At 46.3% G+C, this 242,354-nt stretch overlaps 2 protein-coding genes and 1 pseudogene across 4 annotated transcripts; 1 reads left to right on the top strand and 2 right to left on the bottom strand.

The window, feature by feature from the left end:
* The first annotated feature begins 6,930 nt into the window (after window positions 1-6,930).
* TMEM53 (transmembrane protein 53) lies at window positions 6,931-22,439 on the top strand. The gene is made up of 3 exons (XM_016199242.2): window positions 6,931-7,030; window positions 17,063-17,184; window positions 21,732-22,439. The coding sequence occupies exons 1-3, from the start codon at window positions 6,970-6,972 to the stop codon at window positions 22,383-22,385; spliced, it is 837 nt and encodes a 278-aa protein (XP_016054728.2). The 5' UTR covers window positions 6,931-6,969; the 3' UTR covers window positions 22,386-22,439.
* Window positions 22,440-24,775: 2,336 nt separating this feature from the next.
* Window positions 24,776-235,870, bottom strand: RNF220 (ring finger protein 220). Of its 3 annotated transcripts, none has more exons than XM_087820390.1 (15): window positions 235,785-235,870; window positions 228,720-229,461; window positions 60,099-60,231; window positions 52,042-52,087; window positions 48,533-48,634; window positions 43,912-43,954; window positions 40,390-40,511; window positions 39,882-40,014; window positions 31,736-31,832; window positions 31,467-31,553; window positions 31,201-31,256; window positions 30,989-31,067; window positions 26,699-26,807; window positions 26,480-26,554; window positions 24,776-25,763 (listed from the first exon to the last, which is right to left on the bottom strand). In XM_087820390.1, exons 2-15 carry the CDS (start codon window positions 229,342-229,344, stop codon window positions 25,692-25,694), a joined length of 1,779 nt encoding a protein of 592 aa, XP_087676516.1. In that variant the 5' UTR covers window positions 229,345-229,461; window positions 235,785-235,870; the 3' UTR covers window positions 24,776-25,691. The 3 variants fall into 3 exon arrangements, with proteins under 3 accessions (XP_087676516.1, XP_087676517.1, XP_087676518.1); XM_087820391.1 differs by having other exon boundaries at window positions 40,468-40,511; window positions 235,785-235,869; XM_087820392.1 differs by lacking the exons at window positions 48,533-48,634; window positions 52,042-52,087; window positions 60,099-60,231; window positions 228,720-229,461; window positions 235,785-235,870 and adding an exon at window positions 44,087-44,140.
* Window positions 235,871-240,937: 5,067 nt separating this feature from the next.
* Window positions 240,938-240,998, bottom strand: LOC148092407 (U4 spliceosomal RNA; annotated as a pseudogene).
* Between the last annotated feature and the right edge of the window lie 1,356 nt (window positions 240,999-242,354).

Raw genomic sequence — 242,354 nt, 5'->3', positions numbered from 1 at the left:
ACTAGGAAAAGGAGAGAAATATGTCAATTTCAAGAGCCAGTTGCTGGGATAAATTCTGTATCTAAGATTCTTCTTGACTACCAAAATAAAAGAGGAAATATCATGGTGAAGGGAAGAGAGAATGATGGCAGGGAGAAGAAACTAATATTTTTTTGAGTGTTCATAAAGAACTAGTCACATACCATAATATACATTATATATATTATTTGTTTAATCCTCTAAAGACCCCAAGGAGGTAGTTATTATTATTCACAATTTTCAAGTTTAAAAAGGTTTGCTCATTTATTGAAGGCCTCACAGCCAAAAAAGGGGTGGAAATAAACTGAACTCAGATTTGTGTATAAGAGTCCAGGTTCTCTCCATTTAATCAAAAGCACTAATTCTGCTCTCCCCTATGCTCCAAAATGTCACCAATAACATCTTATTGTCAAATTCGATGGCTAGCTTGCAGTCCCATGTTCTTGATCTCTCATGGATTTGGGTGACTCTCTTTTCAGAGCTCCTTTCCTGACTCTACTCTTTCTTGGTTCTACCCTTTACTCTGGATCCTCTTTAGACTCCTTTGCAAGACCTTTTCCTGTTCTCGGTTTTCTTCGTGTGCTTTGTAATTTCCTGGGTGATTTCCTTCACTCCCATCACTTCAAGTTACATCTGTAGGCTTTATGACTCCCAAATCCGTATCTCATTGAGCCTGGGACTCCCTCCTGAGGTCCGGATCCCTGCATCTAAATGACTAGTGGATGTCTCCATTGGTATGTTTCACACACTCTTCCATCAAGCCCTCACACCTGCTCCTCCCCCTATGTTGGTCCTATTTCAGTGACTGGGTTACCCCTCTCCTGGTCACATAAGAGCTATATCCCTCACCCTGGCCCTCCTTATCTGAACTGTTGCCAGGTTCTGCCAATTATACCTCCTAAATCTCCCCCAGATCAGTCTATTTATCTTCATCTCCACGGCCACTATTTTCATTTACCTCCTTGCCCATCCCTCACATGAATTACTGCAACAGTCTCCTAACTGATTGTCAGGCTCACCCCACCCTAATCTCCACAGTGATGTGAGAGTTAAAAGTGTAAATCTAACAAATTTCCCTGTTTGAAACTCTTCAGTTGTTCCCCATATTACCCTCAAGATAAAGTTTCAAACATTTCAGCCCAAAGAAACTTCATCTAAATTCTGTCACAACTGAAAACTGACTCCCCCACCTCCACCCCGTGTCAATGTTTGCAGTGGGAATTAAGAGGAGACTGCCAGCTTTCCCACGTCACAAACCATCCTCTAAATCCCCCATACTATTTCTAAATCATTTCTTTTCCTCTGAGGTCAGGCCTCCTATCCTTCCCCCTCTACCTGTCTCATTGTTGATTTATTGGCCACTTCCCAATACTCATAGATGACTTCCATTCCTAAGTCTTCCTGTTTACCCAAGACCTGATAGGCAATTTGAACATCAACATGTTCCAGCTTCATATTTTGGGTGGCTAGCATCCTCCCTGGCATATAATGGGTGCACAAAAACTGTTATTTAAACTGACATCCAACACACTATGCTTATAATGAGCACTTTGATTTTCTAACTTCACACAGTAATTAATTAAACAGATGTCCTGGGTGCTGGTAGACTTGCAGGATAAAGTCTAAACTCCATGCGGCACACATGGCCCTCCAGAGCTTGGCCCCAGGCTAACCTCATCCTGTCACTTCCACATTACAACAGACATCCCCTTCTCAACTCCCCAGAACGGTCAGCTGCTGCTCTGCCATCAGGAGTGGCCAACCTCCTTTTTAAAAACCCTTTGGTAATTCTCCAAGACCAGGGGTGCTGGGTTCTGTGACCTCACCTATGCCACCTCTTCCCCTGCTGTGCTATAAATCTTAACCATCCCTCCCATTAGAGTGTACTCAAGGGCAGGAGTTGGTCTTCCCTATCTCTATGTGCTCAGGACCTGGCACAATGCCCGAGACAAAATAGATGTTTAATAAATGCTCGCTGGGTGAGTGAGAGAAGAAACTAGCCAGCTCCTGTTTAGATGGTTATATCTGAATGTTCATGATATGTAGGTCCATAAAATGACCAACTTCCCAAAGCTGCCATGTGCAGAGCGGCAGAATCTCCATCCGAGAAGGCCAGTGCAGTCTATGAGGCATTTTACTGCTATGACAGGAAATAGCAATGTCAGCAGTGGTGTCATCTTTGGACACTAAGGACAGGGATTCAGTGCCATGAACGGTCAGTTAAATTGTAATTGGAGTGAACTGTTCCTCTGCAAACCATAATGTTCTTTAGCTGCAGCCAAATGGCATTCAAGAAGGGGAGAAAATTTTTTGAAATGTCAAAGAAATTATTTCCAATTTGGTGCTCACAACCAGAGACTCTAATGATCAGTGGAAATGAGAAGTAAACAAATTAGCACTAATGGAAAATGGCTTTTGGAAAAGAGAATTTAATTTATAGTCAACTGGTCATGGCATGCAGCATGCAGTAAAAGTCAGCCTCACCAGCTTGATCATAAGAGCTGGAGCACACGCGGAATGCCAGAGAAAAATATATGTATGCCATCATGCTTATTGGAATCTCTCCGTAAGTGGCAGCCAATTAAAATAGTCATTATTTTACCTTGGAGAGAAAATGGTCTGAATAATCAAAGCACATGAAATTAAAATCCGGATTAGGAACCTTGGTCCAAATTGGTTTGTTTGTGGCCTTATGACCTTGGCAAGGTCTTCTGCAAGGACGGCAAATCTACTTTGTCTTCAGCCCAGAGTGGACTCTGTTTTTAATTTCCTTTCCATCTTCAGAGGTGATTAATAAATCTGGACTCATCTATAAATCATTTCTATAGCAGCCAAATGGTTCTTCTTCATGCAGGGAAACTAAAATTACAAAATCTCAAAACCTCAGCTCTTCTACTAAGCCAAAGGTCCTTAGCAATGAGAGAGAAGAGGTATTATAAAATCGAAAGGTCACTAGGTCTTGTTTCTAAAAAAAATTTCTTTTCCTCCCCCTAAATTAAAAGACATGTTTCTAAAAGCAAGAAGCCTCCAGGGCATGGGCTGCCAGCCTGGCTCACTGTCCCCAGATGGCCTTGGAGACAACAAGGCAGTCACTGTGGGTTATTCCTGCAAGTTCCACCTGCATAATGGGATAGAGGCCTCCTCCTTGGCTCCCATCCCAACTCCTCACTCAGCTCCCCATTCAGAGAGAAAGAGAGGGAAGGAGGCAAGGAGACAGAGAAAGAAACATTCTCCTTCCAAACTTCAGGCCAAGCTATGGAGGATGGCCTGGTCCTTATTTCCACCTCAGGGCAAATGTGCTACAATTTGTCACTTCTTTCTCATAGACTCCTAGCTTCTGCTCCTCACTCATACCCTCTTCACAGACCCCTCTTGCTACCCATCACTTCCCTACAGACCATCTTCCCCATTTCTTCCCCACAGTTGGACCATCTTTCCCCCATCTTCTTCCTGCAAAACCCTCTGCCTTCATCCTCTCCCCAGACCTACCCTTTTCCCACAGACCCCACTTTTCCTCTCAAGTCTCACTTCTGCCCCCAACTACACACCACAGATCTGCCCTCATGCACCCCCCCACAAAATGTAACTAAGTCAACCATAACTGCTCTACCCACATTCTCCTCACCCTTTCATTGTTCTATGTTTCGTCTTCCAGACCTGTTTTCCTACCTTTCCTTCCCTTCCCAACCTTCCTACTCTGCCCTTGAAAGCCTTTGTCCTGATCAGGGAAGTCTCCTCCATCCTGAGCCTCTCCGCAGTCTCTCTGCCGACCTCCAGCCTGCCCCGAAATCTGCCTCTATCCCAGGGCGCCACTTCTGCACAGCCCTCCCTGGTGGAGGCCGCTTATACGCTTAAACCCCAAGGACGTCAGGGTTGGGAGTGGGGCTAGTGTCTCCTCACCAAAGCCTAACCCAGTTCCTTATTCCACTACCTTCTTTAAAAACTTTTGCTACTTTGAGGGTCATGCCATTCAGCTGTACTGACCTTTACCCCTCCTCACGTTGTCATCTACAGATTCCAGAACAACCACTTTATTCATCAAGGACTTTGGTACCTAGTTCACAAGCATCCTCTTCCCTTTCCCTCAAGTCCTGCCATCATTCAGGAGGATTTCACTGGCCATGTCTACACCTTGAATGTCTTCTGTACTCCACTCCACTTCAGCCACACACTTCCGTGGCCAAGCCCTGGACCTTGTCATCACCTGGAACTAATGAAACGTCATCACTCCACTTTCTGATCATAGCTCTCTCGTTCAGCTACTTCTAAGATATGGGTTCTCTAACTTCATTGGGACCCCAGTCCATAACATTTTTACACTCTTCTACGCAACTTAGGTTCTAAGGTCCATCATCTCAACCTTTTGCCAGGATTCTCAACTTCCTTGCTCTTTGTCCTTCCATTTCACCCACCTGATGAAACCCAAACCTGGCTCAATTCAGCTAACCTCTCTGCACCCACCACTAAATGGTTGAATATTGTTGGGGAAAGATACATATCACACAACTATGCAGACCACTGCTGCTACAAATTAATGGTCACCCACCTCAATTTGCCTCATAACTACCCAGAAATTTGTACGCTGCCTTGGTGATCTTGTTCCCATTCTCCCCTGCCGCTATTTCAATCTCCCTCTGCTCTTCTGAAACCCTGTACACCATTTCCAACCTTCCTCTCACTGGCTGATATCGGGTTCTTATTTCACAGAGAAAACAGAAACCATCAAAGAAGAATTCTCTCAACTTCTTGCCACCAAATTTCCTAATGTACTAACCTCACATGCTTCCTTTTTGTTACAATGCAAATATCGTCCCACCTTTCTAAGTGAGTTTCTCCACCAGTGCTTTGGATTCTCTATAGTCTTTTTCCAGGGTTGCTACTTTCTCAGTTAACTCTTTTTCTCTATAATTTTATCTTTTTCCTTTTGCTGGATCCATGCCTGTCTCCTTCTAGCTATTGCCATCTTTGTTCTAAATAGCCAACCTGTCTTTAAAGTGTATTGTACATGCAGTCTTCCCTTCCTCACTTTTCCACCTACTTCTCAACTCACTGTAATTTGACCTCTGCTTCCAGCACTCCACTGAAACTGCATTTGCAAAAGTCACCAACAACTTCCTTGTTTCTAAATCCAGCGGATTTTTTTCAAGCCTTATTTTATTTGATTAGTCATCAGCCTTCAACACTTTCTTCCCTTGGCTTCTGGAATACCACAGTCTACTACAAATTATCTTACCATTCTGGACACTTCGTCTCAATTACCTTTGCAGATTCATTTTCCTTTGCCAGACCCTCAGACTTGAGTGTTTCTCAGCGATCTGTCCTCAACCCTCTTCTCTTCTTATTCTACACATACTCTCTGGGCCAGCCCAACAAATCAATCCACTGGAGTGGCTGCCATCTGTAAGGCACTACAGACTACCACATTTCTATTTCCAGTTTAGACTTACAAACTCCAGTCAGGCATACTTAACTGCCTCCTGGACATCTCTGCTTGGATGACCCACTGGTACCTCAAATTTCCCCAGGCCCAGAACCTACCCTCTCCTAAAAACCCTGTTTCCTCTCCTTTCTGCTTGCCCAAGCCAGGAATTTAGAAGTCATCCTTCTTTTCTCCTACTTGCCCCACCAGGTTCCAAGTCCAGTTCTTTTTAGCTCTTAAGTGTCTAAGGAACCCATCCCCTCCTCTTCATTCCTGTTACCTTTCTATGCTTTAGGACATTGCAACTTGCCCCCATTACTGAAACAACTTCCTAACTGGTCTCCCTTCTCCCAATCTCCAATCCATTCTCTGCATTGACCTTTCTAAAACACAAATACAATTGTTACTCCTTTGCTAGCGCCCTGCAATGACTACCCACTGTCCTCAGGATAAAATCATTGGAAAATTTTTACCAGCAGTAAGATTTACCTATAAATTCAAAGCTGAGCTTAGCATCAAAGACCCTCAGGGACCTGAGCTTGTTCTTCCAAGGTTACTTTTACATTCGGACCTCCTCTGGCCAGAAGAGGCTCGTAATGTATAGCACTCCTCAGTTTCCCCTTTTTGAGCTTCTGCAAAGGGTCCTTTCTCCTCCATATCTCCACAGGTCTTCTAAGGTCCACTTCAGGAGTCATCCCCACTGCCATAAATGTCCCTTCAACACTTTCTGAGTTCACACAGAATCAGAGTTGGTTCAGAATGGTTTTTCTCCTCTTTTTAAGACTTGTAGAAGTCTGGGTCAAAAGCTTAATCCTCACTAGAGCCCACCTACATAACAGGTGCTCAGTAAATATTTGTCAAATGCATGCATAAATGCAAGAAAATTGTATTCCTTAGTCCGTTTGTGTCCCCAGCGAACAGAGCATTCTCTAGTCTTCCCCTGCAGTTCTCCCCACTGCCTCCTACCCGCCCCATCAGTCAGAAGAGGCCTCGCTCCACTGGGTGGAGGATGGGCCAGCACGCGCCCCGAGGCCGTTTTGCACGGTTTTCTACCTTCGGTTTTCGGGGCTGCGACTGTACCGGATGGCAGAGGTAGCTAGACGCTGTAAATCAAAGGGCACTATCGTCCACCCTGTAGGATAACACGCGGTTGAGAACCAAGACCCTCTCCACTGCCAGGACACCACAACTCTCACAAACCCTCTTACCTACACAGGAGGGTGGGGACTCTTTCTGACCGGCGTCCCGGCTGACCAATAGCTGACCCATATTAAGCAAGTCAGCCAATGGCTGAGGGCCAGGGATAGAGTGGGGCGGGGCATGGTTGCTAGAGCCGAGCTAGTAGGGTGAGGCGAGAGGCTCCGAGACTCCGTGGTTGCTAGGGTGGGAGGTCACAGAGCGCGCCCGGGGATTGGGCAGCGTCGGGGAGGTGGGTGGTGATTGGGCGGTGTCCAGGAGGCGCGCGGGTGAGGCGCGAGCGCGCGAGCAGGAGTTCCGGCGGGAGGCCCGTGCTGAGGGACGGCACCTTCACCATGCCCTCGGCTGAGCTAGACTACACCATCGAGATCCCGGATCAGCCCTGCCGGAGCCGGGGTATGGAACGAGGGTTGGGTCCAGTAATGGGGAGGTGACCTAACGAGTCTGTGGGTTGCGAGCGCAGATGTGGCTCCGCCCCTTCGCGGCTCCGCCCTCTCGCGGTCAGCCCCCTCGCAGGGTCGCGCTCGCCTCAGACGTCGTCTAGCCCAGAGAGCCCCGCCCCCTCGTCCACCCCTCCCCCGAGTGCTCAACCCGTCCGATCCCCTTCCCCCTTTCCTTCGTCCTCTGCTCTATTAGGCCCCCCCTTTTTTCTTTCTTTTTTCTTTCTTTTTTCTTCTCAATCGGAGTTTTCAAGGCCATGCCCTAGCTTTTCTCCTGGTAGCTGAAGGCTGGGGAGGGACCCTCCTGATTCCTTTGTTTGGGGTCGTAGCCTCCCTTCGGCCGTTAAGAGTAGGGATCCCACTCACTATTTTCCCCCGGTCTTCGCAGAAGCCCGGGACGCAGAACCCTTATCCTCCGCTCCTCTCCACTCTCCATAGCTGTGGTTAACAGAGCAGCCCCTGTCCCCTGCGGTCAGGTAGAAGCTTCACATCCCGACTCCTCCCTTTAGTAGCTGGATGACCTTTGGCAGGCAACCCCCTCTGAACTTCAGTTTCCTTTTCTGCAAAATGGGGATATCGATATTAGCCTCCCTTACAGTGATGATGTTTGTCCAACTGAGATTGTTTGTGTTAAGAACCCAGCATAGTGCCTGGAATGGAGTGAGTTTAGTGATTAGCATTATTTCCCTCCCTACAGTCATATCATTAAAGAAAGGTGTGTGGGAGGCACCCTAAAATTAGTAGCCTGTAGAGCAGGCCTGGGTCCCTGGCAGTGTGAGTAGGATTGGGGGCCCAGAGAATGGAAAGTTGGGCCCTGACTGGGAATTATGGTAGAGGAGCCTTAAGTATATGTCAGCCTAAGCCCAGCATATCTCTCCCCTGCATTACTACACATCGCCTTCACACCTTCAGTCTCACGGCCAGGAGCTCAGCCTCATATACAAAGGTTTGATCTTATCATTGCTCTGTGTAAAACCCTTCAGTGGCTCCTTATTGCCCTCAGGATAAATCAAGTCCAGATTCCTTAACATGGCATTCAAAGTCCTTTGTAATTTATCAGCCCCTGCTTGCCTCTTTGGTCACTGTGTCCTTCCACTGTTCAATTTGAATTTTATGTTCTGACAACCGAACTGCTTGTGATTCTTCACACATTCTTGCTTCTCTGCCTTTGCTCCTGCTGTTTCCTCTGCCTGGAATGCCCTTTCCCCTCTGCTGCATCACACTGCCCCCTTGCTTGTCTGGCTCATCATTTAAGACTTAGCTGAGATGTTGCTTCCTTCAGGAGAGCCTTCCTAGACCCCTCCCATAGCATCTTGTGTTCCTTGGTTGGAGTTTAAGAGAGGAGGGCAGCCCCTGGGCTCCCACAGAACAGATGGCTCTAGATCAGCTATATTTCCCTAGAGCTGGGCTCAGGAAAACCTGATCTGTTGGCTTAGGGTTCTTGTGCTAATAGATGTAAAAGTGCTTTTGGAAAGTTTTGGCATCAGGAGGAGATGAAGCCAGTTAATATTCTTGTCCTTGGAGAGCCTTCAGCTGCAAAGGGTTGAAGCTGCCTTCTGCATAGCCAGGAAGGCAGAAGTTCTCTCTTAGCCCAGATGGGCGGCCTGGCAAGCTGTTGAACCTCTCCTAGCCTCAGGTTTCTCCACTGTAAAATGGGAATAATAATAATGCCTACTCCAGGTATTGTGAGAGTTAACAAGATAGTGACTAGATGTGTGTGCCTGGCACACTGTTGGTGTATTTTCTCTGCTTGTGGCTCCCCTCCCTGCTTGAGGAGACTGGGCCCTAGATTTGGAAGAAATCTCAGGCGCCATTTTGTTCTGTATCCTTCTACTGGCCTGAGGGCATTCTGTTGCTACCAGATCCTTCCCTGACAGGATGCTTCTTCCCAAGCATCCTGGCCTGTTGTAGGCAACTGGGATTGTTAGAAAGTACTTCCCTTTCTTGAGCCATAGGCTTTCCTGTCATTTCCTCTTCCAGTTCAGCATTTTCTGTGTCCTGGCCATGTGTTAGTTCCTGGTGCTTCAGAAGTGACTCATACACAGGCTCTCTTTAGGAAGCTGTGGTTTTGGGAAGGGGTGAGATTTATAAGTCGCTGGTTTTATAATGATGTGGTAACTGGAAGGCTTGAGGGTCCTGTTGGGTACAACAGTAATCTCTTTTCCTCTCTCAAGAAGACAGCTTCATGCCTTCCTCAAATCTCTTTTTCTCCAAGAGAAATACCTCCAGGGCCTTCAGCTGTCCCTACTCTGATGTAATTCTAATAACCTCCTTCTGATTGCTCCTCTAGACTGGCTTTATAGTTCATCATACTTTTCCCTCAAAGTGTGTACCCCAGGGCTGAGCTGGAGGTTGTAGACCCTTCAGAAGGAGGTAACAGCGCTGTGATCCCCCATATCCATTTGCTTCCCATCTTCAGAGAGCTCCCATCCAGGCTGACATGGCTTCACACAGTGATGGTCTTTGGGGACTCCGGAGATTGTCCTTCAAATTTTGCATTTACTGTTTAATGGTGAAGTATGTAGGACAGTCATATTTGGTTTCTGGAATTGCTTCCCCCCATATTTGAACATCAAAACCACAGAGCCCAGCACTGCTGTGAGTTGACAGAGAGGTGAGCAGCTGCTGATGGCACATTAGTTAGCTGGAAGGCAGCTGCAGATCTGGGGTCATTCAGAGCCCAGGCTGGGCAGGCCAGCTCAGGACCCCTCTCCTGGGAATCCATGGAGATTCCTCTCCTGGGATTCCTCTCCTGGGAATCCACCACCACTATCCATGGCTGCTCATTCCAAGGGTAGTCTGTCTGGTCATTTGCTGAAGCTGTTTACTTGAACTGGAATCTCTCCCAACCTACCCACTCTTCTTCTCTGACCAGTGATCCCCTCTCCCTCCTAATACCCTGCTCCCATCTCATTTCTTTGGGGAAATACCTTGTTCCAGGTTATCCCAGATTTCAACTTAGGAGCCTCACTCCTAAACTTTTGCATGCAGATATCAGTTGCCATTAGGAAGTGTTGCTTGAATATAGTTCCATTTCTAGGAAACAAGGACATGCACAAAGAAAGAGGTGTCCATTAAAGTATTTTTATAACAGCAAAAAATTGCAAAAAACATCATGTCTAATAATGGGAGATTGGTCACCGTAAATTATGAAATATTCTATAGCTGCTCTGCAGCCACTAAGAAGAATGGTGTAGAAATATATAAACTGACAGGGAGAGATGTTCACAATATATTGCTAAATCGAAGAAAGCAGATTACAAAACAGTATGATTCCAATTTTATTAGATATTCATTTTCTCCTTTTCTACAGTGAGCGTGCATTCCTCGTGAAGTAATAATAATTACTTCGATTTATTGAACTCTTTCTTTATGCCAGGTACCATGCTAAGCCCTTTATAGTCATTATCTTATTTAATCCTTAGTATTATTATCCCCATTTCACAGATAAGGAAATTAAAGCTTAGAGAACGTACTCAAGATCTGTTTCCTAGTTATTAGTGGTGGAGTAAGAGATTTGAACCCAGTTATGGTTTTGTACAATATGTACTCTTAGGTACTCTGCTACTCTCCTATGCTGTTATTTCAAAAAGTAAAAAACAAAAGTAAATTTAAAATAAAGTAATTTGGTTTAAATATAGGAACTGTGAGACTCTAGAAAATATTTCTGGGTGTAAGAGGAATTTGGGTATCCTTTTATTCTTCACGTTTTAAAAAGAAAACATAGGTTCTTTGTATTTTGCCACAGACTCTGAGCCTTGTCAGCCTTTTCCTTTGTTGTTGCCTTGTGCCCCTGGGCTGTATGCAATCTAATCTACGCTTCAGTTTTATGACTTGAACTGGTGTACAATATATGTATCTGTAATTCTTGTATTATTGGTGTCAGTATTGTTTTGTTGAGAAATTCTAGAGGACAGGGAGCCTGTGAGATTAAATTGTTCTGTGGAGTGCTCAGAAAGTGCCAGGGTTGAACGGAATACTCCTGCCTCCCTCAGGGGCTGCTGGGCAGCCAGCATGAGCTCTGTGACTTCTCACTGCTTTGGCTCTGTGGAACAGACTCTCCCCATTTAAAGAAATAACATTTTAATTCTTATTGCAAAAGTGATGCATATTGATTTTAGGAAATGGGTAAAAATAATCATGAAAAAATAATTGCCTCTAATCCCAGAAATAATTGCTATTAATATTTGATGTGTTTTTTCTATGCATATATGTTTGTGTGTGTATGTATGCATATATATACCTATAAATATATATGTATTCTGTTCATACTGCTTTTCAGCTTGCTTTTTCACTTAATGTATTACTGTTATTTTATTTTTAATAATAGCATTGTTGAGATATAGTTCATATACCATAAAATTTACCCTTTAAAATGTACAATTCATTGGTTTTTATTATATTCACAGAATTGTGAAACCATCACCACTGTCTAATTCTCGAATATTTTCACCACCTCAACATGAAACCGTGTACCCATTAGTACTCCCCATTCCCACCTCCATTCAGCTCCTGGCAACCACTGATCTACTTTTGGTCTATGGATTGGCCTATTCTGGACATTTTATATAAATGGAATCATACAATATGTGGTCTTGTGGCTAGCTTCTTTCACTTAGCATATGTTTTCAAGGTTCATCCATGTTGTAGCGTGTATCAGTACTTCATTCCTTTTATGACCAATAGTATTACATTGTATGGCAATATCACATTTTGTTCATCCATTTACAGGTGATGGGCTTTGAATCGCTTCTCTTTTTGGCTATGATGTTATGAACATTTGTGTGCAGGTATTTTTGTGGACACACGTTTTCACTTCTCTTGGGGATGTATACCTAGGAGTAGAAGTGCTAGGTCATATGGTAACTATGTTTAATTTTTTTGAGAAACTGCCAAACTTTTTCAAAGTGGCTGTACCTTTTTCCTGTATATGGAGGTTTTAATCTCTCCACATCCTCACCAGCACTTGTTACTATCTGACTTCTTGATTAGAACCATCCTAGCAGGTATAAGGTATCTAATTGTGGTTTTGATTTTCTTTTTCTTAATGCCTATGATGTTGAGCATCTCTTTATGTGCTATTGGCCTTTCATATATCTTCTTTTGAGAAATGTCTCTTCAAATCCTTTGCCCATTTTAAAATTGGGTTATTTGTCTTTTTGTTGTTGGGATGTCAAGAGGTTTTACTATATCCTGGATACAAGCCCCTTATCAGATATATGATTTGCAAATATTTTCTCTCATTCTGTGGATTTTTTTTTTCACTTTTTTGATGGTGTCCTTTGAAGTATAAGTTTTCAGTTTTGATGAAGTCCCAATTTATCTACTTTTTCTTTTATTCTTTATACTTTTGCTCATGTCTAAGAAACCGTTGCCTCATCCAAGGTCACAAATTCCTATATTTTATTCTAAGAGTTTTATGTCTTTCATTTGTGTCTATGATCTGCTTAATGTATTATTATAATTAAAGATTTTTAAATTGATTTTTAGAGAGAGAGGAAGGGGGAGAGAGAGAGAGAGAAACATCGATGTGAGGCTGGAACATTGATCAGCTGCCTCCTGCACACCCCCCACCAGGGATTGAACCTGCAACCTAGGCATGTGCAGGAATTGAACTGGCAGCCTTTTGGTGCATGGGAGGATACCCAACCAACTGAGCCACACTTGCCAGGGCTGCTTAATGTATTATTGCCATAAAATGAAACAGTTTTCTTTCTTAGAAGTGGAATTACTAAGTCAAAGATTGCATGTTTTTGAGACCTGATACATGTTCCAAAATTGTTGTGATTCTCCCTGTCATTTCCCTCTCCCTTCCTATCTATCTCCCACTGCTCTGGTTCAGGCCTTTGCCATCTCTTGCCTTGTATGTGACAATAGTCTCCTGCCCATTCCTAATGGACACTTTCAGGGCAGTGTGATTAGTGTAGTGGCATGGTGATGGTGGGTGCTGTGACAGTGAAGAGGAGGGCCATCTAACGCCGTCTGGTGATTTGGGGTGGGGGGTGAGAAGGATTGGGGAGGAAGCGAACAGTGAGCTGACTCAGAAGGTGGAGTGGGCATTAGCAAAGCATAAACATGGAGCATCCGCATCAGCCGGGGAGTAATGAGCCTGTGCGATGCCCAGGAGGTGGAGGCAGTGTGGCACCATGGTCCAGAGATGGACGCTGGCTCTGCCGCTTCCTGGCTGCATATTCTTGGGGAAAGGGACTTACCCTCTCTGTTTTGGTTTTCTCACCTGTAAAATGGAGACAATAGCTAACAGTAGTAGCTAGCTCCAAGGATGGTTGCAGGACCAAGTGAGGCAGCAAATGTTGAGGTTCTGGCTGGTGTGACCAATCCCCTGAGAAGGAGCAGGTGGAGGAGACCAGTGTTGGGCCTGTTGATGAACAGAGGCAGCTGTGTGTACAGGTTTGGAGCTGAGGTGATAGAGATTTGGTTAAGACTGGTGCTTTGGGTTTTATTACCCAGGGGGCCGGCTGAAAAAGTGGTTATAAGCTGGTCTCTAGACCACTGGGGTTTGGATTCCAGCTTCACTGCTTAGTTGCATAATCTTGAGCAGGTTATTTACTATCTCTGTGGCTTAGCTTTTCATCTCTAAAATGAGAATAATAACAGTTCCTTGTTCATAGGGTTGTTGTGAAGACAAAGTGAGTTGATAGGTAAAGTGCTTAGAATAGTGCCTGACACAAAATGCTCTTTTTTGCTGTTATTGTTTTTCTTGGTAATGGGAAAGGGGGGGATGGTAGGAGCTGGAAGGAGAGGTAGGCTTCAGAGAGTTTTATGCAGTTTAGGAATATGGTGGGTCATGTTAAGTCTTGGAGTATATGCGGGAGACCAAGCCAGTGCCTGTCTTCAGTGCCTGCAGGGAGTGGCCAGAGGCCGAGGGAGTCAGCAGGAGGAGGGAGAGGAGGGTGTGGCAGGTGCAGTGAGCTGAAAGGAATGGTGGCTTCTATTAGGGCAGGAATCATGATCCCGATGTGGCCATGAATAACAATAGCCATAGCAGTTGCTTTTATGACTCGGAAAGGGCAGTGAGTAACAATAATTCCAGCTTTCTCCTTGGACCCATCCTTCACATCACAGCTGCGGGTTCATTCATTCAGCACGTGAGTGCCTGAATGTGCCAGCTGCAGTGCTGGGCACGGGGGATGTGGCGATGAATTACATGCCCAGTTCCTGCCTTCACGGAGCCTGCTAGCTAAGGGGAGAGACAGATATTAAACAAATAATTGTGCAAGTCATTAATCAATTTGGATTGGATCATGCCACTCCCCCAGTTCCAGAACCTTCACTTGTTCTCTCCACTGCTGTGGAGTAAAGTCTGGACTCGGAAGCATGGCTTGGAGGCCCTGCAGGATAGGGCCCCAGTTCCTCTCTTGGCAGCTCTTCTGAACATGGGTGCTCCCTCACCTGGGCATCTAGCTTCCCAGGACCGCTTGCTGTGCCCCAGATCCACCATACCATCTCCATAGCCCCCTGTCCATGACCTCTCTGTATTGGCATGGTCCTGCAAGTCCTTCAAGGCCTGAGTAGCAAACATGTCTTCCCTTGGGAGGCCTTTCCTGGTCGCCGTCACTCTCTCAGTCATGCTCCCAGAGTACCTTGGACTTCTGGATTATAGCACTTCATGTATAGAATCAAAAGGGGCAGTGTGACTGCAGTGGGAGGAGGTCATTACAAAGGCTCTGAGTTAGGAGTGGGCATGGAAAGTATGGTGCCTGGAGGAGACTGTGTTGGAGACTGGGAGGAGCCCATGGGTGCAGAGCACCTGTGGCTCAGTGGGCAGCCTCAAATGCCTGGCAGGAGTAGAGGTACCAGTTCTCCCTTTAGGAACATGATGGAAAACTTGGGCTGTGGGAGTAGGCTGTGTATTCAGGGTGTTCATATGCTGAGTTTTTTCATGGAGATGCTTATCTAGGGAAGAGTCATTTCTACCTGAGTGGGTGAAGCCCAGGGTGCCAGTAAAACCTTCAGTGGAGCAAAACAGAGTTAGAATCCCAGTGGTGGGAGAAGGGGCAGGTCCTAGGCCCAGCAGAAGCTGAACCTTCCCCTACTGGGAATGTGCCATCACTGCTCGTTGGGGTGGCCTTAACTTTGGACAGCCACCAGGGTATGTGACTTCCCTTGGCTGCCTTCTCTGTATTTGAGATAAATTCCAAAGCCCTTTGCTGGTGTCTTAAGTGGTGGCCCATGGAGGGGACCTATATAGGCTGGGGGAGGGGAGCCTATGCTCAGACAGCTGCACAGAGGTAAAGGAGCCTCCCTGGGGCAGGTCTTAGGAATCCAGCTGCTGGATCTCAGAGATGCAAAGGCAGATCCAAAGTGTAGCTGTCCATTACCACCCATGAGGCTGCTGCAGCCTGAGCTTCCTGGGTAGTCATCGCCAGCAAGGTTGGGCTGGGCCCCATTGAGGCCCAGATATGGCCTCTCTGCCAGACAGGCCAGTGCAGGTGAAGAGCTGCTCTGGTAGGGGACAGGGAGACACCAGGCAGAGAAAAGTTTGGAGTGGTCTGAATTAGAGCTGTGGACTCTAACTGAGCCTCGGAGGGCTGGCAGGCATCAGCAAGGGACCAAGGCGCTGGCACTTCCTGCTGCAGGCTGAGTTGCAACCCAGCCTGGGATCCCCGTGGGTGCAGGCAGTTAATCTCTGAAGGCTGGAGTGCCACTGCTGGAGAGCAGGAACATTGAACTTTTCAATCACATTAATTTCCACAGGAAATTGTTGTCTTCCTTTTGTCCAAAGGTTAGTGATTTATATTTACCATCCTCTTAACTAGCCTTGAAATTTACTGTTGCCAGGTCACCACTGGCTTCTATAAATCTCAGGGTGGCAGCTGAGCATAGCCAAGTGGCTTGATCCCTGGAAGGGCACAGCCCGTCCCTTTCGGGAGGGCAGATAACTAGCAGTCCCTGTACAGAAGTCCTCCTGAGGGGGTGGTACTCACTTGGCAGGGGAAATGAGAAGGGCTCTGACCAACAAGGTTGCAGGGAGGCCTCTTCAGTAGCAGACAGAGCAGACAGCTGGCTTGTGTCTCAGACACTCTTTTAGTTGTGTACAGGGCTGGTGGCACAGAAGGTCTTAAGAGGCTTAGTTAGGATGGAGAGCAGGGGCCTTTGTGACCTTAGGCAAATAACTTAACCACTCTTTGCCTCAGTTTCCTCATTTATAATAGTATTCCTCATAGTGTTGTTATGAGGGTTAAACCTTAATAAATATCAGCTAATATTATTCCCTGGCAGGACAGGTGGATAGTTTGGTATGGCGTTGGTCTGCTCCACCCTCTGCTCACACTGTCCTATCCATTTTACTTTTTAAGACCCTCTTCTTCCATCTGTTTGTGGAATTAGAAGAGGGCTGGTAAACTTTTCCTATAAAGGGCCAGTAAGTAGTTTATGCTTTGTGAACCATATGGTCTCTGTTGTAAGTACTCAACTCTGCTGTGTTAGCATGAAAATAGCTGTACACAAGAAGTAAATGAATGTGGCCGTGTTCCAATAAAACTTTACTTGTGGATATTCAGGTTTACATTTCATACAATTTTCATGTGTCACAAAATACTATTCTTCTTTTGATTTTTAAAAACCATTTTTATTTTTAGCTCACAGGTCATACAGAAACAGACAATGGTTGGCTTTGGCCTATGGTTTGTACTTTGCCGACCCCTGGATTGGAAGATGAAATTGCATGGAGAAAGTATTTGCTTTTCTCATGCTGGGTTGTATCTTTGAGTCACTAAAGAAAGGTGCCCTCATGTTGGTTTTCCAGTGACCCTGTAGTGCCTGCCTCCTGAGAGGCCTAAAAGCCACCTGAAGCGTTGGACAGAGGAAGGAGCCCCATGGGAACCTGAGGCACAGGGCTGGCCGAATGCCTGGGCCTCCTACCTGTAGGTTCCCTGGCTGCAGCCACAGTGGTGCTGACTCTGGATTGGCCAGTCACCGCCACCCTGCACCCCAACTCCAGTGTGACAGTCTAACCTGTCTGTTTCAGAGAACAGCCCGAGCCAAGGTGGGAAGGAGGCGGGGACTCGACAGCCCTTGGTGATTCTCTTGGGCTGGGGTGGCTGCACCGACAAGAACCTTGCCAAATACAGCGCCATCTACCACAAAAGGGTGAGTACTGCAGGTTGTGGACACCCAGCTCACTATGGCCCTGCCACCTGTGTCTGCTCTGAGGGGGAGCCCTGAGCCATGGCTGCCCTCATCTCTGGACTGTAGTGAAGGCAGGCCTGGGAATGGCACCAAAAACCACCTGTGAGGAAGATGCTGGGGCCATGAGTCTTTGGCAGGATTATCCCCCCTTTGCTGCTAGTCCTGTGGCCTGGTCCCCTTCAGCCCCTTACCTGCTTCTCCTTCCTTCCTCCCCACACCTCACACTGGGCAGCCCAGCCCTGATGTGCTCCCAGCTTTGGAGTTGGCCCAGACCTCACGTTTCTGTTGGCTGGCTACTGCCTGTCTTGGCAGCAGGAATCTGGGCTGGTGTGCTGGGCATAGTCTGTACTCCCAGGACTTTTTCCTTTTCTGACCAGGTGAGGTTCTCTCTCAGGGTTGATCATGAGTAGGGTTTCCCAGAGTAGAGGGGCCTCCTGGAGAAGAGATTCAGGCTTGAGGTTTCCTTGCTTCTCAGGCCACAACAAGAGTTGGATGTAGTGGTTGTGGTAATTAGAGAGAGCCTCAGGAGGGCCTGATATTTTGAAAGCCCCTTTCACATCTTTTTCCTCTGGCCTGGCCCTGCTCTGCCCTCTTCAGTCCAGACATCCCAAAGCAGAGAGACACCAGCACAGACAGCCCGGCTGCCAACTGGGAGCTCTGGACTGAGGAGGAGTAGGAGTCCCCTGGGAGAAAGGCCAGCTGGTGTCCCCCTCCTCTCAGCATCCCTCCACTGACCTACAACTGCATTGTGTCTGAGGTGTGTGGTGGCCTGGAATGGGAGGAGGGTTGGGAGAAAAGGTAGTTCTGAGCTTGAGGCTCCTTGTAACCGACAAAGCTGGTCCTCTGGCATCATGTTTTACAGATTGCCTTACTCTGCAGGTAGTTTCAGCTCCTTCTGAATTCCACTCCCTGGGCAAGACTTGTTTGTCTGGCTCCACCATTAGACTAAGATCCATGAGGGCAGGTGGGGGAATAGGAATAGGTGAGTGTGGCTAGAACAGAGAATGAAATAAAGGGCTCCTGTCAAGAGATGAGGCTGAGAAGGGTCCTTAGGGGATTTAAGTATGGGTGTGTGGTTAGATTTGTGCTTCCAAAAGTCCCTCATTGCAGAGCAGGGGAAGGATTGGAGGGTTCGGGACTGGAAGCCAGGAAGTGAGTGTGTTGCAGTGGTGAGGATCTTGGTGCTGGTGGTGCTGGTGGAGGGAAGTTGATGAGTCGAGCTTGTTAGGAGGTGGAATGGTAGATTAGTGAGAGATTGGGTGTGGGCACAGGGGTAGGGAGGGGTTCAGGGCAATGCCAGGGTTCTGGCTGCAGCAGTTCCTGTGTAGATGGGGATGCTTTTTGAGACAAGGAACACTGAGGAGAAACCATAGGTCCCAGGTGCATGAGCTTCCCCAGGGAGTGTGTAGAGGGCAAGGAGAAGAGGGCCTAAGACAGCTCTGAGGAGCCCAGGCTTAAAGGAGAGGAAGTTGAAGAGGGTTCTGCGAGGAAAGGGGGGGTGGCCAAAGAGGGATAAGAATGTCCAGGGAAGTGTGGCAATCCACAGAGAGTCTTTGGGAAACGGCCACTGTAGAGGGTTAGAGGAAGGATGTTACTGAGGCAGAGGCATGGGGAGAAAGGGAAGGAACAGAGCACAGGGACGGCAGAGGGCTTGAGGTGTCAGGGCTAGCGGGGGGTGGGGCAGGGGGCATGGGAAAGGAAGGGGGTGCCTTTATCCTATGGCTGGAGGACAGGATGGGTGTAGAGAAAAATTTTTCTCAACCCCAAACTCCTAATACTTTATTATTTCAAAGAAAATAAAACCTCCATATTCTGCCACCTAGCGATTACCTCTCTTTACATGTTTGTATATATATCTTTTCAGCTTTTTTCTGTGTGCCTATCTTTTCTTTACCTAAATGAGATCTATTGAATATACTATTTCACATCCTTTTTTTCAGATCATGATCTCCACCTTCTCATGTTAATAAATTTTTATCTCATCTAGTTTCCAGTCCATAGTCAGATTCTCTAATAGCCTCCAAAGTGTCCTTTATAGCTGATTTGCCCAAACCAGGATCTAATTGAGGATCACCCATTGCATCTAATTCCTTGACCTTCTTTTAAATCTAGAACAGTCCCTGTTTTCGTGGTAACAACTTATTGAAGAGCCTGGGCTATCAGAGAGTATATCTAGGAGTGTGTGATCCAAATGCTGCTGGGAGGGAAGTACGATGGGGACTGAAAGCCGTCGGGGATTTGACGATTTGGGAGAATGTGATAACCTTCGTAAGAGCAGTGTGGTTGTCATACTGGAGCCAGTGGGAGGGGGTGAGGTGGAGAGGAGGGTGGGTGTCAAAGTTTGTTTAGGAAGGTGAAGAGAAGGTGGGGAACATGTGTAAAGTCGAAGCTTTTTTTTTAAATGAGATTGGTCTGAGCAGGAATCTAGAGATGAAGAGACTGAAAATACAGGAGAGGCGAGGAGTGACAGAGCAGGGCCTTGTCCTGGGACTGAGTGTTTGCAGAGATGGAGAGATGGTTGGCTTCAGCAGAGAGAGGAGACTGGGATCTGACATGCAGCGAGACCCAGGTCCTTGGTGCAGGGACTTCTAGGAGCATCTGACTGGGGAGGTGGCAACAGAGACACCAGGCACCTTGGTACCCTCCAGGTGAGGCCCAGACCTATGGACACAGGGAAGCTCGGTGTGTGTGGGCCCTTCACAGGGTGTGTTGGGCATTCCCAGGGCGAGCTCTGTGTGCGCTCACAGGGGATGTGGAGTTAGAGAGAACACTATGTGTGCCCTCCAAGATGGCATGTTCACAGGAATTGCTGAGGTTATGTCTGAACCAACAGGTAGTTCTGCATGTGAATGCTCCTAGGGAGGAGTGTGTGTGTGTGTGTGTATGAACACACGCATGCGCTCACCTAAGGTAGTACACCATGAAAGTGTGTGCTCACCAGTGGTATATGTGTTTGTGGGTGTGTGTTGGCAACTGTGCTTTTTTGTGCACTCATAGGTGGTGCAGTGGGTGTACCCTAGTGAGTGGTGGGTTCCTTGGGTGTCTGCATCTGAGAGGTGTGAGGTGGATGGGCTTTGTTTAGTCTGGGAGTCACATGTGTGGTAGTGAGGTGGGAGTGTGTTTGCATTTGTGGGCAATGCTGTGTGGAGGTTGGGGGTGGGTGGGAAGACATTTTACATGCTACTGGGGAGTGAGAACAGAGAACTTTGTGAAATTTTCAGAGTTAAGAGACCAGGTGGCATCAGGGGGTCTCTGCATGCCAGGATCTTGGTAAGAGCAATGCCAGGAGCAGTTGGGGCAGATGTTAGATTGGAGGGATGGAGTCAGGGGTTAGCTCACCTCACCATCCCTGTTTGGCTATGGGTCATTCAAGTAATGGTCCTTTGTTATTGCTCCTGCCATCACTAATTACCGCTACTATTAGTTGAGAATTTACTTTGTACCAGGTGCTGTTTTGGGCTCTTCAGATACATTTTTTTTCATTTAATTTTCACCATAATCCTATGAGATGGATGGAGATACAGACTCAGAAAAGTGAATCAAATTGCTCTTTGTCCACACTGTTAATAAGTGGTGCCAGGAGTTGAACCTAGCCCTGCCTAACCCTAGAGCCTGCCTAACTCTGAGTCCCTTAACAAAGGGCCCTTTGTCTCTAGAACAGGTTAATGAGAGGGGATTAGGACTCAGGCCTGGTCACTTTGGCCACCTTTTCTAACCTTCTTGCCTAGAAGGAGATGTCTAGAGATTTTGAGGTGTACTTGATCCAGGTATACTGAGGGGTATAGAAACATAGAATTTGATTCAGATTTTAGAATTTGAGGAACAACAGCGTTTACTATACATAGAATTTCAGGGCAAGTGGCAGGAGTGATCCTAGGCCTTGGTACCAGACAGATTTGGGTGACAGGTGCCTGATGCCAGGAAGTATGGACTGCTCTCAGGGCCCTGTGGGAGGGTAGCAGTGGTCAGAGACTGACCTGATGCGGTTCTGGCTCACGAGTGGCCTCTGGTGGTCAAGGCTGGGGCCTGCAGGCTTTGTCTCTGGTGTTGGGTCTTATCCGGTACCTCCTTGTGCCTGGGAGGTAGAGACAATGCAGAGGGGAGTCACTGCAGCAGGGTGTAGCCAAGCAGCAAGGCCTTAAATGTGCCAGAGCTGAGCAGATGAGGGTGCAAGGTCCCAGGTAGGAGGGAGACAGCAAATGGACTAGAGTGAGGAGACTTCCTTCTAGTCAGCCAGATGTCTCCAAAGCATGCTCTGGGCTCCAGGCCTGGCATACCGTCCCGGGCTGAGGGGGGTTGGCCAGTGTGAAGTGATTAATCTTCCACCTTCCATTCTAGAAGGAACTGTGTCTGTGAGTGGTGAGCTGGTGCCCAGGCTGCAGCAGGGCCTGGAGCACTGTTGGGCTTCGGGTCTGTGGAAGTTGGAGCTGCTGGACCCCTCTCACCTTAGCTTGTACCCACCCCCACCCCATCCCTGAGGACCGACCAGGCCTCTCTCCTCTCCACAGGGCTGCATCGTGATCCGATACACAGCCCCGTGGCACATGGTCTTCTTCTCCGAGTCCCTGGGCATCCCTTCACTTCGTGTTTTGGCTCAGAAGCTACTTGAGCTCCTCTTTGATTACGAGATTGAGAAGGAGCCCCTGCTCTTCCATGTCTTCAGCAACGCTGGTGTCATGCTGTACCGATACGTGCTGGAGCTCCTGCAAACCCATCGGCGCTTCTGCCGCCTGCGTGTGGTGGGCACTATCTTTGACAGCGGTCCTGGTGATAGCAACCTGGTGGGGGCCCTGCGGGCCCTGGCAGCCATCCTGGAGCATCGGCCTGCTGTGCTGCGCCTGCTGCTCCTGGTGGCCTTCACACTGGTGGCAGTCCTGTTTCATGTCCTGCTCGCTCCACTCACTGCCCTCTTCCATACCCACTTCTATGACAGGCTACTCGATGCAGCCTCTCGCTGGCCCGAGCTCTACCTCTACTCAAGGGCTGATGAGGTGGTCCTGGCCAGGGATGTGGAACGCATGGTGGAGGCACGCCTGGCGCACCAGGTCCTGGTGCGCTCTGTGGACTTTGTGTCATCTGCACACGTCAGCCACCTCCGTGACTACCCTACTCACTACACGAGCCTCTGTGTTAACTTCATGCGCAGCTGTGTCCACTGCTGAGGTCCTTGTCGCACCCACCTCACCTCTGCTCCAGAAATAAATGCCTGACATCTCTTCGCAGCCTATATTCATGGATGGGGTCCTTCAGCCCTTTGGGACTTGGTGATATCCCAAGTAGAATTCCTTTAGGCCCCTGTCCTGGGAGACTGATGGTCTACTTATCCCAGGATCCTAGCGGGGGCAGTGCCTGGGCATGTCTCTGCAGGAGCCTTATAGTGGTTGTATTTGGACAAGTGTAGCAGTGAGGCTGCTGATTCCTGTAGCATTTAGGCTGTTAGGGTTAACCAGGTGGGAGTGGGGGGTTGATAATGAGCCCCAGGGTTGATCTCTGATTCCTTGAATGGAAAGTGAGCTTTGTGAGGAGGTGCCAGACAGTAGGATCAGGCTGAAGCAGGGGCTGTGATCTCTGCCCCAAGGCCCTGGAAGGGCAAAGCCCCAAGGCATCAAGCACCATACCTATGGATCCCACTTGGCAGTTCAGGCAGAGGCCTCTTTGACCTTTCTGCCAGGGAGTCTGGGGTAGAAGCAGTTAAGAGAGCTGAGAATGCAGAGGTGGCAGACCTGCCCAGGTCCACCACACTTTGCCAGAAAGCCACTGGATCTAGGAAGGTTACAAAGTGTGCATGTAATGGGCAGATAGAGGGGAGCAGAACGAAGACAGCAGTACCATATGGGAGCTGGGACAGGTAAAGTCAGGAGCCCTAAAGACCAGCACCAGGGTGCAAGGGGCCACGTGGCTGAAACAAACTCCCTCATCTCTGAGAGTTCCACTTGGATTCTTTCTAGGCAGGAGTGGTGGCTTTAACCTTAGAGTTCTGTATCACCTATCATTGTACAATTCACTACTACACAATGCTGGCACATAGTAGGTATTCAATAAATAATTGTTGATTGAGCTTACTGTGGTGATCAAGGGACTTGGGGGGTAGTGATGAGCTTTGAAAGTTTGTCAGGTAGTGAAGGAGATGGCTGGGATAGCTCTGGGTGGGAGCTGAGTCCTGATAGTCTCTGGGCTGATGGACTCCCTGCCACCTTTACTTGCATGGTGGTAGTCCTCTGGGACTTCTGGGGATTGTTGGCAGCTAAGTCCTATGCTGTGTGGCTGCATTCCTAGCCATGGCCAACAGGTGGCAGTGCTGCCTGTGTCATGAGATGGAGCTCAAGAATCCCACAGTAGGGTGAGCTTGAGGACCTCACTCTGGGGTAACATCCCCTATTAGAGAACATATGGCCCCCAGGGTGGGAGTAACCAGCTATCAAGGACCTACTGAGTCCAAGGCAGGGAGAGGGGAGAGTTGAGACCTGAAAGGAGCCAGCCTGATGGAAACTGGGCATTGCCTACTTGTTTTCCAAACCCTTAGCCATCACTGGCTATTCCACCTGGACAGACCACATACATTCCCCTAGAATCCTGGGCCTCAGGATCCTTGTGTTCAGCACATTTGGAGCCATCAAGTTGGGCATGGGGCTTTGAAGGGCCTCCAGTGGGCTCCAACCAGGGTGATTTGGGTGCTGGAGGCAGGAGCTACCAACTGGACCCGATTCTGTAGAATGCACTGTGGGCATCCCAGAGATTGGTGTATCTAAGGCAGGGGATTTGGGAAGATGGAGGGTAGACCTGGCATGTGAGGATTTGTAAGTAAAAGGAATCTGGAGTTATGGAGATACTCTGGGGTCTTGAATTTTAGAATCTTTTCACAAAACAAGCTCTGTGGTGGGGAAGTACTCATCTGCAGCCTTGAACACTGGCCTGACCAAGCACCAAGTGAGATCTTGATCACTCACAGGCAGTGGGCAGCTGTGGGGATGACTTAACAAAGCACCATCTCCAGTGCTAGCTGCCCAGCCTCAGCTGCCGGACTTGAGGGTCCATCTTGGATAATAGGGGTTTCTACTGTTTCCATTTGAGGACCCAGGCAGTAGCTATACTGGGCTAGGTTGGAGAATAGAAAAAAGCCGCGGGGGTGCTGTGATGGTGGTTCCATTTTTGGTTCCTGGCCTGCTTGAAGGGACTACAAAGGGACAGAGGCTTGGGGCTTGTTTTCACCCAAGCTTACAGCTGCTCCTGCCCTAGATTGGGGGCTAGAGCTTGCATCCCCTCTGTACCCCCAAGCTCTGACCTCTCCTGTGATTAATGAGCTGACGATTCCACATCAATAAGGAATTAACCTGGAGCCCCCACCCATCAATAGTCAGAAGTCTAGGTCCCTAGCCCCACCCCCACACGATGTAGTGCTCCAGGGTCCCTGAGCAGACCAACCCTACACTGCTTTATGCGCCCATAGCCAAGTCCTTTTCCCCCACATTTGCTGCCAGGAATTAACCCCTTAACTGCCTCTGTCCACACCCATCATCATCTGTCCCTCCCTACACACATACACACAGGCAGCAGCTGTTTATATTGGTTTAATCCATGTCAAATGTAGTTTACAAAGGGAAAGGACAAGTACCTTTGTATAGAATATACAGACACAGCATCACACCATGGGGCCCACGGGAGGGGCAGGGAGACAACACTTTTCCCTGGGAACAGCAGCTCTAATCCCAGCAGTGGTTCTTGGCAGAAGGCTGAGCAGCCAGGAGCACCCTCATCCATCCCCAATCTCAGCCCCTGCTGTAGCTCAGTTCCCATTTCTGTGCCCCCCCCCGCCCCCAACTCCTTATAAAGAGCCCCAGGAGCTAAGACTAAGGAGAGGATCATGTCCCTTGGGGCATGTGCCCCATGTCGGGGAGAAGAAATATACACCACTGAACACCGAGCACATGGGAGAGGGAAGGGACACCATGGGAGAGGGAGAGGCAGGCACCCCAAGAGGTGGATGGGCCGAGCCCCCAGCCAGCTCTGAGGAGGCACTGCTTCCAGGTGTTCTTAAAAAAAGAAGAAAATCATACAACCGAAGGGGAGAGGAGGGGTGAGGGTGAGAAGTTATCCCATTTATACACAACATTGTAAACATACACATCTATATTACATGTGCTTCAGTCTGGTGTTTGCATGTCTGTCAGTCTGTTTGGGGGCTGGATCTCAGGAGCTTTGCCCTGCTACCCACCCCACCTACACCTCCCTGCCCCACCCTGGGAACAGAACCTGGAACAGGTATGGTCCCCAATCCTGGTGGGAGCCTGGCAAGGCCTGGGCCTAAGCATCCACTCTGGCTCCAGAGGCCTGTGTGTGTGTATGTGCGTGTGTGTGTGTGCATGTATGTACATAGGGAACCTGTGTGCAAGTATGTACAAGGGGTAGGGTCACATCACAGAGGCAGTCAGGCAGGCTGCCTGAAGCAAGGCCTGCCTAATGTGGCTAGCTCACAAGTAGATTCTCCGCAGGTCTCCGGGTGCTGTGATGGTGTTGCACTGAGGGCAGAGCTTCTTGGCACCCTGCAGGGAGAACAGGGAGGGCTCTGGTTATGCACACAGTGCTGCATGCTTGCTCATGTGAGCACCTGGGCCTGTACCAGTCACGTGCTGGGACCTTGGTCCTGTCAGCCTAGGCTGGGGATGCATGGGCAGCCTCTGTGAGCAGGCAAGCACGCTCCTGTGTTGGGGGGATGCCAGGATCAAACCGCCTGGCCAGCCCCGCAGCAGGAGCCCCAGTAATGAGAACAAGGCTGGGTCCAGCTGTGGCTGCCGAGGCCCTAACGAGATTACACGCGGCCTTTGATCAGGACACAGAGCCCACGTCCGGGCCTTTTATTGCTGTCTCCGGGCGACATTTTAATGGCTGCTCCCGAGCGAAGAACAGGGGCAGGAGCAGAGGGAGCTTAGTAATGGGAGGGGGAGGGGCTGAGGCCCTGGTCCTGCTTACCCACACCCAGTCTCCTTCTGACCCAGGATCTGAATAATATGTGTGACACAGTGGGCCTTCTGGGGGGTGGGGGCAGAGGGAAGGGAACAGGCAATGAACCCATAGAGGGGGAAGGTGAGAATGTGGTGAGCTTGGGGGGAGGTGGGGATCCTGGCTTCTGGCTGTGTTCTATGTTCCTGCTCCCCTTTGTCCCTCCTCATCCCTCTCCCAAAGCAGGCTCAAGCATAAGCAAGGACATCTGGGCAGTACCCAAAACAGCCACCCTTCCCCAACCCCCATGCCACCTCACCAGGGTCCGCAGCCAGCACTCCTCACAGTGCACATGCCAACACTGGATGGACGTTAGGGGCATCGAGTATGAGTCCTAGGGAGGAGGTGGGCAGAGAAGGGGTCACACTGAGGCTAGCCCATCCTCTAAAGAGGTCAGATCACAGTGCAGAGACCCTCTCCAACCCCTAGGGGGCACTGAAGCCTGACCAAGGGCACCCGTAGGTTCCCTTCCTCTCACCATGCAGATGAGGCATTTGTAGCGGTCCCCACGGGATAGCTGCCGTTCAAGTTCCCTGACCCGAGCCTTCAGGGCCTCAAATGTGGTCACAGCTGAATCTTCAGTTATTCTGTAAAGAGGACAGCATAGTTGGGCAGGCAGCAGGCTGGCATCCCTAATCTGAACCTCCAGCCCACACCTGCCTTGAATTCCAGAACCACAAATACAAATATCTTCCAGGTGCCTCTGCCCCCTCCCTACCTGCCCATATCCTGTATCTGCAAACTCCACATGCAGACCTGAACTCCTCACCCTCCTAGTTCCTCTACCTCCATCCTGGTGGATTTCTAAACTAGATACCTGGGAACCATTCTCAAACCATTCCTTCCTGAAACCATCCGTTACCCCTGACATCCACTTGATCTTAGTCAAAAGGCTGAGAAGCGATCCCTCTGACATCCAAAATCGGTCATCTAGTTCCTGATAATTCTAGAATCTCTTCACTTCTTCCCACCTCTGCCATCACTCATCCAGGTTCTCACGATCTCTTCTATGGATTACTCGCTAATCTGAGTGGCATGGCTTCTTTGCCCCCAGCCCTCTCATTCCACTCTATTCTCCCAGCACCTAGAATTTTACAAATTTGACCATTTCTACTTCCAACAGTTCAATGTCGCCCTCAGAGTAAAGCTCTACCAAACTCCTCACAAGCTTACAAGGGCCTCCTTGGTCCATCTCCAGCCAGCCACATTTCTCAATACCCTGCCACATACTTTAAGCTCTATCCACACCAAAATACTAAGTTTCACCCCCTACACTACTGTTTTTATTCCCTTGGCCTCTGCGCACTTTCTGCTTCCTCTGGATAATAGCCATCTTTTAATTTACTAGTTCCATCCCATGGTTTAGGCCTAGTTCCCACCTCTTCCCAGAAGCCTTTTCCAACTCTCCAGCCAGCACCACCATTGGTTGCTGCCTCCACCCCCTGTACTGGGCTCCACCATAGCAATATAACTACAAATGTCTTTGTCTCTGCTAGACTCAGTTCCCTGAGGGCAGGCTACTCATTCCAACAATACTGACTATGGAGATTAGCTCCACACTAGGCACGTGAGTATGAACAAACATCTGCTGAATAAAGAGCCAGTCCAAACCCCAGAGAGAGTGAGAGATAAGGGGACTGGATGAGTCCCACATAATCTAGGTCCCGGGGGTACAGGCCTGGCCTGCCTCAAGGGCTCCTTGTTGTGTCTTCTGAGGCACATCGAATGCCCTAGTAATCCTTACCTGTTGTCCAAGCCCTGCACAAGAAGGTCCCTACAACCTCTTGAAGACTCTTTGGGTTGCAATACTGAACAGGGAATAGCTAGGGCTATCTCGAGGAGTGATCCCCCTCCTCCTAAAATAAGTGAACAGAACCTAGAGGAGCTCACAGAGGGAGAAGAATGCTTCCTAGAGGAATAGAAAAGATGGTACTGGAGAGGGGCCTCGGGGAATAATAATGATAATACAAATAGAAGCTAAAATTTATTAAGCACTTACTAAATGCCAGGGATTGTACTGAGGGATTGAAAATGATCTTATTTACACCATACAAAACCCCATGAGGAGATTATAATATTCCCATTTTATACAGGAAGAAACCAAAGCAGAACAGAAACATTAAGTAGTCTGCCCAAGGTTCACAGAGTGGGGGAGATGGGATTTAAACCCTGGCAGACTGCTTCTGCGATCAACCAGTAACTGTGTGACTGACTACTATTCTACACTGACTAGACCCAGTGGGAGACAGGTCTCCAGGCCAAGGGAACACAGTTGAACAAAGGCCAACAGGCCCAAGAGCCCCATCTGGCCGGAAGGCTTACCTGTAGGTAAGCAGAAGGTGCTAAAGTGGGAAAGGAGACTGTATCCGGGAAGACCTCAGATGCCACAATCGGAAGAAAGTGAAGTTTGTCTTACAAGCAATGGGAAGTTGTGGAGGATGTTGGAAGAGGGCTGTGACAGGTAAAAACTGAGCTTTAAAAGATATGTTCCACGGGGAGGCAAAGAGTGGTCTGAGGTGGAATCACAAGAGTGGTATGTTATGGGCAAGGACAATTTCCTAAGGATGGCGTGTTCTGCAGGTGTGGGGTAGACAATTGGCTCAGAAAGCTTGAAAGCTTACAGGTGGTCTGTCCTTGCTGAGCATGTCCAATGGTAATGTGGGGTGCAGCCAAGATGGTGGGTAACATTCCACAGACAGCAACAAAGTCTGATCTCTGACCTTTCTCTGTTAGGGTAGTACTAGCAACAATGTGACTTCCTGATGTCTGTATCCCTCTATCAGGGATGCTCTAGATCCATCATTCCATGGTCTATGAGTCTCTCTGCTCTGCCTCTCTCCAGGGAAGCTGAGAAAGGCTCTGGCTTATTCACTGACAACATCCATTCAACTTTCCAGCTCTGGAAGCCTTCGCCACTTCTCTCCACACAAGCACCTGCACAGCTGGCTCCTCCCAATGCCATATGTACCATCCTCATCTGGACTGTTATTAATTCCTGATAAGGAGACAAGGATGGGTAGCTATGCTCCCTGCCTCTCTAAGGACCAGACTGGGAATTTGCCTGGTCCTCTGTGGTTATTTAAGAGATGGGGAAACTTAAGGCATGGAGCTAGGGGCAGCTTACCGCAGAGTAGAAAACTCTCAACCCCCAAACCAGAGAATGAGCTAGAACTGGAAAGGCAAAAAGGATGGGGCCAGGAGAGAACAAAACCATTTCCCACTCCATCTCCAAAAGCTGCAAGGCCACATCTAACTCCAGAGTCCACCCTATCCTGGATTTGCTCAGTATATACCAGGCCTCTAGTCTTTGCCTCCAGCCCGCCCCATGTTGGCTGTGAGCTATTTCTGAGCCCCTCCAGGGCATAGGGTGGAGAATATCCTAGAAGCCATGGCATCCTGCCTTCCTCCTTCCCTGGGTTATGAAGCAGATCTAGGGTGGGAAACCATTTGTATACAAGGAAGAGTCATGGGGACTAAAGGGTCACAACCTAGGCAGACCCAGATCCAATGACTGAGCCAGTCCCCAACCCATTCCAGAGCCCTGCCTACTGGTGCCTGTGCTCACACAGGTGGGACAGAAATGCTGACTTCCCCCAGTTTTGGGTGGGTAGTACCTTCATGGATGGCCACTGGCTCTGGCCCCCACCTCCCCCTCGGGCGCCATCCCTGATTAATGATCTTGTCTTTCTGATTTATGAGCAGCCCCTTCAGACGAGGGTGGGCGCCCCTTATGGCCCCGCCCGCCCCGCTCAGCTGGAGTAGGAGAGAATTATTAAATAAACATCCATACGTCATTCCTCCCCCCTCCCCGAGCTGGTTGCACCGAACCCGTGCGGCCTGCTCCGGTGCTGACACAGAGCAGCTGCAGTGATTCATGGGCAGCCGGGCCCTGCGCCGCGGCCCATACATCATGCCAGCAGCACTCGCGGCCCCGGCCGAGATAAACTGATCAACCACAACGGGCTGGAATGAATTTATGACAACACAAAATGGAGGGAAACAAATGGGAGGTGACCCTGGGCCACCGACCCGGCCCTGCACCGTCCTGCAATCCACTCTCCCGGCAGGAGGCAAGATGGAACACTGGTCCTAGAATGAAGAGGCTGCCTTTTAACCCTAGGCAACCTAGCCCCAGTGGAAGAAGGGGATGGGTGTGGGGAGTTAAGCAGTGGCCAAAGGCAGCAGCTCCAGACACCCTGAACTGCAGAGTGCCCTCTCCTGGCCTTGCTTGGGTTTCTGAAAAGGCAGTAAGGTGCCCAGCTGATTTCAAGTCCTTTTGGCTCCTGGGGATCCAGGCCAGGACTGCCCAGCCCTGGGTTAAGTGCTAAGGGATCCCCTTTTTCCCTGCCAGAGAACCCAGGCCAAAAATTCCAACCAGAAGTGATGAGACCCAATGCTCCTGCCTAAAACCCACTGCGAGCGCCACCCGGGACAAGAAAAATGAAACCAATTTAGCTCCCGATTAAGAAACAGAAACTGGAGATGAATCAAGTGTGCCGGCTGGGCTGGGTGGCCATACATCACATTCTCCGGGTGGAGGCCGCTGTAGCGGGCGCACAGGCAGGCAGCAGGCAGCAGGCAGACTGCTCCTCCCTTCACCAAGGCTCCCAGGGCCGTGGCCCAATGATGAATTCAGAGTCATGCTTAGCACCAGCTGGGCCCGTCAGCTGTGCCCAGGGCTGCAGGACTAAGGGAGGGCGAAGAGTCCTGGTGGCCCCTCTCTTCCCACTGAACTGCTATCCCAGGGGCCCACCTCCTGGCCACTCACTTCTCAATGTCACTATTCTTGCAGGTCTTCTGCATGGCCTCTTGCTTGCTGCTCTCCCCGTTGCTGGTAGATGGCATCTCTGTTGGGATAGAGAGACAACTCATATTTTGGCCAGACTGGGCAGCACAGGTGAGGGGTTGGGCCTGAGTCCCACCACTACCCAAAGGATGTCTGCTTTCCCCTTACTACTCCTAACCTGAGTTAAGACTTACCATCACTGGCCCATTTAGAGAACTCAGGTGTGATGCGTGTGCTGGGAGGGCCGCCACTAGAGGGAAGGAAGGAGAAAGAAAAAAGTGACTCCCAGGACCACTCTTCTGATAGCCCAGGGTCAGAGGCCACAAAACTGCTCCTCCCTCCCTCCCCCTGCCTGAAGGTAGGCAAAGACAGCCCTGAGGGTGGGTATCAGGTTGACCCCTGCCTCAAGGCTTCCCATCCCTCTCCTCTATCCCACCCCCAAGCCTGTGCCCACACTTGCTTTAGGACTGCACCCCGGAGTGCCTCTCTCTCCTTGGCTTCACCAGGCTCCTCGCCTGTGCAGGGGATGACGTCAGCTTCTGTGTATCTGGCATGGTGGTCAAGGATAACGGATCCTGGTTTGCAGTAGGCCTTGAGGGTTGAATCCTGGCCAAAACTGAGACACTGACCCTGGGGGTGGGGTGGGTGAGTACCAGAGTCATTAGCTACTTTTCTTTCCCTTCGTCTATCCCACAAGCCCCACCTTGTCCCATAGTGCCTCAAGGATACTGTGGCTTCCCATACTCCAGAGTGTCATCCCCATCCACATCCAAGTCAGCATCACTGTCCGGATTCTCTTTGCCGCTGCACATGACGAAGCCAGAGCCTGTGGGAAGCAGGATGTGAGGATTGGGGGACCAACAAGACTAAGCCAAGGGTACCTCTTCTGTTGCCTCTAGGTAGGGGTTAACTTTTGGGCCAGATAAGGCCCAGACAGAAACTTGAGCCTGGAATATAGTCAGATACTTAGGTGCTCTTGACTCTGATATTTTAATCACTTTCACTCTGCATAACTCATCCTTCTCAGCCACTGCTTGCTGCTCCAAGTGGTTTCATAAACTCGCTTATTCAAATACTGTGTCAGGTCTTCAGGAGATGCCTGGCCTCCTGTCCACTTGCCTTCCAGGTCTAGGAAGAGCAGGAAGGGAACAGAAATCCAGGTCTTAAAAGGTTACCCCATTCAGAACCTTGGCATTTCCTGTGTCCCATGGTCCATACAAACAAGTCCATCAGAAGGGAGAGTAGACTGGCTAATGCCAGTCAGAGCCACACAGCGGGACCCCCAATCGATGTCCTGATTTTGGCTGCCAGGTCCTTGCCAGCAAAAACACCAGGCAGCTGTTCAAATATTTGGTGTCTGAAGCGACTGACATTAATTATTCATGTCCACCTCACTCAGCTCAGATTCCTGGACAAGTGCAGTTATAAAGGGATTAGGAGGGGACAGATGAGAGGATAGGCATGCACACCTGCTTCTCAAAGCAGTCCATGAAGGCAACCAGGCTGGGAAGAGGCAGGGACAGGCAGGCGGCTGACTACATCAAGGTGCAACAGGCCCAGCCACAGGCAGACTCTTGGCCAATGGGGAGGGAGAGCTGCTGAAGCTACACTAGGCCCACACGCTTATCATATGTTCTGACTCCCAGGACCACTCTTCCTGATAGCCCAGGGTCAGAGGTCAGCTGCTCCTCCCTCCACACCCCTGCCTTCTCCCAGTGGTCTCAGACTACTCATTAGCCACAAAGCAGCCCTTCTAGGACAGAAAGAGATGAAAGTGATGGAATCTATTACGAATGGAATCAGGAAGGAAATCCATAAAGAGGTGAGGAAGAAGCTCAGAATTCTGCCTGACGATCTCAAAAATTTCTTCTTGTCCTTTCCACTCTCAGGTTCTTATACTCTCATCGTGGCAAGTCTTGTAATGGGTCCTCAAGCCTCTTGTCTGTTCCTTCATCTTGCTTACCATATAGTTCTGACCCTTCTTTTCCTTGCTCCAAAACCAACTATGGCTCCCCAGTGTACACAATCCAGTCTGGCTCCTCAGCCACATCATTAGGGTCTTTTTTCCTCACTTCACTCCACACCTCACTTACTGCACCTTAAATATAACCCTGTATGTCCTGCTCTTAAGACTTTAGTCATGCTATTCACTCCATCTGGAATGTTCTCCATCTTTCAGACCTATTTCAAAAGCATTTTCTTCCCAAACTGTCAAGTCCTTCTTCCTCCTTCTGTCTCCAGTCTCTGGCCTGACAAAGATTCCACCCATCCCAAAGGTAAGCAGGATCAGGGAAGGAGAAAGGCAAGGCACTGCCTAGGCTCCACCCCTCCCTGACAGTCCTCATTTGACCTCCATACTCGAGGCACCAACAACAAACTCAAGGCAGCAGGCAGGTCAGCAGTAGGGCCATTAAGCTGAGAAAACACCGAGTTACAGCTCTGTCTCCTATTCACGGCCAGGTGTCCTGACAAGCAATTCCTGCCGTGTAGGTGAGTGGCACCTCTATAAACCCTCTGACAGTTTGGGAGACAAACTCCGCCATCAATCAGAATGTAGCTATCAGGTTCACTTACGGTGTGTACCCCCCGAGCCCTGCCAACCCCCCTTCCTCCAAGTACACACAGCTCAGCAGTCAGCCTCACATTCTCAGTTCAGCCCGGCCCTACCCAGCCCTGCTTATGGGTGGACAAAAAGGAAATCAAAGAACTCATGGCAAAGCTGAGAAAATAGGGCAGCCCAAAGCCCCAGCTTCTCAACATTAAAGCAGCCTGTGGCCTGAAGTCCTTTCCTCTTGTTTTATTGCCTGTCAGGCCTGGAGCAGGACTTGTATGTTCCAATGGAACATAGTTATTGTAGTTTCCCAATCTTACATGTTTTCTTTTGCCCCCATGCCTTCATATGTCGTGTTATTTCTGCCTAGAACCTTGTCCCTCTTGGTCTACAAAACAAATGCCTGCTCATCCTGCCAAGTCTGGCTGGCTTGACCATGCCTTCTACTATTAACTCACAATGCCTACACACAGTAGTTGCTCTATAAATACTTCCTGAATGAACTCCCACCTCAACATTCTTTCAACCTTTACTGAACTCATTCTCTGCCTGGCTTCGCACTGAGGACACAGAGTTTCAAGATCTGATCCCTACCCTCAAGGTGCTGAGTATGGATGAGACTTCCCTACATATTTCTATAGGTGCTCCTTCCTGTGCAACTCCAAAGTCACATTTGTTACCATGTATTGTCATTGTCCCTCACCAGACTGAAATCCCAAGTATAACTCACTACTATGATTTCAGCATCATCCAGCAGAGCTGACAGGCCCACAACAGGTACCATACAACACACCTGAGCAGTAATGGCTAAGTGCTGCTCTAATAGGTCCTGGGAGCCCTGCGTTAGAAGGAAGGCCAAGGCCTGATCAGCTTGTGGCCTGGAGAAACCTTGCAGGACACAATCTTCCCTATCACCCCCAGCCAAACTTCTCCTCTGCCCAGTCAGGCAGGATAGAGGGCACGGCACATCTTGTTTTCCAAGGAAAAGGGCTGTCTCTGGTCTGAGCAGTTTACTCTGACCCTGACACCATCCCTCAGTGGAGACAGATGTTGGGAACCTCTCCCTACCCCCACAGATGTTCAGAACAGGCTGCCGCCACCAATTTCACTCCTGTGCTGCCCCAGCCTGCTCGAACCTCCTTCCCAGCACATTAAACTTTATTTTCTTAATGAAATGTCACTTGCTGACTTCTGGCAGAATCATAATAAAAAGAAACGGCCATAAAGCCGTTTTATGCAGACAGCGCCCTGCCAGCCTGCCCACCCCCCAGCTTTGAGAGGAAGGCTCCACAGTCATTTTACATTCTCAGCTGCTGGAACATCCCAAGCTAGTACTCAGAGGCAAGATGGCACAGAGAACTCCTTTCCAAGCCTCTGGCTCCTGTTCCATGTAGCTTCGGGGGATAATAGGCAAGCTGCCACTCCTGCTGCTTCTGCTATCCAGGGAAGGGATGTCTCCAGGACGTCCAGGATGACCCAGAGTACCCTTTAGTCACAAAGGAGGTCTCGTTAAGGTTTGGTCCCACCTTAAAGTGGACACAGGGGTGGGCTGCTTCTAAGAGGCAAACTAAGCCTGGTGATCAATGATGCTCAGCACAGTGGGTCTTGGTCCTGGGAGGGCGGGCAATGTGAAAAATACCCTCCCACCAAGTGAACTCTTAGCAAGAGAGAAGGAGAGGGTTAAGTGCAGAATGATAGGCAAGTCTAAATTTTATAAAAATGACCCCTCTCCCATAAACTCATTTCTTCCCGGGTCATTGAGAAGGGGAAAAGAAAAAAAAAAAAAAAAATCAGTGTTAATTTAATCAATTGATCAAATAATCTATTGAGAAACTGGAGATGCCCGTTTACTGGGGGCTGTAATGTCTTGGAACCTGAAACCCACAAAAATGGAGCCACTGATTTCCTCACCTACTGCTCCCAACAAAACTGGAGCCTGGAAGAAAGGAAAGTCTTGGGTCCCTCCAGAGGTCTGTGCTCTCCAAAGTGTGTGTGTGTGTGTGTGTTGGGGGTGGGGTGGGGTGGGGTGGGGGGGAGAGGCGGGCAGGGGCAGCAGCTTCCGGAGAGTTTTACACTGGAATTAGTTACAGATGCAGTTACGGTGTCTTGTGTAAACGCCATCGATTGGGGAGCTGACAGTCTGGGGAGCTGCGATGCGGGACAATCAATCGGCCTGCAGTGTCACCTGCCACCTCGCTGAACAGTTGACAATGCAATTATCCAGTGTGGAGGCAGGGAGTTGGCGTGTGTCAAACGCACTTAGCCACTTTCCGGGCCTCCTCGATAACGCGTTTCACTGCCTCACGTCAGGAGAGACGCGTAGAGACAGACGCCGTTTAAAACCATTGATACCTGCTCCTGCTGCCTGCACTCCCTCTGTCCCAGCTTAACAATTGTGTTCCCAAAGGCGATTAAATCCCGTCATTCATCACAGAGGACAGAAGGTGCCCTGCTCCTGGCCACCTCTGCAACCCCTCCCACCAGGCAACAGTTGTAACTAAAGGTGGTAAGGAGTTAGAAGGCAGCAGCCCTAACCCTCTCCATTCCAAGACTGCCTCCAGCAGTTGGCTATTCCAACACCTGTTACTGACTGGACCAAGCAGCAGGGCTGTGCTGGGGGACATTTTTAGCACCCAGGGCTCCCATTCTTTAGAAACCAACATGTCAAAGGAGACAACAGCTAGGACAAGGCCTATTTCTCTATGCCCTTGGACTCATAATACCTCTCACCCCTTTGACTCATAACCTGGCTCTGAAATTTTATCAAGCAATAACTAGTTAAAAAAATCTGTACCTAAGCTGCCCTGCCTGTCTGCTCTATGGTACTTCATTCAGGCTACTTGGAACCAGCCTAAAGCTAAGACGGTCAAGAAAGATGCAGTTCCTCGGCCAGGATCTGGACAGGGCAAAGGCCCCGCACAGCTGGTTCTCTTAGTACCCTTTTTCCACCTGTTTGATTCAAAGGGGCTCAATGCTGGATTCTAGCAATGCATTGCCCTTCAGGGTTCAAAGATACAGCTGCAGCACCTTCCATTTCCTATGCAGCCTCCTGGGAAATTCCTCCACCTTGCCATTCATGTGCCCCCAATTATTGTCATCTTATCTGAAACCAACCATTCCGATGTCCTCTCTCCAGCCTGTCCATTTCAGTTACGATGAGCTACTGGTTCCTCAAAACTGAACTTTCCCTGGCAACCTATACAGGGGAGGGGTCAAAGCTCACCACCTTAAGCCTCTTCTCCAGAACCCAGGAGTTAGAGACAGGAAATGGGTAAAGGTGTGGCTCGCTCATCATATATCTCATTGACTACAGGTAGGAGTAGGTTTGCCCCAAGGGCTGTATGATTAGGTTTCCCTGTGGCCTGCTGCTCTAGCCAAGAAACCCCTTGCTCTGCCCAGTGCTGGCTTGGTGCCCAAAAGAATGTCTTTTTCTCCTCTAACTGCTGAGTTCTTTTAGGGGAACGGTGGTGAAGCACTAGGCTATGTGCCACCCCGTATGCAATTATAACTCTGGGTGGGAAGAAACAGCAGCAGGAGGTTAGCAAACCCAAGAAGACAATCAGCAGCCCAGGACTTCTAAGACCAGAATGCCGGAGTGTTTCCTAGACACTGAAAGTTTCTTCCAACTTGCTCTCTTGACATCTTTACCTATTTTCCTTAGTCTCTTAAAGATCTATTTCTGGCTGGACGTATCTCGGTGCTTTCCTGCTCTGTCTGGTTCTTCATTTTGTCCTAAAATACCAATTCCCAGCACTCCCGGATCTGAGCTACCTGGGCCTCAGTAACCACAGGTCCTATCTCCAAGGCCTGCTCCCCTCAGCCAAGTGTCTCCACCAAAACTCCTGCTTGCCCACTGGCTCCATAGCTGATTACATTCCAGGTAACCTTGTTCCATCAGACCAGCCCCCAGTGGGCCTGGTGGGAAGCTTTACTGAGGATGACGAAGGGGCCCTGGTCTGGGAGGAGGGGTAGGGGATGATCAGATACAGGAACTTATCTGCAATTCTTCAATTCTTTCATATCTAACAAGGACAGCAATCTCTGTTCTGTCAGCAGGCACAGCACAGCTTAAATGGGCCTCACTGCTCGCCTGCTCATCCTGCTTTTGCTCCCTCTCTCTGAAGTCGGCTGGGCAGCTTCTTCAGCTGGCGTTATCACTCCCTCTAACCGGTCTTGGCAGGCAATCTAATTCCTCCTGAAAAGGTCACCGCCATTTTAACTGCCTTTCAATCACATTAAGCACGCGCTGCCCGGCTTGCTGCCCGGCCCGCCCGGCAGGCGATCAATGCGGTGCACTGACACCAGCCCGCCTGGCGGGGCCACACCCAACCCCCCAAGAGTTGGGGCCTATTGGTCCTGGTCAGGGAGGGTAGACTGACAGATGGTCAGCTTCTGTAGACAGGGTTTGGGGGCAGAGGCAGTCAGGATGAGCCAGGGCTTCCTTTGATAGCCCTCACCCCCCCCACTGAGGAGCCTCAGCCTCCTCTGCTCCACTGTGCCCAGCTCTCTGCCTTGTGGCCCCTGCTGATCTCACTGTAAAACAGCCTTTCAAGTCTGCCTGTCTTTTGACTGCACTAAGCTGTTTAAGAGACGGCAGCATCTTCTATCAGGAAAGCTGGAGCAATTCTCTGCAGATAAAGGCACCTCCGGCCCCTGTTCCCTCTTCAAGTCTCACTCTCATTCTCGCTCTCCAAATCGCTCAAAGAAAAGCCCCCTTTGAACTCCCCTCAGGAATTCTTGAAAGGAGCAACCTCACAGTATAAACACTCAGGGAAAACTGACACCCGCCCAGGGCCTAAGAGCCCCTCAGACCCGCTCTGTAAGTGCATCCCAGCACAGGGGAACTACTTTGTCAAATCATCAGGCCCTATGCAGCTTTATCCCCTTAAGCCCTGTCTGGTGCCCAGAAGCCATCAGGTCCAGTTCTGTGCCAAAAAACCTGACTAAGAAGTTGCCACAGCAATGGAAGATGTGAATATTTGTAGCAGCCAACAGAGTGAACTCAGAGCAGCATCGTGGAACTGACCCTGCACGGGCCGCCACCTGTGTACAGTTCACAGGATCTTGTGCTTTGCTGCTCATCCTCTAGGGCAGGACCGGAGTGAAATGTCAAATGAACATTCCCTAGATCAATGCTTAGGCTTGGGAACCAGTTTGGTCTGATCAACCTTCCTGATTTATACTTTGGCTTGTCTCCAAACACTTGAGTAATGTGAGAGAAGCCCACAGGCATAATGTCTCACCTGGGCTTGGAGCCCCTTCGTGTAGCCAGTCTGTACTGGACAGCACCATGAAGCCCAGACCTCAGCCCCAGCCCCAGTAGCAGGGCCCCAAAGAGGCAGGATCCTCTCTCTTCCCAGCTGCTATAAGATTCCCCAGGGACCAGGCACAGTATTCCCAAGGGTGATGCCCAGAGAACTGGAGGCAGATGGGAAACAGACTGGCTCCCTTAATGACCACAAGCTGTAGTGCCAGCTGTGCTTGAGCACAGAAAGAGAGAGGAGCTAGAGGCCAGGAGGCAGATAGCTCCCTCTTCCCCTGCCCAAGGCAGGAGAGTGTGACAAAAGGACACTGACCCTGGGTACCAGTCTGACCTGGTGCGAGTGGGGAACTTCCACTGGGCCACACCATATTCCTCCAAGGAGCTGGGAGGGCAATGGAGCTGGTCAGGGCCCTGCAGACCTCTCTGCAGCAACTGGGGAGAGCCCAAGGGAAGCAGGGAGCAGCTGGGCCCAGGCCCCTCTTGCTTCAGGGCAGAGGGACCCATGGAGAAGGGATGGGAACAGAGCTAAAATTAGATTCACCAATGAAGCTCATGGGAGGTCAAATTTTGCCATAACTCACTCTCTCCTCTGTAACTGACGTGGGGCTGGAGTGGAGGAGGAGGAGGAGGAGGAAAATCCAATGTGTTTGCTGGAAGCCCTCAGGGCCCCCAGTGCTGGAGGTGTACATCAGGTTGCTGGATTCTCATTTATCAGCCTTAAGAGGGATGGAGTGATAAATGCATAACCGTCCCTTTAATATTTTATGCAGGTGCTAACGCGGCTTGGCTGTCACCTTCAATGTATCACCCGAGGCCGAGAGCCCCCCTCGTCACTCCTAGCTTGCAGCCTCACAATTCCATTTCCCCACCCAAATACTTCCATTTTAATATGCACATCACAGGCAGGCAGCACAGTCACAAAGGCGCCCTGCCAGCAGCAGTTCCCATGTGGTGGAATGGATGACTGGCCACCAGCCCCGGCCTCTTGGCTCCCAACAGATGGATACCCCATATAGGCCTGGACACCAGAGTGCCACTGACTAGGTGTCAGCTGCCTGTACCTCGAAAACCACCTTCCAGAAGAGTGGTGGCCCGTATCCGTTTCTGCCCGCACCACTCATACTCCTCAAAGCGGTTGCTGTTCTCATGCTCGATGTCCACGGCATCATCCTCAGCCATGCAGGAGCCTTCCCTCTGTGAAGAGCAGAGCAGGATCATGCGGGTCCCAGGCCATTCCTATCCACCCCCCCACCTCCCACCCCCTACAAGCCTGCAAGGAAGGCATAACCCTGGCGCCCAGCTGTGGTATGTCAACCTCAGCTCTAGGTTCCTGTGAAGTAAACCAATCTAGAGGTCAAAGACCTGGGCCTCCTCCCGATCATTTTCCACTGGCACCCCAGGGGAGGAGTGGGAGAGAGAAAGCTAAGGAAGAGAGCGAAGAATAGAGTGGAAGAAGCTGCTGAGACCACATGGAGACCCCAACAGCCCATAGACCTGGGGGCAGTCAGCAGCTAGTGTCAGGGGAAGGGTGGAAGGGTGGGGTGGGGTAGGTGGTGATGGCCCCTCTACCTTAGAAAGGCAATGCTCCACATGCCTACTCATCTCCTGCTCCGATCCTGCCAGGGGCCGGTTGCACAGGGGACATACCTGCCCTTCATCTTGCTTCCTCCGTTTCATTTTCCCAATCCGAGCTGCATGGAGAAACCGAAAACAAAGCACAGAACAGGCACATGGTTACTGTAGCGCCCAAGGTCCCAGTGGAGCTGATATATCCTGACCTCCTGCCAGCCATTAGCCCCTTTGTTCAGTGCCTGATCTGGCCCTCATTATTCAGCACCTTCTTCTCCCTTGGGGACTGGGACTTGCCAAGAGCACCTGGGGAGGAGAATGGAGTTTGGCCAGTGAACTGTCTACTCACCTTGGTTGGCTCAAGCTCAATTCATACCTCCCTACCTGCAGAGTTCAAGAAGTCCAATGAGCAAAAACACTCTATGTTGCTAGGTATTTCCCCAGAAGACCAAGATCATGGGCTTTTCTGGTGTCAAGATATACAACTTTAGAGAACATCTGGCTAGAACTCAAGGTCCTTCTGAGGGCCTAATGTAGCCTGTTTTTAACTCATCAGATTAAACCCACTTTGTTCCTGGGCCAAGAGTCCTTAAGTGTCTTACCTAGAATCATCCCAGGAAGTTATTTCTCTTACGTTCGTTGGTCCCATTTTACGGAAGAAGAGAACGAGGCATAGTCATAAAGATACAGAGAATCTGAGTCAGAAGGCCCATAGGACCTTGAGAAGGCAGCCCTTACTGTGCCTATCCAAACCTGTTCCATCATTTCTAATCAGTGCAGAGGGGCTGGCAAGCCCCTGAGGCAGAGGGCTGCCTGCCATGTTGTCCCGCAGGGGGCTCAATTCCAAAGTGCACACTGCAAGCCCACAGCACTGCTAATTAGTGCTGAGATATGCAATCATTTCTAATTAGCTCACTAATCCCTCTCTACAGCCCTCCTGTCACAGAAGCAGGAAGGGGTCAAAACCAGGGACTTTCCCCTCTAGCCCCTCCCTGGATGCCACCGTAGAAGCAGAGGTAACCACTCTGAGATCAGATGGATTGGGGTGAGGGGAAGGAGGAGGTAGTCAAGGAGGGAAAGGTTCCCCACCGAAAGGCCAGGAAGAACTTTCTCATGGACACTGATCCTGGGGGGAAGCTCATGAATGCAGTTTATGGAGGGGGGCACAGTTGAGAAGTGACACAGGTGAGAATTAACATGTTACAATTTAAAACTTTAGCTGTGTTAGGTTCAGAGCCAAATACCTTATACAAGGTAGATCATTTAATTCTATATCCTGAAGGTAGGGTGCATTAATGAAGGTAGTGTTTTTGCTCATTTTAACAGATCAAGAAATTCAAGACTCAGAGATCAAGGAACTCTTAAAGTAGTGAAAAAGGGGCAAAGGAATGATAAGAAACCATAGCCTAGAATGCTCTCCTGTCCTAAGAGTCCCCTTGACTGATCAGCGTCAATAAAGATTGATCCTGTGAGTGTGCTAGGACAGTAAGAATATATGCTTGGGGCCGAGCTCCTGCTTGTTGAAGGTCTGAGGCAGGGAGTTATTCCAACTCCAAAACACAGTAGTCCTAGAAAGACCAAAATCAATAGGAAAGTCACTATCACATCAGGACTGAGCATGGAGTTCAGAAACCTTGGTCTGTAGCCTGGCCCATCTCTTCAATTTCCTGTGCTTTTGCTATAGATGTGATCATGTTGTGGTGCCCCACTTGATTTTGTGGCCAAAGATCTAGATTTCTTTGCCTTGACTGCCCTAACCCTTGGAATCTCAGGGTAAAGCCACCTTGACACTCTGGAGCAGCAATTTTCAACCAGTGTGCTGCAAGAATTTTTAAAACATGTAATACCTTACTATTTAGTCAGGGGTACTGACCTCTTTTCTCCTAGGTTGTTAAATAAAAAAATAACCACAGTCAACACAAAATGGCCGTCAGTGTGAATGAATCAAAATTAAACCTATTTTTTTGTCAGCTTGGCAAAAAAATATGTTTTTTTGTGCCACAGAATTTTAGTAATTAGTTTATGTGTGCCATGAGATGAAAAAGGTTGAAAATCGCTGCTGTAGATCCAGGGCTGGGCTGGAAAAGGGATGCTAGATATCAGAGAGGCATGGAGTAAGGGACTCAGAGTGCTAGAAGCCTGAATGAAGCAGTGTGAGAATATAAAGGTCCTTCACCTAGAGCCCTGGGAATGCCTAGAGCCCAAGAGACTGTTTCTCTAGTAAGAATGGGACTATGATAAACACTGTTTGATGACTGAATAAAGAAATGAATCTCACAGAATTGCCAAAGAGGGCACGATACTGGATACTTTCCTTGCCCAGGCCACCCAGACTAGAAGATTCCTTGTAGTCCCAGGAAAGCACCTTGATGTTAAGATTAAACATCACCTGGAAATTCTCAGGTAAACAAGGTAGATTTGGTTATTTCTTGCCAAAATAACCAAAGTGTGGTAGGGAAAGTTTTGCTCCCTACTCAGAAGTGATCTCTGAGCAGGTAAAGTCAAAGGATTTGCCACGGAGGAAGCATGGCATGGCTGGAGAAGCCCAGGCTTTGGATTTAAACAAACTTCAGTTTAAATCATGGCTCAGTTACATCCCAGCTGAGTCATTTTAAACAAATCAGTGTCACCTCTGCCAGCCTCAGTTTCCTTATCTACAAAACGTGTGTTAACACTTTCCTCTTAGAGGTGTTACAATGATGCTTAACATGGTGCCAGCCCATAATGAATGCTTCTCCTTTCCCAGAATGAGGCTCAGCCTGGCAGCAGAAACTAAGTGGCAGGAGTTGGGGATCATTTACCAGCCGGCCCAGAGACCCTAAGCCCCTTACAGTAAACCCCCAGACATACCACACCCTAGTCAGTACAAAAAGCCAGGATCATTCAATTGTGTTCAGCAAACAGGAATGCTCCAGAGGTTTGAATCCAAAAGGGGGGGGGGGGGCTGCCAGGTAGTGCATACAGGGTGCGCTTTCAGAGAAGGCCTCTAAGAACTGTCGAGCCCACGCTGATCACCTTTGTGAAATGTGGGCCGACTGATAACTCAAAGAGCCCTGGGATGAGTTAGTTCCTGTTGCCGTGGGAACTCCAGATCTCACTGCATTGTCAAGTCTCAGCAGAGAGGCTGTATTCACACTACTGGGCACTGATTAAAAACTGGAAGAAAAACATTCTCAGCGCCCTGCCGGCTTGTACAGTGAGGTCCCAGCAGTTTGCAAATTCAAAGCTGAGCTCCCGAGTGGAATTGTGTAGCTTGTTCCTCATTCTCTGGCACTTATTGTCCCCCAGGGTTCTTCAAGGCCTTTAGAGAGGCTTGGGCAAAAGTTGGGATCCATAACCTCCATTAGACAGACGGGGAAACTGAGGGCGGCCACCCTGGTTGGCACATACTCAGGCACTGTGGTTGCTACGAAGCCAACGGGCCCTAATGTGCAAAAGACTCAGGCAAAGTCAGGAGCTGCAGGCAGCGAGGGAGGGAGGAGGCCGGGGGTGGGGCGGAGGGAGGGGCCGGGCAAGACTCACCATTCAGTCGGGTCTGCCGGTTGGCTCGCACTCGCAGAAAGGTCTGGGGGAAGATCCCCGGCAGATGCAAAAAGAAAGAAAAGAGCGTAAGCTGCGGCCCGGAGTCCTGGCCCTCGCCCAGCACCGACCCCGGTCCAGGCCTGTCCCGCCCCAAACAACCCGTAAACAAACCTACTTCCTCCCTCCCGCCGGCCCCCCTGCTCCGCCGGCCGCTCCGGGCCCTCGGCATAGCCGCCGGGGACTGCTCTAACGGGGCCCCGCGGCCGCCGGCGGTGCCGTCCCAGCCCCGGCTTCCGGCGCTCCGGGCCCCGCGGCCGCCCGGCCGGCGAGGGCGGCGATGCGAGCGGATTCCCCCCGGCTGCCCGGCGGCGGCGGCACTTCAGCTCCCAGCGGCGGCGGTGGCCATGTTGGCCCTGGTCACGTGACCGCCTCCGTCGCGCGCTGAGGGTGAAAGTTCAAGATGGGGGAGCGGCCGGACCGGGACCAGGAAACAGCTGCTCGCGCTCCCGGAGCAACCGGCTGGGCCCGCCCTGGGTCCCTCCCACCGCTGCAAAGCCTACGCGCCTAGCGGCGGCGGCGGGGTCCCCGCGTCCCGCTCACGCCCCCCCAGCGCCGGGCTCCGCGGTGCCGCCCGCAGTGCGGCGGGCCTGGGGCAGCCGGGCTGCTCTCTGCCCGGGAGGCGTCGGAACTCCGATCGCCCTGGGGCGGTCCCGCCGCGGTCCCAGCTGCTCCACCCCACCCCTGCCGGTCCGCAGCCCGCAATGAGAGGGTTCCCAGCGTCTCTGCTGTCTGCCCGACGCCACCTGGGCGCCCACAGGCGCCGCACGCCCACGGGGTGGCCGTGGGACTCGGCGTCCCTCCGGCAGGCGCCTCACTCCCGGGCTGCGGCTCCTGAGGGGGTGCCCCGTCCGCGGGTGTGCTCGCACCCGGAGCGTGAGCATGTGTGAGCCCCCTTCCCTCTTCACGCTCAGTCCTCCTCTGGGCCTCAGAGTCCACCTTTAAAGTTCTCTTAAAAACGAAGAAACGTACGTCCCCCTCTGTGTATCTCCTACTCAGTCCTCCGGGCCTACCCGGAGGATCTCTTTTCCTCTCCTTAAGAGTACTTGATCCCTGCTTTCATTATAGCCCATGCACAGTTGTTTTCAGTATGCTGACCGTTCGGGGCTGGGGCCACGTGGGAGTCACAAGGGCAGTAGGCAGGTCATCCCCGAGTCTGCCTTCAGGGGGTATGCCTATCTTGGATGTTACTGCTGTAGTTCATAATCTTAGGATCTTTCTAAGTTTGTAGCTGTCTCCCATCTGGCCTGGTCTCCAGTCTCCATCCCTGTAATCCTCCTCCACCCTACACACAGTGTTATCTTCGTATTGTTCAAAATTGACCTGTCTCCCCCACTTTAAAGCCTTCAGTGGTTCTCTACTGATAGGATCTGCACGGCGGCAGACAGGCCTTTTCTGCCTCTACTTGCGCAGACTCTTCCTCTAGCACTCCTGCTCTCTGCCTTTGTCCTCCTGACACTCAGCCTCGCAGAGCTACCTAAAGTTCTTGGAGCACCCCGTGCTCGGGCTAGATTATGCATACCCGTGGCTTGGTTAACTGTTGTTCATCCTGCAGGGCTCTGGGAAGACTTCACGTTCTCTCAAGGTTGGGTTAGTTGCCTCCTCTGAGTTTTCATAATCCCTTGGCTTCCCTCTGATCTTATATATTTTGATTGTTTACATATCTGTCTCTTCTTCTTGGGAGGTCATCTCTACTAGTCACCCAGAACAGGGTTTAGCATGCAGAAGATAACAGTGGGAAGGGGAGGAGGAAATATAAGAGGGAAGCCCCTGAGCCTAGTGCAGGGCTGAGTAACAATCTAGAATTCAGGACTAGACAGACTCAAGTTCAAATCCTGACTCTGTTACTCTTAAGAATATATGTGTTCTTAGAAAAGTGACTTCCTTTCTCTAGGCCTGTTTCCTTAGCAATAAATTGGAGAGCAATGAATCCTAGCTTGTACAGTTGCTATGAGGGTAAAGTGAAGTAATGGTTAAGTAATGGTTATTCAGCAGAGGCTAAATAAACGGGAATCCAAACAAGAAACCAACACCCCCTGATTTTGAGGCTGAGTTTGATGATTTAAAAAAAAATCTAACATAATTGAACAACTGCTACACGCCAGGCATTCTGTAAAGATAAGGGAATGGGATACCCAGCTAGTTCCGAGGATACTTTGCAGCTTCACCTCCTACCAATTTTCCTTGTGTTTTACATTCTAACAAAACTGAACTGATAGCAGGTCCCCAGATACATCGTACTGGGTTACACTGCTATGCCCTTTGCACATAGCGTTGCCTTGATCTGGAGTCCCATTTATTCCTTGTTCACCAAAGTGAACTCCTACTTGTTCTCTGAAACCCTGTTCAGTCATTATCTCCTCTGAAGCTTGCTCTGATTTTCTCCTCTGTCCATTGTGCAATCCTAGAAACTTATTTAAACCCATGTCATAGCACTTACAACACTGGGCTATAATTATCTATTTGCAAATGTAACCCCTTGAAGGCAAGGACACTGGGCTGAGCATGAGTGAGTACAGATAAATGTTTGAGTAAAGGAAGGGAGTAAAGAAGGATAAGACAAGGTCCTTGCCTTGGAAGGACTCCAAGTCTAGTGGAAGAATCAGGCTCATTGTGATAGATTAAATGTGGCCACAATTCTTTGTACTTGCTCCTATCAAGAACTACATCTCTTCGTCCCTTGATCATGGGTTAGCTTTGTGACGCTTTGCCAAATGATGTGTGAATTCAAGAGTCTGGGCCTCAAGACACCTTGCAGCTTTTTCCTTTGCCCTCTTGGTGTGACACTACCCTGAGAATGCCAAGTAAGGAAGCTGATCTAACCTACTGAAAAAAGAGAGACCATTTGGGAAGGGAACCAAGATCCCCCAATCTTCCAGATATATGCTGAGGCCATTTAGGACTTTCCAGCCCAGCCAGTCCTCCAGCTGAATGAGCTGCATGAGTAAGGAAAGGCCTAGTCAACCAACAGAATTATGACGTATAATAAATTGTGTTTAAGCCACTAAGTTTTGGGATGGTTTGTTACACACCAGTAGATAACCAAAACATACCTAAAGGGGTGTGATCACAACAAGATTTGATAAGGGTAATAACGGACACATCGGGGTCATGAGAAAGGTTTCCTGGAGGGGATGGGATTTGGGCAGGTTGTTAAAGGATAAATAAAAATTGGATGGGCTGGTAAAATAGTCCTGTTAGAAGAAACAGCATGTGTATAACACAGCAGCAAGAAAGGAATGGCATAGCCAGGGACTAGTTAGCATTAATTCAGCAAGCATAGCCCATAGGGCAGTATTAGGAATGAAAGCTGGGAATACGGGTTGAATCCAAATCACAGAAGGCCTTGGTGCCATGCCGTAGCATGCCATCCATGCCTATGCCTGGTGGCTGCTCTTTTACGAGTTCATTAGATGGCGAGGCTGAATGCGGTGACTGGAGTTGAGAGGATGGGTCCCTGAAGGCAGGATTCTGTCTATACCTTTGGGGGAAACTCTCTGGAACAGAGCCCTGTCTCCATATCAGACCAGAATTCCTCCATCTCAAAGCAGGGTTGTCTGGGTGAGGGTAATGTCTCCCAGGCACTGGACTGGGTGCCTTTCTCAAACCCAGGTTCATGAGAGCAGGGATCCCTCCTCGGGGTTGGCACTTTGAGCTGTGCAGCTTGAGTCCCATACAAAGGCATCAGCATCCAGTGGAGGAGATGCCAGTGGAAGCTGGTGTCCAGTCCACCCTTGCCACTCCACTCTCCAAGCTCTGCGCCCTGATGCCAGGCTGTGTCAGCTGGAAGAAAAGGGTGTTCAGAGAGAACACCTCTAATTCCAACAAAGGTTTTACGTGTTCCAGTGGTGACACTGGTTCTCTACCCCAGATTATGGGTGCCCGCTGCCTTGTCTTTCTGCATCAGATCAGGGCTCTGAGTTAGGGCTGTTTATCTCTTTTCACACTGGGGCTGCTGGAGAAGGCCTGTTGCCATTTAGATAAATGTTCCTTGGACCAGGGCCCTGTCTTAGAAGGAGAAGCTTCTGGGGGAAGTTCTTTCTCCTTCCTATCACAAAGAAGGTCAAAACAGAGCTAGGATATTACCCTTAGGCCCCACTCCTTCTCTGATGCTTTAGGATTGTGTGATTATTTCCTTCGTTTTCCCAAGGCACTCACAGGCCCCCCCAGGGGGGGCGGTATCAAGGTTTGGCAGGATTATTTGCTCAGGAGATCATGGTTTTGAAGTGTGAAGTCTTCAGGTGATTGGTGCTATGTCTCTGGATTCCTCATGAAACCAAACCCTATAGGATACTTCCTGTTGGATGGGGTGCTTCAGAGGGGCTTGGTGCTTCAGAGCTCTGGTGACCTTGGCTCTCTCTCTCTAAAATCTATCTATTTAAGGCACATTCCCTGACACCTTTGCCTTCTGGGTTTAGTCAGGAGCACTAGAAACAGAGGGAACCAAAAACAGCTCAGGTCTCACCTCTTACCCCCCGAGAAGGGAGGACCTACCACCAGCCATGCCCTCTAAGCCCTCAGCCAGGTGAACTTACTTCTCATGCCCACTCCACCAACTCCTCACCTGGTATCTGTCTGAGTGGTGCAGGTCATCAGTCGCAGACGAGTGTGGTGATGCTGTCGGAGACTCTCCTTCCCTCTTGATGGAAGCAGACAACAGGTGGGACTGGAAGAAGAAAAAGGACATGTGGCCTCAGGTGGAATGAGACCTATAGTCAGTCCTCTAGAGTTTCTACTCCTATGGAGCTTTTGGGAGAGAGGCAAAGAGAAGGAGGGTGGAGGGATAGAGGGACCACTTGGGATTATGAAGGCATATGGTCAGATCCCAGGAGTGTGGTCATGGGAGAGGATGGCTCGATTCTCAGGGTGGGTAGAGACCCCACCCTGAGAGGGCCCAAATCTAGATCCTAGCTAATACCTACTCCAGTGGGGCACACTCCCAGCCTACTCCCAGTGAGCAGGGACAATACATGCCCTGTTCTCCCTTAGTGAGCAGAGACTCTGCAACCCCCCCTGAAGGGTTGGGGGTAAAGCCACATACTGGCCACACACTGCCTGCCCCTAACACAGGCTGGTGGGAGCCCTGCTATGGAGACAGTAAATTAAATAGTATGTATGAGTTTCTTGCGTGCAGCTAGAGATGTACGCTGGGTCCATTTATCCCTGCGCTGTGACAATGACCCGAGCAAAAACCCCAGCAAAACTAATCCCCCCGTGTCAATCCTACACGGACTCTTCTACATACGCCTGCAGTTTAGATTAATAAACTGTCTGCTTTAAATTGTGTGCGAGCGTCACAATTCTAAATACCACATGGCACGTTCAGCCTGCTCTTGCTGGCTCTTGCCAAGGCCTGTTCAGCTGCAAACTGGGGGCCTGGAAGCCTGAAAGCAATCCATACTTCCTCCCCCCACCTTCTCCAGCCTGTGCAGCTCTAAGCCAGAAGCATACAATTCCCTAGGAGGCCTCCCCAGCCTAGAAAACCATGCCAAATCGCCAGTGACAGCCCAAAGAAAGCAATTTGGGAAAGATGGAGCAGCCATTTATCCTTCATCTCCGACTGAGCCGTGGGATGTGACCCGCATGCGGTGGCCATGCTGCACATCCTCAGGCGAGGGCCCTGGGAAGGGAGGGGGCAGCTGCTGGTTGGCAGGGCTCCCTGACTCGGCCTCACCCCAAGAACTGCAGGAGGGAGACTGGGAAGGGCCTGGAGTGGGATTCCCTGCTACTTGGAGCCCCTTCATCACCCACCCAAGCTCAGTGGTCACCTAGCAGGTGACCAGGCCCCCAGCTCAGAAAAGGGGTGGGCTTTCAGGCAATGTCCTTCCCCTTCTTAGGTCCCAAGGAGGATGCTGAAGAGGGGGAAACAATGTATCCCTGCCCCCCACCATAAGAGAGCTCACACTTTGTGTTCCCTCCCCTCTAGGTTAGAAGCCCTGAGAGGCCTCAGCATTACACCTGGGGCAAGTGGAATAAAAAAAAGGTCACTGGCGCTTTTTAAACATGGACCAAAAAGCAGTAAAATGTGTTTTGAGAAAAAAAAATCCCGGCATTAAATCATGACTTTTTGCCTGGCTCTTCGCCTCATTAAAAGTGGCCTTTTGGAAGGTAAAATTATCATTGTAAGCGATAAGATCTTTAAGAAAATAATTCACGGCTTCTTCACCCTTTAATATGATAGCCGCCACCGGCTAATTTTTTTCTTAATGGCAACGAGGCCATCAATCTTGTCGAAGGCCCCCTCGCCCTCTCCTCCTCCTCCCTCCCTCCCTCCCTCCTTGTCCCTGTCTTCTCAGTCTCCTGCTTCTACCTCATGCCTCTTCCATCCATGACCTGCTTCCCTAAAGCCTCAGTCAAGGCAGAGGCCAGGCTCTGAAATGGACAGCTTTGGGGGTGTAAGCACGTATTTGGAAGTGGCTGAGCAGTGGCCTTTGCCTCGGAGTCTGGTTATCAATAAGTGTGGGTGGTTGCAGGAATCTGCATGCTTCACCTTCCTGGCTGTGTGCTCTCATCTGGGTGTGTGCATCTGTGAACAGGGGAACTAGGTATGGACACGGATTGCTTCTGTTTGTCCTTAGCACACCAGCCTCACTGGGGTCCCCTTCTCAGCCCTGCCAGCCATGCTCAGGTGTCAGTGGTTGTAGTAGCCAAACCAGCAGCTTGTCCATGACCTACCTTCTCCTATAACCACGACTGCAGAATGCTTCGAGCTGGGCCAGGCTCAGAGAGTGTGGCTCCCCACCTCTATAATCCACAGCTGCTTGTCAACCCCTGCCTTTTCTCTTAGGGTTGGGAGGGCTTTGCTTCCTTGGCTAGGGTCTGCACCTGATCCCAGGCTGGACCAGCTTGCTGTGTGTTGAGTGATTTCCTGAATGAAGGTGTAAAGTCCACTCCCACCCTTTATAAAGGCCTGCAGGGGAATTGGGCCAACCCCTGGAGGTAATATTGTCACTCTGGAGCCTTTTTCCCAAACTGCCCTCTCAGAGGTCGCCAGTGCCTTTAAGGCCTCTAAGTACAGCGGTCTTCTCCAGCTCTTCTCTGACTGCTTACCACATGTATGCCTTTCCCCTTAGGAGTCGGCGATACCACGCTCTCCCGCGCCCCTTCTGACTCATGGCTGTTCCTCCTCTACCCCTTTCCTGTCTCCTGTACCTTCTCTGGATCCCCAGTGCAGGAATCCCCAGGCTCTCTTCTTGGCTTTGCTCTAATTTCTCCATCACTCTCTCTGACTGATTTCATCCACCCCCAAATCTTGGACACTCACTCCTCACTCCCTATGAAAAGGGCTAAGGATTCCTGCCTTTCGGAGTCACGAGAGAACTTAAGAGACAGGATGCGGCGGGGTGGGGAAGGGGACACTCACTGAGCGCGAGTTTAGTCTTCCTCCCCAGGTCCCCACCCCCTCAAAATCATCCCCCTTGGGGAAGCAGTACCATCTGCCTCTGCGGCCACCTATGAGAGTTCTTGGTACAAATAATGTCATTGTGCTGAGGCCTCTGGGGCCCCCTTTGAGCCAGCTACTTGCCCTTCACTTTTCCTTTCTCCACCTGATGCTTTCAAGCTTCTCTTCCATAGTGTCTGTTCAGAGGGGAAGACTGTCTCCCCACATGAGTCCAGAATCCTCTGTGGCTCCCTGTTTCCCTCAGGACAAAGCGTGCACACACACACACACACACACACACACACACACACACTCCACTGTCTGGCCTCTAAGACTCTGCGCTATCTATCTTGACCTGCATTTCTATATTTTCCTTTCCTTGCTACAGCTCACCTTCCTCCTTTGAGTCTCCCTAGTCTTAGAGTCTGGATCCCCACACCCCCAGGCCATTCTTGGCTTTGACCCCATCCTGACTGCAAGAGGAAGAAGTCAGAAGAGCATACTCTGGCTCACACTCAGACTGCACACATATACACTCAAGCGCACAGGGCAGCCCTAGGCCTCAGGCCAACACTGAAACCCTAGAGACAGTTGGGGATTCAGGAAGAACTCCTTTTATTCTCAAGAGGAACCAGTTCTGGGTGGGCCTAGGTTAGGATGGACAGGAGGAAAATACACAATTGGCCACCTACCTTGGGAGTGCCTGGAGCCATGGCATCCTTCAGAAGGGAATTCTTGCTGCCAAGAAAGAAGAGAAAAGGGTGACCATTCTACTTGCTGCCCAGGGCATGCAAGAGTAGAATAGCAAGAAGACCCCAAAAGGAGAAGGCATAACCAGCCTAGCCCAGCCCAGCTTGGCCAAGCTCCACCCAGTCCAGTCAACCCCCGCTGGCCCTGCCGAGCTCAGAGTCCATCAGGGGCTAGGGGCTAGAGCTGGCTCCTGGGAAGGGGATGCAGACGCTAGACATGGTGGGCACCTCTGTGGATCTGAGGAAAGAGGCTTTACCTGACTCCTGGTATCAGCCCTGAGGATTCTGCCTGTCCTGGGTACCCCCTTTCCTCCACCCTCTGTCCCCAGCCTGCTCTTAGCTCCTATGGGATTGGGGTGATGGAGCTGACATGGTTCTTGTCAATTCTCCCTCCAACACGCTGCAAACTGCGTTAGGCCAGGAATGATCTCCCCCTGATTCAATTTGTCAGCCCTAGGCCCTCTGGCATCGGGCGCGGCAGGCGGGCGGGAGCTGGGCCCTGAAATATGGTGGGTGGCTCGGAGCAGACGGGGGCGGGGGTGGGAGGTGATGGATGGGCTGTGGGGGAGGCGAGGACTGTGTTTAATAACAAAATTGGTATGCAAGACCACATCCCTTGCTAAGCATGAGTGATCCAGAGCCACAAAGTATTACAAATCCCCGCTAAACAGATGCTGACAATGGAACAAGACGTATCAAATCAGATCCACTTCAGAAACATTAATATCCCTGTTCCTGTCCCTCCCCCCCGCTGCCCCCACTATGCTCACCACATCTGTGCTCACACATTCACGCACGTGCACTCGCTCAACCTCACACACACAGATACACGCACACAGAGGTGCTGGGTGATACGTGCACGGAGGCAGACACAGCCCGTTCGCATCGGGTCCCTGCACAGACACAGGCACAAGCTGTCCACGTCAAGCACACCCACAGAGAGCCATAAAGCACGGACACACAGACACCCCCCCAAGGCAGAGCACATGGGGCAGACGCGGACTCGCTGGGCGTACACACAGGGAGCACCCTCAGGATAAGACACAGACACACCCAACACATAGGCAAAGGGATAGGCAGGTGCAGAAAAGGCGTCGTTCTCACCCAGGGTCATTTTGCCCCCAGGGGACATTTGGCAATGTCTGGGGACATTTTTGATTGTTACAACCTGGGGCGGGGAGTTTGCTATTGGCATTTAGTGGGTAGAGGATATTAACCATCCTACAGTGTACTGGGTAGCCCCTCACAATAAAGAATTATCCAGCCCCAAATGCCAATAGTGCCGAGATTGAGAAACCCTGGTATAAAGGCAGATACACAAACATCCACCGTCTATCATGCTGCAAATAGTCACGCAGATACATGTGGTCATACCCAACGGCTCAGACAAGCAAATGGATGCACAGGCACAGAGTCCTATTCCCAGAGACATGTCCATAAAGACACATTCACAACAGCCACCCTACCTGGGTGAAGGGCTGCTCCCCAACCCACATCCACATAAATGCTTAGACAGAGGCACCCGCATGAACTGACGAAGGCAGACACATGGACACCCCCCCCCCACAGACACATATGTCACAGTGCAGGGGTCCCTAAGCTTGGCAGCAGGGTAAGGCTAAGGTATGAGTGCAGAAACAGAGCTGTCTGCCTGTCTTATCACAGCGGGGGCATCGCAGACCGGGAAGGACAGACAGACCAGGTTCCATTCAGTTGCACTTTGTTCATAAACAGTCCTTGTATTCCTGCTCCATGACCGGCCCTGATCTAGGTACTGGGGATCCGGAGAAGAAACTGGGGGGCTCTTGAGGAGCAAGTAGCTTGTGAGTTCATGACTTTCATCATTCCTTCACTCTTTCATCCCCTCAGTCAACAAGCCAGGCGCTGTGCCTGGCCTTCAGATACAGAAATGAGGCATCCACTGTATGACATTGTTCTCACCGGACCCCTGGACTGAGGTCTGAGTATTATCTGAGCAGGATCAGGTTGGAACAGAAAAGGAAAGAATGAACAATTACTGTGTACCCACCACATGCAGCAGGCATGGGCTAGGTACTTCATATATGTTATCTTAATCTTCACAGAAATTTTACAAAGTTGACTAACAGAGGTTAAGTGACACCTCTCTGCTCATAGTCTGGATTTGAGCTAATGTCTGATGGAGTCCAAAGAGCCGCTTTTCCATGGCCCATCCTGCCTCCCTAATGATGCTCAGGGGCTAGGATGGAGGGCAGAGCTCTGAGATCTTTTTCTCTCTGTGCTTTGGGGAGGGTCCTGCTGACTCTGGGCTTTAGTTTACTCTGTTGATAAATAGAAATGGGGACACAGAATGTCCAGTCTCCCTGGACCTTTTCCTGGGAATTCCTTTTCCTTTCCCTCGTTTGGAATGGTCCTACCCCAGACTTCTTCCCTCTCTCCGAGCCTGCATCCCTGCCCTACCTTTCCTCTGACTGCCTGATCACCTCCAAATGGGCATGGTCCCCCAGAGGCAGGAGTCTGGCGAAGAACCAGCCTTGGAGAGGAAAGGTCTAAGCCCCAGAGCTGCAGGCAGCCCGCCTCCTGCCCAGCCTATCCGCTCAGCTCTGCCTACTGTACCTCCCTGTTTCCACAGCCCGCCCCCAACAATTTCCTCCCTTGCTCAGTCACTCGCTGCCTAGTGATCCATGGGTTTTAAATTATAACTGGGACCCAGGAAACGCGTTCCTAAGTACAATATTCATGGGCTGGGCTGACACTTTTAATTAAGGTGATTTACACTGAATTATCCTTGGAAATAAAGAAATGGTGCGCTGCCCGGGAATAAACCACCATCACCAGCCGCCTCTGTAAGTTACACTTCGTTTTAATCTATTTGGGGAATTGTTTATCTAGTTCATTACCCAACCAAACACCGAGGCCGGCCTTAAATAAGGCTTAAGTGGGGGTGGGGGCACTGCCATCTCTACACCCCGCCTCTCCTCCACAGTCGCCCAGCCTCCCTCTGGCTCCTTCCAGCCCTTTTAAAGCGCTGACCAGAGAGCCAGCCTCTCAGTCTAGAGGCCAGAACTTGAAGCGGGTTTGGAAGCCTCTCAGAAAAGGTGCCTGAGCTCAGACGCGGCCAAGTCAAGCCTCACGTTCAGCTTCGTGCAATCTCTCCATGTCCAAAGCCTTTTCCTCTGGGTGGAAACTCCTGTCTGAGGTTCACAGAGAAGTCTGGGGCAACCCTTCTGCCCACCTGCCCTTCAATCTTCAGCTTCCATCTCTGTTCCTACCTGTTTATCGGTACACACCCAGGCTCCACCCCATCACATCTTAGCATGTCCAGAGCCCTGTCCATTGTCTCCTTCCCTCAGATACTTGCTTCTCTGCCATAATTACCCTTCCTGTCACCCAAGTCAAAAAACTCTTCCTCCTATGTACCCAGCAAGTCATCAGCTAAGTCCTCTTGCTTCTTTCTCCACCAGCCTCTTGTCATTCCCTCTTCCCGCTGCCACTGCCACTGTGCTAGCTCAGCCTCATCACCTGTCCCCGGACCAGCCCGGCCTCCTCCCTGGCCTCCCTGCTTCTCCCTCCAACTCATGCCCCACACTGGCCGCAGAGCGATTCTCCTACAGCTCAGCTCCCTCCTTGCGGCTCAGCAATGTTCCAATTCCCCATCACCTCTAGGACAGCCCTGCAGCGTCGCAGGTCCTCCACCATCGTCCTCAGTCTAACTTTGCCCTCCGTGTTCTGACTAGCCGAGTCCTGGGGTCCAAGGGGACCCTGTGCAGGACTGAGAGGGGAAAGAGAGAGGATGGGGTGAGGGGAATAGCCCTGGATCTCGAACGTGAAAGTGCTCTGAAAAGTGTGAGTCTGTCAACAGGAGTTCTGACTCTTCTTCCTGTGGGGGTCTATGTGTCCGTGTGCCTGTGGCAAGTGGTTCTCTCGGTGCGTGAGCACATCTGCGGGTGTTGGAGTGGGGATGTGTGCATGTGCCTGTACATCGTGTACATACGTTTCCACCTGTGTCCGTGAGAAGCAGCCAGCCCTAGTTTGGGAGCTGGAAGGTCTCTCTCTGCTTTTCTGTGTGAGCCTGGGGGGTATCTGAAAAAGCAGCCTGCTTGGGGTGGGGGGACAGAGGGAGATTGAAGGTACACCACCAGGCCCACCCTGAAGGGCTCCTTGGGGAGCAACCATGTGGATGGAGGGACAGTCCCTCCTGGGTGAGGCAGAAGTGGGCTGAGGGAGGGCAGGGAGGGCAGAGGAGGCAACGGCAGGGTAAGCGGAAAGGGAACAGCTGGAGAGAAGGGGAGAGGAGGGGGGGAGCAGAGAGCAGAAGGGATCACGGAGCAGAGAGGGAAGTTCTGGGGAGGAAGCCTCCAGCCTTGTGCCAAGCATGGGGAAATGCCCCCATTCGGGCTCTCTCCTACAGGACTCAGTTTCCCTCTCTGTGAAATGGCTGGTAGAAGGCCACCCCCAGCTCGGGGAGCTGAGGGCGGGGAGAGAGGCGGGGAGAGCCAGGTGCCCGTCCGTCTCCGGCCTCCTCTGCTCGGCTCCCGCCTCCCGCGCGCGGGGCAGGGGCGGGGCGAGGGCCGCCAAGGCTGGGGCCCTCCCCGGCTAGCCCGCAGGGAGCCGACACGCTCCTGGGGAATTTATCACGCACCCAATTACAATGTTAATTGGCAAGTTCCTGAAATCAATTAATTCGCAAATTTTTTCCAATTAAAAATCCAGATAAATCACGAGGGCGGCGGCGGGCGCGGGGCGCGGGCGGGCGGGCGGGCGCGGCTGCCCTTGAACGCCTTTGCCGCCGCCGGCTGTCAGCGCGCGGCCGAGACAGATAAAACCATCGACCCGTCGCCGCCGGCGCTTCGGCTTTATCGATCCGACGGGAATTTCACTTGCTGTGCAGATCCCGCTGTCCGGCTGTCAGACACCGGATGGGGGCGGGGGCGTGCCCGGGGTTAGGGGTGCTGGGCCGGACCCGGACGTGAGGGGCACAGAGGCGGGGAGGCAGCCCGCAGACGTGAGGCGTGGCACAGATGTGGGGGTTCTGGGTGGGGAAACGGGCGCGGGAGTCGGGGGCGCTGCGAGGGGGTGTGCGGGAGGGGGGACAGGCGCAGCGTCACGGGCGGGGGTGGGCAAGGAAGGCTGTGGGCAGAAGTCGGGTCCCGGGCAGTGCAGGGCTGAGGCCGTGGGGACAAGGCTGTGAGAGGCAGAAAGAAAGCTTGGACCCCCATTCTCCAGACCCGTAGGGGTACACGCAGGTCCCTCCATCTCTGCCTCTATTCTCTGCTCCTGTTGAGGGGGAGTCCCCCGCTGGGAGCAAGTTACCCAGAAACCCTTCTGAACGGGCAAGGTCTGGAACTCACCCGCAGAAGGAAGGGTGCTTCTTTCGCTCTGCCTCTTCCAGGCTGGTCCTAGGGCGCACGTCTGTGCGCATCTGTGCGGGTGCATGTGCGCGTGTGTGTGCGTGTGTGTGTGCGTGTGCGTGCGTGTGTGTGCGTGTGTGTGCGCGCGTGTGTGTGTGAGTGTGCGTGTGTGTGCGTGTGTGTGTGGTTGGGGTTAGGAGCATGGGCACTGGAGTCAGACTGCTTGAGTATAATTCTTATCTTTACCACTTTATTAGCTGTGCAACCTTAGAGAAGTCACTTAACCCCTCTGTACCTCAGTTTCCTCATCTGTAAAATGGAGTTAATAATTATTACCTACCTCAGAGAGTTGTTGTGAAGATTAAATAAGTTAGTGCAATGTAATACCACTATATGCTGTAGCACATAGTGAGTGTTTAACAGGATTATTATCCTCATTAGCACAGTCTTCAGGGTAGTTCTATGTAGTCCCACAAATTCTTTCATACTTTTCCCTTCAAGAGGCAGAGCTTATAGTTTTAGTCTATTCTCCTGAGTGTGGGCTGGGCTTGGTGACTAGAATCTAATGAATAGAGTAGACTATATTGGAAGAAACAGCATATGACTTCTGAGACTAGATCATAAAAGGCATTGTGGCTTCCTTCTTAGTCTCTCTCTTGGATCACTTCCTCTGTGGGAAGTTAGCTGCCATGTCATAAGGAACTTGAGTGGCCCCGTGGAGAGCCCTGAGTGTCCTCCTGCCAACAGCCAGGCGAATGAGCCATCTTGGGAGCTGGTCCTGCAGTCCCCGTCAAACCTTTAGACAACCGCAGCCTCGGCTGACGTCTTGACTGCAGCCTCAGGAGGGACTTTGAGCCAGAAGCCCCAACTCCCTGCACCTACCCAGCTAAGTTGTTCCTGAATTGGCCCATAGAAACTGTGAGATAGCCCTGGCTGGTTTGGCTCAGTGGTTAGAGTGTTGGCCCATGGACTAAAGGAAGGGTCCTGGGTTCGATTCTGACCAAGGGTACGTACTTCAGTTGCAGGCTTGATCCCTGACCTCGGTCGGGGCTCATGTGGGAGGCAACCAATTCATGTGTCTCTCTCCTGTCGATGTTTCTCTTTCTCTCCCCCCCCCCCTTCGCTCTCTCTGAAAAGCAATGGAAAAAATATCCTTGAATGAGAATTAAAAAGAAGAAAGAAAAGAAACAGATAATAAATGTTGTTTCAAGCTGTTCGGTTTAGGGGTAACACAGATAAATAATTCATCTTCCTTCAAAATTCAGCTCGGGCTTCACGTCCCTCAGGAGGCCTTCTCTGCTCTGTGTGGGGGCTGGGCCTGGCTGATGGCCCCAGAGCTCCAGTCCTTCCCATAGAGCAGTCTCCATCTCTCAGGGTTTCTAGAGCCTGGTTCTCCTTACTCCCAAACAGTGATCTTCAGAGGGTGGGGCGTTTCTCATTCACCTTGGGATCCCCTGCACCCTGCACAGGGGATTAGGTGAGAGGGTAGTAGGAAGGAGGATCAGTCTAGTTTGATGACTTGAACTAAACTGGTGGGGGAGGCTGTTCCTCTGTAGCAGACTGTATTTTCCAAAGATGGCTGCAGCCATAACTCCCATCATGCATGCTTTTCTATAACATTAGCTTGCCTTTCTCCCATCACAAGATGGGGTGAATGTCCCTTCTCTTTGAATTTAGGTGGGGCTAATAATTGACCAACAGAATACAGAAGAAGTGACATTAAGTGATTTCTGAGGCTAAGTTATCAAAGGTGACTCAGCTTCCATAGTTGGCGAGAACATTTGTTGTAGAGCTCTAAGCTGCCATATAAGAAGTCCAACTACTGCAAAGCTCCCATAGAACAAGAAAGCCCAGGTCACATGGAGAAGCCACATGTAGGTACTTTGGTCACAGCCCCAGCTGAAGTCCCAGATGACAGCAACATCAACCACCACACCTGGGAGTGACAGAGCCTCCAGAGGATCCCAGCTCCCAGCTAAGGAGTCTTCCCAGGCCTTAGACATCCTGGAGTAGACACAAGTCATCCCCTCTGTGCTCTGTCTGAATTCCTGACTCCACAGATTCTATGAACATAATGAAACAGTTGCTTTAAACCACTAAGATTTGGGGTAACTTGGCACACCCCTCCTCTGCTCTGTTTGATAACCTGGCTTCTCCACAGGACTATCTAGGAGGCTTCGCCCAGTTCTTGAGGGAGGGACAGAGGAGGTGGGGTGAAGGAGGGGACACACATGCCTGAACACATTCTCAAGACTGTCACCTTTCAGACCTGGAAATTCATAGAGAAGGTAGTGTTTACTCCCCTGGATGGCAGCACCAGGCTGCACTTCTGGTGGGGCTACGAGGCCTGCTGCGGTTACCCTGCCCTGAGGCTCAGCATGGCGGTGCAGGGCTATGGCATGGCTTATCCCTTTCTAGCTCCTCTTGTGCCCTTTAGAGACTGAGGCCTGAAGAGGGGTCACTCTCATTCCATCTCCAAAACTAGAGCAGTAAGAGAAAGGCAGCACTATTCAGCTGGAGGACTGAAAGCAGAGTGGAGGAGAACGGCAGCAGGGCCTTGTCTTCTACCTAGAGGCTGGGGTGTGGGCCAGGGGGCTGCTCCTTGGACTTGGTAGCTAGAATCCTGAGTGGAACCCTCTGGCAGGCAGGCACTCCTGATAAGTTGCTTACCTGGTGGGCAGTTGGGCCAGCTGTTCCAGTTCTTGCTCCATATGCTCCTGCATCTCACTGGGCCTCAGCAGGACCTGGCAGATGGGGCAAATAGGGGCCTGGCTGTCAAACAATGCTGCTGCCTTTTTCTTACCTGGTGAGGGAAGAAGAACAGACAGAAATATAAACTGGACTGGTCTGTGCAGGGAAACCCAGTGTCCTAATCCTTTGACCCAAACCAGCTGATGCCTCCTAAGGCTTCTTGGTGAGAAAGGTGAGCAGGTCTCAGAGCTCATGAGCATCACTCCTCTTTGCAGCTCCAGAGGCTGTGGTCACGGACGGCACCTCCCCAGCCAGCTGCCCCTCTCAGAAATCTATCAGGACACAATCGATGCTCTAGGCCAGCGATTTTCACCCGGTGTGCCGCAAGAATTGTTAAAACATGCAGTACCTGACCATTTAGTCAGGGGCACTGTCCTCTTTTTCCTTAGATTGGCAAATAAAAAAAATGACAACAGCCAACACAACAATAGCCATCTCGTGTGAATGAATCAAAATTACACCTTTTTTTTGGTCAGATAGGCAAAAAATATATTTTTGGCATGCCATAGAATTACAGTAATTAGGTTATGTGTGCCATGAGATGAAAAAGGTTGAAAATTGCTGCTCTAGGCAATCAAACCTTGATCATTTCATTTCACATAGGTTAGTGAAGGTCTTGGTTTAATCATACCATCACCCAGAATATCCAGGGCCCTCTATGTCTCTCCTTTCCCCTCCGTGCTTCCATACTCCCCAAATCTGGAGAATGAAGAAAAGAGGGAGAAAGGGGATCCATTCCTGCAGTCATTCAACAAATACTGTCTGCTGTCTGCTCTCAGCAGTGGGACACACACTATAATCAGATCTAGTCCCTGCCCTTGAGGCCCTCACAGCTGAGTGGAAAAGCCTGAAAAGGCCCCGGTGAACGCCATCTTTCAGGGTGGCTTTCCCTCCCAGCTCCTCACTTTCCCCAGGGGCCATTCTTTCACAGCCTCTTCTTTCCTCGTTCTGCATCCTGCCTGATCTTGTTCCTTCTTCTGGCCCTAATTCCCACCTGTGCCCCACTGACTCCAGAATCTGTATCTCTACCCGGGGCCCCTCCCGTGTTCTCCAGACCCCTATATCCAAAGGCCTTTTGGACACCAATGCTTGGATATCCCCAGAGAATCTGAAACTCAACAATCCAAAAACGAGTTTTCAGCTTCGTCACCCCTCCCAGACCTGCTCCCCTTAAGCAGTGCCCATTCTCAGTTAATGACACCTAGTCGCCCATGCCAATACCATTTGTCTCAACCCCCACATTTACTTAACCACCAGGTCCTGTCCGTTTTCACCTTTGATATTCCCGGAACCTATCTTCTCCCTGTTCAGGCTGGGCCCCCTATCACTTGGATAACCTCACTGGCCTCTGTGAGTTTCACAGATTCTGGGGTCTCCCCTCCATAATATCCTTTAAATTGTGTGCTCCCAACACACAAGCATATGTGGGTATAGTGCTGGCTATACTGGCTTGGGGGCCAGCTGGGAGCCTAAACTCTGTCCCACTCTGTCCCTGATGGAAACCAGAACACACCATGCTGTGAAGGAGCCTGAAGGTTGCCTAGCACACCCCCTTTGGATGCCTAAACCTGCTCCCTTGCCACTGTCCCCACCCAGTGCTCCCCTGGCCTCTGCTTGTAGGCATAGGGTTGAGGAGCCCTATTTATCTAGAAACATCTCTGCCTATCCATGTGAACTCTGACTGGAGAAAGGACTTCTTTAGCTTAAGCCCAGATCTTTCTACATGCTTCTTCTGCCCAGTGGGGCCCGGAGAAGGTCCAAATCACTTTTGAGAGAGAATAAGCCATGCCAGTCATGGTGAAGATGGGCTGCTCGAGCAAGGTTGCCAGATTGAAAATATAAGATGCCCAGTTAAACCTGAATTTCAGATTAATATTGAGTAATTTTTAGTGTAAATATGTCCCAAATGCTGCATGGGACATACTTAGACTAAAAGTTATTTGTTGTTTTTCTAAAATTTGAATTTACCTGGATACCCTGTATTTTTATTTGCTAAGTCCAGCAAAGCTATGCTTGAGGGAGCTCCCAGTTTTGGCTGAGCAAAGAACCACCTTGCTTTGACACAGACTGAGGATAACCATGGCTCTCCTGGATGCCCAACTGAGTCATCTGAGAGCTCGAAGGAAGGAGTAATTCATTCTGGGTATGTGTCTTGAGAAGTGGAAAAAAAGAAGACTTAACCAAAGAAATGAAATTTAAGTTGTGACTTAGAAGTGTTCCAGGCAGAGAATGGGAGCAAATGAATGAATGAATGAATGGGTTGTGAGTTCCCTGTGGGCAGGGACTATTTCTTATCCATCTTTATGTCTACAGACAACTGAAAACAGACATGACATAGAATAGATGCTCAATGATGACGCAAGGGAGAGAAGAGGGAGGGAGGGAGGTAAAGTAGGGAGGTGAAGTTGTCCTGGAAGCCAGATGACCTTTGCAGAGCTGGTGTCAGCTGTGCAGGCTTTGTTTGTGTCAGGGTGGGGTAGGTAAGGCTCTATCTAGTCTGTGTGGTTAGGTCTCTGAGGAGGGAAATGGGCCCTACTGATCATATGCTTTGTCTGTGCCTCAGATGCTCAGGGGACAGCTGGCAGGCAGCTCTGAGTAAAAGAAGCAGATGTAGGCCTGGTCTGGGAGTGAGGAGATGAGGATTTGCATCTTAGCTCTGCCTCTTAACTTCACTCAGCCAGAGAATCTCAGAGTTGAGTGAGACCCTAGATACTCTCCAGGCTGTTATCTTTATTTTACAGATGGGAAAACTGAGGCTCGGGGCTGGACAGGGGCCCTTGTACTTGGCTCTTGATCTCATTGCCTCATTTATTTATAAATTCAGCAAACATTTATTAAACAATTATTCTACTTCAGGTATTATTCTGGGAGAAACTGGAATTCAGAGATAAATAAAACACATTCTTGGCCTCCAGGAGGTGACACGCTAGTAGGGAAGCCCAAAGGGAAAGTTAGTTAGTGATTCCAGTCAGTGCAGCCTGCTCAGGGCTGAGGGGGGCATGCACGGGTGCTCTGGGTGGTGGCAGGAAGGGGCCGGAGTGGGGCTGCTGGGGTCCAGGGGAAGGATGAATAAGAGAGTTAACAAGGCTATGGAAACAGATCAATGAGGCAAGGCCTGGGGCTTAAGGAGGGAAATGGTAAGAGTGGAGACTGGAGAAAGAGGAGGATCCAAGGCATGGAGTCTGAGCTGAAATATGAAGGTTTAATTAAGCCCCTTCTAGCCCGGGATGCCAACTCTGGCTCTTAGGACCCCTAGTGCCCAGATTACTCCTGCCAAGCCCAGCATCAGGCTTCAGCATTCCCATATACTTGTTCTCAGTTCACCTGTCTTGCTGCCACAGGTATCTACTTTTCTGAAATTGAAGCTTGGCCCCAGTTTCCCTGTCAGGACAATGGGCCCTCTTCCTGGCTCCTAGCCTCAGGAATAGCATTGACAAGGATCTGCGGAGGAACCCCGTGTTCTCCATCCCAACACCATTTCCTCAGGGGTTAGAGTGGTAGGTGTCAGCATGGCCATGGGCCTCCTGCTCCCCTCCCCGCTGTGTTCCCTATAATTTTATATTGAGACCTGTGGTCATGACGTGGGTTTTACTGCACTAACGACATGGCCTGCCCAGGTTTAATGACAAAATCCATACTCTGGCCCTGGGCCTGCTCCTCGTTTGCATAATTCCCAGAATACAGCTCCCTGAAGCTTTTGACCCGGGCCATTACAGTGGCCATAAAATGGGCCATAAAACCGTTGGGGATGGCCAAGAGGAGGGGGCTGTGGTCTTGCAGGGATGGGAATGAAGTCCTCAACCCCCTACTCTTCCTAGGCCTGGGAGGAGGCATCCTCTGGCTCTTCTTTTCCACGTTCCCAGGCTGGAGAGGCCTCCAGAAATCCTTAGCCCAGCTGCCCATCTGATGCAGAAATCCCTTCTCCAACACCACTGCCAGCATCACAGGTAGGCACACCGAGCCCACCAGCAGCAGGCTGTCAGAAAGCATCTCTCCTTGAGCACCCCTCACTCCGGCCCCTGACCTCCCACCGCATAGCTGGCCAAGCTCTTTGCCACAGGTGGGTCTAGGTCATCTGGGCCTATGTTGTATCTTGTCCCACTTCAGGAGGCCTCGTTCCCCAGGGAGGTCAGCAGCCGGCCCAGGCAGCACGGTGGGGAGGCATGGGAAGCACGAGGGGATGGGGACAGGGACTGGGACCGGCTGTCAGTGCTAAAGATGATGAATGGGGGAGGTGAGGCGCGAGGCCCAGTGTTATCGGCAGTAGATGGCAGGTGCGGGCGCTCGCTGCTCCTGCTAATCCCCGGGCGCTGCCTCAGCCCTTGCACTGATAACGAGGAAATGGGACTGACAACAATTTTTAGCTGAGAGATTCTTCACCAAAATGCCAGGCGGCCGGAGGTCTGACAGCGCCTGATTGAGTGTGTGAGTGTGTGGGGGGAACGCCTGCAGCCCCCTCCCCTCCCATGCAAAGATGGATCGCTCATTCCGCCTCCCGTCCACATTCATTACCACACCTCCCTCCCGCCACCCCGGTTCCCACAGCACCTGCCACCTCCACTTCTCTGCCTGCCGCAGGTATCCCCTGAAGTGAGAGGAGAGCAGGGAGCCCTGATCCTATCCTCAGCTTTAGGCAGGGCGCCTCAAGCTCAAAGAGCCGAGAGGTGACTGCAGAGTCAGGGCTGAGAGTCAGGCCCTGCCTGGAGGCTGCCTAACTGTGTGGCCTCTAGAGGGTCTCTTTCCCTTTCTGAGCTGCTGGAATATCTTCCCCACCAGAAAACCAGAAAATGACTGACTGACAGACAGGAAATGACTGACAGACAGGAAATGACTGACTGTGGGCTGTGAGGGGGAATATAAGCATGCTGAGGAGAGAGGAGGTGTCAAGCCAAGTAGCCTTTTCCTTGCCTGGGCCAGGCTCTGGCCAGTCCAGCCCTCAAGCCTTGGAACAAGGCCTTGGGCACCTGGGGTCCCAAATCAGCCCTCTGCTGCCCCCCTCTGTTGGGAACTGCTGACCATTGGGAGCAGGGCTGGCATGGTTGCTCCTAGGCCATCTTCCACAGCAACGCCTGGTGCAGAACGGCACTGGAGGATGAGGGTCTCATTCAAAGGGAAATTCTCCCTTCCTAGGTCACTAACCCACGTTTGGCCCTGCGACACCCATCAGGTGATGGTCTCTCTGGCCTGGCCTGTTTGGTTTTGTCCCAGCTCTGTTTCCTGTGGTTCCATTCTTGCCTCTGTTTGTTCAAGCAGCAAATCCCAGCTCCATGATCTTCTCTCTACAGACCCTAAAAGGCAGGGCTTACCTGTGTGGCGCCTACTTAAGAAGGAGGAGGGTTAGAATGAGGAGAAGGGTTGACTCCAATGACAAATGGCAGTGGAGGCTGGAACTTTTAAGCGTAGGTAGGTGTATATGCGTGTGTTTGTGTGTAGACGTGTGTGTGGCCTGCCCTTCCTCTCCCCGCACCCCAGCAGAAGGTCTTCCATTTCCTAGTGGCCAAGACATAGAAGAGCCTTCAAGCAACAGTCAATAGCTACTCACCAGCTGTGAGACCTTGAGCAAACCACTAAACACTTCTGAGCTTTAGTTTCTTCTTGTGTGAAACAGGGATAATAATTACTAACTCCTAGGACTTTCGCGAGCATCCAATGAAATCAAGGCTGTGTATACAGGATGGGCCATTATTACCTCTACCAGGACACTAGCATGGCTTGTCACTGTGCGTGTATTTACCCCATCCTGTATCTGGTCCTCTTTCCCACTATGACCAAGGTTTTCATCCTTCAGTAGGCAGGTACCCTGGCCCTTTTGGTCCCCATGGAGTTCCTTCTTATCCATCCATACCCACACGTCCAGTTATTGGTTTGTGTGTCGGTATATCTGTCCATCTAGGCATTTATCCACAATAACAATAACAACTATTTACTGAGTGTTACTACACGTTAGGCTGTAGGTTTAGTGCTGCACACATTTCATCTCATTTAATCCTTACACTAGTCCTGTGAGGTTAGGTATTATTATCTCTATCACACTGATGAGAAAAAGGGAGCTCAGAACAATGAAGTGACACAGCTGGAAGGTTCAGAGCAGGGATTTAAATCCAGGTGTTTCCGACTCCAAAACCAGTGCTCTTAACCATTGCACAGTACCCAGCTATTTACCTATCCATCCACTCACCTAGTAATGATTCAATAATATTCAAAAATGTCAACTGGATACTGACAATGGGTCTGCTAGTACGGATGCCATGCAGTAACGAACAAGACAGACACATCGTCTGCCCTCAGGAAGTTTAGGACCTAACTGTGGGTAGAGATATTAAGCCAACGTCCTCAGAGTATTCTTAGAAAAAGGGAACTACACAGAGCTTACACAGAGCTTGGGAGTATAGTACCTGGTGTGGGAGGTGAAGGAAGTGATGTTTAGCAAAGGCTGCATGGGAACCAGTCAGGCAGTGATTATGCAGAAGTGGTGCTCTAGACAGGAAGCAGCAGGCCTGAGGTGCGGAGGGGAGAAAGCCTACGTGAAGATTTGAAAAGAGTTCAGTGTGGCTGGAGCAGAGAGAGTGAGGGGCAGAGTGTTGACACACGATGGCAGAGAGGCCGGGTCCTAGAGGACGTTTAAAATTACATTAATGATTTGGTTTGTTTTTTCAAACATGCAAGTGAGAGGCCATTGAAGAGTTTTAAGTGGGGAAGTGACGTATTGGACTTGCATTTTAAAAAGATCATTCTAACTGCAAATGCAGGAAGGCTGTTTAGGAGGTTATCTCACTAATTCAGGTGAGGTGTAATGGTCACTTATCCTGGCACGGTGACGATGATGGAGAGACAGAAGCAGGTGGGTTGGACATGGGGATAAAGGACAGAAAGCAGTCAAAGATGACTCCAAGGTCCTGGCTTGTGCACCTGCTAGATGGTAGACCATTTACTGACTTTTGGAACAGGGGGCGAGCAGCAGGCTTGGTAGGGAAGAAAATGAGCTCAGTTTTGGATGTATTCAGTTTGAGGAACTAAGACATGTGAAGACATCCACATGAAAGTGCTGAGTGGACACTATATGTAAGCCGGAGCTGGAATTATAGAACTGGAGACATTGACATATAGATAAGAATTGGAGTTCACGACCGCATCCTCTGTGACTAGACAATGTCTGGCATATGGTAAATATTCAACAAACATTTACTGAATGAGGGAATAAAAGAACCGTGTTAAGAGTAGGTGAGATTACTTGGGGGGAGAGGGTACAGTAAGAAGGGGCTGAACAGAACCCTAAGTAACTCCAACAAGTGGGAGACGGTTAAGTCAACAAAGACTAAGAAGAAACAGCCAAGAGGAAGACGAAAACAGTGTGATGCCACTGAAGCCAAGAAGGGAGGAGTTTCAAGGAAGGGGAATGCTGCGGAAAGGGTCACATGCTGCCGAGAGGGCAAGAACACAAGGTATGAACGGTGTCCCTTCCACCCATCATATCCACAGTACAGCTGCCCCCCACTTCATCTATTCGTCACCCATCCAAACCACCTAATTACTCATCCCCTCTCCCCTCTCACTCATCCCCTGCCTCCTCCTCTCTCCAGAAAACCATGATTGGCGCCTCTGCTGAGTGCGGGACAGGAAGAGTTAACATGCTGACAGACGGCATTTTTTACCTTCAGTCAATATGAACAAGGCCCCAAGACTATGATTCCAAACATCTGGATTTCATCAATATGTGATCTGTCATCGTATATTGGCATTCCCCAGTCCCTGCGCCAGAGCAATGCGGCTGGTTTTATTAATACGTCAAATACATTATCCGTGTAATACACTTGTCTGGCTAGGGCCTCCCGCTGGGGCGGGGCGGCGGATTTGAATGTATGATGAATCAGTTTGCATTACATGTTCGTAAGTCATCATTTGTCAGGATTAATAGGCATCCCTGGTCGAGGAGGTGGGGGCGGGGCGGGCAGAGGAGAGACGTGTATTTAGCTGTGGCCCATACTTATCTGCCCGTGCCCAGAGATGCCCTGAAAAACAGCTGTGCACCCTCCTGCCCAGACCCCATGGCAGTGGCTGGTGCTCGAGGGGTAGAGGTGACATTTTTAGCAGTTTTAGAGTCGCTTGGAACCAAACAGGCCTATTTGTCTCTGCTTTGGGCTTGCCAAGCAACCAAAAGGGATATGGCAGGGACCATTTGCACAAGCTGGCTAACTCCTGCTCATCTTTTGGGACTCAGAATTCCTTCTTCAGGGAGCTTCCTCTGACTTCCCCAGATTGTACTAGGTGCCTCCTTTGTGCCTCTGTGCTACCTCTAGTTACACAGTGTTATAATTGCCTATTATGTGTCTGTCACCCTCTTTAGACTATACATTTCTTGAGGGCAAGGAGTAAGTTATTTACTGCTTGCAGCCCCAGCAGCTAGCAGAAGGCATAGCCCAAAGTAAGAGAATAGTACTGTAGTAGTAAAAGCAGAAATCAATAAATATTCTTTGAATGAATGAGTAATGATCATTGGCCTTGCTAAGCCCCCCAAAAGACGCAGATGTTAGTTGGGAGGTGTTGTGGGGTTTTCTCTGATTCCTTGCCCCCACCCCGACCCTGGTTTCATCATCTATCTTACTATATATGCTCTTCTTCCTTCCATAAAACACGTGCAGACCTCCTTACACGGCACCAGGTTTCTTACATGTGACATATATACGCAGGTACAATACTCAGGGGTGACAGGTTTGTGCCCACATGCCTTTGCCAGCTCCCAGGCTCCCTCTATTCTGCTGCAGAAGCTCAGATTGGCACTACCCACTCCACACTGCCTCCTGCTAGCTCCAGGTCCTTGTGAAACAAGAACCTGCCTGGTGCCCTGACCCCTATTGTGATGGACACGATTTACTGTCTTTGGCAGTAGAGGGGGCCTAGATTGGGTCAGACATGGCTCCTGGGTGGCCAATGATAAACATCTGCAGGATAGGCAGGTGGAGGTCAGCCTGTGTGGATAGGTTTAGGCTCAGACTTGGGCTGCAGCTGGAGCCAAGGGCTCAGGGCCAAGGCACAATCAAGCTCACCGAGTCTTGGGCATAGAACCTGAACCCTTGGCCTCATGAGCTTTTGCTCCAGCCAAGTACACCAACCAGCCTGTTTAGAGGCTAGTGGGGCTTCAGGGGTCACAGCTATTTCACACCACTAACCTTAGCTGTCCCAAACACAACTGCAGCCTCTCTCCTCTTCTGGAGCTACAATTCAGTTCCCCTCCTCCCCCAGCTAATAACTTCCAGACAGCGCCCTGTGCTGGGCCAGGCCAGTGGTGGGTGGGGCAGGTGGGGCCTCCCAGAGTTCCCTTGGAGCAGGCTTTATAAACTTCAGAAAGGGGCCCAATTCAGGAAAATCTCCACAGATGGACATGCACACATGTCTTCTCAAATGTCGACGTGTGCACGTGTGGGCATTGGCATACACAGGTGCTCAGACAACTGTGGGTATTTTTTCACATCTAGGTAAGCACACCTGAGCACCCACGCACATATGCAGACACAGACCGAGTATACCTGTATCCTCTTGCCAGCATGCCCACACACTTCACTCTCCCCTAGTGCCTTCCTTGCTATGGAGCCAAAATGCTAGCACTGTACTGTTTAAAGTAAAGTAAATCCAAGTGTGCTTTACCCCCTGCTGGCTCTGACTATGGGCTTATAAAAATGAAGTGGGAACCTCCGCAGCTGTGGGCAATAAATCGTGAACCGCTAAGGAGGGCAGTGTTACCTGCTTTCTCCGCTGGTGGGTGGAACTTGGGCCACTGGTTACAAGTGCCTGCAGGACTGGATGGCAGTGGGCCAGCTGCTTGGCCTCAGGCACTGCCTGCTAGCCCAGCCCAGGCCAGCTGTCTCCAATAGACCTTCAGGGTCTACAGACCCAGAGCCCCAGGGGGTGAGCCAGGACCAAGACAGAAGCAGAGAGAAGTCGAGGAAGAGAAGGGCTGGGGTGGGCAGAGTGAGCAAGACAGCCACGTGCTGCTAAGGCTGAGGGGAGCCCTCGCATCTGGAGATCAATTAGCATCAATTACTGACTTCATTTAATTGTCGTCCAAGATGAATTTGTCATTTTTAGCTGGGAATTAATGGGAGACCTTCACCTCTCCCTGGCAGCAGCCGCAGAGCCAACAGCGGTCACCTTAGCCTCCTAGGAGCCCTGAATCCTGCTTGGGGTTGGGGCCAGGCAGGGGCAGGCAGCTAGTGAGGCTTCTGCTCCCTGGGTAAGCTCTGGCCTGCCCCAGGCCCGGCCAGCCTGGCCCACCGGAGCCCAGGGCCAAGGTGGGGGCCGTGGGTCCTGTGTAGCAGTCCTTGGCAGCCTCTGGCTTCAGCCAGAAATTAATTTGCTGGGCTGAGCATGTTTACCTTTTCCCAGCAAAGGCGAGACAGTAAACAGCGGACCAGCGGCAGAAATTGAATTGATAACTGCATCAACGTGCCAGATAACGCCTAAAATAATACGCCGATAAGGAAATTCGATTTGATTTGCTGCTGCGCATCAGATTGGCCCCATCTGTAGCTGCCTGTAATCATTTTCAATTGCGTTGGGAAACCTTATTTGTCCTTAAATATTTCTGTCATTTTTCATTGCTGGCGACAGATCCTCGGGCAGGTGGCAGGGGTGCGCTGCCTCTGTGGGCGCAGGGCGGCGGCCGGGGAGGAGGGGTGGTGTGGGCTCCAAGGGAAGGAGGCCGGGAGCAGGCCGCCGGGCGGTGACAGCTGTTCCTCCAATCAATCACGCTGTCGACAGGGAGGGACGACTGGCTGGCAGAAATTGAGTTTGCCTCACAGGGGACGATTGAGCAAATTAATAGCCCATTAGCCAAGCAGTGACCTGAGAAATGAAGGTGCAGGGGTTCCTGCTCACTCAGGCCGGCTGGGGTGGGGCAGGGCAGGAGGAGGGTCTGGGGAGGGAAGACCCTGGTAGGAGGGTTCGAAGAGGAGGGAGGGAGGTGTTGATGGGATGGGGAACCTGGGTGTGGGAGTGGATGATGCAAGAGTAGAGAAGTGAAGTTGGGGGAGGCGGGGCAGAGATGCATCCAGTTTAGGAGAGATGCTGGGGAAGGAGGGGGGCAGAGGGGGCTCCACTGAGGTCTCTTTACCATCTTCCCATCATGCCCTGTGGGGCCGAGTACCATGCCAATAAACTCCTCTCCATCCTAGGTCCCTAGATACTCCCTTTACTTACCCTCTCAGCTTTCCCAAACCCTGCATATCCCCTGGAGACACCGCTTCAGTGCAGGCTGCTTGCTCTCCCAGCTCCAGGCTCCTCAGGCCAGGAGGTAGGGTCAGTGTCTTCCTTAGTGCTCACTGCCACTCCAGACCACTGCTCCTCACCCTGTGGGCTCCGAGGTCAGCTACCACCCTGCACCCCCGTCACTGTTATGCCCCATCCTCCACGTTCACTGAGGACGCTGGCACTCATCCATCCACCCCAAGCCTTCTCGCTGCCCGACGCCAACTCCTGCTACTTCCCTCTGTATTGCACGTCCTCCTGGAGGACCTCGTCCACAGCCTAAACTGCTCTGGGGGAGAGCTCCCCCTCCCCCAGACCCTCTGGTGGCCCCTGTACCCTCTTTACTTGCCCCTCACTTTATTCTTCCATCGCCCAAGACAAGATTCTAGCCTGGACCCCAGGAAGCATCACGTCAATGCTCTCTTGCCAACATACTCAACCTTGTTACTTCCCTTGCCTTTTCCACAGTCCAACTATTCTCCTTTTTGTCTCATCTAAGCACAGCTGGAGGAAAATCACAAAACCACGGAGATATGTGCCAATGAAAATTCATAGTGCCCAAGTTCAGCACTACTAAACAGTCCTTTGACAGGCCCCTGGTCAGCTCTGTCTCCCCTTTCCCACAGAGACAATCCAATACTATTTTACTATCTTGAGTCCCCTCCTTGTCTGTCCCTCTCTCTCCTACTAGGTGGCCTTGCTTCTTATTTCACAGAAACTTGAAGTTCTTAGGCATGAATTCCCTCAACTTCCAGATCCACACTCATCTCCTTTTTTCTTCTGATTTTGGTGGAAGAGGTACTCGCCCTCTCCTGTTTTAGCTTAATCCCTTCTGCTGTACTTGGAAACCCTTCCTGTCCCTGTTCCCTGGAAAAGCTGCTGTGGTCCCCCCCTCCTGCATTCCCCCTTTTCCTCCTCATGCAACAGTCTCCCCCATTACCAACATCAACGGCTCACCCCTCTCTTCCATATGGCACCTGGCAGCTAATGCCCTTTCCTTCTCCTTCCCTTTTCATCTAAGATGCTCCAAAGAGTCTTACTTGCTGTCCATACTCCTTTATCTCCTAAACATTGCTTCTTTTTTTTAAATCCTCACCTGAGGATATTTTTTCCATTGCTTTTTAGAGAGAGTGGGAGAGAGAGAGAAAAAGAAGGAGAAACACAGATGTGAGAGAGACACACCTATTGGTTGCCTCCCGCATGCACCCTGACCGGGGCAGGGGATTGAGTTTGCAACCAAGATACGTGCCCTTGGCTGGAATCGAACCCGGGACCCTTCAGTCCTTGGGCCAATTCTCTAATCACTGAGTCAAACCTACTAGGGCATCCTACACACTTCTTAACTCATTGCAATCTGGTTTTCACCCACACCACTCTACTCTCAGTCAAACTGCTCTCAGTCAGATCCCTGATGATCATCATTTGCCAAATATAATGGCTATTCCAGCTATATTCATTTATTTGTTAATTCAATAAATATTTGTTGCCTTCCATATACTAGGCACTACACCAAGATCTAGGGATACAATGAAATTTATTTCTTTATGGAGCTTGCAAAGTAGTGAGGCAATAAAATAATTATTTAAAAATTGTAAAGTTGCAGTTGTGCCAAAGGGAGGTGAACAGTGCTGTGGGAGCCTATAAGATGGAGATTTGCCTGCTCAGAGGAGTCCAGAAAGGATTCCCTGAGGATGAGACACAGGCTGAGATGTGATGGATACGTAGGAGTTGAAACAGGGGCACACAGAAGTTCTGTAACTTGCCCACGGTAACCCGGTGAGTGGTGGTGCTGGGCTTTTAACAGGCAGTGCAATAACAGAGCCCATGCTCCTAATACTCCGCTCGGCTACCCTCTGGCATTAGCTGTTATCCATAGTCGCCCACTCCTCTCTCTGCGCACTCTATGCGTCAGCTCTACTCTGGTTTCATTCCCTCAGTTCGCACCTCCGGTCCTGACCCACCTGTGTTCCAGATTCTCTACTTGGATGTCCCACGGGTTCTTCAAGTTTAACTTGCCTGAAACGGGACTTACTTATTGCTAGACCTGCCCTCCTCCTGCTCTTTCTATTTCAATGAATGGCACCACCATCCACAGGCCTCCTTACATCGGCAATCTGGACTCTTAGTCTGTACTCAGGCTCCTACATCCAGTAAATCAACTTCCTAGCTGTTTTCACCTCCCAAGTATCCCCAGAATCAACTTCTTTTCTCCATTGCTCTAGTTCAGGCACCATTATCTCCAGTCTTTACTATTAAGTTTCCTAACGCATCTCTCTTCCCTCTAACTCATTTCAATCTTCAAGCTAGAAGGATCTTCCTAAAACACAAATCAGATCCTATCATTCAGCCACTTAAGACCTTCCTCAGTTCCTAAAACCCACAGTATAAATTCTGAACTCATACAAGCCCCTCTCCAACCTCATATCCCCTCCAGCAATGCTGTGTACAAGACCTACCTCTTCATTTAGTATTCTCACTGCCAATAATGGCCACGACATCCATCTCCCCATGGCCAGCTTGTAACACCTAAGACCATACCACACAATACTTCCTCTCTGAAGCCTTCCCCGATAATGAATTACTCTTTTCCATGCTGTGTCTTTCATACGTCTATACCTCTATGATTACACACAGCATGTAGTATTGCAAGTCATTGTTTATCCATCTGTCTCCCCTTGTAGACTCTGAGTTCCTTGAGGGCAGGGAGGGTTCTGCTTCATCCTGGTACACTCGGGACCTGACACAGGGCCTGGCACAGAGTGGGTAGCAGTGTCTGTTGAGTAATTCAGTGGCCAAGTTCATGGGAGGAGGGCTGGAAGGGCCTGCAGGAGAATGTGCAGAAAGAGAATGAAAGATGCCAGTGGGTAGGTGGTAGAGGTGTGGGGTGAGAGAAGTGGGAATAGGGGAAGGAATGCAATCGAGGTAATGTTGAAAATTCCTTTTGCTTAAATGAAACCTGGCTTCACAGTCAGTGAGGGACAGAGACCCCAACAGTTTCAGAAGGTAGAGGTTCCAAAAGGACAGAGGCTCCATAGCTTCTGTTCCAAAAAAATCTCAAGTGTTCATAGGCCTGGTGAGAAGAGGGTGGGCAGTGACCACCACGTGAACACAACCAGACAGTAAAATCCCAAGCCTAGAAACACTGACAAACAGACATACCCACCAGGACACCCACGTGCTCAGAGAGGGTCCCCAGCAGCCTCCCCCATCCCAGAGCCCTCTGCATGTCTCTAGGCTGGCCCACCACCCCACCCGGAACCCCTGGGCTGCTTGCTCTCTCTCTCTCCCCTCCTCTCTCTCAGCAATTTCCCTACCCAAGAAAGCTCTAAGGGTTTCAATTACCGGCGCATGGGATTTAGTGCCCTGGGCTTCTCTGACTGGAGGAGATTTATTTGAAGGTTTAGTGTCGTGGAGAATTCACGTCTTCACTCCCAGGAGCCCAGCTTCCGTCCTGAGCCCCTAAATCAGGAGCCAAGATGGGCTATTGTCACTTACCGCATTAGCCTCGTTAGCGGACCAGGAGGGGTGATTAATAGCAATGCACACACAGCCATCCTGCTCGCTGGCCGCTCTGCCTCGGCGTGTGACCTGGGGGGGGAGGGGCTGAGCCTGCTCTAGGAGCCTGGGCTAGTGCATCGGCACCACTGCCAGGCAGGGAAATCCCTGCTGCTCTTGCACATCTGGGGACAGTTCAAAGATTAGCAGGCCCGCCTGGAGAGAGCCTAGCCGGAGGCCTCTGGGGCCTGACTCCTGAAGCGGGCAAGAAAGCAGGGGAGTAGGAGGGGGCTGGCTCTAGGAAACCCAAAGTGTACGCCTGTGTGTGAGAGAGAGGTGTGTGGTCGGGGTGGAGTGCGAAAGGGAGGAAGTGGGGGGGGGTGTGTGTGTGTGAAGCATGTAGAAAGGTGTGGGTATGTTTATGTCATTTCCCAAACACGCTTTGAGTGCTTACTATGGGCCAAGTGATATTCTAAGAGCTGGAGATACGCCACTGGAGAGAAAGACTAGGGCCCTGGAAAAGAGGAGGTGCGCGAGCAAGGGGCAGGGGTAAGAATGGGGGGGAGAAACAGAAAGCAGCGGGGAAAGGAACGAGAAAGCCCGGCGAGGGCGACGTGAATGTGAGGGTGGGAGAGAGGCCTGCACGGGAGGCAGAGCCAGGACTGTATCTGTGCGCCCGAGAGGGGACAAGGCCGGTGCAAGGGAGTCGCTTGAGAGATGTTCGTGTGAACTGGGGTGTGAGAGAGGGCAGGTGTGTAGGGGGCTGAGAGCAGGGTGGGTATGACCGAGATGCAGTGTGAGCGAGGAGAGTGTGGGGCCTGAGAGGTGCGAGAGGTGTGGATGGGAGGGAAGGGCACACGGGAGAGGGAAGTGCGGGGGAGCACGGGGTGTGTGATGGGGGTTTCTGTGTGGGTGGCAGGGGAGGGAGAAGGGAGGGCGACGGGGAGGGAGAGAAGGGTGTGTATGTGTGTGACGAGTGACGGGGGTGTTATGTGACAGAGAATGGAGTATGTGGGTGAGGGGGAGTGTGTATATAAGGGGGTGGCGAGAAGAGCAGAGTGAATGTGTTTTCTCTTTTTTGTCTCTGCAAATTCTCCCCTCCATAACCCTTTGGTCCCCCAAATTTTTGGAGTCAGGCTAACGTAGGTTTGAGTTTCGGTTTTGGGAACTTCATTCATTTATGCATCCATTCATTCACAAACTCTACTGCACCTCTGCTAGCTTTTACGTCCTGTGCCCCATTTTTCTTACCTATAAAACGGAGACTAACGGTTGGTTATGATAGCTCAGTGATGTAATTTATTAAAGTGTCTTGTGAGCACAGAATTAGGAGCTAGATACACGTTGGCACAACACCTGGCATGTGGTTCAAGGAATGGCAGCCATGGAGCTAGGGCTCATCTGCCAATCCTGCCTTCTTGTCTTCTTTTTCTGTCTCTCCTGCCTCCTCTCTCTCGCTCTCTCTCAATCACAGCTGAGCCACAGTATTAATTATTAGAACCAATCGACTGTTTAGACTCTGATGTTTTAACTAATCACCACTAATGGCAATCACAATCATTTAGTTCTCAGGCAAACCCCTCTCGTAGTTGAGAGCAGACTAGAGAGGGGGGTCCAGCAATAACTGGGATCTGGGGATGACGGGAGATGGGGCTACTGCCCCCAGAGAGAGGCTCGCTCCTCTCTCCTCCCTGGTGGCCCTGGGCCAGCAGCCTGGAGTCCAGGGACCCTCTGGATCAGCTGGGTCTCCTGGGGTGAATCAGCTGAGCCCTGCCTTGGAGGTAAGTTGACTTCCTTCCCCATCCTCTTACTTCTCTATCCTTTGGCCTCAGTCTCCCCTTTTGACTTAGAATTCTGCCATGGGAGTCTCCAGCAACCGCCACTCTGAACCAGAAGTATCCTAGCTGCTCCCCTTCCCTGAACTGCTTTTCAATCATTGTAGTCCTTAAAAGTCCACTTCCAGGAAGGGTTGTTTAGACATAGCTTCAAGTCCCATCTCCTTGTGGGGCGCTGACTGGATGCTGGTTGGGATGGGAAGGTGCACCCTGTCCACTCTGGCTGAAGGCTCACGTGGGAAGAGCAAACAACTGCTGGGAGTTGCTGAGTGTAGAGAGAATGCCAGGGCTAGGGATGTGACCTGAGTTCTGTGTACCTGAGAGGACACCTGCTTACTTGTCCTGCCTTCTTCACTTTGGGGCCTCAGAGCCCCAGCCTGCACGCAGCCCTGCCTCACCCTGCGGCCCTGCCCACCCTGCACCTGCTCCAGCCTAGCTGGGGAAGCCAGATCCCCAGAACTCAGGAGAGCCAGCCTCAGGGTGGAGGCCAGGCAGGGCGGGACCATAGGGTCCAGATGTCCTGGAGGGGGTGGCCTAGGTGCCCATGGTCAGTAGGTGTCGCTGTGGCTCCAGCACTGGGAGGGGGTGTCAGGCAGGAGGCCCTCGAGCAGGCTCAGGTGTAGGGTGCCCCTTAGCCTCCCCTTCCCCTGTCCCACCCCCACCTCAGGCTTCGGGCCAAGAAAACTTCCCCAGTGCTTTTCAAGCTTGAAGTGTACACGTGGAACACTTCGGGTTTTGTGTCAAAATGTAGATTCTGAGTGGGTAGCTCTGGAGCAGGTCCTAAGATTTTGCATTTCTACAGAGCTCCTAGGGGAAGCTGAAGCTGGTGGTCTGTGGGACACCCTTTGAGTAGCCGGGTCCTAACCTAGCCGGCTGCCTAGTGGGGGACACTGACTCTGCTCTCTTCTAAAGCCAATCCCCACCTGCACTCCTATTTCCTCAGTAAAGCTCCCAGACCAGAGGCCTTGGTTAACTCTTAGGGGTCCCCTCATTTTGGAGATGGGCTCAGCTAGACTAGCACAAAATAGGCACAAAACAGGCAGTTTCTAGGGAAGCTCTGAAGCAAAACCAACCCCAGTCCTCTGAGCCAACCCAGCCCTCCTATCCTAAATGCCAATCTAAACCTGTATCCAATCTTAATTCCCCAAAATAACCCCAGTTCCCACCTTTGAAGTTATATCCTCATGTCAGTCTCAACCCAACTCCTGTGTCCCCTTAAGTCCAACCCTTGAGCTATCCCTTGCTTCAGTCCTGTGCCAGGGCTGAATGCCCCCTTAGCCTCTCTGAGAACCTTTCTGGTCCTCTGCCATACTCTGTTCTTTTTTAATTTTTAAAAAATTTTAAAAAATGTATCTTTATTGATTTCAGAGAGAGGAAGGGAAAGGGAGAAAGAGAGAGATAGAAACATCAACGATGAGAGAGTTGTCATTGATCGGCTGCCTCCTGCACGCCCCTGACTGGGGATCAAGCGGGCATGTGCCCTGATTGGGAATTGAACCGTGATCTCCTGGATCCTAGGTCGATGCTCAACCGCTGAGCCCCGCCCTGCCGGGCAATACTCTGTTCTTGCTACCAGCCTGAACCAGGACAGTGGGGCAGGAGGACCTGGGACATGTGCCTTGTCAAGCTCACCCTGGCCTCAGCAATGGAGCTCAGGCGTTCACCCCGGGCAGAGGGAGAAGCACTTTGGCTATCTAGTTGCGGCTAGGCATTCCCACACTCTTCCTGGAGCCCCTTTCTGTCCGGGTAAGGAGGGAGTCTTGTCTTTGCTCCATGTTCTCCTCTGTCCTAGGGGCTCCATTTCCTGGGATGTGGGAAAGATAGAAAGGAAGCATGTGCCTCAGGTCAGCCTGATTGCAAGTGCAAAGGGAGGAGGGGTGTGTGTGTGTGTGTGTCTGTGTGTGTAGTGGGGGGTGTGGGGACAGGCAAAGCACCCTCCAGGGCTTTACTTTCTAAATCAAAGTTTCTCTGAGAGGTCCTTGTCTTTCCCAGCCCTGTCCACTGTCTGGTCCTCCTGGGCACTTACAGAAGTGGATTCTTGCAGGGGTGATGGGTTACATGAGCTGGGCTGTAAGAATTTATCCCTTCCAAGTCTGACATTTTGTGATTTTTAAGTAGGAATGCTATTCTAAATAGGAGCAATTTGGCCTTGCCCTGGTGGGCTGCCTACTGTGATCCATCCCCAAGTCTGCAGTCTAGGAGATGCGTCCAATCAGAGAAAAACCTTTTCTCATACTGTGCAACATCGAGTCATAAAAAACACTCCTGCATATGCCAAACACTCTGCCTTTAAAAAGCACCCACCTCCATTCACAAATATCTCTACTGAGGAAAACTACCTCCACATTTATAAAGCACTTCAACCTTTACAAAATATCTCTACAGTTTCAGAAATCACTTTCTCATCAACCACTTAAATAAAAGTATTCTTTTGAAAACCTTGAAAAAGTTACTTAGCTTCTTTGTGCCTTAATTTTCTCATCTGTAAAATGGAAAGAATAAAAGTGCCTACTTCACAGGGTTCTGCATAAGGTCTTTTAAATAGCACCTAGCACATAAAAGCCGTTCGTGTCAAGTGTTTGCTATTATAGTTATTAATATCCTCGGATATTTAGTACCTTAGGTAGGTAAAGGTAAAAGGAATTTTCCAAAGTTGTCTGTAGTAAGCTTAAAAATGAAACTTTTGGCTCCTATAGTCCAGTGCTGTGTTCTGTCTACTGTACCAAAAACATCTGGCCAGAGTAACCATATCAGGAACGAAGACTGACTGATGGTCCTCTGCCCTCTGCTGGGTCTAGGGCAGGGGAGGAACCAGGGAAGGCACCTCCCCTCCCCTTGTTGAGTCCTGGGAACAGATAGGGGGTCTGCATGGAGGAAGGAGACTAGGTAGGCTCTGCTCCTGGTCTGTTCTGTGGCCACCTACTGGGCTTCCATGACCCGGAGAGACAGCTGGAGAAGACACTTACCACAGCAGCTCTGGACCCAATCTCCCCACAAAAACACTTCCCTCTCCCCCCAAGCTTATGAACTTCTTGCCTCTTTCCACATTGGCATTCCCTCCACCTGAACTGCCTACATTCTGTCCCGGTCCCTCAGTCACAGGCAGAACCTGTGGGCCAGGGCGGGGCTAAAAGTAGAGAGTGGAGTTAGGAGAGAGTTAGGAGAGTTAGGAGAGAGCCAGGGAGGGTGGAACATGAGTTTTGGAGACACAGACCTGGTCTTGTAACCCAGTTTAGCATTACTAGCCATGTATCTTCTGGGCAAGTGCCTTAATCTACCTGAATCTCCATTTCTGCAAACTTAGAGACTGAGGATAACAACTGGCCTCCAGGTTGCTTTAAGAAATAAATGAGATGAGTGTGTACAGCCTGAAGCACAGAGACAGAGAGTTTGTCTTGTCATGTCTTCCTGCTCTCTGGGGAAACTGGGGAGCAACTGGGGGTCTGGGATTACAGGGAAACCAGGCTGACAACAGGACAGCCTTAGGAGACTCTGCCCACAGGCTCCAGAGTTCCTTCTACGCAGGCAGGCCTAGCCCTCCCCTAGGCGTAGTGGACAGTGGTCATCAGGACAACACAGGCCAGTGTCATGAGGAAGGCAGCTGCGAGGGGGGCTGGGCTGGAGGTTATGTGCAAAGAGGTCCTGAGATAGGGCAGCTGGGAGGCCTGGCCAGGCACGGCCTGTTACCAGCTGCGCCATGGGGCTCTAAGCCCTGCCATCGACACACACCCTACCTAACAGTCCCCAGCGCCAGGTTCCCAAGTCCTGGTTCTCAGTTTGAATTGCGGATCAGGGCTGAGGGAAGGAATCCGGGTGAAGCCTACCACGGCTCAGGCTTGATCTGCTGAAGGGAGAGCCTGCCTGTCCTCTTCCCTCTCTCCCCATTGTCCATTGGTCTGTCTGTCCCTTCCTTTCTTTCTCTTTCCTTTCGTTTTTATCATGAGCTGTTCCAAACTTAATCCTGGAACACGCTCCCAGTTTGGGGGCCAGTGCTCTGGGGGTATGGAAGGAGTGTGGCCCAGGCTCAGAAGCTCACAGGCTGGGCACTGAAGGTACCGCTACGAGGCTGACGTGGGAAGGAGAATGAGGTCAGGGCTAGAGCAGGAGAGGGCTTCCTAGAGGAGGGATCACCGGAAGTCTGGGGTGTGGGATGGCAAGAGGAGGAAGTGGGGAGCAATGACCAAGGCAAAGGCAGAGATGGCTGCAGTCGAAGGAGCATGGAGAGAGTCAGAGGGTCTGGGCGGTAAAGGTTGGTGGGGGCTCCTGGGGCCTTCATTCTGTGGGCATTAGAAGCCAAGGATGTGTTGTGAACCCGGGAATAGCAAGGCCTTGGCATTTCAGAGCTGAGTGGATTTATAGAAAAACCTCCTAGTATAACTGACCCGTGCCCCACCCAGTCTTTAGACAGGGAATTGAGGCTGGACTGAAGGGTGCTTTGCAGAAGAGCATGTCTGGCCACGTCTGCAGCCGCACCCTGATTAGCCAGGCACTGGCCCAGCGTGGAGCAGTTTGATCCCTGCCCGTGGTGGAGGCAGCGGGGATGATTATTCCTGTCTCACTGATGAGGGAACTGACTCAGAGGAGTCAGGCAAGATACCCGAAGTCCTGGCAGCACGTGATGGAGCTGGGACTGAAAGGGCCTGGGTTCCTGAGCACGCGGCCAGGGCATTATGTGTAGGCCGCTGCTTACCTGGCCAGCCCTGGCTGCCCGCTTCTCCCTGTGCACACCAGTACTCTGGGCACACTGGATTCTTCTAGTTTCTCAAGTGGGCCATTTTCTCTCACCTTTAGGCCTTTATATATGTTGTTCCCTTTGCCCGGCTCAGCTTCAAGGTGAACTCTTCTAGGAAGCGGTACTCTCTGAACCTGTAGGCTAGACTGTGTGTCCCCATAGTCTCCAAGCCTTACCTGTCACATTGTAATTACACTTTACTGTCTATTTTCTCGTCAAATGAACAGATGGGTGGAGGGGGGAGCTGATGCCCACCCCAGCCTTCCTATTCGCTAGCTCTGTCAGTATCAGTGGCATCCACTCGCCATGGGCTTATGAGTAAGCAGCACTGGGAGAGAGCCTGGGCTCAGAGAACGAAGATGGTGAGGACTGTGCTGAGCCCGGCCAGGAGCAAACACTCGGGAGCGGGGCAGTGGAGAAAGCAGAGACTTGCTCAAGTTTAAGTTCAGTGTAAAATCTGGCCTAAAGCAGGAAGTATTCAGGAACCTGGTGGAAAGCCCCGTTGGGTTGGGAGAGCTCCGAGGGAGAAAGGGGCTCCTAAAGGCTGGGAAGGTGCCACTGAGCGGAAGGCCCTTGAAGGATCGGGAATACCAAGCTACACGGACAGCAGAGGACTACACGCCTGGGAGCAGGGGGACAAGTGGGAGCAAAGATGGACAGAGGAAGGAATTCAGCCCCCTACCTAGATTCTCCTTGCCCAGCAGGGCCTGGGTTGCCTACCCCACCAAAGGGCATTATGTGTGTGATTGCCCAGAAGGCTAGTCCTTCTAACACGCTGAGTGATGAGCTGGGATGTCATAAACCATCCCTGTGAAGCTTGGCACCAGGTGCCCACCCCTCAGCTCCGGGCTCACCACAGAAACTGCATTCTCTAAGGACCATAACTGGGTCAGCAACCACAGAGCCACACATCACAGGGCCACACACATCAGCCCCAGTGTACCTAGTCCATCCCGGGCAGCACTTCTGTGCTCACATCGGGCTTTGCCTTGGGCCCATGACTGTCACCCATTTCTCCTACAGCACTTTGCATCTTAACTTGCACCAGGGCCCACAGCCTGCACACCTCCCCATGCCGTGTTAAATTAAACCAGCTGATTGTGTGCACTCTTTTCCCTGCACTGTACCCCCCTCCAGACCAGGACCTCCCTGAGTACATGGCCTTGGTCTAAAAATCATCTTGTTCTTTGTTCCCAGCATAGGTGTTGTTTATGTAAATGAGTTAAATTAAACTGCTGGGAGAGACAGAGAAGTATAAGACACGGGAATGAGGGTTTTGCCTTCTTTCAGCCTATTTTGTAACGTGTAAAATGGAGACAGTAATTCCTGTCACCTGGGACTCCTGGGAAGTGTAAGTGAGATTAAGATTGATATTACTCCACCTTCAGGAGGTGGATATTCTTGTTATCTCCATTTCACAGATAAGCACACTGGGGCTCAGAGAGGCTTGGTGACTTGCCTAAGGTCGCACAGCAGGAAAATGGAGGGGCTAGGATTCAAATGAATGTTCCCCCCACTATACCACTCTCCAGCTTCCTGGGGGATGTGAAGTTTGGTTGGAAGTAGGGAGGTACAAGCCAGGTAATGCTCCTTATCTGACCAGCTGGGTTTGGGTTCAACCTGAGCACACAGTTGGGCAGGAGGAGTCAGAAAGGAGGACTAGCGGGAAGAAGCATGCCTAACGCCAGGGGCCTCCTCAGGGAGAAGACACGACCTTGTCTTCCGGAAGCCTCCTGAATTCCAGGAGAGGAGGCAGGCCTCGGGCACAGGAAAGGCAGCATGCAGGCTGGTGAAGTGCACAGTGGTAGGGGAGGCCTGAATCGCAGGGTCTGAAGGTGGGAGAGCCAACGTAGATGAATGGCAGAAATGAGTCCACCAGGCCCCTACTCTCCACGAACTGGTCCCCCAGGCAGGGGTGGGGATTGGCCACCTGCCATCCTCCTCACACCTGGGCTGGGGCCTGGCCCACAGGCAGCCCTAGGCTCCAGCTACCTCTGCCCCCTGGCCCAACAGCAGGCCCAGCTGGCTCACCTTCTCAATCAATACTGCGCTCTTAATGGGCCCAGCCACCAGCACCAACCAGGGGCATTAAATGTTAATTATATCTATTTGGATTTGAAAAATTTTATTACTCGAGTTAATTATGGCTGGAGTCATAAAAAGGTTTCAGAGTGAAAGGGCTGCCTTATTGGGGCCACTTTCCCCAAGACAGATTGGAAAGGAAAAGAAGAAATAAAAGCATCTGGCTCAAAGGACCAGGCGCTCCATATCCACCAGGCTACGAGCCTAGGGCTCAGGGCCTGCATCTTCCAAGGCCCGAAGTGCAGCTCACCCAGCTGGCACCCAGAACGTAGGAGAGGCCTGTCCTGGGAGGGCAGGGGCAGGGCTCACAGCTGCAGTGTGAGTGGTGCTATCAGTAGAGAAGGGCCTCCTGCCACTGGAGGCTTCCACGAAACTGCAACCCTGCTAACAGCTGGGCTCCCAGATATCTGGGATTGCAGGAGATGCCCAGGGCTCCTCTCCAAGTGATCCCAACACTGGGAATTTCTCCAGCCCAGTTCCCCACCCTGGCCTGGCCCCACCCAGCCCAGGCTGATTGCTTCTTGCCAGCCCCACTTATGATTCATGGGCCTGACCTTGGGCTATAAAGTGTTCACTCTAGCAGGCATAGAGGCAGGATTTACAGCCCTGGGGTCAGCTGTAGGCAATGACACACACAATAGCTGACTCACAGGGGTGCCCCATTCCCAGCCCACACATAACTCTCTCTTGCATGCACAGGTAGGTACACACACACATGTTGACAGAGACACAAATGAACACTAGAGCCCAGGAGCATCCAGTAATGGGAGTTCCATTTGTGGAGCAAGCGCTTCGTGTAAGGTGCTTTACAAGCATTTGTCTGGTCCTTAATGCTGACCCTGTACCGTGGAAGTCAGTGCTACTCATTTATAGAAGAGGGAGTGAATGAAGGCTCAGGCAGGTTATTTGAGCACATGTGCCCTACAAGGGAACCTGCTCTACAAAGAACCCCGATGCCCTACTGTTGGCCAGGAAAACAGTAACTCCACCAAGAGCGGGAGCTGCAACTGGGGGGTGAGAGCTGCCATCCTACCCCCTCTCCCTCTTCCATCAGAGGAACTGGAGGCTGGTTCAGAGAGGGAGGGGAACAAAGACCACGAGAGGGGTGACTTAACCCAGATATGAGATCGGAATTTCAAACTGCACAAACTTTTAAAAATCTGAAGTAATTAGGATTTGGGGGGGGGGGGGCCTTTACCCATTTTGTCAAGGGATCAACTACTCACCCAAAAAAGAGTATTTAAACAAGATATAGTTGGTAGAGACTGGGGCGGGGGGGGGGTTCATTTTACTTCCCAAGTTCAGCTACTCAATGAATTGTTTTTATTATCGGTATGTCATATTATTATTCTGTTACCTGAGAAGACCACTGAAAGGAGTTGGCCACGCCTCTCTTCAGCTCAAATGCCACTTGCCTCTACTTGGTTCCTTGCATTTTACCCGTTCTCAGGATTTCTGCCTTTTCTCCAAAACCAGTGCCTACTGTTTTTTACAGCCAATTCCTCAGTCCTCAGCAGGGGCTTCGCCCTCAAGTCTATACCTCTCGATCTTGTGTTTCTGGCCCCTAGATTAGTTCTTTCTCTTCTGTTTTCAAACTTGTGTGCAACTTCTGAGCTCTTACACTGGCCAGCCCTTCCCTTGACCTTGCTACTTCCTATGCCCCCTTCCTAATTTTCCTCTGTCCTCTAATTTGCCTCCTGAAATAAGGGGCCTGTACCTGTGGTCTCATCGCCTTCACCCTCTGGGATGGAGCTTCTGTCACTGAGGACGTGACTCTCATGCCTCATCCTTAGCTGTTCACTGGGGCCCCATGGGAGCTGTGGCCCTTAGGTCCCCCGTGGCCTCCTTCTTAGGATGTCTGTGGCTTTTCCTCGGGGCTCCTGCTCCGCCATCTCACAGCACTGTCTATCCTCTCCCTGGCCCTCCTTCCTCTTCAACCGACCTGAAGCCAGCACCTTGTCACCTCTTCCCAGTTTCTCTGACCAAGGCTCACTCCTGTGCTCTTTGCTCTCAGAGAATTTATCTTCTTACCCTCGCGGACTTCAACTTTCCCCTCTCTGCCTGCCTCCCAACCTACCTCCAATTTGATGTCTCTCCTGAATTCCAATCCTGAACTGTCAACAGCCCAAAGGACATATCCACTTAAATGCTCTATTATCCCCTCAAATGAAACATGTTGAAATTGGAAATAATTACCTTCTCTTCAAAATGGCTCTTTCCTCCACCTCATTTTTATTCATTAAATAACTAGTGTTCTGGTCGCCCAGCCTTCCCAAACACAGAGTCACTGATTAAATTAATACACTGAGCAAATATTTTCCAGGTAACTATCATGTGCAAAGCCCAAATAGCCCAGGGTGGTCAGGGTGGACGTGGGAGACAGAAAGAAAAGGGAGGGAGGTAGGATGATATCACCGAGAGTGAAGGCTCTGGGATCGGGTAGGACTGGGTCCAACCACTCGCAAGCTGTATGATACGAGGTGAGTTACTTAAAGTGAATGTGGACACAGCACTTGCTATGTGCCACACACTGACCTCAAGCCCTGCCTTTCTAATTCACTTCATCCTCACAACCATCTTCACAATAATACTGTGATTATTCCATTTTAGAATTCAGCAAACCAGACCCCGAGAGGTTAAGTAACTTGCCTAAGGTCACACAGCTTAGTAAGTGGCAGAGCCAAGGTAGGAACCCAGGCGGGCTGGCAGTCTGCACTTAGGACCACTTGACCGTGTTTAACCTCTCAGGGTCTCCGTGTTAGTCTGTTTTGCTTACTATTGTGTGATCAGCATCTAGGAACCCATTAAATATCTGTTGAGCAAAAGTACAAATAAATGACTAAAATGCACCCATTGGACTTGACAGTTTGAATAGTTACTGACCTTGGCAACAGCAGGGTTAAGGAGCATTAGGGACATGCACGAAGCTGCAGGGGTTTAAGGAGTGAATGGAAGGAAGGAGTACAGAAAGGTGTCACGTGTGCACAGACCACTCAAGAACTTGAAGGGAGGCGCGAGAGGGGCACAGGGTCCGGCTAATGACTACTGTGTGTTTCCTTTTCGTGTATGGAAGAGCGTTGGAGCTCCCGGAGAGAGAATCATTGCTTGAGCCAGGTCAGGTCTCAGAGATGACATGAGGAAATGGAATCCCAAGCACCAGGAGAGGGAACAATTCCTGCCCAGGAGGGACACTGATTTGTTGGAGGGAGTGGCAGCCTTACTAGGGAAAAGCTGAGTTAGGGGAAATCCCCAGGGGCTGGGGAGCCTGGAGAAGGGATATGCCACCTTAATACCATCTTTGCTGGGAGAGCCCGGCGACCTGGAAGGTAGGTGTTCGGGCTTTCTTTCTCTGCTTTTCCCCAGGATGCCTAGTGTCAGCTCCAGAGAGATGGGCTCAGGTGGACGGGTTAGAAATGGCTACTTCTGCCTGTGCCCAGACAAGCCAGGGGCAGGGTGGAAGGTGGCAACTCTTGGGCTACATATACTCAAGCCCCAGTCTGGAACCAGCACCTACTAAAGAACAACCTGCTAGGATTTCCTCAGCATCCTACACCTTGCTGGGGAGCCAACACCTATTTCCAGAGCTGGAGCCAGCTAGGCTTCCCTCAAGTGAAGCAATAAAAGGGGAAAATCAACATCCCAATGATCTTGTTTATGGTGCTAAGTAAGCTGTACAGCTTAATCCGTTTGAGGTTAATGAATTTACGATTTGCTTTGGAGTTTGACAAGCGCTGTAAAAGGGAATGAAGGCTCTGGGAAGCTCCTTTTCTAGCAGCTGCTTAGGGTTAAAGTAGCCTGGCCTGGCCTGCCCTGGTGAAGGAGGGGGTAAGATTTAAGTAATAGGTTCATGGCCAATTGCCTGGGCTCTGAATTGAGTAGACTAAAGGAGGGACAATCCAAGGGCTGAAGCACACTTTCTGTAACCCTATGGTAGGTTGGCGTGAGCTGGAGCCTCAGACCCTCAGGACCTGTGCATCTTGGGTATGTCATTTAACCTCTCTGAGCCTCATCTGTAAGAGGGACAGTGCTATCTACCTCATAGTGTAGCTGGGAAAATGATGTGAGGTGACACATGCAAAGAAATTAGCATTAGTCCTCAATAAATGTTAGTGATGGTTAATTACCATTTCATTCTGTTTTACATCGTAATTTGCTGTTTACTTGTCTATGTCCCTCACCATTCATCCAGTCATTCGGGAATCCAATAAATATTTATTGAGAAGTTACACTGTGCACCAGACCCTGTGTCAGACACAATTTGGTGTAAGAGGAACCATCTCAGAACACATGAAAAATAAAGGGAGGCCAGAGATGGGAAGCAGGGTTGTGCAAGTTACTCTGAGAGCACAGAGAAAGGAGTGGCGAGGCCTGCCTCTCGAGTCTAAGCCAGTTTGAATATTGCCTTGTGCTGATATAGGACTTGGCAGGTGACAGAATAATTTCATGTGATTAATTCTTTTGATTCTCACAACAATCCTGTAATGACCACAGTTTCTAAATAAAAAAAATTAGAACCTAGTGTGGCCACTTGAAACGACAATAGGTCAAAACATTTGGAATTGGGCAGTTTAGAAAGTCTGGGACATGCCGAGTTCCATAAACAGAAAGGGCAGGAATTTCTAGTATCTAGTTAGGGAAATGAAGCTAAAATAGTCAGTGGGAGAACTGAGGCTTTATCTCATTCATTCACCAATTACTTTGTGAGGCTGCCAAGGTCAAGGGCTGTGCTGCTTACTTCTGGGTACTTAGTGCCTCGTACAGAATCTCACAGAGATTAGAGCCCTGGAAAATGTTTCTCAAGTGAATAAATAAACCTATGTATAAATGCATATGTCTGCTTCTGGGAGCAAAACTCCTCAAAAGACACGTCAATCTCCCATCATTTTCTCTTCCTTCCCTCCCACCCTCTCTTGAAAGTGCTCCTGCCAGGTTGCCAGCGATGCCCAGTTTGCTGTGGTTACTCCCAGTGACCCTCACCTGGTCTACCAGCAGCAACTTGGGCGCGCCAGATCCCTCCCCCTCCACACTCATTTTACTGGTACTCTCCCGTTTTCTTCTGGCCTTGCAGAAACTCCTTCCTAGTCTGCTTGGTCTTGAGTCCCCTAAGCACTGGAGTGTAGGGTTAGATCTATAAGAGGGGGCGCATGAGTGTGTGAGGGGGCTGGCGCCGCAGTGTGGGACCAGGGCCCCCCGGGCTTGTGCTGGGGTGCTCGTTCTTGGGCTTTCCCTCGGGGGGCATCTTATTCCTGTTCCCCTCGTCCTAGCTCACTGGCCCCCAGCTCTAGTGTCTTCAAAATTGTCTCTTCTACTTTGTCCTCACTCTTCTAACTGAAACTAGAGCTCCTCTGTGGCCCGCTGGTAACTCCCAATAAACCAAGAGCCAGGATCAGGCAGCTCCCACTTGGCTGGTAAGGAGATCACCTCCCAAGGTGAGTACTGGGTGCTCCATGCAGACCCAGCACGGGGCACACACAGGAAATAGAGGCGGCACGGGTGCTGGTGCTGGCTGGCTCATCCCTTGGCCCCACCAATGCCCATAGTGACGAATGCTGCCCGTTCCCACGGACCTGGCTAGTGGGCACAGCCGCTTTGCTCCTAGATATGAAATCCAAGAACATAAAGAACACACGAGTAAAATAAGGCCAGATTTGGGCCCCAGCTTTGCCAAAGAGGAATGAACAAAATATCAGGTGATCCCAGGTTTTACCCAGGTCTCCAAAGGAAGACCCAGGATCCTGCCCACTGTGACCTCCCAGGCCTCTTTCCTCTCCTTCATCCGTTACCTCCTCATGGCATCTACCCTGCTCTCTCTCCAGAGTCTATCAAATCTCCTTCCCTTTGCCCATAGATGAGCCTCTTAGGAAAACACTGAAGCTTTGGTTCTGTCTTTCCCTTCCAGGCCCAAAGGCCTTGGTTGCCTGGCCAGAGGCTTCATTTTCTTTGGATACCACCCCTTCCTACTTCTTAGTCAGGTGTGGAAAAAAGCTTGGCTAAAACAAGGATTCCCTGGCTAGCGCCCTAGGGAGTCCTTTTGCTCTCCAGGGAGGGTCCCTGTAGGTTCCACCTGTCCAGCTTGCCCCACTGCAGGGGACAGGCAGCTGGGACCTGTGCTGCAGGCGTAGAGGCTGAAGCAGGCTAATGAATCCTGATGGGAGAAGTGACCTTTTCCAAATGCCACATGTCATTGGATTTTATATCACACAAGGACAATGTGCCATGGGTATTAAAATCGTTTTTCCAATAGTTATATATGTGTGTGAGTATGGTGCAGGATCTGTATGACGAGAGGAAAATCCTAATGAAGATGTCATCAAATGACTTCCCTTCTCAGCACCAGACAGGCAGTCCTTCAGGACACTCCCTTGCTCAGCCAGGGTATGGCCCTAGACCTTAGCTCTTGAGCACAGACACGCATTTCTCCCATGAAGTCCCCCTGTCTGGGCCTGGCCTTGGCTCCACTTCCTGGTGTAAGAAGGTCTACCCAATATCAGAGGAAAAGCAACACCTGGAGGAGGAAGTCACCTAGCAAGTTGGGGCCCTAGTCATGCTAGTCTCCCTTCCTCAGTCTCCTGGAGAAGCTGGAGGACACTTTGGGAAGGAAGGATACTCTACTGGAGAGAGCAGGCCAGGCGGCAAGTGTGGTGCTCCAAGGCTTCCAGAGCTCTGACAGCCAAGGGCGCTGGACTTGGAGGCAAGAACCCCAGTCTACTCTGTCTAAAGCCTCAAAGTTCTCCTGGTCCAGCCTATCTCTACAGTATTCCTGACAGGTGGCTGCCTAAACACCTCCAAGGTCAGGAGACTACAGACATCCCCAGGCAGCATTTCTGTTCTGGAGAGCTTTGGCTGCTTAGAAAGTTCACACACAGTTTGAGCTAAAACTTTATTTCCCTGGAAGTTCTGCCCATGAGTATGTTTAACCTCTTGGGCCCAGGCAGAAAAGGTTTGATCTCTGTCTTACACAGTAGCCTTTTGGGAATCTGAAAACACTAACAAATGTCCCCTGGAATATTCCTTTGTCCAGGTCGAGCATTTCTAGACCATTTGACGATTTACAATTTGATGACCCCACTTCAAGTATCATGACTCACAGGCACCCCAGTTCTGTTCCCCTGAGAGTGTTATACCCACTTTCTATTGCGTGGTGAGAAAAGGAAGTCCGCATGATGAAGGGGAAAGCAAGCTTTCAGAGTCAGTTCAAAATCCCAGCCTCATTATTTCATGGCAGTATGAATTTGAGTGAGGTACTTCTCCTTTGGAGATTCAGTTTCTTTATCATAACATCAGATGAAGGGACAACTTCCTCACTAGAACAACTTCTTCAGGATGTGGTTCAAGGCCAGTCCAGGACTTTGGTGGAGACCTCTATCAGGGGAGGTCAGCAGAGGTCATAGGATGAGGAGAGGGGCAAAAAAAGTAAACAATATTCACAAAAAGCTGCTTGTCCAGGACAAATGCCCAGAACTATCTGCCTCCAAATCCTAGTAATAACTTCAAGCATGCAGTGTGTCCTCATTCTTGCCCTTCATGCTCAAATAAACAAGCCAACACGCAAGAACCTGCTTGTCTCAGGGACAGAGCCACTCCCTTTGTAGGCCCCACAGCACCAGAGCTCAAGCGTCTAGGTTCAGACTGGGGCTCCCCAACTCCAGGGAGAGATATTACGGTCCAGTCTTGCACTTCCTGAGGAAGCAACAGGTGCTGATGAAGCCCATAAAGACTCCATATCTTTGGTTTGCTCAGACTCTGCAGTAGTCTGGGTTTGAGTCTTGGTCCAACCACCCACTAACTGTGTGACCTTGGCCAAGTTACTTAACCCTCTGTGCTTGCTTCTTCATTTGAAATAGGCAGATCATTTACCTACCTCAGGGTTGTTACAAAGATTATGTGATTTTAGACATGTAAAACATTTAGAACAAAGAATGCTGGGCACATGGTAAGCACTCAGTAGATATTAGCTATTATTATTATCCCATTCCTAGGAACATTGCGAAGGTCATGGGTGCTAATTAATAGAAACATGTCATTCTTGACAAACTAGCAAGCTCTGTGTTCTGTGGAGGTAATCAGAGTCGTTGATGGGCCATAGGCCTCCAGGTTAGTCTGACCAGGGCAGAGTGGAGTAGAACTATCTGTCTCCTCAATTGTTCTGGGATCCAAATGGAACCAGATACTTGGGGGTAGCCATAGCACTTGCTGGATTCTTCTGAGTTACTGTCCAACGTCCTTCAAAGCTTCTCTAACTTTGTCTCCCTTCCCTCTGCATGTACTCAAATTCAGTTTATCCTGGTTGAAATCAAGACCATTGGCTACTCTGATTCAGTCATTTCTCTTCCTAGAATTGTGTCTTCTGTAGGTCTCATCAACATGGTTCTAGGTCATTTGTGAAATTCCCTCATTCAGAGCCAGCAGAAAGAAAGCATCCCCTCTGCCTGGCAGCCGGCTGACTCATATCCTACTTGTTCACCTAGTAAATTCATTCTCACTCCTTAAGCCATAACTCCAATGTCGACCTTCCTTGAGCGCCCTTGGGTTAATATTTAGTTTAAAAAACATTTGTCAGAACAATATACACACTAGGAAGCTATAATAAAAAGACAATAACAAGTGTTGGTGAGGATGTAAACTGGAACCCTCATTATTTGCTGGTGGGAATGTAAAACGGTACAGCTGTTTTAGAAAACAGTTTTTCAGCCCCTAAAAATATTAAATATAGAATTGCCATATGACTCAGTAGTTCCACTCCTGGTCTATATCCATGAAAACAGAAAACATACTTCCACACGAAAACATGTATGTGAATGTTCACAGCAGCATTATTCATCATAGCCAAAAAGTGGAAATGATCCAAATGCTTTTCAACTGATGAAAGGATAAGTTGTAGTATATTCATTCAATGGAATATTATTTAGTTGTTAAAAGGAATGAAGTACTAACACATGCTACAGCATGAACAAATCTTGAAAACACGCTAAATGAAAGAAGCCAGTCACACACAAAAATACCCTTATTATAGGATTCCATTGATATGAACAGCCAAACTGATATAGTACTTTAGTGCTTATTTAGGACTGGGGAGGGGAGGAGGGTGACTGACTGCTAATGGGGTTTCTTTTAGGAGGGACAAAAATGTTCTAAAATTAGATTGCGGTGAGGGTTACACAGCCTGTGAATATACTAATAAAAAACCATTACATTGTACACTTTAAATTGTATGGTATGTGACTCATATCTTAATAATGCTGTTTTAAAAAAAGTTATGAGTCATCTACTACATGCTAGACATTGGTAGAAGTAGGGCTAGGGGGCTGGGAGAGAGATTAGGGAAGGGTAGTAAGGGAATGCTCCCTGGAGTAAATGATTCTTGAGCTCAGTGTTTATGGATGAGTAGAAATTAGGCAAAGAAGTGGAGGCAAGGGTTGCTCTTAGCAGAGAAGCAGAAGAGCAAAAAGCATGAACTCTATATTCAGACTGCCAAGATTTGAATCCTAACTCTACCACTTACTAGCTGTGTGACTTCAATAAGTTATTTAGTCTCTCTGTGACTCAGTTTCTTCATCTGTAAAATGAGGATAATTATAGCACAGTATGTATAGTAGAGAGTAATATAGTATAATATGGGCACAGTGAAGATGAAATGAGTTAATATATAAAAAGTGCTTAGAATAGAGACAGATCCATAAGAAGGTCCCAGTAAACATTAGCTATGTTGGCTATTGGGTACAGCCTGGTTTGGTATTAACACAGAATGCAGGGAGACGAGAAGGGAAAGACAGAAGTCAGATCATGGGGGGCGTGTGCACAGGCAGAGAAGCCTGGTTCTGAGTAAGAGGAAGCAGGCCCCTGTGAAAGAGTAAAAGGGAGAAGAAAGGGTTTAACTGGAGCTGAAGGAAGAGGCTCAGAGTTGAGGGGTGTCATGTGCCCTGGTCTAAAGTAGGAAGTGAGAGTGCTACAGGGATAGAAGAGGGTCGACACTGAGACACAGGTGCTTTGGAGGACAGTCTGCGGAGTTGTGTAAGTTTGTTCAACAGCTCTCAGCTATGGGTGTAGAGAGAGGTCAGGGCAATTATAAAGAGTTAGGGCTCTGGCGAATAATATGACAAGACAGGCGCAGAGGGCTCGAGGGTTACTGGTGAGAAAACAATTCAGGGCTCGAGTCTGGGTAAAGAAATAAGAGAGCAGAGTCTGTTGCAACTGGGTACTGAAGGCCTTGATGAGGTCAAAGGGGAGGTGTTCAATTGTAAATTAATTTATTGGATTATTCATTCCTTCATGCAAACAACATTTATTGGAAACCAACCATGTGCCAGGGATACAGGAGTGAAGCCTGATGGGTGCCGTCTTTGCCCCTCAGGTGGGAGGGGTGTGTGAAATGTAGTGGAATATGGGTGTGAGAGAGGGGAAAGCATAGGTGGCTGAGTGAACATTTTCAGAGGTAATGCAGTTCTATCTAATGCCTTAAAAACCTTTCAACAGCTTCCCATTGTACTTAGAGTATATCCAAACTTCTTACCATAGGCTATCAGGCCCTACATGTTCTGGCTCTTTCCTGCCTCTCTGACTTCTTGTATACATACCACTTTCCCTTTCGTACATTCTAACCACTCTGGCCTCCTTATCAAGTCCTTCACTCCTAATTCTTTCCTTTCTTAGATTCTTCTTTGCATGCCTGACTCCATTTCATCTATCAGTTCTCAGCTCAAATATGAATGGGGGAGTCCTTTCCCTGATCGTCCCATATAAAGTAGTCCCTCCCACCACATTCTTTATGTTATCCTGCTGTTCACGTCCTTCACAGTACTCATCACTCTCTTAATTGTATTTTTTCATTGTCTGTTTCCTTTTTCTAAAGCAAAAGCTCTTTGATAACAGAGTTTTTGTTCACCACTCCATTTCCAGTGCTGAGAACATAAAGTTGGTGCTTAAAAACTATGTGTTAAACAAATAAATGACATCGGGTCAAGGGTGAAACAAATAAAGTGAAGACCTGAGAACTGAGGGCACTAGATGGCTCATCATTCCATGGGCCCTGAAATCACTAAGATGAGGGAATGAGATGGAATAGAGAAGACGGATACAGCTCCATATGTTGGGGAACAACAGAGAAGCCAGGAGATGACCAAGATAGTGACTAGCCAAATGTGGTCTAGCCAAATGTCGAGAGCTTGAAGGGGAAAGGGATTTTTTATATGAGGGTAGACTAGTGACAGCCCAGAAATAGAGCCAAGAGGGGAATGATCTTGGGAGAATGAGTGGCCTCTGCTGAAGTGAGCTGTAGATGAAGCAGAGGCCTTTGCAGAAAGCTGAATTTCAGTAAGTTGGGAAGTAGACGAAATAGTAAGTAGAGAAGCTCAGGTTGTAGGGGAATTTATCTGAGGCTTCAGATAGCAGAATGGAAAAGCTGGGAGGGAGGTGACAATGGGTAAAGGGAAGGAGGGCACAGTAGTGTGGAGATAAAAATACTGGGGAGAAGGCTGCAGGGGCTTGTACTTGGGAGGTGACCAAGGATGACTGGAATACGAAACTATGTAGAAATGACAGCCCTCTGTAGGAATGGAATTTTGGGATCAAGATCACTGCAAGGTTAGAGAGACTTCACTTTGCAGAGCCAGAGGGGGGTGTCTGAGACAATGCTGTTCAAGCCGTCTTAGCTAGTTGGATCTCTGCTTTATGTTCTCATACCTCCATGTAGGCACAGATGCTTGGCAAATGCCCAGGTTCTCACCCTCCCATCAGCTCCTGGAGCCTGTCCCCACTTGTTTGTGGACCCCATCTTTGCCCCCTTTCCCAGAAGTGAGCCTAGAGTAGAGAAGGCAAAGGGAGTTGAGGTGAGGGGAAAAGAAAAGAGAAGCGACAAGGAAGATTACTGAGACTTTATCTGGGCCCAGTTCAACCAAGTTAGCCCAGCCTAGGCCAACCCAGTCCACAGTCAGCACAGAAACTGTCCGGCTGAAATAACAAGTCAGAGACTAAAAAACTGGCCAGCCCTCTTTGTTTACTCAGCTTTTTCCCCCCTTTTTCTTTGGACAATGTCCTGCTGAGCTGGGGCTGTCCTGCTGGGTTGTTACTGGGGCTCCCCCGCCAAGATGGAGCCCAGCTGCTCAGCTGTTTACAAGGCGAATCCGGTTTACACTGGGGCCCATCCTGTCCTGGCTGGGTCAGGAGCTCGAGTCAGAACCCAGGCGGTGGCTTCTCCTAGCCCAGAGCTCCTCAATTTCAGTCTGGGGAGCAACAGGGTTGGGGAGATCAATCCTACATGCCCAAGGGCTAGGGGAGGCACTGGCTTCCAGATGGAGTAAAGTGATATAAGACCTGGCCCCATGGCCAAACTTCTGCCCTTAGGAGCTCCAGAGAAAGGAGAACTGCTGGAATTCATGGCCATCAGCCCTGTTCTTTCAAGTGGTGAACTTGTGACAACAAAGATGGCAGCCCCCTCCCCTGTTCTTCCTGGTAGCTAAGGTCTGGGAACTAATCTTTGCCTTATCTACCCCCGTTCCCCTCAAAGCTGCTGTGAGGATCAAAGAAAATTATGTGTACCAAAGACTTGAAAAGCATTTGTTGCTATGATGAAGTGATCTATAGTAATTCACTGAGGTGAAACAGCTGATCTCCAGGGATGAGGAGTGAGCCCCTAGATTGGCAGGGCCATTATCCTAGCCAACTGGGTGGCCCCAGGTCCCAGCATGGGACATGACACACAGTGGGGGCACAATTATTTCATTTATTAAACAAATATTTCTCCAGAAGCTCTCAGACGAGTGGGAGAGACAGGTACTAAAAACACAATGAGAGCAATGATACGGCAGGGATGAGCACGGGAGGCACCAATGAGGGAAGAATGAACTTACAGCATCCTTAACGGCAGTGCGGGGAAAGGCTCACCTGGTGATCTCTCTGATTCCTTGTCTTCCCAAAACTGTACTGAAGGGCCAGTAGGCTCTTGGGCACTGAGGCCAGTGTACCATCTGGATGTGGCTTCCCTAAGGAAATTTACTAATGAACCATGTGAGACCTGGGTAGGCATTTGTCGATGCTGCTACCCAATCTTCTTACCCTCGAGCGTGAAGGGGAGTAAGACGATATACGTATGGACTACAGGAAGCACAGGATAAACGTATGTTCTCCTAGACTTAGAACGTCAACAAAGCAATGTAAAGGTCGATTCTGAAATATGATCTGAAGGATAAGTAAGAGTTAGTCAGGTGAAAAGAGGTAGGAAAGTGGTAGAGGGGAGAACTCAGGAAATGGCCTGCAGGTGAAAGTGTACAGCCCAACTGGGGAAATCCAAGACTTACAGTATGGTCTGAGGGGAGAGAGCTCTGAGGGGACACTGAGGGATGATTCCCTAGAGGTAAGCAAGGGCTAGATGATGAAGGGCTAGTAAGCCCAGGTCTTTGCACAGAATGAGGATACATTTCCATGGAATCAACTGCCATGTATACATACTGTTGATTCTAAAATTTTATCTCTACCCTTGAGCTCTCTTGGGAATATCAGACTCTTATACTCAACTGTTAGTGGATGTAAACTCTTTAAACTCCAACTATCCTAAAGAACTCCTCCTGATCTCCTTTCAAACTTGCTCCTAATCCTAGTTCAGGCCTCTGTCTTGTTTCAGGTCTGCTTTCCATGATGCCCACCTTTAACTTCCTTTCATGAATTCTGGTCCCTTATCTTCTCTCTGGCCTGATGTCTCTATGAACCGATAGCTCAATAACCATTTCATGGTTTTCCTGATTCTGACATCTCTCTTTTCTGTATGTAGCATTCCATGTGCCAGCCCTAGACAAATCTGACCATGAAATCCTCCTCCTTCAAAGTCTTCAACGGATCCCCATGGCCTCAAGATAAATAATATGAAGGTCAAACTCCTTAGTCCCTAACTCACAGAGTTCTCATAAAGGGTAAATGAGGTAATGCATGTAAAACACACCTGGGACATTTCAGGCATTCACTTAATAATAGCTGTTATTACAATAATAATAATAATTATATAATTTAGATTCTATCATACTATAATTCTATTATAAACTTCCGCCCTAACCCGTGTCCTGGTGCCTCTCATTCCCTCCAGTCTCCTTTCGTGCCATTCTCCTACATGCTTTCTTCTATAAGGTCCTAGAGAACTCCTCTTTCGAGCCTCCATGTCCTTGTCCATTTCATTCAATGGGATTTCCACCTGGCGCCCCCCCTCCCTTCACTGTTTACTTGGTGAACTCCTCACCATCCTTCCTCATGAGCCACTCTCCCCAAGCAGAGTTAACAGCAAAATTCTACAGACAAACATTTCTCTTAGACAGCATTGATATTGTAGAGAAGAGGGGTGAGAATGACTCCAATCCTTAGTGGTGGTAGCTGGTGGGAGAGATCAAAAGCTACTCTTGGGGCAATGAGTCACAGACACCAAGAGAGCTGAGAAGTGGCTCGGCCTGGCACAATGGCTGGCCTTGCTGCTGTGGAGGCTGGCTGGTCAGGAGTGGAAGAATCAGTAAATAGGATGTATCAGGGAGACATTCAATCTGTCATTAGTTAACAAACATTACTGAGCATCTATTTTGTGCAGACAATTTAGCTGTGAAAGAGGGGCTCTTCATTTAGTGAGTAATCAGAGAAGTGAACAGGAATTACAGTACAATATGATAAATATTATAATCACAGTGGTGGGATGCCACTGGGGTGTGGGTTTCAAAAAGAGTCCCTTCCCTAATGGATTTCAGGGTGACAATCACATGAAATAAATTTTCATGGACACCTGCTCTATGTCAGGCACGGTGCTGGTGTGGCGGACACGAGGGTACAAAGATGGATGAGATGATCTCTGCCACCTAGTGGGAGGAGACGGCCAAGTGAAAAAATGCCACAGAGGCAGTCAAATGTCACATGTCCCCAGACTGCCTCCTCTTCCATTTAATGTGATAGGAGTCATTATCATCTAATTCCTCAAGCTAGAAGCCTGGACATTATCTCTGACTCCAAGATTTATGCTTTAGATAAAACATAAAACATCCTGTAGAGGAAGGATTAGAGGGAAAGGAGACTGGAGGCAGGGAGACCAGCTGGAGGCTGATGCAGTAATTCAGGGGAGAGATGATGGCGGTGGCCTGGATTAGGTAGGAGCTTTGAAGATGGAGAGAGGTGGGTAGATCTGAGAGCTATTTAAGAATAGGGTTAAAAGAATTTGGAGAGCAAATGGATGTAGAGGTGAGAAAGAAGGAGTGAAAAATGATCCCAGGTTTCTGGATAGGACATCTAAGATTGTGGTGCCATTTAATAAAATGGGAAAGAAAGAAGGAAGTAAAAGGATATGTTCAATTTTGGATGTATCATGCTTTATTATTTTTTAATTGAATTTATTGGGGTAACATTGGTTAATAAAATTATATAGGTTTCAGGTGTACATTTCTATGATATATCATCTGTATATTGTATTATGAGTTCACCACCGGGTATATTGTGCTTTAGATCTCTTTATGGGGAGATGTCCAGTAGGTGGTTGGAAAGTGAGTTGGAAGCTCAGGAAACTGATTTGAAGTTAATATTTGGAAGCCACTGGCATATTGCAGTAGCATTTACATGGGAGTGGATGAGATGATCCAGACAGGACGTGTGAAGAGAAAAGCCCAGCAAAAATTCATTTATTCATTCTATAAATTTATTGAGCACTTACCATGTTCCAGATGCTGGAAATAGAACAGTGAACATGGAACTTACCTTCCATTGGTGGTGGACAACCACCAAATTAAAATACAATAAGAGGTCAGAAAATGCAATGAAGACAAATAAAGCAGGGTAAGAAGATGCTGAGAGTGACAGTAGGTGGCCAGGAAAGGGCTCTCTGAAGAGGTGACATTTGAGCAAAGGTTTCAATTAACGGAGCAAGAAAATCATAGGCATCTGTGGGAAGAGTGTTTCAGGCAAAAGGAACAAGTTCAAGGGCCCTAATGGGGAGTGTACTTGGGGTATTAAGGAGCAGCAAGGCTCATGGCTGGTGTGGAGAGAGCATGTGGGAGAGGGGTAGGAATGCAGGTGGAGAGAAAGCCAGGGCCAGGCCGTTCTCCTATAGGCCAGGAGAAGGACACTGGATTTTATTCTACATGTGATTGGAAGGCTTGGAGAAGTTTGAAGCAGGGGATTAATATAATCTAATTTATGTTTTAAAGGATTACTTTGGCTGTTGTGTGAAGAGAGAGTAGGAGGGCAAGAAAGGAGGCAGGCAGACAATTGCAGTGGCACAGGTGAGAGATGCTGGTGGCTTGTATTATGATATAAGCAATGAACACAGTGAGAATTAGTCTGAAGGCCTTCCCACTGGCTGATACACTGGATAAGTAAGATGAAAAGAGGGGCCAGTAAGAGAAGTAAGAAGAGAGGTGCCAGTAAGATAGTAAGATAAAAAGAATTGTAGGTTAATAAGAAAGGAGGGTCTTCAGTTTTAGACTCTGTTTGGATATAGTTATGTGGTCTCAGCTGTGTTATCTGATCATTCTATACTTCACTTCCATTAACCCAACAAACATGTGCAGAGAACCTACTGTATGCAGGCCCTGTTCTAGGTGCTGGACATTCAACATTGAATGGAACTAACACAGAGCTTAAATTCTGGTAAGGGAGAAAACAAGTAAATTTAAGAAGTGATAACTGCCACAGAAAGGGACAGGGAAGGGGAGCAATGTGTAAGAAAAGCTCCTGTGGAGGCAACATTTGAGTTGACTCAGGAGTAGGATCTGCACCCTTACTGGGTCTGCCTCCCTTTGGAGACAATGGAGGGAAAGGCACGTTGACTAAAGCAATTACAAAGGGTTGTCTTAATTCGGCTCAGCTCTCCTCTCCATTACCCAAAATATACACCCATCATTTCTGTCAAGACCTGAAACACACACACACACACACACACACACACACACATACACACACACCCTCCTTCCTTTGTGCTAGGATGGCCCTTAGAGGCACCACCTTCTCCAGCACCTGTCTCTAGGGGCCTTCACAGGGTTATCCCAGGGACGCCAGATCTTCCAGGAGCTCTTGGTGTCTAGAACCATCACCAAGTGTGATCCTATAAACCATTATAGGTCTGAAGTCCCCCTGGGGCCCAGGAAAAGGAAGGCAGAAGGCATCTAAATAAACGACAATTGAAGAAATGGGCTGGAAAGGAATGCCTCTCCTCTCCTCTCTCCTCTCCTCTCCTCTCCTCTCCTCTCCTCTCCTCTCCTCTCCTCTCCTCTCCTCTCCTCTCCTCTCCTCTCCTCTCCTCTCCTCTCCTCTCCTCTCCTCTCCTCCCCTCCCCTCCCCTCCCCTCCCCTCCCCTCCCCTCCCCTCCCCTCCCCTCCCCTCCCCTCCCCTCCCCTCCCCTCCCCTCCCCTCCCCTCCCCTCCCCTCCCCTCCCCTCCCCTCCCCTCCCCTCCCCTCCCCTCCCCTCCCCTCCCCTCCCCTCCCCTCCCCATGGCTCCCCGTCTCCCTTTCTCTTGTTCCCTTTCCGCAGCCCCTTACACCTCCCCACTGGTCCTGGGCAGCCGCTGCCTCCGGAGGCGGTGGGAAGATGCAGGACTCCGCCAGGGTGGAGTCTCGGCCAGCCGGTGCCTAAGTCAGCAGCCTTTGCCTACAGCCCACTCTGACAGGCGGTGCCTCTGGCAGCAAAGTCATGGCCCTGATTCCTCTGTCTCCACATTTAAGAACATCTCTAACTGCTCCTTGGATAGCTCAATTAGTAAAGTGAATATATTATATAAAGTCTAAAAGATTAAACTATCATCGTCAGCCCATAATTTCATGAAGAAGTCAGGGGACCGTATCCCTCTTATTAACTCTATAACAAATGTGATGAAAATGTTCAAATAGAATGTTAATGCAATGTTACGTGTAATTTTCCCAGGCGATTTTCTGCTGAAATATTTCTTTATTAATAGTAATTGAGGGTATAAATTATGAATGAGGCGATTTTCTCCTTTCAGGAGGAAAGACGTACTAATGGCAATAATTCTTTATAATAATTTTTTGGGAGAGTGGGGCGGGAGAGCGGCTAGTCTAAAAACAGACAAAGCCCCTTCCCAAAGTCTCCCTTGGGGAGGTGATGCCTTTGCCACAGCCTCCTCTCTTTAGTTCCACACACCCAGACCACCTACAAGTGAAGTCCCTGTTCTTCATCAGGTTTCCAAAACCCTCAAGGTCTGTTTGGAGGGCAGGAAGGAAGGTTTTGCCGCTAGTTCTGAGATGGACCAAGTCCTGACGCCAAACTTTTCTTCCTAGAAACAGTTCTGACAACAAGACCAAAGCCAGGCTTCCCTGCTGAGTTTCCAGACCCAGTCAATCTGCACCCAAACTATTTCTGCAGCAGCCTAGAATATTCAAGAAGGAACAGATTTCAGAAATCTTTCCACACAATTCCCCCCATCCCATTCCCTAAATGAGAGAAGAAAAGGGCAGAGAGGAGGGGGGACGTTATTCTGTGACAGCCGGGACTCAGCCCAAGGGACCTATTGCACACCTCTGCAGGTGGACGGCCTCCAAGCCTCTCCTCTCCGGCCTCTACAACTCCACTCCCATCCTCACTGGTCCCCAGCCTGGGCATTCCCCTCATTCATCAAGACCCAGCTCATAGAAAGGGGGTGGGGGGAGGTAGTAGAGGGTATAGCGGGGAATAAATGGTGATTGAAGGAGACTTGACTTGGGGTGGTGAACACACAATACAATATACAGATGATGTATTCTAGAATTTTACACCTGAAACCTATATAATTTTATTAACCACTGTCATCCCAATAAAGTCAGTAAAAAAACACACCCCAGATCATAATGCTGGGGGACCTATGAGCAGTGAGCAGATTGCTCATCAGTCTTAGTCACACTTCTCTCTGTCTAGGATTGTCACAGGTCTGCACAGTGCTCCAGGAGGGCAAGGGCTATAGAGAAACACCTTCCAAATTCTGCAGTGGTTAGACTAGTGCATTTCTCCAGGGTGTTTCTCCACTCAGGGACATCCATTTGCATTTGCCCATTCATCTACTCAGCAGACATTAAACAAACATCTACCATGTGCAGGCACTGTACTAGGCACAAGGGTTTCAAAGATGAATTTATCCAATAGGAATTAAGATAAATTGAGTGTTCTCAAGATCACAGGTGGTAAAGACAAGAAGAGGTGCACAAATGCCTAAGTGAAATAATACATACATATCATTTTTATTGAATGTTTGAGGGACTGCCAGGCAGGCAGGCAGCAGTGTGGCTGGAGCAGAGTAAGGGTGGGGAGGCAGATCCTGCGGGAAGGACCCGTGGCCACAGAAGGGATGCTATCCTGAGTGAGAGGAATGACACTGGAGGATTCTCATCAGAGGAGTGGCATGGTGTTACCGACACTGTTAATAGGGACACTCTGATGGATCACTAGTTGGATGTGGAGGTTGAGGGTGAAGAGGGAATCTAGGATGAGCCAGAATTTTGCCAATTCACTGTGGTGCCACTCACTGAGTTAGGGACACTGAAGGGGGAACAGACTTGGGGACAAGATGACAAGTTCAATTTTCCTTTAGTTCTTCCTTGCCTTTCACCATCTCTGGCTTTTCCTCCTCTTTAGACACAACAACCTTAATAGGAATATTTTAGGTGTCGCTGGCAAGGGGCAAGGGCCAAGGGCCAACTATATAGCTAAGTTGGTTCAGCTTTCTGCCCTCTGAAAACAACAGAAGGGTGGAATGGGAAATAGAGCTACGTTAGTGATGTTCTCTGAGTGGCCATAGTGACTGACCTCTTGACCAGAGGACACTGAGGTGACCTCCAAGGGCATCTCTATGTCTCCCCAAGCAGAGCCCTGGAGATGGGAAGCTTAGCAGAGCTCCAGAGGTCTTTTTTCCCTCAGGGAAATCTATCCATTAGCAGTTGCCTTCCAAATTAGGGTAATGTGTATGCTCCTGCACAGACCCCCTACTGAATAACAGCCAGCGTGAGGCCTCCCAGCTTCTCAGACCCATATGATTTGTCTGGAGAGACCCCAATCCCCTGGATTCAATATGAGGCCACTTCTAGACAAGGAAAGCTCAAGGCTAGCCCAAAGCAGCCTTGATGGGTAGGGGGAGATGGATCTGACAGTCAGGATGGAGACCCTCAACTCCAGAGCCTATCTTCTGATCCCCACCATGACCCATAGGCTGGGGCCTTGGAAGTAGGCAGGCTTAGTCAAGAGGGGCTGGGACTTCATTCCCCCCCATCCACACTTAGTCTCGGCTCCCCTGGGCACCCTCCTCCCACTTCGGGCCCCCTTCCTTGTTGAGCCAACAGCTCGATCTTGATCTCTTGAACGGGAAGGTCGACTCCAGAGGGGCCTTCTCTGAAAGCCAATGCTAATCCGGTTAGAGGCCAGGCTGGGCGCTGCACTCCCACTGTAGGACCAAGTGCAAGTGAAAAAATGCCAATTACCAGATGACAAAAAGGGTCCCTGCCCCTGGGGAAGGGCAAGCTGGGGGGAGGGACGGGAGGGGCACAGTAACTGAACACCTTGCCGGAAATAGCTCCTATCAGTCCACTTAGGGAGCCATCAGCTCCGGCAGATTTATGGGCAGCGTGTGCCCCTCTGATAGATCGGACTATTTAAAGGCAGCTGAAGCCTCCATTTATATCAATGTGGAACAGAGAGGGAGGGTGAGAGGCTGTGAGGTGGGGAGTGAGGAGCAGCAACGGGGCCAGCCCTGAGGTGGCATATTGACTTCAGAGAAGAGGTAAGGCTATTGGCCAGGAGGACTGGGTCACACAGTGGGGATAGGAGTCTCCAGATCAAGTCCCATTGGTGACCAGGGAGGGGTGAGGAATGGGGGTCTCACAGATCTATCTCCCAGCAGCACCTCTGTCCTAGTCCTAACCCAGACTCGATGCTAGCCCCTCCAGCTAAAATGGGGGGCTCAGGCGAATACTGAAGTAGAACTCCTGATTGGATTTCTAGCCATGCCCCCCACCCTCCCCAGCTGCGGGGCATGCTTGCCCTCCATGCAACCTCCCCCTTGCCTGGGCTGAGGGAGAAGGAAGGGGTAATTGTGTTAGGCAGGGGGCATTAGCTGCTGAGGAATGGCCTGCTGCCTTCTGCCTGCTTGTCCCCAGCCTGCACTTCCTGGGGGCAGATTAAGCGGCTCCCATCGCTCTCTCTGGCCCTGCCTGGGCCTTCCTCCCTAACTCCATTACTCCCTGGATTGAGGTGCTTGCCCGACCCATGGCGGTCCCTCTGATAATTCACCTCTCAGGAAACTCTGCCTTTCTGACCTCTCATTGCTTCTTCCCTGTCGCCTGCACTCCCTCCTGCCCTGCCTTCTCTCCAGGCTTCCAGATCTGTACCCAACTGGCTTTATTCTCTTGCCTCAGTGGTAAACTGCTATAATCACAAACATATTCCTAGGAACAGAACCAACAGCTATCTGTCAGTGTGTTGGGTACTGATTCATCAGCTCATTCACTCATTCATTGAATGCTGACTGAGCACTCTCTACAGAGGGCCCTATGCTAGGAGATACAGAGCTGATTCAGGGATAATCCCTGCTCTAGATGAACTTAAAGTCTAAGGCCAGGCAAGCAACGGAACACCATGGCCAGACTTGCATTTTATCAGGATTACCCTGATCACATGTGGGGTAGAGAGCAGATCCATGGGGATAACAGAAGCAGGAAAGCAGAATAGTGGTTTTCAACCTTGGCTGCACAATAGAATTAACTGGGGGAGCTTTAAAAATGCTGATGCCCAGGCCATACCAAGATCAATTAAATTTGAATCTCTGGGGAGAGATCCAGGCATTAGTTTTTTTTTAAGGCCCTAACCCATCAGGAAATTCCAGGTTCTGGAGTCCAGGTTGAAAACCACTGAATTAGAAGGCTAGTGCAATAGTCCAGGCAAGTGATGACAGCGACCTGAACAAGGGTAGCGATAATAAGGATGGAAGGGAGAGGAAATTTGAGAACTATTTCTCTTACAGCTATTTTTAACCATTAACACTCTCTGGTCCCCCATACAACCTCTACTCCAAGACTCTTAGCAGATCACCTTACTTATAACTTCTGTTATAAGTAACTGAGGCCACTGGGTAAAAGTCTGTGGGATAAGTCCTTGAGGTAGGCACCAGCTGTGAATCCACAGGGGCCAGTAGAGTTCTTGCAGGATAGATATTGATACATGTTGAATTAAATGGAATCTAGTGAGCACCTAGAAATGTGGGTCTCCTATTCAGGAGGGAGATATGCAGAGAAGATACAGATCCGAGGGACATCAGCCATGGAGAACACTGAGGGCTTGGGGGAGAAAAGGAGCACAGAAGTAAGACTGAAGACACGGAGAGGCGAGGAGGGTGGTGGCGGTGGGGAAACAAACCAAGTAATCAGCCCTGGCAACACTGCTCTGGTGGCCCAACAGTTGTTAGCTTGTTTGAACTTCATAACAACCTTTTGAAGTAGGTGCTCTATCTCTAGTTTACAAATGGAGATACAGGTTCAGAGTGTGTAACTTGCCTCAGGTGTAATTAGAGGATTCAAATTGCAGAGCTAAGATCTGAAACCATGTCTGTCCAATCGAAGGTATCTGCACTACGTCCCACGACAGGAACAGTAGAGTCACAGAACCCAATGACAGGGAATTTCAAGGACAAGGGAAGAGTCAACAGTGTTAAATACAGCAGCTTCCCCTCTTCCTGTTCACCTGGCCCCACTTTCCTAGGTGGCCTGGAACAAGCACCATCGAGCCTGGGAGGAAAGCACTGTGCCTCTCAAGTTCTTGGCTGTGTCGGATAGAGCCCTTTTCTCCACAGTTACTGTGTCACTTCAGCCACCTCCTGCAGTAGGGGGCCCTATGACCCAGGTGGCCCTGCTCAGCCTCTGCTCAGCCCAGCTACAGCACACTCAGCTCCAATAAGCCCAGCCTAGCTTTACCCCTGCGGAACTAGGACCTTGCTAGGAAAGAAGGGGCCACCTCTCTGCCCCAGCTCACAAACTCCTTCTTATTCAGGCGGGCCCAGGCCCATCAACCCTCCTGGTGAAATATTCCCTAGCAATTCTCCACCCTCCTGGCCTCATGGAGTGCTTCATCCTCTGGGTTCCCACTTCATTTGTGCCTACAGTGCATTCTGGTTACGTGGTGGGGTGTCTGTCATTCCCAGCTCCAATCAGGCCACCAGCTCCCTCAGGGCAGGGGGCACGTATGGCTCTTGACTGGATCCCTGGCATCCTTCTGTGGTGGCATTGGATAAATGCATACTGATGGAATGAATCAAGACAGGGAAACTCTAGGACAAGGCTGAGAGGGGACGTGTCGGGTGGAAGAGGGGAAGGTAGGAGAAATTAGGCCCCTTTTATTTATAATGACCTGGGCAGTGAAAATGACCCCAGGCTTTCCTGCAACAATCTCCAGTCCTTAGGAAAAACCCTTGGGGGCATAAAGGGAGCTTGTGTCTGCTTCCCTGAACTAAATATATTCCAATCTCCTCCACCCAACCTGACTCAGCCTCTGCAGTTGACTGGGACCTGCTGAGGCTGAGGCAGAGGCTAAAACAGTGGCAGCAAAGACGTGGCTAGGGGAGGCTGAAGGCGCTCCTATATCTTTGCTCAGGAAATGGCCTCATAAAAGTGACAGGGAGACGCACCTATGGATGCTTGTTAAAGTTTTATTACTAATCACCTCCAAAGTCAGCGAGGCAGAGGGAGGGAGCTGGGAAATGGAGTCATCAAGGCCTGGGAGCAGGTGTCAGCTGCCTCAGCCTCGGCGGCAGGGACTGCCACGTGGGCTGAAACAGCCACAGGTCCCTGCAGCGCCCTCAGCTCCCCACATTACTCTGGGTCCACCTGGATAGGGCATTGCCCATATATTCTCCCCTCCTTGTGAAATGGAAACTGTCTCCTTCATTCCCTGTAACTAGCAGGTCTCTGAGCCACGTGGCCCATTCCTGCCCTTCTCAGTACCACTGTCCTAGTCAGTTGGCACCATATCCCACTTAGCCCATTGAGACAGCCCCCAATGGCCCTGCATCTGGTGGGCCCCTCTAGACAACCTCTCCCACTGCTGCTGACGTTATCTTTCCTCTTCAATGACCTCCGGCTGCCTTGGGAATGGGTCTAACTCCTTAACATATCTTGGGCATGGAAATTCCTTTGGGATTCGGGTCCTGTCTCGCTCTTTAACACCATTTCCCTCCACAGCTGAACTATTTGAGTTCTGGCCAAATCCATATTCTGTGTAGAAATTTCTTCTCCCTGAATGGCTGGTAAACATGTGCTCTTTCTTGACTCGCTCAAACATCTTCAGGAAGGCTCCCTCTCAATGCATTTATCACACTGTCTGATAACTGTCTGTCTCCTTGTACATGTGCTTCATAAACTGTAAACTTCTCTAGGGCAGGATTCATGTCTGATTCCCTTCTCCATCCCCAGGAGTCTGCCTTGGCATCACTGTTTGCTGAACAAAAGATTAATGCAGAATTGTTATGGCATTTGCACTCCGGAAGCCATCCCTACACAAGGGTAGAGGCAGTAACCTAGTGCTTGGTCTGTGCCTGGCAGGTAACAGAAATTCAACAACTATTTGTTAAACAAGTGAATGAAGATTAAACGAGATCATTTGTGTGAAAACACCCTGAAACTCTAAAGATACAATTTTTATTGTTCTGTTCCCACACGTTTCCCGCCAGTGCCCTTTCTCTTATCAATTTGGTCACCACCGCCTCTATTCTCCAGGAGTCCAACTGATGAAGGCAAGAAAGAAATCTGAAGATAGTGGAAAATCTTCAGGCTATTTTTCCTGTTTGGACACAGTGCCTGCTCCTAGAGCCACATCATGATTTCCACCCCCTTCCAATATCTGACAGAATTTTCACTCAATCAGCCACCAACTCAAACTTACACAAAGAAGCCTTTTTTTGGGGGGGAAGGGGAGGTGGGCAGGTCTGTGCTAGTGCTGGGGACGTAGGAAGATCAGACAAGTTCCTGCTCACTGCAGGTTCTCGCCATGTCTTAGGAGGTGACACACCCAGCAAGTGGCTCTATCTTTTTAAGGCCACCCCACTCTGGAGCTCTGAGTTCTGCTGGGGTTTCCCGGATGGACACTGAAAAGGACCGAAGTCAGGGAGCCTCAAGGGTGCTCAAGGAGCCAGGACTCTCTGCCTTGTCTGAGGGGGCCCAGCAGCCTCAGCTCCCACCCCAGGAACCACCCTTCCCGGAGGGAGCTTAGGGCCGATGGAGCTGTAGGCAGGGGAGTGGGGCTTTGCCAGGGAAGATTCCCGAAGGGAGCAGTGATGGGGAGCTTCTCTGTACAGGCCCCGTTCTTCCTGATAAAACACAGGTCACTCTCTTGCCTTCACAATAGGCAAATGAACAGGATCAGAGTTCTTCAGAAATTATATGCCTGGGACAAAGAGAGCAACATTTGATGCAAAGAAGTGAGCATTCCCAAAAGTGGGCCAAGATGCTTCGACGCCCTTGGGCCAAGTCCCCTCCATCCTCTGCCCCACGGAGACAGCAGCTTCGGCTGGCATAGATCTCTCCTGTTTTCCTTCCAGTGAGTCAGAGCTGTGGCCCCTCTCCCTCACAGGTGCCACACCACCCACCTGCTCTGCCCCCACTTTTCCTTCCGGGCTAGGCCGAGGGCTCCCCTGAGATGCCCCCTGCCTCGTCTGATCCTGTGGTGCTGCCTGCCCTCCCTTCCTCCGTCTCGTCTCTATATATCTGCCTAATGAACATTTCAATACGCCAAGCACAGCTTTTTCCACTTAATAAGCAGAGTGCTGACTTCATTGCGGGTTTGCTCCTCACTTATCTGTTCAGGGCCTTAAATCATTCGTAGGAAAAAGCTTAGCAAAGGGAAACCTTGTATCCTGGCCATTGGCTGCTCCTGTCAGCACCCTGCCCTGCTGGGCTGAGGGGAAGCCCTGCTTCCACAGAACAGCACAAAAGTGCAAATAAAACTCCTGGGTAGCCACGAGAAGAGAAGAGAAGAGAAGAGAAGAGAAGAGAAGAGAAGAGAAGAGAAGAGAAGAGAAGAGAAGAGAAGAGAAGAGAAGAGAAGAGAAAAGGCTAAAGACAGGCTGAGGGTGTCGGAGCCGTCGCCACGGAAGGAAGTTTTAGAGGCAAAGTAGAGATGGCAGAGGAGGGCTGGCTGGGGGTAGCCCGCTCCAAGCTGGGGAGGAGGGGAGGGTTAGAAAGCCAGTGAAGCTCCATGAGGGAGACATTCTGAGAAAGGTAAGTTTAATGAACATCTACTATATGCCAGGCACTGTGGTGAACAAAATTGTCACAGGCCCTGCCCTCCTGGACTTGCTTTCCAGTAGGAAAGGAAAATATTAAACAAACAATTGTCTAAATATGGCTTCAAGGGACAAGGACAGGTGTTATGGGAATAAATAATGGGGGCTGGGGAAAGCTTCCCTCAGGAAATGAGGTTTAAGCTAAGATCTAAAAATATTAGCTTGAGGCAGATGATAGGCAACCTGGAAGAGACCAGAATAGTCCAACAGCAAATCAGTTTCACCAGGACTACTACATGCTTTGTAATTGTCAGGTGTTGAGACCATGAAGTATAGTGGTCAGGGACACAGACATGGAGTAAGGCACACCTGGATCTGAATTTTAGCTCTGTGAACTTACTAGCTGTGTGGTCTCGGTGAAGTAATTTAACCTCTCTGTGCCTCCGTGTCTTCATCTTGTGAAATGGGGTTAAAATACTCACCTTGCATGGCCGTTGTAGGGATTAAACTTGACACTCAACGTAAAGAATGCATATAAAGCACCTGGCATGTAGGACATACTCAGAAAGCAGTAGATGCTACCATGAATAGTACTATCATATGTGCCTATTTTTATCCCCCCAGCCTACTTACTATGAGGTCCTCGAAGGCCTAGATGTTTTATGTCTGATTAGACAGACAGGGAGAAATGGAAGAGATGGCCATCTCATACAGTATAAGGACTCTCCCAGAAATGAGCCCAGGCATCCAGCCAAAGAAAGGTATGACCCTTGGTGTGTATCTGTATTTATGGTGGGGGACGGGCCATGGGATGTTTTCCTGGATCCTTCTGAATCCAGTTGGCAGGAAGACTTCAGGGCAAAAGGGTACAGACTCAATTAAATGTGGGCAAGTGCAAGGCAGTGCCTTTTGTGATAAACACATCAAAACCCCCTCTCCAGTGCTCAGCTCTGCATGGTCAGCCACAGTTCTGGCAAAGGACCTGGAAATCCTTCTTCATTTAAACAGTTCCCCGAGGCCGTTGGCCAAAAGACTAAGAGAGCTGTAAGATATTTAAAAATGAGAACATACTCCTTGAGGTGTCCAGCTGGAGCAGTCCTACCTGCAGGCTCCACTGTGTCGTTCTGTCCTATCCTGGAGAGGATCCAGGGGGTGCAGAACCTCCTTGGTGGGAAAGGCTAAATGACTTACTCCCCGGTCTGCAGACGTGAAGGCTGCTAGGGGACGTGCAGGAAATCACAAATGGTGTAGAGATGGTGACTAGAGACTTATTCACAAAAGCTGGAGACTCTGGGCAAAGTGGATTTGCTTGGAAACTCGCGCATCTTTGGGATGAACAAAGAAGATTGCTATTTTACACAGTGGCCAGTAAACTTAAATTCATTATCCCAAGTGATGGGTTTAGCAGAAAAACAAATGAATTAAAAAGTATTTGGACAAAGTTATGAAAGACAGAGTCATATATGTCCCTTAATCAGGGTTTGTTTGGTGAACGGACGAATGAATATAGATGATCTCGACTTTTAAGGTATTTCAATACAATGCAATAAATATTCATGGAGTACCTACTATGACAAAGCATTGTGGGGATTGTAAACCTGAACAATTTCTATCCAGAAGCTTACAGTTTTGTAAGAGGATTAGAAAGAACACTGTCAACACAGGGTGGACACTGTGAGTGCTGTAAGAAGAATGCAGGAGGCTATGGGCACTCAAGGAGGGGAGAGATTCTGTAAGGTTTGGAATAGGAACCAAAAAAGATTTTATGGAGACGGCGATATTTGAAATGGGCCTTGAAGAGCAAGTCAGTTTTTGGTAAGTGGAAAAGGAAATAAAGGTATTCCAGAAAGAGGGGATGACATGTTGCAAGATTTGGGGGTGGAAAAGTAAAGACCATGTTTAGGTACAGGTAATAGAAGGCAAGGGGAGAGAAGAAAGAGAGGGAGAGAGAGAGAAGAGATGCTTGGAGGAGAACAGACTAGTGTCAGACAGAACAGGAAAGGAAAATCTGTGCTGCCCTATGGAGAGTAAAAGCAGGGTCAGAATCCCCAAGGCAAGACCTCAAGATCCTGTGACAATCAGGCCCTGAGATGAAAAAGGGCAGACAGGGATTCTAGTAGCTTTCAAATTTAAGACTCAAAATAACTGGTAGATTTCAGAGTTAAGCAGGAAGAAGCTCCTTCAGCTCAGACCCTAGACAGATACAGGAGGAGGTCCCAAGTTTCCCCATTAGCACAGGGACTGTCTTTGCCATTTCTGGCCTCCTGGGGTTCTCAGTGGGTGAGGACATTCAGCTTAGTCATGCTGTGAGCTCCCTGGGTAGACTTTCCTTGTCTAGCAACATTTGTATAGACGAGGAGTTTGGTTAAAAATGAACACTAGGAGCAGCCAGGAAGAGATGAGAGAGAAAAGGAGATATCCAGCCCATCTGGGGGAGGGGCATTAGAAAGAAGGCAGGTTTGCCCTAGCTGGTGTGGCTCAGTTGGTTGAGCATGGTCCCATGCACCAAGAGGTCACAGGTTTGATTCCTGGTCGGGGCACATGCCTGAGCTGTGGGCTTGATCCCCAGTAGGGGGCGTGCAGGAGGCAGCCAATTGATGTTTCTCTCTCACATCGATGTTTCTTTCTCTCTCTCTCTCCCTTCCTCTCTTTCCAAGAGAAATAAAAACATATTTCTTTAAAAAAGAAAGAAGACGAGTTTACCACAGGACTGCAGCCAAGTCTTGAGAGAAAAAAGGGAGTCATCTGTTCATTCAGATCGTCATTAACTGGCTATTTATAGAGCATGTTTTATGTGCCAGGCACTGTGTTACATCTAAGGAAATATAGTACCTGTCTTTACGAAGCTCATAGTCTGTAGGGAAAAAAAACATGTGGACAGATAATTAGAAAATGGTGTGGTGACAGAAATAAGTTCTGGGTAGAGGCACAAAGGAAGGAATGATCAGCAACATCAAGGAAGGCTTTAAAGAGGATGTGTCTCTGGAGCTGGATCGCGGAGAATGACTAAGTTCACTGGTGGATGAATGCGCAGAGGGCATTCTAGGCAGAGGGAAGGGTGTGTGCGAAGTCACGGAGGTAAGAATAAATTGGTACTTTCACAGGAAATACTTCAGTATAGCTGGAATTTAGAGCATGCAAAGAGGTCCTATAGAGGCTGAGATTGGGGAGGTAGGCAGGTCAGATCATAAAGGGCTATGTACACCATACCAAAGAGTCTGGACTTGATCTTATAGGCAAAAAGGAGCCATTGAAGGGAGTCAAGAAAGAGGTAAGACGTGGTCGGATTTGTGGTTTAGAAATATTACTCTTGAAACAGGGTGGAGGAGGAATTAAGGAATCACAATTGTTGGAAAGGGGACTAGCTAAGAAGCTACTGCAGAAATCTAGGAGAAAGGGTGAGGACAGGTCTGAGCTAGGACCATGGAAGCAGGGGGGGAAAGAGGAAGAGACCAAAACAGAGTGAAGGGGTGGGTGGGGAAGGTGAGCTGGGAAGGCCATTGCCTTTTACCTGCTTGCTATGAAGTTCCAGCTGGGACCTAGACTGGCTCCCCACCTGGCTGCAGGAGGGAACTGCTCTGTTACGGAGCATTGGGTCCTCAGGACCCACAGGTGCTTCAGATGATTCTAGGGAAAAGGTAGGTCTTCCTGTACCCTCATTCTCTTCTTAGCTGATTCTAAGCCCCAGATCAATGACCCCAACTCAGTCCAACAGTTTCTGGTCTTTGGGTCTAATACTGGAGTTCTCTGCTCTATACATATACACTGAAGAAGCTATTGGCAGGTTCTCAGTCTTCAGGACAGAGTGCTTCGTTGAGTACAAATAGATCAGGAAGTGTAATCTTGAGATATGTGCCAGGGTTCCTATTCCGTCTTGGCTTGGGGCCTGGTACTACGCTAGGGGGGTGAGATAGCAGAGGAGGAAGGGCAGGTGAGAAGGACACTTTCTACACAGTGATAAGAGTTCCTCGATCTTTGGCCCAAGTCTCTCCTCAACGCCCACCATGCTGCCAGTACCCAAAATTCTGGGCTTGGCCTCTTCAGAGGCTCTTGTTCTTCGTCCTGGCAAAGCTTGAGAGGACCCAGCCCTCCTCATCTCCATCCTGCCTCAATTCTCAGGGGCACGGGTTGGCTGGATGTCTCTCTGCTCCTCCAGCTCCACATACTGCTCTTCTCTACCCTGTCCTATGCCCTGGGAGCCAGCTTCTATGGACTGCCTCAACCAAGTTCCCTTGCCTTCAGGGTTCCTATTGGGTTCAATACATGGAGGACGTTGGAGGACAGGAGGAGAGAAGCAGTTGGGATAAATATTATCCCGGCTCATTCTTCCTCTAATGAAGGTCACAGCTCCTAAGCATAATCATAGTCACAGCCAAGGCTCTTTCTGGAATCTGGTACATTCTCCCTAAGCCCTGTGGATGGTAACAGCCCTCCTGTTGTACTTCGCTTCTCTTTGTAAATGGTCCTTTCATTAAACTTTCCATAGGTACTCCATTTGTGGACTTCTGCTTGCTGCCAGACCCTGACTAGTACATCAGGCATCCTCACAGATAAGACACTACCTGGACATAAACATGCAAGTCTCTTTGGTCCCATCCTACTTTGTCTCCCAAGGGCCTTTCAGTATTGCATTAATAGGTACCTCTTCCTGCTGGATTGATGCACAGACTGTAGAGAAACCAAACAGAAATTTAATCCCATGCCCTTGGTCTGGGCAGCTCTACTTAGATGTTCATTCCCCCAGCTTTGCAGAGAGTACTATGGCTAAAGAAGTTAAACTGAGACTCAGAGAATGTCACCACTGGGTAGCTGAATGGCTTGGGTCAGTCATTCATATATTCTTATAATCAGCAAATATTTGTGGAGCACTTACCGTGTTCTAGATACTATGCTAAGCACCATGATTGTGCAAGGTGAGATGGAGGCAGGAAGATCAATGGATCAAGGAGAAGTTGTTAAAATAATGCAGAAAGTGGCTTTTTTGGTTTGTTTTCTTTTGCTAATTAAACTAATGAAGATTTAAAAATTGATAATATGGATGATGGTTTAAGAAAATAGGTTGGTCCTGGGCGAGGCAGCATCATCCCGATGCACCAAGGTCAGGGAGCGTACAAGAAGCAACAAGTGAATGGATAAATCAGTGGAACAGCAAATCAATATTCTCTCTCTCTCTCTCAAATCAATAAATAAAAAGTTTTAAACAATGGGTGGTCATTCTCTGCTGATGAGATTGTGTACCGGTATAACCTGTCTGGAAAGCTGTCTATCAATAAGCAACTTTTAAAAAGTTCATACTCTTTGACCCAATAATTTATTTCTAGGATTCTAACCTAAGATAATTATCATAAATTCTAAAAAATATATCTGTTCAAAATGTTCATCAGTGTTTTATTAGTATTAGCAATAACAAAAAAAAGAAACCACCTAAGTGGTTAAATGCATTAAAATGCACTAAACAATGAAACACTTGAACATCATTTAAAAAAGCGTTTTGGAAACATATCTAATGGAATTAGAAAATACTTCTGATATAATGATGTTCAAGTAAGTGGAAAAATCATGACACAAATGAAATGCAGTACCCTGGATTAAATCCTGAAACAGAGAAAGGGCCTCAGTAGAAAAACCTGAGGAAACCCAAACACAGTCTGTAGTTTAGTTAATGGAGGCTTCATGGTTTAAATAGTAACACAGTACCAATGTTAATTTCTCAGTTTTGATAGATGTACTGCAGTGATATAGGATGTTAACATTGGGGGAAGCCGGGTGAGAGGTACACAGAAACTGTATACCATCATTCTAATTTTTCTCTAAATCTGTAGCTAACATTTCTTGAGCACTGCTACCTGTCAGGCAGCATGCTAAGCACCTTCCTGACAGTATTTCCTTTAACCCTCCCTGCTATCCTAGAAAGTAGGTACTATGATAGCTCACTTTACAGGTGAGAAACAGAGGCTCAAAGTCATACAGTTTTTATGTGACAGAACCAGAATTCAAATTCAAATATTCCTGATTCTAAGGCCTGTGCTTTTTCAATTTTGCAGTGAAAAAAGACAGTTAATACTGGTTATCTCTGGGAGGTGAGATCATGTTTATTTTCCCCCCAACCCCTTGGGGGTGGTAGTGGGAAGGGAAAAGATAAGGGGAAAAAATAGACAGGACTTGCTGTCTGATAAAGTAAAGATTGAAGATGACAGTAAACTTCGGTGCTACTTCCAGAAGCACGGAGGATAGAGAGGGGCCAATTTTGATGGAGGTTAGGGGAAGACAGTGACTTTAGCTTTTGCGCTGCTGAGACAGAGGTAAGAGGGGGTATCCAATGTTCCATGAACGGCCCAGGTGATGGGTCTGGGCCTGCTCAGGGTCCCTGTGGTTCTGGGAACCATGGCTCAACTATGTGACGTGACTAAGAGAACGCACACATTCGGGGGTGGGGGGTGGGATTAGATGAATGGGGTGAGAGGAAGCATCGTAGGGAGTAGTACAGGCCCTAGGACACTCTGAGCTCCTCCACTGAGCTGCAGCTGGCCACTCACAGGCTCGGGACTAGAAGGGTTGGATGAAATGTTTATTCATAGCTTAGCTATATTCTACTTTGGTACACCTCCTGCAGCCTAACCTTGGGTCTGGGACCAGGTGGAGAATGAATCTGGGGCAAGTCCTAAGTAGGCACGATTTTGCCCTCAGGAGAGGTTCCTACTCCTAAGGGTGGGGAAGCAACCTTTCTGCATATCTTCAGAATCTTTCCTGACTCCCTATTTCTTCTTCCTCCCATCAGCTCATGATTGATGATAGGCCCTAGGATTCTCCCTGTGCACCCAGGGGAGGAGTTTTGCCCTGTTGCCCCCGAGGTCAGGCAACTTAATGCTGCCAGAATGCTCTGAAACCAAGGGCAGTTGCCTGGCACTCAGTGGCCTTCCCAGTTAATGCACCCCAAGATTGGCACACAATAGGCTCCCCTAGGGGATGTCTTCCTAACCCCAGATATCTCCACTCCACACCTGCCTCATTCAGCTGCTCTGGAGAGGTTTTACCTGGGCAGTCTGGGCTTCTTCTCTGCAGCAGCCTTGGGCCACCTCTCCAATGCCCCTGGACCTTCTGGCCTTGCTACGAGGACTGTGGAGGGACACCTGTCAGTAGTCAGGAGGACTCAGGCCTGACTTTTGCCCTCTTCTTGATCCATTCGCTCTCTTTCTAGCTCTCTGGGCAACTGGGCCTCAGGGCCTGAAGCCGTCCCAGGCCTTTACCCTACAGGGGAAAAACTCCAAAGTTCTCAGCTTGGCCTCAGGTCCCTGCAGAGTTGCAGGCTGAGGACAGGGCTCCTATGGTGGCTTGGAGCCCTTGCTGCTTCTCTCTTTGGAGGTTGGACAGATGGAGCCCAGGCACAGGATAAATAAACCAATTAAATCTGAGAAAACAATGTCCTACTACTTCTCTCCACAGTCATTGCCCACCCCCGACTCAGGGCGAAGGTGGGTCTGTCTGCAAGCTAAGAGGCTGGTGTGGGGACTGTCCATGGCTGGAGACCCCCTCCTTCAGGCTGGCCCCTGCAGCTTGGCATGTTTTCCTAACGTGGCGAACACATGCTCTCTCTGGAGGATCATTGTTTTCCCTCTGAGGTCCTTCAGTCACACTGGAGGGGAGGAGTAGGAGAGACTAGGAGTCTGCCAGCTAAGAGCCAGAGAGAGGAAGGGGAAGGGGCCCTAGACTGGGTAGGCAGAGCTGGGAAGGGTGACAGATCAAGCTGGTGAAGGCTGGGGGAGTTACAAGACTCAGGGACCCGAGACTGGTGAATACCTCATACCACTGGGCACAGGGGGATCAATCTAGGAGCAATGTGATACAAGAGAGAGATTATCACTCTTGGAATCTGCCCCTTTTGAGAACCACAGAAAAGGTGGAGAGAGAAAAATCCCATTTGTAGGTGAAGTTTCCTCAGGTATGCTGTGCCTCCTTTACCTAAATTTGACCTGTGTTTGGCAGCCATTCACAGAGAGCCTTCTAGATGTAAGGCACTGTGCTAGGTGCTGGGGCTAGTGAAACGAGTAGGATGCTGCCTAGTTGGGGCAGATGGCCATGGATACTAAACATGGCTACATCATATCTGTTCTGATAGTGGCATGAACAAAGTGCTTAATGGAAAGAAGGGCTCATTTATGCCTAGAGAGGTTGGGGAAGACTTCACAGAGGATAGGACCTCTGAGCTGAGCCTTAAAGAGTGACCTGGGAGGTAACAAGCAGAGGCTGAATGGAGTGGGGGGAGCCTGGGTGGAGGAGAGCTTGCTAGGTAAAGGGAATAGCATATGCAAATGCTTGCAGGCATTAGAGAGCTTGGATATTATCCTGGAAGCAATAAGGGGCTGTTGGAGGATTTGGGGCGGGTATGAGAGTAGCATTTTAGCAAGCTCATGCTGGCAGCAGGGTGAAGGTTAGGTGGTAGAGACAAAGACTGATGGTGAACACCAGGTGGAAGGGTTTTTAGATAATATAAGTGAGACATATTGAGGGCCTGAACTAGCCGGGGCTGGAGGAGAGGGGACATATATATGGGATGATGAAGAATCTATTGAATTGAGTGACTGATGGATCACGGGGATCGGATGCCAAGATAAAAGAGCGAGGACGCCTAGGTTTTTGTGCTGGGAGGAGCGTGGTGCTGCTGTTCACGCTGAGAGAGAAATAAAGGAAGGGAACACGTGGTGCGTGCATGTCTATGTGCGCCGAGGTGTAACAATGGCTGCGGTAAGATCGGGGTTTGGCCCAGGTGGAGATGCGTTTCGCATTCAGTGAGTACATGGGCCTAGAGCGTCTATAGCAAAGGTCACGTCAAGATTTCATGCCTGGGTAATGGAAAGATGATAATATCATCAACGGAAATAAGGACCAAAGAAGGCGACTTATGGCAGGGGGTGCGGTGGGGGGTGGCAGACGATGGATTCATGTTTGCGACATCTATGGGACAGGGCCCTGAAGACAGTCACCAGGCAGTTGGAAAAATGGGACCAGAGCGGTAAGAGGTCAGACTCGGAGCTCTGTGTTCCGGAGTCCTCTAAGCGGAGACGGGAGCTGCGGCCGCAGGAGCCGATGAGATCATCAGATTAAAGTGTGCACCGAGAGGCGAGGCGGGGGTCAAAGACGGGACGCTGGGAAACACCTACGACACTTAGGGCGGCAGCAGGGCAGGGGGCAGGGCAGGGGCTGCCTGCGAGGGGAACCGGGGCCCGTGCCAGGGAGAGCACGGTTTCCAAACGGGTGGCCAGCAGGTCGGCTGAAGAGATGCCCAGAAGGGCGAGGACTCCGACGGACTTGGGGATTTGGATTAATGACCTTTAAGGGAACAGATTCAATAAAGAGGTAGGATGGTGGCAGAAATGAGCCAGTGGTGCAAAGTGAGGTAGTTAAATATAAATAAACCTTTGAGCAGCGAGGCAGCGAAGGGGACAGAAGCTCAAGGTGTGATGAAGGTTTATGTGATTTTTAAATTGGGGAAAACTTGGTCCAGTTGTATTTTTGTGATACACGCAAGGACACCTCCACTGCAGCTGTCTCACAGGTGCTGCCAATGCCCTTCCCCTGTCCCGGGGCCTCTCTTGTTCAGAAATCCCTGGGGCCAGCGTGCCAGTGACCCTGGAGGATGGATACCCTCCAACCTATGACTCACGAATACCTTGATTCTTTCCTGCCTTATTTTAGCCCTGACTCCTCTTCTGTTCCCAAACAAGCATTTATTGAACACCTATTATGTGTCATCTACATTAGGTGGTATAATATGGGGGAGGCTGCAGAGGCTGCTGTGGCAGTGCCGTAGTGTGACACAGGCAGGCGCAGGTGGGGTGGAGAGGAGGGCGGGTTTGAGAGATCTGTTTGAGATAGACTCCAGAGCTTTGAGACTGACTGGAAGTGGGCTGAGGGGGATGAAGGGGCAGAAGGTGCCTTAGAAGTCCTGGCTTTGGGGTTCCAGTGAAGGGTTGGGAGTGATCTCCGAGGCCTGTCTTGCCTGCTCATAGCTGGAGCTGGGTGTGTCAACCATTCTGAGGCAAGCACTCCATCTCGGGGTAACATGATCCTGTAACGCAGGGCTCCTCTGATGTGGGCTGCTTGCCTTTTACAGCATTAGGGGAGCAACATTTCATGGAAAATTCAATAAATCCCCCTGTACAGCCAGACGTCTGTAAACAATGGCTTCCAAATTCAATCAGGCTGGGGACCCGCAGCAGCATTTATGAGCTCTAACGTGGAATATTATATAGGGGAGTGAGTAGCAGGGGGCTGGGGGGAAGGGACTTCCTGGAAGATGAAAGCTCCTGTGTAGATCCTGCTCTCAGATCCTTACAGTACAAGTGATTCTCCAGGTAGAAGTCCTGGCCATGCGGCCACTGAGTCAAGGCTCTGGGCCTTTGGTACTGTCTATGACGAGGTTGAATGGTTAGAGCAACCAAGGCTGAGAGTGAGCTTCCCCGTTCCTCCCACAACCTGCATGAGATGCCCGTCTGGCCATGTGCGTGAGCTGTCTTGTCTTGCTTTGTCACCTGTGAAGGCCCTACAGCTTTCAAACCTCCTTTCTATAAACCTTCCACCCCTTTGGTTCTATGGTCTGGCAAAGAGTTTCTGAGAACTTGTTCCCCTCTCTCTCAGGTTTAGACTGTTCCTCACCTAGTCAGAAAGATTTGCAGGGGGGTAGGGGCAAGGACAGGGGCTGTAAATGTGAATGGCTTTCTGATGGGGAGGTTGCAACGTGCTCTCTTACAGTGGCTCCAGGTCTCACCTACTCTTTCGCCCCCCCAACCAGATTTCTCTCTCTTTTGCCCTTTTAATACCTTGGAACCCAGGCCAGCTCTCCCAGCCTCTGCCTCCCAGATGGTTGTTGCCTTCGAGCCCTCTGGCATGCTTCCTCCAGCAAACTAACATAGAACATGACGGGGCCGAGGAAAGAATAAAGACCTTGAATTTGAATCCAGTTCTTGTCATTTGCAAGCCATGGGTCTTGGATAAGTACAATACTCCTCTGAATCTCAGTGCCCTTATCTGTGCTCGAGAATGAAATGAACTGCCCTGCGGAGTGCCTGTGAGGAGGAAATCGGACAGTGTGTGTAAAGTGCCTGGCATGGAATAAGCATGCAATACATGCCAGCTTCCTTCTCCGCGTTTCTCCTCCTCTCAAACTTTCCTTTAAGGAAGCTTCTGTTACCCATCAGAAACTGCTCCTCTCCAACCAACGGTGCCAGGTGTTCCCTCAGCTCTCTTCTCGAGTCCTGCCCACCTCGCAGGCCCCCTTCGTGACCGGCCCTTCTGTGCAGGCCTGATGTGAATCCAACAGGAAGAGCATCAGCGGTTACAAGAGGCCATGGCCACACTGACTCACACATGCGAGGGGTGGAGGCAGCTCTGAGATGCTCCCACTCCGAGGGGCCTTTCTTAGAGACCTGCCATGTAAGCTTCACAGAGGGCAGGGATTTTTGCCTGCTTTGCTTATAGGTCTATCCCCAGTGTCTAGAGCAGTGCTTGACACTTGGTAAGTGTTTAATAAGTATTTCTTGAATGAATTAATTATGTCAGTTTCTCTCACCATTTTCCTTTGGTTTTTCTCTGGTCCTAGAGGGGGAATGCAGGGTATGCCGTCCACAAAAACAAACCGCAAATTCTCCAGAAAGTCAGGAATCTTCTCTTCCTTCTAAATGTCCTTAGAACTTTGGCCAGGCTCCGCCATGGAGTGGGCAGGGAGCAGAATCACTGCCAGGGAAGACTCTCCTTGCACCCTACTAGAAATATGAGTTTTGTAAAGATGAGGGAAGGGGCTATTCTTGCAGGCAAGGTTTTATAAAGGCTCCAGGCTATCCTCTTAGCCTTTGGAGATAGTGGAGATCTAATTCTGTGAATGTGAATCAGACATGCACTTCCTCCCTCTCCAGAGAACAACAGTTCCATAGGTTCCCTGCCTCGTCAATCTTAAAACACAGGGAGGAAAAGGCTGGCTATCCCTAAGCAATACTAAGTAGCATTTATAAAGGATTTATCACATACCAGACTCTGCGCTCGGCACTTCATGTATTAACTCATTTAAACCTCACATTGGCCAATGTGGAAGGTACTGTGTTATCCCCATTTTACCTGTAAGAACACTGAGGTTTAGAGAGGCTAAATAACATGTCAAGACCACAGGGCTAAGAAGAGGAGGCACAGGAGAGTGGTCCTTGGCTTGAATGGTCCTGGGGCCCTGGCAAACATCAATCATTCTCCATCTGCTCCTGCTCTATTCTGTCCCCTTCCCGCCACCAGTTTATAGTGGGGCAACTGAAATTGTTTGAGAGAGGTTATCTCCTTTGGGCCTCCAGACCTTCTGCTGGACACTCCCAGGGGAAGAGAAAGAAGGTGAGGTGGGGCCAGGGAGAGCTGCTGCTCCCTGACCCCAGCTACAGATACAAGTGGGACCAGTTCCAGCCAACTGGGAAGACTTGCAAAAGCCCGCTCTGCAGTCTCAGGCTCGAGATATGCTGATTGCTCACTACTTTCAGCTGCCCATTAATCCCACCCATCTGGAGAGCGATCCTTTAGGATCAGAGCCAATGTTGACCTTTTGGTTTTCCATTTGGCAGGAGCCGGGAGGGGTCCAAGGAGACAGATCCCACGGGTATCTCCCCCCCCCCAGCCAGGTACCCAGCTTCTGGGGCTCTGGAATTTACTCCTGAGGCAGTCACAGAAAATTCTTTTTTTTCCTCAACTATCCAAAAAACGATGCCATACGCCCTGTCCACCCCAGTCACGTACCCATGTCCATGCACACGCGGCGTCCACTTCGGTGACTAGCTTGGTCTGTGCTCAGCTTGCTTTCTCTCTCTCAACTCCCCCCTCCCTCGCCCTCTCATTCTCCCTGCTAGCTGCTGTAAGGATCAGTCCCCAAAGAAAAATGCCCAATTTGTCATGTCATGTCCAGCTGTTAACCTCCAGTCGGTAAGCCATGGGGAAGACTTACTTTCTCCTATTTATTTATTTGCCACTTGGACAATAGAAGGCCCCAGGCCTGCTGAGTTCTCCATAATAAAGCCACCAACGATCTCCCCCATCACCCCTCCCCTCCCCCCACCCCCATGTCAACAACACTAGCCAACCTGCAGGTGTCACTGGGCATTAACCCCGGGCTTAACTCTGGCTCCGCTGAACCAGAGGGAAGGGGGAGGGGGTAGGGAGCAAAGGTGGGGGGTCTGACGGGGAGGTCTCTGCACAAAGAGGAAGGCCTGGGGATGGGCTGGCTCATAACCATCCCTCCGGAAAGCTCACTGTGCTGAGGCTGGGGGAGGGAGGGAGGGATCAACCAAATAATGCAGCCCCTTCTTCCCAGCCTCCCCACTGGTCTCCAGGCAGAGCCTTGGCCAGCCGGTGGCAGGCGCCTGGCTCACCGCACCTAGCAACACTGCTGAGAGACGAGGCCTCCAGGAATGAGGCCCAGCACGGCTGGCGTAGCCTAGCGCAGGCCTGGGAGGGGCTGAGGTAGGGTGAGAGGCTCAGACCCTCCCACCTCCAGGCGCCTCAGGGTGCCCCTACTTTCTCTAGCAGTCCCTTGGTCCCATCTCCAAGCTTGTTTGGCCCAGTCCAATTTGCCAAAGGACAAACGGTGCTCAGAAGAAACTGCAAGCAATGCCCCAGGCTCCCTGCTCTCCTGGGGATTAGAGAGGAGGTGGGGGTGGGGGGTGGGGAGTAAGGGAATGGGCTGCTCTTTAGTCATTGGACCTTCCTTCTGTTCAGATGTCAGAGTGAGTTAAGGAACACACTGAAGTGCAGCCCCCATGGCCTTTCATCTGGGGCTCCCAGCCCCGTGCTGTCAATAACACCATCCTCTCTTCCTGGGAGCCTATTCCCCTGGGGCAAACTGTGGAAGGGAGAGCACAGATTAGGATTAGCTGGGATTGTGCCCTGGAGCTTTTTCTGCAGGAGTCTCCTACTTCCTATCCCATGGCAACCTGAAGTACAGAGGCATTAGCAGGGCTTTTTCCAAGGCTAGTCACTCAAGGCTCAGTTTGTAACCCACCACTGACTGTGTCCTCAAAGGCCACAACGTTGGGCCAGGGGGACACCCAGATACAGGTGAAAGACCTGGTTACCACCTGCCCACCGAGATTTCTTATACATCTTTGTTAACTGTCTGCTCCACTGTAGAAGCTCACTGTTTGCTGAATCAGAATGGAAATAACTCGGAAAAATGATGGTTACCGTAACGTTGCCTTGAGGGTTCACCAGGGTCTGCATTGGTACCCACTCTGTTCTTGGCTCAGGGCTGCCATTATTTGTATGATAAGCAGCTACAGAGACTCTAGGGCCTGGCGGACAAGAGTGCAGAGACAGAGGTCAAAGATCACAGAGACCAGGCAGAACTGATCATCAGAGTAAGTTAGATCAAGTCCAGACTCTCTTGCAGCACAGGTCCTAGTTGCCTCAGCAAGGGAAGCAAGGACCACGCTCTAGCCAGGGACTTCATCAGCTAAAACTTTTCAGAGGAATTTCTCAAGATTTTATTTTGTAAAATTACCTATATTCAAAAGAGATGCATGGTAAGGGGGATGCTGACAATTGCAATGCTCTGTAGTGGGCAGAGGATGGGACTATGAAATAGGTCTCTGAGGAACCTTCCAATTAGTGCTCAGAAGTTACAATTTTAGAGACTTTATGACTCAATCTAGGAGACAATGTGCATAGAGGGGAAAATGCAGACAATGGCATGAGACGGACCTGGATTTTAATCCCAGCTCAGTCAATTATTAGCTGTGTGACTTTGGATAAGTTACTTTACTTCCTGAGGTTCAGTTTCTTCTTCCATAATGAGCAGTTGTTAGGAAAATTAAGTGAAATAATCTAAGTGAGAACACCTAGAATAACGCCTGGCATATAGCAAACATCAATTACTGTCTCCTTTCCTTGTCTAAAATTTACTTGGTTCAGTCTCTGCCTCAACAGGGAACCTGATTTGTTGTACCCAGTGGCCACCGCACAAGGGGGAGATGTGTTAAGTGCCCCTATTCATGGCACAGGGCTTGTCCACTCAGAGAGTTTGGTCTTTCTCCCTCCCCACTCCCACATCACCCTCAGTTCTGGACAGAGACACTGCAGTGGCTGGTTTGTGTGGGAGGCATATACACATTTCTTATCTGGCCTGAAAAGCAGGCATTAAAATGCATTTTGGTTCACCCAGGACAATAAAGAAAAAAAAGGAAGCTTTAAGTCACTAATAAAAATCAAATGTAGGCAGTTTGCAGGAGTGATCAGCTCAGAGCTTTGCTGTTCTCTTGTTAAGGGTCTGGAGCCATAAATAACTTCCCCATAAGAAGGCAGAGGCGAGGGGGAGTGAGTGAGAGGGAACACAACAACACAAAATTTTTCATTTTTCTCCATAAATCATTTCAGCGTGCGATAATATTTGTTTTTTCTAATGAGTCTCTTGTGATCCATTCCAGGAGCTAACATCAGGGCCTGTCAGGGGGTGATGTGTGGTACAGTTCAACGCTTTACAAAAACTGCCTGCTATACAGATTTTTCCCCCTCTCTTCCTTATGCTAAGTATTCATGAAGCCCATTATTCTGTGCTCACGCTTTACAGATTCTTCCTTTCTGATCTTTCTCCTTTGGGCAGCAACTGCTCTGCTCTCTCTCCTGTCTGCCTACACTGCAGGGCTTTGCTGCAGCCTGGGAGAGCGACGTGGGCAGTGGGACGGGAAGGTGGCTAGGAGGAATCCTTGGAAGGCCATCAGGTGTAGACTTTGAGCTTGGGTAGGCAGGGGGAGCCTTTTTCAAAATTCAACTGATACCAGTGTGGGAGAATGTCTTCAATAGGCTGGATTTCTCATGACCAACCGGGATGGACCCTACCCCAGTGGGTAAGACCACCTGCCAAGCAAAAAGCCCCCCCAAAGAGGTGGCAGGTTAAATCGAGGCCAGATTCATAAGAAAGATTGTGCATGGGATGCCAAAGAGTGCAGTTTATCTTACAGCAAAGGGAGCCAACAGACTATTTTACAAAGATCAGATTTGCATTTTAGACTCTTCTGCACCATCAGTGTGGAGAGCAGATTGAGGAGGGGTGCAGGTTAGAAGGAACAAGGAGTGAGGTGGGAATTAGAAAAATTTGGAAGTATGTTGCAGTGATATAGATGAAAAATGATAAGGTAGTAGGTTCAGAATGAGTGATTTTTAGAAGAGCTTAGTAAAGCCCTGCTCATTCTTTAAGGCTGATTTTCGTGTTGCTCTTTCTGTGAAATCATTTCCACCCTCTCCAGGTTGGCTCATGCGTTCCTCTTGGCTCCTATAATATCTTTTTCGTATTCCTCCTCTCTTCAAGCACTCTGATCACATTGTATGATGACTATTAGCCTGAGCTCCTTGAGGGTAGGGCCCGTCTTACCATCTAATAAGGTACATGGTGCACAGAATTGCTCAGAGGTACTTATTTTAAATAAGCATACAAACAAATGAACAAATAAAAAGAACAGGAAAGACAGAACTGTAGGTAGAAAGCTGAGGGATTTAGGGGCAGGTGAAAGAACAGGAGCCACCCAAGGAGACTGAGGAGGAATGCTCAGAGTTAGGAAAGATCTAGGAGAGCCATGTGATGGGCTCATTGCAAGTCATGGGAATAGAGCTTTTTAAGAAGAACACAAGAATTTTTGGTGCCAAATGCAAAAGTGAAATTAAATAAGACAAAGACGGAAAGGTGTCCACAGGATTTGGCAATTCAGAGGTTGTTACTGGTCTCTGTGAAAGCAGTTTCATTGGAGTTGATGAGGGCAGAAGCCAGACCAGCCAGTTCACTTTTTTGGATGGGAAGTGAGAAAGTGTAGACTGGTCTTTCAAGAAATGTAGCTAAAAAAAAAAAAAAAAGTAGCTAAGAAGGAAATGAAAAAAATAGGGGCAGCTTCAGAGGAAAATACAGGATCAAGGGGAGATATTTTCAGGAAGGTGGATGGTTTAAAAAACATTTACAAGGTAAACCAGACAGAAAAGAGAGGGCGAGAGAGAAGATATAGGAGAGAGGAAGTTGGATAGATTCAGAGCTGACTGGACAATCATACCCAAAGAATATTGATCACTGTTTGAAAGAGAGGTGTCCAGTGACATATGACAGGATCTTGTCCTTTACCCTGTTCAGCATTTTTATCAACAACTCGAAGCCATAAACATTATGGCTAACAAATTTACAATGAGACAAGGCTAGGTATAGCCAACGAGATGGAATACAGAATCAGGACTCGAAAATCACTTCCACAAGTTGGAATGCAAGTGAAATTTAAGGAAAAAGTAAGTGTTCTACATGTAGGCTAAAAAAGTATAAATTCTGAAAGTATGGGTTCAGGAGTTATGCCTTGAGAAGAATTCGTGGGAAGAAGACCTGTGAGTTCTGGTGAATGTACATTTGCCAAAAGACTTCCGAAGACTTTAGCCACAGTAGCAGAAGAACAGTGTATAAAACAAAGGAGGGCTGGTTGCACTACAGGCACAGAGGGAACATTCTGCCCTGATTTGGGCTTCAGACTGTTGGGGGGACATTGACAACTAGGGTAGATTTGATCAGAATAGAAAGATGTCTTAAAATCATGACTTGTGATCATTGATTGGGGAAACTGAAGAAAGAATCATTTGAGAAAAGTGATAGGAATTCTTAAATATTTGCCAGTTTTATCATATAGTAAAGAGAACAGATTTTCTCTGAAGAGATTCAAAGGGCAGAGTTTTAATCCCAGGGTGAAAATTAAATAAAGGTAACTTTTGGTTCAAAATGAGGTAAAAAGTCTATGGATTTCCCCCTCTCTGCATGGGTTTTAGGATCCCTAAAACTTAATATGAATGTTGTGTATATGTGAATGTATGGGGTTCATGACTTTCAACAAATTGTTAAAGGGTCTGTCACCCCCCCCACACACACACACCACACACACGCAACCACAGAAAAAGGGACACTTTTTTCTCAGTGATGGAGATTGGAATGGAACTATGGCTTCCAGGAGGAGCAGGTTTCCCATTATTGAATATGTTCAAATAGAGGCAGAAAGACCTAGTTAAGCCTGTATTAAGTTTGGAGGTCTGATTCAGGAAGAGGTTAGTTTTAGCCCACGCAAAGGAAAGTGTGTGTGTGCACGTGTGTGCCTGTGCAGAGGGGGAGAGAAAGAGGGAGATAGATAGATAAAGGAGAAGGCAAGACAGAGGTAGTGAGATAAACACTGTCATGGGCCGTTTCCATCATGTACTCACAAGAGCATAATAAAGCCCTTGTAATATACTAGAACTTGTGTGGTCCCAGGGCCTAATTTGCATACTAATTACTGAGTGCAAATGGGACCGAGGGGTAGAGGAGGGAGGGTGGGGGAGGCATGCAGGGAGCGAGGGGCCTGGACTGTTTGCTCTGCCATTTCATATCATGCTAACAAGCTAATCCGGCGTGCAGTTAGCTCCTGATATATAACTGCTCATTAGTATTATAATAAAGTACATGAAACAACCATAAAACGTTATATACTGCACAAGTGTTGTTTTCTTGCCAATTATCTGCAGGCGGATTTATCACCACAGTTGTTTTGAATTCCCCTTGGTGAGGTTTGGGCGGAATAAAGAAAGGTGTTGGTGGCAGCAGCAGCAGAGGGGGGCCTTTTCGAGGGGCAGACCATGTGTTTTCTTAAGTAGCACTTACTGATGCGCCATTTCATGAGAGTGAAGCTACGAGATCCCATCCTTCCCCATCTCAGCAGCTCAGGAGGGAAGCAAGGAGGGTGAGAGCTGGGCAAGGCTGCAGGCCTACAGTTCTGGGACGGGAAGACACAGGGCCCACAGTCCTTTGGACAGCTCACAACCTCAAGCACAGAGGCCTGTATCAACCCCATGGCTCCATTTACTGAGATCTTGTAAATCTGCATCACTTGCTCTCCAGCCTTCCAAAGTAGCCACTCCTGTCACCCAGTGTAGAGCAACACTACACCCCCCACTGCCTTATCCCCAAAGCGCTTTTTCAGTGAGTTCCAGTGAAGGCAGCCTTGTTCTGGGAAGATGTTCTGGAAATCAGTGGTTCTTGTGAAGAGTTCCTTTCTGTCTTCGTGCCTTCAGGGTATTCTCATAACCCAACCTCCTCACTCTGTGCTCTTGGGGAAACTAGGAGTAAGTGAGGGATGCCCTGATTTTCCCAGTCAGTCTATTGGGCCCAAGCCACACCTCTTAAGGTCACCCTACTCCATCATGACCAGCGAACAGGGGATAGTGCTGGGATTGGGAAACAGAGAAGGCCCCCTGCTTAGTTTTTCTAGGTTAGATTTCAAGAGCCTCCTTACTTAGTAATGAAGTAGGAAGAGGCTTTAGGACCCTGTCCCACTTCTTCACCTCTTCCCACTCCTCCTCAGGCAGAAGGAGAATCTGCCAAGTTCTCACTAAATTCTCCTAGCAAGGTCTCTTGAACTGCCTACACCCACAGCTTCTGTTCCACTCGCTACAGCCTCACTGTCAGGAATGGGCCACAGGGTCAAAGGAGCTGATTCTTTTAAGGCAACTCTCTGACCAGATGCCTTAACTGGGCCCCATACGTCCTCCCAGACCTGTAAGGAAACATCAACTTTCTCAGTTTCTCAGGAGCTGGGGCAGGACAGTGAGTCAATCCTGCCTTGCTCTGTGCTGTCTTGGTGTACCAAAGGATGCATGTGGAAATGGATGTCAACCTCAAAGGCTGGGGATGTACCCCAAACAGCTACACTCCCTTTAGTGATGCTCAGCAGATCTGCTAATTCACAAATTAAGTTCAAACTTTGAACACATCTGTCCTGGACTCTGGGCTCCTTCCGAAGAACCCCAATGGTAAACGAGGCAAGGCAATACCACAAATTGGAATTCCACAAATTTCTCAGGAGCAGGGGGCTCCGATGGGAGAATATATCAGAAGCCCCTTCCCGCCTGGAAGGAAGGAGATGTAGTGAAGCTGTTCCCTCTATACCACCCCCACCCCCTGAAGCCAGCTTTACTCCTCCTAACAAGAGGAGATGCTGCAACTACCCCAAGTCAGGTACAATCTAGACAACTCAATAGCTCACCTGTCCCCCTTTGAATAACATCTCTACTTGAAAAGCTTACTACTATGTCATAACTTTCTGTTCTAAATATGTTCTTTGTTGACTTAATTCTCTGTACCCTTTAAATGTCTGTCTGAATCAGATTACAGATGGCCAGAGAAGTGACCATTTAACTGTTTTCTAATGCCAGCAGCATGCTTTGATGTATCACAGACTGTAGGTTGATGAAACAGGACCACAATTCTCTCCTATATGCAATTCCGACTTTTATTATTTGGTTATCATGATGACAACCATGATGATAATGATGGCTACGATGAGGAATGACCCCCTTATTCTTATACTTTATAATCCTCAAATCTAAGGAAAGAGCGGTGGGCCAAAGGGTGATTCATGTCTCTAAATCAGACTAAATACCAGTGCTCTGGCAGAGTCCAACGGTGAATAAATGGTAGTTGACATTTAGATGCAATTGGTATGTGAACTGACTAAAGAATCAAGTTCAAGCTCTTCAGCAGAGGCTACAAAATCTTCCGTGAACTGGAGCCCACTTCCCTCTTGAGCCTTAACTTCTGCACTCTGTCCCTCACCCAATGCCCCTGCGATACTGAACTGGGTCTAATTCCCCCTAACAGAGGATGCTTTCTTGTTCCTCTCTGCTTTAGCTCATTCTGATCCCCTGCCTGGAATGCCCATACACTTTTTTTCACTACTGACTCCTTAAAATGTGGGTCGGTCATTATCTCCTGCGGAAGCCTTTTTTGCTGCTCCACCCTAGTCCAATCCAGGTGACCCTTGCTGTGCCTGTACTTACCTCTATCACAGTGTCAGTGGGTAGCTTTTGAACCTCTTCAGAGCAGGTATCTTATTCTTTGTAGTCCCAGCACCTAGTTTAGAGCCTGGCCTAGACCAAGCACTTAATACATGTTTTTATTTATCACACAGCTTGAGAGAATCAACTTGGACTGAACCTTTAAACTTACATCAATACACCAAACCAGAGCCTTCAGCAGACTTTCATTTACTCTCGAGGCAACAACCACTCATTCAGCATGTGTTAAGTACTCAAAGCCAGGCAGAGCTCCCTCCAAAACCTAAGACAAGGGGAAACTCCCAGTTCTGAGATATTGATACACTAGTTTATTGTCACCTACTTTCTCCTTCCTTTGAGGGTAGTACTTAAAGGTGCAGATCCAGGGACAGCTCCACCATGGCTTAATCCTATCTAGCCCTGCTACTTCCAATCTCCAGGGACTTTGGAGCTCCCCTCTTCCTCCCAGGCTGTGGTGGTTGGGTCTGCAGGGGTGGTTCAAAGAAAGCCCCAGTAGCCCCCTCTGCTTTGGTTTGTTCCCATTTGCAGGAGACTTAGGTGCATGGTAACTATACTACTGATGTGTTTTGTAGGACTGCTGTGGGGATTAACTGAGAGAACAGTTTCAGTGCTCCTGACACTGTCAGTCACATAACAAACACTCAATTCATACTGTCTGATTCCTTCTGCTCCATTGAGAGGTACACTGTTATAATTAAAACAAAACAAAACATGGGCTTTGAAATCAACAAAATTCTGCCTCTTACAAGCTGTGCAACCTTGGGAAAATTGCTTACCTTTCTTAGCTTTGGTTTTCTACCTGTAAAATGGAAATATATAATAATGCCCACCGATAATTTTAATAAGGAATAAAATATTTGATAAAAGATATCAATATATGCATATCTGAAGTGTGTACCCCTGGTATATAGTAGGGACTCAACACACAGTAACAGATAATAATAATGACAACAAATGAATAGGTCTGAATTTGGACCTAAAATTCCAACAGCATAAGAACAGGGTGGAAGAGACATGACTCAGTAGTGAAAAGAGTTGGGGGTCTTAGTGGATAACAAACAAGCTCAGTAGGAGTCAGCAGCTAACGTGATAGCTGCATTCACAAAGCAGAGACAGGCTCATCCTGCTCAGCCCTGGTTCAGGCACCTTGGGCAGGGCAGGAATGGGCACCACCCCTTGAGAGCCCCAAATAATGATATATGTGAAGGCCTGTAGTAAACCATAGAGCTCTTACAAATGTAAAGCTCTATTATGAATCATCATCAGCATAATAATAATGGAGATAGAGATCATCTGCACTGACTTCAGAGGGGAATAAACTACCAGGGAATGTGTCCCCCATGAGGGAAACCAAGAACTGTGGGTGAAAGTTAAAGCTAACTTAGGCTGATTGTAAGATTTAGGCTCATTTTAAGAGAAGTATGTTCTAACAATCAAAGATTTCCAAACAATTGCTTCTTTGAAAAGCAATGAGCTCCCCCTCACAAGAGGTATTCAAGCAGAGATTGGATGATTATAACTGGTCCTAACAGAGGGAATTCAAACACGGAGTCAGAACCAGAGCTCTTCTGACCCTGAAATGTCATGGCTAGAGGGGCTCTCTTCCTCCTGTTCTCTGCCATCAAAGGGCAGGGAAGAGTCAGAAATCCTCAATTTAATCACTCATCTGATGTTCATCAAACATCTACTACATTCCAGGCACTGTGCTAGGTGCTGAGAAAACAAGCAAAAGTAAGGAAAAGACTTCTGGCCTCTGAGCTCTTACAATCTACTGGGATTAACTGCCATAAAGTCTAGTGGAGTGCTTTGGGCACCCATCGGCCAGCATAATTAAGTGCTTGAAAAAAGGAGAGTCCTTGAGCTGAGTTTTGAAGAAATACTCTTACTAGATGGAAAAGCGAAGAAACAGGACAACAGGTTGACAGAAGAAGACGTGCAAAGCCGTCGAGTTGTGCAAAGGCAGGGTATGTTTAGGGAAAGATGAGGTCTAGGGAAATGAGACTGAGGAAACAGATTGGGGTTGGGTTGTGAAGCGCTGGGTGCAACTTACTGAGGACACTGAATTTACCTTGAGGAATCCAGGAAGCCTGGGAGGAACCTAAGAGGAGTGACATAGGGTCACACTTGTGTTTGTAAAAGATCACTGGCAAAGGTTGTAAGAAAGGACTGAAGTGGAAGGAGGTATACAAAGTAGAAGTACAAGCACTGAAGGATAATCGGTGACTATATGATCAGAATTTAAAAAAAGTAATATTTTTTTTATTGTAAAAGTAATATATATCCATTGTAGATACTTTAGAAAATCAAGAGAACTCTAAAGAAGGAAACTAAGTGACCTACCACCACCTACTATAATATGTTGGTGAAATGCCTCTTATTTTTTTCTATGCATAGTTTTTACTTAACATTATTTTAGGATCTCTGCTGAAATATTCTTCAAAAAGATGATTTTTTAATGACTGCACAATAGTCCATGATATGATTGTACTATAATTTATGTGTAACCATTTCCTTGTTGTTGAACATTTGTTTTTCAGATTTTACCTGCTATAAATAATACTGAAATGATTATCCTTAAGCATAAAACTTTGACCACGTTTCCAATTATTTTCTTAGAATAGATTCCAAAAAGGGAATTACTAAAATAAAGAATGTAATATTAAGGCTTTTGCTATGTATTACAAAATTGCTTCCAGAAAGATTATACAAATATATGCTTTTACTAATAGTATATAAGAATGCCTGTCTAATGCCACCCTTATTAGCAATGAACTTTATAATTTTAAACATTGCCAGTTTGTATAGGCAAAATGTTATCTCATTTATTTAGTTTACTTTAGCTATAATAACTTGAAGATTTTCATATTTCTTTTGTGAACAGTCTGTTCATGCTTTAGTTCATTTTATAATGAGCTATTAGGGCTTTTTATTGATTTGTAAGAGCTCTTTACATATTAAAGATATCAACTGTTTTGCTATGTTTACTGCAAATCTTTGTTTCTCAGGTGGCATTTTGGCATTTGCCCTTAATTTTTGTTCTGGTGGGGCTTTTGTTGTTGTATAGACATTTAAACTTTTTGGTGACTTCTTCCACTGTGTTTATGCTAAGAAGGTCCTTTCCTAACCAGATACATATAGTAGTCCCTTCTTATCAGCGGTTTAGCTTTCTGTAGTTTCAGCTACCTGCAGTCAATCACAGTCTGAAAATATTAAATGAAAAATTCCAGAAATAAAAAATTTACAAGTTTTAAATTGCTTGCCATTCTGAGTAGTGTGATGAAATCTCATGCCATCCTGCTCTGCCCTTCCCAGGACACAAAGCATCCCTTTGTCCAGCGTATCCATGCCGTATGTGCCACCTGCCTGTTAATCACTTAGTAGCCATCACAGTTATCAGATCAACTGTTGTGGTACCACAGTCCTGTGTTGAAGTAACCCTTATTTTATTTAATAATGGCTCCAAAGCACAAGAGTAGTGATGCTGGCAATTCAGATACGCCAAGGAAAAGCTGTAAAGTATTTCCTTTAAGGGAAAAGATGACAGTTCTCAACTTCATAAGGAAAGACAAAAAATCACATTCTAAGGTTGCTAAGATCTATGGTAAGAACGAACTTTCTATCCATAAAATTGTTGTTTTTTGTTTGTTTTTTTAAAATATATCTTTATTGATTTCAGAAAGAGGAAAGGAGAGGGAGAGAGAGAGATAGAAACATCAATGATGAGATAGTCATTGATTGAGCCCACAACCTGGGCATGTGCCCTGACAGGGAATCGAACCCCGATCTCCTGGATCCCAGGTCGACGCTCAACCGCTGAGCCACGCCCGGCCGGGCTCTATCCATAAAATTGTAAAAAAGGAAAAAGAAATTCATGCTAGTTTTGTTGTCACACCTCAAACTGCAAAAATTATGGCCACAGTAGGTGATAAAGGCTTAAAGAGGGAAAAGTTCACAAGAACTGCTTAGTTAAGAAGCAAAAAGCATTAAATTTGCGGATGGAAGAGATGAACAGAAAACAAGTTCCAGTTGATGACAACACGTCGCACCAGAAAGCATTGAGCCTAATGAAGACATTAGCAAGGGGTCCCTGAAATGAGTGACAGCCAGCCATTTACTGCAAGAGATGATTACACAGACTCAGGAATGGATTTGGATTAAAAACTATAAAAATTACTGGAGACAGAGACCATATTCACATAATTACACTTTTATTACAATATATTGTTATAATTGCTCTATTGTTGTTAATGTCTTACTGTGCCTAGTTTATGAATTAAACTTTATCATAGGTATGTATGTAGAGAAAAAAACATAGTCTACACAGGGTTTGGTACTATCTTCAGTTTCAGGCATCTGCTGGGGGTCTTGGAACACATACCCTGTGGATAAGGTGGGACTAATGTACTCATATCTGATACAGATCTAGCTATGGCTCTATCCTTTGCATTTAACTTTTAAATTCATCTTGAATTAATATTTAAAAAAAATTTTTAAATTGATTTCAGAGAGAGGAATGGAGAGGGAGAGAGAGATAGAAACATCAACGATGTGTCATTGATCGGCTGCCTCCTGCACACCCCCTACTGGGGGTCAAGCCCGAAACCTGCACACGTGCCCTGACTGGGAATCGAACCAGTGACCTCCTTCCTGGTTCATGGGTCGACGCCAACCACTGAACCATACTGGCTGCGCTGATTTTGATATGAAGTACAAGGTAAGAGACTTACTCCCCTCTCACCTTGCCCACCCCCCGACTTCTTTTCTTTTTAGTACAGACAAAATGAGGGGGAGAGGGGGGAAATCTATATTGAATCAGGTTCCTGCTTCTGTGTTTGGTTGGATAGTGCTTAAGGATCATTTAACTTGCAGGCTTGAAAAAAATATAGTGATGTCAGTTTTGAATATAATGAGTCTGAGGTGCTCTGCAAGGATTCATGGAGAGACAGGAGGTGGCAGTTGGACTATGGGCATGAAGCTCAAGAGGGAGGTTGAGGCAGAAGTTGCAGACATGGGAATCATCAGTGTTTAGATGGCAAGTGACACCACAGGCTTGGATGAGCTCCCCCAGGGCAGGTGTGTAAGGTGAGAAGAGAGGAAGTGAAGCATCATACTCTGGGCAGTGACCATGTGAAAGGGCATACAAAGGAGGAGAGGCGAGGGGATGAAAATGAGTAGGAGATAAGATCCAAAGAAATGAGAAGCTAAGGAAAGAGCGCATTTGAAGAAGGAGAGGTGATAAAATATCAGTACAGTAGAGAGAGAATGTAGTCTATGATGGGCTGAGTGAACTGGAGATGGGGAAATGGAGATGATAAGAGTAACACTGCTTTTGAACAATTTTATCAGTAAAGAGAAAGAGGAAGATGGGGCAGTAACATGCTTGGAAGATAACATTAAAAGAAGGTTTAAAGGGGGAGATTTGAGGGTGTTTGAAGGTGGAAGGAAAGGCACTGGTAGGAAGAACGACATTTAAAATACAAGAGAGGAGATGGTGGTGCAAGGTCTCAAGGAGCCGGAGTGATGAGCACTGGAGGTGAAGGATTAGCACTGAGTGAGGATGTAAGGCGGCGAAGATGACAGCCAGGGTCAAGGGGAGGGTAAGGCGGGAGAGAGGTTGAATCTGTTGGCCTCTACTCTCTCTGTAGAGCAGGAAATGAAGTCATCTTGGGAGAATGAGGTAAACAGAGGCAAGGAAGGAAGGAAAGTTTTTTGCAGGACAGGCTTAAAACAACTGCTGTGGAAAAAGGGAATTGATTAGGGGACAAGGCAAAGGACTGGTCAGAAGCACTCAGGGCCTGGCTGAAGTTGACACGGGGCGGAATGGTTATGTGATTTTCTCAGTCAAACACGGCAGGCCAGGAGTAGAGGAGAAAGCAAATGCTTACATGGATTTTGATCTGAGAGAGGCAGATAGGTGGGACAGAAAGGCAAAGGGGTAAGGAAACTGAACCAAGAAATTCTTTAGAGAGATTGATCAAAGGATCAAGGTTGGGTATGAAAGTGAGTGAAGCTGGGAGGGAACGATGGGCTTGTTAAATTAGAAATGGTCCAAGGACAGAAGGTCTCAATAAGGCCATAAAACAGATTCAGTGGGTGTGAGGAGGTAGAACATCCTTTAGCAGAATACCCTTAGATGTTAGGATAGAAGGTCTGGTTAGAAAGTGGGATTTCTGAGTTCATAACTTCTGAGGTAAAAAAATTCTAGCCCGGCCGGGCGTGGCTCAGTGGTTGAACGTCGACCTAGGACCCAGGCCATCGGGGTTTGATTCCCGGTCAGGGCACATGCCTGGGTTGCAGGCTTGATCCCCAGTCGGGGGTGTGCAGAAGGCAGCCGATCAATGACCCTCTCATCATTGATGTTTCTCTCTCTCTCTCCCCCTCTCCTTTTCTCTCTCTGAAATCAATAAAGATATATTAAAAAAAAAAGAAGAAATTCTAGGAGATGATCAGGTGGAGGGTGGGGCCATGTTCCCATGGACTTCTGCTGTAGGTAAGAAGGAGACTGGAGTAGAGAATCGCAGGATTTGGATGGTCCACGTGGGTGTAGAAATTCCCAGGATGAAGGCAGGAACAAGGGTGAGCAGGGAGATACTGAGCCAAGTGACAAAGTTCACACTGAATATAGGATACCATCAGTAGAGGACAGTGACAAGAAGGTAGAGAGGACGGCACAGCCTCAGAGAGCAGGGGTGACTGTGGGAGGGTGAAAGAACAAGTGTGTGAATACAGAGGTGTCACTGCTCCCAATACCCGGGGGTCAACAAGTACAGGGCACAGTTAGGCCAGCCCAAGTGAGGCCGGAGCTGAAGGCTCCATTTGTTTTGTTTGGTGGTTGGTTCAATCATCATTCATTCAAAAAGGATTTGATATGTGTCTGATGAGCCCTGAGCGCTGGCTCAGTGTTGTGCTGAGGCTGCCTCTTCCAGTGAATGCACCAGAGCCAGCAGCCTTTTCCCCTTTTTGCCAAAGGTCCCCCACTCTCTCTCAGCAAGCCCCCCACACCAAAGTCCTGCCACCAAAGCCAGGCAGGCCCTGACATGGCTGATGGCCGGTAGGGGATCTTCTTGTTATAGCTTTTCCCCCAGAGATAAATAGGCCACAGTAAAAAAGATTGCTACATCCTTTCAATAAAGATTTTTTTTTTTTCTTTTCCAGACAGCTTGAGAAATGTTTTAAAAGCTTCTCACATTTCCAGTGGAACCCACAGAGAAGAATTTTGCTTGTTATCAGCCCTGGAAGCCTCTGATAGACGGGTGACATTTTTTTTCTTTTTCTTTCTCTTTTTCTCTTTTCCTTTTTTTCTCCAGCTGAAGAGAGAGTCACAGTGTGTTTTATAACTGGCTCTCTGCATTTCAAAAGCTCAACGAGAGCTCTCTGCTAACCCCGATAAGCCTTGGGCTCTTAGCGTCTTAAATACCTCTGACAAGCTATACATTACAGCGCTAATAATTTGCCAAATTTGCGCCCATAATATGATATCTGTAAAACGTCAAGGGCAGTAATGCGATTAGCGGTCTCAAATGAAATATCGAACATTCAGCGTTTAGGTCCTGAATAGGGGGAGAAAGGAAAGGAAATCAATTTCAAAAGCAGGAGGGAAAAAGGCGATAAGCGTGTAATAAAAATAGAGAGAGACAGAGGAGAGATGCAGAGGAAGAGAGACAGGCAGAGCAAGATATACACATCTTGTATTCATTTTTTAGGCAGGTAAGAGATGTAAAAAACTTCTACAAATTAGTTTGAATGGAAGCTGAGAAATAACATTTGGTCACCACAGCAACGGGGTTTGGGCAGAAGGAGGGAGGTGGGGGCTGGGAGCTGAGCGAGGGGTTGGCCAAGCCTAGGGAGGGCCTTTCACTCTCTGCCCCCAACAGCCTGCTTCCATAAAACACAGGAAGTTGAATTACAAGGAGTCTGAGGGTGGGCTCTCACCCTGCCCCCACCCACCCGAGGTGGGAGAGTCGTAATGGACTAATTATCTGGCCAGCGGAGGCGGCGGCGGCAGCGGCGGTCGGCGGTCGCAGGAGAGAGGGCCCGGGCTGTCACATACCAGGCTCTAGACTAAATAACAACATCTCACACCTGCAGCTTTACGAGCCCTGGCCGAGAAGAGCGCAGGCCCTCCCCTTTCCTCTGTCCGCGACATTTTCCCCATGCACTTGTGGGCCCCCACTTGAGCCAGGCTGCTGCGGGGACACCAAAGTGAGGGGGTCTCCTTCTGGCCGAAGCCATGCCCATGACTCAAGCCTTGCAACTTGGAGGTATCTCTACATTTGATGCTCCTTCTCCTGGGTCCTCCGGGTCATTCTCCAGGGCTGTCAGCAAGGCAAGGGGACCATGCCATTAAAACACCCCTTGCCCGAGTTTACTGGTGAGCAGGTTTGTCTGCACCTGCACTTATCTGTCTCAGGCTGAGGGACAGTCTCTAGGATAGGGCTGCATTGGAGCAGGGGGGCAGAAATCACTAGTGGGTCCGCTTAGAGCTTGGGGGGACAGCACAGGTAGTAGCCCCCAGAGTCTTCTCAGCACATCTCTCTGCTTTGCCCCTTTCATAGCTCTCCCTAAAACCATGCATCGCAGGGGAAGTGGTTCTTTCAAAATGTGCTGTGCCTGCCCTTTCTGCACCACTTGGTCTTGGAAGTGACACCGTAACCCTGAACCTCCCTATTTTGCAAAGATATGAGACAGAGCTGCATCAAAAGAAGAAAGGAAACTGATGGATGTAGAGGCCAGTGACTCATCAAGGGGAGGCCAGTTGGGAAGAGTAGGACCAAGCCCTTCCCCACTCTGAATGTCCTCCAGGCCCCTTGGATGGTCACCCTACAGGTAGTCTGAGGCTCCCAACCAGGATGTAGGCCAGCTCACCTAGGCAAAGAAGGGCTGAAAGGTAGTGGATGGCCTGGGGTGGGAGAAAAGCAAACAGGCTGCCTGGGGCCTGCCCCAGACCCTTCCCCAGGGCAGCCTGGAATGGCCATTACAGGGCCACTTCTTGCGGCACCACGAGCCATTAAAACAGAAGAGCTCAGGGAGCCATCAGCCCAGCACAGATGACTTCCCCAGATGTGGCAGTGGGGCAGGATGTGGAAGCCCCCAACCCCAACTCCACAGACAAAACATTCCCGCACTAACCATCCTTGGAAACCCCACAGCCCAGAGCCCCTCTTACAGATGCTTTCTAGACCATTTAGCAGGAGGCAGTGTTTATTTTTGAACATATGTTCTTTCCCATCTCTCGCCTCCCTTCTCCCTTACTAGCCCTTCCATACCCAAAACTATCTTTTGGGTGGGGTGCTGCTGGTTGTTACCACCAAGCTCCAAGGCCAGTATGGGGAGCATGATTTGTTTTGGCTTTGTGGCATGCTTTAGCGCATGCACATGGGTAAACACACACACACACACACCCCTTGCTCAAACCTCCATCAGTGAAGTGCACATGCTGCACAAGCTCAAAGAGTACAGGTTCTTGGAGGCTGCTTGAGTTTGCAAATCCTAAACCAGGCTGTAGGCTCCCTACTTTTCAAAACAGGTACACTAGTCAGAGATGGTTCCTGGGCATTACACTGCTATTGGGAAGGTGAGATGAGAGATGGATGGTCCCTGCCCAGGAGAGAATTCTTGACCTGGAGCTTGGACTGGGCTCTGCTTGGTTTTCTGTCCATGCATAGAGCCCAGAACAGTGCTATGCTCAATTATCACCCACCCCCCTCAACTAGGGTCTCTCTCTTTTCTTCAATATAACAGTATCCCCTGGACCCTATGTGATCAGATCAAATTCTGCCCCATTCAAAAAGCCTTCCTTAACTCACACAGCCCAGAGTTCTTTTTCTTCTAATAGATATGGGGGCTCATATATACTGGGTGCCTGTTGTGTGCCAGGCACCACAGTAGGCATTTTACATGTTATTTTATTTAGCTTTCAGAACTCTGGATATTATTATTTCTATTTTATAGACAGGAAAAGAGGCTCTGAGAAGTGAAGTGATTTGTCCAATTAAGCTAGCAAGTGGTAGAGCTGGAATTCAAACTCAGGTTTGAGTCAGAAATCCCATGATCTTTCCATCATGTGATGGAGCTTCCCACATGGAAATGTTTTGCAAATATCTGTCACAGTCCTTTCTAAAGTGCAGGCCCCGGGAAAGAAAACAACACCTACGTTTAGTCTGGCCAGGGCAGAGTAGAGAGGTTTCTCTTAAGGAAGCCTAAATTTGCAGCCCTCTTAATTTGTTGTTTCCTATGTAGCTGACAGTCAACCAAACCCTCAGATTTTCTCAGACACTTGGTCTCCCCCTCACTGTGTTCCCAGACACATTGGTCTTTGGTGCTTGTTCCCTCTGTCTGGAATGCCCACCTCCTCATTCATTCACTCACTAATCCATTCATTTATTCTTTCATTCATTCAGTGAACATCAATTGAGAGCCTATTATATACCAGATACAGGCATTCACCAAGTAATGAGAGAAATAAATTTGAATCTGTAACACAGATGTTCTGCAAAAGTGATCCATGTTGCTATAGGATATGTGATCTTATCTGGAAAGTCAGGGAAGATTTACCTAAGGAAGTAATAATAGAGATGAGATCTGCTGAGGACCACATCTCCCACCCCAAACCCCTCCCCGCCACCACTGACCTTTGCCTTTGCCTAGAAAACTCTGACAGTCTTTCAAGTCAACTTATATTTCACTTCCTCATAGAGTTTTCCTTGACCCTTCAGACTATGTTAGATGTCCATTGCTCTCTCTATTCTTCTGTATAGCATTTCACTTACATTTATTACTTGTTTAAAATCCATCATCCCAAAAGATTATAAACTGCAAGAGGGCAAAGAATGTGTCTCTCTGGTTTCCCGCTTAATGTCCAGTGTCAAGCACAGTGCCTGGCATGTACCTGATATTCAATAGATGTCTGCTGAATGGATAATCTTGTTTTCCCATCCTGTACTGGTGCAGCTGAAGTTTTGGATCCAAGTGCAGGAATTCACACTGAATACATTTCAATTTATTAGGTGATCCAAGTGTATTAGTATTACAATAAATTTTAACCCATCCAATATTTATTGAGTACCTACTGTTTGCCATGAACCACACCTAAATGATGTTGGGGGAAGAAGGGCAGAGAAGGCTTGAACTGAGACTTCAAGTTTTAGTTTAAGATGGACAAGAGGCAGGGAGGACCTTCCAAGAAGAAGAGGCAAAAATGTGTCTGAGCACAGAGGCGAACACAAGACACTTGGGGGCAAATGGCAAGTAGTTCAGTTGGGTTCATGAAGGTCAAAATCGAGACTCATGTAGATAGCTTCTTACAAACACACACACACTCTCTCTCTCTCTCGGACTTCAGTATTTTTTACCATTCTATTTTTTTCAATCTGGAGAATGTCTTCTTGACAGAAAATTGTGGTAGCTTCTGGTCATCCCCACTAGCCATGAGTTATCTTTCTAATATACACATCTGATCATATCACCACTGCCACACTTCCCAATTAATATTTTCCAATGGTTACCACCTTCCTCCAGAAGTCATACTCTTTATTATGGCAAACAAAGCTCTTATCCATTTGGTCCAAGGTTATGATTCCCACCCTACTTTCAACCTCCTCACTTTCCCCTCACATACATTACTGTGAGCCGTGTGACTTACTAACATCTGTGCTGGACTTTCAGCTCTGCCTATTCTCTTTAAATGGAGAGATAGAGGGGTGGACGGTCTATAGAGATAGAAGGTCCAGAACTTGTGCCTCTTACTACTACTCTCCATGGGGCGCCCTGCTCCCAGCACCATGATTCCCGCCTACAGAACTACTTATACTTCCCTGAATGCTTTTCTTTCTCTTACCACTGGGCTTTTGCACATGCTACTTCCTCTGCTTGGAACACTCTTTCTGCGGTTTCTAGACAGGCTGGCACCTGCTTCCTTTGTTGTGCAGGAAGCAGGCGAGGTGTTACTTTCTCCAGGAACTCTTTCTGCCTCCACTGCTCAAGTCCCACAGCACCATGTGCTTACTTTTATAGGGCCGCTAACCACTCTGCGTTTGAGTATCTATTTTCTTACCTATTTCCTTTACTTGACTTTATTTGATTTATATGATTTTGGTCATATATTCAGCACCTAGCATAGTGCTCGACATATACTAAGCTTTTAATAGATACTTGTTGATTAAATGAATAAGTGAATAAGTGACTGAATGAGTAAACTCATTGTTCCTGAAACACATGCTTATTGATGACTGTGCCTTTCTCTGCGTGTCGTTCCAAAACTAAACTCTTCATTTCTCCCCATCCCTACCACCTGCTAACAAATCTCTTCTACCCCTTCTTCACCTCACTAAGTGGTACCTCTGCCCATTGGCTCATATTAGAAACCTGAGAGTTTCCCATGGATCATTTGTTCATTCATTCATCATTTATTGAACACCTACCTTGTGCCAAGCACTTTACTGAACGGTGAGGACACGGCTCCTAGCTTTACCGCACTCACTGTCTAGTCAGGATTAAGTTTCTGACGGCTCTCCATCCTGCCTCTAAAACAAACCCCAGGAGGACCGCACACCACCTCTGCCCGTGTTGGCTCTCACCCCCAGGAGGGCAGTATGAGGGACAGGAAAAGCACATAGGCTTTGGCGCCAGGGAGAGGTGGGTTCAAATCCAAGCTCTTCTTTATCCTCAGTTTCATTTACTATTCCTTTTTTAACAATAATATGTAATACTTTACAACATAACATACTGAATGCCTACTCTGTGCTCGGTGCTGTGCAAGGTGTTGATGGTTCAGTGGTGAAAAAAAGAGAGATAGTGCACCCTCACAGAGTTTATGCTTCATGGGGGAGACAGATATTAAACAAACACCCAAATAAGGATATCACTGCAATTTGTCATAAACACTTAAAGACAAAAATAATAAATAGAAAAATAGGGGAAATCTTTGTTAGACTGGGAAGAGTTCTCTGAGGAAATGCCATTTAAACTCAGATCTGAAGGATGAGAGAGACCCAGCCATCTGAAGAGGTAGGTGAGAGTGAGCTGGGCAGGATGCAAAGATCTCATGGAGAAGGGAGGGTCAGGCAGGCAGGGAGCAACTCTTGCTGAGTTAAGAATTATGGGTTTGACTCTAGGGGCCATGCACCTTTAAAAGACTCCTGGGTTGCCAGTGGAGAAGTTGGATTGGGAGGTGGCAAGAATGGAAGAGAGAAATCAAATAAGACTATTCTGGCAGTGACAGATGATAGGTGTTGATGGCCTGAGTGAGAGTGGTGCCAGAGAGCTGGGCAGGAGTGAATGCATCTGAGATATGCTTTAGAGGTAGAATGGTCGGGCCTGAGTGATGCATCAAATGTGGGACTAAGAAGGGGGAAAGGTCAAAGAGTGATTCCGGGCTTCTGCTTTGAGCTAGTGGATGGAGAGGTGGCATGAGAATAGTAGAGAAGGAGCAGGTTTGGTGGGGGAAATTATTAGCGATTTCGACAGTTAAGTTGGTGGTAAGCAGCAGTCAGAAGCTTCAAAGAGAGGTCTTGAGGTGGAGTTAGAGCAGGAATAAAGGACAAGAGGGGACTAAAAGGTGAAGTGAAAGTGAAGGAATTCATTCGTCTCTAGGAACCACATTTTCGTAATTTATAAAATGGGAACAATAACATGAACTGAGAGAATGTAAAACCACAAGGCACACAATAGGCACTCAGTAAATACGGGTTTCCCTTCCTTTCTCTTCCTCCTTCCCTCTACTTTATTCCCATCTTCCTTTCTATTTGTGGCTCTTTGAACCCTTCCCCTTTATCGCTGCCCCTACACATTGTACACAATTGTCACAAAAATTAGGAGAGTCAACTTCTTAGAAACTGTTAACCAGAAAATGCTAAGGAACTAAGGGCCAGGATTAGTTGATTTAAAATTCATGCTTTCAACTATCATGCTATGCCTTCTGCTTGGCACTCCTTTGCCCTTGCCCTTTCGCTGCTTAGCAAACTTCTATTCCTCCCCAAAGAATCATTTTCAGCTTTGCCAACTTTGTGAAGCTTCCCCTAAGGTCACTAGCTGACTGAGGTGCTTGCTTCTTCCAGGTAGTGCTGCAACTTGCTCATAACATCTATCTTCACACCTACCAGAGGATATTGGAATGATCTCTTTGGCAGGGCTCTGAATTCCTTAAAGCAGGAGCTCTTTTTAAACCTCTGTATCTCCAGCATTTAACTTAGATGAGGCAGTCTATTAAACACACACACACACACACACACACACGCATCCCCCCCCCAAGGCTCTGAGATTCCATAATTTCAAGCAAAAAATTTAGATGAGGAAAAATGCAAACACTACCCATAGCTTCTTTGCTATACTTTTAGGAGGGTGTGGTGTAACAGCCAAGATCACGTCCAAGGGAATCAGACTGGAAGATTTTTAGCTTCTTATCCTCAGTTCAACCTGCTGCATTGACTGGCAGCCAAGTCGTTCGTTATTCCAGATCCCAGTGAAAAGATTGTATTTTAGGAAATGAATGTAATTTACAACTTTAGTATTCCTACACAGAGGTAATATAGAAGGACAAGGTTACCATTCTGTGCTAAATGCCAAAAGAAGAAAATTCTGTAAATTCTGCGGCTGTTTTTCTAGACTCTTGGACCGTCTACAGAGCTTGGAGAACCCTGAGGTTGCCAAGAGAGCCTTCCCATATTTTGCGATTTTTCTGGATGGAATGTCAGCCATTTTTTTCTTTACTCACAATCTCAATTCAGCATATAAAGAAAGATTAATGGGGAAGTGACTAAAAGTAAATAGTAGGTCTGAAGGGCTTTGACCAAACATGATGCCTAGAACAGAGTAGGCATTCCATAAACGCCGGTACAAATAAATGGCTCTAAAGCCCCAAATGCCTCAGTTTTTCTTTAGGAACCTGTATTCTGATCATAGGGATCACCTCGTCCTCTCTCCTCCTAGAGCACATCAATCCTGTGAATCATTTACAACATCACTTGCTATTGCTGTCCCTGACTCAGTACTGTGCACATGGACCACACCCCCTTCTATTCAAAAATTGCTCACTGAATTATATGGATGTGCCATCAGTTGGTTTCAGTGACTTGCAGAACTCTAGAAGCATCATTTCCATTTGATTCTTGACATGGCTGCCCTTCTCCCGCCCCCAGAAACATCCACCTAGTGTTCAGGTTTCCCCTGGTGCCCTTGAAACCTCCTGGTTTTCCTGGGCTGAAATTTTCTTCCAACACTGAAGTAAACGAGAAAGGACAAAGAATGTTGTCTGGTCTCTGCTGCTGGTACCTATACATCCCCGTTCTCCACAACCTCCTGGGCTCTCAGAATTGATTCCCACCTTCACAGCAACTGCCTGGCATAGTCCTTGTCAGGTCTTGCTTTTCTGACCCTGTTTGTTCCCCACAACTGGCCCATTCCCAGGGACAGGCTTTTGCCCAGCCAAGTTCCTAGCCTCTCCATTTCTTGACTCTTGCCAGACATGCCAATCTTTGTAACTGGAGCTTAAGAGTAGAGTGTAGCCTGGCCGGGCGTGGCTCAGCGGTTGAGCACCAAGCTAGGATCCAGGCGATCGGGGTTCGATTCCCGGTCAGGGCACATGCCTGGGTTGCGGGCTCAATCCCCAGTGGGGGGCGTGCAGGAGGCAGCCGATCAATGACTCTCTCATTATTGATGTTTCTATCTCTCTCTCTCCCCCTCTCCTTTCCTCTCTCTGAAATCAATAAAGATATATTAAAAAAAAAAAGTCGATTGTAGATGTTATGCATGCAACTAGCAAAAGATGGGCTTCAGAACCTCTAAGTCACGCCCTAGCCTGAGATTCTATGGCTCTGGTACTTCACCTTGAGCTCATGTGAATAAAACACTCAATTTAGTTTCATTTATGTGTCTTGTTACCATGTGAGTCAATGGATATATCTTCTTTAAAAATCTAAGAAGTAGACCTAGCTGTCAGCTAACTAGTTCTCAGTTTACCCCATAATTATTCCTAAATCCCAGGTAAAATAGGGAGCTGCAGTACATCTTGCAAGCCCTGGGTGGATCAGCCTACACTGGAGATGGTCCTTAGCATCAAAGAGTTGATTGGGGTTTGACTCTAGAGCTTCTAGTACAGTTCACCATGGAGAAAGTCTTAACTACTCTGAACAAGGGGTGAACACCTAATGGTCCAGTTTCACTACCATTGCTGAAGTCTTCCTGTCAGGCCACATTTCCAATAAGCAATGAAGAATCAATTATCTAAACAGTCTAGTACCCAAGACAAAGTCTGACTTATCAGCATTTTATAGTCAGGAATGTATGGTCTCTGAACACAGCTACTTTCTCAAGATATTTCTGTTATCTGGCCCACCCATGTAACAAATACTGAAAGCCTCCATGTGCTGGGCACTGCACTCGATGGCGGGATTATGGCACTGAACAAGATAAATAGAGTCCTGCACTCAAAGGGTGCACAATCTAGAGCAGGAGTCAAGAAACAAAGCAAATATAATTACCCCATCTATTACTTGGTTATATTTAGGACTAAGTGCTGCAGCAATAAATACAAGATGTTAGCCGACCATATATTGAGTCCAAACAAGCACTGCGATGGCAAAATTATGAAGGGTGGCCTAATATACGGGGTGGGCAAAGTAGGTTTATAGTTGTGAGTATGTGAAACACGGAGTTTATTCTTATATTGTTATTTACTAATTATTGTATTATTTATTTGTATTAAAATTGTAAACTACTTTTGCCCATCCTTGTATTACTCAAATGGCTCTCTTTTTCTTCCTACTTTTAGGCTCTTTCTACTTCTGAAGGAGAAATTTCCAAAGCTAACCAATGCTTCCATATAAGTAAGGGAGAAAATAGAAGGCGTTGACCATCAGGTATAAAATGCACATATACCTGTAGGTACAGATGCATGGCCATGTGTGTAGACACATGTACACCCCCCTCCCCACCAAGCAGAGGAAGACCCATGAAACATGCCCTGGGGGGAGAAAAGGAAGAAAAAAAATGAAATCCAAACAGTCGTTTTTCACCCCGAAAACATATAATTTTGTGTAAATTTTTACTTTAAACATCTCTCTTTTCCTGAGCTGTGATATGGGCCCTGTCAAAGCCAGGGCCAATTACTGCCATTAGGTTCCCATCATGTCACTGCTTCTCCCCCCCGTCAGGAAGGCCCTCGCCTCCCAGGCCTATAATCTGTACTCACTTTCGCTCCATCACTTTCAGAAGGAACAAAATTGTTTTGTGTGTTTTTTTTAAAAGGGCCTTTACTTGGCCCCTGTCAACTCTGAAAAGAAAAGAAAGAGAGAGGGGGAGAGAGAAAAGAGGAGAAAGAAAGATTGTTTAAGAGTTTAACTGTGAGACTGCCAACAAGAAGCAAGACAAGAGGCAGCCCAGCTCTCCCCAAGGTCCAGGTTTGGGGATCCCTGGGACACCAGACCGTGGGCCTTGTCACTTGCTCCCCTTTTTGGAGAAGTTATTTCTGTCCCGAGAGAGCCCTTCTCACAGATTCTGAGCTCATAGTTTTGGGAGACTAGCTGAAGACATCAAAGAATAGTCTGGCTGTGAATCACCAAACCAGTTACTAAAATGTCACAGGCCAAATAGTGGGGCAACCTTTTTGAACTCCAAACTCCCTAAGGCACTGGCTGTGGTGGGGCCTTGGGCTAGAGAAGACCCTCAGGAACTCTGAAGATGCTGTTAACAGAAGGCAAAATGAAAGCTGGTCCATGAGGACAGTGCCTGCTAAGAAGGCAGGTTGGCTTGGTCCCTCCCTTAGCTCAGCCAGGAAGTTCCTAACTCTGCACTCTTCTCCTCAGGTCAACTGGCACCTCCATGGGCTGCGGAGCTCACTGCTGGGACAGTCTCCCCCGGTTTCCTCCCACTGATGGCGGCTGAGGCCCCTGGCACCACCTGAGACAGCGCTCTGCCTGCACTGGAGTTACACCTTTCTGAAATCTGCAGACAGTTATCACACCCCTCAGCTCGGCCAGGCAGGCCCAGCATGCCTCTCCACTCCCGCCGCCTCAGTCGTCACTTAGCCAAGTTAAACAGATTTAGCTCCTTTAATCTTTCCTCATTAGCTGGCAATCTGGAAAGGAAACAAATGCTCACCCCATACAGGTTCAAGCTGTTGCTTTAACCTTGTAAAAGTGTGCAGGGCGATGGGGCTGCGGAGTCAGTTAGGATCATTACCATGGGAGGCCACTCCCTCTCAGCTAGCCCCCTTAGGGGCTTTCCCCTTTCTTTTTGAAACCACTCCAGGGTGTCACCTCCCTTCTAGGCCCAAGAGCTCCATACCCAAATCTTGTGCACACGGCCCCCAAAGCAAGGTAGCTTCCAGAGCCTTCCTAAGGCTCTCTTGGAAGAGTAGGGGGAGTTTTCCCCAAAAACATATTCATTAGTTCCAACCCGCCACCACCACACACACAATCAGGTGCTCACACCTACCTATCAGCTTCTGCAGCCACATACAGTTTTCTCCCAGTCCAAAATGAGACCCTGTTCAACAAGCTAAGCTCCTCTGTTCACTGGGAGGGTGTCCCTCTCCCTGAATGGATTCCCGGGCATTGATTTTTCCTTTCTGCACAGTTTTCATTTACATACCTACACCACCGGCGAAAACCTGAACCTGTTTAACAACAGCCACTTGTGGCACACCCATTACAACACATCTGTTTTTCTGTTTCCAATTTGTTCACTTAGTGCTATTTTGTTTGGTGTGGTTTGGCCCCTAGGCACGCGCGGGCGTGCGCACACGCGCGCGCACACAGCTCTCAATTCCATTTTCCTCCTAAAGATGACAGACCTCCCCCCCTTCATTGTATCTAGCTCCAAACGGACTGGGTGAACATTTTTAGGACTGTTGTACCATTTTTTAGAATACAGGAGGCACATCTGTTTCACTTCCCCAGGCTCCTGATTGCCCCTTTTACTTTCTATGATTTTCCAGACATAATTATAAGTGGTTCAATCAGCTCCCCGCTTAGCATGTTCCCAGAACACTAGCCTTAATACCTTGTGATGGATGTCATCCTGGCTTGCTGATTTGTGAAACCTTTACATTTTCTGAGTATTCTCCTACCTGCTTTCTATCAGTAACGATTTTTGCACAGTCTGCATTTACTTCCTAATTATCCAAATTCCTTTTCGTCATTTTTCTTCTTAAAGACGGATCTAAAAAATGAGCTGAGTATCTCTGCCCCGTAGGAGGTAAGATGAATCTCCCACTTCTCTTCATTTATTAGCCGTCTATAGGCTCACTGGTCTTTCCCCCACAGTTTCTTTCACCTCACCCTCAATATATTGCTAAACATGTTTATTCCCTTTAACCCTTCACTAGTTCAAGTTTCTCTCCACTTCCTCCGGTTCATCCTCTTGCCCACAAGCCCCAGGATCTGTCCTCTGCTGCCTCCTGAAGACAGTCCCTTTATTTTGCAGAAAACTAGGGTGAGCTTACCCGAAGCTATGCAAGTCCTTTTCTCTTTCTTCATCAGAACTGGCCGCAGTTCTTAGTGTTCTTCTAGCTATCTCCTCCTCAGGCTCCAAAAATGGACTGGTATCTTTGAAATATAGAGGAGAACTGCAGGTGGCTATCTATTTTCCTTGCTTCACCTAAAAAACCTCAACCATCATCCCCGTTCTCGAGTGTTCTCTGCCCCATTCAGTACTGGCTTCCATTATGGGGTTCTAATGAAATTTTCTAGATCTCAAAGCAAGAGTCAGTCCTCACCTTTACCTCTGGGAAAACTTGGTTTTCATTTTGCTCATTTTCTCTCTGAGGTGCTACCTTTCCCCTTTCTCCTTTCATTCATTCATTCATTCATTCATTCATTCACTCACTCACTCATTCATTCAATCTGTATTAAGTCCTTGGGTGCCTACCCCGAGGACTGGAAATAGAACAATGAACAAAGTGTCAGGACACCAGTGTTTAAGGTCTAGTAGAGGAGAGACATTAAATACTCTCCAACTCAATGTATGATTACAAACCACAATATTTTATCCAGTTATGCTATAAGAAAGCATAACCAGAGAACAAAATTTACATTGAGAGGACGGGGACAGCTTCTTTGAACAGCAAAATTCAATGATTCAGCAAAGATGAGTAAGAGTTGGGTGAAGTGTACACTAAGATGCCAAAAATGAAAGCTTGGGCATTTAATGAACCAAAGGAAAAGCGGTTTGACTGAACAAAGGCAGGGAAGGGGAGAGTGCCCCGAGCTGAGTCTGGAGAGTAGTGTCCTTAACTAAGCAGGGAATATAAGACCAGGAACAGGCTTGGGAAAGAAGATCATGCTCCACTGTGCCCTAGAAGAGATGAGGGACAATACATTTCCATGTCTATTTTCTAATTTCATCCTTCCCTGTTGCTTTGATGAAAATCAGGGCTGGTGAAAAATGAAACGGAACCATTGGATGTATTCCCTCCCTCTACTGCCTTAGCTAACTCAAGTGGTCTTCCTGATTTTCTCTCCTATAACTGGGACTCTGTACTTCACTAGAGGAAAATGTGAAAGACACAATTTCATTAAACAATTCTACTGTGGATTGAAGGCAAGGTCAGAAGTAAGAGTTTTGGAATCTCGGGTAGAACCGGGCAATGTGAAAGAGGCCCCTAGGTGATGCTGATGTGCCACCCAAAGGATGCCCATTTTTTCAAAAATAACTTCTCATAAGTCTCATTTTTGTCATCATGAAAAAGGGATTAATCCTGGAAAGGCCTTTGAGCACATCTAGGTTAAACATGACCTGAAGCAGAATCCTTTCCACAAGTGTTCTGTGTCCTGGGGTACCCAGAGACAAAACCAAAATGCCAGACCTCTTGAGGCAAAGAAGGGAAGATGTGTACAGAAACAGGGAAAGTCATTAAGATATAATTAGGGGGTAAAAAGGGTTCTTACTGCTTAGCAGGGAGTCTTCATTCCACCTGCTGACCCCATGCAGCCAGCCCCAACTCTCCTTAGGGTGTGCGCTCTGGGGATGCATGCACAAACCCAACTTACACAGGTGGGACCAGGGTCAAGGACACCAAGAGCTTCTCAAAATATTCATCAGAGGAGAGGGTCCCCTGCTTGGCCTGAGGAAACAATCCCACCCTCCCCACCCCCACCCAACCCTGCCTTAGGAAGAAAGGTCATTCCCTCCTCCTTGTCTCCACAGCAGCTTTTCAAAGGTTAAATTCAACCAGCCTGCTCCGCCAACCCCCTCACGCCCACCCCCAAACAAGAGAGGAAAAGTTAATTGAAAATGCTGTTTAATTTTTCAGCTCCAGTGGATCCTACCCCAGCACAGATGGCTCCCCCAGGACTGTCTGTCCCGAGCCCATCTCCACCACTCCATCGCACCCCCCCAAGCATTGGGGCAGAGGCACAGCCAGCAGTGGCTCAAAGGGAGAAAAAAGAAGGGGGAGGGTGTGGGGGGGCCGCCTCCACACAAAAGAGCATTCTGAGCCCTTGGTTCCCTGGCCCAGAGAACAATGCTCCCGACTTGATCCTTTCATAAAGAGAGTTTCTGGTGTCAGGAGACAGCCGCCCAGCGCCCAAGCCGCCCACACCGGCCACTTCACTGCCCACCACCAACTGCTGTGCTGGCTGGGCTTCATTCCGCACCCCCCTCTGCGTCCAGCTGGAAATGAGTGCGGTACCAACCCCCACCCCACTCCGAGCCTGCCCCCACTCCGAGCCTGCCCGCTACTTGTTGCCCCTTAAAGGCTCTGACAGGGCCCCAGAGAGGCCAGCCAGCTGAGATGAAAGGCTAGGACTCTAACTGGATTACCCCAACCAGCCCCAGGACTAAAGAGGCCAAGAAGCCCTAATTAAAGCCATCCCCCTGCCCCCTTCCCCTCCACCCCAATCACCACAGTATTTCTCCTTTCATCCCAGGTTCTCCACTTTGTTCAAATTTCCGCTATTGATGAGTTACTAGGCTCTGGAGAGGTGGGGTAAGTGGAGAGAAGTACAAATCCCCTCAGCCTCCTGTAGCTTAAAGCCACTGGCTGCTGAGGTGCTTGGACTCTGTTGTCCCCTCTGTTGTAGCCAAAAGAGAGAAATCCTAGAGGAGGAAGAGAAAGAGCGGGAGGCAAGAGAGCCAAAGAAGGAGAAGGGATTGGGGCTGGAGGATGAGAGGGATCCCCGCTGCAAGTTGAATGGCATCCCACTAAGTCCCTGATGACCATCTAGAATGGAGAAGAGTAACAATGATTCCTTCTCCAAGGAGCAGCTCTGCCTCTTTGTGTGTCCCCCCCCCCCCCCCCCCCCCGCCTTTACCCAGAATTAGCCACTTGCCTTTGGCTAGAGAGCATGAGGGGATACTGAGCCTCCCTGAGAAACCTCCTGCACTTGGTTCTGGAGTGTGTATTCACCCATAATCTCCTTCTGATCTTCATAATCATCCCACAAGGCAGATATTTTTGCCATCACTTTATAGATGAAACCAAGACGGAGAGATTCCAAGGAACTTCCATTTCTACAAGTTTGCTACCACTTGGCAAGTTGGTGGAAAAACTAAGACAAGAGCCCAGGCCTCCTGCTTTCTACTTCAGTGTTCTCCCCTCTGCTGAACTCCCTGAACTTCAGCAAGGCCCACAGTAAGTGGGTGTGCCCCTTCTGGGTGATTCTGGGCCTTCTCTCTGACAGAGGGGGCACAGATTTTACTTTTCTTAGACCATCTGGGCCTATGGGTCATTGTCAGAGGCTGAGAGGTGACGTGTGGGGCAAATAGATGAAGTATTCACCTCTGGGAAAACAAAGGCCTGACCCTAAGGGCCCCACAGCACCCTGCCCTCTGCTCCACTCCATGGCCTGTGATGGCAGCCTTCCTCTGCAGACCAGGTAATGTGGGTAGGAGACATGGCAGGCAGTGCCAGCGGGCCTCCTGCCTTGGTGTGATGGCGCAAAGAGAGGAAGAGAGTCTACCTCCTGACCCATCGAGCTGGGCCCACCTCCCCTTAGGGTGTGTACTCTGGGGATGCTTGCACAAACCCAACTTACGCAGGTGGGACCTGCATTAAGGACCAGTGGCTACTGGAGACCATTTCCCAGTCCCACTACCAGGAAGGTGCTGCAGACCCAGTCCTGCCCGCCCAGACCCCTCTGACACTGCAGTACTGGGTGGCCTGTCAAGCTGATGAGGTGGGCCCTAAGGAGGACAGCTGATGCCAGGAATTGTACAAAATGAAGGGACAACAGCTCTTGGCTGAGATGCCTGGGCATTGCTTGGTACTGGGTCCAGGCAAAGGAAGGCTCCTTGTTTGTGTTTATTTTTTGTTTTGTCTTGTTTGCTGCCCAGAGAAGAGGTAAGGAATAGGAGTGCTCTATTAACCTATTTTTCAAAATAAGGGAGTAAGAGGGGATACCTTCCTGAGGTGTCAAGGGTGGGGGAGAATGATTCTACCAACCAGGGTAGGGCGGAGACTGGGCAGGGCATGGGGGGAGGGGAGCGGAGAGTATTGGAGGGAGGTCAAGGGAGAAACGAAGAAAGAGGAAAAAAGAAAAACCCAGCAGTGCGCCATGTCGCATTGTTCATGCTCAGCCCTTCAATTTGCTCTCTGCATTCTCCTGCCGTGGGGAGAATGTTACGCTGGCTTAAGGGACAAATCAGACACAAAATAAAGACCAACACTCAGCAGTAAAGCAATTATCGCAACATTTTATGCCAGGACTGTTCCTTTTGAAGGCAGCCTGGTGCTACCCGCATGTACCTTAACCCGTTCCTAATAACCATAAAGTTACCATTATTTACGGTACAAGACATTAAATAAATAATGCAAACTCAGGCAGGCGAGCAGTCTGTGCAGTCTAGGCGAGAGGGCTTCCCTGCTGTGGGCCAGCCGCAGGGGTTAACACTGGATGGAAGGCATCCTCACAGCAACCTGTCTAGGCTTCACTTTGCCCTCTCCCCCCGGGGAGCCATGCAGAGCCAAGAGGGCGCAGAGCCCAGCTGGCCAGGAGAGGGAAGGACAGAAATTAGGTGAGACCTGACCCTGAGCCTAACCAAGTGGGAATCCAGCCAGAACTGACACAGCCCATGGACTTGGCCAGAGTCCTGTTTCCTTGGTGTTGCCTGGGAGGGAGCCAGGACTTAGAGTAAATATCCAGAGAAGGAGTGGTAAAGTGCACTCTGAAATCAGTTAGATCTGGGTTCAAGTCTTGCTGTTACTTAAAAGCTATCTGATCCCACACAAGTGACAAACTCTTCCAACTCCAGTGTCTTTATTGATAAAGCAGGGTACCATATAGTTTATGGGGTGTCTGTGGAGATAAATGAAATGAATTATGTAAAGCAGGGAGCACAATGCTTGGTACCTAATATCTACTTAGTGCATATTTTTCTTTCCCTCTGAAAGGAATTCTTAGCCTCACTTTCATAGATCAAAACTAGTCATTTGATGACAGCAACCGAAATGGTCCTGAGGACACCGACAGTCTCTAGCTTAAGGTGAAAGGGAGAACTGGGAGGGGGTAGAGAAGCTGGAGAGACAAATCTGAGAAAAGGATAGATGCCAACTTGCTAAGACAGAAATGGCCACATGGTTTTGGCAAAGGGACTTTCCCAAAAAGAAACTGTCAATCTATGCCAAGAAAGATACTGATACCAAGGAGACACAGGTGCTGGGCTCTCTTGAGGTATCACATACTATCAAATATGGAAGAAGGGACTTTGCTCTCCCCCTCTTTCCCCTTCCCAATTCTAGCCAACACTTCATCATCCATGCCCATCCGCAGAACCCCCAGAGGATCAAACTGTGTTATGTGTTATTATAAGCTGGATTCCTGAAAGAAATCTCAAAGGGACCAGACATGTTGGATTGTCAGTTTGCACTCCCACCAGCCCCCTTTCTTCGGCCAGGCCCTTATTCTCTGCACATAGGAAGTCAGTAGGGATCAGAAGGGCCTGGGCCCCAGGTATTCAGGATAATGTGGTCCTTAAAGCTTCTGCGTGTCTGCCATTCATATCCACGTCCTTGAGCAGATGAACCCAAGAACTAACAGGTGCTGGGCTGGATCGGCTCAACGGCTTGGCTTCTATCCAGAGTAACTTATTTTTGAGGAGCATCAGGATTATCTCACCAAGAGTAGCAATGTGATCAGCATGCCTAGAACTTTAGGGAGCATCAGAATCAGCTGGAGGGCCTGTTAAAACACAAATTGCTGGGCCCATACCCAGGGTATCTGGTTTAGTTGGTCTGGGGTGAGGCCTGAGGATTTGCATTTCTAAATTCCCAGGTGCTGCTGATGCTTCTGGTCCGAGGGCCAAGCTTTGAGAACACTGGCCTAGAAATCTTCCTCTGGTTAACTTCCCTGGTGCCCTCTCTTCACCTCAGATTTGGCCCTGAAAGATGAACTGAAAGACCTCCTGGTGGAGGTAGTGGTGGGGGCTAAGAGCGGGGGTGTGGAATTATTTTTGGCTGCAAAACCAGATGGAGAACAAAATTTTAAAAATACTTTCACTGTGGCACTGACTGAAGGGGAGCACAGTTACAGACATCTTCTAGTACGTTAATTTGTGCGCACACAAAAATGGACACACTCCTCTTTTTTTTCCTTAGCTTGCATTTGGAGTCCAAGCCTCTTCTTGCTTGTTGGGGTAAGTTTTCACCTCAGCAGTGCTTTCTCAGATGCACCAAAATGAAAGACAAATATGTGAATGTGCCCTAGTCCAGTGGCTCGGCTGGTTGGAGTGTTGTCCCAGAAAGGGCACACGCCTAGGTTGCCGGTTCGATCCCCAGTTGGGGGGGGTTGTGTATGGAGGGCAACGAATTGATGTTTCTCTCTCACATCGATATCCTCTTCCCCCCTTCCTTCCTCTCTTTCTAAAATCAATAAGCATTGATTATTGGGTGAGGATAAAGAAATGTAAATGTAATCTTAAAAAACTGTTCACACATTTTTCCATATTATTCTCCAGTCAAATGAAGTTACTACATATGATTTATGGTACAGTGCAGTGTGTAGCATGGTGATATTATTATCTCATTGGATTATAATTATTTGTGCATTCTTTTTGTTTGTTTGTTTTCTATTCTAGACTGTGAGCTTCTTGAGTGCAGGGACAGTTCTTACTCCCTGCGTGTCTCTGAGGGCCTGGCACAATGTCTAACACCCTTGTTATGCTAAGCAAGTATTTGATGAACAAATATGGCTCCATAAGGATGAGGCTTAGCCTTGTAGATATTTATGCAGATGTTTATCGAGTGTAAAATAAGAATAACCCCATTTCACAATTCTCTTTTGCTCTTCTTTAGATCCTTTCCCTTTCAAACAATTCCAGGCTGGAGTTTAGGGATTAGTCTGGGGGTATCCTTGGTAGATCTCTATCCCATGGTGCTAAGAACACTAGTGATTCCAGCCGGAAAACTGACCACCCCAGATTTCTCCACAAGGACTCCCAGAACACTGGATCATGCTCCAGCCTGAGCCTTACAAAGTGTGTGTAGGGAGTGTGTGTGTGTCTGTCATAAATTCAGGGAAGAGAAAGACCAGAGGATCTTGGATACCTGTGATGGCAGTGGGAACGGTAGTGGGACTGAGTTGGGGAATGCTGGGTCCGCACAACCTGACTTGGAAGTGCAGATCATAGCTCGTTTCGGGGCTCTAGCTCCCTCCTCCTTTCTTTTTCTCCTGTTTCAATACTATAATAATAGCTCCATGTTTTTATGTTTTATTGTTGGAGAAGTTAAGGTGCAGGGAAGGGTCAACAAAGGCCAAGAGCAAGGAAATCAGCTGACTTCTGACCACCAGGGGGTCCTAAGCTACCCTCCCCTCCAAACTTAAGCCGGCACTAGTCACAAAGTCAGTCCTGACAAATTCAATATTGCAGTGACTGGGTGGGGTGGGCAGGAGTGGGGAGAGGGAGAGTACTTCATTCTTTACTGCCTTAAAAAGTCAAAGGCTCCTTAAGGCTGGCCAAAGGAAGAAAGATGTTGCCCTGAGATGCCTGCAGCACTTTCCTTCCTCACCAGGTTCTTCTGCTCATTCCCAATAACCCTGGTGCTTCTCCGATGGGCACACCTCATTCTGGTCCCAGCAAAGGGAGATAGGACCCCTGCTCCCTCTCTGCTCCCCCATCCCAGCCTTTTTGCCAGCCTGGATGTCCCAGAGCTGACTGGCCTGCAAACGGGACTGTATCCTCAGAATCTTCCCCCTCCTCCCTCAACTTTAGCATTAACCTTTCTCTCTTTCAACAAAAGCCAAACTCTTTCAAAGCCAATCTGATTGAAATTCAAAAACTTTCCAGGGCCTCTGCACCACTCTACTCCTCCCCATATTGACAGCCGCTTACCACCCCTCCAACCTCCCAACCCCTTACCGCCCCCCCCCCCCCCAGCAATGCATAAAATAGAGAGACAAAGGGCTCTCCCACATCCCTTCCCCCAAGCACAAGACTCTCCCTTTGTATCATTGTATCACTTCAGGCTGGTGGAAAAGGAGAGCTGGCTCTGGGCTCTCCATTGTCTCCCAGCCACCCCCACCCCCCACGGCCTTCTGCAGCTTGGAGGCCTAAAGCTGAGCCCAGCTTAGTTGGTCAAACCAAGAGAAGTTGGGGCCTCTTTTGGGGTCCAAGGCCCACCCTTTGACAGGAAAGGAAAAGAGCCAAGAGCAAGTCTAGGCCTTAAGACTGCCTGGCCCCATGGCTCCCTAGCCCCATATAGAAGGCTTGAGGGTGGACCTGGTACAACTGACCCAAACTTGCTCCCTTATTTTCCTGGACACCAGATGGAGCTCCTCCCTCCCTCCTCCCTCTGTAGCAGGAGCAATTAGAATGGTTTGGCAGGCTCTGGGGAGGGGAGGGGCCCAGGTGGTGACCAGGAGGCTATTAGAGAATAGGGACAGGCAGCCTGGGGGCACCTCCCTGAACAAGGCTGCAGCCACTGAGGAGGAAAGACCTAGACACTTTTTAATTAATTAATTAATCAATCCAACAAGTATTTATTGAGCATCTACCATATGTTCATTGGGAAAACGGCAGTGAACAAAATAAAGTCCTTCCTCACATAGCTTATGTCCTAGTGGGCAAGACAATCAACAAATTGATGATTCAATATATAGTATTTCAAGGATAAGTCTATATAGAAAAATAAAGCAAGGAAAGGACTAGAGAATGTCAGGTGGGGTTATGTGATTAGGGGGTGATGGTGGGCATGTCATGAAGGCCTCCTGATACAGTCAACATATAGGCAGAGACCTAAAGTGAGGGAGTGTCTGGGAAAAGATAATTCCAGCCTGAGGGAACATAAGAGCAAAGCCCTCAGTTGTTGATTAAGAGACAGAAAGGCTGAAGCAGAGAGATTGAAGGGGAGACCATAGAGCATGAGTTCAGAGAGGAGCAGGGAGGCCAGATAATGTAAGGTCTCTTAAACCTTGATAAGAGGTTTGAATTTACTCTGAACGAGTGGGAAGCTAGAGGAATCATGGAATGCGATTTTTGTTATAAAAGGTCCCAGAGCAAGGGGAGAAGTGGGGAGACCTTAGGAGACTGTTGAAATTATCCAGGTGAGAGATGATGGTGGCTTGGACCAGGGTAATGTGGTAGAGATGGAGAGAAGTGGTCAGATTTTGGATATAGCCTGATAGAGCCAACAGGATATGTTGAGAGTTTGTATAGAAGGTGTGAGAGAAGGTATCAAGGATGACTTCAAGGTTAGGGCCTGATCTAAATGGAAGCCTGAAGTAGCCATTTACTGACATGGCAGAGATAAGAGGGAGAATTATTTGAGCCTGTGCAGGTAGAAGAATCAGGAGTTCAGTTCTGGTTTATAAATTGGAGCTGCCTATTAGACATTCAACTGACAATGTCCAGTAAGCATTTGAGTACATGACTTCAAAGTTCAGGGCAGAGATCTGGGCCAGAGATATAAATCTGGGAGTCACCAGCATCAGCTGGTATTAAAGCCACAAGACTGGATGAGATAATCTAGGAGGGGTGTGTAGATAGAAAAGAGAACTCAGTGGACCAAATCCAAGGGTATTCCAAAGTTTAGAGGTAAGAGAGAGGAATAGGAACCAGCAAAAGAGGAGCAAGAGAACCAAGAGAGAGTGGTGTCCCAGAATCTGAATGAAGAAAGTCTAGGAGAAGGGAATGATAGACCAAGTATAATATGGACAAAAGACTGGCACTGGATTTGGCAACAGGGAAGTCACTAGTTACCTTGACAAATGCTATTTCAGAGGAAGGATGGGGAAAAATCTGACTAGAGAGGGTTCAAGTGAGGATGAAAAGAGAAAAGGGTGACAACAGGTATAGATACAAAGGGGAATGAAGAAATGGAGAAGTAGCTGCAGGGGGAAATGGGACCAATGGAAGGTTTTTTTCTTTAAAAGGTGGTAAATATTATCATGTTTGTATGCTGACAAGAATGATTCATTAGAGAGAAAACTGATGATGAGATGCGGGGGGGGGGGGTGAGATACAATTATTGGGACAGTGTTGTTCAAGAAGTGAGAGGGACTTGGATCTAGAGCATAAGTGGAGGAGTTCTCCTAGAGGAGAAGCATGACAAGCCACCCATAGTAACAGAAGCGAAAGCTGAATAATGGTACAAATGGGCTGGTACATTAGACGATGGGAACAATTAGAAGTTATCTTGTGATTGCTCCACTTTCTCAATTAAATGAGAAGCCAGAATCAAGCAGAGAGAAGGCAAGAGGTGGACTTGACTAGGGTTGGAGTTTTGCTAGGAGAGTATAATGAAAGCAAGAGGGGTAAGGAAATTGGTTGAGGGTATACACTAGGGAACATAATAGTGGGCCATGGAATTGAAGCTGGGTTAGGAGAGAAGTTAAGGATGAGGGACAGTGAAAAGCTGGTAGGATTAGTGGAGTATAGTTCCTCTAAGGTTGGAATTGGTGCACTTACAAGAACTAAATTGGTGGCTGGAGGGCAGAATGATTAAAATGGATATACAAAGGGGTACAGTAATTGGTAATGACAAGGTTTTGGGGATGAACATAGGCAATCCTAATTGAGGTAAGGTGGAGGACAAGACACTGGAGAAGATAAGATCAAGGCACCAAGAGAGCAGAATGTTGAAAATGTTTCTCAAAGCAGGCTCCTTGGACTAGCAGTATTGGCAACTGGGAACTTATTAGAAATGCAAATCTTTGGACTGCACTCCAGACCTACAGACTCAGGAAACTCTGGGAGTAGGGCCCAGCGATCTTGTTTTAACAAGCCATCCTGGTTGATTTGATGATGTTAAAGTTGAGAATTATTGGTACAGAGGACTTTGATGGATTGCGGGAGTTGAGGAGGGGTGAGAGTGGGTCAGATTAGGGCAGTGATTCTCAACCAAGGCTGTGCAATATTAGCATCACCAGGAGAGCTTTAAAAACCCCACTGCTGAGGCTGCACTCAAGAATCAATGAAATCATAATCTGGCAGAGAGAGTTTGCCTGGTGATTCCAATATGCAGGCAAGGTTGAGAACCACTAAATTATGGGATACACAGAGCCCTAAGGAATGATAGTCCAGGTGATAGACACTTCCTGGGAGTTGGATGCTTTTGTAGTGGGTGAAAGAGGGAGCATGATATAGATCTGGCCAGAGGAGAAATTGTCCAGGAGGTCTTGCCTCCATCCTTAGGCCAGGGTCATGGAGGAGATGTTACCGGCCAGGACTCTTCACCTTTGAAGCAATAGACAGGAAGGCAGGAGGCAGGCACCTCTGTTTCTCTGTCCACCAAGAGTTTTGGAGGGGGACTACAAGAAAATGGAGGCAATTCTTGAAGCTCTCATGCTGTAACTGTATGACCCAGCAGTTCCCTGTTCTCTGGGGCAGGCTGCAAAATTATTCAGCATCTGCAAGTGAACATGCTTGATTAAGTTTAATTTTATCAAGTTGCTAGGTGAACAGGGGTGACTGTTTCATTGTTGGGGGGAAGGGAAGAGCTAGAAAAAGAGCTGTGCTCTGGACCATTGGCCCACATCACATAAATTTATTACACAGCAGAAGCACGCTGGACTAGAAAGCCATGCTACCAGGGAGGTGGCAAAGGGTAAGGGTGAAAAGTAGGAACTGCTGATGTGGCAAGTCACCCTTGCCTACTCCAGGGCACATGGCTTTCTTCCCGTGTGGGGTTGGGAGGGAGTACTGTTTCATTAATTTAAACCTTCCTTTCTTCCTACAGCAATCCTCATCCTGCAGGCTTCTACCCAAATCTATTCAGAGCAGGTTTTTGCACTTCATTCATTAATTCACTCATTCATTCTCATGCCAATACTTCCCTCTTCCAGGGCTATCTCATTTACTCCCACAGCTTTAGTTATCATATACATGTTAGTGACTCTAACTCCATCCCAGCCCAGACTCTTCCTCTGAGTTCCACCTGGTAAAACTGCCTGTATCCCCAACGTCACCAAAATTTCCCACAGGGACCTAAAATTCAATGTCAAAAGCTGAACTCATTCTCTTTCTCCTTCACATTGACTTGTTCTTCCATCTCAGTGGATGGTCCTTTGTTCACCCTGTCACCCAGTCTATCTCAGTTACTCTTTACTGTCGGCTCTACAGCCATACTGCTCTTCCTAAAACACAAATCTCTCCTATTTCTGCTGCGCTTAAAACTCTTCAATGGCCTCCCATTGCCTTTAGGATTCAGTCAAAGCTCCTTGACAAGACTTATGAGAGCCCCACATGACCAGCCCTTGCATCACCTCTCCAGCGTCACCTCTTGCCACTGTTTAATTTATTCATTCATTCAGTGAACATGAATGGAGTGCGTGTGGTGTGCCAGACACTACTCTAAATGCTGGGCTACAGCAGTGAAGAAAGTGAATCTCTCCTTTCCTGGAGCTCGAGCTATCCTGATCTACTCCTCTCTGTTTCCCTTCACCGCTGGGCCAATATGTATAGAGTGTACTCTGCTTAGAAAGCTCATTGTCCTCCTTCTACCCAAATCTCTCCCTCCGCGAGCACTCCCTTGCCTAGCTAACATTTATTCATCATTTAGGTCTCTCTTGCTTTCTAGACTAGCTTAGGTTCCCCTATGAACTACATGCTTCTAAAGCAACTTGTACCAGCCCCATCAAAACACTCACCACACTTTATGCAACTACTTTTAAAGTTGTCTGTATGCCCATTAGTCTATTCATTCTTTGAAAATAATCTTTGACATCATCTTGCTGCATCCTTAGTGCCTAGCACTGTTAAATTAAGCAGACATATAATTATCACTTGCTATGTACCAAGCACTAGGAAAGTCTAAAAATAATTATCTTGCCATCCAAACCTACTCTTTAAAGTTTGTATTTCCTGTTTCTGTTAATGCTGTTACCCATTACTCCCAGGCACCTAACTTAGAAATTTTATTATGAATTGATTTCTTCTCCTCACTTGCCCATAAATCAAAATTTAAACTAAGTCCAGTAGATTCCCTAGCTCTAGTTTAATCCCCTCTTCTCCATCCTCGCGTTACTGTTCCAGTGCAAGTCCTCCGGATTTCTTTTCTTTTCAAAAGACATCTTTATTGAGATATAATTTATATACCATACAATAGACCCATGTAATGTGTAAAATTAAATGGTTTTGATATATTCGGAGAGCTGTGCAGTTATCACCACATTAACTTGAGAACATTTTCATCACCCCCCAAATCTAGACCTTTAAGCTGCCATCCCAATCCTCCTATCCTCCCACAGCTCCAGGCAACTACTAATCTACTTGCTGTCTCTATAGATTTGCCTATTCAGGACATTTCATAGAAATGGAATCAAAGAATACATGGCCTTTTGTGTCTCATTTCTCTTACTTAACATGATGTATTCAAGTTCATCCATGTTATAGCTTGTATCAGTACTTCATTCTCTTTTTTCCAGCTTTACTGAGCTATAATTGACATATAACATTGTATAAATTTAAGGTGTACAACATGTTGACTTGGTATACATAAACACATATTTGATAAACATTGTGAAATGTTTACCACAGTAGAGTTAGTTAACACCTCCATCAACTCAGATAATTACTTTTTTGTGCTGAAAACATTTAAGATCCACTCTCTTAGCAACTTTCAAGTATACAATACAGTATTGTTAACTATAATCACCATGTTGTACATTAGATCTCCATAACTTATTCATCTTATAACAAAATTTGTAGCCTTTGACCAATACCTCTTCAGTTCCCAAATCCGACAGCCTCTGGCAACCATTATGGGTTCAGCTTTTTTTAGATTCTACATATAAGTGAGATCATACAGTATTTGTCTTTCTCTATCTGACTTATTACACTTAACATAATGCTCTCAAGGTACATACATGTTGTTGCAAATGTCAGGATTTCCTTCCTTTTTTATGGCTGAAAAACATTATGTTATACTACATATACATATATGTGTGTGTGTAAATATATATATATATAACAGTTGTGAGTACACAAAAGAGCTTATTCTTGTACTATTATTTATTAATTATTGTATTATTTATTTGTATTACAATTGTAAACCTACTTTAGCCCACCCTGTGTGTGTGTGTGTGTGTGTGTGTATACAGGGTGGGCATATACATATATGTATACACATACATATGTATATATGCACACGTATATGTATACACCATATTTTCTGTATCCATTCGTCTATTGATGAAGACTTAGGTTGTTTCCATGTCTTGGCTACTGTGAATAATGCTCTAATGAAAACGGGAGTGCAGATATCTCTTTGAGATCCTGACTTCATTCCTTTTGAATATATACCCAGAAGTGGGATTGCTGGATCATATGGTAGTTATATTTTTAATTTTTTGAGGAACCTCCAAACTGTTTTCCATAGTGGCTGCATCAATGTACATTTTCACCAACAGTGTACAAGAATTCCTTTTTCTCCACATCCTCCTCAACACTTGTTATCTCTCGTCTTTTTGGCAATAGTCATTCTAACCGGTGTACAACGATACCTCATTGTGGTTTTGATTTGAATTTCCCTGATGATTAGTGATGTTAAACACTTTTCCAAACACTCATGGGTCATTTGTATGTCTTCTTTGGGAAAATGTTGACTTAGTCCCTCTATTCATTTTTAAATAAGATTGTTTGGGGTTTATTCTGCTAGTGAGTTGTAGGAGTTCCTTATATATTTTGGATACTAACCCCTTATCTAATATATGATTTGTACATATTTTCTCTCATTCAGTAGGCTGTCTTTTCATCTTGTTGTTTCTTTTGCTGTGCAAAAACTTTTTAGTTTAATGTAGTTTCACTTATTTGTTTGCTTTTGTTTGTGCTTTTGGTATCATATCCAAAAAAATTGTTGCAAGACCAATGTCAAGGACATTTTTTCCTATGTTTTCTTCTGACAGTTTTACAGTTTCAGATCTTACATTTGAGTCTTTAATCCATTTAATTTTTGTGAGTGGTGAAGATAGGGGTCCAATTTCATTCTTCTGCATGTGATTTTCCAGTTTTCCCAGCACCATTTATTTTTATTATTTATTATTTTTTTAATCCTCACCTGGCGATATTTTTTCCGTTCCTTTCAGAGAGAGTGGAAGAGAAAGAGAGAGAAAGAGGGAGGGAGGGAGAGAGAGAGGGAGGGAAACATCAGTGTGAGAGAGACACACACATCAATAGGTTGCCTCTGCTCTCATGCTGACCAGGGCTAGGGACTGAGCCTGCAATCGAGGTATGTGCCCTTCGCCGGAATAGAATCCGGGACCCTTCAGACCAAAGTTTCAACCACTGAGCCAAACTGGCTAGGGCTAGTTTTCTTTTCTTGTAGCGTCCTTCCTTATCTAACTTCAGTTTCAGGGTAATGCTGACCTCATAAAATGAATTTGGTAGTATTCCTTCCTCTTCGATTTTTTTGGGAAGAGTATGAGAAGAATTGGCATTAATTCTTCTTTAAATGTTAGGTACTTCAGTCCTTTTTATGGTTGAATAATATCCCACTGTGTGGATAAATCACAATTTGTTTATCTAATCATCAGTTACTATAAATAATGCTTCCATGAACATTAGTTTCTGTGTGGACATATGTTTTCATGTTCTCTTGGTATATATCTAGGAGTGGAATTACTGGGCCAAGTGGTAACTCTATGTTCAACTTGGGGAACTGCCAAACTATTTTCCAGAGTGGTCGCACCATTTTACATTCCCACCAGGAGTGTATTAGTGTTCCAATTTCTCATCAACACTTATTATCTTTTTTATTATAGCCATCCTAGTGGGTGAGAGTGGAATCTCATTGTGGCTTTGATTTGCAATTCCTTGATGACGAATAATGTTGAGCATCTTTTCATGTGTTTACTAAGCATTCATATATCTTCTTTAGGGAAATATCTATTCAAATCTTTGCCCATTTAGTATTTTTTAGTTATTGAGTTTACTTCTTTCTTCTTAATCTGGACACCTTTTATTTCAATTTCTTGCCCAATGGCTTTGGCTAGAACCTCCAGTACAACGCTGAAGTGAGGAGAGTGGATATCTTGCCTTGTTCCTCATCTTAGGGGGAAAGCATCCAGTCTCACCATTGAGGAAGTTCCATTCTATTTCTAGTCTGGTGATTGTTTTTATCATGAAGGGCTGCTGAATTTTGTCAAATGCTTTTTATTTTTTTGCATCTATTGAGATGATCATGTGGCCTCGTTCTATGTTCTACTGATATGGTATATTACACTGATTTATTACATATGTTAAATCAACTTTGCATTCCTGGGGAAAATCCCATTTGGTCAAGGAGCAGAATCCTTTTTAGATGTTGCTGAATTAGGTTTCCTAGAATTTTATTGAGGATTTTGCACATATTCATAAGGGATCTGTAGTTTTATTTTCTTGTGATATACTTGCCTGGTCTTGGTGTCAGAGTAATACTAGCCTTGCAGTATGATTTGGGAAGCGTTCCCTCCCCTTCTATGTTTTGGAAGCATTTGTGAAGGATTGGTATTAATTATTCTTTAAAAATTTGGTAGAATTCACCAGTGAAGCCATCTGAGTATATGGGCTTTTCTTTCTGGGGAGTTTTAAAATTATTAACTCAATTTCTTTACTTGTCATAGGTCTATCCAGATTTTCTTCTTGAGTCAGTTTTGGTAGTTTGAATTTTTCTAAAAATCTGTGTATTTTCTCTAAGTTATTAATATATCTTTTTACATGTAAGTATTCTCTTATACTACTTTTTTATTTCTGTAAGACTGGTAGTGATGTCTCCTCTTTTGTTCCTGATTTTGGCAATTTGAATCTTCTCTATTTTTCTTGTCCAGTATAGCTAAAGGTTTGTCCATTTGCTGATCTTTCCAAAGAACCAATTTTTGGTTTTGTTGATTTTGTCCTTTGTTTTGCTATTCTATATTTCATTTATTTATTTTACAATTTTCATTACTTCCTTCTGCTTGCTTTGGGTTTAGTTTGCTCTCCTTTTTCTACTTTCTTAAGTTGGGAGGTTAGATTATATTTATTTATTTATGTATGTATGTATGTATTTATTTATTTATTTAATATATCTTTATTGATTTTCAGAGAGAGGAAGGGAGAGGGAGAGAGAGAGCGCTAGAAACATCAGTGATGAAAGAGTTGTCATTGATCAGCTGCCTCCTGCATGCCCCCAAATGGGCATCAAGCCCCTACCTGGGAATGTGCCCTGACTGGGAATTGAACCTCAATCTCCTGGGTCCTAGGTCGATGTCCAATCACTGAGCCATGCTCGGCTGGGCAGGGAGGTTTGATAATTGATTTGAAATATGTCTTCTTTTTTTAAGTGAAGGTGTTTATAGCTACAAATTTCACTCTGAGCACTGCTTTAGTTGCATCCCATAAGTTCTGGTATATTGTAGTATCATTTCCACTCATCTCAATTTCTCATTTCCCTTTTGATTTATTCTTTGATCTTTCATTATTTATGTTTAACTGTTTCTAAGAAACATATCCAATATTCTCCTTTCTACCTGATATCACATTGTGCTGCAACTAGTTAAATAAAGAACAGTTTAGTTTAATGAACATTTGTTTAGTACCTACTGTGTTCAAGCTGAGTGTTGGGAATAGGAAAATGGTTAAGACAGTTCCTGCACTGAAGTAATTCACAGTATAGTGAGAGAGATGACCCTGAGACAGACAATTATAATATTGGTTGATATATTCCATGATAGACTTATGTTTAAAGTACAAAAGAATATAGAAAAGAAAATAATTAGCTCTGTCTAGCGGAGTAGATTTCACAATGGAGATAATTACTGAGCAGGGTTTCAAAGGACGAATAGTAACTCATTAGTTAAGCAAAATGATGAAAGACCATTTTCCAGGCAGTGGAAACAGCATATACACAGATGTATAAAGAAACAAAATGAGGTATTCAAGACCACCCTTTACCCCATCCTCAGCCTATGAGATTCTTGTGAAGTAGATTTTACCCTACTCCCAGGTAATGTATGTTACCCATCATGAGACAATTTGAGCATTATGTTGCCTTGGTTCAGGAATGGGCGCAAATAAAAGCCAAAAAGATGCATTGGGATTTGAAGTGGGATTTTTGAGAAACAGGACTTTTGCTTTCTCATGCCAGAAATCACTTGATAGGCAGCTGAAAATCCAAGTCATCCTCATGTAGTTGAAACCAGGGAGATGGATGAGAGCCAAGGGAGAGTTCCTGGCACATAGCGTAAACTTAATAAATATTCACTGAATAAGTGAATGAATGAATAATGTGTAGAACAGAATCCTGAGGAATATCAGGAATTTCCAGTTGAAGCCATTTCATCTTCCTCTGAACTCCCATAATAATTTCTCAGAATTGTCCTTATGGTGTTTATCACTTTCTATTTTATAGTATAGTTATCTATAAATTTACATTATCTCTTCCTTTAAGATCTAATGCTTTTCTGATCCTACTTACTTGTATTATAGATAAGATTTTATATTATCTGGCCCCTTGCCTACCTCTCCAGCATCAACTTTATTACTCTAGCAGTATTTAAAAACTTGCTGTAGCCTGAACACACCATGCACACTTGTCTCTGTCCTTTCCATATTCTACCCTCTCCTCCAGAATACTTCAACTCAATTCAACAAGCACTTATTGAGAACTCACCAAGTGCCCATCACTTCCAAAGTAAGATCCATTGGTAGAGGGTAATATCAACTTAAGAGTGATGGTCAGCACTTTTTAATGAAGTACAACAGAATAGAGTAAAACAGAACATGGCAGAGTGCATCTCATAAAGTAGTTTTTGTAAAACTTTTGTTTTAGTTGGGGGGTGGTGTACTGAATCTCATTGTAAAACATATATCTTACACAGATCACAGTGGGAAAAAGTATGAAGGCCACTAATCTAAGATATCCCTATTACCAAGGTGAGCAGGTCTTTGGTTTATAATTCAAACAACTAAGAATGTCCATGGGCTTCCCTCCTTGTATCTCCAACCTAAAATTTGAGATTTTGTTCCCAAGCCCAAACTCTAAAGAGGGTTCACAAATTAGGTTATAGTCCTTACTTCTATTGTAACAACCACAGTTTTTTAAAGTCTAATACACAGCCTGGCTCATAGAAGCTTGCTGTTGTTAACTATTCTTGTAATAATAGCACTTACTGAGCACTTGTTTGCCAGGCATCGCTCTAAGCTCTTTATATGGATTATCTCATTTATTCCTTATAACAAACGTAGAAGTAGGTAACATTATTGCTAATTTCACTTTATAGATTGGAGAGATTGATGTATGGAGATATTAATCAACTTTCCCAAGGCCACACAATTAGGAGGTGGTGAGCTAAGAGCTGAACCCATGCAATCTAGCTTCCCAGCCTATGCTCTTGACCACTAAGGTCCATGGCTTCCCAAGTGGGCATTACTGTTGAATAGGCAGATGTATATTTCACAGAACAGCTCTTCTAGAATGGCCCCGAATAGCTACTGTCTGAAGAATGTTGTCTACACCATGGTCCCTTTCTTTCTAACCATCCATGTTGATAAAGAGCAGCCTAATTTATTTGGCCCAGGGTTCATAGTTCAATCTTAAGCTGCAGATTGGTTTAAACTCTCACTAGTTCCCTTGGAGAAAGAGTAAAGAAGGAGTAAAATGAGGCCAAAATTCATTTCGATTTTTAAAGTTATTTTTAAAAACCAAGGTGATGGGAGAAGAGAGCATATGTCTGTCTCTTGAAAGGAATGAGCCTCTATCTCTCGTCCATGATTTTTCTGCCTTTGAAGCTCTGCTCCCTGCTGGAGCCTCTGAGCTCTGTCTGCTCTGGGCGCTCTGTCAGCCCATGTGCTCCTGTTGAAGGTGAAGAGGACAACATTGGGACAGGCTGCCAAAAAGACCCTTCTTCCTTTGTTCTGAGTGAATGCTCTCTCTTTCTGAAAATTTTCAGCTTTACCTAGGAAGGGGAAAGGGCAGATTCTGCTTCATAATGAGAAAGGAAGAGGACCTGGGAGTCCATTCCTTCCCCCAAGTATTCAGTGAGTTGCTGAATAACAGGGAGAAAGGAGTCAGGGAAAGGACAAAAAAATAGAATAAATAATAAATAAAATGACACAGCACAGCTCCGAGACCTTCTCCTATCAGGTTTTACAGAGGGGCAATAGATTTTCTTCATTGCCAGCCCTGACTTATCGCAGCCTTGTTTTTAATGAGGTATAATAAGGGGAACATTTTGTAACAACACGGTTCCCCTATTTTATCCTGCAAACAGCTGTGTCATGCTTGTGGCTGGAAGAATGAATCATATCTCTGCCTGCATATGCTAACTCCCATGTAATTACCCCAGCATCTTAAATAAAGCAGGTCCTAAACCTGTCGCTCACATTACAAGCAAACGGTACAGACCTCGTAACTGGGGCCTCTATCATTACAATTAATTTATCACAGAAGCAACTGAGATTAGAGGCTGGAATTAAAACCCAGAGCATGGAGAGTCACTGCAGTGACACTGAAAAACAGGCTCTTGAGAGGCGGCTGGCTCCGGCAGCTGCCTGACTAATGCCTTTCCTGGGGAAAAGCAGCCTTAGTTGGATTTTGTTTTCTTTACATTTTTCCCAACTCGAAGATTTTACTAAAGTGATTTCACTGCCTCTCTTGATTCAAAATGATGTTGGAAAAATTCTACCCAATACTTAACCAGAACTCTGAGCAAGAATCACCATTTTCTCATTCTTACACGACCACTGTCCCTCCATGCAAACAATCCCCTGAGACCTCCCATTTGTTTTTGTTATTAGAAAGGAATGTCTCATGACATCAGTTTGTTTCCTTTCAGGGGGCAGGAGATTGGGGGAGGGGGAAAAGAACCCAGAGCATTTACCTCAAATATAAAAAATGCTGTTTGCATCTCCTCAGTCAGTGTTTCCCAGCCAGAGTTCCTCAGCTGCACCACAGAGACAGAAAAATTACTTAAGTAACTATTTTCTTAGTTCTCCCAAGGATGGTACAACTAGTTCATCTAAACGGTACCCTCTAGATGCATAGAAGAGAAGTTAATTCATTACATTCAAGGGGTGCCTGAGGGCATTCGTGCTTACCCTGGTTGAAAAAGGCTGAAGAGACAGGTTGACTCAGTTGCAGCATTACTCACCAGGGAACCCTCTCCAGACTGAGCCAGTCCCCATCCTACTGAAAGCAGTTCTCACTCATTCCTCGCCCCCCCTTCCCCCTTCCCCGCCGTGCGTGGGCTCCTTTTATTAAGGGGGTGGACAGTGCTTCTCCCAGCACTGTCCTGAAGTAGAATATGCTAGGTCTTCAGACATGGAAGTTGGGGGAGCCTATTGTTGTTATCATTGTCATCATCACCAGAGATCAGTAGTCTACTCCTGTCAGTTCTACACACAAGGAGTCCACCGCGTGTCCACCGAAACCTGATTCCTCCTATTCCCTGGCACCAGCCCAACTGCCTTTCCCAGCTTCCTCTGCAGTTCGATGTGACTGAATTCTGGTCATTGGACTGTAGGTGGAGGTGAAGTATGCCATTTCCCCTGGGCCAACAAAGATCTCCTACTTGATCTTTCATGCTGTCTTTCTTTTCTTGTATGCCAGCTAAAACACCAGCAGATAATTCTGAACCCTAGGGGTTGACGAACCTGAATTCCAAAATCACCACTACGAAGCTGCCTTCTAAACAGGGTTTTGCTTGATGTAGTAATTACCTACCCTGACTAATAAACCCTGAAAATGAGACGACTTAACTCCTTCCTCAGGAGGCTCTACAGCTTGTGAAGAATAGGGAAGGAAGGAGAACCTAGAGTCCAAAGCTGGGAAAGCAGATTTTGGAGGCATTTCAGTGCTTGGATAGGAAAAGGGAGTTAGGCCAGCTGTGGACCCAGACTCTTGACCTGGAAAAGGGAGCTCACAGCTTAGGTGGTTCCTTGGTCCCTCAAATACTTAACAAGCTTCATTCTGATAGCCTTTGGAAGGCTCAAGGGAGAAAAAGTAATAAGGGGGAAGTCTATGAAAATCTGAGTCAAATGGAATAATAAACATGTATATGAGAGCAAACTATAAATGATAACCTCTCTAATCAGATCAAATTGCACACTGCTGAAACTTGGGCCCGTTCTGATCTGGTTCCTTGTCTTCCCTGGCACTGCTTGTTCCTATAGCTCCTTGGACATATCTTCATTGAACACCTTTTCAGGGTAATCTGCTTGCCCACTAGCTTGGGAGTTCTTCAAGGTCAGGAGAAGAGCCTCATTCATCTCTGTTTCCCTTCAGCCAGCTCAGGGCCTGGAACCCAGTGCTAGCTCAATGTCTGCTAAATGGATGGGCACAGAGCACTGTACAAGTTAATATAATGAGGATATGTTCTGACACAGGCATGGCACTCCTCCCTCTTGTTACTCTACACGTTGGGATGCTTTCTAGAGTAGTGCTGTGAAACTGGAGATAGTTCCTCCACATACTCCATTCAGCTCTCTTTCTCTTCAAGAGTAGGTGCTTGAAAGCTGGGCTTCTGGCATTGACCAGGGTAGAGCAGAGCTAATTGGCCCACAAGGAGATGAAATTCATCCCCTTGAAAGGTATATGTTAACACTGTGCTTTAATTAGCCATAGGCTATGCCAAAGGCTAATAATGTGAAATGTGAAGAACCCCATTTCTGATCCCCTAATACTTAAGTACCTCATAGCTACCTGAAAATAGCTCCTCTTCTTCCTATAGGAAGACTTCTAACTCTATTTAAACTATTTATTACTCGCTAAGAGAAGGAATATAAAAATGCCTTGAAAAATATGCAGTATATAAAAGGAGAAAAGATTGGTATTAGTATTAGTCTGATCTCCTCCCTTCCTTCAAATGTCTTTAGTGCAGCACTTTCTCCCCACTCCTCCTCACTTGAGAAGGGAGCCTATAGGGATCTCGACTAGATCAGTTCTGGTCTGGTTTGCAGTGCATTCTTTATATATATTTATAGATAAATATATACACATATATATGTATATGTTTTTATTGATTTCAGAGAGAGGAAAAGAGAGGGAGAGAGAAATAGAAACATCAGTGATAGAATCATTGATTGGCTGTCTCCTGCATGCTCCCTAGTGGGGAAGGAGTCTGCAACCCAGGCATGTGCCCTGACTGGGAATCGAACTGTGACCTCCTGGTTCATGGATTGACTGATGTTCAACTACTGAGCCACAGCGGCCGAGCTACAGTGCATTCTTGTTTCATCTCATTTAAAAAATATTATTCCTCTATGTAAAAATGAATCAAGTCAGTTTGGAATAGAAGTTAAGAGTGGGTTCAGGGTCAGGCTGGGTTCAAATCCAAGCTTTGTTGCTTATAAGTTGAGAATCTTAGGAAAATTACTGAACCTCTCTAAGCCTCTGTTTTCTCACCTGTAAAATGGGGATGAAAGAAAACCAGGTTCACAGAACTGAAGTACTGCAAGCAAAACTTTTGGCACAATGCTTGACAAATAATAAGCACCCAGGAAATGTTAGCTGTCATTGTTTTGGTTTCCTGTCTCTGAATGAACACCCATCTTCTCCTTGTTCCCTCCTGTTACCACTAAGACAATGACCCTGTTCCTATTAAAGTCTGGTCCTCCACATGCTCTCTGGATCCCATCATTTCTTGCCTTTTAAAAACTGCTTCATTAATCATCATCTCTCTTTCTTCTGTTATCATTCCTTTTATTTGTATGGATTATTTCCATCAGCATACACATATGCACTAGTATCCTCCATCAAAAAAAAGAAAAAAAATCCCTCATGTAATCCCACATATTTCCACCTGCCATCATATTTTTATGCTCTTCTTTATAGCCAAACATCTCAAAGTGTTGTCTATATCTGCTGTATACCATTTCTCCCCTCCCATGAACTCTTCCATGCATGTCAATTTGAACTTGCCCTGTCTGTCCACTAAAAGGCCCCTCAAGGTTACCAACTGCCCTCCATACTGCCAAATCCTGAAGAAATGTCTCTTTTCTTGATCTCTTGGTAGTATTTGACATAACTCAGCATTTACTCTTTCTTAATCCATTCCCCCCTCTGCTCCTTTGTTATATCATCTCCATCCTCTCCTTTTCAGTCACCTTTTTTCTTTTCTTCTACTAGAGCTTTAAATGTTAGAGTTCTCCAGGGGTTGGGTCTATGCCCTTTTACTTTCTTTTTTTCACATGATTTGTCTTGGTGATTTCATCTTTCCCAATCACTTTAGATAGTCAGGTGCTGTTATAACAAAAAAACACACAAAACATCTGCCCTGGCTGGTGTGGTTTAGTTCACTGAGTGTCGTCCTATGCACCAAGAAGTCACTGGTTTAAAAAAAAAAAAAAGTCACTGGTTTGATTCCTGGTCAGGGCCCAGGCCCAGGTTGCAGGCTCAATCCACAGTGGAGGTTGTGCAGGAGGCAGCCAATGGATGTTTCTCTCTCTCCCTCTCCCTTTCCCTTCCCCTCTCTCTAAAAATCAATAAAAACATATTTAAAAAACAAACAAAAAAACACACAAAAAAACCCGAACAGCTAAAATATGTGACACTGGTTTTGCAACTAGATAGTGGGCAGCACAGAAGCTGATATAAAAGACTGGAATAATAGCAACTTGTATTATGTAGTGTTAAATATTTAGCTAAACAATAATAATGCAGAAGTCAGATAATGTGTCTAATGAACTAGTAGAGTTGGAGGAGGAGATCTTATGGCAAAATATTAAAAGCATAAGCTGGTTGCTTTTAGCTACATTTGATGAGGCACTAAAAAGAAAAATACAAACTCAGAACAGAACTGGTTAGTTTGCAAGTAGAATTCAGAGGGAATAAAGAGAACACAGAATCCACCGGGTTAAAAAAATAAAACTTTCTTATCTCCAGCCTGTCCAGTAAAATATTTTCCAGTTAAGACCTATTCTGGGGCTAAGAATCAAATCCAGGGTCCTGTCAGAAGATATAGTTTCAAGGTGAAGTCAAAATCAAGAGAGTCTTCATTAAGATCTGAAGGAAAAAAGGTAGCATCTAGTAGGTTCTTTCAGTTGGAAAAGAGGCTCCTAGAAAGCTTATGAACATGGTTCTACAGCACCCTGACATGAGCAGAGTATCAATAACTAAGTCTGGATAGATCATGTCTTGTAAAAGTTGTGGGTATGGCTTGTGACACATAGAGTTGACTAGTACTGAATACACAGAAAACCCACATTTGTGAAAGAGTTGTACTGCCAAAGCACAGCCAGCTCCAAATAAAAGACTGAGACTATTCAAGATGAAAAAGATCTAAGTCCCCAAATTTCTACATGCAGGCAGTCAGTTGAAAAAGCTGCTCAGCCACCAAAAAGGCATATTATTTAATGTCCGCTTCAGAAGTATCCAAGGGTGATGGAAAAGGAAGGATTTCCAGAAGACAGAACAAAGAGCCATGGAGAACACTGTGTTGAAGATCCATTCCCAGGAAGCAGAACCAGGGCCTAATCAGAGAATATTCCCACCTCCTAGGATGGTGGGACCTATTAACATTTGCCCAGCAGAATTTCAGAACTGCTATGGACCAGTGATTTCTATGCGCATCTAGTTCTTCCCCTTTATGAATGGAATAATTTATTGCTGGCATCTTCTACCTATTCCACCACTGTGTATTAAATGTGTATGTGTGGGAGGGGTTTGTGTTTTAATTTTAAAATTTTTATTTCTAAGGTCTTCATATCAAGTGAAAGGCCTGATACAGAGATTTTAAAAATCCTGGACGACAGGCCAGGTAACATGACTTGGATAAAATTTGAGGGAGTCTTGGGATTGTGAGTGAGTATATTTTGAAGGAGAGAGGAATGTGAATGAATATTCATGAACAAGAGGTAGATTGTGATAGATTAGATTATTGTCCCAAAATATTTACTCCCCTGCTACCTGCATGGGTCGTTTACTTTCCTGCTCTTTGACTTTTGGCTCATTTATATGATTGTTTTGGCCAATGGTAATTTGGGTTAGATGTGACCCAAACATGGACTTGAAATATGCTTGTGTGGTTGGTCTTCCTGAGGAGAGCTCTCCCCAGGTAGTTTCTATCTCTTCAGCTCAAGTTACAGAATGAACATGGATAGACTAGAGCTCAACCTACTGCAAGGAGCAGACATGCTTGCCAGGTTGGGCCTAGATCAGCCAATCTATAGATGCATGAGAAATAAATGATGCTATTGTAAGCAATTGAGATTTTTGGTTTTTGTTATGTAATGAGAGCTAACTGGTTCTTTCTCATTATTCGAATGCAACAAGCACTTTCCTGCTTCGGGACCTGTTCCTTCTTTTGAACATGCTTTTGCTCATTGAAGATTTTAACTTTGAATATGCTTTTGCTCATTGAAGATTTTAACTTCAGATCTTTATATAATGGATTTCTTCAGAGACCATCCTTAGTTGATCACCTGATTATTTTATATTGTTGTGCCATCTATTTCATAGCATTCATTCCCATTTGTAACAATAAATATTTATGTTTACTTGTTTGTTTTCCCCACTGGACTATAAGGAACCGTATCCATTTATTCACTAATGCATTCTCAAAGTTTAGAATTAAGGCCAGTGCATAGTATGTTATCAGTAAATATTTGTTGAATAAAGGAATTTTTTAAGTGAGTAAATGAACATAGATATGTTGAGAAACATTTAGAACACTCTTTGAGCTACTTAGAAAATGTATTTCAATTTATTTCCACTCTTCTTCTTCTTTTTAATAATAACTATTTTGTTCCATTCCTAATGAGCTGTGCTTCCCAAGGGAATAGGTTGCCTTCTTGGTAACCAAACCACCAATCTAGCCAAAATACGTAACTGATGGGCTCCTTGCTTACACTATGTCTGACTGCTTCTGCACAAATACTATAACTCAGGGTCAAGGTTCATTCAGGTCAGGCCATCTGTTGTTTCTACCAAGGCCAGAACACATTTTTTTTCACAAAGTTCACTCAGTGTATTCTATCTCCTCCAAAAACATAAGCATACCCACAAAAACACATGCAGACACACAGAACTTGGTTCAAGGCTATGGCAGAAACCTGAAGCTAAGGATATCTTCCCCCTGATGGCTCCAAGCCCACAGCCTGACTACTCTAACATATACCTTTTCTAAGCTACCTCTAGCTTCCTCCCTGTAGCATTTGTTGCTCCTGCTGCAAGACTCTAATGTCAGTCTCTGCAATGTTTCTGAAGGCACAGACCACACACTGTGGAAGAAAAAGAGGGGTTCCAGAGCATGGAGATCCTCCCATAAGGGAGGGGTGGAAAGAAAAACCAGGGCCTGGATCCTGGTATAAGCTACCAAGCTAAGCGATTATTTCTGGAGGCTGTCTGGCTTTTCTAAACCCAAGTTTCTCCAAGTCAAGATCTTTGGTTTTAATCTCTACACTTTTCTATTTGCTTTTCCTTCTTCCAGGCATTAAAATTTTATTAAATACTATGAGTTTTATGATATGGAGACATATGAAGATATGAAGCATAATAAAATGAACACTTGTGAATCATCATCCAACTTAAGAAACAGAACATAACCACTAACAGTTAAGTGCTCCCTCTGGGCTTCATCTTCTTACGTCATCATCCCACCCATATAACCACCATCCCAGACTTTGCCCCCACTTAGGCCTTACTTTTCTCTATAGTTTATCAAATATGTATGTCCTTAGCAATATATTGCTTGTTTTGGAACTTTATGAGTGTATCACATGGTATATATTCTTCTGCAACTGTTTTTCTTTTGAACTCAACATTATATTTCTAAGAGTTCCCTATGCTGATTCATATGGTTATAGTGTTTTCATTTTCACCACTTTATAGTATTCAATTATATGAATATACCACAATCTGTTAATCCATTCTCCTATTAATGGACATATGGGTTATTTACAGCCTTTGTTTTATTGTTATTATGAAAAATTCTGCCATGAATATTCTTGTATACACATCTCTTGGAGTATACGAGCAAGAGTTTCTCTAGGCAATATACCAAGGTATTATGGAACTGCTAAGGCATAGGATATACACATGTTCATATCTACAAGAATGTAAGCTACAATTCATGAGGTCAGAGACTTTTGTCTATTTTGTTCATTGCCATATCCCCAAAATCTAGAACAGTACGTGACACAGAACAGTGACTCAACAGTTATTGACTGAATGAATGAAAATAATGCTATGATTTTCCAAAGTGATGATACCAATTTACACTCCCAGAAGCCTATCAGGTCATGCTTATTACTTTTTTAATCAAATGCAAACACCTCTTCCCCTGTCTCATTTGCTTATGTATTTCATTTTCTCCATAGTTCTAGAGCTAACACACCTGGAGTAGTCACTGTCTCTGTGTGAACTAGGACAAGTTTAACTACTCTAAGCCTCAGTCTCCTCACTAATAAAATGGGGACAGCAATGCTTTCCTTTGTAAAGATTTAACACACTCAATAATGGCACCAATAAATGATAAATCCTATTACAGAGAAACCTTCTTATCCAATGCACTGGCTGATTATCCCAAAAGTCCTGTAACATACAATATCATTTGAAAAAGATATACATTTACCTTGAACATCTTATTTTAACTTAAAAGATATAAATGTAGATTCATTCTCTAATTTTTTGATGTAAGGCCAAGGAATGTATCTGCTGACTGGCTTTCCAGATCTTTCCTGCATAAATCACAATCATAATACGTTGTCTACAATTTTTGGTTTTAGTTTTCTTTTTATAGTGGAACAAGAACTTAAAGAGATTAGAGAGCAGGTTCCTAGATTGTTGTGATGTTTTCCCTCAGTCTTACCCACACCCCTTTCAACAGCAATTATTTTAAAAACTCACCTTAGTTTTCAACGTGGTTTTCATAAAACAATAAAAATCCCTTTCCAATTTTATATTGCTGAGTTTGCAAAATAGTTAATGAAATTAAGCAATTACAATAATAGCTACCACTGGCATAAACAGGTGTAGGAACAAGTACAGCCAAGTTCTGGTAAGCATGCAAGTCCACTGGTGGGAGTAGCAGCAAGTGACCATATTGTACAATAGCAAAATCAAGAGTAACCATCGGCTGAGTGTACATTGTAGGATCAGCGTGTTTTTATAGAGGGCAGAGACGTGTCAGTTAAATGGAAAGTAAGTTAAGTGGAAACTGATTAAGAGAGCTACTATATTATTACTCTCTTTGTTTCTACCACTGACCTAGTTACAGGGCCCACCTGTCACCATCATCTTCCAGTTAGGCTCGGTTCACTCTTTAGATTTGCCCCTCGGGACAAAGAAAGATTCGGACTCCCCGAGGAACAAAGCCTGACAGGTTGGAGGAGACTTTAAAATATTCAGCGCCCGAAAGGTTACTCTTGATTTCTAAGATTTCCTTGTCCCTGATAAACAGATAGAAACAGAGATATGGAGAAAAGTTCCACCTTTCTACGTTGTCCCTCTGACAGGCAGAGCTCTGTGGCAAGGAAGAAGGTCTGACTTTAATTAGTCAGACCATCACCCTACTAAACTCCACTGAAACCAAAACAAACCAGGCAGTCCCATATGTCATAAGAATTAAAGGCATGGTTCCCACTTCCTAACGATGCTTTTACAGAAACCGTTCCACTGTAAAACTTTATGATTTGAATCTTTATAGCCGCCAGCAGAGCACATGTTCACTGCCTTAAATTATAACTTAATCACAATAGAAGCTGACTTTCCAGCCCTTTGCAGTCAAGACAAGAGAGGGAAGGGGCCTACAGAACAAATTGCCTGCTGTTTCTCGCCCACCTGCCTCTTCCTGGGTTTGCAGAGTCCCAGCACAGTGGAGGGATGTGAGGAAACACACACCTCACAGGCCAGGAAGAACTAAAAGCTAGACCCATTCAGTAAGGTCTAGAGACATCAGTACAGTTCTGGCTCCGTCAGGGCAAGGTGAGTGCTGCCAAGAAGGGTAAGAGTGAGAAGGGAAAAACCAGCAGGGATTTGCAGGTATTCTAATCCCACCTCCTCACTCCACTGGTCAGATGACTCTTTTCCTTAACTTTGGTTGAGCATCTTCTATTGTTGGAGACTGGTTGACAAAAAAGGAGATAAAAGTAAAATCCCCTCTACCTCTCCTCAGTTCCATATGGCTAAAGCATAAAGTATGAGGGGGAAATAATAGAAGATGTTGGACAGGCAAAGGCCAGATCCTGAAGGGCCCTGTATTCCACACTAAGAAATTTTAATTTTATTATTTAGGCAATAGGGAGTGATTAAAAAGTTCGAGGACTGAAGTACCATGATGGGATTGCTTTTAAAAAAAGACTCTGGCCCTGGCCAGTTTGGCTCAGTAGTTAGAACGTTGGCTCTTGGATTGAAGGGTCTGGGTTCGATTCTGGCCAAGGGCAAGTACCTCGGTTGCAGGCTCAGCTCTGTTTGGGGTGCAGGCAGGAGGCAATCAGTAGATGTGTCTCTCTCATATCGATCGATATCTCTGTCTTTATCTCTCTCTCTCGCCCCACCTCCACTCTCTCTGAAAAGCAATGGGAAAAAATATCCTCAGGTAAGGATTAAAAAAAAAAAAAGACACTGCATCCAAAGAAGGTACACAAATGGCCTCAAAATGAAAAGATGGTCAACATCATTAGTCATTAGAGAAATGCAAATCAAAACCACAGTGAGATACTACTTTACACCCACTAGGATGGCTATTAAAAACAAACCAACCAACAAGCTAGAAAATTGCAAGTGTTGGCCAGGATGAGGGAAAACTGGAATCTTCATACACAGCTGATGGAAAGAGTGGCTGTAAATTGGGAAGCCACTATGGAAAATTGTGTGGCAGTTCCTCAAAATGTTAAACACAGAGTTATCATATGACCCAGCAATTCCATTCATAGGTATACATTCGTTCACACAAAAACCTGAACACTAATGTTCATAGCAGCTAAAAAACAGAAACAACCCAAATGTCCATCAACTGATAAATGGATAAACAAAATGTAATACATCCATGTGATGGAATATTACTCAGCCATAAAAAGGAATGAAGCGCTGATAGATGCTGCAATGCGGATGAACCTCAAAAACGCTATGCTAAGTGAAAGAAGCCAGACACAAAAGGCCACATGTTGTATGATTCCATTTTTGTGCAATGTCCAGAATAAGCAAATCCATAAAGACAAAAAGTAGATCAGTGGGTTGGCAAGAGATGGGGGTAGTGAGGAGTTGGAAAGTACATGGTTTCTTTTTGGGGCGATGGAAAGTTCTGGAATTAAATAGTGGTGGTAGTTGTATATCATTGTGATTATACTAAAAACCACAGAGTTGTACACTTCAAAATGATTAAAATGATGAATTATATGTTACGTGAATTTTATCTTAATCTAAAAAAAAAAAAAAGACTGGAGAGGAGCAAAATAAAGTCTAGAGAGACTAGTTTAGAAACCTGTTGGAATAATCTGAGTGAGTTGTGACAAGAGCGAGAAAGGGAAAACCAGCAGGGATCTGATGAAGGCCTGATCTAGGATGGTAGTAGTGGGGATAGAGAGGAGGACGCAGATTTAAACATAATTAGGGGTAGAAATAACCAGATCTTGGTGTTTAACGTGAGGCATTTGGATGACTAGATGGGCAATGTCACCATTAGTCAGAATAGGGAACATAAAAACAGGAGGAGTGTGCTGGGAGGAAAAGATGATTTCTTTTTTGGATATGATAACCATGAGGTGCTTATAGGTGCTTCATTTGTTCAACCAACATTAATGAACACCTACTAAGTGTCTGGTAGGACTAATCCAGTAAGCAGTTGGAAACACATTTTTGGAGTTTGATAGAGCGTTCTAAACTGGACATAGATATTTTGTGATTAACAACATAAAGAGAGGATGGGATTGTTTAGGGAAAATGTGTCGATGAGCATGAAGAAGGCTGAAGACAATCTTTGGGGGTTAGGATTTCTTAAAAGAGACAAAGAAAAAGTAGTCAGAGAGGGAGAAAATGCAGAATTCAAGGAAATAAAGAGTTTGAAAAGTGAGGTCTGGTAAAATGAAGGTTGGAAGGTATCCACTGGATTTGGTAGTTAGGAAGCCTTATTGGCCTAAAGGCACAGTGATGCAGGTCAACACGGGACTACAAAGGGCTGGAAATGAATGGGATATGAGGAAGTGGAGACAATCATTCTCTCCACAAACATTTATTGAATGTCTGCTATGTGTCAGGCCACGATAGGGAGGAGATCCTTCTGGGAGGTTTGGAAATAATGGGAAGAAAAAAAACTAGGACAGCAAACAAAGGAGAACATGAACACCAAAGAAAAATGGGAAAGTGGGAAGGATAGAAGGGCACAGTTAGACGGTAAGAGAAGTTTCAGGTGGGTGAGTTCTGAGTGACAAGGTTCACGGTCTGGCCGTGGGACTAGGTCGTGAAGTGGAGTGGTGATAAAGGTCTTTAGAAAGAAACAGGCTGAGAAACTATAAATGCAAGATACTGGAACATTCCATCCAATAAATGAGGGGTGAAGAGTCAGAAAAGAGGCAAGTGACAGAAGTAAGAAGGAAAAGACAAGAGAAGAGTAAAACAGCAAGGGCCTCAAAGAAGCGGGAATTGTGTTTATTCTTTTCCTCCCCTTTATTACAAATAAGCACACCTGTATATTCCACCGCCAGCTGTATAGTGGGGCCCCCCATTAATAAATGCTGCCAAATGATGTGTCCTCTCAAAAGCATCTCATATTTGGCAGGTTCTAAACTGAACTCCAATTTCCTCCTAAAGTTAGCTCTCTTCCACGGTTTTCTGTCTCAGTGAACGGTACCATCATCTCTCCAGCTAGTAAACATTCTGACACACTCCTTCCGCTCCCTCACTCTTCAGACCTATCTCATCATTGGGTCTTGCCCACTTTACTTCCCAGACCTCTTTCACATTTGGCCATGTTGTCCCACCTCCAACACCCCAAGCAGCCATCCTCCTTGGCTAGGGTACCTGCTTCCTAACTCACCCGTGCACATCTGCTCTGGCCTCCTTCCAATCCATTCTCCACTTGGTAGCCAGAATAATAGTTTCAAAATGGGAATCTGATCAAAGCACTGGCCCTCTTCCTCTCGGTCCCCAAACCCTCTGAAGGCTTTCCATTGCTCTTCGGGTTATGACTAAAGTCCTTAGGGTCAGACTCCTTTCTCCTCAGCCCTGCCTTATAGCACACGTTCATCCCATCTCCAGGCTTTTCCATTGTAGGCCTTGTCCAGAGCCCTAACGAAAGGGCCTTTGCACATGCTGTTGCCTCTGCCCAGTATGTTTCCTTGTTGTCTAGTTAAGCTCTTATGCATCCTAATCAGCTCGACTTTTCATATCACATCCTTAGGCTTTCACAGTCTGCCACAGTTGCAATTTTATATTTGTTTGAATAAACATTTGATTAATGTCTCTCTTCATGACAGGGGCTGTGCCAGATACAGAGAAGGAACTCGGTACATATTTACTGAATGAATGATATAGTAATACACTTGCTCAATGTTATTAAGTGTCAAATCTGGGACTGTGTCCCAAGAGACATGTATTAGGTGGGAAGTTTGAAAGATCCTTGCCCTTTCTGAGATTTTGTGCTTCCTAGTGAACTTTCATTATTTTCCTTTCCCTTCTTTCCCTAGGTCTTGTTGACATCCCTCCACTGGGTGCCATAGGAATTAAAGACCCTAATGATTGGAAAAAATTAGGTCCTTCAGATGCAAAAAAATCTTTCCTTTGTTAGATGCTTGAAAGAAACCCCTTAACAACCACCCCTTAATAATTGGTCACTTTATCTCTTCTTAAACACTTCTAATATAGAGCAATTCTTCTCTGAGTTTTCTTTTCTTTAATAATGTATGAGTTAAGCACCTTTTTCATATACTTATTGGCCATTTGCATTTCTTTCTAAAGCTAGTGCTTATATTTCTGATCTACTTCTCCCTCTGTCATAATTTAACATTGATAAATTCTGTAGGTTAAGGAAAACAGCACTGACATATTATGTTGCAAATATGTTTTCCAGTTTGTTGATCTTCTGATATTGTTTTTGTCATCTAAACAATTCTATATGAAACAAAATTTAAAAGATACAGAAGAACCCACAATGAAAAAGAAAGCTTCCTTTCACCTTTGTGCTCCAGCTCAATTGCCCTTCCAAGGGCAAGTGCTATTAAGTTTCTTACATATCTTTCCAGAGCCCACCTAAGCAGTAACAACATATATGTATATCTGCTTTTTTTCCCCCAGCACACACAAAAGGTAACAGTGTATTCGATGTTCTGCACCTTGCCTTTTCAGTTATAACACAAGCTATTCTGGAGCCCTCCCCATATCAGTATATTAAGAGCTGATAGATATTGCCAAACTGCCTTCCACTGAGGGTGAACTAAATTACCCCATCAGCAAAATATATGAACGTCTCTTTCCACATTCTTCACAAGTACAACGTTAAATAAAACCTTTTTTGATCTCTGCCAACCTGATGGGTAAAAAATAGTATATGTGTTTCTCTAATAGTGAAGTTGAGCATCTTTTCATATATTTAAAGTGCTTATGGCCATTCAAAAATTTTATGGCTTCTAGACCTTTCCATTTTTAAAGAATTAGGATTAGGAAAGATTATTGCGATTACAAGAGAAAGATCTTTAGTTAATCTAGATCCAGTTGCCTGCTTTTCCACTGGTACAGCAGTGGGAGGGTTTGAGCTTTATCTTTATTTTTATCAGCAACACATCTGTGACTAAGGCTAAATTGCGGAGGAGTAGAAAGAATTCAGGCTTTAGGGTTATAGACTTAAATTGGAATCCCATCTTCCTTCTTTTTTCTTCCCTCTTTCCATATCCACTTATTGAAGTTTTACTATGTGTCAGGTCCGGTGTAGGATGCTGGAATTCAAAGATAAATAAAACACAGTTCTTGCCATGCTGAAGCTCTCAGTAAAATGAAGGAGTAAGGCACATAAACCAGTAAATGTAATGCAAAATACGTAACAATAATGCTGATTCTGATGAGATACTAGTAATAGCTGGCTCTGGAGGATGAATTGGGAAAGGACAACACCAGAGACGAGGGGAGCAGTCAGCTGGCTGTAGCAGCAATCTAGGCAAGGAATTCAGTGAGCATGAAGAAGAACCAGATTCTAGATACAATGAGGCAAAATTAGTAAGTGATTTTGGTAAAAGCAAGGGTTGAGGACTGAGAGGTGAGGAAATCTGTTCTTTCTTTGACTGGGCAGCTCTTGTGACCTATTAGATGATTGTGCATCAGATGTTCACTCCCTCCATTCCTACACCTCCATCTTCCTTGTCCCACTGGTGCTGCTTTACCCACAGGACTTGATTTGTCTTCAAAGCAGGGTATAGAGTGATTTTCCTACTCTGCTTTGGCCATTGATGTACTTCGTTCAATGGAATGTTAGCAGGCCTAATGCAAGCAGAGGCTTCAAATGTATTTGCAAAGTTGTCCTTGGCTTCTTGGGCTCCGCCTTTCACCATAAGAAGAACATCACTCTGGTAGCTGCAGGTTCAAAGGAGGAATAAAAGACACATGGAGCAGACCTGGCCCTAACCCACAGCGTGGAGCCAAGCCTGACTGAACCCAGCCTAGATCAGCTGAACCTCAGCTGACACACATATCTGTGCATTCAAGAAATAAAAAACCACCACCTTATGGCACTGAGTTTTAAGTAGGTTTGTTATGTAATACTGTTGTAGTAAGAGCTGCTAATAAAAGTCTCCAACAGAGATATCTCTTTAGGCTAAATATCCCCCACTTTCTTCAACTGGTCATCATGTGCCTTCTCCTTTCTCCTTTCTGCCAATTTCTTAGCAAGATATACCACCTGGAGCCAATTAGGAGGCACTCCCCAAAAGAATCATCAAATTAGAATTTGGCCTGCATGTGGACCTTCTTCCTCATCTTCCCTTCAACTCTGCCTCCATTCTAGAGCTAGCCAAATGGCAAAGAAAGGAGAAATCTGAGGCTCAGTAAGATTAAGATTCAAGCTCCATGAGTGAATCAGAAGGGAGTGGTCCTCAGCTCCTGGTTATTCTAGAAACCAAAAAAGGAGCCATCTAAAATGTTGACATAAAAACTACTCATACTACAATTATCTATAGTTGAGACTCTAAAGATATTGCTTTATATGCAAAACCACCCAAAGCTAGGGGGAAAAAAAGATATAGGGCCAGACCCATGTTTTGTGGCATCTGAAGCCTAGCATATACAACTTTGAGGGCCCTCTTAAACAAACAAAATTACAAATATAAAATTAGTTTCAAAAGTGAGTATTTATTTAGAATAATAAATGAGAGCACAAGTTATAAAATTTTAAAAGTTGGGGAAAATCGCAAACATCACAAAAATTTTTAATAACACAATTTAAAAATTAATTGTGTGATACACCCATAAGTGCTTATTTCCTACAATTTTTGAGCTGCAGGCTCTTTGATTTATTCTTTATATGAACAACCATTTCTACGTATCACTGTCAACAAAGACAATAGAAATATAATTGTCTTTTTCTGTCATTGTTTATAATTGTCTTTTTCTAACTTTGTTTATAATTGATAATTTAGAAATGTTTCTTTCAGCTTCAAAATTCCCTGTTAGTATTGTTCTGTAAAATTTTGAGGATTATTGTGATATTTGCGGAAACAGCCATCAAGTTTTTTTCATATAGGAGTTGTAAGATTTCAGGGTATTTCAAATTTTCCTGAATAGTTCTGGATTTTATTGACACACTTTTACCATTTTATTATTGATGTCCTAGTTATAGTGGCACATTAAGAGTTTTATGTTACCTTTGGCAATGTCAATATTTTGGGGCTATATAAAATATATAACTTCACATAAGAATGCACTCATTATTAGTAGCATTGCTGCAGGTTTATGCCCTATAAACACAGAAATTTTAATAAACTCTCTCATGTGATTCCCATTAAAAAAAGAAAAAAATATACGATACATTTATCATTGTACACAGTGCATTAAGAAGTATATTACCGATAGATGAGAGGTTCTGTTTTGACCAGGCATTAATAAGAACCAAAATTTCCACTTATAATTTTTACATATGTGATGACTAGTTTCTGGATCCATACATTTTACGCCTTGTTTCTCTTCACTGCAGGATGTCATACGGCACATTCATGTCTCCTACAAGCTCTGGCCACTCACCTTCTTATCCTGAGACCCAGTGAGTTAGCACAGTGGGCAAAGCAGTATTTCTAACAGCCATTTGTATACCAGGACAGCCAGTAGTAAGTTAACTCTGCACAGAATAGACTGTGAACCACTTAAATAGATTCCATTAAACTCCAATAAACTAAATATATTCCCAGCTCAACTTCCCTTAACCAGGTCCCCAAAGCACCCATGGCCACTCCAAAGCAACTCCACAGGAGGGGAAGTACAAAGTCCGAGTGGAAACAGTGGTCTTATTCAACTCTGATTAAGGTATTTTAATTTTGCAAATTTAAAAAATGTGACCATGCAAAAATATTGCTAAGGCCTCTCCCAAGGTCTTGAAAGGAGCCCATGCAAGTAAGGGGCCCTTAAGTTTAAATTTCATTAGCTTCATAGAAAATTCACTTCTAGGGGGATAAAAATCTCAGCTATTTCTTGGTCTAGGCACCATCAATAGACAGCATTACTAGTTTTTCCCCCCATTAAGCAAATATTTATTGATCAGTGACTATGTGCAAGGCCCTAGGAACACAGTAGTGCTAAAATGAATACAGTCCCTGTCAATCAATTAAGAGCCATACTTTAGATGAATGTCACAGGAATGTTTCTTTTGAGGTTATGCCTATTATACTCCTACCAAACTGATTATTGCAATTTGCTGGCATGAAGTCCTGGAAAGCAAGGTGCCACTTAGTGGGAGGGTCTTCAGGAGCAGCTCTTCTCTGACCTTGTGGTTTTCTGTGGGCTTAGAGTCTGGCCACTGGGCTCTCCATCTGCCCTGACTGTTCAGTACCTACAGTAAGTCTAGTCCTCTGGCTCTAGAAGCTTAGAATTGTTGGGACCTTGAGGCCAGAAAAGGTTGGCTTAGCAGGGCTTGCTCAGCAGGGGAACTCAGGTCCCAAAGCCCAGCAGGTGCTGGTCTAAAGGAGCTAAAGAAGGACCCTGAATTGAGACTTCTCACCCTCACTAAAAATGTGAAAATGTGAATTTCCTCAATGAACATCACCAGGAGGTTCTGATCTCCCATTATATCCTGCCCTTCTTTCCTCTCCCCCACTGAGTCAGCCTATTGATTTATCTTTTATCTTTTTTTCAGTTATCTCCACTCTCACCTCCACTTTACTACCAATCCACAGAAGTCTAGCTTCTGCCACTGAAACTGCAGATACCAAGAGTTACAGGTGCTGTTGCTGCTCTGTCCATATTCTTGCCCTTGGCACTTAGCACCAGACTTCCAACTGCTGGTTCCTCGTGCGAACACAGTCTGCTCTGCTGCCCAAGCAGCAGGCTGGAAAAGTCAGTGAATCAATGCCCCCTAAGGGCAACCAATGACCTGAAAGAGCTGGTATATAAATACCCCAGTTCACTCACCCCTTGAGAGTGGTAACTGTGAGCTGAGTGTTCTGCACCCACTTCCAGAGATTTCCCAATGAGAGTAAGCTCTAATTGCCCTCAGTGGTTGCTGGCTTGATCACTTATCATTTATTGGCTGTTTCCCTGCCCTGTTTTACTATCTCCCAGTGTTCCTTTATCTTTCAAATAAACTAATTTTTGTCTCAGGGTCTGCTTCTAGGGAAACCCAAGCTAGCAGCAAGATCACCAATGGCAAACTAATTATTTCAGTCTTAATCGGTCAGTTGAATGTGCACTGAGTACCTAGGTGCAAGGCGTTGTCTAATCTTAACCTCACCTCTTATTTATGTGTGATACTGGTAACCACTGCTTCTTGAAGCCCTCTTTCCTTGGAGTGAGGCTTTCCTACATGTGGAGATTCCCCATTTCATCAGCAGCTCCTGCCCCACCTACCCCTTACACAGTGATGTCCCTCTTTCTGCTCAATATGCCCCTTTTTTGGTAATGTAACCTCCCCTCATGGGGTCAAATTTCACTTATTTGCTGAAGATTTCCAAAACTCTTTACCTACTTTTACTCTCTCTCTTGGGTTCTAGACTTTTATGTTCAACTGCCTATTGGACAGTTCTAGCTAGAAGGAAAAAAAATCGATATATCCAATGTTTGGGGGTGGGGGTGGGTATTGAATGGGTTCTGTGTAAGGATAAGTATGTAAGGAAATGGGGTAGAAGATATTGGCAAGAGAGCATTTAAAAGTGATGGATGGAGGGATCTAGGCTCTATAGGGAGGAAAGTGACTCTAGGAGGAGGCTGAGAAATTGGGGGGAAAATAGAAGAGTTGAAGGCAGTACTAGATTATCCAATAAGTAAACACAGTCTCAGGATACCAGCAAAGCAAAGGGAACCCCTACAACATTTTTAGGGAAAAAAATTTTAAATTTAAAAAAAAAAGCACTGAAATAATCACCATGGGAAAAGTCAGAACTTTATTGGACTTCCTTACACTTAATTTTACAAGTTAGTATTGTTTGTATTTTACATTCCATAGGGGAGCATTCTCCTTTTTGGTGCTTAGGAAGATTAAAGGTCTGGCCTAGGTCTAGGAAGTTGGAGAGATCAAAACATAGCTATAAGAGAGGGCACTGGAAGGATACAGGTTGTCATCCAAGAGTAGATGCTCTCTTAACTGACCTCTTCACCGACCTACTGCGTTCACTGGAAGTTTCCGTTTCCACTGCCACACACACTAGTTAGTGGCTACGCACCCCTAGTGCTCCTGGCTGGTAGGCTCCTCTGCCCCACATCCACATCTACTTCCACCAGTTTAGAGTGAGTCCTTGTGATTGTTCCAAAATTTGTCTGTGCAATGGTAGTAGTTACTGGATTTACATAATTTAATTAAATATTATGTAAACCCATGATGTAAAAAGAAAGAAAATTGTTGTTTCTAAGAACACTAAACCAAATGCTTTAGAAAGTCTCAATGAGAGTAAATTTCTTTATAAAATGCTGTTGAATTGGATGTGGGTGAAACAAGTAGAAAATAGTTAATATCCATTGAATTTTTATTGTGTATCAGGCACTATATTAAGCCTTTAAATAAAATATGTATTTGATCCTCACAATAATTCTCTGGAGTATTGAGGAAACTGAGGCACAAACAAGCTAATCAATTTGCCCAGATTAGGAAGCGGTACATCCAGGATTTAAACCCAAGGCAGTGTGTTGAGAGATTATGCTATTAACAACTATGCTATCATAAAAAAACAAAAACAAAAAACCTGAAAAAAAACATAATAATGGAGTCTGTGCTGTTTATCTAACAAGAACTATTTATGTTTCTTGTTTTTCTTTAAAGAAACAAGCTGAAATCCATGGACAGTTCAATACTGATGTGGTCATTCAAGGGCCAAGGACTCCACACTTAAGGAGAGATCTTGGCCCTTTCTCTCTACCGGAAGTTTAGCAAGTGGTTGTATATTTATATATTGTAAGCTAGAATATTGAAAACATATATGTAATACTTTTTATGATTTGCCACTTTAACTGACTTTGATTAATTACCTAGCGGCGATGCCGAATGAGGACTTTCTCTGCTGTAGAATTTAAAATTTCAGAGATGGAATAGCAATAGATGAGTACATTATCTAAATCACAGATCTGAATGTAACACTCTCTTGCTTAAAGCCTTTAATTTCTGAAAGGGGGTGGGGGTAGGTAGCAGAGGGTAAAAGGGGGATAAATGGTGAGGGAAGGACACTTGACTTGGGGTGGTGAACACACAGATACAATATACAGATGATGTGTTATAGAATTGCATCCCTGGAACCTATATGATTTTATTAACCAATGTCACCCCAATAAATTCAATTAAAAAAACCCACACCTTTGATTTCTACCACCTACCCACACTCCCAACTAAAAAAAAATGCAAAGTTGCAAACAGGATCCTGTTTACCTTTACCATCTTATCTTCAGCCAGTCCATTTATCTATATTTCTAGTCATTTACCAATTACTTCATGCCCATTCATGCTTCTGTATCTTTGCACTTCATTTTCTTTGCCAGAAATTCTCTTTACTACCTCTTCAACTGGGGAAACCTTACTTATAATTATTCATCATTCATCTATTCAACACATAATTCTGGGCATCTATTTGTGTGATAATAAACTTATTAATATATTATAACATATATAATATATTATATTATATTATAACATATATAATATATTAATATATGCCCTTATTGAACTGCTATAAGCTGTTCTTTTCTTTCAAAGTATTTACTACAATTTACCATTTTCTATTTATTTTTGCATTCACCTGTTTAATATTTGAGGGAAGGAAGAGAGAAGAGGGAGCAGGGAAAGGAGGGTAGGCACAGGTTGTTATAGGAGTACATGTGGCTTGCAGGAAAAGGGAAATGGTCAGGAAAACTGAATTAACTTTTGGAGCTCAGATCTAAAGGATAAGTGGGATTAACTAGGCAAAGTGAGTCAGAGGCACGAGTGGGTAGGGGGGCAAAGAGTGGGGCAGGAGGTCGTGTGTTCGAGGTCAAGGGAACAGCGGCTGCCAGGACCCCGGTGTCCTGTTTGAGACGCTGAGAGAAGGCCAGGGTGGCAGGACTGCAGAGCCTAAGGGAGGTTGCAGGGGGATGAGGCTAGAGAGGAAGATGAGCCGGATTCCTAGGGCCCTACAGGCCACACTAATGCAAACTGGATCTTTATCGGAAAAACAAAGAGAAGCCACTGGGGAGACAAAGCCGAGGGAATAACATTTTCAGGTTTGTGATTTTAAAAAATCTTTCTGGCTGCCCTGTCTGGAACAGATGGGAGCGTGATAAGTGTCACTCCTCTCTTAAACCTTCCTTGGCCCCAGGCAGAGTCAATGCTTTCTCCCATGCACTCCCAGCAAACTCGAGAAACGTCTTGAGGGCAGGACTTTGGCCTGTTTAATTCACTCCTGTACTCCCAATGCCTAAAGCAGTGCCCAGCACTTAGTAGGTTCCTAATAAATGCAACCTAAATGTTGCAACTTTATGATGTCATTTCTCACCCTACACTGTAATTATTTTCTTATATAGGCTCTCAACTCCATGGGCTTTTCCAGTGCTCTGAGAGGTAAAGGACCTTTCTTGAAAGAGAAACTAAAGTCCTACTTAATGTACTGTTAGCACTGTGAATAAAAAGCATATAATCTGAAGGGAGAAGACATTTGTCCTGCCACCTGATTTTTTCCCTTTTCCTACGACATGTAGTAACCATACTCATTACAGGAGCGCAGGGCAAAAAATCCCACAAATTCCACAGTGGAAAGGAGCTTCATTTTCTCCTGAATCAAACACCTCCAGAGAGTAATGGTAACTGTCTTGGCTTGGATTACCCACTAGTCTTAATTTGTTCTTTCCCACTGAAGGTCTTAGGGCCCTTCTCCCAGTCGAGAGAGTCCTTATTCTTATTCTGGGAATATTACACTTGAGCAATACTTTCACTAACACCTAAGATCCCAAGGCTAAAAAGGGTCTTCAGAGTCATTTAATCTACCCATTACCTGCACCCCAAAGCTTAAACTCCCTCAGTAATGCTCCTTTCTCATCACTAGTTGTTGGGCCTCAGGGTGTCCCTAGACAAGCTCAAGTGTCAACCAGGGACAGATGGCAGGTGCTAGAGCTAGAGAACTCAGAAAGTCATCCTCAATCTTCACAAGGTTTCTATATTTATTCCAAAAAGTTGGTGTTATATGCATAGCTTTCTGATGAGTGGATCCTCTGTCTCTGTTGCCAGCTCCTTTTCTTATTCAGACCATTAGTTTTCAGGATGCTTTCCCCCTTCTCAACTTACTCATCTTTCCATATAGTTTTCACTCTCTCCAGTTCATTCATTTGCAGTTCTAACAAACCTCTATTTCTTGCAACCAACTTTAAATATGAAGCTACTTAATTAATTAAACAAGCATGTATTGAATACCTACCACATTTTCCATCCCACATACTTCTCTTTCCTTTGATAGCACCATGAGCTCCCAAGACTTTTGCAGCAGCCTCATCTCCAGCCTCTTCCTTTTCCAAACCCCAGTCCCACCACAACCACCACTGTGATCAGATTACTCTCTTCCAAAAGTCCACAATGGCGAACCTCTCTACTCAAATTAAACCTGGAGTCATAGGCTTTGAGGATCTGGATTAGTGGTTCCTGGACCAACTCCTTTTACCCCACATCCCTCAAAGGCTTGCTCTCCACACCTCACCAGGACATCATGACCTCAGCACTCACCATTCCCCTTTTACGTATCACTTGGTTTTCATTTCTTTTCTTCCCATTCTTTTGCTCTCCTTTTTTGTCTTTTCCCTTTTCCTCCTCTCCCTACTATGATCCTCTTGGGGGAAACTTAATATCATGTTGTTCAACCACTTTCCAAGTCTTGCCACTGAGGTGTCCTCCTGACATTTTTTGCTTGAGGCATTATGTGTGTCCTATGCCCTTGCTAAGGTGACTCAGCGTGAGGAGACCAAACTCACATTCTAAAAAAAGATATTTGACAGAAGCAAAGGAAAGAACAAAACAAACAGAAATTCAGTAAATAGAAGATGATAGGAAACAATCTGGCAATTTCTCATTAAGTCAAGCATATATTTACCCCATGATCAAGAAATTTCACCCCTAGGTATTTACTCAAGAAAAACAAAAAAATTATGTTCGCACAAAAACCTATTCGCAAATGTTTATAGTGGTTTTATTTATAATTGCCCCAAACTGGAAACAACTCAAATATCCTTCAACTAGTGAATGGATAAACAAACTGTGATACATCCATATAATGGAACACTAGTCAGAAATAAAAAGGAATAAACTACTAAAACAGGAAACAAGAGGCTAGGAACTGAAGCTCAAAGGAAAGGGTGATACAGGGAATGAGGGAATTTCTGAGGGTGGCAGACTCTTCTATATCCTGATTGTGCTACTGGTTACGTGACTGTATATATTTGTCAAAATTTAGAACTGTATACTATAAAGGATGAATTTTACTTCATGTAAATTAGACCTCAATAAATACAACTTTAAAAAATAAACCCACCCCAAATAAAAGAAAGGAATTAATAAAGACAGATGCAGAAAACTTGATTAGTAATACAAAAAACTGGTTCTTTAAAACACACGAACAACCAGTAATAAAATAGATAAACCTTTAGCAAACCCAAATGAGAATAAGAGAAAGCAGGCAAACAATCCTGATTTAATTTTTTTACATAAAGACAATCTAAAAACTGTAATGTAACCACAGCTGTATATTTAAAAACTAAAAACCTAACATAAAATTGTATCATTTTCTTAGGTAAATATAAGTGTACAAATTAACTCCATTTTTAATTTCTAATACTGACAGGAAACTTACATAAACAAAAGTTCTTTGAAAATCTTCAATAATTTTTAAGAGTGCAAATCGGTCCTGAGACCAAAATGTTCGAGAACCATGGTACTAAAATAATGTTACTCCAACATGGAAAACTGACAAAGAAGAAAATCATCAGCTTACTTAAGGAACAACAATAAGAATATTTTAAACTTAATTGTTCTTAAAAGGACAACTTTCTTGACTAGGTAAGATTTATCCAGAAATCTAAGAGATGATTCTATATTAGGAAATCTAACAATATAATCTATTACATTAATAGAGTAAAGGAGCCCTAACCAGTTTGGCTCAGTAGTTAGAGCATTGGCTCATGGGCTGAAGGGTCCTGGGTTCAACTGTGGCCAAGGGCACGTACATGGGTTGCTGGCTTGATCTCCAGCCCCGCTGGGGCGCATGTGGGAGGCAACCAATCGATGTCTCTCTCTCACATTGATGTTTCTCTTTCTCTTCCACTCTCTCTGAAAAGCAATGGAAAAAATATTGTCGGGTAAGGATTAAAAAAAAACCCAAACAGAAACACTTCATAATCACCACAAAAAAAGACACTTTAAAAAGTAATATATTTTAATGTCCATTCCTGATTTTAAGCAGCAAGTAAGTAAACAAACAAAAATGTAAAAACTCTTAGCAAGCCAGTAATAGAATTCTTTAATTTAATAAAGGGCATTCACTATTCCCATTAAAGTCAGGAACAAGACAAAGATAACTCCTTTCATTGCTACTATCATAACTATGAAACATGGCACTGGAGCTCCCAGAAGTGCAACAAGGAAAGGAAAAGAAACAGGATTATTACAAAGGCAAGCATAAAATACTCGCTATTTATAAGTGGCTTAGCTTCCAACTTAGCAAATCTAAGAGTTAACTGTAAAACTTCAAAACATATTAGATTTTAGTAGAAGCTTGATAAAAGATCACCACCAACAATCACTCCTTTTGCTATACACCAACTATAACCAAATAGAAATATGTAATGGAAAATATTTATAATAGCAAGTAAATTATAAAATACATGACTAAACTCACCAATGTATCCAAGATTCATATGAGGAAACTGTAAACTTTATTGAAAGATATGAAGAGAAGACAAAAATAAATGAATAGATCATGTTCTTGGATGAGACTCAAATTAAACTATAAATTTAATGAAATTTCAATCAAAATACTTATAGGATATTTTATAGGACCAGGCAAATTTATTCTAAAGTTCACCTGGAAGAGGAAATGTACAAAAGCAGTCAAAAAAAATTATGAGAAAGAAAAACAATGTGACAAAAAAAAAAAGAAAGATAATGAAAAGGTAGAATATGTAGTCTGAAGTCCCACATGGTATAAAATCATCCTATAATGCTACGATAATTGAAACAGTATGGTGTTGGCACAAAAATGGACCCCCAAAAATGAAGGGAGCAGGATAGAATTCAGAAGCTGACCAATGTACAACTTGGTATTTCAAATTAGTGAGGAAAGGCAGACTGTTCTATTAATTGTGTTGGGACAACTGGAAACTCTCTCAGAAAAAAACTAAATTTATAATCCTAATTCACATTATTGATAAAAATTCATTTTAATTGCATTAAGGATCTAACGAGCAATAAAACTACGAAAGTATTTAAAGGAAAACAATTATATAAAATCTTTTGGGAGTAGGAATACTGTTCTAAGCAAAAACAAACCTTGAGGCCATAACAGAAAAGACTGAGAGATTTTACTACATAAGAAAACCTTTTGTATGATGTAGGACAATGTAAATAAAGACAAGCAATAGACTTGGAAAAATATTTGTAACATATATAACAGAGAAAGAATTAATATCATAATGCAATGATGCAAGCCTTCAAATCAATAAGAAAAGACAACAATCTAGGAGAGAAATAGGCAAATAATATAGACAGGCAATTCACAGAAGAAATACAAATGATCAATACATGTATGAAAGCATGCTCAGAGTCACTAGTAACCACAGAAATACAAATCTATAAAAGATTAATCTTTTTTTCACTCATTAGATTTGTAAAAAGTGAAGACTGATAATATCCGATGTTGGTGAGGAAATGAGGGGAAATGAGGATTCTTATTCACTGTTGAGTGGGAGTGTAAACGGATACAGTCTTTTTGGAGGGTAATTGAGCACACTCTACCAAAAATTTAAATTCTCACATCTTTTGCTTTTTTAAAAGTAAAAGGGAGGAGGGGAGGAGAGGGAGAGAGAGAGAAGGTGGAAGGGAGGAGAGGGAGAGAGAGAGAAACACCGATGTGAGAGAGACACATCGATTGGCTGCCTCCCGCAGGTGCCCCAACCAATGCCAGGGATAGAAACTGCAACCGAAGTATGTGCCCTTGACTGGGAATCAAACCCGGCACCTTTGGGTCTGCAGGCTGATGCTCTAACCACTGAGCCAAACCAGCCAGGGCTAAATTCTCATCTCTTTTAAACCAGCATTTCCACATCTAGGAACTTGCTTGCAAAAATAATTTCCTATGTCCATAAAAATGTGCAAAAAGTTCACTGCAGCATTGCTTGTAAAGTGAAAAACTGGAAGCAACTAAAAGGCTTCCAATAGGCAAATAACTAAATAAATTATGGTAGTTACAAAATATAGAATAGCTTTTAGGGGTTAAAAGAATAACATAATTCTATTATGTATTGACATGAAAAAATTTTAAAGATCCATTGTTTAAAAGTTGTAAAGATATATTGTTAAGTGAAAAAAGCAAGAAGTATATGCTATCGTCCCACATTTGTGTAAAAAGCAATATTTTTACCTACATAAATGTACACGTATATAAATAAGATCTGGAAGGGTATATTCCAACTATAAACAGTATTTACCTTTGTGGAGGGGAGTAGGTTTAAAGAAGTGGAGTAAAAAAAGACTCTTACTTTGTAATTATATTCTGTAATTTTTTTTTTTTACAATGAGCATGTATTTCTGTTTTACCTGTACATTTTCAAAATCAATAAAAAAAGAAAAAGAAAACTTCTGCAACAGTTACAGGGAGAAGTGATGCAGGCTTAATGGGAGCTTTGGTTTTGAAAGGAGGAAGGGATATCTCTTTCAGGCTTTTTTGAACACACTTTGAGCATTTCCATTATGTGAATCATCTGAAGGCTGCAACTATGTATGTATTTGCCTCCACAAACGCAGAGAGTGGGAAGCATTCACCTCTGTGTCTTCTGTGCCTAGCAATGTGTTTGGCATTCAGCAGATGTTGAATAAGTATATGTTGAATGATTCATAATCTGAAAGATAATAAAACGTACAACATGCAGTTTTGGGTAATTAATTAGATGAGATGGGATGAAGGAAAGGGCTGAAAAGGATAATAATATCATTACCAAATAAGGGAAATAGGAAGTTTGGGGGGAATTACAACAACAGCTAACATTTAACGATTACTGACTATGTGCAAGTACTGTGTTAAATGCTTTCTGTCCATTGTCTCATCAGATCCTAAGAACCTTATAGTCCTTCACACAAGGAAAAATAGTCAGACTTTCCCAAGGTCATTCAGCCAATAAGTATGGGAGCTGTGATTCAAGCTAATATCCCAGACTCCAAGCTCTTAACCTCAAGGTTATATTGCTTCTCCCAAAATGGAAAGTTAATAAAATCAATTTTGATATGTTGCGATTGAGATGCTGATGGGATATTCATTGAGATGGAGCTGTCCAGTGAGTAGCTGCATCTCACAAGTCGGCAGCTTCTAAGGGAGGTCAGAACTAGAGATAGGAAGTGGAAACTGTCTATGAAAGAGATATCTGGGAGGTCAACATTCAATAATAATTCAACAAGTATTTATTGAGCTCCCACATAAGCCCCAGTCACTTGTTATATCAGTCACTTCAAACCTGTCTGATTCATAGAACGCTTATTATGTGAAAGTACTGTGACCTGGTACTTTTAATTGTTGATCATTTCTTTTTTCATGTCTAATGCCTCCAGTTACACTGTAAATATCTTAGAAATATGAAATGTCTTTGTATTCCCCCTTGTTACAGAGCTCAAAACATGTCTGTTGATTGAATGCTTGAGAAAACATTAAGAAATGAACAGCCATTCACAAAGGCTAGCCTAAGTCTCAGGAAACCCAGTGCAGACAGAGCCTTCATCTCTGTTATTATCTAAAAGTCTATGAAAGCAGTCAAGTTTCAAACCATATAAAAGACTTTCCATCATTGTCATCAAGGTTAATTGTAGGCATCAGAAAGTTGTAGCTTGGAGCAGCAGGCTGGCTGCCAGAAAACTTACACCAGGTGGTATTTCCCTTGGCAAATTTATCAAAGTCCAGAATCTGGCCCTCAGCCTTGCTGATCCTGAAACTCAACACTCATAATTGAGGAAACCCAGGGAAACTCATGCATGTCCACTATGTCATAAAAACTGAAGCATAAAACTAGAGTGTCCATTTATTAACATAGGACCAGATATTCGCACTCACCATCATCTCCCTCTAGCCAAGTGACAGGCAGAGTCAAATGTCTAAGAGACTGTATGGTAAGCCCAGAATTAGCACCCGGAGAGTTAATGATAGGATTAGGATGCTTTACTGCACCAGGCAGATAACCCAGCGCAGAGGCAGTCTGAAACAGGAACAGAGCATTGTCTTTGGAACATCATCAACCTGGACACATGCAAGTTCCATGATCCTAGAAGAGTGGCCGTGAGCCAGTCACTCAATCTCTCCAACCTCTAGTTTTTAAAAGGTAAAAATGATATCTCCTCCACCAGCTCATTGTGAGGATTAAATGAGATAATGCATCAGATGCTAGACCAACCTGTCATATGATAGGCACTCATAAATGGCAGCTACATATCTGTCTCCATACCAGGGACATACCTGATAAGGGTTCAGGTCAGCCTTTCAAAATATCCTTTGCTTTCAACAAAACAGGGCAAGCAAGACTGGGAGTGAAAGACTAGCTAGAAGGCTGCTGCCGTAATCCAGAACATAGACACTCATGGCTTAAAACAGGGGTGCAGCGAGGGTGAGATGGGGGTGGGAGAGATATGTATACAGATTTGAAAGATATTTAGAGATAGGCACTTTGCTGGATATTTTACATAATTAATTATAGTTCTGACAGCAACTTACAAAGTAGCCCACTTTTCAGATGAAAGTCAGAGATATTAAGCAACGAGCTCAGGATCACACGGCAGTGACTAAACTGCATATGAATCACAATTGGTGCGACTCCAAAATCTTTCTTTCTACAAATCTTTGTACACATCTTGGTTCTGGACCAAAATGTCAATTGTGAGGAATGTAGTAATTTCTTACTACTGATAATTAAAGTTTTGAGGTTTAGAGAATTGATTGACTTTTTAGAAAATATAACTAGGAGCAGATCCAGGTTATCACTGTAATAACATCACCATTGCTCACTTTCATTATGATAGGTCTTTTTGGGGGTAGGGGAGAAAGAGGTGGAGGCAGAGCTTGTGGACCAGAAATGATGTCACTGCAGGTTTGTCTGTGACAGAGGGCCTTGCATGTGAACTTTGTCCACGTGTCATGTTGAGAACAGTTTTAAAGTGGTTACTCCAAGGAACAGGCATTCTTTTTGAGCAAAGAAAGTTTGCTGGGCCACTACAAGATTTCACTGTAACAGGGACAAGATCTTCCAACAGCAGTCATCTCTGCTGACCACAGCATAATCTCCCAGCACTGTGTTCCTTAGATTTTCATCTTTCCAGTCACACTCATGTACAAATTATAATCCACTACAAAAACTTAACTGTTTTTTTAGATGAAGGACAACATCATCGAACAGATTTGAGCTCCTTTTCCATGTGAACTGGCAAGTCAGGCTCTTCCCACTTTTACTTTTACAGCTTAATTTTTAACCCAAGCATAACATTTCACATTTCTTGTAAAAATTACCTTGACTTAGTTTGAGCCTAAAATTTCACCCTCATGAGATGGACGTAAATCAGCATTGCTTCTCTGAAAATTTAATACTCATGGCTTCTATATTTCTATTCCAAATATCCCTTTAAAGCAGTTGTGAAGTTATTCATTCATTAGATAAATGTCAGTGCATGCCACCCAAGTGCGAGGCCCTCGAGGAATTCACAGTCTAATAAGGAAAACAGATAGACATCTATCATGATACTAGTAATAACGTTAACAACAATTTCTATTTCCAGTGCCTGCTCTGTGCTAGGCCCTGAGAGTAAAACACAAAACAAAAATGAGTAAGAAATTTCCCTGCCTTCGAGAGGCTTCCTGGGCCTTCGGAGGGCTTATTACAGTTTGATGGGAGAGGCAGACATATTAACCTATGCGAGCAATAGAGCAAACAGGTGCCCTACTAGAAATGATAACACACAGTGTATTCAGTAGAAGGACAAAGGATAGGGAGGTTAATGAGGGATGAGTGGGGAAGGTTTTATAGAGGAAGGGACCTCAGTGGGTATTCTCCAAATTAAAGGCAAAGGGAAGAAAGAGGGCAACTCTGGCAAAGGCAGGTGTAGAACAGTTTTATGCGTTTAAGGAACTGCAAGGAGTTTGGTAGAGATGGAGTTTACAGTAAATTAAGTGGGGTGTTGAGAGGATCTAGCGAGAGCAGAGGCTTGTTGGGCAGAGTGCAGGCGATGGAGGGCCTTACACACTGTCACCCAGGAGGCCGCGAGGAGTCACTGAAGGGCTCCAGGTGTAAGAGTGGCAAGAACAGGGTTTGTCTTGGGAACAGGACTCCAGTAGCTGTGGAGAGGATGAAATAAAAACAGTCTGACTTTAGAAACAAGGAGACCGGTCACAGTACCCAGCACGCTTCTAGGAGCTGCTCGTTAATAAGGACAGTGGTGAATGGAGGAGAGATGCGAAGCCTATCTGAAGAAGTCAGGGAGTGGACAGCCCAGCGGAAAAATGAGCAAAACCCTGAACCGGTACTTCACAAAAGATACGATTTAAATGGTCAAGAAATATGTGGAAAGGCGCTCTACCTTATCAGTAACCAGGAAAATGTAAATGAGAACCACACTGAGAAATCATTATATATCCACAAAGCTGGCAAGAATCAAAAGGTCTCATAATACCTTTTGGTGCTGGTGAGAATGTGAAGCAGTAGAACAAATCGGTAGAAGCTCTTTGGAAAACAGATGTTAGCCAGTAAAGTTGAAGAGGCACTTACCCTAAGGCCTGGCAATTCTACTCCTGAATCTCTACCCTAAAGAAATGTGTGCCCTGTACAGCAGGATACACATAAAAAATGTTTATGGTAGCATTTTTCTTAAGAACAAAAAATTAGAAATAACCCAAATATGTATCACCGCTAGAATGGATATATGAATCAGGGTATATTCATACAATGGACTATTACACAGCAATAAAAATGAATGAACGCTAGCTACAAGCAATAATATGGATGAATCCCACAAACTTAGTAATGAACAGAAGAAACAACACAAACACAATTTCACCCACATAAGTATAAAAAATGCTATACTAAACTATATTGTTTGGGGATGCTACATAGGTAATAAAATTATAAAGAAAAGCAGGAAAATAATCATCATAAAAGTCAAGATAGTGATTATCCCCGTAAGGGAGGGATGGGTTGTGATCAAGGAGAAGCATACAGGGGCTTCTAGGATGCTGGAAATGTTCCGTTTCTTGAGCTGGGTGTGATTTCATGAGTGTTCACCATATAATTACGTGTTTAACTGTACAATATGTTTTGTGCACCTTTCTTTATGTGTTATATTTCACAATACAAAAGAAAAAAATTAATGTAATTGGGGGGGACAAAAAAGCACATTAACAGCTGTGTACTGCTAGATGTGTTTATAAATGAAAAGCTATTTTTGTTGAAAATAAAAAGAAATCTGAGAAGGTTCCATAGGAGATATATGTGAATTGAAACATAAAAGGCTGGTTGGAATTTGCCCAGCCAATACAGGGAAAACGTAAAAAAATAAAAATAAAATAGTATGTCCAAAATTCACAGTAGTATGAGAGAGTAGAGAATAATCAGGGAAATGGCAGTTAATGTAATATGACTAAGATAGAAGTTAAGAAAAGGAGAATGTTGATAAAAGAGGGGCTGGAAAGGGAGGCTGAAAAGTCTTGGATATTCTGTGATAGGAATGGGGGGTATTAGGTAGGAGAACGACATGAGCAGGTTTGCTTACCGGCAGTACGTGGAATGAATTGAAAGAGAGATAACACAAAACCCAGAGAATGTTGAGAACCTACTGGTATAATTTGGAAAGATATCCTGAGAGCAAGAACTAGGGAGAAGGAAGGGACAGACAGAGGTATTTAATAAGTAGAATTGTTAGGCCATGGAAATTGATTAATATAAGGAGTGAAGTAGTGGAGGGAGCCTAAGTTCCTAGTTTGAATAACTGTTAGTGTGATAAATCAAAACAGGCAATACGGGGGAGAAGTAGGTTTGGGGGGAGAGGATAAGTTCAGTTTTGGTCCTATTGTGTTGGAAGTGCCTCATAACATCCTAGAGCAAATGTCTAGAAGGCAGCTAGATTAATACATGTCTGAGGCTCAGCAGCAGAAATATTTGGTCTGAATCCTGATCATTTCAAATCTAGGTCTCATAACTGTGGGGTAGTTCCATGTGATTTGAACCACTGCCAATCTGACATACCTTGCTTCCACTGGGTGTGAGAGCAGAGTAAGAGGGTACTTGGGTGGAAGGGTAAGAGAGAAAACAGGGATGATTCCTAACTTTTTGGCCAGAGCAACTGGATAAATGGTGGCCATTATCTGAGACGGGGAAAATTAGTGAAGAGGCAAGATTGTGTTTGTTTTTAAAGAGGAAAGTAAAATCAAGAGTTCTCCTTTAGGCTCTTTTTTTTTTTTTTTTTTAAGGCTTTATGCTTGAAATGCCTTTTAGATGTTCAACTGAAGGCATCAGGTAGGCAATTTTGCACATCAGTGTGGAGCTTAGAGGACAAGGTTCTGGTTGGAGTTATAATTTTGGGTTCCAGTGGTATAAAAACAGTATTTAAGGATTCCCTGCTTTCCAACTTGAGTCTGGCAGAATGGCTCCTCAAAGAAAGGTGGGGCAGCAAGAAGAAGGGTTGTTCTGCCATCAAAGAGGTAATGACCGGAGAATATACTGTCAAATTCACAAGTGTAACCATGGAATGAACTTCAAAAAGCATGCTTCTTGGGCACTCAAAGAGATCTGGAAATGTGCCATGAAGAAGACAGGAACTCCAGATGTGAGCACTGTCACCAGACTCAACAAAGCTGCCTGGACCAACGGAGTAAGGAATGCCCCATCCTGTATCTGTGTGTGGTTGTCCAGAAAACATAATGAGGACGAAGGTTCACCAAACAAGCTCTATGTGTTGGTTACCTATGTACCTGTCACCACTTTCAAAATCTGCAGTCAATGTAAATGAGAACTGACTAATGATTGTCAAATATAGTTATGATACTGAGAGAAAAAAAAGTAGTCCAGACCGAATTCTAGGTTGGGTACTATTCCTGTGAACTACACCATATACATATCCCTCTTAAAATACTTATCTCAAAGTAATATATATGGCTGTTTACATATCTATGTCTCCCCCCAAAAAACTGTAAGCTGCTTTCAGGTAGAAGTTTGGCCTTGTTTACATTGAATTCTGATTACCTAATGGTTCATAGCATATAGCAGGTACTTCATAAATTTGTGGAATGAATAAATGAATGATGAAATGCTGTTAAGTTCTATTATGTCTTGATTATTCTCTGCACTACATTCAACAGAGATTTTTAATTGTGTTTGAGATCATAAACCTTTACTACTGCATACAGGGTGGGGCAAAAGTAGGTTTACAGTTTACACACACTGTAAATCTACTTTTGCCCCACCTTGTATTTAAATAGTTTTAGGGATTGATTAGGAGTGCCCTTATACCTTTCTAAGGATAAACTAAAAGTCAGAAACTAAAAAGGAAAGGAACAATAAACTGCCTCATTAAAAACAAAAAATTTATATCCTGGCCAGTGTGGCTCAGTTGGTTGAGTGTCACCCCATGCACCAAGAGGTTGCTGGTTGGATTCCTGGTCAGGGCACATGTCCAGGTTGCAAGCTTGATTCCCAGTAGAGGGTGTGCAGGAGGCAGCTGAACAGTTTCACAGTCACATTAATGTTTCTCTCTCTCCCTCTCTTCCTCTCTCTCTAAAATCAGTAAAAACATTTTAAAATTTCCATATGCAAAATAAACAACAAAACCCCACCATCATAATATATCAAGACAAATTATAAACTAGGAAAAATGTGCAACATATATTATAGATAACAAAGGATGAGTATCCTTCTTATAAAAAGAGCTCTTAAAATCAACAAGAGAAAGTTGGATGCCCCCTGGATAAAGGACATGAACAGGCAATTCAAAAAAGGAGATAAACTAATCTCAATAGACATTTAAAAAAATGTTTAACTTTATCAGTAACTAAAGAAATACAGATTAAATAAACAAAATAACATTTTTTGCCTATTAAATTGACAAATATTAAAAAGTTTTGCACAGCCGGGCATGGCTCAGCGGTTGAGCATCGACCTAGGATCAAGGAGATCAAGGTTCGATTCCCAGTCAGGGCACATGCCCGGGTTGCGGGCTCGATCTCCAATGACTCTCTCATCATTGATGTTTTTGTCTGTCTCTCTCTCCCTCTCCTTTCCGAAATCAATAAAGATATATTTTTTTAAAAAGTTTTATTATAATGTGTTGATAAGAGCATAAAGAAATAGGTAATTTGCCTAAAATGGCAATAAGCTTAAAATTTAAATATGCATACTATTTATTCAACAATTCTTTTTTAAGGAATATATCCTAAGAAAATGATTAGACACTTGACAAAGGTGAACTTACAAAGATGTTCTCTGTAGTGTTGTTTATAATACTAAAAAGCTGAAAACAATTAAACAACCAGAGATTGGTTAAATAAAATGTGATACATCCCTGCAATGGAATACTAAATATCTATTCAGAATGATATAGATCTATATTTACTGACATGGAGCATTATCTATAATAAATGAGTGAAAGAGAAAGTCATAATCTAACATGTTAGTATGATTCTACTTACATAAAAATATTTGTCAACTTACCTATCTACTCATAAAGAGGAATCTGGAAGTATATATGCCAAAATATTAATAGTTCTCTTTGTATAATTCACTCTCCCCACTTAAAATCATGGCACAGAGTCAGTGAAAGGTCCCCCCCAGGATTCTCTGGTATGGGATGTGGTGCCCCCTCAAATGGGTCAGAGGAAACCTGAGAAATATCCAATGCTAGGTTTTCCTGGTTGATGCAGTTGTAAACTCCCTGGGAGTGAGGACCCTACTTACCTTATTCGTTGCTTGGCACATAGTAGGCAACCAATAAATACATGTTGAATTAATGAATCATACCAGAATACCAATTTTACTTAATAATAAGCATATTTAAACATTATTTTGTTAAATTAAACCCAGAATGCAAAATTCACAAAAATTTAAGATAATAAAAGACTCCCAATTTTTTAATTCTTTCTATACACCATTACAATGCTGGGGACAGAAGTTTATTTTCTCCTATCATTTGTGTACTTTTCCAGAAGAGTTTGAGAAGCAGTGAATAATGTCTTTGTGCAAAGCCTTTTTTACCCCCTTATGAGGCTAGGTGTGACAATCTCTAACTCACAGATGAGAAAAGAAAGGCTCAGCAACTGCTCAAGGTCACACAGTTAAAAAGCAAGAGAATCAAAACCCAAACACAGGCCTGTTTTCTCCCAAACTCATCTGTGGCTTTGAGAGGTGCAAAGTAAGACAATGAAAAGGACATTGCAGGTCTGTGACAGCTAATGTCTGTGCTTCCTAACAAGTCATCGCCACTTAGCCCTGAGCTCCCATGTCTAAGAGGTGCTTTTTCTTAACCCTTGGAGAATCCAGAGGATGATTTGTCACCAGGGTTATTAGCATTTCTCCCTGGATATCGACAGCTTGTCTTTCCTCCCTCCAACCAGTGACTGATTTCTTCAAATGCTCGCCAAATACAGCCCAAGTCACCATGGTAAACGTATTGACAGAATCATATTAACAGCTACTGAGCATTTACAAGGTTGTAAGTTATGCAGCAGGGAAAAAAGATAAGAAAAAACACAGGGAAATAAAATAAGTTCAATGAGCAGTGACAATTATTTATTTAGAAGCTGCTGGCTGGAACAGATTTTAAAAATATATATTTTAATTGCTAATTATGGTCTCTTCAGGAGAGTAGCCTCAGTCAGAATTGCTCCACCTTAAAGTAATCATTAATATTTCAGCTGCTCAGGTCTGAAACTGTTTCACAGACAGCTGTGTCTATGCAGTCGACTTGAGCTTCAGCTGCTCTCTTGGTAACAGAAATTCTACTGCACTGGTTGGTTTGCTACACCAAAATCAAAGTCTGCTAGTCCATTTACCACAAGGCAGCAGGCATTTAAGTCCTTATTTCTCTACAGATTGAGGCTGGTTCAATAAGCAAAATTCTGCTCTAAGCCACCAAGACAACTGATGATTTTTCAAAGGAATGACCTATCTTTTCTAAGTTAATTTACACCTTTTATTGGGGAACATAAGTGTTGCCTTAGGCAAGATAGAGAATACAGAAGAGTTTGTTTTCAGTTTCTAATTCCCTGGGTACTCCTGTGTGAACCTTATAACAAATAAGGTCAGTCTCTGAGCCCAGGAGGTACGGGGGTAAACAGGCACAAGAGCACTCTGGGGTCCCCGGCGTGTGAGTACGTTTTGGCATGGCCACGTCTCCCGTGTTTCCAACTTCACATGCTTCTTAAGGAGAATCTAATCCCCACAGGAGAATTCAATCTGTTCATTTGCACGCATCTCATCAGCACCCTGCTTTGTTGAGGACTGTTTGATGTCCCAAGGAAAAGACTTCGAAGTTTTTAAAAGCCTTTTTGATGTGAACCAGAAAATCACGTTTTGTCAAGAGTGCACTCAACTTGAACCTCAAAAGGTTCAGGACTCAGAAACCACACGGTTCAAGTGGGATTTAACTGGGCAAAATCACTTCCTTGTCTTCCCCCTGCAAGTCCCTCCCTGGGCCTTTGTGCTAACAGTTTCTGTACACTGTTGGGCCTTTTTTCCTCTTTCTTTTTATTCGCTCTCTTTCACACACATACACACACACACACACACACACACACACACACATCTTGGCAAGAAAACCTTAAGAAAAATATATCGCCCCCCAAGAAGTAGCTATCTTCCACACCAAGGATAAAAGCTGTCTCCAGCTCCACCCTCAAGGATTCAGAATGGTGACTGCTGGGGTCCCGGAGGGCTGGGCTCCTCTAGGTGAGGGTCAAATGATTTACAGAGCCAAACAGCAATGATTGCATCCTTAATCGAGGCATTTAACTAGGTACAAGACTAGAGCTCCCTATGCTCCAGGGAACCTTTTCAGAGAAAACTAGAAACTTGCTTCAAGAAGTAGCTACTATGTGTGTGCAGGAAACACATACCTCAGGTCTTCACTGTTCAAATTGGAAATGAAGGGACAGAAGACCTGACCCCTGCTGAAATCAGGGGGAAGAACTGAGCTGAGAGAGAATACTTTCTCTTTCCAAAACTCTCTTCTTATATTTTTTCTTCTTTAGAGTAAAAAATCCAGTTGCTCAAAGGTTAGCAAAGATTCAGATTCAGGAGACAGAATCTCTATCGTGAAAGGGTCCAAAGTGTTCCTGATATCCTAAGGAACACTGGATGCCCTGTTCCCCAGGGCTGTAAACACATCAAAGCTTCACTGACCACTATCTCATGTCCTGCTAACCATAACACTCACCGTTTATTGAGTGGCTACTGTGGATCAGACACCATGCTATAAATACATTATCTCATTTATTTGTTCAGTAAAACAGAAATGTAAGTCAGCACTTTGCCATTTTGCAGACAAGGAAACTGGGGCTCAAAGAGTTTAAACTACCTGTCTCAAAGCAGCACAGCTACTAGGTGCCAAAACTTCAACGAAAGCCGAATCTGTTGAACTCCAAAATCAGTGTTCTTGGCTTAACACTATGTTGTTTAGCACCTGCTTCGATGCAGTTTTGGGTATTATTTTTTTTAGGCATTTAGTGTTTTATACACTTATTTATTTCGTATTTATTGAGTACTTACTATAGGAAAGGCATTATGGATATTTCAAACAGTCTAAGACACTATTCCTTCCCCCTCTCTTATGTGACTACTCAGTGGCTTTTTTACAATGGTCTTCTTTTACCAACACCGTACTTCACACAGCAGCCTGAGTAATCTTTTTAAATGATAATTCACAACAGGGTACAGATTCTTATTTAAAACACTCTGCAGCTTCCTGTTGCACCTAGAATAATATCTAAACTCTCTGTGACCTAAAAGATTCACAGAGGTCTGGCCCCTTTCCAGTGCACCCATTGCCACATTCCCTGCGTTCACTCCACCCCCGCCTCAGAACACTCTGCAGCTCAAACGTGCCAAGACGCCCTTCTCCCAAGCCCCTGGGTGGTTATCACCTGCTCATGATTCATAATTCAATTCAAACATCACCTTCAGGGGCGTACTGGGCATATCTGACAAAGCGGATCAATTTTTATGACAAATAAATAATCATGTCATAATCAGTCATAATAATTATTTTCTTGATTAATTACTTAGCTTTAACATAAGCAATTAACAATTTTAAAAGAACGTTTTATTTTTTAAGAAATTCTAATTTAGCAAACTACTAGATGAACTAAAATTTGCACATACCAAACAAAGATGTCACACCCCGAAGTTCAGAGTTTGTTTCAATGTTTCGAAATTTAAACACAAATGAGAACTCCAAGTGGTCACAAAGAATGGCTGAATTGAAATAACTCAATTTATGTTTCTTCATCTTTACAATCATTGTGCTCTCACTGTTCATTGTGAATCTACCATTCACATACAGGAATGTGTAGTTTTACAGGAACTGGAGACAGAAACTGTGCCCTAAGTGAGCTCAACTGCTTCTGAACTGTTTGGCATTTACTCTTGAAGCAAACTGAGTCTGCAGATGTCAGGGCCCACAGTATAACTGGAAGTTCTCCCAATTCTTCTTTATAGAACACAATGTTTGTTAAAGAATAGAAAATGTGCTAATTTGAAACTTACATATGTAGTATTAAAACTCAAAAGTAACCATAGCAATTTTTTAAAACTTTGACCAACAAAAGATATATTTGGGGAGAAATATTTTACAACTGACATTGTTTAAAATTGCCAGCACATGATGGTATTAAAAAGCAGATCAACTTCTAGTTGATTGTTTTAAAATTCCTCTACAGCCCGGCCAGCGTGGCTCAGAGGTTGAGCGTTGACCTATGATCCAGGAGATCACGGTTCGATTCCCAGTCAGGGCACACGCCCGGGTTGCGGGCTCGATCCTCAGTGGGGGGCATGCAGGAGGCAGCTGGTCAATGACTCTCTCTCATCATTGATGTTTCTCGCTCTCCCTCTCCCTTCCTCTCTCTGAAATCAATAAAGATATATTTTAAAAATTAAAAAATAAAATAAAATTCCTCTACAGACTAATATGTAGATCCCCACTCCCCTCACCAATGCACACTTCATTCTTATCACAATAAAGAGAATTGTCTAAGTGCTGTGATATGGGGAAACACAGGGTATGATGGGAACAAAAACAGGGCCAAAAAAGTAGGAGCAGAACAACAAAGTATAATGTCCCAGAAGCCAAGGAAGGGAAATTCCATATTAGAGAGGTCCCTCCTCTGAATTGGGTACAGGGCCAACTGAGAGCAGGGCCCAGAGGTCTCCCTCTACTATGAGAAGGTAAAACCAAGTCTGCCTTTCTTTGGCTGGCATATAAATTCGTGCAAGGGTTAAATAACTTATACTTGGTCTTAACCATTTATTACTACCAGAGGCAGAAAGACAAATGAGCACATATCATATTGAGCCAATGTTGTTCTCTAGACCCTAATCCTGCAAAGACTTCAGCGAATGGCCACCACCAGCCCTGACAGTGCACAAGAAGGGAAGAGACCCCACTTAGAAGATGGCCAGGGATGGTGCTCTGCTCCTACTTGGCTGTAGTGTTAACTTGAAGAAAAAAAGTCTCACAGGGCCCGGCTGGCGTGGCTCAACGGTTGAGCAACAACCTATGACCCAGGAGATCGTGGTTCAATTTCTGGTCAGGGCACATACCGGGGTTTCAGGCTCAATCCCCAGCAGGGTGCATTCAGGAGGCAGCCGATCAATGACTGTCTCATCATGGGTGTTTCTATCTCTCTCTCTCTCCATCTCCTTTCCTCTCTCTGAAATCAATAAAATCAATAAAAACATATTTTTTTAAAAATCTCATGGGAATGGCAAGATACAGAGCTGGTTAAATGGGCTTCCACTTACCCCTCACATCTGCTCTCTCCACCCCATCTTGCTCACTTGAAGAAAGTAGCAAGCATGTGACCATCTTTAAGTCTCATTTCATTTTTAAACTCCCTTCCCTATATAGCTCCCAGACCAGGGCCAGTCTGTACTTTTTGGATGGTAAACTGAAATAGCCATCAGTTAATCTTTTTACAAACTAATTCAAAAAACAAAATTAATTTTATAAAAAACAACAACAAAAATCAGACATTTTTCCAGCAATTGTGGCTATACATCCTATCCCACTTGACCATCTGGAAGCAACAGAACAGATTAGTAATATGGCCCTAACTCATTTTAAAAAACCATTGCACAGTACATTATATAAATGTATCATAATTTATTTTACCAATTCCTTACCAGTATACCTTGTGTTGCTTCTGTTTTTTTTAAATTATTGTACAAACAATACTATCAAGTACATACATCTTTATGTTCTTGACCAAATATATGGATAAGATCCTATAGTTGAATCCTATATCAAAAGATATTTTAATTTAAAAATTTCATGGATAGATATTACCAACTTGCACTCCAAGGAGACTATAACACTTTAAACTCCCACCAACTATGTGTACAGGACTCCATTTCCCCATATCTTTATCAACAATGGATATGTTATCAAAGAAATTATTCATAATCCTTGAAATGCTTCAAATTTTCCGTCACCTTCCTGCCTCTGTCTTCGTTTTCTTTCTTTTATTTTTTTGTTAATCTTCACCCAAGGATATTTCTTTCCATTGATTTTGGGTTTTTTGTGTGTGTGTTTTTTTGTTGTTGTTGTTGTTTTGAGAGACTGGAAAGGAGGGAGGAAGGGTGAGAAAAAGAGAGAGCGAGAGAGAGAGAAGCATCGATGTGAGAGAGACACATCAATTGGTTGCCTCCAGCAAGTGCCCCCACCTGGGTTGGGATCCAACCTGCAACCCAGGTACATGCCCTTGCCGGGGAATTGAAACCGAGACCCTTCAGTGCTCAGGCAGACCCTCTAACCACTGAGCTACAACAGCCAGGGCTCCTTCTTTCTTTTCAATCCTCACCTGAGGATATATTTTTATTGATTTTTAGAGAGAGAGGAAGAGAGAGAGAAACATTGATGTGAGAGAGAAACATCAGTCCATTGCCTCCCATAAGCACCCTGACCAGGGATCAAACCTACTTCCTAGGTATGTGCCCTGACTAGGAATTGAACCTGAAACCTTTTGGTGTTCAGGATGATGCTCCAACCGACTGAGCCACCTGGCCAGGGCTCTTTCCTTCCTTTGAGTTTTCTAGTCCCTTTTGGTTTTCTTCCTCCCTCCTCTGTGAAGACTGTTCTGTACTCTTTTTTCTACACTATACTCTTCATTCCTTTCTATCACTTCTCCAACCACCTCATTTTTCCTGCTCACAAATTTCCCTTACAGTTTGCGGCTCGCTCAACATGATTCCAAAAAAACATTCTTCTCCTACTCTCCCAACCTGCCAGCCCTTCTGAGCCAAGAAGACATGTTAATAGGGAAACCTGAAAATCTTCAATATGGGTCAAAATATCAGAAGGCATAAATACAGGTAGGTGTAACTCTAAGGAGGGAAAAAAATGTGAGAAGTCTGCATTGTTTCCTTTGTTAGACTTCAATCAGTTATTTTATATTTTACATTCCACACCTGGATTTCCTACCTTTGAATCAATAGTTCATAATTTTTATTCATTACTTTTCTTTCTTTGTAGCTAGAATTGGAGTGGAGACAAAAGTAGGGGTGAAAGAAAAAAAGAAAAAAAATCCGTAGAAGTTGATTGAAACGCAGGAAGAAATGGGGAGGAAGGGTAGAGGTGAGGAGGAAAATCACAGCTTAGGAAAAAAGTCAACTTCTTAAGTCCTCTAAGAAAAGTTCTTTACTTTAGCTCCATCACCACTCCCTTCATTCCTGAGCTCTAAAAACAGAGTCATAGGGCAGGAATGGGCTAGAGGGTGGGGCAAAGTAGAAGAGGGAGTGAAAGTACTCTATTCCTCTAAATGCAACCCCCACCCCCAACTTCTTATCCGGTAAAGCCCTATCCACCACCAAGAATCAGCTTAATAGAATAAACCACTTAGGACTGAGGCTCAGAGAAAGTCAAAGACCCCACAATCTCCTTGCCTATTAAGCTTCTTAGAAGTTAGAATGCTGCTAAAGAAAGTGATATTATGGCCAAGCTACTTAGGAAGAACACAAGGATGCTAAGTTGGGAAGAAGGACGCCAGTTTGGGGGTTTATGAGCATCTATCTTTAACTAAAGATGATGCAGCAGGGGGTGGATACTGGAGTGGGAGCAAAAGTAGCCAGCTATGAGACTAGTGCTCTAAGTAAGGCTTCAAGTTGAGATGAAAAAGAAGGGTATTTGTAGAATACACAAGAACTGGGATAGGAAAAAAGTAAATTTTTCCCCTTAGGATAAAGGGAAAACACAGTCTTATGCTTTATGTAAGTAATTAGAAAATAAGCAAAATAAAGCAACCTGCAACAGTTCCTTCCCAGCCTAAATGTCCCAATGATGCTGGGTATTCTGCCACTTCCTTATCCTCTCCCTAATAAAGTTGGCAAAGTAAATGGTCCACAGGCTTGCTCTCTGAGTGGCTGGCAAGGCCAAGGCAAAGAATGGAACAAACTAAGCCCTTCATCCCAAAATAAAGTCCTGATGGTTCACTATCCTTCCCCAGGCAAGGGGGCAGTGTAGAATTCTGGTTATTTCCATCTTGTTTCTTTTAGGGTAGTTAAAAAGGGGGATCATCAGGTGAGCTCGAGTCATTTTTGCTCCAGCCTCCATTTAACTGAAGTCAAGAACAGATGGCATTATAGGTACAAGCTCCTTAACATCAATTGGTAAATTTTTTTGAAAATCTTTTTTTTTTTTTTGCTGCAAAAAAACACACAACCCCATCGTAGATCAGGGCTTGCCAGAGCCATTGTCCCTGTAATGTAATTGAGGGTAGAGATGGGGGTCAGTCTCCTGGTTCAGGAGACTTCAAATCTGTGCCCAACCCCTAATAATAGTGATTACTGCTAAGATTTATTAAAGGCTCACTTTGTGCCAGGCACTATTCTTAGGACTTCACTTGTATTTTATGTTAACTCATTTAATACTTATAACCCTGAGATTGGTACCAGTGTTACCAATCCCAGCTGACCCTGAGGAAACTGAGGCATCTGGCCTGTTTCAGAGTTAGCTCTTCTTTGAACTGCTATATCTGTAAAGTGCTATCTCAAAGACAGGCACTGTACCACACAGGGCATTAGGAGACAGCAGATGCTAAGCCATCTTCCCCCTCTCATCAAGGGCTATGTTTGACAAACTTGTTTAGATTGAATCTAGTAAGTTCTAGGCAATGCATTAGGTACTAGGAACAGACATGAGTAAGACACAGTCCCACCTCAAGGCACTCACAGTGTAGGTGACGAAGGCTTGTGAGTAGGCCAAAACAGATCATGCCTAAGGGCTGCCACACTACAACAGACTCTTATGATTTCTTCAAGTATGGACACAACCTACATACATACATGAAGTGCTGAGAACAGTGTCTGGCACACAATGAGCAGATTAAGTATTATTCTTATTCTTATTACCTCAAGAATCTGCCCCATAGGCCTCCCTCTCCTGGGATTTTCTTCCTTCCCATTGACTCTGCAGCCAGATTGCCTAGGTCTGAATCACATCTCTGCTATTTCTTGCTTTCATAGCAATGGGCACATTGCTTAAACAGTCAGTGCCTCAGTTTCCTCATCTGTAAAACGGAGATAATACCTATCTCATAGGGATTTTATGAAGATTAAATAAATGATGACCTGTAAAGCACTCAGAAAAGTGCCTGACACAGAAAGAGCTCAGAAGGTGTTAGCTATTCTTATTAGAAGTAGTACTATGTTCCTGCCTTTGCCTGCAGTCATTTCACTTGCAATAAAAAGACTGAATTTAAATGTGTCTGGTATGGTTAGTTTAAGGATAGGAAGTCTCTGGGACTAAATAGGAGGAGAACAGTTCCCCTGGGAAGTTGGAGGAATAACCCTGGAACTTGTTAATTAAGATCTTGTTAATGAATCTGCTTGTTAATGGTCTATTAAATAATCACACAGTGAAGTTTACCGCACAAGTAAAGCCTTCTTCAAATGCTTGCTCTTTCCAGTCCTCCTGGCCCAGCTCTGACTTCTAAACATCTCTCCTAAGGGCAAGCCCTTCCAAATCCTTCCAGATCTGACACAGCCCTCTTCATCTTGTCATACCGGCCTGCAGAGTGTGGCTATTCCTGCAGCCTAAGAAAGGTCTCTGGGGCAGAAAGCCCTCTTCATCTTGATTCTGCCTATCATTCTTTAGGCTGAGGCATTACACCTCTGAACTAAGACATTTCTGTACACAAAGTAGAAACAGAGTTGCTGGCCCTGGAAACTAAAAAATAAAGGTGCTCTGAGCTTTACTGAGAAGAAAGGCAGTGGGTAAATTCCTTTCAACGGGAATCTGGTAATATGAAATTTCAGTGGAGATGCCACAGATCTGTATAGGGAGTGGCCTGTCAACTTACACTCACAAAAAGTCTACAAAAAGCTTTCGTCCCAGACCACCGAGGAGAAGAATGTTGTAGCCAGTGTCGGAACGCAGGCTCTTCTGAAGCCCAACTTCAAGGATGATACAGCATGTAAGAGGGTACCTCTACGTTGAATACTCAAGGTATTTCATAAGCTACTTTAGTCTCCTAAAACCATTCTGCTGTTTAGACAGGAGTTCTTGGAAAGGGAAATATATATAAATACGTGTGTGTGTGTGTGTGTATGTGTGTGTGTGTGTGTTATTTGTGTGGTTGTGTGCAGCAGAAGGATGGGGGGCACTTAAATAGTTACTTTTACATTACAAAACATGTCTGTTATCTTTTTGGATTCAACAACCCTGTAAGGTAGAGCAAGGCTTATTCACCAGTTCCTATTTTAGATATGAGTTGCTGGGACTCAGAGAAACAAAGCAACTTACCCGAAGTTACACAGCTAGTACATTACAAGCGAGAGTTTCTGACTCTATGCTCTTGTCCTATCACTGAACTGTTCTCAATTACCCTATTTCTAGTCATCAATTCCCACTTGTAAATGTACCAGGAGGTACCCAGCCCTGTGTGGTCCTTCAGACTATGTCAAAGTGGGTAGAGCCAGCAGGGCTCACCCAAGAAAACAGTGGTTCTGGGTTCACATTCCCACAAGTATTTTTGAGCTAGATGCTACATGAGGAGAAACACTAGATAATTGTACAAGAAGACACATGGGCCGATGGAGGAGGGACAATGCAACAAATAACGCAATACAATGTGATGAGTGTTTAAAAGGGGGGAAGTATGTTGGGAAAAGGACACCACCCTCAAGTCCACTACCAAGATTGATGAGAGCATCCACTAGTGTACACGTGGTCTGAAGCCACCTGAACCTAGCACCAGGTTCATTCCTACCCTCTGGCAGCTGCGTCCAGAAGGGTTAAAGCTTAAATTAGATTGACAATAGACAATCTGCAGGTGTTGGTGAGTAATTCTGCCACTGAGAGATTCCTCTAATTGTCCAACCCTTATTTCTTTACAAATGGGCATTTTAGCATAAGAAGAAAGCTTAAAGGCTGGGGGAGAGGAGAGGAGCCTGGCAAAAAACCTTCTCCAGCCCCTTCTGGGTAGTATAACAGCAGTGAGAAGACAAGCTGGCCAGAGCCCCAAGGAGCACCAAAGCAAGACTGGCCTCCCTCACATCTGGCTAAGCACCGCAGACCCCTCCGCTGGGCTGCCTCATAATTACAATATTGCACCAAGAAAGGGGCTGTCTGAGCATATACAATCAGCTGATCTGCAATCAGGGAGGAAAATGGAAAGAGCCCGATTAGGAGCGAAGGCAAAGGGGGGAACTAGAGGCAGATGGGCAGATCCAACCGCCAAAGGGAGACTGGAGAAGAAAGGCATTGTCGTGAGAAGACCCTGTGTCTTTATTTGGACCATTCCTGGGCTCCTCGGTGGAATCCCAGGCTTTTCCTCTCTAGTCACCTAGTCCCAACTCCCCTTCCTCCAAGGCCATACGTCTTTATGAAAGCTTGTCTCTGAGACTCTTACCGGAGATGAGTGATTCAGAAAGTTTAAGGAGCATAAGAATCCCCTGCTTACTAAACCTACAGATTTCCAGGCCACATTCCCTGTGATTCTGATGAGATCTGGTGTGGCCCTGGGAATCTGCATTATAAAGAGTATACTCCACCCGACCCTCCTCCACTACAACCACAAGTGATCCTGAAGCAGATGGTCCTTAGATCACAATTTAATAACCCCAGACTTGGGGGATTACTCCTTCTGAAATCCTAGAGCTCTTATCATCTGTTTTTTTTAATTATTTCTTTTTCATATATATACACGTGTGTGTGTATATATATATCCTCGCTACTCACCTTAACCATAAGGCCCTAAAGAAGAGGAAGTCTCATCTCCTACTTCTTTGATGTCCCTGCAACAGCAGTGAGTACAGCGCTTTACAACAGGAGCTCAGGAAATACTGTGGATGTAGAGAGATGATGACGATAAAGAGGCCAGGGGAAGGAAAACCACAAGAGCGATGGCAGTGTACGGAGGCACTGGCTGGAAGAAACTGTTTTTAGAATGCCTACATGTGCCAGGCTGGAACAATAGTTTGCTTCTCTTTTTATCCTTCAATAGTCTTGGCACTACACGCCTACCCTCCCTCATGAAAGTCAAGCCTGAGCAATGCACCTCCCATTGGAAACTTTCCCAAGAAATCCTGCCAAGAATCCCGGGTGCTATGTGGCTTAGTATAATGGCTAAAGGAGGATTCTAGGTCCTGAGCCCTACCGGGTCTCAGTGCAGGGCAAAGTATAGAGCTGAGCATGAACTTTAGCAGAGACCAGGGTCCTTGATCTACCTCCCTAAACATCCCCAGGGTAATGGCCTTCCTTCATTTCAACAAACATTTCCTGTGTGTCTACTTCATACCAAGCACGGTTCTGGGTGCTCATAAGATATCCTATGTCATCGGAAAGTATTTCACAGTGACTCATCTTTAGAAAGTAACTTTAAAAGCAAGATCCTATCTGATGCTGGGCCTCGTGAACACATAAGCATCAAATGGACATTCTCAAGAATGCCTAGCCATAGGATGAAGTACTATAGAGATCTGAGGTCAGGCCTCAGGGCCTGGTGGAGAGAAATTCTATTCTTACTTTATTGTGAACAATCCTTGGAAGCTCTGCAGTTCTTTCTTCCATTCTCAGATGCCATACTTTGTCCAGAAAATCAAACAGCCACACTTAGCCCCTTTAAATAAGCAATTTCTTGATTTTCAGGTATCAGCTTAAAGTTCTCTCTGATGCCTAGGCAAGATTAGGTGCTCTTGCTTCTAACCCCATGGCATTTTGTACTATCCCTATTATAGGACTTTTCACAACATCCCACAGTTGCTTACTAAATATTAAACTCCAGCCCGGCCGGGCGTGGCTCAGCGGTTGAGTGTTGACCTAGTATCAAGGCGATTGGGGTTCGATTCCCGGTCAGGGCACATGCCCGGGTTGTGGGCTCGATTCCCAGTTGGGGGCGTGCAGGAGGCAGCCGATCAATGACTCTCTCATCATTGATGTTTCTATTTCTCTCTCTCTCTCTCCCTCTCCTTTCCTCTCTCTGAAATCAATAAAGATATATTTAAAAATATGTAAATTAATAAATTAAATAAATATTAAAATCCTGAAAGACAGGGGACTGCAATCTGTCTTGCTTATTATCATATCCCCAGCACCTAGCATGATGCCTGGAACAATGCAGGGATTCAGTAAATATTGGATAAATGGTTAAGTGTATTAATGACTGCACCATACTCTCTACCAAGATGGAAACTTAATCATGCCCCGTGTACTCTGCTACAGTTTTATCCACAATGCCACCAAGACGAAGCGGCACTATTCTTTCTGTAGTACCAGTATTATATAGAGGTAGAACTGAGGTTCACAGGATCAGCCCAATACAGACTCCAGGAGGCACTTCCTATGATCAAAGATGGACACAACGCTCCAAAGTCAATATAATGTCACCAAGAGCCTGAGAGTTATACCATCCTTAAGAAACAATGCCACCTCTGTCACAGACCTGATGGTAAGATCTCTTACAAGTCACTCAGCTTCTCATAGACTCAGCTTTTTCATGAAGAGGGTATTAGGTCCTCCAGCAGCAGGTACTCTCTTTCAATAAGGAACAAATGACAATAAGAAGCTACCCACATCATGATGGAAGGTTAGCAGAAGAGGACAGCATTTGCAGTGAGATATCTCTGCGGTTAGGAAAGGGTTAAGCCCACCCGTCTGTCTGGGCGATCTCCTACCGTAAATCAGCCTTGACTGCTGCTCAGTCTGAATGAAGCCCCACCAGGTTGGCCTGTCAGGAAGGAAGCCCATGCGTCCAGACTTTTGTTGTTCTAAGGATTTTTAAAAAAAAATTTTACTGCTCAGGAAGGAAGCCGAAGCCTAGGCCCTAACTGCAGTCCTGCTGATTACTTACCCTAGCATGTGCTACTGCCTTACCTAGCTACCTCTTTCACTCAACTCTTTCCTTTTCTAGAATTCCTTCCTAACTATGCTTTTGGCATTTGGGCCTAAATCCCAGACTTTCCCCTCTTCTTTAAAAACTAAAAATTAAAACAGCATTTCCCTTCCTACCTCCCATACACCTTTGTGTTTGCATGTGGCAAGGACTGGGGACAGGGAGAGAGGAGAAGTGGGTGCTCTATGATCTAGAGACACTTTGTCCCCAACAATGACCTGAACCCCTTCTCTCAAAGGAAGTCATGAAGGAACTGATAAGGACTGAGGTATTGAACAACTTGCTTCCAATGGCTATTTCTGCTATACATATATGTGAACAGAAGACTTTTCAAATATGAACTACTATATTTAAACAGACTCAAATCCAAGGTCCTCAGGCAGAGAGTCAGTCTTTCCCACTCCCATCCTCCTACTTCCCACCTCTCCCACTGACATACAGAGTCATTTTTTAGTATTCCCAAGCCCCATGGGGCTTTCTCTCTACAAAGAGAAAAACACTGAGTTTATTTGTGCGCTCAGGGTAATGGACAGCCCTCTTTTACTCCTAAGAGAATGCACACAGGCACTATGGAAGAGGCCCATGCCCGCCCAACCCTGCCCTCCCCTTCCCCTGCTAATCCCTCCTCAGCAGCCCCCCCAGCTCAGTCCTGCTGCTGTATTTCTCTCCTGACCTACAAGGCCCCTTCAAGCCCCGTCCTAAGCCTCCCCCAAGCAGAGACAATCCATCATGCTGTGGGACTGTGACACGCACAGATGGGGGAAGGTTCACAGATTTCTCTCACATAGGCAAGAGGGTAAAAGTGCCTGTATAACTTAAAATCTAAGGACATACTTGAAACTCTGAGACTTGGAATTCTAATACTAGTCAAATACCATTATAGCAAATCTGATTATATGTAGTCCAAATCTCTATCACACACAAATTCTAATGGCCCATTTATTTCAAACAATATCTGATAATACAAAATTTCAGAATGAGAAAATACGATGAGATTCAGATTTTCTAACCTATCACTGCCAGATATCTAACCTTAGTCCAGTCCCTTCCTGACTCAGAGAGATTTGTTTTTTTTAAACTCTAATATTACCTTGCTTCTAAATAAAATGAAGAGAGGAGGTTAGAGGAACACCAGGGCTAATCCTGGTGGATGGATAATAATGAAGGGAGGTAAAACAGCTGGTTATCACAGAAAGAGGTTCTGAGCCTTTCTCCCTCCCTCTTTGCCATAATGCAGGAGTGTGTAAAAGGATCCTGCATACATGCTAGTTGTTAATGACCCTGTGTTGGGCTACATCAGTGCTTTTAACAATGAAGATTAAACTACCAGATTGTCCTTGAAATAATAATAGTCATTATGTATTTGTAAGTGTAACTGTTCTAAGCATTATCTGTATATTTAATCTCATTCAGTCATTCACAACCACCCCTTAAGGTTGTATAATTCCCACTTTACAGGTGAGAATACTGAGGCCCAGAAAAGTTAAATAATTTGCCCAGGGTCACAGAGAAAGTAAGCTAAAGGGTCAGAATTTTATTCCAGAGGCTGAACTCATAATTATTATGTTATATTGCCTCCCCACCTATGATCTGAAACACCTTCAAGTTGTGGCTCAAAGGGGGCAAATACAGCATTTATTCTTCTAACAGGTATTTATCATGCTAGACCACTCTGACTTGGTTTAAATCAAACCCCAAAAAGCAAGGTCAAATGAGAGCAGTATAGGATTAGCTGGCTCCTAAATGGGAATCATATACCTGAAGATAAAGCAAAGGTCTCTCCAGGGCTGGCCCTTTCCCCCTCCCTACATCTTTCTGACTGTCTGCTGTTCTAAGATGGATGCAAAGCCATACATCTCAGCCTGCAAATGAATTTCAGTGGAAAAAGACAACCCTTGTCTAGTGAGTCACACTCAGGCTTACCGGGCTTGATTTCTCATGAGACTGTACCAAAAGGTTCCTTCTTCACACATGCAGCTTCTAGACTTTCCTGAAGCTTGTGTCTGCTAAACATAATGTACTGGATGCAGCACCATGTCTCCCCCAAAAACATAACTTTCATTTCCTCTAGGTCATCTTCAATCACAAGACATTCTACAGAGAAAATGGATGGTCAAATATCTGAATTGCCAGGTGGTTATATGTGTCTACAAAACTCTCACATCACTTGTTCATTTTCAGCTTCAACCAGGATGTAGGTAGGAACTTTTCCCCCTAAAATATACATCAAAAGCCGATCCATATTTGTGGACTACATGATAGGGGATGTAATGCTGTGGGAAAACATTTGAGAAGGGAATAAACTTCAATTTTAGGTTTCTAGAGTGTTAGGAAAGAAAAGTTTTAGATTATTTTTTTTAAGATACTATATTTTAGTACCCAAAATAATCAACAAAATAAGTCTATATTTGAGAAAGGTAATTTCACTTATATGTCTTGAAAAACTCTCTGCCTACTTTTGTCATTATCAAACCTCAAGGCATAAATAAATTCTTCCTTTCTTTCCATAAAACCTGTATACCTTTGGGATAGCAGTCTTATAGATACTATCCAGCGCAATGCTGAAGAGTGGCAAATTGATAAAAACTTAAAGTAAAAATTAGATTATAATCACCACCATCAATTTATTCAGTACTCCACTAACACTTACTGAACCCTTCGATGTGATTGGCACAAATGCAAAAAAAAAATTTTTTTTAAAAATTGTAATACTAAAACTAAAATGTGATTAAGATAACAGAAAAGTCTGATCTATTGGGTAAGGCTGGAAGGGAATAAATTATTCCTGTTTACTTAGCATCAACCAGGTTTACTGATTCATACCACGGCCTATTATTTCTCCAGGTCTCACCCCATAGTCTCAATTTAGGATCTTTTCCTGAAAAGGGCATAAGAGAGAAACTAGGTGAAAGTTCTTTTGCAGAAAATTCTCTCCTTGCCCCAAAGATATAGTCATAAATTCCCACCCTGTAGCATACACTTTGAGGTTACTGAGGATAAAATCACACTCTGTTCAACCACGAATGTCACAATTTAAATGGTCTTTTTAAAAATTTTAAGGCATTTTAGCTGATATATAGCAATAAGTTATCCTTAAGTCTGTAGTTCAGCTCTTTTTAAGAGGGTAAAATGGCACTGAGAAATGCTGTTAAACAGTTGGAAGAGTATATTCAAATCCAAAAATTGTTATTTTGGTGTTAAAATCGTGGATTTTACAAAAAAGTAGCATCACGCTAAATCCCACATATTTATACAGAGTATATATAAAAATATGAAAAAACATTATAAAATATAACTATTAAATGTATTGTAACTCCAAATCCTGAGCATTTACAAAGAATACATTTCGACGTGTGCTAATATTTATTAACCAGATGGGTGTAGTTAATAAGGGTTAAAAATAAGAAAAACCAATATAAAAATATAATTCTATTTTTCAGTTTCCTTTTCCCTGCTTAATGAGGAAAGGGGGTGGGGAGGGAGGGCAACTTTTGTTATTTGGATACAATGTGTGTTTTCTGTTTTCAAACAAAAAAAGGGCCACCAAATAATCAACCTGGGGCCGCTGACCGGAAGACAGCCCCGGAAAACTTCCCGTGGGAAGAGTTCCAGAAATTGCCCAGACTTTAACGAGCCCCGCTGTGCTGGCTGCGAGCCTCTGACTGTCAGAGGCGACCACGACTCGCCTCGCCCGAATACCAGCCCTCCTTCCGATTCATGAAGCCCTGGACTTGAGAAATGTTCCCCGGGACGTTTTACAGATTTGAACTGCAAAACCGCGAAAACATTTCGAATCTCCAGGAGAAACCCCCAAGTCCCCGGGTGCCGAGGGGCAGCTAGCTCCAGATGCGCAAGTACGCGTCCATCCTTCCTCATCAGCGCGCCCTGGGCCCTCCCCTATCCCTCCTCCCACTCCTGCACCCCCAGCCTCCTCCCGGCGCACCGGCCACCCCCCCCCCCCCCGTGTCCCCCTCGCCTCCTCACTCCGCCTCCCGCCCACTTGCACCTCCCGTGGGGTCCCACACCACCCCGACATCCGCGTGGGCGTGCCCCCTCCCGGGTCACCTTCCTCCCGGGTCACCCTCCTCCCGGCCCCACACTGTCTCTGTGGCTCAGACCACGTACAGGAAACCGATTAAGGGCTGGGCTCGGACTCAGTGCGACCAGGGGGCCAGGGACATGGAGGGTGGGGCAGGACAGGGGGTGGGGGACCAGGCTGGTCCTCGGCCCCGACCGCAGGAGGCAGCGGCGGCGTGGGGCCCGCCTGGGGCAGCGCCGGGAGTTCTTCCGCAGCCTCCAAGTCCAGCCGCGGGACGGCAAAGTCACCAACATTTCTGGATCCACTTGAAAGCCATCTCGGTGGCGGAGGCTGAGGGGTCCTTTTCAAGTGAAGCAACGGGGCCCACGGTGGTCCTTACTCCCGCGGCCCGGCCTCGCGCCCCTCCGCGCCCCCTCCCCCAAACGATCAATTACCAGCCACCCTTCTGCCGGGAGCGGCGCGGGGGCTGGCTGGCGGCCGCGAGGAAACGGCAGCCGGGGATCACTTCTGCATGACAATTGATGGGAGGGAGGGCGCGAGGCGAGGAGGGAGGGCGGCTGCGGTGTCCGTTTTCTCACCATGGTGATTAGGCATTCCGGCCGTGCAGGGAGGCAGCCGCCGACCAGAGCCGCGCGGCGGGCGGGGAGCGAGGACCGAGAAGAGAGCGAGAGCCGGAGCGGGAGCGAGCCCAGCCGCCGCGCTGGCGGGCGAGCGGTGCGCGGGGCCAAGCCAGGCCAGCTGGCTCTGCAGCCATCAGGGACTGCTCCGGTCCAGCCCGGCCCCACTTTAACTGTGCAAACATTTCTTTATCCCAACAAGACAATTAAACCCAGCAGCATGAAAAGGAGTCTCCATGACTGTGTTGGGAGTGAACAACCAGAAACAAACACACACATCCCAGGAGTTCTTAAAAGGACTTGGGGAAAACCCGGGAGCAGCTGAGCAACAATCAGGCTGGGTCTAGGCAGTCAGTACAGAGGAAACCATCTGACTCATCTGGGTCTGGTGGTTTGCTGACCCTTTCACAGTGGTCATCTGCTCCAGCTACAATCCAGGAGTTCAGCCTGGTGACCTGAGAACTGCCCCGAACATTATTTCCAGCAAGCGCAATTCTAAAAGCCCAAATTAGGGTCCCTGTCCACCCAGTCCCAGAGCCCTTGGGACATATTCCCTCTAGCAATGCCCCCATGATGTAGCTGACCCTCCTCATTCTGGGCTTCTCTGGGCTTATGTACCCTCAGTTATTTGATTCTTAGAACACAGGGACTTAAATGGCACATGCCTTTATAAGGCACATTTCAAAGTACAAAATACCATCTTCTACTCAGGGCTTTTGGGACCTGAGAACCAAAGTAGAACCACCTGTAGTTGCTGTGAACTACCAGTTTCCTACCTACCTACCTGTGAATCTGTCTAATCATAGGGAAGGGCCAAGATAAGAGGGCCACTTATGGTCACTGCCCAGTGCCCATCCCTGATGTGGCCAGTCATCGCTCCACACAGGCAGTTCTGGTCCCTCTCAATCCTCAAATAAGCATGCATACTAGCCAACTCCAATTTGGGATGAGTGGACCGACTGGCAGGCTGGCCAAAGACTGTGTCACCCAGGCAGAAATCTAGGCACAGAGGTGGTCCAAAGAAAATGATAAGGAAATGCACATGATAAGAGCCAGAGTGCTAAGGGGGTAATAAATGTATAGATTCTAGCACAAGGCAGCAGATAATACGTATCTTCCCTTTGTTGTAAAGTTTCTTTAATGAGGAAATGTTTATTTTAAAAGCCCTGGGAAACATATCTGTAGACACTTCATATGTAAGACACACGTGGACTATTTGTAATTGGTCCATAAATTTTAGCATCATTTCCCTGGACAAGGAGCCCTGGGAGACTGGTTCAGGGAGTGACAATAAACAGGAGTTACCTCAGTCCCCTTCCTGGGGAATTATGCATCCTCCACGAACGGCTTCTCACAAAATACTGTTCCCTTTTTTCCAGGGCAAATAAGTCAGTCCTGTAGAGTAAAGGCTTCTTTTTTCCACAAAGCCCAACACCTACCTTGGGAATCACCTGTGATGCCAGGTAGATGAACAAGCAAGCAAACAGGAATCATCTACTAGAAAAGACGACACTTTACCCAAACAGCTAGAATTTTTCCTACAAAAATGGATATTTAATCACAAAAGAAAGTACCCAGATTGAAGGGAAGAACACATACGTGTACATTACACCATGTCTGCAGGCCCCTCTTTCAAATGCTCTCACATGTGGACATATCTGCATATGGATACAGTGTGTGAGCAGGGGGTGGCTGCAACAGTAAAAATTGTCAGTGTTTCCATTGTAAAACTGATTTTTCATTGGCCTAAAACTCAGTCATAAAACTTCTACTCTATGTAAGGGACACCCACCCACCCAGTACAATCCCCCCCACAAATGCTTATTTAGGAGTTTTACTGCTGTATTTAATTAAAACATTTTTTTATACTTTATGAAAAAAATTTATATGAAGAGACTGAAAAATGAGTCAACCATATCAGAAATTAACTCTAAATTTTAAGAATAAAAAACTAAAATATATATGGTTTATATTCTATCATATTGGTAGTCTGGGCAAAAGCCACTTAACCTATTACTTTGCTATTTTGAACACTCTATTCTCTGTCCTCTTGCCTTCCCATCCCCCTCCCTGCCCCATCTGCCCCTCAAGCTCTCCCTTTGGAAGCAGTCTTGTATACTGTCACTCGATTATCTGAGAAATATTACTTATTTCAAAACGGTTCTGTAGGGAGGACCTGAAAGACATCTAGTGGGAATAATCAGGCCTTCTAACGGCCCTTAAATATGTATTTACATAAAACAGACCATAAATATTCTGACACACATCGGCATATGACAGGAGCCAAGAAAGCTGCTGCAGACTTTGTCACAGTGCCTCTTCAACCCTTCCTGACAGAAAAATGTTTCCCCTGTCTTCCAAACACTCAAAATCAAAAGCACAGATGCTACGCAATACAACCGTTTGTGACGGCTGCCACACTGCCCAAGGAAAGGAAAGGAAAGGAAAGGGAAGAGGAGCACAGATCCAGAGTTATCACCAAGCAACAGTCTCCTCTTCACTTTACACCTTTGTTTTTTGCTAAAGATTAGTCCCAAATGCAACTCTAGATAATAATGTGGGTATACAAACATCCCATACTCACATGCACACCCATAGGTTGAATATATGTGTAAGAGAAAAAAGAGAACACAAACTACTCTCTAAAGGAAAAATATTTTAAAAAATAGAGGGAGAATGGGCTCCAATTTCTGTAACAGTACAATTTGAAATAAAGAAGTTTCCCCACCCTTCTGATCAGAATCTCATTAATTTCAAGGTCAGAATTCCATTTCACTTTGGGAGACAGACTCATTTAATTTTTCTCCACCCAGGCGTATTCCGGTGTGAGGGATCCATCTCCATGGGGGATGGCACCACCACACAATGCAAACCAGGCAAACAGAAGAGTTATGGCTTTGACACTCGGAGGGGAATGGATATCCACATCTATGAGTTCTGACTTGACTAACAAGCTTCCTCCTCTCTGGGCATCTGATACAGGTTTGGGCTAAAAAGATAGATGGAGACAAGCTGGATATATTAGGAGAGAAGAAAGGAATCTTGATCTGCAGGTGTTACGGTGTGGCATATTAGTTTTGAAGGATTTCATTTTCAACTTGTATTTGGAGAAAAAGGGAGCAAAATTTGTCATACCCTAATCCAGGGCAGTTTTAGCTAAAGGTCAAATTACAGCTAGCCTTGAGCACTTGCACACTGACAAAAACTAAATTAAAACAGACCGACACAAAGCCAATCCATGTTCAGCAGGTATATTCAAAAAGCAGGATCATAACACATACGTCAGCTGTACGGAAAGGGGAGAGGTAGACGAGGAACTAAAGCAAAAGTGAGAGAGCACATGGGCAGCTGTGCTGTCACACAGCAGCCTTCCCCATAAGTGGGGAGGTCTCCGGCTTACAGACGCTGACATAAAAGACACACTCGCAACATATTTCAAAACCAAAGAGCGATGGATTTACAAGGCAGGTTGATTTTATGATGACTTTTATTGAAAAGGTACGCTGGGTTTAGGCAGATGCCTTTTAGCGCAGGAAAGTTAACACAGTGCCTAATTCAAGGAGACAGCCTGAGGAAGCAGTGCCGACAGGGGAGAGAGCTGCAATGTCTCTATTACTCTCCTCGGCATCATAAAGAGAAGAGAAAAAAATGGTATTCGTGTTGGTAGTTATAGAGAGGGCGGAAGCACAAAAAATAGAGAAGAGGGGAAAGCAAACCTCAGATGTAGTTTTCTTAAGAAAACAAAATGAAGCAAACCTTAGAACAAAGGGTTGGGTGAGAAAACACTCTCAGTTCATACATTTTCACCAGGCTTGAAGAAAACTGCTGTCTACCCACAGCCCAAAAGCTTCAAAACACAATTATTTTCTGATTAGATTAGATTAGATTAGATTAGATGAGAAGATTGCAGGGTTCAGGAGTCCTAGTCTACAAGTTCCAAATCAAGGTTAGTTCCAACTAGTAGTGAGGTAGCCAGAGCCCAAAAAAGCACTTGGAGAACATGAGAAAGCTGTTCCTTAAGCAGAAATTAATAATAGCTGTGAACATCAAATATGGAGCAGCCACACAGGTCAACCACAGCCAGTCCTCAAAGTGGGCTCCAGGATAAGCATCCAGCAAACCTGTTAAATCCCAAGAGAAGCCGGCTTTCTAGCCTTGCGATTGCAAGGAAAATACAGCTGTTTGAAATGCTTTATGGTGATTGACGACACCTTTGTCCTGCTCTGAAAAATAGCCTGATGTGGACAAGGGCTGAGAGTTGTGACAATAAAATCACATGGACTCCAGTGGATGCGATACAATGGAAAAGCTAAAATATAATACTAATATCAGAGAAACATAATGAGGATAGCAAAAAGAGGAGGGATGGATAAGTTTCTTCAGGCCCCCCAAATTCCCTAGGAACCTACCCTTTCCAATGGAATGACATTTACTCCAGTACCTATATGGTACCCCTCTTCACTCCAGAGTCCCCAGGGAATAAGCCAATCATGCCCTGGAGAGAAGGGCAGTGTGGAGGTCAACTTGCCTCTGGCTACCTTCAGAAAAACATTTCCTACAGAACTCTCAATGCTTACTGACAGAGACAAGTAAATATTAGTACTCCATAGCTATGGAATGGGAAGGAACTGGCCCTTCCCATTACTAGGAGCAGGGAAAAGGCCACCGACCTGTTGAACACTACTGTAAGGCAGGGCTTACTGGGGGTAGGGAGGGCTCACATCAAAGTACTTACATCTGTCATTCCGATCCTCTGGGCTAGATGAGGCTTCTCGATCCGAAATGAGGCCGGAGACAGCAAAAATCTTCTTCCCCGTGTCATCAACCTTAAGTGAACCGGGGGAACTAGATGGCAGCTGTGTCCCAAAGTCATATTCCTTGCCATCTGCATCTGAGAAGCGCAAGTGGGGAGACTCTGTGTCGTGGCAGTTCTTCAGTCTCTTGGCCGGCGTAAAGGCTGACTGATAACTCTCCCTGTCCTCAGTGGAAGCAAAGGGACGGAAAGCCCCAACACCACTGTGATTTAGCATACTGATTGGAGTGCAATCTAGATTTGGGGGAGCAAACTGGGGGTGGAGATGTAGTAAAGAAGGGGGAAAATCACGATTGGCAAAAGTGCCCGGCACCCCACCCTGCCGATGGTACATAGAGGCAAAGGTGTAGGAACCATTGGTGAATGGAATATGCACGTCCTTGTCTACTGAGACAGGTACACCAAAGGGTCGTGGCTGTTGACAAGGGATGGAAGCATCACGGCTGGCCTCAGCTGTGGACGCCAGGACCATCAGTGCTGGGGATGCCAGCGGGTTGGGGAGGTAGGACGAGTTCTCCATCTTGAAGGCTGCCCGGTGTAAGTCCATTGGAGTTTCTTTCTATGGTCCGCGTCACACAAGAAGCAGTCTTCCCTGGGAGGGAGGCTGAGGGGCACCTTGGATCAGGGCAAGGAATGTTACTGGGGAATCATCCCCTTCTAACACCTGCAGAAACAGTAAAGAGAAAAAAAAAGAGGGGGAGGAAGGTTAGGGGGAGGAAAAGAACGGGAAACCCTAAGTGATCGAAACACCATCCTTCTGGCTTACAGATTCTCGGGCAAGAGACACCACAGGCTTTAGGAGCCAGTGGGCAGCAGCATCAGACCATTTTCATTCTGGAAAATCAATAGACAACTTACTGTGATGTACGCGTAGCTGACTTTGGTCCCTACACGTTCCGGGTGAAATGCGCCTGAGCCCAGCAAAGGGAAAAAAATCATAAAACCTCCACATACAATATTCCCTGAGCAAATGAGCTTTGGAAGACCAAGTCACCCAGTAGATTAGGTGGGGCATATATTTTAAAGGGCCTCCACCTACATACACCACTCATGGCAGGCCTGATGTTCAAAAAGAGAAAAGGATCCACCTCTATAACGCCCCATGTATGAGTCGTCTCTTCATCTCCCCTAATAACGCCCTGATACTGAAAAATCCCTAAATCAAGCACATCTTGACCATGAACATCTGTACGTTAGGTGGTACAAATTGTGCGTGTGGATAAATCACACACATAAACACACATCTTCATGTATCATCTAAGACTGTTTCCAGAAAGAAATGCTGTGTGAACAAATAACAGCAGCATTATTGTTGCTGCATAACCCTCTCTAATCACACAGGCTTTCTCTTTTCTGAGAAGGAACAAAACCTTCATCAATAAAATGCCTGGCGTCTCTGACAATATTTAAAAACATAATGGGTGCCTTTGGCATATGTTCTCTAGAAGCGGCTGTCTTCCAGGGGCAGCAAAGAACGAATCGGTAATTTTAGTTACTAATGCACTCACTCTTAAGTAGATTTGTAAACTCCCTTGAATTTGCCATTAACATTTAGAGCAAAATGTTAACAAAATTTCTGACTTATTTTGCTCTGCTTGTTGGCCCAGCTAGAGTTGACATCCAATGAAGGCCTCTGGAACAAATTGGAGTTCGGAGAGACTTCTTTCAATTTCTCTTTTAAATTTAGGTTGTACATTTTCACAGTCACTGATTCTGTTTCAAAATTTACTTTTAGTGGGAAGTGGGAGAAGGGCTATATATCAAAAGTCCAGATAACACAAGATGACTACTAGGACTTATTAGCTTCAAACATACACACTAAGTAGAAACGTAAGTGAAACTCAAAGTGTAACCAAAAATCACCATCTGCTACAAATTATAACCTTTAAATTGAGAGTCATGTCTCAAATAAAATTTACCCCCTCCCTTAAAAAACCCCCGCCTAGATAATGGAGTATCTGTCTTTGGTGTTCCCTCAAACAGAGAAACCTTAGTTAAACTGTAGATGAATCCTCCTGACTTAATGCAGTGCAAAGAGAGTATTTCCTTCTCCCATCCTGTAGTAGACGTGTCAATGACTGTTATTAATTGGGAAGATGAGTGCACACCATCAGACTGCTTCCTCATTTGGCATCTTTCCTTATAGACATCATTGCTAAATTACCAGATTATGTATCTCACATTAACGGATTTTTCTCTCTTCCAAATTTTAAATAACTTTCCTGTCAAGTTATAGCAGTGCAGGGAATGATCTGCCAAGGGCAGCCGGTGAGGCTGACAAGTCTGGGAATCCTATTCTTGGCTGTTTTCAAGTCAGATTAATAGCCACACAATATGGATGCTCTGAAAGTGGGTCTAGGGCTGTTCCAAGGGTTCTAAGCAGCTTTTCACAACAGAAATAACTACTTGTCCATCAACAAGCAATATTATATGAGGAGAGCAGGAGAAGAGGGCAAACATAATACACTAGGGGTGAGGGGAGGAATGTTTCTCCCCCAAAATAGCCAATCACCCAGAGGATTCGCTTTCTATTTTTACTTCCTGGATCACCTCATTATGTTAAATGAGTTTCATAAATTAGTAATCTGGCGACAGCACCGGACACTCCAACAGAACACGGTGAGCCACTCAGACCCAGTTATTCATTTGAAACTTCATTATACTGAAAATAAATCACACTATTTTTCCAGGCCGCATCTCTTTTCCTCCACTGTGTGGGCGTTGGTCTCTGTGGGGGAAGGGGGAGTGTGTTCTTTTCCTTTTTCTTTCTTACCCCCTCCTCACATTAACAACTTGTATAGATGAGGCTTCAGCAGACCACAGTCATTATGAAAATCTATAGTTAATACACTCCCAATGTCAAAATGTCATGGGTTTAAACACAGAACCCAAAATAAGAAAACTAACTGACCCTCTTAATTAAAAAAATATGGATTGTAAGATAATCAGCTTGATAGAGCATTTGGGTGACTGTAAAGAACCGGGCAAAGGGAAAGTAAGTAACTGTTACTTTTCTGCCTCTATGCTGATTTTTTTTAATTTAGCACTTCGTGCAAATCCAGATTAAAATAACTCCGGCTATTGATCCGAGCAGTGGAATTGACATTAATTTTAGTTCACTTCTCACTTTGCAAAGGGATCAATAGGAAGTAATAACAGCTGACATCCCTGCTGAAAGGAGGAGAAAGAAGGGCTGAAGACAGAAATCGAAAAGCAACCAAATAAATCATCAGCTACTTTTCCACGGCATCAGACAAACTCCAAACAGATTGCAAAAAGTCTTTGTTGAATTAACTAAACAAGGAGGAGGGATCAATCCACGAAGCTAAATAAATTGTCTGGCAGGCAGTGAGGTTGGACGGAGGGACCAACAAATATTGAGTTTTAAAAATTTCAAATCCTTGACGTGATGGGTTTGGTTCATGTCTGTATGTGTGTGGGAGTTTGTTAAATCACACACCCAACCCTGGTTTAAAGTGATTACAAAACGCCAACTAACTGAATAATTAGTGAGATCACTAATTGCGTGGTTAAACATGCCAGAACCAAGACAAATGGAACGAAGAAGCTGGCGTTCTGAACGTGAAAATGTCTGTGTCTGGGCTGATGCGCAAGGCTCCCCGCTCTCCGGCGCAAACTAGTCAGTTTCGCATAGAAAAACTGAACGCCAAAGTCTCTGAGAGTGGGCAGTTTCCCACCCCAGCTTCTCACCATCCCCGTCCAGGGTCTGGGCTTCTTGACCCGCTGTGGTTATGAGTGTAGAAGGAAGCCACGCTGCTGCTGCTGGGAGCCAAACCCACTTGCAAATGACTGCCACAAAGAAAGCTGCAAAGCCGCTCTCCCGGAGCCCCAGCTCTTAACGCCCAGCGAACTATGATTCTGCTGGCAATTACAACGCTCTCACAACACTCCTCTGCTTATTACAACAGGTGACATTTTTGTGGTCTCTGAACCGTTTCCAAAAGCAAGGAATGAAAATAATAGAACAAATTAAATGGTATTTTTCCTGTGCATAAATAAACTTAAAAAAAAAATTAACAGGCAACTTAAAAAGCAGAGAACAATAGGAAATGGGGCCAGGGTAGTGGGGAGTTGTGAAGAATCAGAAAAGAATTTTTTTTAAGTTCACAGACTTCTCCCCTAGAAGAGAATTCCCGCACACCAAATGCCCAGGGGGTATCTGGAAACACCACTCTAACAGAAATTTTTACCACCATATGCAAGGAAACATAAGGCTAACACGGGCTGGGGGCAATGCCTACGAATCAGACGTGGCCAGGTGTGGGTCCCAGATCTGGACCCGGACCCAGGTCTGGCTTGGCTAACCGGTGAGGATAGGAGACAGCCCGGACTGTCCAGAGCGCGGGGCCGCGGGGCTGCCGGCTCAGCAAGCAGTGCAGAATTTAGTCAGGACGAGTCTTAACCGGGAAAAACCAACTCTTTTAGGAAAAACGGAGGAAGAAGAGGTGAAGGTGAAACCTACATCAACTTCGGGCCAACGCAGAGCCGAGGCGGCTACTGCACGGCCTGACCTCTCCTTCCAGCTCTCGGTAGCCTCTGCACAAAGAATACTTTAGGTCCCAACAACCTCCCCCCGAAACAGTCTGCTTGTAACTTTGGGGAATGAGAGCGCCGGCCGCGAAGAACGGACAAGTGCGAGGGGCCCTGGTCCGCAGCGGGACAGGGAGCGCGAGGCAGAGGCTCGTAGGAAGGTGCCTTCGATCAAAGTCCAAGTACCTAGTGCCCCAGAACGGCCCCGCCCCGCGGGTCACCCGGCCCGTCGCCGCGCGCCGTCGCCTCGCCGGGCAGCCACGGGGCTCCTAGACTCCAGCTCTCCTGCAAATGCGGGCCCTCCCCGGCCCCGGGCCGCGGGCCTAGGGTGCGGGAGAGGGCTGTGCCTCTCGCGCCGCGGCCCGGCTGCCGCTCGCCAAACAGGTGTGAGTCTCGGCTCGCTCGGTGCCCGGCCCGGCCCCGTCGGTCACGAGAGGTGCGGCGCCGCCCTGCCCTCGGCCTTCCCTTACCTCGCCCCGAGCGCAGCGAGAGAATTAACGCCACTTTTGCAGGGTTCCCGCGGGCCAGGAGGGATGGGAACGGAAGACGGCCGCTTCGCTTTTCCTCGACGCTCTTTCTACCCTTCCCAACCTCGACTCATTTTCTAGTCTCAGGAAGAAGCCCCGAGACAGCCACAGGAGGAGGCCGTACACCCCAGCCCGTCCCGCTCCCTCCGTTCCGACCCGCCGCTTCCTCCCTGTCCATCCTTTTTTCTCTTTATTTTCCCTCCTTTCCCCTTTACCCCTCTCAAGCCAAGTCTGGAACCGAGGCGAGAGGCGAGGCGTGGCTGGTGGGCATCGTGGGCAGAGAGCGCCCGAGTCCTCCCTCTCAGCGGCTGCCGGGGCGGAGAGGGGGCCCAGGCCAGAGGTTCCAGGCGGCCGGGCCGGCGGGCAGAGCCCCACACCCAGCGCCCCGCCCCAAGCCTCCTCCCGTGGGGACGCGCGTCCGGCTCGGCCGGGGCCCTGGTGCTCCACTGGAGCCGCGGCCGGGGCCCGAGAGAGCCCGCGTTCTCAGCGGAAAGCGAGAGCTCTTCCTCTGACTCCCAGCGGCCCGAGCCCCCACTCTGCCAGGGCTCCTGCGCGCCCTCGCCCGCCGGGGTCCGCTCGGGCCTCGGGCTCCGCGAGCGGACAGCGCGGGCATCCCCTCGGATGGCCGGCCTCACCGCCGCGGGCGGCCTCGCCGGGGGCCACACGGAAGCTCTCTGCCCAAGTTTGTGCGTCCTGGAAGAAAAGATTTCCCTTACAATGCACAAAGGCGAAACGCTCAGGCCGAGCCCTGAAAGGCCCGGGTTGGGGCGGGGGGTGGCTGGAGGCTTGGGAGCGCTGTGGCGGGGCTGGGCTCCGGCCGAGAAGGTCGCCCGGCGGCTGACGGGCGCGGCGGGGATGGCCGCGGCACCGCGGCACCGCAGCGACCAGCGCGTTCGCTGAAAAGTTTTGTTCTCAAGTCGGTGGAAGAGAAATTGTTACTCAGTTTAAGGCAGGTAAATCTATGTTAAAAATAAAACTACGAAAAGAGCAACGTGCCCCTGTCTATGTGGTGGTCCTCCCACCCCGCTCCGTATAATCTCCGCAAGAGAAGAGTCCCAGCCCCGAAAATCCCGGGAGACCCGGTACGGGTCGGGCGGCTCTCAGGCCAGGCGGGTCCAGCCCAGCGGAGCGGGGAGTTTAGCGGTGGCATTAGAAGGGTCCACGTCTGTGCCAGCACCTGCCTCCTTCCAGCCCGCAGCGGCTCCCCCAACCCACCCTCCTCCCTCCACGCCCTTCACACCCGCCCCCTCCAGGAAAGTAAGCCGAGCACTCAGGGGCCCAAGGCTCCCAGTCTCTCCTCCGGTATCCCACAGGGCGGGTAGTGTGTAGAGTGGTGACGGTCGGGTCACCCCTTTCTCATTCGGATCACCCCTTCTCCATCCTGCCCGCCCTTCAGGGCTTCCCACCGAGTACCACCCGGTCCGGTCTGGTCCCGGTCCCGGTCCCAGTCCCGCAGGAAATCACCGCGGCATAGACCGGGGAACACCGCGAGAAGGCATTCTCCAGACCGACCCAAACAAAGTGGGGATGGGGCTTATTAAAAAATGAAGAAAAGAAGTCCTGCTCCCTTCCCTTGCTGTCCCCTCACCCTCCCTACCTGTCCAACTCCCGCGTCTGGTCCCTCCCCCTCGCACCCCCCAAATAAAACACATTAAGGAAAACTCAAGACGGAAAGTTTGAGTGAGGCAGCGCACGGAGCGCGCAGGGCACAGAGGCTGGGAGATCTAAGACGCGCCAGTCCAGGTCCCAGCCCCTGCCCCTTGGGGGGGGGGGGGGGGCGCCGCCCAAATCCCTAGGAGACCGACCCGGAAAGTTAGCCAGGTTCCGGAGCAGCCCGGCGGCCCTCGCACCCACCCCTTTGGTGTGTGCACACAGACCCACACACCCCTTTCTCTTTCTCCATACTTGCCGTGTAAATTCCTTGGGAGAACGGTCACACTTTTCAGGACACGGAGGGAAGAAGGCGGTGAGTGTGGTGCATGAAAAGTCCCGGGTGCGCAGGGTCGGCGGCGGCGGCGGCGGTGGCGGCGCCGGCAGCGGCAGCAGCAGCAGGCGGCTGGCCCCGGGTTTGTGCTCGCGAGCTGCCTGGGATTGCATGTACAGATTAAGAGACTCGGTTGGTGTGAGAGAAGGAGCAGTGCTGCCTCTCAGCGCTGGCTCTAATCAGTGAATGAGCCTCCACTCTCCCAGGGACTGGGAGACACACACACACTCACGGGCGCACGCACACACACGCACACATTCTCTCACACTCACACACATACAGGCACTCTGAGCACTGAATACATTAGGGCACTAAGGGACTCTGGGAAATGGAGTCCAGACCCAGGGCACTCCTGAAGAACAAACCTGCTGGCCCTCACCAAAGAGCTCCAAAGTCTTGGAGTGGTGAGACACTGTAAACTGAAGAGAGCTCTTGCTTTTGTTCACCCCCACCCCCCACTCAAGATCTAAATGAATGGTTTGGTGATCTTCTTGATTTCTTGACCAAAGCGTGACCAAAACTAGATGGGTACATCTTTAAGACTGACATCCACTGCAGCTAAATGACCCCCAAATCCTGGCTCTCTCCTGAACTCTGCCTTTTGTTTTTACAGAAAAATCTTACCTACTGATTGGCTCCCGGAATGCTTCTCTGGGTCTTTGCCTATAATAAGATAATAAATGAATATAAATAAAACTAATACTTTTAGAAGGGGTGGAGAAGGCCTAGTTTAGCACTCAGGTTTGAGCATTAACATTTTTATTGGTGTTTATATTTATAATTTTAAAATCATTTTATATCATCATTTAATTCACCACATACAGAGGATAAGTAAGTAAAATGGATGGAGAACTAACATTCCCTGAGTACCTCCTAAGAGTTGGGTTTCAGAACTAAATGCCCTTACATAATCTCATTTAATCTCCAAATTAATTCTGGAGAAAATATTGACACTATTTTATATATAGAAGAGGAAACTGTGGTTGAAAGGGTATTGTAATTTGCCCATGGGAACATGGTCAAAAAGTCTAGAATAGCAGGTAGTCCTCTGAAAGGAAAGCCCAACCAAAATCTAATCCTGGTTTAAAAAAAATCATTCCTTTCATCTGTGGTTCAGATTCTGTAACTACAGATTTCTCATCTGGAAAAATGGGAGGCAGTAGTATATACCGATAATCCACCCTGAAAAGAACCACATGAGATTACAAATTGTCTCTAAAAACACAGAGCTCTCGAAGACTCATCCTTGCTATTATTTCCTGGTCCTTTTTTCTTATGTTTAACATTACATAGCATCTAATTATTATGTATAGTTAGGTTTACATGTGTTGTTTGTATTTAAAAATTTTAGTTACCAACTTTTGTAAGAAAATGGTTAATTTGAACAACCTAGAGTTTTTTGTTTATGACTATTTCTGTCTCTGTAATTCATGGGATTAGGGTTGTCTGTTCAAGAACCTGTAAGTCTTTTTACCCATGTTTAGTCATTCATACATACAGTAGCATTTATTGTTTGAAGCATTTCTGTTCCCATAGGTTATTCTCTCCTGCTGGATTGTAAACTTCATGAAGGCAAGAACCGTGCTTGCCTTATTCAACGTTATACTTCAACATCTAACAGTGTCAATCTTAGTTGAACAAATAAATGAGGATATAAAAACAAAATAAACAAATAAAATCTCTGCCTCCAAAGAGCTTACCATCTAGTAAAGAAGACTAGAATTAGAAAACAATTTGATGATTGCTATAATTTAGCATGACCATGTAATTCATTGGTCTGAGACAAGTTTGAAAAGAAGGACTATTAATAATTATACTGGAGCCCTGGCCAGTTTGGCTCATTGGCTAGAGCATCAGCCTGCAGACTGAAGGGTCCTGGGTTTGATTCTGGCCATGGGCTTGTACCTCAGTTGCAGGGTCTATCTCCAGCCCCGGTCAAAGTGCTTGTGGGAGGCAACCAGTCGATGTGTCTCTCTCACATAGATGTCTCTCTCTTTCTCTCTCCCCCTCCCCCCCCATCTCTCTTCCACCCTCTCTGAAAAGCAATGGAAAAAATACCCTCAGGTGAGGATTAAAAATAATAATAAACAAATAAATAAATAAATAAAAAGAGCGCTAGTTACTGGGTAAGCAGGGTGGAGTTTAGATAGGAGGCAGGGAAAGCAATTAAGAAGTCTATTACAGGTAATTCAGTTGGGATACAGTAGAGCTTAATCCAAGGTACTAGGGCAGTGGGAACGAAAAAGAAGGGACACGTTACAGTGAGATCCAAACTGTGGAATCACCAGAATTTAGCTACTTACTATGGCAGATGAAGCCAGAAGGAAGACCTTATATAAATCCTAAATAGGATTTTATTATTTATAGGGACAAGATGCTGTCAGTACTTTAATGTTCATTAGTAGTAAGAGGCTTCCTCAGATCAGCTTGTAGACTGTGGACACTCTCACAGGTAGATGATATAAATAGGAAACCCTATGTCAATCACCAAGCCAAACATTTTTAATTGCTACCATATGCAACAATCTGTACTATGATGCAAGCACTTAGGAATTAGAAAAAATAACCACTGTCTATAAAAACAATCTAAATGAAAAATTGAGTGCAAAAAAAGCCACAAAAGCATAGCAAAATTATATAATGCAAAATTGAATATGTAATACCTCACTAATTCACAGGTCATGTGTCCAGCAACCTCAGCTATCCAAAACACAATGAACCAGGAAATAAGCAAAAAGGGTCCCAGAATAGCCAAAATAAACATTACAAAGTCTATGAACTAAAGTTAACACATTTTAGTCCTAGGAGAATTCCTCAAGCCTTCACTCAGAGCTGATTTACTCTTTCTTAGGTACAATTCTAATAAGCTTGATTATTTGGCTTTCCCATTCAGAGCTGATTAAGATTGTCAAATTAAAAGGGGGCAGCCATTAAAAAGAGTGAGATAGACTTGGATGTACTTATATGCAAGGATACCTATTATATATTGTTGAGTGGGAAGAAAAGCAAGTCATATAACAGTATGCAGAGCACGATTTGATATTTGTATATGCACGAGTAGACACACACATTGACAGAAAATGACCTATAGGAATATACATTAGACTGCTAACAATGGCTAGACCTGGAGAGTGAGAGTGTGGATGTGGGTGGGTGTTAGCATGGGGAGCCAGGAATGAAGGGAGGATTTTGATTTTTCCCTTCAAATACTTCTGTTTGTTTGTGTTTCAATGAACACATACTAGTTTTGTAATTTTAATACCAACTTAAAAGCATATGGAAGGAGAAAAGGGCAGTATTTTAGAGCAAAGACATTGATAGCAAGAAGTGGTGACCAAAATACAAGGAGTGAGAACAAGAGCTCAAAAACAGATGATAGAGGTATTTGGTGTGGAGTTAAAAAGCCTGAGTCCATCAGTGGTGACAGAGGGTGTCACAAATTCCAAACCAGCAAAACCCTGATGCTTTCAGGGATAAGTCATCAAATGACACATTATGCTTAGTGTATTTTACTTATGAGAGCATGCAAGTGTGTATAAACTTAGGAAAATAAATTCCCACCAAAAAGCAGATTTTGGTACTTTAGGAAGTAAATTTCAGTTGTCTGGAAAATGTACTTCTGTGGAGCACATCATTCCCTGAAGATGAGAAGGAGACAGTACTTTACTTAAGAGCAGAGGTCATGCAGAGTAAGGACTGGACCATAAATTCAACATTCAGCAAACATCTATTGAGTGTCTATCAAGTGCTAATCACTAAGGACACAAAGATTAATTTAAAAATAGTCCCTGCCCTAAAGAAGCAGCAGAGACAGAAAAGGAAACAGATAGTGAGCAGTGCTGTACAATTCGAGCAGTGCAATAATGGAAATTCTGAGTAAAGGGTGGTGGAAACACAAAACGGGGAGGTGCCCCCAAAGCTTTTAGGAAAGGAGGCAGAGACATAAGTGGGTATTCAAAAGTGAACTATTGCCCAGCCGGGCATGGCTCAGCAGTTGAGTGTCGACCTAGGATCCAGGCAATCAGGGTTCGATTCCCGGTCAGGGCACATGCCCGGGTTGCGGGTGCAGCCGATCAATGACTCTTTCATCATTGATGTTTCTCTCTCTCTCTCTCTCCCTCTCCTTTCCTCTCCCTGAAGTCAATAAAGATATATTAAAAAAAAAAAAAGAACTATTATGGGAAGACACTTAAGGTGGTCTTTGAAGAGTAAGTAGAGTTTACCTAGGGAGAAAAGTTGGAAAGAGCATTCCAAGATGGGGAAATACCATATGCTAAGGCACAGAAACATGAAAGTTCCTGGCATATTCAGATAGTGCATGGTGCTATCTAAGGGCAAGCCTGAAATGACTTGCCCCTAGCTTGGAATTTATGTATCCTCTTTTGTCTTGAAAAAATTCAATGGAAAGTTTGCCTTCAATTCCACAAATACTGTATATTGTGCTTTAATATAAAACAATGTTTTAAATTATTTATCATCAGGTAAAACTGATATTCCAGAAAGATGTGTCACATTTATCCAGTACTTTTTTATATCCCATGTGTAAAACTAAAAAATCCAGAGCTGCTTGTTTCCAATTTGAAAAGCAAAGGTATAGAAGATATAAGGGTGCATTGGAAAAGTAGACCAAGGGGTTGTGAAGGGTCTTGTTTGTTACAGTACGGAACTGGAAATTCCAATGTCTAGCTAACTCCTGTTCGTATTTCAAGATTCTGTGTAGGCATTGTCTCTTCCAGAAAGCTGTGCTGCCCACCAGTCTCCTCAACCACTGCTATCATAGCATCCTATGCATTTATCTATCCGCTTACCACGTTGTGCTGGATTTACTGATTAAGTTTTCTGGCTCCTCCACTAGACTTTGACCTAGATAGATAATGGTATCTGTTGGGCTGAATTGATTTAAATTTGAGGACAAGACTCAAAAAGGATTACCTGACTTCCCAAGACAGGACAGAGTGCTCCTGTGTGTAGTCCCACAGATTTGTGTGCTTACCTGTCAAAGCTAGTATTAAACTATACTGAAATAGTCTACCTTACTTGTCTGTCTCTACGTCTAGACTTTAGGCTCCCCCCCGCCCTTAGCAATAATCGTACCTCAGATAAACCTCATTGGCTACGATACTGCCAATGCACAAAGCTAGACTCTATGCTTCTTGAAGGGAGGAACTGTTTCCTCACTACTTCATCTCAAACACTTAACACTAGCCTGAGATAGCACAGTAGGTGATTGATGAATATGTAGAACGAATAAATAAGTAGGCATTAAAAATTCTTAGAACAGGAATGACATAATCAGATCAGGGTTTAGAAATAACTTTGGAAGCAATTTTAAAGGTAGACTGGAGAGGGATAAGACTAGAGATAATTTGGGGGGAAAACTGCAAAAGAAACATAGGACATACTGGTAAAAGATTTTCTTAATAAATGTATTTCTAATTGTCTAATTTGATTAGATGTTTATATTTATTTTACAAGGCTGATCTCTTTATTCTCTTAGAATTCCTTAATGGAGGATATTCAGTTACCTCGTTCAGGAAGCCTTTCTGACCCCAACCCCCATCAAGCTGGTGCCTTCATGTACATCTGGAGGTCACTGAGGGCAGCGACTACGTCTTATTCATCTTAGTATCTCCAATGCCTAGGACATGCCTGCTCAATAAATGTTTGCTGAATGAATGAACACATAAATTGATCTATTAGTATACTGTACTCAGGCTCCGACCAAGACACAGAGGACCTAATGATCCCCAGAGTGCAGGTTTCTGGATACAGGAAACAGAACAAATAAAGCAAGACTGGATACGGAGGTACACCTATTCCACAGGTAACACAGGGTAAATTTCTCTCTCTGACCCCTCCATCCTCATTCTGAAGAATAACTCTCATTGAGTGAAAATCAATAAAAGTCATTTTAAGGGAAGTAGGTTTAGAAAAAGGCTCTGAAGAAAGAGAAAGGAGGAGGGGAACTTCAAGTTCAACCAATTTGGACTTTTTTTTTTTTATGAGAACTTGTAGGCTTCAAAAATCTTTACAAAATAAAAAGTCTGCTTTCCCACACTAGCTTTCAAAAGAAATCCCCCTGCGCACACATATAAACCAAGTCTTTTTGTAATTCCCAGTTTCATAACCAAAAAATAAAAAATAAATCTGCAGCAGAAATAAAAAGCCTCCATTTCTCAAATTGACATCAACAAGAAACTTTCTGAAGTAAATGCAGACAGCTCTCAGAGACAGCTATCATTCAACCAATATGGATGATAAGAATAACCCAGAAATTTATCAACAAATGTTTATTCACTGCACATTATGGACAAGGCATTAGGAAAAAGTTTTAAAAGATGTTAGGGAAAAAAGACATAAGCTGCACTTTCAATTTTCTACAAAGCTTGTGGATTTGTGATGCTAAGTCAAAATCAAAAGCAAAGTAAATAATATCCAACTAAATTAGAGTGCAGATAAAATCTATCAGATGATTAACACAGGCAAACTGCATGG

The sequence above is a fragment of the Miniopterus natalensis genome, chromosome 9 (assembly GCF_054644295.1).
Source record: "Miniopterus natalensis isolate mMinNat1 chromosome 9, mMinNat1.hap1, whole genome shotgun sequence".
Lineage (NCBI taxonomy): Eukaryota > Metazoa > Chordata > Mammalia > Chiroptera > Miniopteridae > Miniopterus > Miniopterus natalensis.
The sequence above is the reverse complement of the archived record's forward strand: the minus strand, read 5'-3'. Positions and strand labels throughout refer to the sequence as shown.

Coding starts and splice junctions, on each gene's coding strand:
- TMEM53 (XM_016199242.2), top strand. CDS start 6,970: ATGCCCTCGGCTGAGCTAGACTACACCATCGAGATCCCGGATCAGCCC. Junction 7,031..17,062: donor TCAGCCCTGCCGGAGCCGGG/GTATGGAACGAG, acceptor TGTCTGTTTCAG/AGAACAGCCCGAGCCAAGGT. Junction 17,185..21,731: donor GCGCCATCTACCACAAAAGG/GTGAGTACTGCA, acceptor TCCTCTCCACAG/GGCTGCATCGTGATCCGATA.
- RNF220 (XM_087820390.1), bottom strand. CDS start 229,344: ATGGACTTACACCGGGCAGCCTTCAAGATGGAGAACTCGTCCTACCTC. Junction 48,635..52,041: donor TGGCTCCAGGCACTCCCAAG/GTAGGTGGCCAA, acceptor TTCTTCTTCCAG/TCCCACCTGTTGTCTGCTTC. Junction 40,512..43,911: donor CCGGCAGACCCGACTGAATG/GTGAGTCTTGCC, acceptor TTCTCCATGCAG/CTCGGATTGGGAAAATGAAA.